The sequence below is a fragment of the Martes martes genome (assembly GCF_963455335.1).
Source record: "Martes martes genome assembly, chromosome: 13".
NCBI lineage: Eukaryota > Metazoa > Chordata > Mammalia > Carnivora > Mustelidae > Martes > Martes martes.
In genome coordinates this window covers 86,208,100-86,444,913 of record NC_137901.1, presented here as the reverse complement: position 1 = coordinate 86,444,913, position 236,814 = coordinate 86,208,100, and the positions used below count along the sequence as shown (strand labels likewise).

Here is a 236,814-nt window from a genome sequence, read left to right as displayed (position 1 = left end):
GTGGAAAAAAGGCACTGCCCTTACTAAAACCAAATAGCAATTTCTTCTTTCAAAAGCTTGCATTTCCTTAAGTGGTCAAAAATAGCTTGCTTTCTGCTGACAACAGACTTTCTTCTAGTTGGTTCTCTTCTTCAAGTTCTCTGCTGGGACCGTTTTGCCCTTCTGTGTCATACTTTGTAGACTGTCATTAGCACGCAAAGTCAACAAGGGTGTTGTAACAATTTTGAATACCCAAGTGGTTTGTAAGGCATGACTTGTTTCCTGAGAAGCCGGTGTGTCCACACAACCTGTGTTTTTCTTCAGCATAGTAAAGTCCTTTTTCCTTCAACCTAATGTATTCATTAATTTAATGGTCTGAATTTATTTTAGAATGTTCAGGGTGATATTCTTTTGTTGAAGTGTTTATAAATTTGTTCTTAACTACAGAGCCATGTCTCTATTAATAAATTGTGAGTTTCTGAACAGGCATGTTTTGTAAATTACCAGCAACCTAGGTAGAATGTTTATGGAATATTGGAGTGGAGGGAAAATGTGACAGGTGTCTAAAAGGGAATTTTATATTTTATATATATATATATATATATATATATATATATATATATAGGCTCCTAAAGAAATAACTGCATTTGCAGGGCGGTGGGGGAAATGGAGGGAGACTGTAAAATTAAATTAAGCAGAAGGACCTCCCTCCCTATTTATTACTTGCAGAGCATGTGTTTGTCATTTATACTTGGATTTCGAATTTGTAGATTCTATAATTTTAGAAAACCAGCCCTCTGTAAAATTCACATCTCATACCCTTCCCACTGATGTTAACCGTCTATGCATTAGATTTAATTTCTAGTGAATTTCCATTTGCAAGTATACCCCTTTGTAACTATTTAAAGAATAAAGTGAGAGACTTGATTTTTCTTTAAAACCTTTACTTTTTGAATTGTAAGCAGAAGGAGTAACAAAGCCATCAGCTTAAAGGGAAGTCTCCTGTAAAGGAAACTCACACAATTTTTCTTCATACAGTATAGAAATTTATTTTTTTACCAGTTTTCTAAACCTCAAAGTTTTTTTCCTTTCCCCAAATGGAAAGTCTTGATTTTTTTGTTGATTATAAATGTTGTACATATTTGTTTTATAAAGTCAAACAAAACAATAGTATAAAGTCCTTTATAATCACAACTTTCAGAGAAAAATAATTGTTTGTGGTTTGGTATACCTTTTTCCCAAGCAAATACCTGTAACTAAGAATTTTTAAAAATGTTTTATATGTATAAGTGTTTCAATAAAAATGAGATTATACTATACTCGTAAGTATTTGAAATTTAGTTGTTTTTTTTTTAAGATTTTGTTTTGGGGTATCTGGGTGGCTCAGATGGTTATGGTTTTATTTTTGTTTTAAGTAATCTTTATACCCAGTGTGGGGCTTGAACTTGAAACCCCAAGATCAAGAGTCCAATGCTCCATGGACTGGCCAGCCAGGCGCCCACTCCGGTTATTACTGTTAATGGCTATATGTTAGCATACCATGTTTATTCAATATTGTTTATATTTTTCCCTACAAATGCTGCGATGAACTTTTTTTTTTTTAAGATTTTATTTATTTATATGACAGACAGAGATCACAAGTAGGCAGAGAGGCAGGGAGAGAGGAAGGGAAGCAAGCTCCCTGCTAAGCAGAGAGCGCGATGCGGGGCTCGATCCCAGGACCCTGGGATCATGACCTGAGCCGAAGGCAGAGGCTTAACCCACTGAGCCACCCAGGTGTCCTCTCCAGCAGATTCTATGCTAAGCATGGAGCTTGATTTAGGCCTCAATCCCACAACCCTGAGATGGAGTGGAAATAGAGTCAGAAGCTTAACAAACTGAGCCATCCAGGTGCCCCTGCAGTGAAGTTTTTTTGTTTAAGATTTTTTTTTTTAATTTGAGCGAGCGCGCACAGAGGGAGAAGCAGGCTCCCCACTGAGCAAGGAGCCAGATACGGGACTTAACCCCAGGACCCTGGGATCATGACCTGAGCCAAAGGCAGATGCTTAACAGACTGAGCCACCCAGACACCCCTAAAGGTAAATCCTTAAATATTTATGGTAATATGTTCATAGGATGTATTCCTAGATTATCAGATTAGATATTTTATGGGTATTTTGGCAATTTTTATTTCTTCTGTAAATTGTCTTCATATCCCTTGTTCATTCTATTTGTTTAATGATACATGGTAACTTTGTTAAAATGTGTATCTTTTGTTAGGTAACACTGCACAATTATGTTTTTAATCTGTTATGTATATTTTAACTTGTTCATGATACCTTTTGTAGTATGGAAGTTTTCAGATTGTTACCAATCAAATCTTTGAATCTTTTCCTTTATGAGTTAACAATTTTGTTATGATGTTCTATTTTCCAAAAGACTCTTTATTTTGCAAACTCACCATCTGATATCCAATTATGGGGTTATTGATTGAAACTGATATTGGAAAATTATTTCTTCTCCCGTATTTAAGTTGTGTGATTAGTAAGACTATCTCTCCTTGTAACTCTCTCAAGTTTATTTTCATGTGGATGAGTTTATTAATTACTGTCCACATTTGGTTCAGATTATGCCCTAATATGTCACTATATTGGGGGTTTTCTTTCTGAATGAACTGGAAAGTCAATGTTATTGTCTTCCCTTTTATTGGATTATTTTTTCACATATGGATTAAATAAAAAAAAAACTAGAAAGAATGACTGTAGCAAAATGTGAAAAATAATTTTATAATCTAACCAAAAGAACAGAGCACGCACACACACAAGAAAGTTAGGATTCTAATCCTTTTATTATATTTTATTTTTAATAAAATTTATATGGTAATGGGAAGTTCTGTATATCACAAATTCTAGATATCAGAAATTTATTTTTTGGGCGCCTGGGTGGCTCAGCCCGTTGGGTGGCTGCTTTCAGCTCAGGTCATGATCCCAGGGTCCTGGGATCGAGTCCTGCATCGGGCTCCCTGCTCGGCAGGGAGTCTGCTTCTCCCTCTCCCACTCCCCCTGCTTGCGCTCCCTCTCTCACTGTGTCTCTCTCTCTAAAATAAATAAATAAAATCTTCAAAAAAAAAAAAAAAGAAATGCATTTTTTAAACAAGTATCAATGACCTGGCTACATTGGGAATTTTTATAACACAAGGAATTACAGAAAATGCAAGAGATTTAAGCCTGACTCAGCTTTCTGTCGTTTTAGACAGCTGACATTGCTTCTCTGTAGGGGTGACATCATACCAGAGCGAGTTCTTAGTGTTTCCAGTGGCAGAGGCGAGTTCATTAGTCATAAGTGAGAATGACACATGAAACCGGATTAGGACAGGTTGTGGGATTAGACCCAGGGCCGATTTCTCACGGGCTCCTAACAAGTTTCTTTCTGTTCCTACCACGTGGCTTCCATGCCTGTCCCGATCTGTGGTTCCCTAAACCAGTTACAGTTCTGGGTGTTGCACTGGTCTGGTTTAAAGTCTTCGTATTTGAATACACGGGGGACTGCTGAGACCCGACTGTAGGAGGGTGGTTGGAACCTAATACAGTTTCATGACTTAAAGAATCAAGGATGGGGACGGGTCACAGGCATGTGAGAGGACCAGAATGTGTTGCCTACGTTCATAACTGAAAGAAAGGTGAAGTTCTCCCGAATTCTCTCCAAAAAGTTTATGACTCACCGTTAAGAATCTGGCATTAGAGACCCAAAGACGTGTTTCTCAGGCCCTTGCAGGGTTTTTGCTCTGGTGTTTGCTCTGGCTGGCTGTGTTTCTCCCGAAATCCAACTGGCTGAGCCCCTCTCTGGCTTGAAGTGTGCGCTAATGTCCCACGTTCTCAGTGAGACTGCCCTAACCACCTGGTTGAAAACTCCACACACACATACACGCCACCAAATCGATCCTGACGTCCCTTAATCAACTCTCTCTTTCCTGTAGCATTTTTCATTCTCTAACATATTATATAATAACTTATGGTTTAATCATCTGCCTTCCCCAACCAGACTCTTCAGTTCAGCCAGGCAAGGATCTCTCAGTCCACGGATATGTCCCAGACTCTTAAAACAGTGCCTGGCACATTAGTAAATGCTCAGAAATTTTTGTGATTTTTTTTTTAAAGATTTAATTTATTTATGTATTGGGGTGGGGGAGAGCAGAGGGAGAGGGACAAGCAGACTCTGCTCTGAGCACAGAGGCCCACACGGGGCTTGATCCCACGATCCTGAAATTGTGACCTGAGCCAAAACCAAGAGTCTCACACTTTAACCAACTGCACCACCCAGGCGCCCCCAACTTTTGTTGATTGACTCGATTTGGAAGTTGAAACATCCTATTTATGGCACTAGGGACTGGCTAACACCCTGGTAGGGAAGTAGACTCATGAGCAGGTACAAGTCTGAATTCTTGACCTTAGTCCCTGCCAACTCAGGGGTTTCTGTGTGTCATCCTCACTTAAGCATCTGTCACCATGAACTGCGTTTCATTTTTGGCAAACCAAAATGGTTTCCTGATCCCATTCTTTATTTGATCTTCAGAGCAAAATTACCATCATATTTAATATGCTTTGTGTGACCGATTCACTCCTGGGTATATTTATATAGTGCACAGGCAGACATAAGCCTCGTTGCACTCTTAAGAAGGTGTGGGGCTCCTGGTTAAATGGCCAACTCTTGATTTCAGCTCAGGTCATGATCTCAGGGTGGTGAGATCAAGCTCTGCACTGAGCATGGAGCCTGCTTGAGATTCTTCCTCTCTCTCTGCCCCCCACCCCAATGTGTGTGTGCACGCGCACGCGCACACACGCAAGTTCTCTCTCTCTTAAAAAAAAGTTCTCTCTCTCTCAAAAAAGCGATGTAACCAAGTGTATATTACAAAGGAATACTTAACTGCAGACACAAAACAGAAGTGAGCTCCTGAATATTTATCAGTTATGATGGAAATGGGTTGTGTTGATTTCCTAGCTGTGAAGTAGTACTGAATTTTGTCAAATACCTCTATTGTATTGAGACTATCAGTAGTTTTTGTCCTTTATTCTCTTGATACAATGTATTCCATTAATTGATACAATGTATTCCATTAATTGATTTTCACTTAAACCAACTTTGCATTCTTGGAATAGGTACCATTAGACCATAAGGTATAATCCTTTTTCTATATTGCTAGATTCAGTTTGCTAGTATTTTGTGAAAGATTTTACATCTATAGTCACAAAGATATTGGGGTATGGTTTTTTGTTGTACTGACTTTTTTTTAAGTTTATTTATTTAAATAATCTCCGCAACCCAAAGCTGGCCTTGAACTCACCACCCCAAGATCAAGAGTTGTCTGCTCCTTCAACTGAGCCAAACAGATGCCCCTGTTGCACTGATTTTTAAAGTATAAGGAAGATTAATGCGTTTGTGGGTAGTAATCCAATTATCTAAGAACTTACATCCTTGAACAATTTTTTAAATAACTTTTTCATCCTTTCATTACTCTGAGTTATTATTAATCCTAAAGGCAAGGATATGTTCCATTCCTAGTATAAAGTAATCATAAGTACATGCAAAGGGCTGCTAGTAAATTTATTTCTAAATTTCTACATACTCATTATCTAATTTAGTTGCTTATTTAGCTTTGTTTTTACCTCAAATTCTGCTTTCTGGGCATACTTTTTTTTTAAGATTTTATTTATTTGACAGAGAGAGAGAAAGAGAGCATAAGCAGGGGGAGCAGCAGAGGAACAGGGAGAAGCAGATGCCCCACAGAGCAGAGAGCCCAGCACAGGGCTCGATCCCAGGACCCCGGGATCATGACCCAAGCCAGAGGCAGATGCCTAACCATCTGAGCCACCCAGGAGCCCCAAGATTTCATTTTTAAATAATCTCTACAACCCAGAGTGGGGCTCAAACTCATGACCTCAAGCTCAAGAGTCACATCCTCCCCTGACTGAGCCAGCCAGGCCCCCCTTCCTTAATGCTTGAATATATTCAAGGTTGTATCTGTGGAATTTATCATTCAATGTGTGACAGATGATCCCAAAACTTAGTGTCTTGTAACATCAATAATTTATTATTTCTCATGATTCTGTAGTTCAGGGTGTTCTGCTCACCCTGCTCAGATTCATGCACGAGGCTACATTCACTCGGCAGCTCGACTGGGGACAGGGGCCATGATACTTCCCATGGCCGGGGCCTTGGTACTAGTTGTCAACTGGGCCCCTCTCTCCACATGGTCTTACATCATTCAGTAGTCTAGACTGAGCTTAGTTACAAGTAGCAAAAGCATTTCAGGAGGGCAAAAACAGACACCGCAGGCCTCTAAAGGCCTAGACTGTGAAATCCACACAGTGTCACTCCCACCACATTCAATCACAAGTTGGCAAGACCAGCTCAGATCCCATCTCTTGAGGACTTGAGCTGCAAAATACTGTGGCTGTTTTTTCAAAATCTACTACTATGCAGATTTCAAGCATTTATAAGTTGCTTCAGTTCTTTGAGAATTCTCATGCACCAAGTAATCACTTAACAGTCTGTAGTCTTGCAACTATAAGACAACTTTTTTTTAAAAGATTTTATTTTTTTTTATTTGACAGAGATCACAAGTAGGCAGAGAGGCAGGCAGAGAGAGGAGGAAGCAGGCTCCCTGCTGAGCAGAGAGCCCGATGCGGGGCTCGATCCCAGGACCCTGAGATCATGACCTGAGCCACCCAGGTGCCCCAACTATATGATAATTTTAAAAATTATCGTGAAACTCATCTATTTTGGAAATATCTGAGGTTAAAAATAGGTAACTTCCAAAACAGGGGAAAAAAAGATAAGTGGGATAACAGTGTTTAAAATCAGAAACAACTGAGGGGCGCGTGGGTGGCTCAGTGGGTTAAAGCCTCTGCCTTCGGCTCAGGGCATGATCTCAGGGTCCTGGGATTGAACCCTGCATCAGGCTCTCTGCTCAGCAGGGAGCCTGCTTCCTCCTCCCTCTCTGCCTACTTGTGATCTCTCTTTCTGTCAAATAAATAAATAAAATCTTTTTAAAAAATCAGAAACCACTGAGATAACAACGTCAAGTAGTAATGCTAACAAACCAACCTATTTTTGTGCACTAACGTTTTAAAACACTCTACTCTTATCCATTTGGCCTATAAGAATGGATCTCTTTTCCAAGGAATTGTTTTATTATTGGCCCAAAGTACTACATTCAAGTTTAATGTGGTCTATTTTTGTATCAAGTGGTTGGTGATAACTTTAGTCTTCAGTTGGACAAAATTCAAAGTTGGCACAAATTGCCTCCTATCCATATGAATAAGATAGGAGATGGTAGGGGCACCAGGGTGGCTCAGTTGGTTAAGCATCCTGCTCGATTTGGGCTCAGGTCATGATCTCAGGGTTGTGAATCAAGCCCCACATTGGGCTCCTCATTGGGGATAGAGCCTGCTTGGGATTCTCTCTCTCCCTCTCTCCCTCTGCACACAACCCCCGCCCACTACCACCCCCTCCCTGGCTTGTGCATGTGGGCTCTCTCTTAAAAAAATTTTTTTAGGGACGCCTGGGTGGCTCAGTTGGTTAAGCCTTCAGCTCAGGTCATGATCCTGGAGTCCCAGGATCGAGTCCCGCATCGGGCTCCCTGCCCTGCGGGGAGTCTGCTTCTCCCTCTGACCCTCTTCCCTCTCATGTTCTCTCTCTCACTCTTTCTCTCTCAAGTAAATAAATAAAATCTTTTAAAAAAAATTTTTTTAAATAAAAAGATGATGTGAGTAGTTGCTCAGCACCTACCATGTGCAACACACTTCCCTGAGACCCCATCATGCAGAGAAGAATAGTCCCCAGAGGAAAGGAAAGCACAGAATTAACAACTAGATGAGGCAGAACCTGGTAAACATCCCCCAATCACTACAGAGTCCCCGCAAAAATTCAGAGTAGGCAGAGAACACTACCACCGAATCAGAATGCCCTTGACTTAGGTCAGATCGGAATGAGAAGCCCTAGCGTAACCTCAGAATAAGAAGATTAAACTTCCTGAAGCCATAACACAGAGGAAGATATGCTTGCTGAAATAAACACCGTTAGCAACTGGGAACGGGTTGTTCGGTACTGGGTGCAGGGCTGTGTTCCCGGATAATATCCTGAGAGGGGATACACGTCGTTGGTGCCAAAATCCAGGTCCATTTAACTTCTATTTGAAGAGGTTATGACTGACCTTACCCCCAAGCAGGATTAAGTAGTGACCCCCCCCCAACAATCATGTGATCCAGAACCTCAGAAGGTGACGTTATTTGGAAACCGTGGTTGCAGCTGTATTCAGTTAAAAGGAGGTCATCCCGGAAGAGAGTGGGCCTTTAACCCAATATGACTGATGTCCTTACAAGATGGAAATTTGAACACAAAGATGAAGACACCCAGGGAAGAGGCCATGGGAAGATGGACGCAGAGACCAGCTTGATGTGTCTCCAAGGAATGCCAGCAGATTCCAGAAGCAGAAAAGAGGCATGGAGCAGATCATCTCGCAGAGAGCCCGGAAAGAATTCATCTTGCCAACATCCTGCTTCCAGACTATGAGAGAACAAGTGTCTGTGTTTAAGCTACCCGGTTTGTTGTACTTTTTACAGCAGCCCCAGGAGACTAATACGGTTAGTTGATTAACATGCTTACAGATTCCATTATCAGGGCTCCACAGTCATCCTCTGCTGGTGCTCTGCCAGTCATGAGTAGTTTTCCACATGGGGTCAACATGATGATTGCAGCTCCAGCCATCATGTCTGTATTCCAGTCAGTGTGAAGTAGAGAAGAAAGGCAAGGGGTTGCTCTCTTCCTCTAAGAACCCTTCCAGAAGTTACATGGGCCACTTCAGCTTGGCCAGAACTTAGCCTCGTGGCCGCACCTCACAACACAGGCATCTCGGGAATATGTCTTCATTCTGGATGTCGGTATGCTAGGAAAAATCAGGTGCAGAAACAGGGAAGAATGGCTTTTGCGGGGGGGGGGGGGACATTTCATCATCTCTATGATAGTCTTCGAAAACCAAACCAGTGTAGTGAATGTAGTGAAAAACAATACTCACTTTACCCTGATTATAGTATATTCAGATCGGGCAGAGCTGGGGCCCCAGGTGGCTCAGTCGGTTAAGCGTCCGACTCTTGATTTCATCTCAGGTCATGATCTTGGGGTCCTGGGATGGAACCCTGAGTTGAACTCTGAACTCTGTGCTCACCAAGGAGTCTGCCTCAGATTCTCTCTCTCCCTCTGTCCCTCCCCTGCTCATGCTCTCTCTCTCTCAAAAAAATAAAATCTTAAAAAAAAAAAAAAAAGGACTAGGCAGACCGAGGCCAGTATGAGCCAGTCAGAGCCAAAGGGAGGCAAAGGGAGGATGCATGCATGCGTGTGTGTGTGTGTGTGTGTGCGCGCGCACACTTAGAATGCCACATGAAAACATGAATAAGGAAATGTATTTTATCCACTGCTCTGGCAACCATCTTACAACCAGCCTTAGGAGCAGACAGATTCTGCAAATGGCAGGGAAGGGAGGAAAAGGCTTTGGGTGCTTGAGAAAATTGTCGAGTCATTGAATCAGCCGACCCTGGCGCTCAACCCCGCTCCAAACTTCCTGTTTGATGAGCTAATTATTTTTTCTGATTCTTTAAGCCGGGCTCACTTAGACGACGTGCTGACATCATGCTCCCTGATGTAAACGCTATTAAAAATGTAGGAGAATTTTTGAGTAGCAGAATATGAACGTGAACGTCTGAGCAGCCTCGGCAAATTTAAGAACTCTTATCTTCCTTCCGCTTGAGGAATTTCACTGGGGACTCAAATAGCTTTATCTGGCAGGAACACACACATAGTTATTTCCGGGTAGCTTCTGATGGCCTGTCTGTGATGGAGGAATATTGGTTCTGTATTTAGGCACGGTTCAGGTGTGGGCTTTGAGTGGAGGCGGGGACAGAGAGACATTCTCACGCATCGTTGGTGGGGATGCGAATTGATTCAATCTTTTTTGGGAGGGCAATTAAAAAGAAAATTTAAGTGTGCATCCTTTAAGTGTGCAACCTATAATCTGAGAATGAATCCTATAAATATGTTTGTATAATGCAATTGTTCGAAAAGAAACAGCAGGCCCCCAAATGGAGTCACTTGTGCTAAGCCCATCTCAGCAAACCAAAACTTAATACCTAACCTGACTGCGGCTTCCGCCTCTCCCAGGGACACAACCTTTAACCACTCAGTCTGGAATTACCAGGGCAGCACTAGTGAGGTCGTCTGCCGGGTGGACCCCTGCAGTCCCCTGCAGGAAGGTGACCTTGCCTGAAACAATGCATATTGTGCTAGAAACTTTCTTTTCCTGCCCCCTTCTGCTTATAAAAGCTTTCCATTTCGTATAGCTCCCCAGAGCTCCTTTCTTGCTAGATGAGATGCTGCCTGATTCATGAATTGTTGAAGAAGCCAATAAGACTTTTAAATTGTACTCAGTTGAGTTCTGTTGTTTTAGCCCAATATACATGCATACACTGTTTAGTACAGCAGTACATGTAATAACGAATACTGAAAATAACCTAAATGTCGATCAGTAGGGATCTGGGCAAATCGTACGGCACTCATAATCCTGCAATGAAATCACTGATAGAAAAGGAAATGCCCTCCATCTTCTGATATGGAAAAAGATCTAGCTATCTCCCGAATGTATGTGTTACCTAGAGAGGGTGTGTCAGGATTTATTATGTGTGTCCTGCAGACAGCCCCCAACTTAGCATGGTGCAAATTACAATTTTTTGATTCTATGGTAGTGGGAAAGGAATACACATAAAATAGAAACCGCACTTTGAGTACTTGAATCTGGATCTTGTCCTGGGCTGGTAAACTGTGATCCCAACCTCTCCCACGATGCTGGGCAGCGACCTCAGCTCCCCGTCAGCCACGCGATCACGAGGGTCAAACAACTGATACACTAGCACGGCCGTTCTGTTTGTCACTCTCAGTACAGAAGTCAGTAAATTACATGGGGTAGTCAACACTTCCTTATAAAACGGGCTTTGTGGTAGATGATTTTGCCCAACTGGAGGCTCATGTCAGTGTTTGGAGCATGTTAAAGGTGGGCTGGGCGCAGCTATGGTGTTCAGTAGGTTAGGTGTATAAATTGCATTTTTTTAAAAAGATTTTATTTATTTATTTGACAGACAGATCACAAGTAGGCAGAGAGGCAGGCAGAGAGAGTGGAAGGGAAGCAGGCTCCCCGCTGAGCAGAGAGCCCGTTGCAGGGCTCTATCCCAGGACCCTGGGATCATGACCCGAGCCAAAGGCAGAGGCTTTAACCCCTGAACCACCCAGGCACCCCATAAATTGCATTTTTAACTTACAATATTTTCAACTTACAATGGGTTTATCAGGTTGTAACCTCATCTAAGTCGAGGAAGATCCACATATATTTACGTAGAAGTTAATATATATAATATGTATTATGTAATATGTATTAACTTTTATATTGTAACAATATACATGTTAGCTAAATTATATGCAAATATGTTACATTTTATATTGTTCAGGAAACATGTATATCCTTAGTTCTGATACACACACATAAACACACATGTTTAAAGAATTTCCATTCTCTGCCTCACCTCATACAGAAAAAAATCTACCTGAGGAGAATAAAAGATTTAATGTAAAAAGCAAAACTTACAATTTTTTAAAAGATTTTATTTATTTATTCGACAGAGAGAGAAGTCACAAGTAGGCAGAGAGGCAGGCAGAGAGAGAGGAGGAAGCAGGCTCCCTGCTGAGCAGAGAGCCCGATGCGGGGCTTGATCCCGGGACCCTGAGATCATGACCTGAGCTGAAGTCCGGTTGGACACTTACCCGACTGAGTCACCCAGGTGCCCCTAAAAATTTTATATGAAAATATAGGGGACTACTTTTGGGGCACCTGGCTGGCTCAGGGGGTTAAAGCCTCTGCCTTCACCTCAGGTCACGATCTCAGAGTCCTGGGATTGAGCCCCGCATCGGGCTCTCTGCTTAGCGGGGAGCCTGCTTCCCTCTCTCTCTGCCTGCCTCTCTGCCTGCTTGTGATCTCTGACTGTCAAGTAAATAAATAAAATCTCTAAAAAAAAAAAAAGTTCTGAAAATGTCTGGTTGGGGGGTGTGGTGGTCTAAATTTTCAGACCTCCTCTCTCCAGAAGATAGAGTTTAACTCCTCTTTCTTTGAGGGTGGACTGGATTTAGTGACTTACTCCCAAGGAGCAGGTTTTGTAAAGGGGAGAATTCCAGACCAGATTATAAAAATCATGGCAGCTTCCCCCTTGCTTGCTCTCCTGGATCTCTCATCCTGGGGAAAGTCAGCCAACTGCCAGGTTGTGAGGACACAGAAGCAGCCCAGGGAGAGGCCGGCCTGGCGAGGGTTGGAGGCTCCCTGCCAGCAGCCATGAGAGTGAGCTCTCTTGGGAAAGAATCCTCTAGCCTTGTGTAATTTACCTGGTCTATCATTATTATTATTGTTGTTGTTGTTGTTGTTGTTGTTGTTGTTATCCTCCCCTGCTATAGACTGAATGTTTGTATCCCCTCCAGATTCATAAGTCGAAGCCCCAAGGTGTTGATATCGGGAGGTGGGGTCTTTGGGAGGCAATTAGGTCATGAGGGCAGAGTCGTTATGAATGGGATTAGGATCTTTAGAGAAGAGACCCCAGAGAGCTCCCGTGTCCCTTCTGCCATGTGAGGACACAGAGAGGGATGGCAGCTAGGAGCCAGGACGGCAGGCCCTCACGACCCTGAATCTGCAGGTACCTTGATCTTGAACTTCCAGCCTCCAGAACTGTAAGAAATAAAGGTCTGTGTCCTATAAATCACCCAGTCTGTGGTGTTCTGTTAAAGCAGCCCACATGCGCTAAGACACCCCCTTAACAAGAAATGTTAAATTATATTAAGCTTCCAGTATAATCATATTAATTATTTAATCTCTCCCTAAGAAGAGAAATTAAATTCTGAAGAATAAGATTTTGTCAGATAAGGGGCACCTGGATGGCTCAGTCAGTTAAGCGCCCTACACTTGATTCCGGCTAAGGTCATCATCTCAGGGTCCTGAGATTGATCCCTACATTGGGCTCCCTGCTCAGCAGGGAGCCTGCTCAAGATTTTCTCTCTTTCTCTCCCTCTGCCTCTCCCCACTGCACTCTCTCCTTGCCTCTAAAATAAACTATTAAATCTTAAAAAAAAAAAAAGATATCGTCATAAGTTTGAGCTTTTAGAGGGCCACAGACCATTGTAATGTCTAAGTTTTTTTTTTTTTTTTACTCTTACGCGTAAGAACAAATTTTCATCCTCTTGGGGGCAATAAAGCTCCCATTGCGAATGTATGTTCTAGCCCCAGTCAGGCCCACAGGTAGCCCCGGCTGGTATCTTGACTGCATGAGACCTCATGAGAGCCTTTGAGTCAGAAGACTTGGCTCTTCCATTCCTGGATCCTTGACCCTTAGAAACTACAAGATCGTATTTATGGTTTTCAGCCACTCAAGTTTTAGACCGATTTGTTACACAGCAATTGATAATTCAGACAAGGGGGTCATGGTCCAGCATATGATATGTACCATCTCAACTTGTCTAAGAGCCAAAGGACTGTCAGGGACCTATTTTTGACAAGTGCCATGAAGAGAGGAGATACCTACCTTGCTTTGGGTTTCACACAGGCACCATGTCACAATAGATGTGAGCAAATTATTATTAGTTAAACCATACAAAGTTGTGCTTTTTGGACGCAAAGTAATGAAACACCAACGATTTCGTGCAGTTCAACCTAGCGGCTGGCAAGAGTCTGGATGCGGGAAATCATACTCATCAGTTTTTTTAATAAAGATTTTATTTTATTTTATTTATTTTATTTTTTTTTAAGATTTTATTTATTTATTTGACAGACAGATCACAAGTAGGCAGAGAGACAGGCAGAGAGAGGAAGGGAAGCAGGCTCCTCGCTCAACAGAGAGCCCGATGTGGGGCTCGATCCCAGGACCCTGGGATCATGACCTGAGCCGAAGGCAGAGGTTTTAACCAACTGAACCACGCAGCGCTCGCACTCATCAGTTTTGTAGGAAGACCCATGCAGTCTTTGAGTCTCAGTCGTGGTTGACTCCAGTAGCCCTGAGCTTTGCATTTACCTGGTCTCGATTCTCTAATCTGTGAAATGGGGATAATAACACTTTACTTCCTGTTCTCAGAAGAATACAGTACTACAACAAGCAATTAGCCGTTCCTCTTCCGATCCAGAGATCTGGAACAGCGCATTACTGCTGGTTAATACTCTGGGTGTATTTTTAGCTTGAAGACACGGAAAATATAAGTGGCTGGCTTTCCTGGCAGGCAGTTTTCTAAGGCAGATCTTTACAGGAATGAGTAGCTGGAAAGCCAGATTTTCTGCAGGCAAGAGGTTGTATTTTTCTTCCCCTTGAGCAATACTCTTTGAGCATCTTCATTTGCTCTGTTTTGTGAAGAAGAGGCCGTATGTGAATAAATTCAATTAGATAAAATTTGTCTTAGGACTTCGTGCATTTAGCATTAAAGCCTGTGTGTGTGTGTGTGTGTCTGTGTATGTTTGGTTTTGATCTTCTGTTTGCATTTTTATTGCCAAACCAGAAACACTGTATAAAGATAATATAATAGAAAAAAATGCAAATTAATTTTCTTTTGCACTTAAGCTCCTTGAAATAAACACAGAAATGAGAATTAACTTTAGCAGCCTGAAGCTTTGCTCCACGATGACAAAGGGAACATTGGAAACTAAAATTAACTTCCTCACCAAAGGTGCTAATTTTTGCGTTTATGGTGTCCACGTGGTTACAAAGTGAAAAGCACTGTGGTGCAACATCCAGAAAACTGATTTTAGGATGCCAGGAAGACTCATGGGTCCTAGGGCCCTGTGGACAACCAGTGAAATGCAAGGTTTGTTGTGATGATTTCTGATCCCAGTTTATGATTTTTTTTTTTTAAAGATTTCATTTATTTACTTGAGAGTGAGAGAGAGCGTGTGAGTGGGCGCAGGGAGGGGCAGAGAGAGTTTCTCCCGAAACTCCACCAGACTCGCTGCTGGGCTTGGAGTCCGACGTAGGGCTTGATCTCACCACCCTGGGATCATGACCCAGGTCGAAACCAAGAGTTGGACGCTTACCCAAATGCACCACGCAGAGGTCTCCCAGTTTATGATTTTTGACAGAATAATAATAATTTAAGAAATGAGAAAAAAAACTCATTAAACTCAGATTACGGAATGTCTTCTAGAAGGTAACAACATTAAAATCTCCAACATGCAATTGTCATCCTTAACATTTGGGGGAGGTCAACAAAATACTCTAACCCTTTCGATGGAGAGATATTTATTCAAACACAGTAGTTGTCCTTATGACTGCTTTGAACTGAAATGCTTTGTTCTTAGACAGGGTGGTGGAGGGGCGCCTGGGTGGCTCAGTCGTTAAGCGTCTGTCTTCAGCTCAGGTCATGATCTCAGGGTCCTGGGATCGAGCCCCACATCGGGCTCCCTGCTCTGTGGGGAGGCTGCTTCTCCCTCAGCCTCCCCCGCCCCAACCTTGCTCGTGCTCTCTCTCTCAAATAAATAAATCTTAAACAACAAACAACAAAAAAATCTTAAACAAGGCAGACATGTATCCTTTTTTGCTGTCTAGAATCCAAACACCATTCTAATTTGGGGAATCTTAAGGTAGGTTATCAGCCCCTTCTCCCGATACAGAACCAAAGAGGCAGTGCTGTGCCCTCTCGGGGGTCCCCAGTATCTGGGGCACAGCCCTGTGACCGAGGCTGAGCCAATCGGATGACCCTCTTGGGACTTAGAACCTTGAGGAAGGAAAAGACGCAAGCATGGCTAAAAAAGATCCCCGAGGAAGCAAGAATGTGGGAAGTCCAAGGGTGTCCACAAGCGTCCGGTGACATAAGGCCAGGCCATAATTCATTCCCATCCTTTGCGGTGCCCGGTGTCTCCAGTGATGTGCTTTCCCAGGGTCCTGGCCCTTATCAGTGTCCCCTCTGAAGTTATCTTAAGTCTTACTCTCTCTGATAAAGGCGATGTTCTCCCCGCCTTCCAACCGCCAGATTTATGCCCCTGGGAAGGGAACAAAAAAATGTGCTGTGGGCCCCTCTCCTGTTCTCTTTATCCTTGTTGGTTTTCATCTCCTCACTACCATTTTGGTACGATTTAAGAAGGGATTAGTGATAAATATATAGTGAGTTTTCCAGCGTGCTAGAAATTGAAGATATAATACAATGAATTCCCACCTACTATAAGCTATCACTTAGATTCAACAATTGTTAATATTGTGCCGCTTAGTTTTATCTGTGTGTGTGCATTGCTGAATCATTTGAAATTAAACTGTAAACATCATGGGGGCGCTTGGCTGGCTCAGTCAGGAGCGCGTGCAGCTCTTGATCTCGGGGTCGTGAGTTCGAGCCCCACAACGGGGGGAGAGTTTACTTAAAAAAATAAATAAATTGTAGGGGCGCCTGGGTGGCCCAGTCGGTTGAGTGTCTGACTCTTGATTTCAGCTCAGGTCATGATCTCAGGGTCTTGAGATCAAGTCCCCCATCAGGCTCTGCGCTCAGCAGAGAATCTGCTTGAGATTCTCTCCCTCCACCCCTCCCCCTGCACTCTCATTCTCTCTCTCTCAAGTAAATAAATCTTATTAAATGAATAAATATATTGTAGACATCACGATACTTCATCCCTATATACTTCAGTGTCCATTTTCTTGGAATGAGGACACTCCCCCTAGATAACCACAATAGCATCTGGGTCCCCAAGAAAATCAGGAATCTAATCAAAGTTCATACCCTTGGTTATTACATCCCTTTATTCTCTTTTGATCAAGAACAACTCACCCCTCCCCCGCAGAATGATTTTCGTTTCTTTTAACTTTCTGTTTTGAAATATCAATTCGTGGAGGTTGCAGATGAATGTACAGGAAAGTCCCATGAACCCCTCCCCCCGGTTTCCCCTGAGTTCGCATCTTCTACAACCACAGCATAATATCAAGGAAAGAAACAGACATTGGTACAATCCAGAAACTTTCTCAGATTTCTCTAGTTATACATGTACTCATTTATGTGTGCTGTGGCTCTGTGCAAAATTTTAATGACAGATTTGAGATATAACTCATATAAATTAAATTCACCATTTCAAAATTTATAATTCAGTGGTCTTAGAATATTCACAGAGTAGTGAAACCATCACCACAGTCAATTTTGGGACATTTTCATCAAGCCAAAAAGAAACCCTGTATCCGTTAACTGTTACTTCTGATTTCTTCTCCCCATCCCCAGCGCTGGCAAACATGGGTCAACTTTGTATCTCTATTGGTAAATGCTTATTTATTTATTATGCCATTTCATATAAATGGACTCATACAGAGTGTGGTCTTCCGTATGTGGCTTCTTTCAGTCAGCATCATGTTTTCAAAATTCATCCTTGTTTTATTTTATTTTTATTTTTTAAAGATTTTATTTATTTATCTGGCAGAGAGAGAGATCACAAGCAGGCAGAGAGGCAGGCAGAGAGAGAGGGGGAAGCAGGCTCCCTGCTGAGCAGGGAGCCCAATGAAGGGCTGGATCCCAGGACCCTGAGATCATGACCTGAGCTGAAGGCAGAGGCTTAACCCACTGAGCCACTCAGGTGCCCCAAAATTCATCCTTGTTTTAGCAGGTACTTTATTCCTTTTATGGCCAAACGATATTCCATTGCATGGATTTACCTTGTGTTGTTAATCCAGTTTTCAGTTGATGGACATCTGGGTTGCTTCCACTTCTTGGATCTGATAATGTTGTTATGAACACATGAACATTGGTATACAAGTTTTTGTGTGGACATAGGTTGTCATCTTACGTTGCGAGTGGAGTTGCTGGCTCATGTGGGAATTCTATGTTGAACATTTTGAGGACTTGTCAAATGATTTTCCAGAGTAGCCGCACCATTTTCCATTCTTACCAGCACTTTGTGAGAGTTCTGATTATCTTCACATGCTTGCCAACACTTGTTACTGCCTGTCTTGTTTATATTTAGTTATTTAGTGGGTGTGAAGTACTATCTCATTGTGATTTTTTTAAAGATTTTATTTATTTATTTGACACAGAGAGAGAGATCACAAGTAGGCAGAGAGGCATGCAGAGAGAGAGGGGGAAGCAGGCTCCCCACTGAGCAGAGAGCCCAATGCGGGGCTTGATCCCAGGACCCTGAGATCATGACCTGAGCCGAAGGCAGAGACTTAACCCACTGAGCCACCCAGGCGCCCCATCATTGACCCATTTTAATTTGTATATGGCATTAAGTAGAGGTCTAACCTTATTCTTTTGCAAGTAGATATCCTTTTATCCCAGCACTATTTGTTGAAAAGATGATTCCTTCCCCCATTGAATGGTTTTGCAAAAGATCACCCTGTCAAAAATCAATTGATCATGGGGTACCTGGCTCAATGAGTTAAGCCTCTGCCTTCAGCTCGGATCGTGATCCCAGGGGATCCCATGATCCCCTCTCTCTCTGCCTACTTGAGATCTCTCTCTCTGTCAAATAAATAAATAAAATCTTTAAAAAAAATCAATTTATCCTCAAAAGAAAGTTTTTTTCCTGGACTCTCACTTCTATTCCATTGGTCTATGTCTGTCTTTTTTTTTTTTTTTAATATTTTATTTATTTATTTGTCAGAGAGAGAGAGAGCACAAGCAGAAGCAGGGGGAGCAGGAGGCAGAGAGGCAGGCAAAGGGAGAAGCAGGTTCCCTGCTCAGCAGGGAGCCCGATGTGGGACTCGATCCTAGGACCCCGGGATTATGACCCCAGCCAAAGGCAGACGCTTAACTGACTGAGCCACCCAGGCATCCCTATATGTTTGTCCTTGTGCCGATACTAACCTGCCTTGTTTACTGTAGTTTTATAGTAGGTTTTGAATTTGGGAAGTGTGAATGTTCCAATTTTGTTCTTGTTTCTTTTTTAAGATTGTTTTTGGCTGTTCAGAGTCTCTTGCAATTCCATATGAATTTTAGGATGAGCTTTTTCACTTCTGAAAAAGTCTGGTTGGGGTTTTAATAAGAATTGTGTTAAATCTGGGGAGCTTTGAGGAGATTTGCCATCTTAACAACACTAAGTCCTCCAATGCATGAATGTGGGACTTTTCATTTATTTAGTCTTTAATTTCTTTTTTTTTTTTTTAGTTTTATTTATTTAAGTAATCTCTACCCCCAACAGAGGGCTTGAACTCACCACCCCAAAGATAAGAGTCTCACACTGTACCCACTGAGCCAGCCAGGTGCCTCTAGTCTTTAATTTCTTTCAACAATATTTTATAGTTATTTAGTGTTTAACCGCCTCCTTTTCAAAATACCATTGAATAGGGGAGCCTGGGTGGCTCAGTCGGTTACATGTCTGACCCTTGGTTTTGGCTCAGGTCATGATCTCAGGGTTGTGGGTTCAAGCACTGCATGGGCCTCTGTGCTCAGTGGGGAGTCTGCTTGGGATTCTCTCCTTCTCCCTCTGCCTCTCCTCACTGCGTGCTCTCTCTCTCTCTCAAAATAAATAAATCTTTTTTTTTTTTTAAGATTTTATTTATTTATTTGACAGACAGAGATCACAAGTAGGCAGAGGCAGGCCAAAAGAGAGGAGGAAGCAGGCTCCCTGATGAGCAGAGAGCCTGATGTGGGGCTCGATCCCAGGACCCTGGGATCATGACCTGAGCCGAAGGCAGAGGCTTTAACCCACTGAGCCACCCAGGCATCCCTCAAAATAAATAAATCTTTAAAAAAAACGCCATTGACTAGCTAAGAAAACTGGGCCTGTTCTGCCTTCTGAATTTATTATTTAACTTTTCCCCTATCCCCTACATTTCTCATAAACCAAAAGGTAGCCTGAAAGGCGTGATTACTTTCAGGTTCAATTATTGTGGGGGGAATACTTAAAAGATGGTGCTGTGTCCTTACATTGTAATATATTCAGACCCACATAAAGGTTGGTTGTCCCATGGAAGAGTTTTGAGTAGGAGAGTTGTATCAACTTTGCCTTATAAAAAAGGTCGTTCTGATAACAAGACAGATAAGAGATTGAAAGTCAATAATGTGAGTCAAGACCAACAATCACATGTTGCTGTTATCCAGAAGGAAGGACATAACTTTTTGCATTGCAATTGTCCCATAATGATGGTGGTCTAGCCCAGAATGGCAGGAAGGATAGATGGATTAACCACAAATATGATAGAATTGACAAAATTTAGTGACTAATGCAGGAATTGGACCTACTTGCATGTGGATAGGAATTAATGAATTAAACAGCCTAGGGGAGGAATTAGAGTTCAGTATTGAATATGTGCAATTTATACCTATGACATAATCAGGAAGTATTTATTGAATAAATTGAAGGGACGGTATCCAACATCCATTTGTATGTACTAATTTGAAATTCAAGAATTATGGGCTGGAGTGTGGATTTGGGGATTATTCGGACATGGATAGTCATTGAAAACAAGTAAATTGGTGAGATAACACAAAGAAAAAAATGATGGGTGGGAAGATAAGAGGGAGCTAGAATAGATCCCGGAGGTACATCAGTGTTAAGGGGTAGTTAGAGAGAGTCCTGAAAAAGAAATTGAGAAGGACTAGCCTGAGAAGAAGGAGAAAACAAGAAGGGTATGATGCCATAGAAGACGAAGGATGAGAAAGGGATATGGAAAGAGGATGTATCAGTTAGCAATTGCTGAGTAGCAACCCACCCCAAGACAGTGCATTAAAAGCACAACCATTTATGTAGCTCGTAATTCTATAAATTGGAAATTTAGACTGTGCTTAGATGGGTGCTTCTTCTGGTCTCAGTTGGGCTCCCTGACAAATCCCAACGACAATCAGTTACAGGTTCTCTAGGTAGCTCTTCTCATGGATTTTGGCATCCATAATTATAGCCACTTTTTGCAATATACCAAAGAGAGAATAGCCAACAGCGAAAATGCTGCTAAAAGGTCAAGTAGGTGAAATTCTTGTCTCCACTGCTCAGCTGAAACTCCTATTGCCAGAGTCATCAGTAATAGCCATGTCACTAAGTTCATTAAATGACCCAGTGTTCGTTGATGATATTGGCAGTGACCACTTCGGGTAAGCCACGTGGCCGGATTGCAATGGGGAAACAGCGGCATCAGGCACAGAGAGCTTGTTCAAGAGCTTGGCTGGAAAAGTGAAGATGTGTTGATGGAGGGTTTTGTTCTGTTTTATTTTGTTTTCAAGATAAAGGAGTTTGAATATATTTACATGTTAATGAGGAGTCAGTAGAGACAAATAGATTGAAGATACTGGGGGGAAAGTGCATAATTCATATGTTTGGCATTAATGTTCAATTTGAGACCTACCCAGGTTTGCAGAAGGTTAAACAAGAAAGAATATGACAGGGGCGCCTGGGTGGTTCAGTTGGTTGGGCATCTGACTCTTGATTTTGGCTCAGGTCATGATCTCAGGGTCCAGGGATTGAGCTCTGTGTCGTCAGGCTCCCCACTCACTGGGGAGTCTGCTTCTCTCCCTCTTCCTCTCGGTCCTTCCCCTGCTTGCTCTCTCTTTAAAATAAATAATCTTGGGGCGCCTGGGTGGCGCAGTGGGTTAAAGCCTCTGCCTTCGGCTCGGGTCATGATCCCAGGGTCCTGGGATCGAGCCCCGCATCGGGCTCTCTGCTCAGTGGGGAGCCTGCTTCCTCCTCTCTCTCTGCCTGCCTCTCTGCCTACTTGTGATCTCTGTCTGTCAGATAAATAAATAAATAAACCTTTTTTTAAAAAATTAAAATAAATAAATCTTAAAAAAAAAGATAACCTACCTTATCTAGTAAAGTCCAGAACATGAGATGATTTGTATATGAAAATGCTACACGTACTTGTATTATATGTGGATTATTCACATTACAAAATGCAAGGTTCATTTGAGGACTCTCCACAGAGCGAGAAAACTCCTGTAAGCAGCTTTTGGTCTCCCCCGAACCCATGTCCACCTTGGCACAGGACTCAGAACTATGTGGCATCTCCCCAAAGCAATTTCAAATTGACAAAGCATTAACAAGTGATGTACATTTGCTGAAATATTTAGAGTAAAATACACTTACACATAACATACAGAAAAGCAATAAAAATCCTCAGTAGCCATTTTTAGTTTCTTCTTTTTTTTAATATTTCATTTATTCATTTGACAGACAGAGATCACAAGCATGCAGAGAGGCAGGCATAGAGAGAGAGGGGGAAGCAGGCTCCCCGCCGAGCAGAGAGCCCGATGCAGGGCTCAATCCCAGGACCCTGACACCACGACCAGAGCTGAGGGCAGAGGCCCAACCCACTGAGCCAACCCAGGCGCCCCCCATTTTTAGTTTCTTTAAAGCATTTCTTTGCAACCAGGCTGTGAACCCTCAAATATTTATTTTATTTTATTTTTTAAAATATTTTATTTATTTATTTATTTGACAGACAGAGATCACAAGTAGGCAGAAAGGCAGGCAGAGAGAGAGAGGAGGAAGCAGGCTCCCCGCAGAGCAGGGAGCCCGACGCAGGGCCCAGTCCCAGGACCCTGAGACCACAACCCGAGCCAAAGGCAAAGGCTTTAACGAACTGAGCCACCCAGGCGCCCCAAATATTTATTTTATTGTTCTAAGTATTCTGTTTTGGTTCTTCTCAAATATATGCCCCAGATGAATAGGTCTCTTCTTCGGGGAGGAATTGTGTTCTTTCCATCGTTCTATTCTGCCTCCTTGGCCTGCTGGTTTTTGTCTTCATGTTCATTAATTACCTCAGGGTAACAACAGAGCTGCTTTGGCTCCAGATGGCACATCTGTGTTTGTCTCCACTGATCAGGGAAGGAAAGGCTTTCCCAGAAGGGCCTCCAGCTGACTTTCCTAGGGAAAGTCTGAGTAAGTGAGCATAAAGCGTTGGGCACGTTGCCATGTCCAGTATAATTGGGGCTTGTTAACTAAGAAAGGGGGAGGGAATCTTGGGGGAGGCAATCAGCAATGTCCACCACAGCTGAGTTCTTGGAGGGCTTTCTTCCAGAAAGCCTGCCCGCGGGCTTTCTTCCAGACTCTTACATGGGAACTGGGGACAAAGTCTCCTGTTCTGGGAGCCACCCCTCTTCCTTGCCCCAGATCTCAACCTGTGCATCTGCCCTCCTCCCCCGACTCTCTTCTTCATTCTTCCTCATCAGCTCCCAGGCCTGGAAGGATGCCATTCTCTGATTCCTTCCGTGTCCCACCCCTTTCTTCACATCTCCAGCCTCCTAGCTAAGCCTTAATGCGAGACAGGAGCTTCTTCCGCACATCACAGCGGAAACTTGAAGGTCTTCCAGGCTCTTGGTATGACCAATGAGAGGTAAAGGGTTTTGAATAATCCTTTCTCACTTGACAATGCTGGAAGCCATTCTTTCCCTCTGCAAAGTTCTGTTTTGTGTTAGAGAACACTGTGACTGCAACTGATGTCCCTGAGTGTACACTTAAAAATGGTTAAACTGGGAAATTCTATGTTATATATTTTTTAACCACATTAAAAATGTTAATAATGTAATATACTAGAACCCATTAAATTATATACTTTTTTTTTTTTTTTTTAGAGAGGGAGAAAAGGGGAGGTGGGGAGGGACAGAGGGAGAGAGAGAATCTCAAGCAGTCTCCCTGCTGAGCACGAAGACCAACGCGGGGCTCCATCTAATGGTCGTGACTGACTGAACCCCCCCAGGCACCCTGAACCATATACTTTAAAATGGGTGAATTGTAAGGTAAGTGAATTACATGTCAATAAAGCTGTTGAAAAGATCCTATTTTGGGGGGTGCCTGGGTGGCTCAGTGGGTTGAGCAACTGCCTTCCATTCAGGTCATGATCTCAGGGTCCTGGGATCGAGCCCCCCATCGGGCTCTCTGCTCAGCGGGGAGCCTGCTTCTCCCTCTCCCTCTGCCTGCCCCTCTGCCTACTTTTGGTCTATCTCTCTGTCAGATAAATAAATAAAACCTTTAAAAAAAAAAAGCAGTGAACTCTAACAGCCAATTCTTTAAAAAAAAAAAAAATCCTATTTTGGGGGGCGCCTGGATGACTCAGTCCATTAAGTGTCTGCCTTCAACTCAGGTCATGATCCCGGGGTCCTGGAATCAAGCCCTACGTCGGGCTCTCCCTCTGCTGCTCCCTCTGCTTGTGCTGTCCCCCGCCCCCCCATCAAATGAATAAATAAAATCTTAAAAAAAAAAAGATCTGATTTTGAATGTCAAAACCTGAATATTAATTTCTTCTTTTTCTCTCCTCTTCTTGGCTAACAACCCGACTTCTCTCTCACTCCCACCTCACAGGCACTGCAAGCGGGTGACTTGCACCGTCCTGGGTCAGGATCAGCTATGATGAAAGACAAGGCAAGAAAAGCATATTAATATTTTGCTTTCTATAAATACTTCCATTAAACAGTTATCTAGACCTCTCTCCCTTATTTAAAAAAAAAATGGCGTGTTGCACACTGTTTTGCCTCTTCCTTTTTTTTTTTTTTTTGGTTTTTTATTTGTTAATTTGACATAGATCACAAGTGGGCAGAGAGGAGGAGGAAGCAGGCTCCCTGCTGAGCAGAGAGCCCGACTTGGGGCTCGATCCTGGGACCCTGGGATCATGACCTGAGCTGAAAGCGGATGCTTAACCCACTGAGCCACCCAGGCACCCCTGTTTTGTCTCTTTCTTTTTATTGTTTAAACTCTTTTACCCAGGAAATCCTGATACCGGTCTCATTGACCACCATTAAGAGTATCCCAAGTATATCCAACTGACCTGTTTACAAGTACTAAACCCACACCCAGAAACACACACACACATATCCTTGCTCAACCTGTGAGGCATGCAGTCAGTGAAGTTAGTATGACAGAGTTAAGTAAAATAGTTAATCTGGTATTAACATTTTTTAGTTGAAATCACAGAGACTAGCTGGTGTCTCCAGGTCGTAGGATTAAGGATAGTATTAGATTTGCCTATTTTGGGGCACCTGGGTGGCTCAATGGGTTAAGCGTCTGCTTTCAGCTCAGACCATGATCCCAGGGTCCTGGGATCAAGTCTTACATCCGACTCCTTGCTCATCAGGGCACCTGCTGCTCCCCCTGCTTGTACTTGCTCTTTCTCTGACAAATAAATAAATAAAAATAAAATCTTAAAAAAAAAAAAAAGAAGAAGATGTGCCAATTTTGTGGGCCTTTCCTTTTAGAAGGTGTCTGAATGAGAGTGAGCCATTTTCTCCGAGCCCTGCCAGGGGCTGACAAGTCCCTGTGCACCTTCCCTTAGATTTATAGTCCAGATTCCATTTTTGGTATTTTTTGTTCAGTGAGACTTCAGACCCAGTACAGTTGTGGTCCTCCCCCTTGTCAGGTTGAACACCTAAGAAAAAGCTGGGTCTGTAAAAGAATAGAATATTAGAGTTAGGAAGGCCTGGCTGGCTCAGTCAGTAAAGCCTGTGACCCTTGATCTTGGGGCTGTGACTTTGAGCCCCATGTTGGGTATAGAAGGGACTTAAAATCTTAAAAAATATATAAAATAACATCTCTTTTCCAAAATCTCCTACCTACCTGGTTATCATCCATTCTCTGCTCGACTTTTTTTGCAGGGGGGAACATTTATTTATTTATTTATTTTAAGGATTTAATTTATTTATTTGACAGAGAGATCACAAATAGGCCAAATGGCAGGCACAGAGAGAGGAGGAAGCAGGCTCCCCACTGAGCAGAGAGCCCAATACGGGGCTCAATCCCAGGACCCTGGGATCATGACCTGAGCCGAAGGCAGAGGCTTTAACCCACTGAGCCACCCAGGCGCCCTGGAGGGGACCATTTACTACTTCTATCTATCTATCTAGCTGTTTATTTATTTACTTATATTGATATACTTATTTATATCTCATTTATTTATATTTATTTACATATACTCATTTATTTTAATATTTATTTAAATTTTTATTGAAATAATATTCAAATAGCATGAAATCAACCATTTTTAAAAGATTTTATTTATCTATTTGAGAGAGAGAGAGAGAGACAGAGCAGGAGCTGGGGAAGGGACAGAGGGAGAGGGATAAGGAGACTCCTCATTGAGCTTGTCCGGCTTGATCCCAGGACCCTGAGATCATGACCTGAGCCAAATTCAGACACTTGACCAATTGATCCATCCAGGTGCCCCCCAAATCAGCCATTTTAAAGCACGCAACTTGGTAGCATTTAGTACATTCACAATGTTGTGCGACCACCACCGCTGTCTGGTTCCAAACACTTGAATCACTCCAAAAGGAGACCCTGCACCCATTAAGCTGTTGCTCCCACCTACTACCCAGCGCCCCCAGCCTCTGACAAACACCATTTACTTTCTGTCTCCATGTATTAACTTATTCTGGATATTTCTTTTTCTTTTTTTCAAGATTTTATTTATTTATTTGACAGAGGGAGAACGAGCACAAGAAGAGGGGCAGCAGGCAGAGGGAGAGGGAGAAGCAGGCTCCCCCCACTGAACAGGGAGCCCAATGCAGGACTCGATCCCAGGACCCTGGGATCATGACCTGAGCCAAAGGCAGAAGCCCAACCGACTGAGCCACCCAGGAGCCCCTGGATATTTCATATAAATGGAGACACAATATATGGTCTTTTGTGTCTTGCTTCTTTCACTCAGCACCACGTTTTTGAGGTTGATTCGGCTTGTAGCATGGGTCACTACTTCATTTTTTTTCCTTTGATTGGTACTATCTCACTGTATTTATATTCCACACTTTTTGTTTTACCTATTCATCTGCCGATGGACATTTGGCTGTTTCTACCTTTTGGCTATTATGAATTGTCCTGCTGTGAACATGTGTGTACATGTATTTGGTTGAGTCTGCTTGATTTTTTTTGCTGAAGATAGGATCAGCTTTTCATGCACTCAACAAATATTTGTTGAATTAGGTTTGAGCGGCTGAGTCAACCGCTGATTTCACCAATGTTTTTGCTTTACTGGAGAAAAGTCACAGAATCTTAAAAATGTTTGCGGTAGGAACTTGATAAGTCATCTTGTTCAATCCCCTCTTCATGAAACTACAAGCACTCAAAGCACCAGTCTATTTAGAAGACCTAAAATACAGTTTACATCATGATGTGTGGTGGCCTGTTGATATTGTTCTTTGTTAACTCAGTGTGTACAATATGGCTTTTGTTGTCACAAGATTGTTCCCTTTGAGAAGTGATGGTAGGAATCTAAATTTAGCTTGTCATTCTCTCATCATTTTGCTTTTTGAAAAATTTCATGAAACCCTACCATCAGCATTCTTTAGTTTTTGTTTTTTTAAAGATGTTATTTTTTTTAAGATTTTATTTATTTATTTGATAGACAGAGATCACAAGTAGGCAGAGAGGCAGGCAGAGAGAGAAGGGGGGGAAGCAGGCTCCCTGCTGAGCCAAGAGCCAAATGTGGGGCTCGATCCTAGGACCTTGGGACCACGACCTGAGCTGAAGGCCGAGGCTTAACCCACTGAGCCACCCAAACGCCCCTTCTTTACTCATTTTATTTGAAGATCTTAAATACTTTTTTGGGGGGAGGGGAAGCAAAGTAATGCATGCACATGGTTTTAAAAAATAAAGTATATCAGGGTTTATAGTGAAAAGCAACATTGTTCTGTCCACCTTCCTCACCCCATCTTCCCCAGAGATGACTACATATTTTTTAAATAGATTTATTTTTTTAAATAGATTTTATTTTTAAATAATCTCTACACTTAACATGGGGCCCAAACCCTTGAGTCCAGGAGTCTCATGTTCTACAGACTGAGCCAGCCAGGCGCCCCGAGACCGCTATTTTCCTGCTTCTTGCTCTTCTGGTAGTAACTTCTGTATGTCTAAGAATACACTTACAGGGCGTCCGGGTGGCTCCACCATTGAACGTCTGCCTTCTGCTAGGGTGGTGATCCCAGGGTCCTGGGATCAGACCTTGCATGGGGCTCTCTGCTCAGCAGGAAGCCTACTTCTCCCTCTCCCCCTCCCCCTGCTAGTATCCCCTCTCTCACTATCTCTGTCTCTGTCAAATAAATAAATAAAATCTTAAAAAGGAAAAAGAATAGACTTCTATTGCTACTTATTTATCGTTTGTGGACATCCTCTACTGACAGTCTGTTATGATTGAAGCACTACTACCCTCTCTCCCTCGACACAGTTCTACCACTATTTGTAGTTATGCCTACTGGTTACATCAGTGATATGATTAAACCTTTATTTTTTCATTCCAGAAAACAAACAAGAAAACCACAGATATATACTAACTTCCTCACTTTGTAAAATGAAGATTTGGGAGACCCTTCCTGGTTTTCTACTTCTGCTACCTTCCTCCATCTTCCAAAGTCTTGTCAACTGAGCTGTTCTAATACTTTTACAGAAGACATGCATTTTAAAACGATCAGTGGCTAAATCTAAAAATGGAATGTGAGAGCTTATTTTGAGGTAGGACCGAGCATGTTCTTTAGTCTTAATATTGGCCACTCTGGGGGACTGACCAGAGTCAGTGTTCTGCTAGGAGGGCTGGGACCAGGCCTTGGTCACTAAATTTAAAGGGGGTACTAAAAACTCAGTAGTTTAGAGACAGAATGTTTTGACACAATATTAAAAAAAAATAGAAATAAATGCAAAAGAATCTATAATGAACAAAACACCAGCATTTAAAAATAAAGACAGGCTCAGCAGAATGAGTAGGGGAGAAAAGATAAAAACAGAAGCATTTACAGGAGTATCCCACCATTTGCAGTGACCTCATTTTATGGCATCTATGATTATATAGGTTGCTTCTTAGAGCTGAAGTGTTCAGACGAGGGGATGAGGTGACTCTTTCAGATTAGGAATATGGATTCTGGATTTCAGGGGTGCCCCCACCACATTGACCTCGCAGCTTGAAAACCAGGGCAGTGCTGAATTAAGAAATGTAATTTTTGTGATTTAAAACTTGAATCGAGGGGAGGGGCCAGCAGATAAATTTACTTTGTCCGAACTTCGAGCATTTCCAACGTAGCTCCCTGCCTGTATATATACTCTGTGCGAGCCTGTTGGTCCAGCAGCACAGTGCTTTGAATAAAGGTCAGCAAAGGGGTCGCCCTCCCGATTATTCCCTGCTACCCCGCAGGAGGAGGAAGCCCTGGGGCCCCTTATCCACCTCGGAGTCGCTGCAAAACGCCGGGCTTCCCTGACAGCTGCAAATTCCTCCCAGGAGCTGCAAAGCTCCAGGGGTTGCCATGGTCGGTGAGAGTGAAATGCTGGCCGCCCTGTGCGGCAGCAGCCCCGAGCAGGCTGTGGCTGCCTCCTCTCCAGTCCCTTTCAAAAGCTTTTAAGGGAGATCCCTGCGGGGAGGGAGGGAGGACGGGGCATTAACCAGGGCTTTCGTCCAAAGCGGCAGGGGCGAATAAAAGACGCTTTTCTCAAACTAATGGAGCAAGTGCTGGGCTTATTTCAAGGGATTTTAAAGCCCCGGTCGTTCCCCGGAGGAGAGGAGACTGCAGACAGAGACGGTCCTTCTCAAGCTTCACTCGCTGTAGGCGGCTCCTTCCAGGTTTTCCCAGGGATTCCGCGCCGGGGGTCTTTCCCCGGAGGGAGTGGAGGGTAGAGACGACGCTCCTTAAACTTAACATGCTGTGGGCAGCTCCTCCTAGCTGGTATCCAAGGATTTCTCACCCTGGGTCTGGTCAAAAAGAAAAAAGGAAAAAAAAAAAAAAAAAGGAAAAAGAGAAAGAAAAAGTCAATCAGCCCCACGCTAGCAGGCTGTGGTCAGGACATTGAATGGAGCTCTCGGGTGTGACCCGCCAATTCTGGGAACACTTTCAGAAAATGCGCCACTAACCGAAACGAGAAGCCCCTCGGTCCGGGCCGCTGGGGGCTTCCCCCACACCTCCCTCCCATCCCGGTCCTCAGTGGGATCTGAGGGCTGGACGGCGGGCGCGCCGGGCGGCTAGAGCGCCGCTCCCAGGCAGCGGCCGGTGCAGACAAAGAGGCGGCGGTGCCGGGATCGGGCCGCGGCCGGGGGTGGGCGCGGAGCTCGGGGCGCGGGGCTCAGGCGCCGGGCGGCCAGGCCGGGGGCGGGCGCGGAGGCCGAGCGCGCGGGGAGGAGCCGCCGCGGCGTCTTCTCCTGGCGGCGCGCGCCCGCCCGGCCCCGCGGCGGCGGCGGCGGCGGCGGCGGCGGCGGCGGCGGCGGCGCGTCACGCTCTCCCCCGCCCCGAGCCGACGAGCCGGGAGGCGGGAGGCGGGAGGCGGCGGCCGCGCGGCTGCTGCTGCTGCTGCTGCAGTGGGGCAGGTGGCGGCGACTGGCGGCGACCGAGGCGGCGGTGAGCGGGGCGCGGCGCGGGCCCTCTCCCCTTCCCTGGTGCCCTCCTCCCCTTCCCCTTGCTCCCGGCCGGGCCCGCTCCCGTCCGCCGGGCTCGGGGCCGGGGGTTGGGGGCCGAGCCCGGCGTCCGGGAGGGCCCCCTAGTGCCTCGAGTGGGGCGCTTCCGAGGGGACCCCGGGGGTCCCGAGCGGGTGGCCCTGGAGGCCGGGGGTCCCTGGGGTGCCCCACCGCGGAGCCGGAAAAGTGGCCGGCCCTGTCAGCGCCGAGCCCGGCCTTCCCTTCCTCCGTCCGCCTCAAGATGGAGCTTGGACTCCTTGCCCCTGCGCCGCCCCAGGCGCCGCTCCCTCCCGGGCTCCCCGCTCCCCTCCTCTCGGCCCTGGGGGGCTTGGGGGCGGCCGGCACCCAGCAGAGACCGAGCCCCGGCGGGACCTGTTGCCCCCGGGCGCTGCCGCTGGGTCTCGGGAGCGTTCCTCGGGCCCTGCCACCCGGTGCCCGCGAGCCGGAATGGAGGGCACCCTGGCCCTGGCCTCCGTGCGTGCGCCGGCCGGCGGGCTGGCCCCGCTGGCCTCCGGCCGGCCTGGCCGTGGCTTTTGTCCCTCTCCCCCAAGGTGGGACTGTGATTCTCGGAGAGGGTGGATGACAAGAGGTGACAAGGATTTCTGAAATAACACCACTGCCCCGTAACCCGAGCCTTCTCCCCTCGGCAGGGGATTGGCTCGGAGGACAGATGACACTTGTTTAGAGGTTATTTTAAAAGCAGAGCCTTCTGATTCCCCTAATTTGGAGGTCCCGTGGTTCAAAAATCTGATTTTGATTTGGGGATAAACCCTGAACTCGGCTGTTTCTCCACTTCGTGTGGCTTTCCCATCTGGCAGGAACCGAGCACCACCCCCTCCTCCCTTCACAGCCCCACCTCTTTGGTATGAAGAAATTCCACATCAAGTCTGTAATCTTCTACATACCTGTTTTTAGCAAAACTTGGTCACCAGTTACCGTATTTTAAAAGGAGGGTAGAGAAAATTGGATTTTTTTTTTTTTTTAAGCGACCTTGCCTTCTTCCTGTTTTAGGTTAGGACAGTGCCTGGCCAGTAAGAGCTCAGTAATGTGTGTTGCTGCTGTTGGGTTATGATTCTGGTTGGTGTTACTGTTTTATTATTATTACTATAACCTGTGGTATCCACAAATCAGGAGAACAAATGGGTTTGGCTTTGGGGTTTAATGATAACCTTTTACAAGGATCCTGTTATGTTACTCCTCAGCCTTGGGGCAGTTTTTTCCTCTGGAAATAATAACAATTAACCTTTAGTGAGGGCTTCCTTTGGTCAGGCTTTGGGCAAGTCTTTTATGTCTTATCTCATTAATCAGCTTCACCCAAGGAGGGTGCTGTCATTATCCCCGTTTTACACAGGAGGCATGGAAAGGTCAAGTACCTTGCCCAGGGTCATAGACCTAATAAGTGGTGGTGTCAGGATTTGAGCTCAGGTATTGACTCCAGGTGCTTAGTTGTGAGATTAGTATAGTGAATTCCTGGCAAGGAGCAAGGCTCGGCTTTATTATACCAAAGGAAGTAGACGATTGCTAAAACAAGGCTGGTGCTGGGGTTTTGACATTCACAGAAAGAGTACATCTTAGGCCTCCTCGTTCACAGGAGTAAGAATAAAATTGAAACTGGGTGGGATCTCTTGTACGTATTGTCTGAAGATAAAGATCGTGCCCTTCCCTACCTTTTCAAGAATGGCTAAGCCGATCTGGTTTCTCTTGTTTAGGAGTTTCAAATTTGGTGCCCTTCTTACTTGTATTAAATTTTTTAAAAAAGATTTTATTTATTCACCTGACAGAGAGAGAGAGGTCACAAGTAGGGAGAGAAGCAGGCAGAAGGAGGGGGAGGGCCCCCCGCTGAGCAGAGAGCCCGATGTGGGACTCCATCCCAGGACCCGGGGATCATGACCTGAGTGAAGGCAGAGGCTCAACCCAGTGAGCCACCCAGGCACCCTCAAATTTTTGTTTTTACCCAGTGTCTAACATTGAGTCTTTTGCATCGCATGTCACTCATACACATTAATACATGTGAACTTAATAATGTTTGACCCTTGCTTTTAAATTACTGTCTCTGTTGGGCTTCTAAGCCCAATCGATGATTAATAAGCAATGAATTGGTCCTCTTGTACTCCATACAAAGGTAGGCATCTTTGAATTTTTCACTTCAACACACCCGGTGTTCCTGATTATTATTTACAGATATATTTCTGGCCATATATGGCTGCACAACACACGCACGCACATTTAATATATGTGTATTTCATTCTGGGAATGTATATGATAAGGACCTTTCACTTTAAGATTTTTAAAAGTTAAAGAAAAAAAATTTTAAGCAATCTTTACATCAGTTGGGGCTCGAACTCATAACCCGGAGATGAAGAGTTGCATGCTCCAGCAGCCAAGCCAGCTAGGCGCCCCTTTTATTTCACTTTATAGCACCCTCTGCAGGTTTCTGCAGAATACTGTGTTTGGTAAAATTGCAAATATGAGGTCAGTATGTTTTAAGATTGGCTTTAGAGAGGTCAAACCTAAAGAAAAAAGCAAAGGGTAGGGTAGTAAATTTACATGGAGATGGCTTAATATTTTTTAAAAAGATTTTATTTATGTGTTTGACACAGAGAGAGAATACAAGCAGGGGGAAGAGCAGAGGGAGAGGGAGAAGCAGGCTCTCCACTGAGCAGGGAGCCCAGTGCGGGACTCAATCCCAGGACCCTGAGATCATGACCTGAGCTGAAGGCAGACGCTTAACCGACTGAGCCACCCAGGCATCCCGAGATGGCTTAATATTAACATTAAAAGGAAATTTTGTTCAGTATTAACCAAAGTGAGACTTTTTAACCCCATATAACTTTCTACTTTATCCCAATTATCAGCTTCTTAATTCTCTTTCTTGTACAAATGAGGTGTGAGGTCCAGTGTTTTTTCAGATGTTAAGAGTGGACAGTGTTGTTGGTCAGTCCCGACAAGCTGATAGTTCTTTACAGTGTTTTTGAAGTGTTGTGATATTCTCCCCAAAGGCAGCAGGTGGGGCTGTGGGGTACCTATCTGTGGTCTGTATTAAGTCTCATTTGGTATTCACGCAACAGATATTTATTGAGCATGGCTCTGTGCCAGGTGCTGTTCTGGGTGCTGATGGTATAGCAATGAATAAAACTGAGATCTTTGTTCTCCTAGAGCCCCCTTCAAGTAGGGGAGGAATACAATAACCATTTCAATTAAAAATATTGTATGTTGTACAGTGTTACATGGCATGAGAAAAAATAAGTCAGGGAAGGGGAAAAATGTAGTTTGGGGGACAAGAGTTAAAGTAATTGAAATTTTCGATAGGCTGGCAAGAGGGAGACCTTGAGGAGAATGTGACTTCAGTTAACAGCCAGAGGAAGTGAGGGAATGTAGATCCCTGAGGGAAGGGCACAGTAGGAAGACGGAACACCAAGTACAAAGGTCCTGAGGTGGGAGTTTGGGAGGGGACGGATGATTTAAGGCCATATAGTTTGTAGTCCTTAAAATATGTATCTATTAAAATATTTTAAAATAGTGAAAGATACAGATAACGTTATTGATTTTGTTGAAGAAGAAGTTAAACATGTGGGAGCATATGGGGCTCAAAGAATTTTACCAACTTGCCTAAAAGGCCACACGGCTAGTGAATACAGAGCTAGAAATTGAACCCTGCTTTCTGGTATTTCAAGCAGTGTGCAGAATATGTTGGCAATGGCACCTTAGTACCAAAAAAGGTACTTGATGTTCAGACTTGCTATGGAGTGTATGCTTTGCTATTTGTATGCAGGATCTTTGCTCAACCCTGGGAGGCCTTGTAACTGACATTTGCATATATAGCTTTTTCCTGGAATTGTGCTCCTGGCAGCAAAGCCTTCCTTTTTAGTCTTAAAAGTTTCATGGTTCAAAAATCTCTGTTTAATATAAACCTTCATGTAAGTCTCTTCAGTCTTAATTGGAAAGCATTGTCAGTATTGCCCTGGATGTGAATTTTTTAGATTACTGTTTAAGGAGGCTTTAAACTATTACAGCATCTTATATATTTTTAATATATGTAGTGTATGTTTCCCATGTAGATGGGGACTCAGAGAATCCATATGCTTTAAATCAGCATTTCAGTTTCAATGCTCTTTTAAGGGAAAACAGATTGACTGATGGTACTACACAAGAATTTCAAGAGCGACCTCTTTAGATTTCAGTCGGGAACAGAGAAGGTGCTTTTTTTTTTTTTTTTTTTAAGGTTGGCAGATAGTAATTAACCAACCTTGGATTTGGCTAGGAATTCTGGGTTAATATCCTGGTCCTGGCACCCAGTGCCAAGGAATCTTGGCCACCATTAGTGAAGAGATTTTTTTTTTTTTTTTTTTAATCTCCATCTGGCATTTCCAGGACAGATTCCACTAGCACTAACTCAATGGGTGGGTCTGGTTTTTAATTATCTTTCTTAAGTGGTTCAGCAACAAAATCTTAAAACTATTCTTTGTGAAATCTTTGAAAAGAGGAAGGAGTCCTATTACAGAATCCCTACTGGGAACTCTTTGGTATCTCTTTTTCTGGGGAAATGTATTCTCTTCTACCTCTTCTCAGGGATCCTAATGAGACTACAGACGTTTTCCTGCCCTAATGTTTTACATAAGCATAAGGTCTAATATACTTGTGACTCAAATCAAGTAGTTTGATATTTGTATTTGCCTTTGCTTACTTACGTCTAAATATAGCTTGGATTAGATCCCAGTTTAAACTCTGCCCGTTTTTCACACTTAAAATTGCCGAGTCCCTGATTTACTCTATCTTCTCTGAAGTTATAGGCCTGAAGATCCAGATGTTTGGGATGTACAAATCACCTGAAACTTGGGTTTGATGTATAAAGGGATGGCAACCATAATGAGATTTTTTCCTCAGATCCTACAGATCTTAGAGATCTTTTTTTCTCAGATCCTACAGATCTTAGTCATGTAGTGCATTGAAATATTTGGCATATTTTCTCCCCCTCTCTCCTTAGGAAAGATAAGAAATATTAGGGATATTTTCCTTAAAATCTTGTAAACAAATCTTTTGACCTCCTGTCTTATCTCTTTAACTGATTTACTCCTAAGAATGATATCTTACTGGAGACATTATGTTCTAATAACTTAAGGCAGGAAGGATCCTATTAGACTTTTCTTTTCTGGACTATGGAATATATAAGCTTTATAGGCATGGTAATTTTTTCTTTTTTATGGCCTAAGTGAAAGAAAACTATTATCATTAAGTTTCTTTCACACATGGGTGACTAGAAAAAACTGTATATCTTGAAACCATATTGCTGATTTCTGTTGTAAGGCATATATGGCTTATTTAGGTTGTTATACTGAGAATCTAGTTGTGGAGTCAAACTTAGATCTTACTTTATTTTTTTTGAAGATTTTATTTATTCATTTGACAGAGAGTACAAGCATGGGGAGCATCAGGGAGAGGGAGAAGCAGGCTTCCCAAGGAGCAAGGAGACTGATGTGGGACTCCATCCCAGAACCCTGGGACCATGACCTGAGCCAAAGGCAGACACTTAAGTGACTGAGCCACCCAGGTGCCCCTCAAATCTAGATTTTGTTTCATTTTTACTTTTGTTTTTTTTTTAAGATTTTATTTATTTATTTAACAGAGAGAGACACAGAGAGAGAGGGAACACAAGCAGGGGGAGTGGAAGAGGGAGAAGCAGGCTTCCCGCTCAGCAGGGAGCCCAATGTGGGCCTTGACCCTAGGACCCCGGGATCACAACCTGAGCTGAAGGCAGATGCTTAACCGACTGAGCCACCAGGCGCCCCGGTCCTTATGTTTTAATAATATATATTAGTTGTCTTGTAATATGTGGATTCAACACATAATGTACAAAACAAACACATACAGGGACACCTGGGTGGCTCAGTTGGTTGGGCGGCTGCCTTCGACTCAGGTCATGATCGCAGCGTCCTGGGATTGAGTCCGACATTGGGCTCCTTGCTTGGCGGAGAGCCTGCTTCTCCCTCTGCCTGCCATTATGTCTGCCTGTACTCTCTCGCTCTCCCTCTCTCTCTCTCTCTGACAAATAAATAAATAAAATCTTTTTTTTTTTAAAAGATTTTATTTATTTATTTGACAGAGAGAGAGATCACAAGTAGGCAGAGAGGCAGGCCGAGAGAGAGGGGGAAGCAGGCTCCCCACTGAGCAGAGAGCCCGATGCGGGACTCGATCCCAGGTCCCCGAGATCATGACCTGAGCTGAAGGCAGAGGCTTTAACCCACTGAGCCACCCAGGTGCCCAATAAATAAAATCTTAAAAAAAAAAAAAATTAAACAAACACAAAACACAGAAAAAAGCAAGTTATCCATAATCCCACTGCCCAGAGAAAATCATTTCAGTGTTTTAGAGTATGTCCTTCCATCTGAATTTATATTACTATTTTTAATTAATTAAAAGTGTAAAATTTTCCCTGGTAATACTCTTAGCAAACCAGCATGAGAAATCAGAACTACAGTTAAGAAGTTTGAGGTCCTGGATTTGCTTCAGCCTCAGCTTGAGCAAATTGCTTAACCCCTCTCTGGTTGTTGCTCTGTAAAGTGGGGGTGACACCTGTCCTGTCCACCCTGTGTGGTTGCTGTACTAATGGAAGGAATTCGGCTTTGTTGAACCAGTTGTTAGGTGGTAGCCGTATGGTGGAGGGAGTCCAGGCTTTCAGATGCCGAGTCGGCCAGGGAACATGAAGACAAAGGAAAGGCGAGTTCTGTATCACTGGTTCCCTGTGATTGTTTTGTGCGTGGTTAGGTTTCTAGAAAAGCTTTTCAGGTGAATATGACCAATAGAAAGTGTCCTGTGTGTTTGGGGAGAAACCTCCAGAAATGCCAGTTTATCAAACATCTCTTGTGTTCGGAAGACTCTCCTAGGTACAGGGAGCTCTGTGTCTCACGAGTGAGACAGCAGCAGTGAGTATCGGGGGACCTAAGGCGGGACCCTGGACGGTCATCACTTATTAGGGTTGGCTGTGTGTGTATCTGGGAGTCAGTCCAGGAAGATTCCCACGTAGGAATCAGCACTTGTGTTTGCTGTTGATGGAAATCTGGGGTTTTGAGGCAGGGACGGTTTAGGTAAGACATCCGAGACCAGACTGAGCAAAGATAATGAGGCATAAAAGTAGCGTGTTGAGGCAGTAGCAGATCGTCTGCTGCTCTGTATTTGAGGGCAAGTAACAGGAAGTAAAACTAAAGTGTGCTTTACATCAAGGAGCAGCTTCCCTGCCCTGATGAGGAGTTCATCCTGTTGTCTCCAGCAGTAATCACTGAGTTTTCTGCAAGTCCCTTTTCTGTTGTTTGGTCAAAAATAGCGGCTCGTAGGTGGTAAACAGGAAAAACTGCTGGGTAAACGGTCTTGTTCCCACAAAGCTGGGCCACTGTCACCACCATCAGTTTTTGTATCTTTTCTTCATACCAGGAAGAAACCCTGTATTCCCAGCCCTGCAGTCTTTCTCTACAGACTTGCCCGTTCTAGGCATTTCACATAAATGGAATCATACAGTATGACTGACTGACTTCACTTAGCAAGACGTTTTCAGAGTTCATCCATGTTGGAGCATGTGTCAGTTCTCCATCCTTTTTAGGGCTAAATCATTTTCCATTGCTTGGATATACCACCTTCTTGTTGTTCATCAGCTGATGGACATTTGGGTTGTTTCACTTTTTGCCTATTAGGAATAACGCTATTTTGAGCATTTGTGTTTGTGAGTGGACTTACGTTATCATTCATCTTGGGTGTAGAGCTGGTTTTGCTGGTTCGGAGCGGAATTGCTGGTTCATGTGGGTGCTCTACCTTTTGAGGAACCACACAGCTGTTTTCAGCAGCGAGTGAGGTTCCATTTTTCCCGCATCCTTGCCAACTCATTCTGGCTTATTTTATTTTATTTTGTTGCAGTCGTCCTAGTGAGGGTGAAGTGCCGTATGACATCTCACTGTAATTTTGATTTGCATTTTCCTCATGGCTAGTGATGTTGAACTCCTTTTCATGTGCTCATTGGGCATTTATATAGACTATACCAATTATCTTTTATTTCGACCTCCCAAATATTAAGTGTAAAAACAGCGTGCAGAACACTAGTATGTTAGTGTTTAGCATAACAGTATACAAAGAATACCGACTGTCTTTTCCACTTATTTTTATTGTGGTAAAATACATGTAAAATTTACCATTGTAACAACTTTAAAGTTTACAGTTAGTGACGTTACCTTCCTGTCGCCACCATCCGTTTCCAGAACTTTCTTCATCTTGCAAAAGTGAAACTCTGTATCCATTAAACACTAGATGTCCATTCCCCCTCTCCCTGCCTCTGGCAACCACCATTCTGCCTTCCGTCTCTGTGACTTTGATTACCTCATATAAGTGGAATCACACAGTACTTGTCTTTTTGTAAGTGACTTACTTCACTCCGCATGATGCCCTCAGGGTTCATCCATGTTGTAGCGCGGGTCAGAGTTTGTTTCCGTTTGAAGGCCGAATCCTATTCCATGGTATGTGTAGATCATGTTCTTCTGCCTGTCCGCTGATCTGTCCATGGGTACTCGGGGTGCTGGTGTGTTTTAGATACTATGAGTAATGCTGTGAACGTGGGCATACAAATACCACTCTGAGACCCTACTTTTGGTTCTTTTGGATCTGTACCCAGCAGTGGAATTGTCGGGTCATATGAATTCTTTTTACCTTTTTGAGACACCGCCATTCTGTTTCCACAGCGCCTGCACCATCGTGCGTTCCCAGCAGCAGTGAGAAGGGCTCCAGCTTCTCCATGTCCTCGCCAGCCCTTTAATTTCCCGATTTTTGGGAATGGGTGTGAGGTGGTATCTCTCTGTGATTCTGATTTGCATTTCTCTAAAGATTTGTGACATTGAACATCTATTCATGTGCCTGTTGGCCATTTGTGTATCTTTGAAGGAATTGTGTATTCTAGTCCTTTGGCCAGTTTTAAGTTGAGTTTTTGTTGTTGTTGAGTTCACCAGTTATCTTTTATCTCATATATCTGTCAGGCATTTATTGAGTACCTATTGTAGGGAACTAGCCCAGATGTTGGAGATACAGAATTGAGTAAAACAGGCACACCTCTGCCCTTGCGGAAGGCAGGGCTTGTATGGAAGTCAGTCCTTTGCCTGGCAGCAGATCCTGGCTCTGTTACTTTATGAGGACCTCCTGCTGACTACTTAACCTTTTGGAGCTCAGTGTTCTCATCTGTAAATTGGGGATTATAGCTACTTCATGTAGTTGCAGATTAAATGAATTAATGTGTGGAAAACTCAGTAAATGTTAGAATTCTTCTTTTCCTTTCATGTGGTCCCTGGTGTCTTCCTGGCTGCCTGTTGGTAAGGAAGTTAGGTGTCAGCTCAGTTTTCTTCTTTCATTTAAGTAAGAATGGGGGAAAACCCACTTCTACCCATATGGGAAATTAAAACCTGTCTTCCTGGCCATGTTTTTGAGTTAGTTTGAGTAGGAGTGCTTGCCATTATTAAAGGGCACGTTTTTAATGAACAGTTGTCACTGAAGAAGTTGTAATTTATGAGGAGTTAAATATTCAGCATGAAGAGGCATCTCTTGCTCCTCATGTCAGAACTCGTGCCTTGCCAAATTTCAGGCCCTTTGTATGTTTGTCAGTTTTATTTCCCAGAGTTTAATTAAAGTGGAATTTTTTCTTTTCTTTTCTTTTCTTTTTATGGTTTTAACTAATGTCTACACCCAACGTGCAACTTGAACCCACAATCTGGAGATCAAGAGTCACGTGCCCCTATGGACTGAGACAGCCAGCCACCCCAAAGGTGGTCTGATAGGACCTGCTGTGTGTCTGATAGGACCTGCTGTGTGTCTGTATGGAAGATTACCTAAGCAGGGAAAAATAACCAACTATGAAGCTGGGTATTAAGTTCCAAATGGAACTATTTCCTAGTCTCTGTTTATAGTATCTAGGGTGCTTATACAGAAAAGCATCTTAGGGACTTGTACGGAAAATGAGTAGAGTGGTATCTTCTCTTGAAATAGGCAGGTGTCCTTCAGTACTGTGAAAACAGAAATGTGATTTCTGCCCCCCATTGGATCTGAAAATCTATATAGCAAATATTAAATTTGCTTATTTGCAGAGTAAAAACAAGAGGGATTTTATAAAGAGGAAAAAAGAAACAAGTAAGTAATTGTTTTGTGAGTTATCTTTGTGCCTGTTTCTTGCTGAGAACAAACAGCTGGTGTGTGTTTGCTTTTAGTATGGGTAGGGTCTGACTGTTTAAGGGGAAGAGACAGTATGCTTTTATTCTTTTTTGAAGATTGGAAAGGGACACCAACTTTAACCTGCCTGGGGATTGACTCCTCTCCCTGCTGTATACAACAGCTTAGAAACTTCTATTCATCAGCGCTCTTTAGGGTCAGGAGTTTTTACTCTGGAGATTGAGGTTTTATGTCCTAGACGCTTAAGTAACTGGGACCTTAACAAGTGATTTCACTTTTTAGAGTCCATTTCCTCACTGGTAAAATGAGGAAGTTGAACTAGATTGCTAAGGTCTCTTCTGAGTCTGAAATTTTATGATGCTATATTAAGCACATTTGTGCCTTTTGACACGTTAGTATAATTGACTGCTGTCGACCTATTAAGTAAGTTCTTCTGGGAGACACTAACCAGGCCTAGTAATTTCTGTCCTTTTTAAGATCTTTCTCTAAGCCGGTGGTATTAGAGTTATAGAGTCACAGGAATTTTGTAGAAATTTGTGTAAATGAGCAAAATAGCTCAAATTGTTCAGCTTTCCATATTCCCTTTTTAAAAATTTTTTTTTGCAGATGGAGGAACTTGGGGAGGCTGCATATTTTCTGTTTAAGTAACAGGAACATAAAATCTCCACTCAAACTTAGCTGTACAAAGACATTCATAATTGCAGGCGGTTGCATCATGACATAGAGTTTCATCTTCTAGAAAGATTACCTAATGCTCCAGATCTCTTTGGCTTGGTTGGATTTCGGTCCCCCTCCTTCTCCTTTTTAAAACTGTTACAGGCTTTGAAATTCTGAGTACAATTTGTATTCTGTACTATGTCATATACTGAGTCTTAAAAACATGATTTTCAAGCACAGAATAATTTTTGAATTGGTCATGTCTGTCTGTTGATACCCTATTCTGACTTCATTCAACATACATCCTGTACTGAGTCTTCAGTCACTTAAAATTCTACTTCTGACTTTGATAGAGAGATAGAAAATTTTCTGTTTACCTTCAGTAACTTATTATATGATACTCTCAAACCAGCACTTAAGGTTGGTAGACTGATTTTATGAATTGCTTTGTAAGGCCCCTACCTTAGAAATTGGAAGTACAGCAATTCAAATGTGGCACCATTTGAATTAAGGAGTCAGTTAATCTCCTGATCCTTCCTGGCTTGTGTCCTTTAGTGTCTAAATGTGCTTTTCACATTGATTATTTTTTTTTAAGATTTTTAATTTATTTATTAGAGAGAGAGCAAGCAAGCATGAGCAGGAGGAAGGGCAGAGGGAGATGCAACTCTCACTGAGCAAGGCCTTTTAAGGGGCTTGTTCCTAGGACCGTGGGATCCCGACCCGCGCTGAAGGTAGACACTTAAGTGACTGAGCCACCCAGGTGCCCCTCACATTGATCCTTTTAAGCAAACAGTGACTACACTATTTACTTATCTTTTATCTTTTATGCTCTATCCTTGCTAGACGTGTGCACTTTGTTTTTAATTTTTGTGTTAACTTTAAAGCTGCTTGACTCTGGTTTGTTTAAAAAGTTACATCATGTATTGTGTATTTTGCTTGTTCTCAGTCTTAGGCTTATGGTACTATATATTAAACATTTTTTTAAAAGATTTTATTTATTTGAGAGAGAGAGGGAGAGACAGAGCACAAGCAGGAGAAGGGGAAGTGGAAGAGGGAGAAGCAGACTCCCAGTTGAGCAGGGAGCCTGATGTGGGGCTCAATCCCAGGACCCTGGGATCATGACCTGTGCTGTAGGCAGATACTTAACTGACTGAGCCACCCAGGCGTCACTATATTAAACATTTTTTATACTGTATCTCAGTATTTCATGATACTCTGTTAAGAACACCACTATTTTCAGATGCTCTGGCCTCCTGAACAAATTTGAGACATTGTCCACCCTTTTAGGTTTATGCCTTGGAAAGACAGAGTCAGCCCTCAGGAAGATGGATTCTCTTTCTCTTCTTTCCACTCTGGAAAATTGTTCTCTTCTCCTGTACATTTGTTTCTGACAGGGCTGCATGGCCTTTTCCCCTGGCTGATCTTTTCAGTATTCTTGAGTCTTTTAATCCTCTACTGGAGATGGTGGGATAAAGAAACAGAGGAGGGGCAGTTTGGAATTTCCTCGTCGTCACAGGAACCAGCCTTCCTAGACTTACCGCTCAGGTTTAAGACTTTATCCTGTTACCTAGTTGCTGCTGAAACCAAATGGCCCCGGACTCCTCGCTCTTCTGTCTGGTTTACCTCTACTTGTTATGGCCCTGATTCGAAGCAATGGATATGTGGCCTATGCCCTGAGCTGTGTTTGGTGACCTCTCCTACGTTTTCCTTCTGCTCAAGGGCTAGCTTCTGGGAGGTCAGCTGGCCATAGGCAGCTTCATGTCACTCATCATCAGTTCATACCAACTGACCCTCATGTGCTTGACAGATACTCCACTGTGGAGGAGATGCTCTCCATCCCCCAACCAATATTCTGTGTCTTCATTCAGAAGACAAGTTTCTCAAAAGTTAAAATGTGGGACAGTGCCTTTTCTTCCCTGGGTCTTAAATTTTAAATTATAGCCACTAGACTTCAAAGTCAAAGACAATTTACTAAAGTTTGGGGGACAAAAATATTGGATTAGTAAGAAATGAATAACCGACTGCAGTTAACCCTTAGCGTCTCTAATGTCCTGCAGTTTTTCCCTCCCGTCCCCAAGCTTGTCTTTTCACATGTTCTGATCTCTGCAATCCTCAACCCTGCCTTGGTTTCTTACAATCAGGAAGGCAGCAAAAGCTAAGCACGATGCTGCTTCAGTAGAATAATGCTCTCATTCCCCTCTTTGTACTTGAGATGCTGCCTCTGCTATATTGGCCTTAAATCTGCCAGTCACTAACTCTCCGGTTCCTCTTGTGATTCTTGAGACACACTTATTAAATTTTCATCCGTAACTCAATCTCTGTACTTTGCTTTGAGTTTTACTGGCCAGCGCTTTGTGCTATAAGCAGGTCATCTTGGTACATTATATATCCCCTGTCAAACAGATACTTATTTTTTTATTTTAATTTTTGTTTTTTAGAGAGAATATGCATGCACACACACACTCAAGCTGGGAGAGGGGCAGAGGAAGAGGGGGACAGAGAATCTTAAGCAGGCTCCATGCTGAATGGAGCCCCAAGACCCTGAGATCATGACCCAAGCCAAAATCAAGACTTGTATGCCCAACTGAGCTACCCAGGCATCCCTCAAATAGATATTTTAAAAAAATTTTTTTAAAGATTTGATTTATGTATTTATTAGAGAGAGAGGGAACGCAAGCAGGGAGAGTAGCAAGGAGAGGGAGAAGCAGACTCCCTGCTGAGCGGGGTGGTGGTGGGGGGGCACTCCATCCCAGGACCTGGAGATTAAGACCTGAGCCAAAGGCAGATGCTTAACCGACTGAGCCACCTAGGCGCCCCAATCAAACAGATATTTTAAAGATCCTCTTACTATAAATGCTTTGCCCCCTTTTTTTTATCGTAACAATTAAATTATTCAGTTTTATATTCAGGATTTTACAGGATTTTTCCTTTTCCTCACATGTGTGTTTTAATGAAGTTGGAAAGATGAATGTTGTACACCCAGGGGGATTTAGGGCAACTGGCAACTTATTACTGATGCCAGGAGGAAGGCCACTTCATTTACATTCTACCTTAAGCATGTGTTCTAGACCTATACTGTCCAGTACAGTAGCCACATATGTTGAGCACTTGAAATGTGGTAAGTCCTAGTTGAAATGTGCTGTGAATATAAAATACCCAATGGGTTTCAAAGACCTAGTAGGAAAAAAGAATGTGATACAGCCTATTAAATTTTTTAAAAAAGATTTTATTTATTTATTTGTTTCAGAGAGAGAGAGAAAGAGAGAGCAAGAGCACAAGCAGGGGGGAAGGGCAGAGGGAGAAGGGAGAAGCAGGCTCCCCACTGAACAGGGAGTCTGATGTGGAACTTGATCCCAGGACCCTGGGATCATGATCCCAGCCCAAGGCAGATGCCCAACTAAGTGAGCCACCCAGGTGCCCCAGTCTGTTAATAATTAATATTGATTACATTTTGAAGTAATATTTTGGGTATATTCAGTTCAATAAAATGTTATTGCCACTGTTTTTAAAAAGTTTTCTAAACATAGTTACTAGATAATTCCGAAATTTTGGATTTGTTTCACAACATATTTTCATCAGACAGTGCTGTTCTAGAAAGTATGCTGGTGTCAACAGAGATAATGATCTAACCTGAGACAGTTCTTACATACCATTCACTAGAGGTAGTAATTGAATAGTTTACCCATAGCATCACTGACCTACTTTTAAAAAGAACCTCCCAGGTGGGAAACTGTATTGCTGTCATCTTCATCAACGGCTTGGAGATAGTAAGATAGAGTTACTTGGTGCTTTAGTTTGAAAATTGCAGTAGTGCATCATTTTATGGGTTCTTGGTTTGATGTTGAGTCAGTTTAGAACTTTTTTGAACTCTTACTGTGTACCAAATACTTTCTTAGGTCCTTTGGATGCAAAGACAGATCTCACCCCTGACCATGAGGAACTTAGTCATCGCGTGCTGTGCAAACAAGACAGGAGTGTGATTCCTTGTTCAGTAATAGAAGACTGCACAGTGGCTAGTGGAGGGCCCAGAAGGATGAGCTAGGCAGGGACAGTCGCCAGGAAGGACCCGGCGAGGAGGGGATGCTCTGCCTGTGTTCTTTCAGAGAATGTCCGGGGTAGACTGTGCAGTGTGCAGCAGTAAGGGCTTTGCTGTATGAACAGCCCATCCTCGGGAGGTGACCGCTTTTCCCTTCCCAAGAATGTAAGCTCAGCTCAGCCAGGAAAGATGTGTTAAATTGGCCCCAGGCAGGCCTGTCAGCTTATTGCTTGGCTTTTGGTGGTCTTGGGTGAAGTTGGAATACTTGACCTTCTTTGTTTTACTCAAAAGTGAAAGAAAATACATAAATGCTCTTCAGTTTTGTCTTCTCCAGGCCTTTCTGTACATAGATACGAATGTGAATGAAACCGAAAGAGAGAATAAAATCGAATGACTTGCCTTTCTTTAGTGGCAACATGAGTCAGTTTGGAAAGCTACCAGAGTGTTGTGTAAGTGTTTTCAGTGGCTGAAGCAGACCGGCTCGGGTTACACTGCATCTCCCCTGTTGGGGGTGGGGGACAGCAAGTGACATAGCATACAACAGACACTTACATAACCATGACTCCAGGGGACAGAATTAAGCTGTGAATGAACCTCCCAGACTCCAGAATATGATACTAGAACACAGCCTTTGAATTTTTCTCTAAAGCTGGACTTGAAAATGAGCTTCAGAAACACCTCACTCCAAGTAGACTGTCCATTACCCTTGGAATTTCTTTACCTTCCCTTCTGTTATTAAGTTCGTGAACTCTGATCCTTTTAGAATTAGAAGGGAGCTCAGAAGTCTCAGAGTGCGGCTGTCTGTAGGTAAGTCTTCTAACCTGTCTGGGGCCGGATTTTTTCGCCGTCCCCCGCAGGGCACAGTTGAGACCTGGGTCTCCAGATGTCCCTCTACCACAGCATGTGGCCGTCTTCCCCAGGCTCAGTGCCAAACGCCCTCTCCTGGCAGATGAACTTCATTGCAGTCTCAGCTTCTTCAATTCTCCTTTGCCTCCCAACAGAATTTCCGGAGTTAGTAAATAATGGAGGATTTTTGTTTTGCTCATAGGACACAGTGGACCATGAGGGCACTAGGCGAGCTCTGGGGATGTGATTTGTCTGGGAAGCTGCCATGCTGTGCTGGAGGGTGCCAGGAGATGCTGAGCTTGCTGGGAGCTGATCTTATCAGACAGGTCTCTCTCCACACATGGCAGAGTGCTCTTACTGTGGCAAAGTTAGAGCCACAGTGGCTTTTCTTCCACTCTGGACCCTTGCCGTCTCGCTTAGGGAGTTTGGATTTGAAATCCAAAACAGTCAAACCACGAAAGTATGGAGTTGGAAATGGATCTGACTTAGTAACCTCTAGTTATAACTCAGGATACCAAGGTCTGGGAAGGAGTTAAAGGCTAATTAAAGGTCATCCAGCCGGGACAGAATCCAGGTGTTCATTTCTTAGTCTAGAAATGGTAGTTTTTTTGGTACTTTTTTCTAAAGCCATAACTTTTTTTTTTTTTTTTTAAGATTTAATTTATTTGACACACAGAGAGAGATCACAGCTAGGCAGAGCAGCAGGCAGAGAGAGAGGGGGAAGCAGGCTCCCGCTCAGCAGAGAGCCCAATGCGGGGCTCGATCCCAGGACCCTGAGATCATGACCTGAGCCAAAGGCAGAGGCTTAACCCACTGAGCCACCCATGCGCCCCCTAAAGCCATAACTTTAAATAACAGTAAATGAAAATAACAAAACAAAAATGAGTAAACAAAACCTTAAAAAAAATCAGAGAGGAGTTATGAAGAATATTATTCTTTTTGTTTGAATGATTTATATCGTGTTTATTTGGAAACTGCTTGTTTTGAGGAATCTCTTGTTTCTGTAAACTGCTTAAGCTTCTTTTAGGTTATGAGGGAGGAGATGAGGTTTAGATTTTACTAAAATACTTCCTATAATAAAAACTTTACATTATGGCGAATTTCAGATGTGCACAGAAGTAGAGAAAATAGCGTCATCATCTAGCTGAGCAGTTGTCAACTCATCGGTCTTAGCTCATGTAAGTTTTAGTGTGCTGTAATCAGACTTGTATGTTTTTTACACCTGCTTTGCCCTTGACAGTAAAATGCCTTTTTGCCCTTTAAAAAAAAAAGATTTATTTATTTGAGAGTGAGTATGTGTGTGCTTATAGGGGGTAGAGGGAGGGAGAAACCCAAGCTGATTCCATGGTGAGCAGGGAGCCTACATGGGGCATGATCTCACCACCCTGATATCACGACCGTGAGATTAGGACCTAAGCTGAAACCAAGAGTTGAACATTGAACTGACTGAACTACCTAGGAAAATATAGTACTTTTAAGAAAATATAGTACATTTATTTATTATTCATGTAATTGTGTTTTTTGTGGTATGAAGTATTTTCATCTCAACTGCTTAAGAATTTCTTCAGTTGGGCACCTGGTGGCTCAGTCGTTAAGCATCTGCCTTCGGCTCAGGTCATGATCCCAGGGTCCTGGGATCAAGGCCCACCCTGGGCTCCCTGCTCAGGGGGAAGCCTGCTTCTCCCTCTCCCAGTCCCCCTGCTTGTGTTCCCTATCTCCCTCCCTCTCTCTCTCAAATTAAATAATCTTAAAAAAAAAAAAAAAAGAATCGTTTCTTCAATTGACTTACTAGAGAAGATGGTAAAGCTCCAAGCGAAGTTTTCCTTTTTTTTTTTTTTTAAAGATTTTATTTATTTATTTATTTTTAAAGTAATCTCTAGGGGTGCCTGGGTGGCTCACTGGTTTAAGCCGCTGCCTTCCACTCAGGTCATGATCTCCGGGTCCTGGGATCAAGTTCCCAGTGGGCTCTCTGCTCAGCAGGGAGCCTGCTTCCCCCCTTCTCTCTGCCTGCCTTTAAAAAAAAAAAAAATCTCTATCCCCATCATCGGGCTTGAACTCACTACCCAGAGATCAAGAGTTGCGTGCTCTATCGACTGAGCCCGCCAGGCGCCCTTAAGTCAAGTTTTTTTATCTTTGTCACCGTATTAGGTAAGAAGAGCTAGCTGCTCTAACAGACCCCACCGATTTGGTGGCTTAAACAGGTATAAGTTTATTTTCAGTTATGGAAAAGTCCAGGGTGGGTTTTCTGATGGGGGACAGGAAAGAAGGGATTCAGGGAACCTGGCTTCTTCCTAGTTGTGACATCACCGTCCTCAAGCCATGCTTCTGCGGTTGCCCAGTTGGTCTCCAGCCCACCAGCGGGAGGGCTGGGATATGGGACCACACAGGGAAGATCTTAGGGGCTGGGCTTGGGCGCGGCCCACCTCCCCGCCCCCCCCTCCCGCTAGTAGGGGGGACACCCCGCCCCACACCCCGGGCAGGCACCTCACATCCCATTGGCTATGACTCAGTCACGTGACCACGCTGAGCGGCAAAGGGCCCTGGGAAATGTGGTCTGGGACTCCAGAAAGACCAAGAAATCAGCTTGGTGTGCATATCCACTTGTCACGCTGTCCGTGTGTGCTGTATTTATGTTCCTGTGTGGAAAGCAGCACAGTAGAGTGTTTTCTTTGTGGTTGAAGCCATTTTACTATGTCTTAAAAATCTTTTTTCTTCCTGCTTAAGAAATGCTATCAGTTCATTAAATAAAACTTAACAAACTCAAGAAAACACAAAGATCTAAAAACCACCACTAATCCCATCACCTGGAGATAATTATTAGTAATCCTTTGTAACATTTCCTTTCAAGTCAAGCGTTTTTAACCGCTTAGAAATAACAGTAAATTTTCTTAATTCTTATTTTGTGCCTGGCCCATGAACTCCAAAACTTCTAAGAGGGGGAAGCTACAACAGTTACCAGTAGTCTGGAAATTTTGCCCTTTCTTAGCAAAAATACACGATTGCAGAGCTGTGATGAGGCTTTATGCTTTTGGCATTTTCTTTTTTTTTTTTTTATTTATTAAAGATTCTATTTATTTGACAGGCAGAGATCACAAGTAGGCAGAGAGGCAGGCAGGCGGGGTGGTGGTGGGGGAAACAGGCCCCCCCGCTGAACAGAGAGCCTGATGTGGGGCTCGATCCTAGGACCCTGGGATCATGACCTGAGCGGAAGGCAGAGGCTTTAACTCACTGAGCCACCCAGGCACCCCTGGGCATTTTCCAAAATTAACTTGAAGGTTACCCATCTTAATCCTCACTCCTTTTAGTAAATAGAGTAAATATTGGAGCTGGCAAAGTTAGATTGTCAAGGCAGAGGTAACATTTTAGGTTCATGATTCACTTCCTACTCAGTTTTCAGAATTCTTAAATACTGTTTAATTTTCAGGAGAGAATACTAAGAAAAGGTGTTTGAAACTGAGCCAGAATTAAAACTTGCCAGCTTGAAATACATAAAAATATGTTTCTGGTGGTGAGGTGAGAACTTAGGGTGGATGTGCTTTTCTCTGCTTACCTGCATTGCTTGTTCTGGTTGGCAGTCCAGAAAGATGCTGCTCGTCTCAGATGGGAGAACCCTTTGGGATAAGGTGCATTTCTTGAGTCATCAGCTCCAGTTTCAGGGATATAGAACCATCTGGGTTTGTTGTTGTTGTTGTTGTTGTTTTTAAGTAAGCTCCATGCCCAGTGTGGAGCCCACTGCAAGCCCAAGGCTTGAACTCATGACCCTGAGGTCAGGACCTGAGCTCAGATCAAGAGTCAGATGCTCAACCAACTGAGGTACCCAGGGACCCCTGGTTTTTCTTTAAAGTGGTGAGGTCGAGGTTGCATCCTAGAAGCAGACCCACATCAGAATTCGTCTTTGTGATGTCATCATCATGACCTCATAGGCAGGGTTGCTCAAATTGTTTGTGCACCTTTTGGCAGATAAGAGCTGAGGCCTGGCCCGATTCTACGGACACCATGAGGTATCACTTTGTCTCATGTTGGTAGATTGTGTTGACTTTCCTACAACTTCTGTAGATTAAAAAAATACATTAATGTTAGGCTGTCAGTATTTTTCTGAAGATTGTATAATGGTAAGAAAATCATTGTTTTAAAATATCCTCTGGCAGGAAATTAAAAAAAAGAAAACTAGTAGAGCAGTTTTTTATTGTGCAAATGGGTATATGGTTAATCATTGGCTCTATTTGCTGCGTAATTGGCTATCAGTTTTCCTGTTTCCTGCAAATCTAAGATTTTTGTTCTTTGAAAATATATCTTCAGCATCAGGGGCAAGTAACAATTTGATCTTATAGAGGGGGAGTCATCCCAGAGGCATCTCAAAATGACTGTTTGGTAGTTTCCTGGGGCAGCCGAAATAGCGTTTGCTTGTTGTGCTTTGCAGTGTTAGGTGGCTCTGGCTTCATTTCCAGCCTTGGGATTCATTACTAGAGTCATGTTTTTATTTTTATTTCCTCCCAGGTCTTGGTAACTAATCCATTGATTTTTTTTCCTAAAAGCAATTTTTTTTCTTTATCTGGGTATTTTCAGTATTCTTAATGAAGCATAGATTGCTTGTTAAAAGGAGTAACTGAAGTAAGGTTATGTTCTGTGTTTTGAGAAGGGTGTAGTCTTGAACTGTATCCCCAACCCCTGAAGATCTGTTTAGAACAGAAGGCTGATAGCTATGTAATTTCCTGTTAAAATACTGTGTCGTGAGAGAGATTCTGTCTGAGAGGAAAGTGGGGTACTTGAATTCTTAGAAATAATAGCCAGCCGTCTGGGTGCTTACCAGGTACTGGCATTAGTCTCATCACGTGAAGCCTCCCCAGACACTGGTATCTGCCAGTATCTAACACACTCAACAAATTTGTACCAAATCTTGACTTCCCTGGGGGGTAGGATGCATTTTTTGGTTGGGTGGAGGAGAAGAGCTGTACTTTCTGGAATCCTGACTTGGAGTAAAGCTGACATTCTCAAGAAATGTAAAGCACGCTTCTTTTTGGGAAATACCAAAGAAGATAGGTCTTCTAAGGTTATTTGCTTCCCTGAAATAAGTATCTTGCCCTTTTAAAATTTATTTAGGTCAGATCTCAGAGTTAAATCACAAAGTAGGATATTAATCTACTTCAAATTTTTTGCTTATTTGAGGCTTGGCTTTTTTTTGTCTCAAAGTAAACAAGTAGATTACCCAGGGGAAAACCTAAACCCAAACCCCTTTTCCTCTAGTGTTGGTGTTTAGCAGCAAACTTCCTGGTAGGTGTGTTGTAAACCTTGTCCTTCCAAGGAAGAGCATTGGGAGGGATTATGCCACGGAGCTACTTACATATCCTGGAGTCCTGTCTGGTACGGAGTTGGTGCTTGGAAGATCTCCCTCCCTGCATTTCCCATTTGAGAATGTATAAGCAAAATAGCTATTTTTGACTGTTCAGAAGTAGGTTCTAGAGATTAACATCTTGCTAATGGTTCTTGGCTTGGGGAGGCTTGGTGGCTCAGTTGGTTAGGCTTCTGACTCTTGATTTTGGCTCAGGTCATGATCTCAGGGTGGTGATATGGAGTCCCTCATCGGGTGCTGTGCTAGGCATGGAGCCTGTTTTAAATTCTCTCTCTCCTTCTCCCTTTATTCCCCTCCCCCCCACAAAAAAAACCCCAAAACAACAACAACAACAACAACAACAAATGGTTCTTGGCTTGAAAAGATATTATAACTATGGCATCAGTCAGGTCAGTGGTATAAATATAGGATTCTTGGGGTTAGTGTGTAGTCTGTGTTGCGATATTATAGTTTGGAAATGGAGATTATAAAATAATGTGACTAGCTTTTAAAAATACATGAAAAAGGGTGCGTGGGTAGCTCAATGGGTTAGGCGACTGCCTTTGAGTCAAGTCGTGGTCCTAGAGTCTTGGGATTGAGTCCTGCATCCTGCTCCTGGCTCAGTGGGGAGCCTGCCTCTCCCTCTGACCCTCTCACCTCTCATGCTGTTTCTCGCTTTTTCTCTCTCTCTCTCAAATAAATAAATAAATAAATAAAATCTTAAAAAAACCCAAAACACCTGGACTTAGGTTTTGTCATCTAGTATTGTTCATCTATAACGGTGATAGGGCTATTAGTAATTCTTAGAACTCTTAGAATTATGTATATGCCTTGTATATATTTTTGCTATGTTGAGTAGTTGGACATCATATTTTAACTTTTTTTTTTTTAATTCAAATTTTGGAAGTAGCCAGTAGTGGTTTAGAGCCAAGTCCAATGAAAAGCTTTGAGGTCTTGAGATGGCCACTATTGCATTGGGTCACCAATAAAGTACAACTTGTAACCTGTCTCTGAAGTTATTTCTGAAAGAGGAGTCAAAAATATTTTGACCAAAGGGTTATAATTCAAAAACCTTAACATTTCCTTAGGTGATCACATTTGGCAAGTAGGTCCTCCCTGAATGGAGGAGGTTCTAGAACAGTGCTGTCCAATAGAACTTTCTTTGATGGTAGAAATTGTTCTATATGTTGCACTGTGGTTATTAAATACTTGAAATGGAGCTGTCGTGACTGATGAGGTAAATTTTTTTTAAAAAGATTTTATTTATTTATTTGACAGAGATAGTGAGTGCAGGAGCATAAGCAGGGAGAGTGGGAGGAGAGGGAGAAGCAGGCTTCCTGCCAAGCAGGGAGCCCGATGCGGGGCTCGATCCTAGGACCCTGGCATCGTGACCTGAGCCGAAGGCAGATGCTTAACGACTGAGCCACCCAGGCGCCCCTGAACTTTTATTTCATTTTGAAGGTTTATTTTTAGGGGTACGTGGGTGGCTCAGTCGGTTAAGCATCTGCCTTCTACTCAGGTTATGGTCTCTAGGTCCTGGGATCGAGCTCTGCGTTGGGCTCCCAGCTCGGCAAGGAGTCTGCTTTTCCCTCTCCCTCTGCCTCTCCTCCTGCTTGTGCTCTGTCTCTCTCGAATGAATAAAATTTTGAAAAAAATATTTATTCTTAGAGACCATGTGTGTACGCGTGTGTACGTGAGTCTGGGGAGGGGCAGAAGGAGAGGGAGAGAGAGAATCCCAAGCAGACTCCCAACTGAGGTCAGAGCTGATCATGACCCGAGATGAAACCAAGAGTGGGACACTCAACCAAGCCACCCAGGTGCCCCTGAATCTTTATTGCATTTTAAAAGAATTTAAACTTCATTTTAAAATTTTAAAAAGAATTTTAAAAGAAATTAAGCTTTAAGCAGCACGTGTGGCTAGTGACTACCATACTGGGTAGTGCAGAGCTAGAATATTTAGCTTTCAGTATGACTTACAGACTGGTATGAGCAGTAGATGGTAAGATACCATAAAAATCTTAAAAATAAAAATTATTTTACCAGCAAAAAATTAGTCTCTTTGTGACTAGCAGATAATTGCAATTCAGAACAAGCAAGCCATACCAAAAAGCATAGGCGAGTCCAACAAAGGAGAAGCACGTTCCTTTATGGAGAAGGAAGCTGGGAAGGGTGGTTTTTGAGGAAAGTCCACTGGAGAAACGCTAGAGTTCAGGGTCATGACTGCTTCTTGTTGTCTGAGTAGGGTAGTTGATTTCTTGGAGGAGATGCAGTGTACGTCCTCGGCTTCTCTAATTGATGGTTTTTCCTGTCCACCGTTCTGTTGGGGTTCGTTCTGTTGGGGTTCGTCCTTGAGGACAATTCTTGACTGGTGCTGCTTGAGAGCTCCCCCTTCTGGCCTCCTGGCTTCATGTTAGTGAGGTTTCCCTCACTAAGGTGAGGGAATCCTTATCAAGGCAGGGTAGGTCGAGGAACACGGTCTCTGCTGCCCCATGCGCAAGAGTAGCAGAGAAGGCCAGAATTTGTCATTTGTGTTCGGTGGTATCTAACGTTTATAGCCTCTCCAAATTTGTCCTTGCTAAGGTATTATCTGAAGGATTTGAGGTGAGAACCTTCCTTCATATTTCCATTTTGATCACTGACTTCAGATGCTCATGGCTCCTCTTCCCTGAAACTTAAGACCTACCCTGGCAGCCCCTGTCTGTTACTTGGACCCATGGCTGGAGTGGGTGAAGGCTTGGCAGGCCACTAGAAAAAGCCTGCCAACCCTTGGTTTAAATCTTTGCTTGACAGTGGTAGCCAGGTTAAGATAACTGAGATGAACCACTGACATAAATTCAGGGTTTAACAGGAAACTCTAGCCATCTTTCATTTCCTACCGCTAGAATTTTGAAGTAAAGGAGGCTTTTCCCTTGGGGTGAAAGGCAGGTAAAAGCTGATCATAGTACATTTCTTAGATTGAACTCTAAGACTCTTGTCTAACTCGATTTCTTGCAAGAATCTTCTGACGTGTGTCAAACCAGGCTTCTCACTGTCTTACATGCTTTATACCTTTCCTCCTCCTCCTTCTCTGGAGTCTTACCTCTCTGCCTTTTTAAAAATCCTGACTGCCAACTCCTGCACAGAGGTGTTACTTTCCTTTGAGCCCCCTCAGAAATCCTGCCTTGCCATCGTGCCTTTTCTTTCTGCCTTAATCCGCTCTACCCTTTCCTCTTCTGCTTCTTTTTTTTTTTTTTTCCCCTTTCTTCTTCTGAAAACACTTCTAGGATCATCGCGTGGTATTGGTATTTGGTATTTCTCATAAATTATATGTATTCTTAGTGGTTTTTTTATGTATATATGGGTCTTTTTTCCCAACTACATTATAAATTCCTTGAGCTTATGTTTAGGACCTGTATTTTCCGTCAGCTATAGGTAGCACAAGGTATGACTTTTTTAAGTTTGTTGAATTAAGCAATCTCCATACCCACTGTGGGGCTCGAACTCATGACCCTGAGATCAAGAGTCATGTGCTTTTCCAACTGAGCCAGTCAGGTGCTCTCCCCACCCCCAAGTACAACTTTTTAAAATACTGATACACCCGGCCTGGTTTGTAGAGTCATTTAAACAATTGAGGCTACTTTCCTCATTGATTATATTTAATGAGGATTATTTATAAAGTACTGTGGGGAAGGGGTGCCTTCGTGGCTCAGTGGGTTAAGCCTCTGCCTTTGGCTCAGGTCATGATCTCAGGGTCCTGGGATCGAGCCCCACATCGGGCTCTCTGCTCAGCAAGGAGCCTGCTTCCCCTCTCTCTCTGCCTGCCTCTCTGCCTACTTGTGATCTCTCTCTGTTAAATAAATAAAATCTTTTTTAAAAAAAAAGTACTGTGGGGAATACAGCAATGACTAAAATGCGCTTCCAGTCTGGTGGAATGCACAGACTACACACACAGCTCAGTGTGCTCGGTGCTAGGAAGAGGTCCAGACTGTGCTCTGGGAAGTTGTCGGATGGGCACACTTTCACTGGTGAGCATTGGGGAAGGTTCTGTGGGGCAGATGAATGCCTGAGTTTGCCCTTGAGTAAGGTTTCAGTAGATGGAGATAACTAGACTTGGAAAGGGCTTCAAGGCTGAGCAAACCACCGGAAACAGCAGCGGAACGGCCTGTAGTGCCAAGGGCTCTGGAGTGGCATTTGGGGAATCGGACACCTGGATGGTCCACATGATTAAGGAAATGAACCTCAGGGGACTTTTCTTACCAACTCTTCGGCAGGGAGTGGCTCTCAGACATAAGCATCAGAGTCACCAGAAGAGGGGCTTAAAATCTAGGCCTACCCCCAGAGCCCCAGAGTTAGTTTCAGGAAGTCTGGGCAGGGGCCCTGATGACTCGTGTTTCTAACAGGTTCCCCGGGGACGCTGGTGCTGCTGCACACTTTGACAACCACTGATTTAGAATACAGCCCGTCTGATAACTGTCTTAGAGAGACGCCTGGTTTATGCATACAGATACCCCGATGGTAGTGCATACTTGTGTTCTTTTTGCTACGTATATACTTCTCGTCTTCCGACAAATTGTAAGTTCAGTTCTATCACTCAGCCCCCTGCACAGCGCTGTGCCCGTGGTCATACGGTAGTAAGTGCTGGATCTGCTAACTGGGCATCCTCACCTGTAAACTTCAGAACCAGAGGCACATGCTTCTGGAAGCCCTTAGGGCATGGGGTTTTTCAACCTTTGCAGCTCGAAGTGTAGAGCACAGACGAACAGAACGGCAGTTCTCACCTTTTTTTCCCCAGGACCCTTTTCCCTTCTTAAAAATTGAGCTTTTCTTTATTTAGGTTTTATCCATTGATGTGTACCATATTAGAAATTAAAGCTGAAAATATCAGTTCATCAGAAATTATAACAAACCCATTACACATTACATACATTTTAAATTAATAAAATTTTTCTTTTTCTGTTTCTCTAAAATAATAACTTGAATGAGAAGGTGACACTGCTTTTACGTTTTTGTGAATGTGTCTTTAATAGAAGACAGGGTTAATAGAAGGCAGCTGCTTCTGCATTAGATCTGTAGTGAGAAGTTGTTTCCATTGATGTGCATGAAGAAAATTGGCCTCAGTTGAAGGGGAAAAAAGTATTTTAAGAGCATTTTCAGATAATTATGGATTTTCGTCCTTGATACTGTTCCCAAAATTTGATAGGTTGTAGTTTCATCAAAGTGGCATCTGAAACTGTATGTATTGTTACATAAAAATCCATTGGTTTGCTTTGTGCTTTGATGATTTTGTAACATTGTGCGTTGTAGGTTGAATAATACTGATTTGTGGAGAGGCACATTTCCATGTACTGACACATTTCATTATATAATATACAAAAATAACATTTGTGAATACCGTTGATCTCATCACAAAAGTCTTTAGTATTGGGAAGCTGTCGAGCTTACAGTAGAGGATATGTTTTCCAAAATCCTAAGTTTAGGGGCGCCTGGGTGGCTCACTTGTTAAGCGTCTGCCTTCGGCTCAGGTCATGATCCCCAGGTCATGGAATCGAGCCATGCATCAGGCTCCCTGCTTGGCAAGAAGCCTGCTTCTCCCTCTCCCACTCCCCCTGGCTTGTGTTCCCTCTCTCGGTGTGTCTTTCTCTGTCAAATAAACAAATAAAATCTTAAAAACAACAAAACCCCCCACGAAATTCTAAGTTTCTCTTGAATGCTTAAAATCTTTCATTGTCAAGTTGTTTTCCTTGAAGTGACCGTTCACATGGTTCCTTTTCAAGAACGTGTCTGCCAGATATCCACGCCTCAGTAACCATAGTTTACCATTTTTTTTTTCAAGTAAAATTGACATTCTATGAAAAAAGTGGCTAATTGAGCCTGTGCCTCCTTCGCCCCTGTTCTTCTCTGAGACATGGTGTGGTGGTATACAGCAGCTGTGCTCCGTGTGCGTGTCCCATTTTGTTGCAGGGTATTAAAAAGGCACATATTTGGGGTGCCTGAGTGGCTCAGTCGCTTAAGCATCAAACTCCTGGTTTTGGCTCAGGCTCAGGGGTTGTGAAATCGAGCCCCACGTCGGGCTCCGCGCTCAGGGCAGAGTCTGCTCCAGGTTCTCTTCCCCTCTCCCTCCAGCTCACTCTCTCTCTGTGTCAAATAAATAAATAAAATCTTTTTAAAAAAGCATATACTTAAGGGTTGAAATGTAATAAAATGATTTGTTTTTCGGCTACACCCAGTGCTTCACATTGTTATGGGAGTGGCTTCTCCCCATCCTTGCACATCCATGGGGCTGGGCATGAAGAACGTGCCGTGTGTTCTCATTGCCGTGACGTGGCACCTGCGGTCCGTGCCCACCAGCACTTTTGCACCATCAGTGGTAACATCAACGAGGTGGAAAAGGCAAAAAATGCCTTAGTAATACTGTGCAGAGTTCTGTTTCCCTAAAAGGGTCTCGGGAGTGTCCTAGGAGTGCATGGACCTCATCCTGAGAACCATGGTATCACTGTATTGAAAGTCAGAGTTGGCAGAATGGCATATTTCTGTCACTCCTACCGTGGTGAGCTTACCTTCCACTCAGTAAGTTCAGAAACTCATTTTTTAAAATCCATTTACTCAGAGGTGAGACTCTTGAATCATGATAATAGACTTAGAGGGGCGCCTGGGTGGCTCAGTGGGTTAAAGCCTCTGCCTTCAGCTCAGGTCATGATCCCAAGGTTCTGGGTTTGAGCCCCGCGTCGGGCTCTCTGCTCAACGGGGAGCCTGCTTCCTCCTCTCTCTGCCTGCCTCTCTGCCTACTTGTGATCTCTGTCTGTCAAATAAAAACAATAATAATAATAGACTTAGAGATTATGGCTTATAAAATATAACTTCGTGTATTTATAGTGAGAGAAATACCAAAAGACACCATTCCTTTTTGTCATAGCTGGAGACCCAAACCTTAATCTGAGCGTGGAATTTTGGAGCCTTGTTTCAAATATCCTTAATGCTGATTTTCATACAATTTTTGCAATCTTGACTCATCCTTCTCCGTACTACCCTTGTTTATTTTCCAGAGAAACTTTTTCCAGTGTCCATAAAATAGATTTTCTTTTTAACTCCCTTTTTTTGGACTTTCTGAGTTATACTTCTTTTTACTTTGGCAATACAATACCTTTCATCATTTTTATGTATTTTCACTTTTTAAATGCTAAATTATATGTATGAAACCAGTATGGGTGTGTGTATACATATACAATGTAGAAGGAGAGGAAGAGAGGGAATCCTAAGCCGGCTCCAGGCTCAGTGAGGACCCCAGTGTGGGGCTCGATCTCCTGACCCTGAGGTCATGACCTGAGCTGAAATCAAGAGTCAGAGGCTTAACCCACTGAGCCACCCAGGTGCCCCAGAGTGCCATCACTTCTTTGAGTGACCTTGAGAAAGCTGTTTAATTGCTCAGATCTTCATTGTCTTTGACCATGAATGGCCATAATGACAATTGTTCACCTCCCTACACAGACACTTTGAGATGCAGATTAGACAGTTTTATCTTGGTGCTTTGCGCTCTCTTGGTGCTGTATACATGTAGGTCATGTTAGTAAGATGAATCCTAATCTTTTTAATTGTGGTGTGCTGTCCCTCCTAAGTGTGGATGTTAGGTTTATCGGAAAGAACTTGGACTCTGGAATCAGGCCTGCACTGCCTGAGGTCACTTGGCTAGGCAGCACAGATGTGACCAGCAGGGTCACATCTGTGCTGCCTAGCCAAGTGACCTCAGGCAGTAGATCGTTACCAAATGAGGAAATGCATCTGTTAATTTCTGAGGTATTAATTCGTTTGTTAAGGAAGGATAATAGTAGCTGATCCCACAGAATTGTAAGCTTCAAATGGGGTAATAATATGCATAAAAACTGTCTATAGATTATAATCTATGTATTGTCCTTACATGTTGGGAGGATAGAGGAGATGGGTGGTTTGTCTTCTTTTAGGTTCAAAACTCTTGAGATTCAGTAAGCACAAACACCAGAAATTTAACTGCGCTCAGCATATTAGTGAGGCAAGAACGTCTTTTTTTTTCTGTTTGCATGTTTTGGAATTGATTAGTTTTAAGGTGACATTCACTGACCTTGAAAGATTATGCAGAGATGTTGCTTTTTGGTCATTACAGTTTGTGGGTACCACGACCAAGACTTTGATCTTTTGTTTTTCAGCAAATTGATTTTTTAAAATCAAGCCTGACATGCCATTCATTAATAATACATGAAGAAGAAACTTGAATTGGAAGATTTAAAAAACCCAGCATGGCTGGTGTTGCTCCTGATTCTTTTATTGAGACAGACTGGACTTTTCTCCTTTGTTATTATATCTTGGTCACAGTTCTCTGCTTTGGGATTCAAATGACTCAGATGGACCACGAGGCAGAGGCATTCACATTAGACCACGAAGTCCTAGACTTTGGGTTTATCACTATTCTTAGTTTTTTTTAAAATTTTTTAAGATTATTTATTTATTTGACAGACAGAGATCACAAGTAGGCAGAGAAGCAGGCAGAGAGAGAGGAGGAAGCAGGCTCCCCGCCGAGCAGAGAGCCCGATGCGGGGCTCTATCCCAGGACCCTGAGATAATGACCTGAGCCGAAGGCAGAGGCCTTAACCACTGAGCCACCCAGGCGCCCCTATTCTTAGGTTCTTTTTTTTTTTTTTTTTTCCTATTCTTAGGTTCTTAATAACCCCATGCTCTGTTCCTTAGGCTGAGGCTTTTAGATGGTCAGATTTTTGTGAGCTGCAAAATTTGAAATTGGCTGAGGCTTCCAAGTTGCTGATTGTGGTGGTTTTCAAAATCTCTCTTTAGGGAGGAGTGCTTGACCAGAGCCCAAGAACTCACTGTTCTGCCTGAGTGAAAGTATTTTAAGAAGCATGTCATCCTCTTTTCTTACCATCATAATACCTTCCCCAGGATCATTGTGCTCTGTCCTATTCTTACCTACCTGACCCTTTTACCTTACGATGTTGGCCAGGGTGAAGAGTAGACACAGCATAGCAAGTCCCCGTGGCAGCTTCTGCCCTTCGCCTGTCACCATCCTTCTCAGATTCTCTGGACATGTAAGTAGTCTTTCTTAGCTGAAGTTAGAAGGGACTCAGCCATTCCCTTCCATCTAAGGCAATAGCAAGAGCCAGTAAATCTGCTTGTAACTTACAGGCTGTGTATGGTGAGGGTCTGATAGTGAAGCAGGTGGTTTCAAACCTGACCCTGAATCAGCCACCTGTCCTGGCACCCTGACTCCCACACCCACTGCCCCCCTCATGGCAGGGACGATGACGGTGGAGACAGAAAGGAGCCTGGGGATTTTGTTTTAATAGTCAGGATTGGCCTTCCAGGAAATAGCATTTCTTTCTCTGTTAATCAGAGTCTTCTCAAAACCACGTAATTTACTTTTGACATTTTAAAAAACACCTTGTACCATTTTGGACCCTCTTAAGAACCATGGGGAATCTGCAGATGGAGCCTAATGAGGCAACTGTCTTGGCATGATTTCTCTTCAGTCTGATTATCTTTCAACAGAAAAGCTGATGTGGCTGTATTAGTCTTCTAGGGCTATCTTTTTTTTTTTTTTTAAGATTTTATTTATTTATTTGACACACAGAGATCACAGTAGGCAGAGAGAGAGAGAAGGAAGCAGGCTTCCTGATGATCAGAGAGCCTGATGCGGGGCTGGATCCCAGGACCCCGAGACCATGACCTGAGCTGAAGGCAGAGGCTTAACCCACTGAGCCACCCAGGCGCCCCTTCTAGGGCCATCTTAACAGATTGTCACAAACTGGAGGTCTTAAAACAACAGAAATGTGTTCTCTGGGTTCTGGAGGCCAGAAGTCAAAAAGCACCGGGCCCGCAGGCTGATTCCTTACCTGTGCCCTGAGGGAACACTTGTCTCATGCCTGTCCCTGAGCTGTTGGTGGCTATTGGCCATCCTTGGCTTTGGACACATCACTGCAGTCTCTGCCTTCATCTCCTGGTACCTCCTTGGTGTGTTCTCTTCCTTTAGTAAGGACACTTGTGGTTGGCTTTAGGGCCCACTCAGGTAATCCAGGATGATCTCATCTCAATATTTCTAACTGAATCACGTCTGCAAAGACTCTTCTTCCAAATAAGGTCACATTCACAGGCTCTGGATGGATACATCTTTGTTGGGGGTGGGGCAGTGACACCCTTCAGCCCACTTCAGGGACCATAGAGGCTCCTCCGTCATCCCTGGCTAGATTTTTTCGCTGGTGCTTGTCATTGCTTGTAAGAGAGGTGGGATGGCAGAGTAACATCAGTGCGTCGTCGTCCAAGCTCCACTAGCAGAGAAAAGTACAAAAACACAATTGTTTGACGGAGTTAGTAAATAGCATTTTTCTCTTTGATTGAATTATTCCATTTTTAAATGTAATGTCTGGAAATCTTTCCCCATATTCCAGAATCCCAAAACCTTTCCAGTCTTCTTTTTTTTTTAATTTTTAATTTTTTAAGTTAGTTTCAGAGGTAGAATTTAGCGATTCATCAGTTGGAAATAACACCCAGTGCTCAGTACATTAAGTGTGTCTCTCCTCTTCTTAGACTAAGACAGATCCCATTTTGCCTGAGCCCCAAAGTTGTAGATTCATACCTGGTCTTGAGTAAATCAGAATTATATTGCATTTCTGGGGCGTCTGGGTGGCTCAGTGGGTTGGAGCCTCTGCCTTGGGCTCAGGTCATGATCTCAGGGTCCTGGGATTGAGTCCCACAGCGGGCTCTCTGCTCAGCGGGGACCTGCGTCCCCCCCCGCCCCCTGCCTGCCTCTCTGCCTACTTGTGATCTCTCTCTGTCAAATAAATAAAATCTTAAAAAAATTATATTGCGTTTCTATAGACAGAACAAAAAAAATTTTTTTCCCTAGGCACTTCCCAGATACAGCTTTTTCTTACAGAGTTTGACCTTACTCTAGTCTCACATAGACATGGTTTTAGATCGAGTGTTGCATAATTCTGTGAACTTAAAAAAGTATGCAGTTAATACAGGCTTGTGGTCATAAAACTTAAGCAACATAGAAATGAATGAAGTAAAAACCGAATGCTCCGTTCTTCTCCTGCTGTTAAGGTTGGTGCACATTTTTCGGAACCCCCTTCTGTGGACGGTGTGGACTTCAGGCACCATACTGAGCTCGTAACGTTAGGTAAAGAGAAGTGAATGTATTGTTAGGCTCAACTGCTTGTTTTTAGTGTCGTAAATTGCTTCTAAATCCATCTCAGCAGCACCTTCGTGTTTTAATCTAGCTTCCTGGGTTTAGTGTGGAGACAGTTTGTCATCGTGTGTAAGGAAAAGTTGAGCTTGTGAAAGCCGCTTTAATAATAGGTGTCACTTCTGCTTTCTTCCTCCCATGGATTCTAAATTCTGTTTATATTTTTCTCCTGCAGATTTAACCCAGAGACTGACTTCACCATAGAAACACCCACAGTTGTATCAATGGTTGGGGCAAGATAGTGGCAACAGGCAAAGGAAGAACAGCTCTGACACACTAAGGACAATGAGTATGCTAAAACCAAGTGGGCTTAAGGCCCCCACCAAGATCCTTAAGCCTGGAAGCACAGCCTTGAAGACGCCTGCTGCTGGTAAGGATGATTGATATCTAAGTTAGAATCCTGTTTGAAAATTTTAAGAAGACAGCCTTAAACAATTTCATATTTTTGAAATTATTTGAAGACGTTTTAATGAAAAGACATGGACCTTTACGGGCACCTGGGTGCCTCAGTTGATTAGGAGTTTGACTCGTGGTTTTGGCTCAGGGTCCTGAGGTCCAGGCCTGTGTAGGGGCTATGTGGTTAAGTGGGGAGTCTGCTTGTCCCTCTCCCTCCCCCTCTGCCACTCCCCCTGCTCGTGCTCTCTTGCTCTCCCTTTGAAAGTACGGAATTTTATACCTAAAAATATTTTTTTAAGATTTATTTATTTGAGAGAGAGAGAGAGAGAGAGATTGCGAGCAGGGTTGGGGGAGGGACATAGGGAGAGAGAATCCTGAAGCGGACTCCCCCCTGAGTGCCGACCGCCAACACAGGGCTCGATCCCAGGACCCGGAGATCCTGACTTGAGCCAAAAGTCAAGAGTTGGCTGCTCAACTGACTGAACCGCCCAGGCTCTCCCTGTATCTACAAATCTTAAGGAAGAGCTCTTAGTTAATTTAGTGCAAGGTGCTAAAATAGTTAAGTGACTTCAGTATTTAATCCTTACAATGTTAAGATATTTTTTCTCGGGGTGCTTGGGTGGCTCAGTCGTTAAGCATTTGCCTTTCGATCAGGTCATGGTCCCAGCATCCTGGGATCGAGCCCCGCATTGGGCTCTCTGCTCTGCGGGAAGCCTGCTTCTCCCTCTCCCACTCCCCCTGCTTGCGTTCCCTCGCTCACTGTGTCTCTCTGTGTCAAATAGATAAAGTCTTCAAAAAGAAAAAAAAAAGATATTCTCTCTGGGTCTCCCTGAACTCAACGGGGCCTTTCTCTTTGGGGTTTAGGGATGTGTAAAGAAAAGAAGGATGACCCTGGCTTAAAAGATTTGATGTCGCTGAGTGATCTGAAGTTGGCCATTGGTTTCAAGGGAGCAGGCAGTGCCCTGGCTTGATTTAGGTCACGCAGGAAACCCTCCCCGTGTCGTAGATGAACCCGTGGCCTTGATGGTCTTCAGCAGCCTCTTTCCCAGCTGCTCTCTGTCTCCTCCACCACTGTTACAGCCCATAATGACCACGTAAGGTCTTCAATAAGAGAGTCAGGGCATCTGATGCTTGCTTTTCTGGTCTTTTCGTGTGGTTTATATGCTATTAGATAGGTTATCAGCCATTCAGACAGGTGTCCACCATGAAATATTAAGTCCAACATTTTTCTTCAGATTTTTCCTTAAAACCTCATTGATCTTCCACGAGGGCAAGGATCTTTGTAGTTTTTTTTCACTGCCCAAATTTACCCACATACCTAGAACATTGCCTGGCTCTTAACAGGAGCTCAGTAAATATTTGACTGAATGAAGATCCCAAGTAATTTACATTTTTTTCTCTTTTTAATTTATTTTAAAATTTTTTATAAGATTTTATTTGTTTATTTGACAGATAGAGATCAGAGGTAGGTAGAGAGGCAGGCAGCGAGAGAGGAAGGGAAGCAGGCTCTCTGGTTTGCAGAGAGCCTGATGCAGGGCTTGATCCCAGGACCCCAGGATCATGACCTGAGCCGAAGGCAGAGGCTTTAACCCACTGAGCCACCCAGGTGCCCCCTGTTTTTAATTTTTTTAAATATTGTTTTATTTTATTTTTTTTCAGTGTTCCCAAATTCATTTTTTATGTACCACACCCAGTGCTCCATGCAATACGTGCTCTCCACAATACCCACCACAAGGCTCACCCAACCCCCCACCTCCAAAACCCTCAGTTTGTTTCTCAGAGTCCACAGTCTCTCATGGTTCATCTCCCCCTCCGATTTCCATTTTGTGTATCATGATAAAACTGGGGTCTTACCAGGGAGGCCGTAAAACATGTTAGAGGAGAAGAAAGCTTTACTGTGGTGTCTCCTGTTCTCCTTCCCCTCCAAATCATTCCTCTCTTGAGGACCCCTTTGAGTGCTGCCGGTTCCTTGCACCCTCCCACGGTCATCCTCACCCCACCCCAGCGCATTTTAGCATTGTCTTTTTCACTTTTTAGCCCTTTTTGTGCACATCCCTTAGCATGTAAAGTCAGGCAGGGGATCATGAGAAATTCAGCTTGGTTTCCTCAACAGTACTTGCCACACGGTGCATGTTGTTATTAAGAGTAAAGCAGCTTATAAACACTAAAACTTAGATGCTTAAAAGGAGATCGTTTCCTGTTTGGGCCCTTTTTTGAAGATTATTTTTCAGAAACTCATGCTTGCGGCACCCTGTCAGGAAGAATGGTTCATGTACACAACTGGAATGGATTCTAAGAAACTGACTTGGCTGGCCTGTCTTTGGCAGATTATTATCTGTTTGATTTGCGATAATTTATTGTCTTGTAAAAAACCAAAAAAACAAAAAAACCCTTCACAAATCGAAATGACAGTCTCTTCTAACAGGTAGCGTGAGGGGATGTTCAGCACCTGCTATAGGCTGGCCAGACAACTGTTTCCCAATCTACCTGTAGTTCACGCTTTCTTTCTTTCGATCAGGCCTCGGGCCAGATGTGACCTCCTCCTCCAGGAGGCCTTCCCTGACTGCTCTGCCTAAAGGCCCTGTCTCCTCCACAGCACTTCTGTCATCTGAGATTACCTGGTGTGTCTCTTGACCGTGTCCACACCTCTAAGCTCTGGGCTCTAAAAGGGCATGGACTATGCTGTCTTGCTCTGTCCCCTACTGAGAACAATGCTTGGGACTAGTGCTGGAGTGGTAAAAACCCATAGAAAGGGGGAGCATAAATAAGTACATTATTTTATTTTTAAACCTCTCTTTTGAAAAAATTATTGGACAAGAGAGACACAGTGAGAGAGGGAACACAAGCAGGGGGAGTGGGAGAGGGAGAAGCAGCCTCCCTGCCGAGCAAGGAGCTGGATGTGGGACTTGATTCCAGGACCCTGCGATTATAACCTGAGCCGAAGGCAAGCGCTTAATGACTGAACCACCCGGGCACCCCTGATTTAATAAAACTCTTTATATACTACTTTCCCCTTACAGGTGAAGAAATTGAGCTCAGAGAGGTTATCTACCAGCTAAGGTCACAGTCTGCCTACTAAATGGTAGAGCACTTAAGAATATGGGCTTTCTTTGCCAGTTCATAGCAAATATTTAATAAATACTTAGTGGTTGAATGCTTGAGTTTCTGGTGTAAATATCACGTTTCTGGCAAAATATAACTTCTGTTTTTACCGCAGGGTAGAGATCGCATGAAGTCATCTTGCCTTAGCAGGGAGTTGGGCCGGGTGCTGTCTTTCCCCCTTGCTGTGCTTTCCGTCTCTGCCAGCGAAGGAATAGGGTTCATCTGGTGGTCTTGGAGTGAGATGGCAGGGCTGTGGCCCTGAATCTCCTCCTCCTCCAAGCCCGAGTGCGGATCTGTGTCTCCAGGGTCCTGGACTTGTCAGCCTTCCCTGACCACTCTAACCCGTGGGAATAGAGCCCCTCTCCAGGGATCGGGAAGTTGTTTCCTCAAGATATGTGTGGCAGGGGGTGGGGGAAAGAATGAAATCAGGCCTGTGTTATGAACTTGGGGAAAGGGACTTTTTTCCCCACTTGCTTTGACTTTCCAGACTTAATTGCCAATAAAGATTAAATCCTACCAGCTCACTGAGTTTCGACAGAATTGAAAATGGTAGTGATGGGCTGAGTCCCTTTTTTTTTTTTTTTTTAAGTTTTATTGATTTAAGTGATCTCTACACCCAACATGGGGCTCAAACTCATGACCCTGAGATCAAGAGTCCATGCGCTTCCAACCGAGCCAGGCAGGCGCCCGAATGGGTCAAGTACTTTTGGCCTCCTTGCTTTAAAAAAAAAAAAAAAAAAAAAGAACAGAATAGAAGGACAGATGTACAGAATATCTTAGAAGAGCCGTGAGTGCTCCTCTTGCTTGGACTTTCTCCAGTTTATTTTCTTTCAAGTTATGAGTTGTCTGCTTGCATTTGAGATTGAGTCTTTTCTGATCCTTTCTTCTCTTTGCAGTTGTAGCTCCGGTAGAAAGAACAGCATCCAGTGAGAAAGCATCAAACACACCGTCCTCTGAGGCACAAGAGGAGTTTGTGGATGACTTTCGCGTCGGGGAGAGAGTTTGGGTGAATGGGAATAAGCCTGGATTCATCCAGTTTCTGGGAGAAACCCAGTTTGCCCCAGGCCAGTGGGCCGGGATTGTTTTAGATGAACCCATAGGCAAGAATGATGGTTCGGTGGCAGGAGTTCGGTATTTCCAGTGTGAGCCTCTAAAAGGCATTTTCACCCGCCCTTCGAAGCTGACAAGGAAGGTGCAGGCAGAAGATGAGGCTAACGGCCTGCAGACAACGCCTGCTTCCAGAACGACTTCGCCTCTGTCCACCTCCGCAGCCAGCATGATGACCCCCTCCCCAGCAGCCCCTTCAAATATCCCCCATAAATCAGCCCAGCCAACAACAAAGGAACCTTCAGCTACATCTCAGATCAGCAACCTTACAAAAACTGCCAGTGAATCTATCTCCAACCTCTCAGAGGCCGGTTCCATCAAGAAAGGAGAGAGAGAGCTCAAAATTGGAGACAGAGTATTGGTGAGTCTAGAAGCCTGAGGTCATTGTGTTGAACTGACGAATGGTTGAAATGTACACAGACAGACTTGGAGTCTGTTCTAGAAGGACCATTCATTAATAGAGAAATTACCCAGCTTTTTTAGTGTTTGGTTTATGTGTGAACATGGAACAAACTAGAAGCTGACTATATGATTTGAGCGTAGTTATGAGCTTAAGTTTGTAATGATTGGTTCTGATTCTGTCGACCAGTTTAGCCAAAGGAACATTGAGTTTATTACTCGTAACTATTACTTGACAAAACAAGCTCAGAAGTGGACTGGGGTGCTTTTATAAAAGGTTTTTTCCCCTTGGTTTGTAGTTTTTGCTGTAAGGATGGTGTGTGGGCATGTATAAGATCCTGCTTCCTAAGGTGTCTTGAAAAACTCAGGCATCATAGGAAGTTATTTCAGAATTTCTGTGCCTTTGAAATAATCTCCGGTTTCTTTTCCTTTAAGGTTGGGAGTTGTCTGCTTGAGATCTAGGAAGAGGAAGGAAGTGTATAGTAGTTTCTATTTACTAATAAGCAAGAAACAATGTATAAAGTCAATGCTGTGACTAGTGATTTTGTTCTTTGATTGATTGATTGACTTTTAAAAGATTTTATTTATTTATTTGACAGAGAGAGAGACACACACAGCAAGAGAGAGAACACAAACAGGGGGAGTGGGAGAGGGAGAAGCAGGTTCCCCACTGAGCAGGGAGCCCAAGGAGGGGCTTGATCCCAGGACCCCGGGATCAGCACCTGAGCCAAAGGCAGATGCTTAACCGACTGAGTCACCCAGGCACCCAGTTTGTTCTTTGTTTTGAACAAGAGGCCAGAGCTGACCCCCAGCTCTGCCTTTGTGACCTCAGCAAGTTCTTTAACTTCGAGGTTCCTCATCTGTAAGAATGAGGTGATACTGGTACTAACCTCCTAGCATCATTGAAAGGATTGCATTAGATAATGCATATAAAATTCTTAGCAGTGCCTGGGATACAGCGAACACTCAGGCAACTCTGTCTCTCCCTGACGGAAATTTGAAGCTTTACTATTTTACTCTTCCCACACTTCAGTCAGTTCAGTGTAGGGCCTGAAGTTGGCCAGCAGTCTCTGACCTGGTGCTCTGCCTTTCCTTGTATCTGTTCAGCAGCTATAAATTCCTCCAGGCCTGGCAGCTTCCAGGAATGCCGCAGGAGGACGAGAAGAGCTCTTAGCCCTTAGTGTACCATGTGTCTCATGCAACATTTCCACAGTGCTCTGGAGCAGCCTTGGGGAACTGAGGACGAGACGGAGGCTCGGGGGAGTGGAGTCATCAGTCCAAGGGCTCCCAACCCAAAGAGGGGTGGACCTGTCCTTTAAACTGTGGTCTTTTTACTTCGGGGCCTTTTGTGGAGAGCTGATGATTGACAGTATAGTTGTAAAATTGGAAGTGTTTTTGATGACTGTTGTCTTACGGATAAGGAAGCTTAAGCCCAGAGAAATGAAGTGACTATCTAATTACGTAGTGAGTTCTCAGCAGATTTTAGAGTTAGAACCCAGAACTTCTGCCTCCCAGGCCCATAGCACCTCCATGCATTGAGGAGGCCTCACATATCTTTGGGGGTCCACTAATACTTCTTACCATTACGGGGTTCCTTCTGGATCCCTTAGTTTCAAGGTCAGTAGGTTCCTTCTTCAGTTACAATCATCATGAATTTCAAAGGTTGATGCATCAGAACTTAAAGCATTTTTAAGATAGCATTTCTGTGCGATGGAGCTCAAGCTGTATCTTGTTTGTTTAGCTGATGTTCGCTGATGTACCAGCTTTGAATTTGGTACAGCTGCTCTTTTGTGGCAACAAAGACTTTTTGGTGCCCTTTCTTTTCTTTTTAAAGGATCTTTTTATTTTTAAGTAATCTCTACACCAGTTGTGGGATTTGAACTCACTACCCAAGGTTGAGAGTCAGGATGCTAACTTTTTTTTCTTCTTTGCTGTATAGATATTGCTACCATGAATCTTCTAAAATTTTTTCTGGGTATATATCTTACTTCTATAGGATAACTTCATAGAGGTGGAATTACTAGGTTAAAGGGCATAGACAGATTTTAAGGCTTACGGCCCATACTTACCTAGTGAGCTTTGGTTAAATCAGAAACCTATGACCTCAGCACAGGACCACCTTGTAGATGAGACTGCAGAGTGTAGGCGGTGCTGTCCTAAGCTGTCCTAAGCGCTTATCTGTAAACGACCTCTTTCCCATTCAAGAAACCACGGAGCACACTTTCAAAATAAGAAACTCTCCCTTTCCTCCGGCCAATGTGACAAACAGGTGATTGAAATACTGGTCCAGTGGCATACTGCTTGGCTGCTAAGACAGCCGGAATGACACGGTCACCTTGGTTTAACTGACAACCAAAGGCTTCCAGGAGGCTGTCATGATTAAAGTGGACCTGAAGGATAGGAATTGGCCCGGCAGCAGGAAGTGGTGGTGGGGAGCCGGAGTCTTCTTGCTGAGGGTGGACAGACTCCCCGAGACGGGAGGGCTTTGGCGTGTTTGGGGAAAAGGCCGGCGTCCTTCCCCAGACGCAGTGAGTGTGTGGTAGGAGGTGAGCCTGGTTAGTGATGTGGGGTCTGCGGGGACAAGTGCCATGGGGCCTACGAGGACAGGCTGTTCTCATTAAGAACAACGAGAGTGATGTTGGATTTGTAGCTTGGGAACACCACTCTGGCTGCTTTGTAAGAATGGATTGGACGTGGGTAAGAACGGGTTGGAGGTGACCATTCTTTGAGGAGGTTGGAAGTTGGAGGAGAGCTCAGAGGTCAGCCGGGAGGAGTGTTGGGTCTCAGAAAGATTTTGTTTATTTTCTTTTTTTCAAGATGGCAGGGTCTGGGGTATTTATATCCTAACTAAACTGAGCTAGACTCAGGGAACAGGTTAAAGATACAGTAAAGAGGGGGGGTCAGTGGTGGATAAGGTTCCTGGAAGGAGGTGGCACCCCCAGTTCACCCAGGGGGATCGCTTGGCCTTGGATTAAGAGAGGGAGACTTCCTGCAGTTCTATGGGAAGAAGGAAGGAGAATGTGCAGATGCTGTTTGGGTCGTAGAGACTTGAACGGTGTATTTCTAGGAAAATTTTAATGCCATGTCCAAAACCAGTGTACTTGGAACAGAATTTCATTTAAATCTGTGAGAATCTGAAGTCATATGAGTGTGTTATCAGAAGCGGTAAAATTATTTACTGCCTTTGGTTAGTATTTCTGGGAGAAATTACAGGAGTACCTTAGAACCACAGGATTTTAGAGCTGGACAGAATCTTGAGATCACCAAATGCCTCTTTTTGCTTATAATACTGAAGCCCAGCGGCACCTGGGTGGCTCAGTTAAGTATCTGCCTTTGCCTCAGGCCATGATCCGGGATCCTGGGATCAAACCCCATATTAGCTCCCTGCTCAGCAGGGAGCCTGCTTCTCCCTGTCCCTCTGCTGCTGCTGCTGCTGCTTTCTCTCTCTCTGTGTCAAATAGATAAATTTTAAAAATCTAAAAAAAAAAATCCATCCGTACATATATATAAAATACTGAAATATAGATGTATATTATATATACACACATATATGTATGTGTGTGTATGTATGTGTGTGTGTGTGTGTATGTGTGTGTGTATCTGTATGTAGTATACTGGAGGCCAGAGAAGAAACAGGACTTACCTCAGGTTGTGTGGGTGTGAGATAAATGTGTTCATGTCTCATTGTGTCCTCACGCCCCAGTTCAGATGTTTTTTTCTCCTTTAACATGCTGTCTTGCTTAATAGAAATCTTTGATTTAGAAATAGGAAACATTTTTACTTCAAGATTAATTTATTAAGGAAATTAGGTTTAGAAATCTAAAATATTTGATCTGGAATTCTCCTAATTAAAGAAAAATGCTGTTGATTACCAAAATCCCAGTGAAACTAAGATCATTAGATCCCCGTTATGCGAGGTTTGGTCTAGAATTTTCCCAGTCCTACCCACAGGGCCCCCTCATGGCTCTTGCCATGCTGAACTAGTGCAGAGGAGGCGGGAGGGGAGCTTGCCTTCTCCAAACCTTCGCCCCAAGTAACTTTGCTTCTTCCCCCCGTTGCGGGAGGAGCGAGCAGGTAGGTTTCTGCATTGGGTGCGATGTTCAGCCAGACGAGCTGTGTGAGAGCCAGGCAGGAGCTCTGGAGCTATGACTGAATCAGGCACGTGTGTCTCAGGAAGGCACTTAGGGCTTGCAGAAGCTCCCCCTTGTCACCTCTCCCCCGCACCTTATGCTCACAGTCACCAGTGGAACGAATTAGCCACAGAGTAAGCTGTGCTGATTTGGGCTTAGTATCTGGAGGCTCGAGGAGGGACCTCAGAGCTGCTTGTAGCAAACTCATCTGTGTCTTTTTGCCATGTCTCTCTGGCCTCTCTGTGCTCCCATCTGTCCTCATGAATACTGCGCGCGTCTCACTGGAGGCTGCTTTCTGCTGCGGTTTGCTGGACTCTCGGAAACATACCTCTTTGCAGACTGGGAATCTCTGGGGTAACTGATTGCCCTGGTTGTTTTTCAGACGGTCTTGCTGCGTTTTTAAGGTATATTTGATTATTCAAGGAGGCGACTGACTTCCAGCTGTTGTGTTTCAACACAACTGTGTGTTCTATGCTGAATTCTTAGCTTATGACTGTGTATGGGGAGACGTTTCAGCATTTTATTTTATTTTTTATTTATTTATTTTTTAAAAAGATTTTTATTTATTTGACAGACAGAGATCACAAGTAGAGAGGCAGGCAGAGAGAGGGGGAAGCAGGCTCCCTGCTGAGCAGAGAGCCCGATGCGGGGCTCGATCCCAGGATTCTGGGATCATGACCTGAGCCGAAAGCAGAGGCTTTAACCCACTGAGCCACCCAGGCGCCCCAGCATTTTATTTTTGAAACGACAAGCTTTATTTTCTTACGAGCCGCTCCCAGAGCTCTTACACGAAGAATCTTGCAGTGTAGATCTGTAGGTCTTTCAGATACTGTGAAAGAGGAAAAAGTCTTCTTGAGAGTCAAAAAAGAACTTTATTCATAAGGTTTTTTTGTGTGTGCTTGAACCTTAAAAGAACTACAGTTCACGCAGCACGTACTTCCTTCTTGTGTCTTTCTTGATTTGTTCAGTTATGTCTGTGAGATTTATCTGTACTTAAAACATGCCCGTAGCGGGGCCATTTAGTGTAAACCCTTCATAATATACTTCTATAGATTCGAGGCATTTCTACACTAGTAAATACAACTCTGTTTATTTATTTTTGAAGATTTATTTATTTGAAAGAGACAGAATAAGAGAGAGCACAGAGAGGGGAGGGTCAGAGGGAGAAGCAGATTCCCTGCTGACCAGGGAGCAGGATGCGGATCCTGGGACTCCGGGATCGTGACCTGAGCTGAAGGCAGTCGCTTAACTGACTGAGCCACCCAGGTACCCCAGTACAACTTCGTTTAAAAAAAATTTTTTTTTTTTTTTGACCGAGATCACAAGTAGGTAGAGAGGCACGCCGGGCAGGGGAGGGGTGGGGGGGGTGGGAAGGGTCTGAGCATGCTCCCTGGCGAGCAGAGAGCCTGATGAGGGACTCAATCCCAGGACCCTGAGATCATGACCTGAGCCAAAGGCAGAGGCTTTAACCCACTGAGCCACCCAGGCACCCCGCCCCAATGATTTTTAATAAATGTATACAGTTAGGAAGTCACTATAATTCAGTTTTAGAATATTTCTCTCACCCTAAGAAGTTCCCTCTTACCACTTGGCAAGGCATTTCTACTCCACTTCCAACCCCAGGCAATCACTGATCTGCCTCCTGGCATACACCTTTCCTGGACATTTTCTCTAAATGCCATCGTGTAACAGAGGTTTTTTTTGTGTCTGGCTTCCACATAAATTTTGTTTTAAGGCCCACCGTGTTGTAGTTCATTGGTTCTCATGACTAAAATACTCTCTTTTATGGATAGACCACATTTTATTTATCCATTCACTATTTACTTAAGTTTTTGTTAAAGGGATTCATGCTCCTAGTTCAAAATATTCTGATTTTGGTACTTATAAATTTGTATGAAAGAGTTAGTAGTTCTGTGCCCACATTACCCCCCACTCTACCCCATCCCCCCTTTTCTTCCTGGGAAGAGAAGATGGATTTCAAGAGTTAACACGCAAGTCAAACGTAACTTTTTCTCCTTTTAACCATTGTCTTCATAATTATGTCATCTTTACCTGTTTGTTCTCAGGCGAGTTAGAGTTTATGAGAGAGTATCTGTTCTACATCATCTGTGCTCGTCATGTTAATTTTCTTTTTTTTTTTTTTTTTTTTTTTTTTTTTTTAAAGATTTTATTTATTTATTTGACAGATAGAGAGATCACAAGTAGGCAGAGAGGCAGGCAGAGAGAGAAGGGGAAGCAGGCTCCCCGCTGAGCAGAGAGCCCGATGCGGGGCTCGATCCCAGGACCCTGAGATCATGACCCGAGCCGAAGGCAGCGGCTTAATCCACTGAGCCACCCAGGCGCCCCTCGTCATGTTAATTTTCTAAGGGGATTTATTTACTGTCGTCTGTTACGGGTTGATGGCATAAAGGGAGTAAAGAAACCACAACGTTTGTTTAGCCTAGAGAACCTGTAACAGCTGTATTTAACACCCTCCAGTCCATTCAGGAAATATGTCGATTGTCTCCTCTGTGCCAGACCTTGCTATAGACCTCTTGGTGCTATAGATTTGCAGTGACCAAAACCAACACACTGCTATCTAATAGGGCTTCCCATCACATTCAGATAAAAATTTGACTTCCTTCCCGGGACCCGCAGGGCCCACATGCTCTGCACCCTGCCCACCCTCTCAGAGCTCCCTTCCCTCCACACATCGCCTTGCCTCACCCCACTCAGCTATACTGGCTCCCGGGCTGTTTCTTTGTTTTTTGGGTTTTTTTCGTTTGTTTGTTTGTTTGTTTTTAAAGATTTTATTTATTTATTTATTTTGACAGAGAAAAATTTCACAAGTAGGCAGAGAGGCAGGCAGAGAGAGAAGGAAGCAGGCTCCCTGCTGAGCAGAGAGCCCGATGCGGGGCTCGATCCCAGGACCCTGGGATCATGACTTGAGCTGAAGGCAGAGGCTTTAACCCACTGAGCCACCCAGGTGCCCTCCCGTGCTGTTTCTTAAACCCCAGACTCATCTGCACCTTGGGATTTGCTGTTTCTTCTGCTTGGAATGTTCTGTCCCTATGTCTCAGCATGCTTGGTGGCTTGTAGTCAGTCATTCGAGCCTTGGCTCAAAGGTTACCTCCTCGGGGACCCTTTCCCTGTCACCTGCACAGGCAGTGTGGCATCACCCTATTTTGTTTTGTTTCTTAGCCCTCTTCGCTACTTAAAACTTTCTTCTCAGTTATTTACTTGTTCATTGTCCATTTTCCCCTGACTAGAATTTAGGCTCCATGAAAGTCTAGAAACTTTGTATGGCATCTATGTTCATATCCCCAGCACTTAGGATAGTGCCTGCCAACGTAACAGGTACCCCTAAAGATTGTTAAAGAGCTAGAGGGTTTTAGGTATAGCTGTCACATACCTTCGAAAGGGAGGAGTAAAATTGTAGGGTATGACAAGAGGTAAAAACAGAACAGGAAGGTTTTACCCTTCTCTGTGGGAGACCTGCCTGGAGGAACCAACCCAAAAGGGGTTGGGTCCCTAGTTGAGGTGATAGAAAGTATCTATGCTGGCACCTTCATTTCACAGCTGATTAAATTTTCAGTCAGAGCTAAATCTGTACTTGGTAAGTACCAATTAGCCATATTTACCTTTTTATAAATAAGCGGCCTGGGGTACCTGGGTGGCTCAGTCTGTTAGGTGGCCAACTCTTGGTTTCAGTTTAAGGTCCTGCGCAGGGCTTTGTGCTCAGCAGGAAGTCTGCTTTGAAAGTCCCTCTCTCTCCCTCTCCATCTGTGCCTCCCTCTGCTCGCTTGCTCCGTCTCTCTCTCAAATAAATAAATCTTAAAAAAAAAAAATAATAAGCTGCTACACTTAGAACAGGGCAAGTTAGAGACCAGTCCACAAAGGTTTGCTGCTCACATATTCCTGTGAGACAGTCCCTCGTTAGCACTCACTGGACACTTGATAGCTTTGTAAACTGAGGCACAGGGAGATTACACGGTTTGTTTGGGATTGATCGTAAAAAGATGGGGGAGTTCAGAGAGCGTCATGTGTTTCCGCTTTCCTGTCTGTGTCCGGCTCGTTAGCCGGCAGAATTTGTCAGTGTTCCTATTTGTACAGGAATTTGCAAGAAGGGCATTTGTCTGTTCCCGCAGCATTTTGTAGAAACGTCTTAAAGCACTTACGACTCTTCAGTGGAATTACTTGTCCCAGTTTCTCTCTCTACTGGTGGCCAGCACTGTGTTCTGTTTATATTTGTGTCTCAAGGACCCAAGCATTCAAGAAATAAATATCGAGCGAGTGAATGAGAACTTATAAATCTGAGATTTTCTGAAGCATGATGACTGACTTCATTTTCCTTTGGTTGAGTTTCTAGTTTAAATTAGTTTTGTCTCCAGTAGTGACTTCTAATTTTGCCTTAGACTGACCACAGTTAAGGAGTTAATATGCTCATATCTTGAGAGTAACGATAGGAGATGGTAGTTATTTGTGTTTGCCATGGATCTAGTTTTTTGTTTTTATGTTGAAAATTTTTTTTTCTGTAAGAATCTTGATATCGTCCCCTAACACATAGATTTTGAAAATTGGGTCTTATACCTTATGTAACTGCACCTACTAAAATACTGTGGGGGGCGCCTGGGTGGCTCAGTGGTTTAAGCCGCTGCCTTCGGCTCGGGTCATGATCTCAGGGTCCTGGGATCGAGTCCCACATCGGGCTCTCTGCTTGGCGGGGAGCCTGCTTCCCTCTCTCACTCTCTCCGCCTGCCTCTCTGCCTACTTGTGATCTCTCTCTCTCTGTCAAATAAAATAAATAAAATCTTTAAAAAAAAAAAATAAAATAAAATAAAATACTGTGGATTCTCTAAAACACTTGAGAAGTAAAACCAACTTTATGCAATCATGTATAAATGCTTAGGAAAAAAATCTAACTGTAGAGTGATTAAGCAGAAAAGCGTTTGAGTGATTTTAGGACTTCATGTGACTTCCTGTCTCTGTTGAAGATATTTTGAGCAACCATTGATATTTTACAGGAAGAGGGAAAGCATATTGTCTGTCATATGAGTCAAAAGTTCAACCTTTGGGGGCGCCTGGGTGGCTCAGTGGGTTAAAACCTCTGCTTTCGGCTCAGGTCATGATCCCAGGGTTCTGGGTTTGAGTCCCAAATCGGGCTCTCTGCTCAGCAGGAGCCTGCTTCCCTCTCTCTCTGCCTGCCTCTCTGCCTACTTGTGATCTCTGTCAAGTAAATAAATTTTAAAAATCTTAAAAAAAAAAAAAGAAGAGTTCAAAGTTCAGTGGGAGAAAAAGTATAGAAAACCACCCATCCTAGGAACCAGTAGTCATACATTTCAAATAAATTTTGTGGCATGGTATTTTTTTCTTCAGGGTAAATATATATTTTATTAGTTCCATTTAGAGAAATAGTTGCTTATCTGCTATTTGTGATATTTTTAACTTTCTTTTAAAAGATTTTTAAAAAATTTATTTGACACAGAAAGACACAACAAGAGAGGGAACACAAGCAGAGGGCGTGGGAGAGGGAGAAGCAGGCTTCCCGCTGAGCAGGGAGCCTGATGCAGGGCTTGATCCCAGGACCCTGGGATCATGACCTGAGCTGAAGGCAGGTGCTTAACGACTGAGCCACTCAGGCGCCCCTATTTTTAACTTTTTAAGATTTTTATCCTTTTATAGTAAATGACATTTATTTTCCATAAATTCATTTGGAGGGAAGGAGAAAAGTCAGTTTCCCCTACCTAATGATGGTCCTTCTGAAAGAGTCTCCATTCATTCCATGGAATTGGATAGGTTGCTTAATCTGAGGATTTTGTACTTGTAATTCATAAAGAGGACTTCCTTTGAAGAAAGTGGTCAAGGGCGCCTGGGTGGCTCAGTCGGTTAAGCGTCTGCCTTCATCTCAGGTCATGATCTCGGGGTCCGGGGATCGAGCCCCATGTCGAGGTCCCTGCTCTGCAGAGTCTGCTTCTCCCTCTCCCTCTGCCTCTTACTCCCTGCTCATGCTCTGTCTCTGTCTCCCTGTGTCTCAAATAAATAAATAAAATCTTAAAAATAGAAGAAGAAGAAGAGGGTGGTCAGAGGGCGAGACTTTGAGAGCAGCTTCGCTGGTGCATTCCTCTCTGAGTGAAGCTTTTCCCACGTGGGCCACACAGATAGGGTGTCTCTCCTTGCGGATTTTGCCAGGTAGGATTCCGAGCCCTCTGGTGTGGAAACTCTTCCTGCCCTGTGTACAGGGATAAGGTTTCAGGCCCATGTGGACTCTGATGTGAACAATGAAACCTCCTTTCTGACTAAAGGCTTTTCCACACCGATCACGTCTGTAGGGCTTCTCACCACTGTGAACTTTTCTACGGCAGGGCTCCTTTGATTCCTGAAGCTTCTCTGACAAATAACACACGCATGGGGTTTCTGTCCAGTGTGGAGTTTTTCATGAATGGCCCGACTCTCTGGTTGACTGAAGTTTCTCCCACACTCCCTGCCCTGGTGGGGCTTCTTCCCCGTGTGTGTTCACTGATGTTTAACGGGATCGCCTTCGGCCCTGAAGCTGCTCCCGCAGTCGGTGCACTCAGCGGGCCTTTGGCCAGCGCGGATTCTTCCATGCAAGGTCAGATTGCCTTTTTGCCTGCAGGATTTTCCCACATTCCTGATACTCAGTATCCTCTGTCTGACTCCAGGTGACTCCTTCTGTGGTGTCCTAGAATCTGGGGATTTTTCTTCCGGCTTCTCTCTTCTGAAAGAATTCTGAAAATCCCAGCTCGAGGATCCTGTGGCCTCAGTGATCCTGTTTGTGGTGGGTTTCAGTTGTCACACTGAAATACGCTATATTCTGGGCACCTCTTCCGTGACAGGCCAGCAGGGTAGCTGCTGGAAATCCAGATGTATCCACGCCTGCCGGAGGGCCTTAATCACCGCCTCTCGCAGGCTGCTTCCCTGGGCTCTTGTTGAACGCCACAGACACGTGGACCGGCAGACAGACCCCGCCGGCCTGCCTGTGGGATCTTTTTAAATAAAGCTTCTGAATGAGGCCTGTGGTTTGCTTGGATTATGTACTGACCACAGCCTGTTGGCTGCCTCTTGGAAAAACAGTTGTCATGACAGTAGCTTAGACTCACCCCCAAAGAACTCCACAGATCCCATGAAATCACGTTACCTTTACTGATCCGTGCTCTGTTCATGGGATGCTGGGTAGCCGGCAGCTCTGAGTGGCGTGGTATGGGGGGTGGAGAAAACTGAGGTCGGCTTCTGTAGGAGACAGTAGATGCTGTGAACACCAGTAGGAGTACTGAACGATTGAATGTGCCGGATCTAGAACTAGTACTCCCGTTAGTGTGGGCAAACTGGCTGCCAGCAGAATGTGACTCTTATACTGTCAGGCACCAAAGCAGTTTCTTGTGGTTTATTTTCCTTAATCCTCACAATAGTCCCCAAATTATCACCATTTTACTTATGAGGAAACTGAGCTTTGGAAATTAAGCAACTTGGCTAATCAATAGAGCTGGCATTTGAACTTATTCAGCGTCAGGGCCCACACTCTGTGTCAGCATATCTTCTCCTTCACTTGCTTCTGAGACATCAAATTCAGCCTCAGCCATAGGTGATCTTTTTCCTTTGGTCAGTTTATGTGGAAAAGCGGCCTTTGCTCTGTAGGTTCCAAAGGAGAAAGTCACCTTTCATTTATCCAGCAAATGTTTGTTGAGTGTTTGCTAGGCTGGGCTGGGCATTGTGGGTCACAGTGCCGGACACAACAGGGCTCCTGCCATGGAGTCTTCTCCAACTCCATCTTGCCTCAGTGACGCCTGTCTTGACACCAGGGTGCTTCTGTAATGTCCTTGCTCTGCCTGCCCTCTGTCACCCTTCCCGAGCCCTTCCTGCGTGGAGCGCCTTAAGCCATCTGCCTTGGTTCCTTAAATCAGTTTCACAGAAAGTTTCCCTTTTAGAGAAAAAGAATGTAGGCTTGAGGTCTTAACATCTTTCCATCTTCAACAAAGGGTTAAAACTGGAAAGAAATGTGTCATCCCAGATTCACTGAAAGCTGTATTCATAGAAAATTTAGAAACAAGTGCCTTTAGTATTAAAAAGCAGGACAAAAATAAACTTCATGTTGGTCTTAAGAACCTAGGAAAAAGGGATGCCCGACTGGCTCAGCTGGTGGAGCGTGTGACTCTCGATCTCGCACTCATGAGCTCAGGCCCCACCTCAAATGAAAGATTCTTTTTTTTTTTTTTTAAGATTGTATTTCTTTGAGAGAGAATGAGAGAGAGCAGGAGAGGAGAGAGGTCAGGGGGAGAAGCAGACTCCCCGCTGAGCAGGGAGCCCGATGCGGGACTCGATCCTGGGACTCCAGGATCATGACCCGAGCCAAAAGGCAATTGCCTAACCAACTGAGCCACCCAGGTGCCCCTCAAATGAAAAATTTTTTTAAAAATTTAAAAAGAAACTAGGAAAGCAAGAACAATAAACCAAAAGGAAGCAGGAAAAAGGAAATAGGATAAAATGTGATTTCAAGACAATAGAGAACATCAAAAATGGAAGAAAAAACTAAAAGCTGGTTTAGGATCAGTAAAATAAATTACCTTCCCAAGGTAATCTACTTTTAACACAGTCCCATTGATCTTGTTTTAAAAATCATTTTGGCTAATTCTAAATGTGTTAAATTAATTAAACCTACTTAAGTGTCGGGGCGCCTGGGTGGCTCAGTGGGTGAAAAGCCTCTGCCTTCGGCTCCAGTCATGATCCCAGTGTCCTGGGATCGAGCCCCGCATCAGGCTCTCTGCTCAGTAGGGAGCCTGCTTCCTCCTCCTCTCTCTCTCTCTCTCTGCCTACTTGTGATCTCTGTCTGTCAAATAAATAAATAAAATCTTAAAAAAAAAAAACCCTACTTAAGCGTCTGTCAGTCGGGACTGACATGAATAAACTGGAACGCGTCCATACAGTAGAATGACAGCAGCTGCAAATACAAAGAAGGAAGTTGTCTGTGTTCTGCAAGGTACAACCCAGCGGATATAAAACACCACTTTTGTGTAAAAATAAAAGGAAGGAATAAGCATACACAGTAGTGCTTGCTTTCATCCACATGTAGTACTGCTGGGAGGATGCGCGCATTGCCTGTCAGTAACAGTGCTTCCCTTCCCTGCGTGGTGGGAGGGGGCGAGTGCGACTAGAGTTCAGTGAGGGAGATGCCCTCCCTGGAGGCTTGCTCCTTTATGTTACTTATTTATTTATTTTAAGAGATTTATTTGTTTGAGAGAGAGGGAGTGTGCATACATGCACAGGGTGGAGGGTGAGGTTGGGAGGGGTGGGAGGGAAGGGGCAGAGGGAGAGGGGGTCTTTTTTTTTTTTTAAGATTTTATTTATTTGACAGCAAGCACAGGTAGGGAATGCAGCAGGGAGGAGAAGCAGGCTCTTTGCTGAGCGGGGAACTGGATGTGGGGCCCTATCCCAGGACTCTGGGATCACAGCCTGAGCCGAAGATAGACGCTTAACCACTGGACTGAGCCACCCAGGAGCCCAGGAGCCACCCAGGAGCCCAGGGAGGGAGTCTTTTAAGCAGACTCCGGGCTGAGCCCAAGCCCGAGACAGGGCTTGGTCTCCAGACCCTGAGGTCGGACCTGAGCCCAAACCAAGAGTCAGATGCTTGACTGACTGCTCCACCCAGACGCCCCTCAGTGCATAATTGCATTAAAATTTTTGGAACCATGAAAATGTATTGGCTATTCAAAAATTAATTTTTTAAAAAGACTTTATTTGAAAGAGACAGAAATAGAGCGGCAGGGAAGGGCAGAGGAAGAGGGAGCTGCAGACTCCCCGCTGAGCAGGGAGCCCAGTGTAGGACTCGATCCTAGGACTCCAGGATCATGACCTGAGCTGAAGGAAGAAGATTGACCTTCTGAGCCACCCAGGCGCCCCTATTCAAGAATCAAAGTTCGTCATGAATAAAGAGGGTTTTTTGTCTTGTTTTATTTTTTTGTTTTTGTTGTTTTTTTTTTAATCAGTAAGAAAAAGGGACTTTTTCCTGAGACTTCCTCTCAAAGGAAAAGTGAGGGAAGTGCCTACCGCGATAGCCCCCCGCTGCGGGACCCTAGCGCCGCAGGGAGAGTGGCCACAAGTATTGAGAGTACAACATAATAAATACAAAACATTTATTTTTTGCTTATAATGTTCTTACGTTCCTGCAGTGACTGCTCTTGGTCATGGGGGAGGGCAAATTTCTAAAGCAGCAGTTAGGAAAAAGAAAGCTTAGAAGAAAGGAGGAAAACGAGGACTCTGCAGGAGCCGTAAGGGACACCCGCACTCTCGGGGGGACAGAGTGTGAAGCGGCGGGAATTCTAATGCCTGTAATGCACGGCGGTGCACAAATACTGAACTTTCAAACCTGTAGAAAGACTCACGCACGTCAGTGTGTTCTTGTGTGTTTGCCCGTGGCAAAATGAGTGTTTAGAATAGAAAAGTAATGGCAGGGGCACCTGGGTGGCTCAGTGGGTTAAAGCCTCTGCCTTCGGCTCAGGTTGTGATCTCGGGGTCCTGGGATCGAGCCCCGCATCGGGCTCTCTGCTCATCAGGGAGCCTGTTTCCTTGTCTCTCTCTGCCTGCCTCTCTGCCTGCTTGTGATCTCTGTCTGTCAAATAAATAAATAGAATCTTAAAAAAAAAAAAAAAGTAATGGCAAAGGAAGGAATCATTCATAAATGCTGGTGGGTAGTTTTGGAGATAATGTTTCCATAGTACATCAAACAATGGCTGGGACAAAGAGTTACACCTTCAAAAAGACAGCTTTGAAGGGTTCATGGGAAGTAAAGTGTGAAGAGTAGTAATCTTAGCAGTCGTGAGGAGACGGCCTCCCAATGGAAAATATCCGTAGAGTCAAATTATTTTAAAGAATTTTCATTTTCATGCAGTGTGCACTTAAGCCAAAAGCGGACATTTGTGCATGCGCGGATATCCGTCCTGTGTGTGTGTTGTCGCTTTCCGTGGATGGAGACATGAAGGATGAGGACACAGCAGCTGGTACAGTGTAGGCAGAATGGACGAATTCTGTTTTCCTTCAACGGATGTATGGGTTTTATTTTTGTAGCCAATACTTATTTTGAAGCGGGAGAATCCCTCTGGAGTAATAAAGTATTTTCTAAGGAGGGGACTGATTAATTGGGTGGACAGCCCAGCCACCCCATAGTAGCTAGGCTGTTTCATTACTGGGATTTATCGGATCACACTGGTAATGGGTCACCCTGGTACACTTCACCAGTCTTTGGAGGAAACTCTTTTAAGAGCTGAAGAGAAGGTAATGAGAAGAAGCTGTCGGGGGAAATGTGGATCCCCGCACTTGATTATCCATTGTAACTGCAAAAGGTTAAGCGCTGGGATTATGTCCATCTCTTTATTTTTACTGTCTTTTTCCAGGTTGGTGGCACCAAGGCCGGTGTTGTCCGGTTTCTTGGGGAGACAGACTTTGCCAAGGGGGAATGGTGTGGTGTGGAGTTGGATGAGCCTCTTGGGAAGAACGATGGGGCAGTTGCTGGAACCAGGTTTGTCTGGAGCTGGAATCTTGTCTCCCTCCTGCGTGTGAAGGTGCTCAAGCAGATTTCACCAAGAGCTGCATTTTTAAATTTTATGTATTTATTTATTTTTAAAGATTTTATTTATTTATTTGACAGAGACAGTGAGAGCAGGAACACAAGCAGGGGGAGTGGGAGAGGGAGCAGCAGGCTCCCCGCTGAGCAAGGAGCCCGATGTGGGACTTAATCCCAGGACTCTGGGATCTTGACCTGAGCTGAAGGCAGATGCTAAATGACTGAGCCACCCAGGTGCTCCAAGAGCTGAGAGAGGCGCAGAGGGAGAGAAAGTCTGTCCAAAGAAAGCACAGAGCCCAAGGTAGGGTTTGCTCTCACGACCCTGAGATTGGGACCTGAGTGGAATCTGGGAGTCGGCACTTAGCTGACTGAGCCACCTAGGTGTGCCCCAAGAGCTGCATTTCTATTTCCTAAGACTCATCTGCTGATTTTTCCCCTACTAGAATTAAAGCTGTTCTTTTGACTGTCTCTTTTTTTACTAATACGTGTAAAGCATCTGAGTAGATTCTGAACAAGCATTCGATTTATTTTTAAGACTTTTATTTTGGGGGCGCCTGGGTGGCTCAGTGGGTTAAAGCCTCTGCCTTCAGCTCGGGTCATGATCCCAGGGTCCTGGGATCAAGCCCTGCATCGGGCTCTCTGCTCAGCGGGGAGCCTGCTTCCCCACCCCCCTCTCTCTGCCTGCCTCTCTGCCTACTTGTGAGCTCTCTCTGTGTGTCAAATAAATAAATAAATAAATCTTTAAAAAAAAAAAAAAAGACTTTTATTTTTATCTATTTATTTTTTTAAAGATTTTATTTACTTATTTGACAGACAGATCACAAGTAGGCAGAGAGGCAGGCAGAGAGAGAGGGGGAAGCAGGCTCCCCGCTGAGCGGAGAGCCCAATGTGGGGCTCGATCCCAGGACCCTGAGATTATGACCTGAGCCGAAGGCAGAAGCTCAACCCACTGAGCCATCCAGGCAACCCAGGACTTTTTTTTTAGAGCAACTTTAGTTTCACAGCAAAATTGAGAGGAAGATATGGAGAGTTCCTGTGTGCCCCCTGCCCCCGCTCTCCCCCGTTTTCAGCCTCCTGCACCCTGGCGGTGCGTTTGTTACAACTGACGAACCCACATGGACCCATCACTGTCGGGACCCCTCTGCTGTAAGTTTGTCAGACAGTAGCAATGTTCAGTCCCTTTGCACCTGAGGAGCACTTCAGTAGTAGCTGGGTAATTCTGTCTCTGTGTATCATACTGTTACTCGTTAGTGTGTTTTCTAAAATGTTGTCAAAGTTATCAGCCTACATAAATGTGAACACTGTATGCTGCTTGACTGCCCCGGCTTACTGGTAGAATTCACAGCAAACCTGTCATGAGTGATGGCCAAAAAAAATGATGCTTTTGTTATAGTTGTTATTTCTTGTAATTAAGTTTTTTATCACTGCTTTTATTGTTATTCTCTAAAGGTATTTTCAGTGCCAACCCAAATATGGCTTGTTTGCCCCTGTCCACAAAGTGACCAAGATTGGCTTCCCTTCCACTACACCAGCCAAAGCCAAGGCCGCTGCCGTGAGGCGAGTGATGGCGACCACCCCCGCCAGCCTGAAGCGCAGCCCTTCTGCCTCGTCTCTCAGCTCCATGAGCTCAGTGGCCTCCTCCGTGAGCAGCAAGCCCAGCCGGACAGGATTAGTAAGCCTCCCTGTTCTCACTGCATGCTTCTACGTCCAGGTGACGAGCGCCTGCTGCTGGCGAACCTGCTTTGCTTTCAGAGCTATTAACTGCCTTGAACCGAATGTTCGCTGTAGCTTGTGGAGGCCCATTCTAGGTTTCACAAAACAGAGCTTTAGCAAGAAGTCAAATTTGGAAGTAGAATTTTGAACATCGCTTTCAGAGTCTTAAGGCCCCAAGATGTACCAGTTCTTGCGGAGTCTGTAGTAACTATTGTCGAGTCTCACATATGGGATGATTTCTCTTTTTTGGAAATTACTTCGGGCACAAGAATGGCAGGAAAGTTGGAGGGATCCTTTTCCTCAATGACCTCGGTCTCTCTGACGTTAAACAATTTGAGGAACTAAAGTATTTTGAGAAAAGGCGTGTTCTTAGAATTTTGGTAGTATGCTAATCGAGTCTAACCCACTGAAAGCAGTTAGTGTGTGGAGTGTTCCTGACTTGGGCCAGAGGACACAGAGGGGAACCAGCGGGACGTGAAGGGATGCTAGGAAAAGCCGTGTCTTGTCTCCTCTCTCCATCTCCTCCTCTCCCTTCCACTTCCTCTCTCCCCCTTTCCCCCATTTAGATCCATAAAAATAGAATCGTCAGAATTAAAATAGGCAACAGCGGCTCATTCTGTTTGTTAATATGGTGTTTTAATAGGGTCAAAAAATGACTTCTTGGCTTTTCTCCTGCCAGTCAGTTAATTTACTTGAAGTGAGGCAAACACTGTCCAGGTTTGTAGGACCGCACCGCACTGGTAAACTGCAGACAGGAAGGAGAATGGTAAGTGGTGCGGTTGGTCAGAGTGAAGCTGCCACCCCGGTCTGGCTCCTCTTCTGTGGTCCTTGGATCCTCTGGGAAGGGAGAGGGGAGGGGTCTTTCCTTCAGCGCAGGGGGAGGGCGCCGTGCTTCTCTGCCAGCCAGGTGGACTTTCTCTTAGGTTTTGGTAAAATGCCCGCTCAGACTTTTTCACTTTGCATACGAAAAGAAAGTCTACATCTTCAACAGAAAAGTCACAAGTGGACTTCAACAAGAAAAGCTTGACAAGAACAATGACATAGAAGGGAAGCCCCCCTCCTCTCTGGACAGAGCCTCGTTCAGCAAACTCATGCGGACAGCTAGTCTGCTTTGCAAATCCGGGAGCAAGGCCGTGGAGGTGTTTTCTCTGGAATAGGAATTCTTTCTCGAGTAACTTTTATTCTGTTGTAATTATCAGTGTCCATCTCTTTGGAAGACAAGCAAGCCCTCCCCTGTCTCCCCCAATCTCTCCTCTTTTCAGACCAGTTCTCATTCATCTTAGCTCACCTCCCTCAGTGAAGAAGAGTGGCGAGAGAGAAAGGAGTCTTCCTACCTTGTGAAACAGCTTGTGTTTGCAGATCTTTATAGAGGGTCACTATGGTTTCTAAACCAAGAACCACCATAAAAGAATAGGCCAAAGATACAGAAAGTGTGACTTCCTAGAAATATATGTCCACAGCGTAAACCCTTGCATGTATATGAAAATATCTAACGATTCTTTAGTGCAAGATGGTTCTCTGGAAATATTGACACAGAGGGGCCCAGACTCTCTGCCTAGCACCTGCTGGCCTATTACTTTATTGTAGTGCCCCAGGCCAACAGAAATAGCTAGTCCTGTCTGTTAAGCAGCTAGGTGCACCATTTAATATTTATGTTCCAGCAATTTAGTAGCTGTTTGAAAAGAACGATACACATAACTGAGAGAAAACCTATTTTTGGTTCATTCTTAAGTAACCACACTTACTATTAGGTTGCGTGCGCGTGTTGGGCACTGCATGTCCTTGTCAAACCTTGGAATCTTCCCGAACACTGCCACCCTCATTTCCTGTGACACATTGGGGTTTTTTTCGCACAGTACTGGCTTTTTCTCACGGCAGCAGCCAAAACCTCGCTTTGGGAAGACACGATGTGATTGAAAGGAACGTCGTACAGTTGCCTCAGACTTAGTTGCCTCAAGCTAGTAGTTTGTATGGTGTCCAACAGGTGTTGGAGTGTTTCCCTTGAAATTTGGAAATACTCCACAGTGCCCCGTGACTTTGCTGCAGGACCCCGGGGCATCTCTGTGCAGGGAACCTCAGGTTTGGTGCATTTCAGGAAGAAGTGTTGGTACCAGAAGGTATAATTTTAACCATGTAATGAAATTGGAAAGTTAAGGTCAGATGCTTAAAACAACACCCTTCCCCCATATGTTTAAGTAATTTTAGAAATTTCACTAAATAGAAACAGCAAAGGACAATTTGGGTTTGACTGGATTCCTTTACTCTTATAGTTGTCAAATTGTCTATTTTGTTTTTAAAGATGTATTTCAGAGTTGGGGAGTGGGGAGAGGAAGAGGAGAGGGGGAGAGAGAGAATCCCAGTCAGACTCCCTGCTTAGCCAGGAGCCCGACATGGGTTTCCATCCCATGATCTTGAGGTCATGACTTGAGCTGACAGCAGGAGTCAGACACTTAACCTACTGAGCCACCCAGGCGCCCCTCAAATTGCCTGACTTTTAATTGATGACAGATCCTTGCTCTGTCTGCCTCCTGGACGGGGGCTCCGACGGATGAAGGGCATTCGAGGGGCAAAGGAGGCTTTGATTGTGGGAGATGAAGTCAGGGCCCACTCGATCCAGATCCAGCAATCTGGTCTCTAGGTCAGTGGCCTTGGACAAATGCATGCCAAGGGATGAGGCTTTTGCTGAACTGCCTCCCTACCCCGGAGCCTCGCTTGGAAGAATGGTGTTCAACTTGGCCACGTTACCCATTGCCGTGGTAGGAGGTTATTTTCTCTGTGTTTTTATCTGACGATTAGCCTCAAGATGGAGGAAACGGTATGGGAAATAGCACAGAGTAGCAGGGGGACCCCTGAGAGCCGCCTTCACCCCTCCCCCGTGGCCTTTCTGCCCCATCTCTTACTTCCTCTCTCCTCTCACTTCCCTCCCCTCCCCTCCTCCTCTTCCTGCACAGATTCTCTTTCCCTCCCTTTCCTCTCTCCGCATGTCTTTTCTCTCCCCGCACACACTTCTGAAGGCACATGGAGTTCCCTGTTAATCTGATCTTCACAAATCTCTCTGGTGATTGGGATTCAGGTCCTCATGTTCTTGATTCCCGGGTGAGATCTCCTGTGCTTTTCATTTTTTTTTTAAAGTTTTTATTTAAATTCCAGGTAGTTAATGTGCGTGTCAATATCAATGTCAGGTGTACAACACAGTGATCAACACTTCCATACACCACCTGGTGCTCATCACGACAAGTGTGCCCCTTAGTCCCCATCCCCTGGTTCCCCCAGTCCCCCCACCGTCTCCCCTCTGGTGACCATCAGTGTGTTCTCTAGAGTTAAGAGTCTGTTTCTTGGTTTGTCTTTCCTTTTCCTCCCTTTGCTCGTTTGTTTTGTTTCTGACTTACTTCCCTTAGCATGATACACTCTAGTTCCATCCACATCGTTGCAGATGGCAAGATCTCATTCTTTTTTATCTGTGCCTTTCACTTCGAAAGAAAGATGAAGAAAATCCAGACAGAATCCAACTGTTTAATTGATACAAGGAAGGTTTGTGACTCCAAGGGTGACCTCTTGGTTTCCTCCTGGTAGTTAGAAGCTTAAAAAGTTGAAAAAAATTTTCAACCTCAAGTCTGAGGAGCAAAAAACTGACCAAAATCTCATAAGAAGACGATGCCTATTAATGAAGCTCGGACAGAAATGAAGCTTAGAGAACCTTGTTAAATGGGTTCTGTGGAATTTTTCTAGATTCCGGCAAGGCCCTGTCAGCTGAGCTCAGGGTCCTTTGATTTGAGCCGCTCATTCTCCTTCTAAACATCTTTCTGATTGTTCCGTGACTTCTTACATTGATGTGTTGTTTGTGATGTTCACAGTCAGGAGGCACATGCTGTCTTGTTTCCTTGATGAGAAGCTTTTGCTAATAATTGGCAAGCTTGGGAGCTGGGACAGCACCTTTGCTTTGCCGAGGAGATGCCTGCCTGCATGCCTCGCGCCCTCCTTGCATCCCCGAAAGCATCATCGCCCTTCACTTCTTTAACTTTCCTTTGCAGTTGACTGAAACCTCCTCCCGTTACGCCAGGAAGATCTCCGGCACCACTGCCCTCCAGGAGGCCCTGAAGGAGAAGCAGCAGCACATTGAGCAGCTGCTGGCTGAACGGGATCTAGAGAGGGCGGAGGTGGCCAAGGCCACAAGCCACGTGGGGGAAATAGAGCAGGAGCTAGCTCTGGCCCGGGACGGACACGACCAGGTGAAGTCTCGTGCTGACCTTGTTTCCGAGATGGTGATGGGTTCTAAGCTGATCCTGTGGAGAAGCTGGTGCTTTCTGAGTGGAGGGAGAAGGCTGAGCAGCACCCCCGGTGCTTGGAGCCGGGGGGCTAGTCTTGGGAGCACAGGAAATGAGCAGCAATGTCTTTGTTGGGCTCGTTGGAAGCTGTGACCTGGGGTACCACTTTGTAGCGTTATAAAGATGAAGTTTTGTTCTTCTTGAGTCGACCTTAGTCTTTCGGTCTTTACATCCGGGTCTCTTGGCCCGCGTCAGGGGACCTCGTTTGCTAGGACCTTACCCACGACGGCAACTCCTGTTTCGTAGGTTATCCTTCGTACGCACTGCAGCTGCAAAAAAGATGAGCGTTGTTTTAACATTGCCCTCTGTTGCTTTAATGGTGTGGTTTCTCATCGTCTAGTTTCCAGGAATGCGGCCGAGAAGTAACCTATTAAAGATCGTAGAAAGCATTTCAGTGTGGAAAGGTTTTAGAGTCATGCCAACCCACAATGGTACCACTTAGCTGTAGCTCTTTGGAGGCATCCCTGGGCCTGCGTCTGGGTCAGAGAGAGGCCACTCACTGACACCCTTGCCTTCCCCAGCATGTCCTGGAGTTGGAGGCCAAGATGGACCAGCTGCGAACAATGGTGGAGGCTGCCGACAGGGAGAAGGTGGAGCTTCTCAACCAACTTGAAGAGGAGAAAAGGTGACCTCAGACTGTTCCTTGGTGCAAGTGTGGCCTTTTCCTTTTAAATGACCTTAGGAAAACGTCCTCATTAAGGGGCCAGCCCTTAGAACCAAAGGAGTGACCGTGTGTGCAGTGGAAATGAAACTCTTTGTACTGCATGAGGAGGGTCTGCTTGGATTTGACTTTTTTTTTTTTTTTTTGGAGAAGTTTGGAATCATCTAGACATACCCTGCTTCATTTAACAGCTATTTATTGAGTCCCTGCTATGGGCCAAGCATCCTCTTGAGGCTGACCTCAGTGTCGTGAGATTAATTCAAACCCTGCTTCCACCTGAACCATCTTTGGTGAGAGGACATTGTGGGTCCGAGTTACCTAGTATTTGTGAAACACCTTCCATGAATCTAGTAAAACTGTATCACTGATGAGTGGTACAAGGTCTCTGCCGTTGAGAAACTCAGTACCTTCGTAGGAAAACAAAACTTCCGTGTGAAGCCATTAGAAGCCATTACCCAGGTCAGGATGGAATTGGTACTAAATTGTGTGAGACAAAGCAAGTTTGGTTCTTACAGGTTTCTTGAGGCTGTGACCGCCGCGATCTGTGAAAAAGGTGTCTGCATGGAAACCATTGGAACACTTCTGGGTAGTGGGACATTTGTCCTCTCTTGCATTTGATGCCATCTTCTGTCCTTTCTGATGGCAGCAGCCTAATTCACTAGCTGTTTGGTCTGTGAGTTCAGGACGGTCAGAAGCTCACTGCTGTGAAAAGGAATAAAATGGAGATAGGATACAGTCTCTTACCAATGAAATTATTTTCTCACTAGAAAGACAAACACTATACATAGGAAATTCTCTTCACATCTTAAAAATGGGTACAAATAATTGAGAGATAGTGACAGGCCTTTTCTTGGCCCTCCTGGATGCCAGGGCACCAGGACCGCTTGCTTTGGCTCTGAAGCCAGCTCTTGGTCTGCTGCCTGCTGGGCTTGAGGGCTGTAAATTACTGACGATTAGTTCTGATTTCACAGAGTAGAATTTTTCTTAACCTTGCCAAAAATGCTAGTGAGTTTGACAGTTTTGATTTTTGCAGACAGGTTATGAATTTGTTCCCTTTTCTTCCTTACACTCAAATTTGTGAAGATTTATAACATGGATGTTACCTGGATTTTGTAATTCTTCACGATATCCTGTTTCATTGACTTGGTGACAGCACTGATTGAAACCCGCACCCAAATCAGAGATTTTTAAAGTGCAGAAGAAAAAAAAATGACTCCAACTGTTCATAACCTTATTCTCCCAGACTTAGAACAGGTACTAGTATTTTCTGGAGCTTTCTGCAGGGGTAGCCCGCTAGCCTCACCCTGACATATCCGACATGGAGTGATATCAAGAGAGATTGGCTTTCTGTGCCACTTTCCCCTCTGTTCCATAATTGGAAAGTCGAAATTACAGACGTGAAGTTTCAGAGCCTATTTCTGTGGTCATTAGACTTTTTCCCTGTAGGCTGGTCCTGTCTTGATTAGATTCACTCTGTTGATTGTGACCAAGGGAAACCAGCTGGTTTTTCTCAACTCTTACTTCCTGCCTCCCGGGGTCAGTACCTCTAAAACACTGAAGTCTCCTAGGTAGAATAGAGCTACTGGATTTCTAAGCCAGATACCTAAAAATACATTTCTTTATTTTCTTCCGCCGTCATCTGTTACAATCACCAGGGTGTTGATTGTAAGTCCCGTTTTCGGAAAGGCAGATGTGTTCCTTGGCCACTTATGTGCTCTGTTTTGGTTTTGTTCCACAGGAAGGTGGAGGACCTTCAGTTCCGGGTTGAGGAAGAATCCATCACGAAAGGCGATCTTGAGGTAAAACCCCTCCGGCTCTCTGCAGCTTTTCTGGGTACCAGTATTCACAAATTCGGATGAGCTCATTGTGCCAGAACAGACAGCAGAGGGAACTTGGGCCGGGCTGGGCTGTGGGCGTGGCCGCGGGTCCGTGGGCCTGGGACGGTGCTGTCCCAACTCCAGTGACCCAGTCAGATTTTTACTACTCTTTTCTTGCGCTTCAAAATTCAAATCCTGGAATTGGAGTTAATCAAGTCATAAATCTGGCGGTCTGTCCACGTGAGACTCTAGATGTTCCTCTGATGATCAGAAATGGCATTGCAAGGAGCACTTTTAACTTCATCACGATAGTCCCCCCAAAAGTTTCGTGCTTTCTCTCAGCTTTGCTTTTCAATTGAGCAGGATCAATTTTTTTATAGTCTTGTAAAAGGAATAAACATGTGTTCCAGTAATCGATTTTTTTAAAAAGTAATTACCCAAAGAAAAAACAAGAGCGATTTCTATATCAGCTTCTTTAACTTCTATGGCGTATTTTACATTCACAGAGATTTCCTTTAGCATCAAGTTTCTCATCTTTAGACAATTATTCATATCAGTTTTTTAGATGCCAGATTCACATGATTTTGATGCTTTTTAAACCACTGCTAGATGTATGACAAATACGAATTACGAAATTATTCAAATTTTGCAGATTTTTGATACTTTAGTCTGTAATATTTTAGTAAAACTTGCACTTGACTGTGCAATTCCCAGAATATCCATTTTTGCTGCTATTACAAGTTCAAAGCCTATTGGTGACCCACGCCATGATTCCATTCCGGGGGCCCTTCCTGATAGGATCTCTGATTCCTTTGGAAATTGTCTTTATAGTCAACCGAGAGTAAGGAAGACATTCTTTGAGTTCTAGTTTTATAAGGCCCAGAATTTAGTGGATTATTCCTAATTCAATAGTTCCCTTCTTTGCTCATTTCATATATGGTGACATTCTTTTAGTTGACTTTCATGTTGTTCTTATCCATTTAAAAACACCCCAGAGTCTCATTAGAAGTTTCACATCCTCATCTGATTCGTGTGAGACACAGCCAAGGGTGTGCTGGGGAGGGGCAAGTGAAATCTTCCCCTCAGCACTAGGCTGGCATAGGCCGGCCAGTAAACTCACTTGAAATCTATCAGAGTTGTTTTGAGACCCTTAACACATAATTGATACTTTAGTGGAATTTCTCCTTTTGTCGATGTTTAATTTTTTCATTTTTTTACTGATAGCAAAAGAGCCAGATTTCTGAAGATCCTGAGAATGTAAGAGGGCACTTAACTGTGTGGAGATTTCCCTTGTTAACCCAGATTGATGACAGATTAAAATGCTTATTGATATACTCAAATACTAACGGCATCATCTGACCTGAGACATTGATCTTAATATCTCTGTGCATGTGGCTTTCAGAGCAGTTACATTTGTATCCTGAAGAGATTGTATGTAATGGATAAGCTGTATAAATCCATTTATTTAATTCATAAGCAAATGTTTGCTTTATAAAAAATTTTGCCAGAAAGAAAAAAAAAAGATCTTGTCTGGGGACCTGGCCTCCTTCACTTAACTCAGAATGTCTTCTCATTTTAATAGAATTATTCTGAAAGAGAGGATAGCTAACTGAAATGTAAAACACATAAGAGGAAGGAATTAGAGAAATTCTGCAGGAAAGTTTTCCCAAACGGTCTTAGAAAGTATTCCAAGTGGAGTAATTTTATTCCCAGGAAGGGAGAAGGGCATTCGGAGGGCCTTTTTGTGAGATTGATTGCCTTTTTGTGAGCTCCCTCTGCTGGCCACTGCCTGCCAGTGCAGGTGACAAGAAATTCAAGTGTCCGCGTGTTGTGGCTGCAGGGTTTTCCCTGAGTTGGTGAAACTAGAGGCGAGCATTCTTCAGTGAAGACACCATGTGCTTTAAATTTATTATTATTGAAGTGCGATTTTTCTAGTAGCCGTGCTACCAGCCATGTAGGTGTTTCTTCTCCCTCCTCCCTCTGATCTGGATCAAATGCCCAACTCAGATCTCACCTGAACAGCCTCCAAAGCGTGGCTTCTTCCCGGGCAAGCTGCCGGCTGGCTGTGATGCCGGTTGACAGAACCTCCCAACTTTTGGCTTTGTTTTACCGCCATCGGAGAATAAAATTAAAACAGAGATTTTTCTCCCTACCACCTCCTGGCAGCTGAAAGAGACAGCTTAAGACCGGACTTTTAAAAGCCTCCGTTCTGAAGGTTTCCTTTTTGTGAAGCTACTTCAGTGATCTGGGTCTCTTCTCTCCTCCCCAAACAGGCTCCGCTGCATCCGGTGTCAGTCTGCATGGGGTCTTCCTCCCGCCTTTCCTGTGCGCTTCTCGCAGAGCCTTTGCTTTCCCTCTCAGTCCCTGTCCCAGAACTTCCCTCTTGGGATGCTCTGTCTTATCGTGAGAAAGGAATACTTTTGAAAGGAGGGGTATCCTGTCCAGTGTAATGTTTTGACCACACACCGAGGCATGGACGGGGATCGCTAGTTCCCTCGCTGTTGATGGCCCAGACAGCTGTCGAGTCCCAGATGGTTTGTGTGCATACCCGCCGGCAAGGCGGTGTCACAGGCATCTGGAAGACCTCTCGATGGGAAGAAGATCACATTCAGTGGATATTTGCTTTTTATCTAGCAGTAGTGAGCTTCCATCCAGAGGACACTAAACTCAGTGTCAGAGGTGAAGAAAGGTTCTGTTGCCTTTTGCTTTTTACCATTAGTTTTGGATTTCAGTTCTTGAGGCTGTGACCCCGATTACGTAGATCTGGATTCAATCCTTTTCTCGTAAAAGCAGGTAAATTGAACAGCTTCTGTCTGAGGCACATATGGACCAAGGGGACTGTCCAGACAGTTAGATTTTGAATTTTTTAAAAAAGATTTTATTTATTTATTTGGCACAGAGAGAGAGAGAGATCACAAGTAGGCAGAGAGAGGAGGAGGAAGCAGGCTCCCTGCTGAGCAGAGAGCCCAGTGCAGGGCTCGATCTCAGGACCCTGAGACCATGACTTGAGCCGAAGGCAGAGGCTTAACCCACTGAGCCACTCAGGCACCCCAGGTTTTGAATTTTATTTCATTATTTCTGTTGAGTATCTAGAGCTGACGCAGATGAAGAAATTTAAAAAACATTTTTTGGGGGGTTCATTTTTTAAATGTTCCATGATGGTTTATACTTGGTTCTCAAGCACACCAACCTCTTTTGTGTTGAAATCCCTAGAGGACCACTGGAGTCAGTGAAAGATAACATTAGCATGGTCTATCCCGTCCTTTAGAGTTTCTTGTCATTTTTGTGTTGCCCGTGATCGTCCAGACACAGATCTGGCCAGCTAGATTTTGTGGCCAGAACCACAAAATATTTAAATTAATACCAGAGGCTGGGAGCAGCTCTGTCCCTAGGTTTTGTCCCTTGGTCTGCTGATAACCCCTCGGGTGGGGAACTGGTTGGGGAAGAGGCCTGTTCAAACTGACATAGAGATTATTTCCCATTGAGTGAGACTCCACTGTTACAAAGAGATTGCCCTCTGGGTTCTCCGTCAGCTTACAGCTAAGTTAAGTGATGACGGGGAGTCTATGAAGTTTTTGAAACACAGTTAAGGATCTTACCAGCTCTTTCTGCATGGAGTTCAAACTCATGCCTCTGTGCCGAGTCACCCATTTCTCACTCCTGAGCTGATAATGGCTCCATCCTAGGATGGAGAAGACGAGCCCTTCACCAGCTCCCAATTTCTCTCCTGGTCTGAGTCTCCTAGATGGAGGCCGTCAGACGTAATTATTACTGAATTTTCCCCTTGTAAATATGATCCCCTCCTTTTTCTCCTTGGTGACAAACCGTTTTTGGAGACCCCACTGTTGGAAGGAAACTAGGGAACTGGGAAATGTTGCTAAGAATGCCAGACCCTTTTGGCTCATCTCAGCAAAGGCCACTGGTGTGATTTTCTCAGCTCTGGTTTCTGGATTCCCTTCATTAGGCTTAACGCTTCATGCTTGTTCACATCATAGCACTGGGATCTGCCCTCGGGACTTACTGGACACTTGGAGGATTTATGAGCTTGTGTTGGCCATATTTAGGGGGATGGCAGTGGTCATTTTGAGGGTCAATTTATTTGTTGAAAGTCACCGCGTCAGTTACATACACAGGAATGTCAAACAGCTGTTGCGGGGAGGGGGAAATTGATAGTTTAGAGGAATATTAACGATTCTAATTTGTGCTGATCAACCTCACTTATCAATGTAACTTATATTTGGCTGCACGCATCTGACACCGCTCATCCTGCCTCACGTGTTTCCACTTCCGTCGTTCTCCGTAGACTAGCTCGCGTCCCCTGCCCACCTCATCCTTTCATCCGGCAGCGTTCGTCCGCACCCCAGCCTCCCCATCTCCGCCCGTCCTCTGCCCTTCTCCATTTCCCTTTTCGTTCATCCTTTGGCGGAAGGTACTGGTGGCTCAGCCTGCATGCCGCTGTCTCTCCTCTCGTGCTGGCATGTCACGGTGGCACTGTTGTGTTCTCTTCCTCTTCCTTTTTACTAACAGACGCAGACCAAACTGGAGCATGCCCGCATTAAGGAGCTTGAACAGAGCCTGCTCTTTGAAAAGACCAAAGCTGACAAACTCCAGAGGGAGTTAGAAGACACTAGGGTAATGGTTTTCACTGTTTAATGAAGCAGACCCGTGTATGTGAATGGTGACGCCTCGGGGGACGTGCCTTGGCCCAGTGGTTCCACCTGAGTTTGGTCCTGGTGCCGCTCAGGGGCTCAAGAGCGTAGACTGATGGGTAGGCACGGCTGTTGCAAATCCAGTCTTTTGTCCAAGGTAAAGACTCATTCCTTTGGTTGACTCAACCAAAACCAAGGTCAGAAGCTCTCCAACTGTATGTAGACTGCGTGGACGTCCACAGCCACATTTGAGGCTCTTTGTATCAGTACCTTGAAATACGTCTCTCCAGTTTGCCACGAGCAGTCAATTGTCCTCTTGTTCTCATATTCCCAGTGACAGGGTTTTCTGAAGAATTTTTTTTATTGTTGTTTTACTTTACCTCTCTTTTCCTGCCTTCTTCCCTGACCTGTAGAGGGAATTGAAACACTGGCTCTTCTGAATGAGAGTTAAGGACTTTCATCCCAGTGACGTTTTTTTCTTGATACCTGATCTGTCTTTGCACTTCCCTCCTTTTTGTCACCAGTAGGTGAAAATCTCAGCCGTCAGGAGGGAGAAGTGTGCTGAGAACAGAATCACCCTACAGCCCCGGCTCACTGTCTTTGGCCCCTGGAGCCAGTGCATGAGTCAGGTTTTCACTTGTTGGTGTATCTCAGCACCTGCAGAGTGCTGACCGGTGCCTGGCACTGTTCAGAGCACGGCCCCGGCATTAACGTACTCGGTCTCACCTCAACCCCAAGGGACGGTGGCATCGCCCCCATTTTGCAGACGAGGATGCTGAGGGATGGAGAGGTTAAATAATTTGCCTAAGGTTACACAGCAGATAGGAATAGTGGAGCCAGAAATTGTACCTGGAACACTTGGCCCCAGAGTCTGTGCTCTTGACCACCACAGGATGGAGTCTGTTTGTTTCAGAGGTAGTTTTGTGCTGGAGAATTCAATAAATAATCCGAGTCATTTACACATAAGAGGACATCTATGTATATATATACCTTTTAAATCACAAATTTGACTGTCAGTGGCTAAATTGCCCAGATCCTCAACTATAAAATTTTAAAAAATTACTCTGTCTCTGATCAAATTTGGTATCGCTGATTTTTTTCTTTTGAATCACTAGTATTTGTAGAAATTTCCTCTGTTGAGAAATCATTGACCGATCTAAAAATCTAGCTAGCTGAGCAATTTTTCTTCTCTAAATCATAAGCTTTTCTTTTTTTAAAAGAGAAAATGTTCTCAGTTGGCCTCAAAAGTAAAGGTATCTCCTTTGTGTTTGGTAAGGAAAAAATCCCGGTAGTTTGTCAATGTTTCTTTCTCACCTGAGAGCCAAAGACTTGATCTGGGAAATATAAGGGACTGATGATAAGATTGGGCTCCTTTCGTGGGAATGGCTGTTGAAGCAAGGAAATACATATATATATATATATATATATATATATCTCCATTTTTTTTTTAACCTGTGAACTCCTCCTACGTACCTTTGTCAGCAAACAACTCAGATGGATGCCTTTTCTTTTCCCCCGTGGATGAGAAGGCATCATTTGCAACCTAGTGTACCCAACTGTTCCAGATTCAGACTGTTGTCTTTCTAATAAGAAGTCATGCCTTTCATCGGATCCTCACTCATGCTTGGCCAAGTGTCAAACCAGCCAGTGAGCCGCCCGAGTTCCCTGTCACCTCCTTTCCTCTTAGGAAGCGCTTTAGACGTCCTCCCAGCCAGTAAGCCCAGTTTATGCGCCGGGTGTTTGCTGCCACAGGGAAAGTCACCAGAATGAGAAATGATACCTGACTTTTATGGCCTCATCCTGGTGGGAGAGGCAGACACGTAGCTTTGCTCAAGGGCAAACTTTGGGAAGTAAAACAAAACAAAAACGGAAGAGCTGTGGAAATGCTACAGTGTAATTACACTGTTCTTTTTTCACTTATTTTTTATTTGACATTGACTGATAGAGAACTCTTGTCTCTTTGGATTTATTCAGATCCCAGACCTTGTAGCGTTGGGGTTTATTAATGTTTTGTACCTTATTCTGTGGCAACAAACTCTTGGACGCCCCATCCCCTGCCCCAGAAAAAAGCCCGTAAATAAACGTCTTTAACCCAGAGCATCTGTAGCCCTGAAGCACACACCGTAGCTGGCTCTGAAGTAGTTAGCGACTCCTCATGCCGTTTCGGACTCAGTTGCTTTCTTTTCCCAGCCCTTTGTGGACGTGTTAATGTGCGTCCGTATCACAGCCCGTAGGTGGACAGAGGAAGCAAAGGAAACACGTCCATCACTTTCTGTCCCAGTAAAGGCAATGAGGGAGAAGAGCCTTCAACCCGGAGGAGTTTTGATTCTTGAAATTTGTTTTTAAATCATTCATGTTCCCTTCTCTTTCCCAGGTTAGTCCAATAATTCATTTTTATGCCCGAAGCGACCAATTCCCACATATTTTGTGCCCTACACTGACTGACTGGCTTACAGGTATCAGAGGGAAGTCATTTCTTAAGAGAGAAGGACACAGGTTAAGAAAGTGTTTTTCCTAGTCCTGGGGTGTTTTAAAAAAGCAGATTTCTGGGTACGGTCCCAGAGCTTAAGTAGAATCAAAACATGTGGGAGCACACGGGAACCCGCACTTCAGATCGGCATCCCAGGAGACGCGCATACTAAATTCTGAGAACCACTGGGTTAGGGGAGCAAGAGATGTACGTTAAAATGCCAATTGAATTATCTAAAAGGGGGGACTCTCTAAAGACTCATGTATATAATTGAAGGTAAGTAATTGTTCCTATTTTGTCTTTCTAAAAAAAAAAGTAAAGTATTTCTTCATTATCCAGATAAAGCTCTTATTCTACCGCTGATTCCCCGTAACATTTGATAGATAATATCACACCTTTTATACCAGTCATAGGCCACATAATAGAATACCAACCACATGTATGTAATCACAAACTCTCTGCCACCCACATTAATAGACTTTTTTAGTAGATAGAGAAACAGGTAAAATTAGTAATATATTTGATTTAAGCCAGCTTATCCAAAATAACATCATTTCATCATGTAATCAGTATAAAAATTATCAACAAGATATTTTATGTTCCCCCCTCCCAAGTCTTCAGAATCTGTCTCTGTTAGCCTTACAGCATCGGTCACATTTCTGGTGCTCAGGGGCCATGTGTGCTATTACACCAGACAGCACAGGTCTTTAAAATCACCCGCATTAGATAAGTGAGCATTTACACATGCCGGGTGCAGCAGAGAAGGGAAAAGCCAGGTAAAATGAGGAGGCTTCTGTCTTCCCTCAGCTGGACATACATGAGAACTTTGAAAGCCATTCTTTCCAGTAACTTACCATCAATTGATGGGCCCTTCTCTAAGTTTCTTCAGAGGAGAAAGAAGTAATTCCAGAGTAAGTTAAATTGCACATCAATTTTCGATTCCTTGAGCATCTCAGGCTGGTGGAAGTTGGCCAAAGACGACGACACTGGGGTTCTCAGAGTTGGGCTTCCTCCCTGACGGCAGTTAGAGGTGGGGCAGCCTTCCGGGGTTCACGCTAGCTCCACGGCTGCCTGAGGTGGGGGAGTTATTAAAGATCTTCCAGGTTAAAGAAGATCATCAGTGACTGGTTATTTACGTGATTTGTTTTTCTTTGAACTGCGGTTACTAGGTGGCTACGGTGTCGGAAAAGTCCCGTATAATGGAACTAGAAAAAGACCTAGCATTGAGAGCGCAGGAGGTAGCTGAACTGCGGAGGAGGCTAGAGTCCCATAAGCCTGCTGGGGATGTTGACATGTCACTCTCCTTTTTGCAAGAGATAAGCTCTTTGCAAGAAAAGTTAGAAGCCGCCCGTGCTGACCACCAGAGAGAAATCACTTCTCTGAAGGAGCAGTTTGGAGTCCGTGAAGATACACATCAGAAGGAGATAAAGGCTCTTCAGGCTGCCACAGAGAAGCTTTCCAAAGAGAACGAGTCCTTGAAAAGCAAGCTTGATCACGCCAACAAGGAGAACTCCGATGTGATCGCCCTGTGGAAGTCCAAGCTGGAGACAGCCATCGCGTCCCACCAGCAGGCGATGGAGGAGCTGAAGGTGTCCTTCAGCAAAGGGGTCGGGACGGAGACAGCAGAGTTTGCTGAGTTAAAAACACAGATAGAGAAGATGAGACTGGATTACCAGCACGAAATAGAAAATCTGCAGAACAAACAAGACTCTGAAAGATCTGCTCACGCGAAAGAGCTAGAAGCCCTCAGAGGTCAGCTGATGGCGGTCATTGCAGAGAAGGAGAGCAGCCTGGAAGCCCTCAAGGCGAAACTGGACAGAGCGGAAGACCAGCATCTGGTAGAAATGGAGGACACCTTGAACAAATTGCAGGAAGCTGAAATAAAGGTAAAGGAGCTAGAGGTACTACAAGCCAAATGCAGTGAACAAACCAAGGTTATTGATAATTTTGCATCACAGCTCAAGGCTACTGAAGAAAAGCTCTTGGATCTTGATGCACTTCAGAAAGCCAGTTCCGAAGGTAAATCGGAAATCGAGAAACTTAGACAGCAGCTTGAGGCAGCCGAGAAACAGATAAAAAATTTAGAGATTGAAAAGGATACTGAAAGTGGCAAGGTTTGTATTGACATCCTCCGTCCTTTTATTTTCTGCTTGTCAGTCTCACTTTGCGTTGTACGTCACTTTGGAATGGAGCTCATTCATCTTCCAGATTCCCGATTTGCTTACAGCAGCCTGCCCGGTGCTAGTGGATTTCCCAGTTGGCGTGCAGTGTCCGCTGAGTATCTTGAGTGTGGTTTCATCTGAGGAGATTAGAGAAAATAATGGCTCAACCAGGTTAATTTATTTTGGTTTCTTAGCATCTGTGTACTTAACGACTTTGTCTCTGGGACATGCTCTGTGCTCTGTTTAAGCTTGGTTCTAGTCTCTAATTTCTTTTTAAAGATATATTTCATTAAGAGAGAGAGAGCACATGTGCAGGAAGAGGGGCAGAGGGAGAGAGAGAGAATCTCAAGTAGCCTCCCTGCTGAGCTCGGAGCCTGACGTGGGGCTCGATCCCCTGACCCTAAGATCATGACCTGAGCCAAAGTCAAGAGTCAGATGCTCAACGGACTGAGCTACGCATGTGCCCCTGTAATCTCTTTTAAAATAGAGAACGCCCTAAGAGGGTGGTATTAAGGTAAATGAAGGAATAGACAAGAAAGAAGCTTATATGATTATCTCCTCCTCCTTTGCATTTACATCATTGTCCTGTCCATCAGCCCTTGTGCAAACACAGCTGTGGACGCTGAGTGCCACGGGACTGGCGGGACTGGTCAGTTAACACGCTGTGATAAGTAGACAGAAGAATAAGGTTCAGAGCCCGGAGCCCTTCGCATCGCTGCTTCTGGCCTATTGGAGGGCTTTTCCTATGCCGCAGTGAGAATGCCTACTATTTCTTGCCTTTTTGAGGACAGACAGACAAGTATGCTTTTGGTCGAGGCATAGGAAATTGCATGAAACATTGGCCAGCTACATCCCTGTCTAATTAGCCTTGCCAAATGTCGTCTTCATCTTTAAGGACTGTTTGAGGAATGAATGGTCCCAGTCCTCCTACCACCAGTGGGAGTGCTGTGCTGATGCCCAGTGTTCTGAGCTTTTTATGGGAGAAAATACTTCTTGGATGAAGGGTTGTAAGATTAGATGGGGGAGGTGGGAGGACAGACTGAAAAATCGCCAAGTAACCTTAGTTGAAGATGACAAGCTAATTACAGGAAGATTTTCTCAAATCTCCTCACTTGGATCCGAAATACCAATCAAATCACAAAAATTAATTAATAGAGAATCCATAGCTAAGGGTTGGTCAAATTTTTTTACGTCAAGATTTGATGAAAACCAATTTCTGATTACTATTGCCGGTGCATTTTAAATTTTTTTATCTTTTTTTAACGTTCAACTGCTTTAAGCACATACAAACACAGAGGAAATAACAGGCTGCATGTCTGCATTCTTCCTGCTTGATGGCCTTTAAAGTCCAGAAAATGAAGTTGCTTGACTTAGCTATTTAGAAAATAAGCGTCTGCACTTTCTGCTTTAGATCATGTGGATATTCCAGATTTTGGTATAGAAAAATACTCCTTTTGACTATTTTAAATAGTCATTAGATCGTAGTATCTAGAACTGATTGTGCAAAGTCATTGCCTTCTTAAAATTAACTAAAAAACAAAAACAACAACAACAAAATAGTTTCTTGTTGTTTTCTTTAACCCATGCCTTTATTCCTTTCAGTTTTATTTGGTTGTGTTTGTTTCTCATATGTTTTTTATATTTGTTTTACTTTTTGTTCCTCATTCATTCTTTTTTGTTTCCTCGTGTTGGTTTGCTTCTGCACCATGTAACTCTGTACGGTAGGCTAGTAGCGTTACCAGAGAGCTTCAGGGGAGAGAGCTAACACTTAATAACCTTCAGGAAAACTTGCGTGAAGTCAGTCAAGTGAAAGAGGCTTTGGAAAAAGAACTTCAGATTTTGGTAAGTACCTCTCGGGAATCGGACTCTCAGGGTTTCTGGCCATTTGAATAACGTTCCTGGTTTAAAACAAAAATCTCCAAAAAGAAAGAAGTATTGGACCTCTTTCCCTTTCTCTTTCAAAGTATTCATTTAAATTGAGTGTATTAGTCCTGGGCTGGTAAGTACCTTGAAGGGAATCGGATCAAACCCGACCTAGCAATAAAGGTAGGTGTTACTCTTTCTTTCTCTAAATCTGTCCTTTGCCTCTAGTAAATTGGTAAATGAGCCGCTTTGGCGTGTGATTGCCTGGTTTTGCTAAACACAGGGGCCACCCAAGCTTATATGCCCAGCACATGGGGGTTTCATTTACAATGAGGTTTAGGCCGTGCCTTCTCCCTCCTTGTGACAGCACGCTGGAGAGCGCGGTGCTGGACCGTTGGCACCCCCTGTTTGCACGGAGTCCAAGAATCCTTTCTTCCAACTCACTATAACCCACATCAGCAAATTATATTTCGCATCTGTCCTCTCGCCTTAATCACAAGTTGTAAGACATTTTATTTTTCTTGCCTCTTCTCAACTGTTCTCCCTTCTTCCTGCATCAAAAACTGAACTTAGTCAAGGCTGACCACCGTAAGCACACAGCACGGGAAAGGAAAGTCGTAGGCTTATGGAGAAACCGGGAAAGAGAAACGTGAGTTAGGGAGGGACACTTGTCTTAGGTCCTCTACACACCATCTCTTCCCAGCTTATTACACTTCTGTGCTAGTACCAGAGGTGAATAAGTGTTTGCTTTTTTTTTAAGTGCCAATATTACTAAGTTCTACTTTTTCAAATGTCAAGTATGTAGCTGCACTGTTCACTATTGTAGCCACTGTCCACATATGACTGTATACATTTAAATGAATTAAAATTAAATAAAATTTAAAACTCAGTTCTTCACTTGTGCTAGCCACATTGTAAGTGCTTAATAGCCTCATTTGGCTAGTGGCTACCATACTGAACAGCACAGGATAGACTATTTCTGTCATGGTGGATGGTTCTGTTGGGCAGTTTTGATATACAGTGTTTTAGCTACATTTTGAGAGCAAGTTGGCCTGGGAATCATGATTTTCTAATATTATGGCCTTTAAAAAATGTGTTTTGAGTTCCCCACTGTTTCTCTGACCTCGCCTCCCCGCCCCCTCCCAAACTTTGAGGCTATTTACTTTTCTTTTAAGTTAGTGTACACCTCTGTGTACTCTGAAGAGAAAATTTGCCACCTAAGTCTGGCTCTGGGGACAACACAGGGGACAACCTTTGGGCTTTGGTGGACTTGTGTGGCTTGTGTGCCCATTTTATTCGCAATCCTAAATAGTTAGATATACTCACTGAAAATTTTTCTTGGTGCATCCAGCTCAAAATTCATCTCAGGAAAACCAGGAGAACATTGTGTGTTTTCATTTTGTTTGTTTTTTGTTTTTAAATCTATTGTCATGTTCAGAAAAGAGTAGGTGAGCGGTGGGCCTTTTTGGTTTAAGAAGTAGTTGATAGTAGTTTAAAGATACTGGCTCTGATTACTCTCAGACAGAAAAACACTGCAGAATTCTGACCACTGTCTCAGGCAGATTGCTGAAGAGAAGTTCTGCCGCTTGAGGGTGGCAGCGTAGAAAAAAGCATATGCATGTGCCACATGTATGCCCAAGCACACACGTATGCACGTTCACACATGCGTACAGATGTACATGCATGCTCGGGCCAGGACATGGATGTAAGCCCCGTTCCCCTTTGTCACGTACATGCACGGTATATATATATGGTAGTATTTGGCGTTGACACGTTTTTAAGTATAAATTTTAATGAAACAAAATCGGTCACAAAAAGTAGATAGTGTTGTAGTTATAACGGGTTGAAACGTTTTATTTCTGCAATTTGAAATCTTTCTGTTCTGAAGATCCCATTCTTAATTTTAGAAAGAAAAGTTCGCTGAAGCTTCGGAGGAGGCAGTCTCTGTTCAGAGAAGCATGCAAGGTATGTCTTACTAAGTATGGCTTCGGAGAATGTCAGGTTCCCAAGCTGGAGCTGGCCTCTGGAGTACAGGGAATAGGTGGCTCGTGCAGTCTGACGTCATGCTTCCAGAAGCTTCCGCAGCACACGGAAATGCCAGATTGCCCTGGCTTCCTAAAGCCTCAGACTCCCAATTACTTCATTCTTCTTGTGACTAAAGGCTTGTTCCATGTAAAAATTAAGTATACTTGGGAAAAATCTTATCTTATCTTGATCTTTAGTCGTTGATAGCTTTATTGAATTTTAGCTGGGAATAAGAGAGAGAGGCCTCGAAAGGTTTGCCCCATGCCTGCCTAACCCACAGATATGGGGAGGTGAAAAGAGATGCATCCTTTCTTCTCTAGTCATTACACAGTGGTTTGCTGTTGTAATGGGACTCTTTAGTATTTGTGTCCTCTCAAATCCCCAGTATGTGATTTGATTTAGTTGTAAGACTGTCAACCTCTAGATGGCTTACTAAGTATGAAATATATTAAACTTTTAACTCTATCCTCAATAGAAACTGTAAATAAATTACACCAAAAGGAGGAACAGTTTAATGCACTGTCTACTGAATTGGAGAAGTTGAGAGAAAATTTAACAGGTAAGTGGTCTGTGTTTACTAAGCACTGAACACAGTAGGTTTCCTAGGATTTGAAATAACTGTAGTACATTACAATAACATTATTCAGGGGTCACTTCTCTCCTTAACGTAGTATAATGTGATAAAATACTTGCTTGAGATCTGTAACCTCTGCAAACCCTCTCTGCCCTGTTTTCGAACAAGTCGGAATCCACCACACATCACCACTCCTCCCACTGTCCTTGATTCAAGCCCACCATCGTCTTTCACTTGAGCTGCTGTAACAGCTGGCTGCCTGCTCTGCCTGCTTCTGCCCTCATCTCCTTCAGTCCATTTCCAACACAGCAGCCAGAGCCGTCCTTCTGCTAAGTCGGGTCATGTCACTTTTCTGCTCAAGATCATCCAGTGACTCCCATCTCACTGAAGAGTAAAATCTGGAGTCCTTACCAATGTCAAGCCCTGTTACCTCTCTGATGACCTCTCATACTATCCTTCCAACCATATTGGCCTTGTTGGTAATACTTGCAAGTCAAGCATTTTTGTGCCTCAGGGCCTTTGCACTTGATTTCCCTAAGTTTCTTCCGGTCTTTGCTTAAATGTCACCATCCAGAGAGGTCCCGCCCAAGATTTTAGCCCATCAACTCCTTCTTGATTCCTTTCTCTGCTTGTATTTTTTTCCCCTCTTAGCAATTAACACTATTTTTATACTATTTGTGTTTGTTTGTTTGATCTTGTTTCTTGTCCATCATCTTGGCTAGAATATGATTTTCATGAGGGCAGGGATTGCTATATACAAATATTCCCAGATGCGGTCAATAAACTTGTTGACTGTAACACTACAGTGATTTTTTTCTATATATATTCAGATATGGAAGCAAAATTTAGAGAGAGGGATGAAAGAGAACAGCAGTTGATAAAGGCGAAGGAAAAGCTGGAGAACGACATTGCAGAAATAATGAAGATGTCTGGAGATAATTCTTCTCAGCTGACAAAAATGAATGACGAGTTACGTCTAAAAGAAAGGTATGTATGAATGGTTGTAAGGGCGCCTGATTCAGGTTCGCCTCTGAAGCGCGGTCTAGGAGGGAGGCGAGCCAAAATTCAGGATTGTTCTGTTTTTTTGTTTTTGTTTTTGTTTTTGTTTTTTAAGATTTTATTTATTTATTTGACAGAGATCACAAGTAGGCAGAGAGGCAGGCAGGGAGAGAGAGGAGGAAGCAGGCTCTCTATGGAGCAGAGAGCTGGACGTGGGGCTCGATCCCAGGATCCTGGGATCATGACCCGAGCCTAAGGCAGAGGCTTTAACCCACTGAGCCACCCTGGCGCCCCAGAATTGTTCTGTTTTAAGGTTTCCTGTCGCTCTTCCTTTTTTCTTACTATGTGAGTGTCTGCTTAAATCAACTATGGAACCTTCTAAGCAATACAGTATTAGAGGCTTTTTGATGGCTTGTAAAGAAAAGGCAGGAGTTTACAGGGGTGGGAACATCTTTCACAGGCAGCTAACGATAGTTTTAGGCTGTTTCAGTGTAACAAAGGGTAACCCATATTACAGGCTAACTGGGTATGTGCCCTGCGCCCTGTGACAGCTTTAGTGGAGTGGGTTTTCCAATTGTCCTAGTAATCCTGTGACGTGAGTGTGTTCTTGTTCCCATCTTGAGGAGAAGGGAATTGAGGCTTCGTGAGGTGATGTGACTTGCCCTCGATTTCAGGCCTGTGCGGCCGGCCCCGGGGCCCCTGCCGGTCATCAGCAGTACCTGCTACTGCCACGAGCTACAGCTTCTGTCTCCGCCCCTCCTGTCTTTATTCTGAGGCTATTCTTGCTTTGAGCTTTCTTTTCTTTTCATAGCTGCCGGGTAAAAATCAAACGTTTTATTTTGTAAGGCAAAAACTTTGAGAGGACATTTTAGGGCCATGAGACCCATGATTCTGAAAGTGTGACTGGTTGGCAGTTAGGTTTATCTCTGGCCATGCACCCCCACAGTTCAGCGTGATGGTGACGGGGGGGGTGGGGTGGGGGGAGGTTGGCACCTGGGCTTTGATTGGCCACCTGTGGTCAGACTTGCTGGGGGGGGGCAGGGGGAGTGGGCCGCACAGGTGGTGGTGGCCTGGTGCCCCAGGGAGCTCCAGCTCTGCAGGTGTCGGATGGCCCAGAGGGACCATCCAAGTTTCCCTCCTCTGTTCTCGGAGTCCTCTGATCGCCCGTTCTCTAGGTTTGTGTCACACATTTTCTGTACGTCTTATTGACCCACATTGGTATCTGGAGGCTAGATCTTCAAGTTACCACTTGTCATTTTGTATCTTGTGTTTTCAAGGGGCACTAGAATGAGTTTTTGATAATCTCGTCTGCTAAGATTTTTGAAACTTACTAAATAATTTCCTCATTTATGTTTACTTTTCATTCCTTTTTCCTTACAGATGTATTGACATAAAATATGAAACCTTCATAATTACAGTAGTTGTCACTCTAAGTAATGTATCCATAACTGTCTCTATTGTTAAAATTAGTCTTCAGGGCAAGTCAGGCCATTTTTTTTTTTTTTTGTTTATTTCAGATGTTGTTAATTACTTACAAACTATAATCATTAGTACAATTATGAATAGTATCTTTCTAAGTATGACTGGAATTTAAAGCATTCTTTTGAAAACTCTGACACCTTGTGTTGAACCTTTTTCTAGAAATGTAGAAGAATTACAGCTCAAACTTACCAAGGCTGCTGAAAACGCAAGCTTTCTGCAGAAGAGTATTGGGGAGGTAACTCTCCAAGCGGAACAGAGCCAGCAGGAAGCAGCCAAAAAGCACGAGGAGGAAAAGAAAGAGCTACTGAGGAAGCTGGTGGACCTGGTAAGGAGAGAGTATATGAGACTCAGTGCTGGCGAGGGAGGCGAGGACGGTACAGAAACGGCTGGGTGGCTTACCGCTTCCCTCGGGGTTTCTGCAGGAAAAGAAGATGGAAATGAGCCACAACCAGTGCCAGGATCTGAAGGCCAGGTTTGAGGAGGCCAGTTGTGAGACAAAGGCGAGGCATGAAGCCGTCCTGCAGAGCCTGCAGAAGACGCTGTCGGACACGGAGGAGAGGCTGAAGGCCGCACAGAAGGAGAACAGCGACTTGATGCAGGAGATGGCAGAACTGAAAAAGCAAGCCGACAAAGCCAAAGTATGTTCTGGGAGACGAGCACGTTGCTGTGTGGCGTCACGGCTGCAGCGGGGCGTGCAAGGCGGCAGCAGATGGGGTGGGTCGCACCGACCTTTACAGATGCTAACCTCCGAGCGCATGGCAGGATGGCAGATTACATTTTCCTGGTTTCCAGTGCTTTCTGCCAGCTGCTGCTCCTTCTCAGGGGTGGCGGTGGCTACCGTCCAGGTCTTTCCCCCGAGTGTCCTGTGTAGCCATCGCCCCCCACCCCTGCGCTGTGGGCTTCCCAGCTGTCACAGAGAATCTTGTGTTGTCGGAGCTCTCTCTGCCTGCTTGCGGGAGACCCCGTTGTGGCCTCTGATCTTGGCCATCTTACTGCCACCTTGCACTGGGGTTAGGAGAGACATCTTGCGGCAAAACAACAGGCCGAGGCCAAGTGAAGCAAGTGAGCCCTGGGGAAGCGAGGTTCCTATAGAGCACATTAGAATGAGGGCTCTAGAGACGACTTTTATATGTCCCCGAAAGGCACACTGTTATTAAATAGAGTAGAATTTAATACATTGTATTTCATTTTACAATGTCGGGATCATCTCTGCAACCCAGTATATTTTTTGACTCTGGTCACTTAATGAAGTTCAACCGTCCTACCAGTGTTTAACTTTTTCCTGCCACCGTTGAACTTGCTCAAAGAAAAGTAAATACTTGTCTTTAGTTATTTTTAATGTTTGTCTAGGAGTTTAGTGAAAAGGAAATGTAAAAGAGCATACATGAGGCTTGAAACAAACCGTACCTAAAACTCGTTAATTAAACTGGACTATGATATCACATGTGCTATGTTTGTATACATGCACTTTCTCTCCTCTCCGTGCTGCTGTCAAGGCTTCATCCTCTCCCTGTATAACATCTCCAGTTTTATGAGCCATTTAACACTGGATATAATTTCCAGATCTTTTGTCTTTGTGCTTCCCTTTATCTGGACAGACTCCGCTTTTTTAGTGTTTCCGTTAAAGTGTGGCAGTCTGACCAAACCACAGCATTCCAGTACTTTGTGTGAAGGTTCTGCTTACTGGTGTTGTAAAATTTTTTTAATTTTTAATTTTTTACAAGGGTCACTTGGTTAGGATTGTTTCCCTTCCAAAGTTGTCTCGATATCCGATTCCTGCAGATGTCAGTGTTTGTCAACAATAGTGGCTCACAGACTATTTTAAGAATCTGATGATACCTTAAGATGTACTTTCCCCCCTGCCCTGGGGATAATTTATATGCTCAACAGGTTTTTACATAAGATGTCAGGAGGTTCAGGGAGCCCACAGAGTTGCTGTGTTTCCTAGTTGAGGAGCCAGTGATCTGTAACTGTGCTGTCCAAGGCACTAGCCACTGGACACATTAATTTGAGTTTGAATTCGTTAAATTTCAATAAATTACAGATTGAGCCCCTGAATCGCACTCGCTGCACTTGACGTGCTCACTAGCGGCTACCGTATTCGTGCAGACAAAGAACACAGACATCACTGCAGAACGTTGTGGACAGCGCTAGGACAAATCAGTATATTTAAAAAAAAACAAAAAACTGTTTATTCACCAAAGCCTAGAAAATTGGTCTGTACTTTTAATAAGTTAGACTTAATATTGGGATTAAATCGGTCAGGACAGTGACTGTCCTTTAGAAGGTCAAGGTCTTGTGGTTAGTTTGAAAAGCAACAGTTTATTTTCCCTCACCCTTCCCCCGCCCCTTTTTTGGTTAAAATACACTCACTTCTTGTAGTTCTCTGGTTTTGATTTTTAAAAAATTCTTCCCTGAGTTCTTCCTACAGTAGAAATAACTGGGAAGTTGGGAGGGCAGGAAAGACTCTCACACCCTGATGTCGGAGTCAAACTACACTTTTTGCCTTGTTAGGTACCACTCAGGGATGATTTCAGAAGTGTTGCAAAGAGAAAATAAACTCGTAGGTAGACCAGCACTTTGCAAAGCTAAACCTGCTTTGTATTAATTATCCTTTAATGGGCTCTTTTCATCTAGTTTCTCCCCACCCCCCGCCTTGTTATCCAGGTAGTTTCTATGACATTTATTGTTTAAAAAAAAAAAATTCAAACTTTTATAATTTAGGTTACATTAAGTTATTTGGGCTCTCATTTGTCTGCTTGATTTCATTTTGTTTCCATTCTTTCCACCCTTTGTCTCTGTAGTCGCTAGCTTATTTGTTAACATCAGCCAAAAAAGAAATTGAACTAATGTCAGAAGAGCTGAGGGGTCTGAAATCAGAGAAGCAGCTTCTTGCACAGGAGGGAAATGCTTTAAAGTTAGAAAAAGGTTCACTTTTATCAAAGCTGGTAGAGGTGGAGGCCAAAATAACTTTGCTTCAGGAAGATCAGCAGAAACTGTGGTCAGTCAATGAAGCGCTTCATTTAGAAAAGGAGAAAGTCTTAGAGGAAAAGCAAGATGCCGAAAAGCTTTATCGGCAGGAGCAGGTCCATAAAGAATCCTTGGCCGTTGAGAAAGAGCAGTTACTGGGAGAAATCAACGTGGCGCAGGAAGAACTCTTGAAGATCAGTATGGAAAATGACTCTCTGCGGGTTTCCAGAGCAAGTGTGCAGGAACTCGCGGAACAGCTCCAGCTCAGCAAAGATACTTTGATCGCAGAATCTAAGAAGGGTCAGGAGGAAAAAAATCACCTGGAGGATCACATCAAGAAGCTCGTTACTGAAAACCTTGCCTTGGCCAAAGATAAAGATGAAATCATTCAGAAGCTCCAGAGCTCTTACGAGGAGCTGGTCAAAGATCAGAAAACCTTGGTGCAGGAGATCGAAGATCTCACCACTGAGAAGAAGTCAGCTTTGGAGAAGCAGTCAGGTCTTGATAACATGTGCCTCGCCTTAAAAGTGGAAAGAGAAAATCTTCTCCAAAGCAGCAAAGATCTGCAGTTTGAGAAGGACGTGCTCCTTCAGGACCAGGAAAAGCTGAGTGCCAGCCTGGAGGCCGCCCTCCGGATCAAGCAGTTGCTCAGCACCGAGGCCACCGGGCTCCGCACGCAGCTGGACGAGGCCCAGCGGGCTCTGCGGAAGGTGGAGCTGGAGATGCGGCAGCTTCAGGCCACAAACAGCAGCCTCACCAAGCTCCTGGAAGAAATCAAGACTAGTCGGGAGATCACAGACTCCGAGTGCATCCAGCTTCTGCATGAGAAAGAAACCTTGGCTTCCTCTGAGAGAAGACTCTCGGCTGAGAAAGAAGAACTCCTAAGTGAAAACAGGCTCCTTGCTGAAAAACTGAAGAAGTGCTCGGAGGAGGCCGCCCGGGTGGAAATGAGCCTGAACGAGAAGATCGCGTTCCTCACTTCTGAGAAGGAGGTGGTCTGTCAGAAGATTACCAAGCTCAAAAAGCAGCACGACAGTCTCTTGAAGGAAAAGTCTGTCCTGGAAATGCAGAATGGAGATTTGCTTGCAGAAAGGGAGAATTCCGTGAAAACCATGGGAGATCTCCGAAGGAAGTACGATCAAGAGTCCGCCAGCAGAAGAATCATGGTGCACGAGAAGATGAAGCTCCTTGGGAATCTTGACACTCTGGAGAAGGAGCTTCAGGAGAGGAAGAGGGAAAACCAAGAGCTGGCCGCCACCAAGCATGAGCTCTCTCTGATGCTGAAAGAGGCCCAGAGCGCCAGGAAGAGTCTAGAAAAAGAGCACACGAGCACCCTGCAAGCCAAGGAGAGTCTGAATGCCGAGCTTCAGACGTGCTGTTCTGAAAAGAACATCCTGCTGAGGGACGGGCTGAGCCTACAAGAAGAGTGTCAGAGGCTGAACGAGGAGATCCGCGCCGTGCAGCAGTCCTTCGTCCGGGAGCAGGAAGCCAGAGCGCAGGAAAATGAGTCGTCCCTGTATGAAAACAATAAGCTTCACGGGCGGATGGCGCTCCTAGAGCAGGAGCTGGGAGAGTTAAGAGTGTGTACTAAGCAGCTGCAGTCCGAAAAGTTCGTGCTCGTCCAAGAGAAGAGCAAGTCAGAGCAGAAAGTGGCGGAGATAATTAAGGAGAAGGAGCTCTTGAGTGCAGAAACGGCTCGGCTTGCTGCCAACATAGAGACTCTGAAGGGCGATTTCAGCACCTTGTCCAAGTCCAAGTTAGAGCTGCAGGAGCTGCACAGCTACCTCACCAAGATCCTGGACGACCTCCGGCTCAAGCACGAGATGACACTGGCCGACCGTGCCAAGGTGGTGCAGGACAACAAGAACCTGCTGGCCGAGAAGAGAGACATGATACTGGCCAAGGAGGAGCTCCTGAAGGAGAAGGAGAAGCTGGCGGAAAGCTACTTCATCCTTCAGAAAGAGATTAGCCAGTTGGCCAAAACCAACAGCCACATCTCAGCCAACCTCCTAGAATCTCAAAATGAAAACCGTACTTTGAGGAAAGACAAGAGCAAGCTCACTCTTAAAATTAGAGAGCTCGAGACTCTTCAGTCATTTACGGTAAAATGGGAGGGTCAGGGACCAGGCCTGGACTACTAACCCCCGTGCACTAACTTCCTAGCTGCCCTGGGCGGCTTGTCTTCGTGGCCAGCAGGGAAACGCACCCCACCCAAGTAGCTGCGCGTGTGTCTCAAGCTGTTTGTCTGACCACCCGAAGGGGCAGTTCTGTACTAAATCTCTAATTGCAGCTGTCTTTCTCCATTGGAAAGAATCGTAAACTGTGAATAAAAAGGATACATTTTTTAATTTAAGGAGAAATTTTCTTGAAAAAGTCACCTGTGGTTTTTTTTTTTTAAGATTTATTTATTTGACAGAGATCACAAATAGGCAGAGAGAAAGTGGAGGAAGCAGGCCTCCTGCCGAGCAGAGAGCCTGATGTGGGACTGGATCCCAGGACCCTGAGATAATGACCCCAGCCGAAGGCAGAGGCTTAACCCACTGAGCCACCCAGGCTCCCTCACCTGTGGTTCTTAAAAGATTAAGAACAGTAGTAAAATGGGCACATAGCGAAACATAGTATCTTCTGTTTGGCTTTTAACTCTTTTGCTTTTGTCTGTCCAAATGCAGTTGGAACACTCCAGTGAACTTTTCCGTGGCTGGTGGTAGGGAAGGCATAATGCAGAATTCCCATCAGCTTTATTAGACTGCATGAAGTTGTAAGCAAGTGCCTAAAAATATTTTCTTTCTCATAAGAAGTAAACAAAAAATTTTAATTTTTATAATTATTTTTATCTTATCAGCTAAGGATTTGTGTCCACATCCATGCGATCTTTTTTATTCACAGCCATGTTTATATTCATTACCCGCAGCTTCTCTCTCAGACATTTCCATTTATTGCTTCTCATTAAACACTTGAGCCTTATGTTAATAATTGCCCAAATAATTTTTATCTTTACTTGAGAAATCCCCAACCTAAATTACAAGTTATTTCAAAAGCCCCACACCTGAAATAGCGAGAATAGCATTTCCAACATACAGCAGTAAATACGACAAAGGGAAAATTCAGCTACATAAGGATGTTACTGTTTGTTGTCAGGGAAGTGAACGTTTCTCTCAAACACAGGTCAGAGTGATGAGCGTGACTGTCAGTGTAACTTTGGAGCTTGGAAAGATGTAGGGTTGGAAGGGTCTGCAAATATGCAAATATCATATTGCAGTTGGCTTGTTTGAAGAACGGCATGGAAAGGGTCTGTAGCTTGGTTCCCCTTTCATGGCTCAGTCTGTTTGTCTCAGCATTGGGTTGGTGACTGGTCCTTAACCTTCACCACACAGACAGTGAGGGCTGCCTGAGCCGCACAGCCCGAGCGTCCCTGATGGGCTTGCCCAGAGCTGTCCTCTTTTCTCACGGTGCTTTCTTGTGTTCAGGCTGCTCAAACGGCAGAAGACGCCATGCAGATAATGGAACAGATGACCAAAGAGAAGAGCGAGACTCTGGCCTCCTTGGAGGATACCAAGCAAACAAATGAAAAACTACAGAATGAAGTAATCAGATTTAAATGGCTTTTTGTACAAAGGACAGCTTACCGACTTCATGGAATGTTTGATCACTAACTCAGGATTGTTTATTTTTTGAAGCGTGGCCTCATACAGGTTTGATCCATGTTAGTGGAGTCGCATGTACATCAGAACCACGATAATATTAAATAAAGTGTATGACTTCATTACTCACTTAGTAGGGTCAACCTTTAAAAAAAAATGGGGGGAAAACCCTGATAGCGTGGCTTTCTATGGTAACTTCAGTGATGGGACTGTGTCTTTGATCTGAAATCACACACATTTTTTTTCCTCCGTGCTCTCCCAACTGGAGCCACTAAATTCCGCTTCTCAGCCCTGAGTTTGACGTAGGCCTTTTCTTGGCATCACTCAGTCCTGGTTCCCTTTTGTGTCCTCTCCAAACAGCCACTTCTGGGTCTCAGACAGATTGTGGCATGGAGATCACTTCGATTCTGTCCAAAGTAGCATATTTCTCATTCTTCCTGGACCCATTTTTGGTCCTCCTCCTCCCCTTGCCCAGCTCATACCAACCCTTTCTTTCTTTGGGAAGCAGTTACCTCTGAATCCTAAGTAGATGGATTTGCCCAAATCGTTATGCTTTTAAAAGGGATAGTCAGGTGAGACTATTAAAGCAAGGGAAGGGCTAGCCGCATTGAGGAGCTGCTGTGTTGAGGCTGGGCCTTCTCATTACGGAAGGTCAAAGATGGAAATCTGTAAAGACATGCACATTTTGAGATGATTAGAGGGCGAATACATCTGGACGAAGAAGGAGGTACATTTTCAGAACTGATAGTCCTAAGACAAGAAGAGAAAGCATTAAAAAAATCAGATGATAGTCACAGAAGCTAAAATAAATGAGAAGTGTTTAAGGAATGGATCTAATTTTTAAGGGTAGAATCAGGGAGAATTGTGTGCCTTCATGACATAGCCCTTGGTGTCCTTGTTATATAGCCAGAATACAAGACCAGATGAATCATTTTTTTGGACCCATTATGATACTTGGTTTTTCTTACTCTGTGAATTTGGAATTCCAGATTCCTCTATTAATTGTAGAGGGCATTAAAAGGAATATTGTGATGGTAAAACCATCAAGGCACTGTCTGGGACTCCTGACTGGTAGCATGTGATGTGGCAAAGGTGTCTCTGACCATAGGAGATGATTACCCAAGTCCCAGGAAGCCGCCGTGGTGCCAGGAGCGCACCCTGGGCAGTGGACGGCCCCGAGTGAGCTCCCTCTCCTTGGTCGGGGCTCTGCACCTAGAACTCTGGTCACCTGTCAGAGCCTATAGCTGGTCACATCCCCACTCATTCCAATCATGTGTCTGGTGTTCCCACCAGGGCCAGGCCCTAAGCTGGCTGCCTCCCCCGTGTGTAGGTGATGGAGCTGAACGAATGACTATGAGGCTTTTCAGCCTCACTTGCCTGGCTCTTTTTCTTGTCAGATCAAAGTTAAGATGGATAATCAAATATTGCCCCACCTACAGATAATTTGATTTGGAAAATTTTTGTAGTCAGCACTCCGTACATTTGGTACTAAGGTTGACAAATACATCTGAAATTACTAATCTGTGGGGAAGGAAAGGAGTTTTTGTTTTTATTACAAAGAATAATCCTTGCTGATGTAATGCCTTTGCAATTTATTTCTTCTGTTTGTTTTTTTTTTAAGAGGGGTCATACTTGAATAGCAAGTTCAATGGTAAATATTGAGAATTACACACAAAATGAAAGTAAACTTTGATTGTAATTCATATAGCAATTTAGTTTGACATTTTTGGCCAAGTGTATGGGGAATGTCTGACTAAATGTAAGGGGGAGGCTTGCAGTTTATAATGTCATGGTCATTTGTCATCTCCTTACCCGGTGACTTTTCTTTTCTTTTTTTTTTTTTTGCAAGTGACTAATGTCACCTGTCTTTTTAGTGCACACTTGCATGAATAATTTGTCTATCCAGTCATGTCACTGGGAAATGAAATAAATTCATCAAGTTTTTTTTTCTTGGTCTTTAAGTTGGATACACTTAAAGAAAACAACTTGAAAAATGTGGAAGAGCTGAACAAGTCAAAAGAACTTCTGACAGTAGAGAACCAAAAAATGGAAGAATTCAGGAAAGAAATGTAAGTTCATTTCCTTTGAGAGAAACTGGGGGGCTTAATATTGCAAAAGTGAAGATGAGACTAATTATTTAAAAAAATAACTTGACAAGGACTTAAAAAGTAGTTGCCCCTTTCCTGCCCCCCAAATGTGGTAGCGTGCCTGGAAAGTAAGCCCTGTAACTGTTTAGCTGGAAGGTAGCTAAGTCACAGCGGTAACCAGGTTGAAGGATCAAAGTGAGTGTGTGCTGGCCGATAAGAGAGGGCAGGTGGCATTCGAATATGACTTTATGAAGAAAATACAAGAGGAGTTTTTTTTTTTTTTTTTGTAAAGCAGTGTGCTTTAAAAATCTCTCAAAACCCTTTCTGTAGGGAGAAAAAAAGCATCTCCCTTTCAAGATTATCAGTAATCTTGATTTTAAGAATAATCAAACCTTCTTGCATGGGAATCAGGTGAGAGAATTGTGGAAGAATCTTTCTATTCCAGGTTTATCCCTCAGTCTGCTGCCAACACCAGCTCCAAGTCCCGGCCGTTCAAGTCCGATCGTCATAATCGTTGGTGTTTATCAGGCATTTGAAATGATAGTTTGGGTGTAGAATTCATTTTGCTCTTCTGTTCTGAGAGCTACACCATAAACCAGCTGTGTAAACCTAAAAATTTAAAGCCAGTTAATGTGAACGTTTGTGTCTTCCGATCTGGGAAGGATACAGAGACGGATTTACACGGCCCCCACCCTTCCAGGGCTTAAATTATTTGCTTCCTGTTCTGAGCAGACAGAGGCATGAGATCAGTCAGACAGTAGCACACGTCCAAGTCTCCATCCTCAAGGCGAGTTGCTGCTCAAGCTCAGACCGAACCTAGGACACGTCGGGTTCTTCGGAGAGATTGTAAAATCCCTCTTCCGAGTGACTCAGGGCATGTGATCGATCCCTTCCTCGGTCTTTGTATTTTGTTTTTAATTTTTATTGAGATTCCAGTCAACACACAGTGTCGCGTTGGCTCGAGGCGCACAGTGTAGTGATTCGGCACTTCCAGACCTCAGTCTTAGTTTTTCTCCAGACGGTGCTGAGAAAGTTCGCAGCTCCCTTCGCATTCACAGACTTCTCAGCTTACACGGGTGCTCGGGACCGGCAGGAAGAGCTTGCGTTTTCTTGGCCCTCTGAAGCCACGGCACGCAGGCACATAGAGGTCACCGTGATGGGAAACCACGCCAGCACCAGCTCTGAGAGGGTGGCCGTGGGCATGCTGCCGGGCTTTGCCCATGACACAGAAAGGAGTTAGGCTGAGCTGGAGTGTTCAGAGCACTGTTGACTTGAGTTCATTTGTGTCACACAGGCAGCTGGTGAGGGAGGATGTGAGCAGCAGGAGAAGACTCCCTAACCAACCTCCCACTGCCATAACCCCACCTGTGAGCTCTCTGGGCCGCACTAGGTAATGGAGGGGCAGCGTCAGCGTGGACCTAGCCGAGAGAGCCCTTGGGACGTCACTAAGACCCCTCTCCCCCGCGGTACTACTTAGCGGTCTCTCGTCTAGTATTTGAGCGTCCAGCGTCCTCACTGTGTCACTCGCCTGTCACCCACCCCCAGTTAATATGGGGTGGCTTAACCTCTGTGAAGAGAGAAATTTTCTGCCCTTCTTTGAGTGATTCCAGTGAATAATAAAAGCCTGGGCTCCTGGCTGTGGGCACAAAGGATCATGAGCGCAAGACTGTGGCCCCTGCTGCTGCTGCTGCCTCTAACCGTGGCCTGTCACCTGGAGCCACTGTCCCCAGATCTCTGAGTGAGGGGGAACCAGGACCACTGGACAGGCAGCCTGTGCCACTTCTGCCTCTTCACCTTTTCTCTGGCCCACCGGGCCTGAGGGAGTCGTGTCTTCTGTGGGTGACCTCGCATACTGTGGCCAGGGTTCCTTAGCCAGAGGGAAGAGCTGTGGGAGACACCAGTGACAGGCTTCAGAAGCTGGTACAGGGAGTAGGTTGGAAGAGGCCCTGCCCCCAGTGACTCATTGTTCCCTGCCGTAGACTTGGCCACATTTCAAGGACCATCTAAAATAAATGTACTATGTAATGGGAATGGTGCTTCTCAAAAAAAAAAAAGGCAGTCATTTTATCCCTCCTTAGTTCCTCAGTGCCCAAAGCTAGAGAACGAGCAGCTGATGATTTCTCTGTGGTTCAGCATGTATCTGGGGTGCTTTATGTCCTTTAGAACATTCCTGGTGTCTCCCCTCACCTGACAGGACTTCAGTTCCTGGAGAAAAATGGACCCCAGTATAGACACTGGAGTTCTAATCGGAACTACTTCCTATGGAATATTGCCCTTGGCACTGGCAACTCAGTGCTTGTAGCTATGTGTTCCTTCTATGCTGTTTATTAGACTGGTTTTAGGAAAATTCTTGGCTTTGGTTAGCTAAGTCTTATTTTCAGGTAGAGAGAGAAGATGTTTCCCCCCGATATATAATTTTAAATCTTAGGGAAAATGATACAAGCGGTTTAATTGTTGTTCTTAATTGCTCACCTGACACAGTAATAAATCTAGAATAGATTTAGCATGGCCATTAATTGATTTATAATAGACTTGTAAGTAGAATGTTTGCAAGTCAGTGTGAAAAATACGTATTTGCCTCCCGGTTTTAAAACTGGGCTAGTCTTCTGTCATGTAGAAAGAAAAGTAGCTTTAAAAATTGTTAGAAATACCTTAAGTATTTTCAGAATGGTCCCCTGGAGTATTTCTGGAAATTGGGCTATGAGAGCCTTCTTCCTGTATGAAATGCATGTACCCGCTACACTCTAAAGAAAAATGGAAAGGTGTTTCTATATTTGAATCACAGCTGAGGTCCATCACCAGATTTAACTCCAGTTTTCATGCTTCTACAACTTATTGGATTTATGATTTGGGGAAAATCTCTTGCTTCCCTGAACTTCAGTTTTCTTATCTTTAAAATATAGACAATATTAGCCTCATTGGGCTTTGAGGGTTGATTGAGAAAGTGTTCATGAAAGCATTGTATAGATTTTATGTTGAACAAATAATGCTTTCATAGATCAATACTTTAGAAAATTTTGTAATTTCTTTGACTTCTTGTTTTAATTTTCTTTACTGTGGGCTCTTAATAGAAACCAAGGATTTAAAAAGCCATTAAGGGGCATGTGGGTGGCTCAGTTCGTTAAGTATCTGACTTTTGATCTCTGCTCGGGTCTAGACCTCAAGGTCCTGAGTTGGGTTCCATGCTGGGTGTGGAGGCTACTTAGTAATAATAATAATAATAATAATAATAATAATCAGCCATTAAAAGATGAAACTCTTTAAGAGACAGCAAGACCACAGACTTACCACTGACCGTCCACCCAGATGCTGAGTCCAAACCAAACATCTCCCAAGGAAGGCAGTGACACCTGGGAATTTAAAAAAATCACCATTAAGTAAAATTTTCAGATTTCTGAAGAGTTGATGGACTTGGGCCAGAAGGCGAACTTTAGCTACTGTGTGTGTGTGTGTGTATGCATAATTCAAAGCAACCCTCCTAGCTTTTGAATGACCTGAGACTTAAATCTCTTCTGTTTTTCCTCACTTGCTATATAGACATCTCTGTAAAAGACCTAATTTAATGTGCTAGGACAGTTTTTGTGTAAATATATTCCCCTAAATCTTACCCCAGTAGGCATATTATAGGTGGATGGAGAATTAAAACTCAAAAAAAAAAAAAAAACAAAACCTGAAGATGCCAGGCATTGCCACCCATTAGACAATTGAAGTTAAAAATAAATGTGTTCCTGCATCAGCAGATGGATTCATACCCAGAGGACTTGATTCAGGATTCAGCCATGTATGACAGCTCCCTAAATGGAGTTTAGCCAGCACAGGCTTAAAATTCATAGTGGCATTAAAATCTTCTATGACAGAAAACTAAAATCCAGTGATCAAACAAAATATTTTCAATATCCACGTGTAAAGGATAAGAATTTGAGATGTATATTTTGGATAATTTTAATATTGGGAAGATGTCTAACATACGCTTAGCCTGTTCACATTTTATATGCTGATATTTGTGACACAGGTCAGCAGGCTATATTTTTATTTGCTTCTTTTAATTACAAAGTAACATTGTGGAAAGAATACAATCAAAATGAAACACCTGTTATGTAATTGGAAAACCGCATTTCCTTTGGGCATTTCACCTGGAGAGATGTCCTAAAAATACACTCCGATTCATGCCAGCACTTGACTCTGACAGATACTGGCAAATGGGCCCATTAGATCTTTATTGCTGCCAGAAAAAAAAACCCAACAAATTACAGATCTGTGCAGTCAGAACAGAGTACCTTGACAGCAAAGGAAATCACTTTATCAACATAGTGGGTTTTTGCGTAATTTTCTAATGGAAATAGTCCTAAAGACAAGAGGACTGACCATTTCGCTTGTTGTTTATTTTATAGTAACAGTGCCTTTTGTACGGGGAGTGTTTAGATAGAAGTGGGTGAGTGTGGGTGGAGAGAGGGTGGATATAGTGTTTATTAGGTTTAAAAAGAATGTAATAATTGTGGGCGGCAGTCCTCCTCCCGAGGGGTTAAATCCGTTTAGCCTCTCCTGCACGTAGATACCGCTGCCTCCTGTTCTTATAGATCCTATCAGGCACGTGACCCAGATATATTTTCCTCAGTGCTGTGAAGCCCGTCGTCTCCCACAGTTTCCTTGCCTGTCTTGTTTCTATGGTAACTCTGCACTCACTGTCCTTGCAGAGAAACCCTCAAGCAGGCAGCAGCTCAGAAGTCCCAGCAGCTTTCGGCATTGCAAGAAGAGAACGTGAAACTTGCTGAGGAGCTGGGGAGAAGCAGGGACGAAGTCACAGGTCATCAGAAGGTCAGTGGGCCTGGTGGGGAGGGTGCCTAGCTCTGCCCTGCTCCCGCCCGCTGCCGTCAGCAGGGCGCTTGGAGGTCCCTTGGTGTGGTTGGGTGGCTCCAAATGGGATTCCAAGTTGCCTGTGTGATGTGTCTTCTTGCCTTCAAGTGTGCTGCTGTAGGACTTAGGGTGGGAGTTGACAGATTTTCTTTAAAAAAAAAAAACAAAAAACCCAAAACCAAAAAAAACCAGTAACAACACGGGGAACTTGCAAGCAAGTAGAAAATACGATCTTTATTAGACAGTCTCATAGCATTGCATTTAAATGAAAAGTAAGGATATCTTCTCCCTACTATTATTGCATGGATTTCAAAATTACTTTTCTCTTAAGGTTCCTTTTTTCTTTCATCAGAACTGGTTTGAAGGAAGCAAATTCCCAGGATAAGGATTTGGTGTGGGGGTTGGCAGCCGTTTTTAAATAGAGCTCTGCTTTTCTTTAAAAAAAAATTTTTTTTTAAGCATTTCCTAATGGAACTGTGTATGTATGTGCAATTGTGTGCGTTGGTATGTGTTATGTGCTATGTGTTATCCCCAGAATGGGCGAGAAGCTTACCACAACCCATTGGCTTCCGTATTTAAATCACAAAGATTTGTGATAAGTTCATTAAACACCGAAACAGAACTGATTTTAAAGAATGCCATATCCTGCTTTTTATTCTTTCCGAGTTGAATCCCAGTGCCAAATTGATTATCACATCTGGCCTCAGCAGATTCTTAAAATGAGATTTTTAAGAGAATTTTACTGTGTGGTCATTAATTCTTGGTTTATATTTCAAGAGAGTTTTTCCCCCCAGCATACTTGGCAAAGATTAATTCTCACTTAGGATGAAGTAATTTGGGGTAGTTATATGGATTACCCATTGACGTGGTGCAGTTTGTGGTGAAAGCACTTTTTGGAGAGTTGATTTCAGACTTTAAAGTCTTTATCATAGTTTCCCACAATATTCTTCACAAAAGAAATGTCACATCTCTCCAGACTCCAGGATGGCGATGACGCTTTTGGTGTTAATAGCTCACATTTACTGGCTCTTACTATGTGACAAGGACAAATAAATGACAGCTGTCATCTCACTTAATCTTCACAATAATTCTGGAAGATGGCCCTGTCATTATTTCTACTTGTAAAAGAGGAAACAGGAACACGAAGATAGTCATCTGCTTACCCTTGTTTAGGTAATAGTGTCAAGAAATGTTTGCCATCTAATGATTTGGGTCAGGAAAAGTTGACTTAAATGGGGCTACTGCCCTCTCCTTTGGTCAGTATATGAGAAACCGGAGTTCATGAAAATAGAAGCCCTTTGACCGGATGAGGTCCTTTTTTTCCTGGCACAGACTAGAGCATCTAAACATATGGTAGCTCTCTCGGTGTGTCTGTTAAGTTCTTGCAGGAGAAGGATCTCTGAGAAGGGCGTCTCACTTGACCTCCTGGAGCATGTCTGGTAGAGAGAGCAGATTCCATACGTGGGAGGAACAGAGAGATCATCCCTTCCTTTCATGTTGTGACCTTAACTGGGCTGTTGATTACATTCCTTGCTTCTGTCACTCAGAACCGGAAAGCAGTAGAAAGAGACATCATGCTTCCTCGGGCAGAGCTTTGCTGGGCTCGCTGCATCCCATGCTCTTCCCTTTTGCATGTTGCCATTTGAATTGCCTTCCTTTGGAAAAGGATTTGAAAGTCAGTGGCTTCGATGGGTGTTACCGAATAGGTGTGCAAAGATCAACTAAGAAAAGTGACTTCCCTTTAAAGGACAGATTGTTAGGCCCTCCGTAGTTCTGTGTCTTACTCCGAGGAGAAATAAACGGGCATGAACTCAATAATAGGCTTCAGTGGTAGAGCTTGTTAACAATGATATTGATCACCAAGGAGGACTAGGGTAATTCTTCCCTTGAAATAAATAAATACAAATATAAATATTTTATACACACACACACACACATAATGTCTGTGTTTTTCATTTCAAAAATAGTGGAGAGACTCACTCATCCAAAATAATTTAGAAGCAGCCTTAGTCTACAGAAGACTGATTAATTCACTGGCTCTGTTACTCTTACTGTGTAATCTCCAGGAATCTAGAGTACTGCTTACTTCCATAAAATTACAAATTTCACTCTATTACTTACTGTAGTCAAGCCGAGTTATTGATCAGCTATGTTTAGAAATATACTACAGAGCCACCATGTTTGGCAGAAACCCTACTTTTAGAAAAAAAGAAAGAATTTGAATTGTCTGACTGCGGGATCATTACATTCTAAACTTAAGACAGTGGAGAGGAGGCTGACAGGGCATGGGTTAAATATTGACCCAGAACCTGAGCTCTATCCTGATTCCTTTTATTAGTAGCATCGTAATTCACTGAACATTTATCGAGAGGGCGGCTTTGTCTGTTTCACACTCATCACAACATACCTCTGAGATAGGAAGGTTTTTTGTAGATGCGCTGAGGCTCAAAAGTGGACCAGTTTGCTAAGGACACTGCTAGGCAGTGAAGGCAAGACCTGCACGCCTATCAGACTAACTCGGGGGCCTGTACCCTGCTCCTATCCTATACAGAGACTAAAACTTACTTCTACTTATTTCATAATTATTATTGTTATGTATAAAAAAGAAAGAAAAACATATGAGCCAGGAATGTGGTAGGTGGGGGTCAAGCAATGCTATAGAAATGTACTCTCAGTTTATTGGTTTGTTGGGGTTTTTTGCCTCAGTTCTTTTTCTTTTTCTTTTTTTTTTTTTTTGGTGCTTAGAAAGCCCAAGACACCCCAGAATCTGTTGTGAATCTTCAGCATCTCACTGGGATTACTTCCTTCAATATGAGGGCTGTTTGATTTCCTGTTTGTCCATTGGATGGGAGCTCATTTATCAAAATAAGAGAATCCCTTCCTTCCTGAGACAGTGATTTTGTAGAACCTACTCTCTTTTTATCAATTTAAAAAGATTTAGGATATTCTGGGATGAGGAGGGCTGATAATGAGCAGGACTGGTTGGTCCAAGTTGGGGAGTGATGTTAGTTTCCACTTTTAGAGAGGAATTCTCATTTGCCTTGATTGACTGGTGGGCATCGTGCGCTCCCAGGTGAAGAAGGATTGTATCTCGGAGTTGGAAGGACTCCTCTGTTCCTGGTCCTCTGGAACAGAGCTGGTAAAACCAGAAACAAAACCCACGTGTGTGCATTCTTTCTCGTCTGCTCTCCCTAGCAGACATTGTCCTTTCCAAAGGAAATTGTGGGAGTTGCCTTTCCCAAGTGGGGTACTTATCTTGGGGGGGGGAGGGGAGCAAAAATCAGGATCAGCTGGGATCGTGAGAGGCTTGCTATATCTGGCATCAACAGTGACAGAAATCTTTATGGACGGTCACAGAGTGCTCTGTCTTTGAAAAAGGAACATACTAGATTGAACTGTATGAAACTGCTCGTTTTGCAATTTCATATTGTTCAGCCTCGTGGTTAACATAACTTACCTCTTCTTGATAAATGACGGTTATGAAGATTATCCTAATTATATGATTGATGTTGACTGTGGGCTTTCACCTTCACTTTCCTGCCTGATGGCCTGACTGGTTTCATGCTACTTTAGGTTGTGCGCGCGTGCGCGTGTGCAGGTAAATACATGTAACAAGCTTTACTGTTTCAGCTACTTTACAGTGTACGATTCAGTGGCATTTGGTACGTTCCCCATGCAGTGCGGTCATCACGTCTCCCTAGTTCCAGAATGTTTTCATCACCCCAAAAGGAGAGCCCCTACCCGTTGAAGCAGTCACTTCCCATCACTCCCTCCTAACCCTGGCAACCGCTAATCTGTGTGTTGTCTCTGTGGGTTTTTGCCTTTTCTGGATGTTTACCATCAGTGGACTCCTAGAGCATGTGACCCTTAGTGACCGGTGTCTCACTCAGCGCCCTGTTCTCGGGATTCTTGGTGTTGTAGCAGGCGTCAGGGCTGAATGGTATTTGTTGGATGCTGGCACCACATATCGTTTGTGCCCCCGCTTTGGGTGTTTCAGGTTTCCTCTCTCCATTCGGACTGCCACTGTCCCTCCTGAAGTCTGCATCCCTGCCGGTGGCCGCGATGTCTTTTGGCCCCTTTGGATTTTCTGTGGGTTGGGAAATCATCCTCATTCTCTTAAAAGTGGCTTTCTCTCTCTCTCTCTCTCTCTCTTTTTTTTTTTTTTTTTTTTAGATTTATTTGTTTACTTTAGAGGGTGCGGGGCGGAGAGGCAGAGGGGAGAGAATCTCAGGCAGACTCCCCGCCAGGCATGGAGCCCCACGTGCGGCTCCGTCTCACAGCCCCGGCGTCATGACCTGACCTGAGCTAAAACCGAGAGACGGATGCTCTGCTGACTGCGCCACCCAGGCACCCCTTAAAAGTGGTTCTAGATCTTGGCAGACTGTTCACACTTACAGCCCGATCTTCTTTTCTTCACTTCAAACTTTTCAAAGGAGTGATATTTTCTGCCTTTAATTTCACCTCCCGTTTTCTTCCCAGCCCCTCGCAGCCCGCTTTTCGCCACGCCAGTGCACTACTGAAATGACTCTTGCTTGACTCGTCACTTGCCTAGTGATGGCACAAGTGCGTGGCTTCCTTTCTGTCCTCTGTGAACATTTGGTATCACCACCTACATTCTTGACTCTCCTCTTTTTACACCTTCCACGCTGTTGGCTCATGTTCCTCCTGCCACACCTGGTCAGCTGACGTTCCCATGTCCACTCTGACAGCTCTTCTCCCCCCGTGCCCACGTGGGGAACTTCTCCAGGCTCAGGGCTAGCTGCTTCCTGCTCTGTGTTCAGGTAGCAGTCTCTGCGGTTCTCCGTCACACGCACGACACCGTGTTGTGGCTGTTTCTCACGCTTCTCCCCACACAGGCCGTGAGATGGTGGGAACCACAGTGCATGGTACGCGGGTTCGAATGAATGAGCGAGTGATTAGATGCATACCCCGTTTCAAGCCAGGGCCTCAGGATACAGAAACGTTGACTACTCTTTCTACTTTTTTGTACATGATTTCAGTTCCTTCCAGTGTCACAGAGAGTTGTGCTTGCCAGAAGCCTGATCACCAAACGAGGGGGTCGCATGCCCTCTGTGGATACTGGAAGCATATGGGGCAAAATGAGGCAGGGTCATGTTGTCTCAAGATTGATGGAAATGATACAGAGCAGTATTTCCTATGGTAGAGAATACTAAAAGTAATCATAACGATGTAAGTTCTTCTACAGAAATAGCTACCTGAAGTAGTTGCTTCTGAAATGTCTGAGACATCATTTCCCGTGTATTCCTCCTCGTAAGGATTACAGATACACTGAGCTGTCACTATGGGGACAGTGTTGATTTCTCCCTCCAACCCCTATCCCAGTTATTTGCAAAATGAGGTTACAGTTGGTTTGTAGAAACTGGACAGGGATGAGATCTCAATAAGTGCTTTACCAACACTTGTACGGCAAACGCAGTCTACGGAAAATTGGGGTTACCATCTAGATTGCTTTATGAATAATTGCCTGCAAATGTTAAATAAGCCTGGATTCGCAGATGTGACTGTTGAGAAATGGAACACTGTTTTTAAGTAAACTGTGCTGCCCAGCGTGGGGCTCTAACTCCTGACCCCAACAGCAAGAGTCACATGTTCTACCAACTGAGCCCTCTGGGTGCCCCAAGGCAACACTGCTTTTAGCTTGTCATAGTTTATTTTGGAAGACAGTGTACATTAGCCATTGTAATTTTAATCTGGGCTCAGAGACTTCTGGGCGGGTAGGGCTGAGTGAAACTGATCACAGAATCTTTCTTCCTCAATACCTAAAGAAGTGAACACACACTTCTGGTTATTAAAAAAAAAATGTCTCCAGGAAAATCGAGCAAAGCCAATGGGCCTCATGCTGTAAATATTAAAACTGACAACCAAGAGAAGGAACATGACTGTGGTTTGACTCTTTTGACACCGTTCCCAGTGGTAAGAGAAAAGAAAACGTGTAGCAAAATCCTGATAATTTTTTTTTTTAAGGGCCGGATGGAGGGCAGAGGCAGAGAGATAGAGAGACAGGGTGGAGGGGCAGAGGGAGAGAGAGAATCCCAGGCAGGCCCCATGCCCAGCCCAGAGCCTGACGTGGGGCTCAATCCCACAACCTTGAGACCATGACCTAAGCCAAAATCAAGAGTTGAACACTCAACCGAGCCACACAGGTGCCCCAGAATCCTGAGAATTTTTACTCTGCTTCTCCTCATCCTTATGCCAAACCCAGTTTAGGGAAAATTAGATTGAAGAGGTGAATAGTCATCCTGGAAGAAAAGTCACAGAAGAATCTTTGAGGCTAGAAGCTCTCATTGACCATCTCAGGATTCTACCAGCGGCAGGAAGAACTGCTGGTTGTCATTTTCCATAGCTAGTCAACAAAGAGTGGCTTAAGTAAAAGGAAGAGGAGGGGCGGTTCCCATCAAATGATAATAAGTCCACAGGTGGGCAGCCCAGCTGAGTTCTCAAGAATGTCCTCAGGGAACCCTGCCCTTCCTTTCTGCTCTCCTGTGGCCCTTAGCATGGACCTTGGTCACCGGGGCTCTTGTACCTCCAGGGATTGCGAAACTTTCCAGGAGGAAGTTGGGGAGGGACAAAGTGGGGAAAGGCAGAAAGGCCTTCTCTTTACATGGTTTTGTCTTTTAATTTGGAGAGGAAAATTCCGATCTCTGTAATAGTGTCGTGTAACCACCTCCAGCCATAAATGAGGCTGCATTCCCCTCTCTGGGAAGGGAAGGCAGCAGAGGAGGTGAGACTAGATGGTGAAAAAGACAGTTTTGTAGTATCTGCCCGAGACTGAAGCCTGAAGACATGTTCCTGCAGCAGTAGGATCCCCTTTGTTCAGAGGGGGCGCTAAAGGGAAAATCCACGAAAGAGACCTCCAACAGACTCTCCATGTCCCCTTAAAAGCACTTCCTCCAGCCTGGTCCTCCAGCCCTCCAGCTATAGAGATGAATGGGCAATGGAGCCCGGTTTTCCTGTCGTACCCATGGAGAGGGAAGATTAAAGGTCTCAGATAAAGTAGGATGGGTATCAGGGAAAAACGAATTTATATCACATGTGAACAAACGAAAGATCTAGGTAGAGCTGCCCATAGTAAGATGAACCCTTGAATGCCTTTTGCACCAAAAGAAGAAAAAAAAAAGGGACACAGGAATCCTAAGAGAGATGAGGAATTCAGGCCATGAGAAAGCATTACCCAAAGTGGAATATTGCTTTGTGTTATATAAAAACTTCAGTGACTTAAATAAAACAAGGGTTCAAAGAGTTGATGAAATGACACAAGTGGAACAGAAGACGTGAAAAGTTAAGGAACTGAGTGAAAACCAAAACAGCACCGTGTCAGGACTGCCAAATAAGTCAGAAAGGAGCCTAATGAACATTTCTAAACATCTGAAGGAAGGGCTTGAGCTAGTAGTCCTAATAAAGAGGGGAGCAAAGATACTCAGGAGTTGGAGGGTAATAGCTGTGGAGGACAGAGATAATCCTAATTAGGATAATTAGCATCTCTGCAGCAAGGAATTCAGCATATGTAACAGAAGAGAACGTTAGGAGATACAATAAGGAAGTTTACCCCAAGTGAGGAAACTGAGTCTGCACACAGGAAGGACATGGTGGGTTGTACGGAAGCACCCCCGGGCTGGTGCTGGTGGTGGTGGTGGTGGTGGAGGAGGAGGAGGAGGATACTGGTACGAAGCCATTGACACCAAAGCAGACACTGATTATTAATGAAATTCAGAAATCTAGAGGTAATTCTGCCCAGGCAGAAGAGGCTGTTAGGTCCCCCAATAATAGTCCGTGATCAAAGGAGCGAGACTGATACAAAGCGAAGGTCAAGCCAAGCTTTATTTCGCACCAAGCATCGAGAATCAAACTGACCAGTCGGGGTCAGCCTCTTACAAGAGGTGACCCCTCCCTGCCTCACAGACTAACTTTTATAGAGCAAAGGCCATGTGGTTGAGCCTGGCCACACGCAGGTGACCAATGGGATTGTAACACACAGAGAAAGCTGCACGGTCATGCTAGGTCACACACGGGTGGCCAACTGAATTATAATTCACCCCATAGTAGCTATTTAAACTAGCCTATCACCTTGGTCAGAATTGGCGCCCAAAAGGCGGGGCCCACACTCCTTGGTAGCTAGGGAGACTGTATGCGGCGCCCCACTGATTGGATGTCTCCACCTGGCACGACTCATCCCTGCATCCGGGCTCTGTTTTCTCTACCTGACCTGACCCACCCTTGTATTTGGGCTCTGTTATCTGGGACTGGTAGACCATATTTTACTGGTTTTCTGGGCTTGCTTTTAAGTAGATTCCCCTGGGCAGGGGAGGAGGGGCAGGGTCAGTTTAAGTTTTACTGCATAAACAACAAAATGGCTGTTTAATCCAAGATGGAATTGCTCTGGCTACATAGGCCCTTACAAGGCATATTCCTTATAAAAAGGTTTTAAAAAACAACAACAAAAAACTGATCCACTGGGGCCACATTCAATGCCAGAAAACTGTGCCACACTGTTCCCAAAGTTTTCTAAGGGACAGAAAAAATGATCAGGAGTGTCATATCCTGGCAGTTATTTCACAGATAAGAAGACAGGCAGGTGTTTTCAAAAAACATCTGAAAAAACATCATGAAAGAACTTAGAAGCTGTAGCATCTGTGAGTCCTTCTGGAAAGTAAGCCGTTGGCTGATAAAATCTGGAGGTGAACCAAAATTCAGGATTTAGCTAAAGAGAAATTATGGCAAAAAGGCCTAATATTGGTGTGAGCACTAAATGCAAGTGAGTAGACAATTAAGCTAACAGCTCAGGGAGCTGCGGATACAGAATAGAGTCATGTTTCAACTTGATTTGGAAGTTATTTGAAACTTTGCAAAAAGTTATAAAAAGAGAACAGAGAATACTCATATACCGTAAGGAGTTGTTTTTACCTAACCACAGTGCGGTTACCAAATTCAGGAATTTTTAACACTGCTATTTAATGTACAGGCCATATTTCTGTTTAGGCATTTGTACCAGTAAATGTCCTTTATAGTTCCCTCCCCACCCCCTATCCGGTACAGGATCCAATCCAGGATCATGCATTTCATTCACTGACTCAAGTCTCTTTCATTTTCTTCATCTGGAATGCTTCTGCCATTCTTTGTCTTTTTTGAATTGACTTTATTTTTTTTTTTTTAAAGAATAGACCAATGATGTTGTATAAAAGCCTTCATTTTGGGTTTGTGTGATGGTTAATATGATGGTTATGCATTTTTAGCAGGAAGATAATGTGTCCTTCCAGGAGGCATGTCATGTTGCTTTATCCCATTTATTGGTAATGTTAATTTTGATAATTTAGTGAATGTGAGTTTAAAACACTTGCAATATAAAAGCAGGGAAGAAAAAGGAGAAAAACCTAGGCAAACATACAGAGAGAATATGACTAACAATACATGAGGTGATAAAGTGGAAGAAAGCATCCAGGAATAAAAATCAGAGACTAGGGGCGCCTGGGTGGCTCAGTGGGTTAAAGCCTCTGCTTTTGGCTCAGGTCATGATCTCAGGGTCCTGGGATCGAGCCCCGCATTGGGCTCTCTGCTCGGTGGAGAGCCTGCTTCCTCCTCCTCTCTCTCTCTCTTTCTCTGCCTGCCTCTCTCCCTACTTGTGATCTATGTCTGTCAAATAAATAAATAAAATCTTAAAAAAAAAAAATCAGAGACTAAGTTGACATATGTGTGCACTGTGTTAAGAGCTACTTCATATGTATTGGGCTCACTCAGTCACAGTCCCCCGCCCTGTGGCCACACAGTCAGCAGCATTCTTGACAAAGAACCATTATATCTATGTGTATGTGTCTTTGAAAATACAAATGTGTGTGTGTGTGTGTGTATTTGTGGTTACAACGGATTTTCAGAATATGAGGTTTAATATACAAAAGTCAAATCACTGTTTCATATACCAGCAATGAACAAGTGGAATTTGAAATTGGAAACATAATACCATTTATATAAAGCTAAAAGCTTAAGGCTTCACTATAAAGCTATGGTAATCAATACAGTGTGAGATTGAGAAAATAATAGACAAACAGAGCAGTAGAACAAGGGCTCAGAAATAGATTCACATAAATAGGCAACTGATTTTTGACGAGGGTGGAAAGACAATGCAATGAAGCAAAGATTGTTTTTTCAAGAGGTAGTGCTGTAACAAGTAGACATCCACATGCAAAAAAGTGAATCTGGACACAAATATTACATCCTTTACGAAAACTACATTGAAATGGATCATAAACCTAAATGTAAAATGCACAACTATAAAACTCCTAGGAAAGAAGATCAGGGAAAACCTAAATGACCTTGGATACAGTGGTGACTTTTTAGGAACAAGACCACCAACGACATGAGCCACAAAAAAGACTTGATAAGCTGAACTTTATTAAAACTAAAATCTCTTGTCTATGAACGACAATGTGAAAGAGAATGAGAAGACAAGCCACAGATTTGGAAAAAGTATTTACAAAGACTACATCTGATTAAGGACTGTTACTCTAAATATACAAAGAACTCTTCACACTCAACAATAAGAAAATGAATAACCCAATTACAAAATGGATGAAAGTCCTGAATAGACACCTCACTAAAGAAGATATGTAGGTGGAAATTAACATATGAAAAGTAGCCGAACATCATAAGTCATTAGAGAATTGTGAATTAACAATGAGATAATATGATACAACCATCAGAATGGCCACAATGCAAAACATTTGGCAACACAAGTGCTGGTGAAGTTGTGGAGGAACTGGAACTCTCATTCACTGCTGGTGGCAATGCAAAATGGTATAGCTGCTTTGGGAGACAGTTGAGTTTCTAACAAAACTAAACGCACTCTCACCATAAGATCTAGCAGTTGCACTCCTTGGTATTAACCCAAATGAACTGAAAACTTAAATCCACACGAAAGCCTGTGCATGAGTGTTGATAGTAGATTCATTCACAGTTGCCAAAAACTTGGAAACAACCAAGATGTCCCTCAATAGGTGAATGAATGAGCTGTGGTCATCCAGATGACAGAATATTATTCAGCACCAAAAAGAAATGGCCTCTCATGGCCATGAAACCACATGGAGGGACATTAGATGCATATTACTGAGGGAAAGAAGCCCATTTGATAAGACTACGTATCATATGCTTCCAAAGATAAGACATTCTAGAAAAGGCAAAACTATGAAGACAAGAAAAAGATAATGGTTGTGGGAGGGGTAAAGGGGGTCAAGAGTGAGTAGGGAGAGTACCAAGGATTTTTAGGCCAGTGACACTATTTTGGTTATACTACAATGGTGGCCACATGTCTTTATACATTCATGGAAACTCCTAGAATGTACACCACCAAGAGCGAACCTAAAGTAAACTGTGAACTTTGGGTGATAATGAGGTGTCAGTGTAGGTTTAGTGCTTGTAACAAATGTATTACTGTGGTGTAGGATGTTAGTGTGGGAGGCTGTGCATGTATGGGGACAGGGAGCGTGTGAGAAATGTCTGTACTTTCTGTTCAGTTTTGCTATGCACCCAAAACTCCAAAACATAAACTTTATTAATTGGAAAAAAGTTTGTAATTTACCCACAATAACATTAAACGTAAATGGATTAAACACTGATTAAAAGAGTGTTGGCAGGGGGCCTGGGTGGCTCAGTTGGTTAAAAGGCTGCCTTTGGCTCGGGTCATGATCCCGGGTCATGGAATCAAGCCCCGCGTGAGGCTCCCTGCTCAGCGGGAAGCCTGCTTCTCCCTCTCCCACTCCCTGTGCTTGTGTTCCCTCTCTCGCTGTGCCTCTCTCTGTCAAATGAATAAATAAAATATTAAAAAAAAAAGTGTTGGCAGATATTAGCAGGATGAATTTTTTTAAATGATGATCTGATTATATGCTGTTTGTAAGAGACACAGCTTAGATTCAAAGACACAAATGGGTTCAAGGTGAAAGGATGGAACAAGATATTCCTTGCCAACAGTAACCAAAAGCACGTTGGAGTGGCTATAGTAATATCAGACCAAATAGACTTTTAAGACAAAAATTGTTACTAGAGGCAAAGAAAGACATTTTATAATGATAAAAGATAAACGAGGGGCGCCTGGGTGGCTCAGTGGGTTAAAGCCGCTGCCTTCTGCTCAGGTCATGATCCCAGCGTCCTGGGATCGAGCCCCACATAGGGCTCTCTGCTCAGCAGGGAGCCTACTTCCTCCTCTCTCTCTGCCTGTTTCACTGCCTACTTGTGATCTCTGTCAAATAAGTAAATAAAATCTTAAAAAAAACAGATAAACTATAACAATTATATATGCACCTAATAATAGAACCCCAAAATATGCAAAGCAAAACTGATAGAATTAAAGGAAGAAATGGGGCGCCTGGGCGGCTCAGTCAGGTAGGCATGTGCCTTCGGCTTAGGTCATGATCCCGAGGTCCTGGGATTGAGTCCCGAGTCAGCCTCTGTGCTCAGCAGGGAGCCTGCTTCTTCCTCTCCCTCTCCCTCTGCCCCTCCCCCTACTTGTACTCTCTCTTGTCTCTCACTCTCTCTCAGGTAAATAAATAAATAATCTTTAAAACCCTTAAAAAAGAATTAAAGAAATAAACAATTCAACAATACCAGTCGGAGACTTCAAACTTCAGTGGCCTATTTCACTAATAGAACAACTAGAGAGAGCGGATCAGGAGCTGGGACTGGAACGGCACTGTGAGTCAGCTAGACCTAACAGTCACCTGCAGAGCCCCCAACAGGAGTGGAATCCGCGTGCCGCTCAGGTGCACCGGGAACATTCTCCAGGATAGACCATGAAATAGTCTCAGTGATTTTAAAAGGATTGAAATCATGTGACGTTATGTTTTCTGACCACCATGGAATGAAACTAGAAATTGTAACACAAGTATCGCCAAGTGTTCTGATTGGCATTTCCCTGTTGGACTAATGATATTGGGCATCTTTTCATGTGCTTATTGGCCTTTTATACCTCTTCTCTGGTCAAGTGTCTCTTCAGATCTTCTGCCCATTTTTAAATTTGGTTGTTTGCATATTACTGAGTTGTGAGTGTTGTCAGTAAGTTCTAGATACAGGTTCTTTATCAGGGTGTGTTTGCAAGTGTTTTCTGAGTCTGTGGCTTGTCTTTATATTTTCTTAACAGTATCTGTTGAAGACCAGCAGTGTTAAATTTTGATCAGGTCCACTGACAGGGCTTAGAAGCAACAACACTCCAATATTAGTGAGTACGCTTAGCATCTAGATTTTGTTTTTAAATGTATTTCTGCATTTAAAAGATTCTTAGAGAAATGGCTGATTCCAGGGCTGGGGCAGAGAGAGTACAAGACAAGCCTGGAATATCTTGTATACCAGGACGCAAGGAAGTGCTTAAACAGTACTGGGGATTATGGGGCGCCTGGGTGGCTCAGTGGGTTAAGCCTCTGCCTTTGGCTCAGGTCATGATCTCAGGGTCCTGGGATCGAGCCCTGCATCGGGCTGTCTGCTCAGCAGGGAGCCTGCTTCCCCCCTTTCTCTCTCTGCCTGCCTCTCTGACTACTTGTGATCTCTGTCAAGTAAATAAATAAAATCTTAAAAAAAAAACAAAACAGTACTGGAGATTAGTCAGAAGCATATCATAATCTCGAAAGGGCTCCCACTGGCCAAATCTGGGAAAATTTGAACATCAAAAGAAATATTGATAGAAAAAAAAAAGAAATATTGATAGGAATGGAGTATAGCTTATTGAATAACATTAGAATAACATGATGTATCATGGAAATGATGTATTTAAATATAAATAAATGGAGGAAAAACTTTTGGTGAAATGACAACTAATAAATAGGTGAAATGGTGGAATTAGAAAATCACTACTGGGTAGCCGTGATGGTAGTACTTTATTTAGGGAAGACTCATCAGTTGGTGCTAAAAGAAATGGGTTGATGTTTTGCTAGGAGCACGATACTTACACATTTTCAAAGAATCTCTTCACAAAATACATATTAATTACAAAGAAAAAAATCATACCTTTACAGTGGAGAAACATGGACGATACTTCCTCACCCAAGTGATCAAAGTTACCCTTATCAAAAAACAACCTAGTGTGTGCATTGATCCCTGTTGAGGACAACACAGGATCGGTTCTGTCGTGTTCCTGCCCCAAAGCGTGTGCTCTGACTCTCCTCATATGGAAGCATCAGATGAATCCAAATTGACATTGTGTTGGCTTGTGTGGCTCCAGACTGTCAAGGTCACAAAAAATAAGGAAACAGTGAGGAACTAGATTAAAGCAGTAGAACCACTAAATGAACTTGTCAACCTGGACTGGGTCCTAGAGCAGAAGAAGGGAAAAACGTCATCTCCTATGAAGAAATCTGTACCATAAGCATTCCAGATTTCTGTTCCATGGAAATTCAGGCACAGTGCACCCTCCAGTAAAGAGGGAGAGTCTCTGCATACTTGTTCTTTAAAGTGTTGAATGATTTTTCACGTGTTTGTTAATAATTTATTTTCTCTGTTGTGAGTCATCTGCCTTTTTATCTTCATTTATCTTCATTGTAGGTACTTCTCAGTACCCACTTTTAATCATAAAACAGCTTCCTTGTTTAAAAAATAAATATAAACTGTAGAAAAGGGCGTAAAGGGAAAAAAAAAGAAAGCCCCTCTCATCTCCACATCCCACTCTCCAGATGTTCTCCCTCTTATTTTAGTTGTTAAGATTTGTCTCCCACCCTTTTTCCTTGCCTTCACTCTTTAAAATTTTCTAAATATTTTTTGTGAATTACTCATGCAGCCAAAGCATACATCGTCAGTGGACGAGGAAAGCAGAGTTTAAATCGAAAAAACTGTATGTTTAATCTCAATAGATTTTGTGTTTAATATAATTTTATGTTCAAAACACAGAGTTATGTATGTTTAAGAACTTTAAAAGTATGAAGACACAGCAAAGCATATGCATAACTGATACAAAATCAGAAATAAGACCATACCTCCATACAGTGAGTGAGCTAGTAGCTTGAATTCTGGGCTCTTGGAAACCATTCCGTAGTCTTTGGTGTTGTCTTTTGATTTGGAAAAAACAAACAAAACTCACAAAGAATTGTTCTCATCCCTTAGGTTTTGGTTTTTTTTTAAATATTTATTTATTTATGTACTTAGGTGGGGGGGTGTGTGGCGTAAAGAGCACAAGCAGAGGGAGAAGCAGGCTTCCCACGGAGCAGGGAGCCTGACCGACAGACTCGGTCTCCATCCCAGGACCCTGGGATCATGACCTGAGCCAAAGGCAGACACTTAACCGACCGAGCCACCCAGGTGTCTCTCACCCCTTAGTTTTATTAACAGTGTGAGTTGAAATTCGTATTTCAGTATAATAAACTCTGTGCTGTACAGATCGGGGGTGGGAGTGAGTCTTCTCTCACAGGATTAATTAACTGAATGTTTTGTTTTTCACCCTTCATGGAGTAACAGAATTTTAGAACTAAAGGGCGACTGGAAATTCTCTTGTAACTTCCTTGTTTTATAGGTGAGAAACCAGTGCCTGGAATGTGGAAGGGATGAAATGAGGCCCGTGTGGAGTAAACAGCCTGTTCCTAGCCCACCATGAGTTAGTGACACTTGATCTGTGTGATTTCAGTGAAGGAGCCAGAATGTTTCATTTAAGAAATGAAAGAAACATTTATCGAGTGTTGAAGATACAACCTGTACTAAGGAAGGGGAGTCATTCGGGTCATAAATGATTTATAAATTAACAACTGTACATGATGTACTAACCACTGCTCTGTTCTCACTGTCCTGGCCCACTGATTTATCCATCCTGGCCTGGGAATGGGACATGCGGGATGAGAAATAGGTCTCTCTCTGGACTTTTGTAACGAACTGGACTTTTTGTGTGTTTTTTTCCAGCTAGAAGAGGAGAGATCCGTGCTCAATAATCAGTTGTTAGAAATGAAAAAGAGGTAGGCTTTCTTTTTGTGTTTATTGTTGCGTGTATGTGTTTAATTAGGAAAATGTCAGAACACGATGTGACTTGTAGAAAATATGCTACCTTCTTATATTCAGAAAATTGGATTATGATAGTTTGGTCTTCGTGATTAATAAATGATGAAAATGTACTTGCAAAAGTTATGGTATTCATTGCCAAGACAAAGAATAGGTTAATTTTTAAGCCTTTTTCAGTTGCATTTATTCATAAGTGTTCTAATATCGGATTGTCTCATTACATTGTTGTTACCTCCTCATTTTCAGGAGCTAAAAATGCTGTAATTTTACAAAGAGTCATTGATCGGCATATAAATACTGATTGCATTATATAAAAATTGTAACTTTTCAATAATAATGTGATAGCATCAATTTGAATTCCATTTGTCCAAAAAAAAAGAGAAAATAGCTTTGTTCTTGTTCTTTCATGATAATCCAGTGATATTTAAGTGGAAACCTTCCAGCACTTTTGAGTAAGCATGAAGGGACCCCGAGAAATAACCGCTGAGAAGCCTGACGCTTCTCTACCCGGACCGTCTCCTGTCTGCTCTTCTAGAACGTGCAGTTTGTGTCTAGAGAAATCCTGCGCTTTACGCCGCGCGCCGAGCCGCCGTGGGGCGCGCTCCGGCCGAGAACCGCAGCCCGCGCGGTACCGCGTAGATGAGCCCCGCCACGGGGATGCGCTTTTTTTTCTTAATGAAACTAAAAATAACTCTCCAAGAAAATTTGAACCGAGAACTCGTCCGTGCTCTCGCACCGTGTTTTATCCCGGCCAGGCAGGAGGACGCCCCCCTCCCCGCCGACTGGTGTGTCCAGCCCCTGGCGGGCTTGGCCCTCCCCCTCCCCCTCCCCCTCCCCCTCCCCCTCCCCCTCCCCCTCCCCCTCCCCCACTCCCCCCCCACCGCGGCTTGGCGGTTGCTTAGGAACCGAGGGCTTCATTCAGCCCACAGAGTCGTGGGAGCCGCGAGCTGCGTTCTGACGGACGCTAGGCCTCCGTCCAACAGCGCCTTTCCTCCTTCCTTTTTTTTTTTTTTCATTAAGAAGTACTAAGATTCGTTCTTCTGAGAAGTTTCACACCAGAATGCGCGCACGTTTCGTCAGCGCCCCCGCCCCGGTCCCGCCAGCTGGTCCGCAGGCGCCGGGAGCTGTGGGGACCGGCCGGCCCTTCCTTCCGGCCCGCGTGCGGGCGGCCGCAGCTCTGCGGGGTGGGGGCGCCTCGGGATATTGGGTTTTACATAGATTTCTTTCGAGAGAGCCTCCCGATGCAGTAGTCAGGGGTGTGTGAGGACAGTAGTGGGGCTTACTCCCGCGGCGCTGCGGTCAGCGAGCCCGTGGAAACGGGCGGGTGGAAGTCCGCAAGCGCTGGCGTCATCCCTTTGTATTCGTAATCCACAAGCCTAGTCTGCGAGCCACCGGCGGGGTGTCCGGCGGGGGGTGCACTTCAGACGAGGACGCGGAGGCCCGAGATGGCAGGCGGCCGGCCGGCAGCTCGGATGCAGGCCTAAGGTCCCCGAGGGCTCCCGGTTTTCATGCTGCCTCTTTGCTCACTGAGCATTTATTTATTTTATTGTTACTCTTAAATCTTTTTTTTTTTTTTTTCTTAGAATAAAGCTGCTACGCTTCCTTAGTCTTTACCGTGTGACTTTAAATTACATGCCTTTCAAAATGTGCTCAGGCATGTGACTTTTTTCACGGCTGAAAAAGATGAGCTAAGTTTGGGTGTGTGCTAAGGCCACTTTCTACGTCCCCAACTTTGCTCCCATTTTTAAGTCCTGGATGAGTTTAGGAGACCGTCTCCTGAAAATTACTCTCTATATCAATAAATGCAGATAGAGGAGGCAATTTTTTCTGAAAGTGAAAATTTTAAAAACCTAACTTCTCCTGTTTTGCACTATTCTATTGTCAGATTAATCCTCGTGGAACGTTATGTCTGAAACCTGAACGCAAATATATTGTAGCTAACAATTTGGGCCCTTAAATGCCTGCTAAAAGCCAGTTTGACGATGGATTCATAGGTCGATGTGTGTGTGTGATAGTTAAGTAAATTGAGCATAGGGTACTGAAAAGAATTTGATATGCTCTTAATTTTAAAAGGCTGGAAAGTACTTAAACCATAAAGGTATTTTCAATGTTGTTCATGCAAGAAGTGAAGTCTTAGACAAGAATTTAATTGAGAAGTGATCTCTGAACATACATGGTCAAGGTAGTATCTAATTGTGTCATTCAAATGGTCATCGTATTGAAGGGCAGAACTTATTCCTGACCTGTAGGCCCAAACTACTTACCATTCAGTAGTAGCATTGTCCTGTGTTTGCTACAGTCTTTGGTATCTGAACATTGAATTGCAGGCAACATGTAGTAAAGGCTTTTCTCCTAACTTGAACACGTAATCATTATTTTGGAAACTGGTTTCCAAGTTAGGCAGACCTCTTTCTAAACAGGCTTCCAGACAGCTGACAGAGCAGAGCCAACCTTGAATTGCTCTGCCTGACGGAAGTGGAGAAGCGAGTTCCTCTGTCTACTGAAGCCTAGAGCAGATTAGAGAACGTGGTTGGCTTCCCTCCCTTCTCCAGGCTTTGTGGTGTCACTGCAGGGACCCGAGAGCCCAAATCTCAGATATGGACTCTTCGGAGTCCGAATTAATTCAGTTAGTGTAAATGCAGGCTAAACATCAGGAACGGAAACTGGTTGGCGATACGGAGTCTGAAGAGGTCCTGTGCTACTTCGGCTCATTAAGCTCACTGTGGGTTGCTGACTGTCTGACTGTCTCGAGCTTGCGCTACTTACCAATGCTCATTTCACCCTCTCTTTTCCCTTCCCTACTCCTGCTTCCTTTGCTCTATCTGTGTGTCTTTAATGGTAAGACTAAAGAAAGTCTATCCACGTTATAATAAATAAATTTAATATATTTTTAGTAAAACAAATTGTTGTATATATTTTTTGGCTGCCTTTGTCCCTCTGTGTCTTGCTTTTGTTTTGTAAAATATTCTCAGCAGTACATACACACACACACACACACACACAAACACACCGGTTTTATACCTATATACAGCAAAGAACTTAGGCACAAATTTAGCTCTCCTTACTGTACCTGCATTTCTCTTCACGTTTCTAATATTTGGTTCTTGTTATCTTGCATTTTTAAAGCTTGCCCAGTAACACTTTAAGGTATTTGCTTCATTACTAGAATTTATTTCTTTAGTAAGTAGTAAGGAAAGAATCTGGATAATATGTTCCCCTTGGGGGGAAAGATTTCTGGCCCCCATACCTGTTCTTTCAGATCATGTTTATCTTCCCTTCTTGATACTTGCAGTGACAGCAAGTCACTCTGGCCAGCATGGCTTCAAGGTAACGGAGGGGTGCCGCCCCGCAGTGTGATTTGTGACTCAGATGTCAGTAACATTGGCATAAGCGATTTAAATTAGTCCCTCTTAGTTTGTGCAGTGGGATTAGGGCTCAGAAAGAGCCTAAGAAGGCAGCAACGAAGATCTGCCATAAAGACGAGCTGCCAAAGGCTCCTTGTCCTGTCATTTGGTATATAAATCACGAGGCAGATCCCTTTCTTAACAACGTGTCTTTTGATCACTTGTACAAGAAACGTTCTGCTTGCCATCTTCTTAGAAAGCAGCCTCCCTTAGGGGTTGTGTGTATGTGATAAGCAGATGAAAGTTCCTGTACCTTTTTCCTTCTGCCAGCTGGTGGTGTCTCTATTCCTCCCTAACACAAAGACCGAATGAGATTTGGGCTACTTAGAGTTCAGATTATAGAAGAACTAATAACACCCCAAACGCTGGTATTTTTCAGTAAAAACATTAAAAACTACATTTTTTCAGATTTCACTTGGATTTGTAACAAGTGAAACTCTCAAAATAGTTTTTACAATAGAATAAACTACCAAATAAGTTTAATTGAAAGTTAAGGAGCCCCAGATTTTTTGGGTAACTTCAGATAACACCAGATGTTTGCTTTCCAGGCGGAAGAAGTGCCTGTCCATTCCTTCCATTAAAATTTTTGCTTTGTTTTAACCTAAACAAGATCCTGTTTCCAAGCAAGATGTTGTTCACTTAGTGATTTAAGAGCACCAATACCTACCCCCTCTCCAGTGTTCATATCATGCTTGGGTGTTGAATTCAAGAAATTCCTGTAAGTCTCAGATTCTTTTCTTACTATTTATCATCCTGAAGTGGAAGTGTAAGCCACACAACAAGATAAAAACAACACTTATATTTTCATCATTGTAGAATTTCAATTTACCATAAATCATGAGAATTCTGTAATTCGTGTGCCGGATATCTTGGGTCTCACTAACCAGACATACATTCTGCCATTTCTAACCTGGGCCTCAGTTTCCAATCCTCCAGTCAGCATGACATGCCCAGCATTCACTCAGTTCCTTCTTCTAGAACCGGGAGCCATTTGGCTGCTTGTTGTTGAAGTTTTGAACTCTCACCGAATCATCTACACTAACGCAGTGTTGTGGGTTGGATGGCCTCAGGGCTAGCTAGGACCTTTTTACCCAGTCTGTGTTTTTCCCAATATATTTTTGAGATTCAAGGACTTTTCAAAACCTCTTGTTTCACACTGCACTTAATTTTTAAAACCTTCTCATTTAAAATTTTACATTTACAGAAGAGTCTCAGAGGCAGTACAGAGAGTCCCCACGTACCCTGCACCTCGTGTCCCCTGATATACCCCTCGTATACTCCTTGGTACATTTGTCAAAACTGAGAAAGCAACATTGGTTCGGTGTGCTTAGCTAGACTCTAGACTTCATTCAGATTTCCCCAGTTTTCCCATTAATGTCTTTTTCCTCTTCTGGGATTCAGGCTAGGAAACCACACTGCCTTCAGTGGTCGTGCGTCTGCAGCCTCCTTCAGTCTGGCACAGTTCCTCAGTCCTTCCTCGTCTTTCATGACCTTGGCACCTTTGAATGCATGTAATTTTTACAACAAAAATTTAAATGCACACACACTTAAACGCACAGTAGCTTGCCCTTCTGGGTTTTATCAATTGTGTCTTTGCCCTCCCTCCCTGTCTTCCCTTCATCTTCTCCCCCCTTTTTCCAAACTTTGACTCCAGGATAAATGTTTCCCTCTCCTTAAGGCCTGGTCCCATTCCCTCTGCTGACAACCAAATTCTGAGACAGGCTGAGAACATAAACCAAGCACTCTGACGGTCTCCCTCCAGACTCCTCCCCGCCCATGCTTTCTCGTTCTACACCTGGAAATCCATTTTTAACATTTCTGTTCCAGCCTTTATGTAATTACCTTTCATCTCTACGAGCAACGTAATGTCCTTTCCACATTCCGTGGATGAAAAGTCATACCCTTTCAGTATGAATTGCAGTAACAGCCTTTGCTACTGTTCTGGCCCATGAGATCTCAAAAACACAATCTCGGAAGTTGCCAAAAATTACTGAAATTAGTGAGAACCAACCGATACCTCCAGCATAAAACTGCTCTGCATGACATCCGTGTATACTCGCTTTGCATGTGTGTATTTTAATTGTTGTTATTGCTTGGTAATAATTTATTCAAGAAGTAACAATTCAGTTGGGGGGGTCGATTTTAAAAAATTCTTTGGGGCTAACAGTCTTGTTTTGTTTTGTTAATTCTCCGTCTTCCGAAGTTATTAACTTGTTTCTTTAAATTCAAATGGATACAATGATATGCAGGTTCTGCATGTCTTTGCGTAGGTAAACTTGTTCTCCTTCACAGTGAGTAAAATTTCAAGTAAAATTTTGCAAGCGTAATAGCCTCAGCCCCCTTTAAAACGTCCCCGCGATACATTTTTCTTTACTGTTAACTCAAGTTTAATGTGTCTGTTCTAGGACTGTTAGACACCCACCACTCTCTTGGTTGACTTCTGGAATTTTTTTTTTTTTAACTCTTTGGTCTTTTAGAGAATCCAAGTTAATAAAAGATGCAGATGAGGAAAAAGCTTCCTTGCAGAAATCCATCAGTATTACTAGTGCCTTACTCACCGAAAAGGACGCAGAGCTGGAGAAACTGAGGAATGAGGTAGAGTACCCTGTGAGGGGACCGTCCCCGCTGCCTCCTCTGTTCCAGCTGCGAGCCTAAGCTAACCCGCTGCGTTTCAGGTCACAGTGCTCAGGGGAGAGAGCGCCTCGGCCAAGTCCTTGCATTCGGTCGTTCAGTCTCTGGAGTCTGATAAGGCGAAGCTTGAACTCCAGGTCAAGAACTTGGAGCTCCAACTCAAAGAAAACAGGCGGCAGCTCAGCAGCTCCTCAGGTAAAGTGGTGGCCACGTGGTGCTTCCCGCAGAGGAGCTGTTTCCAGTGAGATGACCTTGGAAGGCCGTTGGGCTGCCCCTGACCTAGCCCGTCTGCTTTTGGCTCTCTCCCGCCACTGACTCAGCTAAGGGCTAGTCATGACACAGGTCCTGCGCTCGGGGACGTGCCTGGCATGCCCCCTTCCGGAGTGTTGGCAGCGATAGGAGCCGTAAGTGACAGCTGCCCTCCCAGTAGCCGCGGTGGGCTCTGAAACTGCGCTGCCCTGACCGGGAGCCCAGGCGGTCCCTTTGTGAGCAAGTGACAGCTTGCTTTGCCACTTTAGGTCCCAGGTGGGTGTGGCGGGCATCTTCCACAGTGGGGGGCCGTCCCTGAGGGAGGAGACAGGCAGGGGAGGGCCAGCCACCCTGTCTGCCCCTCAGGGCTCCAGATGCCCCACGGGACCCCGTGAACTGTTCCCAAGGAGGCCCATTTGGGAATTTCACGTGAAAATATGTGTCTGATACTGGCCTGTTGGTTGCAGTAACACCGGGGGGAAAAAGATGGAAGTTTTGTGAATCCCCCTTCTTTTTTTTTTTTTTTTTTTTTTTAATATAAGGCAATACTGATACTCAGGCAGAAGAAGACGAAAGAGCCCAGGAGAGTCAGGTAATACTCCCTTTTTTTTTTGCTTGGCTTACTATTTTAAAAGATCATTTAACTTTTTGAAGAGGCGGTACGTTCATATGGTCCAAACAATCAATAATATTAAAAATATATACAGTAGAGAGGCACCTGGGTGGCTCAGTCATTAAGTTTCTGCCTTTGGCTCAGGTCGTGATCCCAGCGTCCTGGGATCGAGCCCCACATCGGGCTCCCTGCTCCACGGGAAGCCGGCTTCTCCCTCTCCCACCCCCCCTGCTTGTGTTCCCTCTCTTGCTGTCTCTCTCTGTCAAATAAATAAATAAAATCTTTAAAATATATATATATATGTATATATACATATATACAGTAGAAAATCTCCATCCATACACCATCTCTCGTCTGCTTAGTTCCCAAGCTGTCAAACAGGTAATCATTGGCTCCTTTTTAAAGAATAATTGGTAATTACTGGTTCCTTTTTAAAGAATCTTTCCAGAGATGTAAAAACATGTGTATAAAAACCAGAACTAGTTGTCTTTTCCTCTCCTTTTTGACACAAGTGGTGGCATATCTGGTCTTTTTAGTAGCTGTATAGTATTCCCTTATGTGGATCTTCTGTGATTTAATCAGTTCCTTGTCAGTTGACATGACATTTGGGATGTTTCTGATCTTTCAGGTGTATTAGGAACAATGCTATAACGAAGTACCTTGAACACCTATCATTTTGCAGATGTGCTAATATTTAGTTAGGACAGATTCGTAGAAGTAGAATTGCTCTGTCAAAAGACTCCTTCCTCCTCTCGACCTTAAAAAGACAGAGTTCTTGAAAACTATTTCTTTAAAGCCACAATTATCAAACAGCCTTAGTTTTAAAAAATGGGATTAAATGGTGGCAAACTATTCCATGTTTAGAAATAAATGGCACATAAGCAACTAATGTCCACCTTCAATTTTAATAGTACATTTTGGATATATTTATTCTGTTCAAAACTCAAAGGCACAAAGAAACCATCATCTTCAAAGAAAAATTTAGTGAGTTTGCAGTTTGTTTTAGTTATCCAACGTCTCCTTTGAAAGACATGAAAATATCCAGCAGATGCACTAACTTACCTTAATAGTGTTGTCTGCTTAGTCTGTGCATCTGTCTGATAAGCATAGACTCAATTAACCGTGTTTTCTGTTCTCCTTTCCTTTCTGCTTCCATTTGTTTCATCTGCCGCTGCCAACACTTTGTTCCAATCAGCAAATGGTTTGTTTTATGTTTCCTAATTTGTGAGCATGCGTGAGTGTGTGTGTGTGGTTTGCCACTATACTTAAATCCATTTTGTGGCTTTTTCTTCTTCCTGCAGTGTAGCTCCTAACACGATAAAGCCTTAGAAAACGGACCCCTCCCTTCAGTGTTGGAAGGGGTCTCCTGCCGAGAATCCTGAAGCTAGTGGTTGCCAGCTTTGTTTCAGAACTTGCCCTAGCAGGAAAAGTAGGGCCAATATTTCTTTAAAAAGTGAAATATTTCACTTTTAATATTGTAAAGTGGAATTTATTCAGTGGATATTTAGAGAAATTGGACCTTTTTTTATTATATATAAGAGGGAGAAAATGTTTTTAAATTAAAGTGCCCTTGGTTTGAAAGGAGACATTAGGACGAGAGTGTCTCCTCCTGAGGGTCACCTCATTGTCCCACTGCTCAGTGAATCTTGGCACAGGTGCTCCTTGAACGTGTGGTACCTGAGTGCTGCTCTGTTGGGAGTGCCACTGTCTCCTCAGCGGAAAGAGAGCTTGAGCCTTCCCTTTGAAACACCTCCATTTTTCTTTGACGATGACATGTGTTGACTGTTCCCTGGGACCAGTCAGTAGATGTTAAGCGGTGGCTGGAGGGGAATTTCCATGAACTTGTCCAAATCTACAGAGCCTAAAAGTTCTGGATTTGTCCCAGAGTTTAATAGATCAATTGACCGGTTAGGCTTTTTGTAGAATTTTGTATATGTATGTGTGTATAAATAAACCATTGAAACGTGGGCTCAGTAATGGCCACCGTTTGCCCCTCCCATGATGCCCGCACATTCCGCAGCCGTAGCCTGAGAGTATGCTTTCATGACGTTCTTGATCCTCCAGCATGCATTTTAGACATTTCATACATTTGTGTCTTTTTTTTTTTTTCCGGACAAATCAGATTGACTTCCTGAATTCAGTAATAGTGGACCTTCAGAGGAAGAATCAAGACCTCAAGATGAAGGTGGAGATGATGTCCGAAGCGGCCCTTAATGGGAACGGCGATGACCTAAACAACTACGACAGGTATTTTATATTAAGCAATGCTGATCAGAACCTTCGTTCCACCAAAATGAAGGTTTTTAAAGTTACAAGTTCTCCAGTGGATCGGAGAAACAATTGTCTTGGCCATAAATCGATTTCCATAAATCTGGCCAGAGAGTGATGTAGCACTCTACAAATGATTTGATGGGAAAGTTTCAAGTGTGGACTGTAGAACGACCAACTTGAATTAAATGTACAACCTACACTCAAGGCTCCCAGACTTGGCCATAAGTAGTTCTTGCTTCTTTTGTGTTCTTTGCAACTGATACTGTCTCTTGAATTTCATCTGATAGAGATGAGTTTCTGATCATACACATTAACATTTGTAGTGACGACCAGGAGAAACAATCCAAGAAGAAACCTCGCCTCTTCTGTGACATATGTGACTGCTTTGACCTCCACGACACAGAGGACTGCCCCACCCAGGCACAGGCGTCAGAGGACCCCCCGCACTCCACACACCACGGCAGTCGGAGCGAGGAGCGCCCGTACTGTGAAATCTGTGAGGTGTTCGGGCACTGGGCCACTCACTGCAATGACGACGAGACGTTCTGATGGGACCCCCAGCCTCATGCCGGGCTCCTCGGGGGCACGAGCATGTAGGCAACGGAACACCAGCATCCTGTGTGCAGACTTCCGGAGAACCCACGTTATTTTTGACCCCCATCCACAAATCTAAGAAACTATTTTGAGCTTCAGTAAATCACCCTTTTAGTCTCCCCTTAGAATTTGAAATAATAAATACTTAGTGGGTGAGTTTTCACCTCTAATTTTGTCTTTTTGATTTTTAAAAGTTCCAACAAGACATTGCACCAGATGCCATTACATTCACTGCCCCAAGGGAACCCTCCTAGAACAATCCCTACCCTCACAATACCTTATTTAAGTAACTTTAAATTATGCTGTTACTTTACATATTTGCACTAAAAATTTCCAGGCTGCGTTTGTATATTTAGGTGTTTGGGTTAAGCTCTGACACTGGAATGAGTTGGAAAAATGTGCCATTTTGCATTTTCATCTACTCATTTAAAGTATTTTATTCTTAAAGAAGTATCTGAGCTCTTTGCACTACCTGTTGTCAGTAGTGCCTTTATTTCAGGCTTGATAATACTTGGGTGTGATTATAAAATCATGAAACAGGTAAAGGGAGGGGGAAGCCCCAAACTGCTGTGGGGACATTTTATAATCTATATGCTGCACCTACTCTACTGTGCTGTTTTGTTCATTGGTTTTGCATAATTTCAGCTTCTATATATTATATGTATATATTTTTTAAAAAATCTATATTTTGGGAAAAAACAATGACTTTCTTTTCAGATTTTTACCTTTATGAAAAAGAAAACACATCAAGACATGATGAACTAGGCCAGAATATAACATCACGTGGCTTTGCAACTGTTTTTTTCTGTTTTCACTTTGTTTCTTTATCAGATATAAATAACTGGGAGAGTTTTCTCCAAATCTGTTTCTTTCTCTAGCAGATAATCCCCAGCAGTCAATTAACTAGATAATAAGCCACAGTAAAACACCTAAATTAACCAGTCTACAATCTTTACAAGTTTTTTACAAGTTTTAGATGAATGTACGATGAGAAATTCAACATTAATAATTTTGGAGTTTCTTATCACAAAAAATAAAAATGAAGGACCTCAACCATCGGAAGTTTATCAACCAGTTTGAATCTATTTATCTTCATTTGAATGTCTTTTAGAATATGTAAAAAGTAATAAATGTGTCTTCCATGCTACATGTATAATAAGAACTTCTATAATTGTATATATGCCTTTGATGTATTTTTCCCCTCAAGATTATCAAATGTGTGTCTGACAAGTGAAAAATCTGTAATGAGTTGAAATTTTTGGTTATAAACATATTATAATAGGAAGTGTTTCACAAACAAAAATGTAAAGCAGTATTAAAATTTGAGAAAACAAGTGTTCTGTATCTACTTTAATAAATGGTTCTTTTTTGCCAGTGGTAGTAAACTGATATTATTCTCAGGTTTATTTGTCTATGTTTTTTCTTAAATGAGCAAGCACTATATATCCAAATAGAAATTTCTACTGCAGTCTTGTTGATAAACAGCTTTTAAGAAATCAATGTATCCTCCCCCCAAAAAAGAAATCAACATATTCCCATCTCAAAGCATCCTATGACTCACTTAACATAAAATCAATACTAAGGTTATTATCCATTGCTACATCACACTGTATTACCTGACAAAAATATAAATGGCACCAGATAATACCAACTCTCAATCCACAGTGTTTTAGAAAGAAATTCTGAAAATTGCTGTGATGTTCAGCAAAATGATTACCGAACCAAACATTTGTTTTATGAGCACAGACTCCCCAAAAGGTCTCGATATTTCCAAAGTGGTTATTAGTTGAACAAGAACATCACTTTAACCTAAGTAATACCCTGACACTAGTTCCAGACTTCAGTACTAACCAAAGGGGATTAAAAGACTCAAACTATAAACTTACTGTGATATTCATTTTGCAATTTATACTTAGGTCAAATCATGTTGTACATCTGAAACTAATACAATGTTACATGTCAATTATATCCATAAAAACTAAAAAGAAAACACTAAGGTCTGCAATATTTATAGGGCAACTACAGCAGTATAGCAATGTTTCCAAACATTTGGTCTCTACACAAGTTAAACACCTATGTTGATCATCTTCTAGCATCCTGATCCTGTCTGAGAAGGGGGGTTTATCATCCTGGTCTTGCTCATTTACATTCATGCGTGCTTGGGATTTCTAGCCTTGGGCATTTCAACTCTTAACTCTAAGTTATAGCCTCATTTAACAGTTCATGACAAGGCCTGCTGAGCTCAACATGTATTCTCACAGATGGTGCTAAAATAATACAATTTTCAGTTGGGCAAAAAGCCTGCACATGTGACAATTTTTTAAAAAAGATTTTTTAGGGGTGCCTGGGTGGCTCAGTGGGTTAAGCCTCTGCCTTCAGCTCAGGTCATGATCTCAGGGTCCTGGGATTGAGCCCCACATCAGGCTCTCTGCTCAGTGGGGAGCCTGCTTCTCCCCCGACCCGGCCTGCTGCTCTGTCTACTTGTGAACTCTCTCAAATAAATAAATTTTAAATAAAAATCTTTAAAAGATTTTTTAATTTATTTGACAGACACAGTGAGAGAGGGAATACAAAAAGGGGAAGTGGAAGAGGGAGAAGCGGGCTTCCCCCTGAGCAGGGAGCCCAAAGCGGGGCTGGATCCCAGGACCCTGGGACCATGACCTGAGCTGAAGGCGTTTAACAACTGAGCCACCTGGGCACCCCCAAGAATTTGTGATGCAGGTTGAGAAGCACTGTGAAAACCGGGTTGAGAAATAGGGCATGGAACAGTGTGCATGAGTGGAAACAAGCTAGTTTAAAGTCTAAATGGTTTTGATGGAATCATGGAATTGAGTGTACAAGTGTGTATATATGGATGATTGATTGCTTTTCTGCTTCATCCCCAAATTCTGTTCTTTGCCTACCCAGACTTAATGGTAGTTGTTCAGTGAGCCCTTTCTTCATACCACAGAGTGTATATAAAGGATGGAAGGAAGCATCCACTTGAAGACCCAACGTTTTCAAGCCTCTTTCACCTCCCAAATAGTCAATTTCCATCCTCGAAGTACTGAGACGCACATATCCTCCTACAACAATAGTTATTAAGCAGTTAAGGTCCAGGCACCCTTCTAAGCTTTTAATATGAAACATGATGTAAATTCCACTTTTTTGATCCTCACAACTCACAAGGTAACATACGAATTTTACTGATGGAACTGGATTCCACGAGGGATAGTATCTGTGTGAAACACCACGCAGTAGAAGTTTACCAGGACGAGCTAACATTGACGTCCCATGACGGATTCCCTCAGCCGCTGTCCTTTTTCCTAAAGTTTAGCCTACAAACAGAGCAAAGCGAAAGGCTTTCTGAGTGCTACAAAAGATTTCCGTATGGGGGGTATGCTTGCTGTTAAGAAGAACGAGTAGAGGGACGCCTGGGTGGCTCAGTTGGTTAAGCGGCTGCCTTCGGCTCAGGTCATGATCTCGGCGTCCTGGGATCGAGTCCCACATCGGGCTCCTTGCTCAGCAGGGAGCCTGCTTCTCCCTCTGCCTCTGCCTGTCTCTCTGTCTGCCTGTGCTCACTCTCTCTGACAAATAAATAAATAAATCTTTAAAAAAAAAAAAAAAAAGAAGAACGAGTAGGGGGCCGGCCCCGCCTCTCAACTCAATTCCCAGCGCCCAACGACTCCTGGACTGAGGCAGAGTCCGGATGGGGCTGGGGGGCGGTCTTGGGGAGTGTCGGAACCGACGCCGTAGAAGAAGCTGCAGGCGCTAGGGCCAGGAAAGACAGCAGACGCAGACCCAATTCAGTTTCCGGGTTTGCTCGCTGTCAGCCGCCCCGGTCACGTGGCAGTACGGTCACGTGACCGTGTCCGTGGGGCCTCGCCGGGGAAAGGGGCGGTGGGGCAAGATGGCGGCGCACCTGTCCTACGGCCGTGTGAACCTGAACGTGCTGCGCGAGGCGGTGCGTCGCGAGCTGCGCGAGTTCCTGGACAAGTGCGCGGGAAGCAAGGTGAGGGACGGGAGGCAGCGACAGTGCTCTCCAGCCGCGAGTCCGGCCCGGCCTAATCTGGTTCCTGACCGCCTGAGCTGCAGGTGTATGAGGTCGCGGGGGCTTCCGAGGAGGGGAACAGGCGGGACTGGTGAGGCGGGGAGAGGGGCCTACTGGTGGGTCCGGAGGCACACAGCTCGGAGTCGGCTGTTTTGTTGCAACGCAGTAAGCCACTGTGGTATCTCGGCCACCTGAAACAGTTGTGTCAGGTGTCCTTCATGGCCAGAGGTCCAGCAGGTCTGGTGCTCCTGAGATCAGGACGCGTGGGGCGGGCGCGGCCCAAGGACATAGACGGTCCAGTGTCCATGCATTACAGCGTGTCGTTGTATATCGAACCATCCAAAGTCTCCGAAGCACCAGTGTCTTAAAACCTGCTGCTCACACGGATTATGAAATAAATTATAGTTATTTGAGGTTTTACCGTGACCATTCTGAGGATTGTTTCTCCTGTTAGACGTTTACCACCACCCAGCTTACAGCTGAATGAGAAATTGTAAATCAGGGACTTGATAGGATTTCTTCTAAGTGGTGTCACCTTTCTCTACTCCCCTTAGGATTTATCAGGCCTCCTTAAGTAATTGGTAATACAACTCCGAAAAGAAGAGGAAAACTGGGGAATCATTGAGAGAAAAAAAAAGCAGGCTAAGTCCTAGGTGCCCAGTTCAAGCTCACGAAATGATACTGAAATCTGAATAAAATCATGGGTTGGATCAGTGTCAGTATCCTGGATATAATATTGTACTCCGGTTTTGCAAAATGTTACCATTGGGGGAAACTGGGCAGAGCATACAAGGGCTCTCTGTATTATTTCTTACAAGTAAATGTTAATCTATACTTATCTCAGTAAAAATTTCAGTTAAAAAACAGAAGAACGGGGCTTCTGGGTAGCTCAGTCGTTAAGCATCAGGCTCTTGATTTCGGCTTAGGTCATGATCTCAGGGTTGTGAGAACCAGCCCAATGTGGAGCCTGCTTAAGATTCTCTCTTCCTGGGGCACCTGGGTGGCTCAGTGGGTTAAAGCCTCTGCCTTCGGCTCAGGTCATGATCCCAGGGTTCTGGGATTGAGCCCCAAATCGGGCTCTTGGCTCAGCAGGGAGCCTGCTTCCCTCTCTGTTTCTCTCTGCCTGCCTCTCTGCCTACTTATGATCCCTGTCTGTCAAATAAATAAATAAAATCTTAAAAAAAAAAAAAAGATTCTCTCTTCCTCTTCCTCTGTCCCCCCACCCACCTGGTATGTACCCTCTATTTTTTTAAAAAAAGTGGGGGGAGGAAGAAATGACTCTGGGGATTAGTAGTAGAAAGGCTCATAGGGGCCCAGAGCAATGATTTGTGGGTCACTGAGTTCTAGGTTGGTCCGCCTATGCTATAGGTAAGGTCCAAGGTCCCTATGTGACCCTGGACATGTTACTTAAACTTCCCAAACCTTTTAAAACTTTTCTGTCAAAGTAAGATTTATAATACCTATATCCGAGGTTTTAATTTTATATAATTTGATTATACGACATTTCCATAGAAAATACTAGGTTGAACTGTTGCCATTAGCAGTTTCCATCTCGTTCAGTCTAATAATTAATACCATGACACAGATACACAACAAACTATAGTTCCTTCTTTCTGTTGAGGAACAGTGATTAAGTCTTAACTTCCCCATGACAACAGTAGCGTTACTGCGGCCCTTCTGTGGCTCAGTCTGTTAAGACTCCCAACTCCTGATACTGGCTCAGGTCGTGATCTCAGGGTCATGGGGTCCGGCTCCGTGTTGGGCCCCAAGTTGGGCTCTGCACTCAGGGGAGTCTGCTTGAGATTCTCTCTTTCCTTCTCCCTCTGCCCCTCCCTCTCCCTGCACACTCACTCTCTGTCTTTCTCTCTCTCTAATAAATAAATCTTTAAACAAAACAAAACAAATCAAACAAAAACCCAGCAGTAGCATCACTTGTCCAGGGCTGGTTTTTCTTTAGACCTGTAAGATATGAATGTGGTTAGAGCCAATTAAAATTTTTGTTAATTCATAGTTTGAAGCAAATATTCCTACTACGTATGACTGCTGGTTTTTTTTTTGTTTTGTTCAAATTCCTGATATTAACTATAACGAGAGTGTCCCTTCCATCCTACAGGCAATAGTTTGGGACGAGTACCTCACGGGACCATTTGGCCTGATTGCACAATATTCACTACTGAAGGTAAATGAGTTATTTGGGTTTTGTTCAGGGATTAATAATTCTAAACTTTAGCAATAATAGGATTTTACATTTTCTCCTGAGTAATTGGCTGGCAAAACTCTTTGGCCCTTATAGACACTGATACTAATACATGTCTAACATTCGTCATACAGTGGTCCATTGGCCAGTGATTTTATACTGATCCTAATTCTAGGGAAAATACTAGCCTTATAGTAAGTGACCATTACCTAGTGTCACTGATGGTTTCTCGAGTGAGAGTCATTTGAATTCAGGTGCAGTAGCAGTGACTTAATCCTGAAACTTTGTCCTTTATATATATCTGGATTTGGGGAAACTAAATTTTGCTAATCAAGTAATGTCATTCAGCTGGGATTGTTACTGATGTCTTAGTCTGGATGTGACAGGTAAAGTTCAGGGTTTTTGTTAACCTTTTGTGTGTGTGTTTTCCTAGGAACATGAAGTGGAAAAAATGTTCACTCTTAAAGGAAGTCGTTTGCCAGCAGCTGATGTCAAGAATATTATTTTTTTTGTCAGACCCAGGCTAGAACTGATGGATATAATCGCTGAAAATGTGCTCAGGTATCTCTCACAGCTTATGTTTGGTCCAAAAGCTGTTGGTCCTTCTCATGGTTTTAACGTACTGAGCCTCTTACTGAAGTTCCTCTTCTTGTCACTTCGGGGAAAGGTGGCCATTTAGAGAACAGGGCAGGCGCAAAAGAACCCAAGAGGGCAGGCAAATGGGATACTGGTGAAGTTGTTCAAACAGTTGGAGAAGGGGATCAACATATAACCCCATTTTCTGGACAGCTAAAACAGGGACCTATACCAATAGAAAGGACTCTGATTGCAAAACCAAAACCTCAGATGGTTATTTTTCAATACACTCAGTATAATGTGCTTGACTTTCATAAGCAAAGTAAGTACGAGCTGATTAAAATTTAATACAGCATCCAATCTTTAGAGGAAGTCAGCCCCATCTGCACTCTGTGGTACAGTTGATCGATGTGGCCCTTAAGATCTTAAAAGCATATGGGCTATTTTGGGAAGTCCACTGTCAAGGAGACTAGACCTGGGAGTCAAGATTGATCTTTCATTTCCTGTAAGACTGTGTCACTGCGTTGGTGGGGTTAAAGAATCATTTGTTTTCAGTAAGACACGGATATCCTGTTTCAATAAACCTGAGAGCTTTAAAGCCCCACAAAAAGTTTAAGAGAAAGTTAGAAAATGCATCACGAAACACTGGCTGTGAATCAGTGCCTCTTTCCCGCGAGGGAAAGAGAGAGCAAAGGGGCAACTGTATAACAGTGTGAATCTGAAAGTCAGTATGTGTGTGTGTATCCAACCAGCATTTATTTAGCGCCTGCTGTGTGCCAAGGCAGTGGTAAGGCTCTGGGAGTCAAATAAGTGAAATAGCCTATGACTTGTGGCTGCTCGTAAGCTAACCAGCGTTACTTCATTTGCAGTGAAGACAGACGCGGTCCAACAAGAGATTTCCACATTTTGTTTGTGCCGCGACGTAGTTTACTGTGCGAACAGCGGTTGAAGGATCTGGGTGTTCTGGGATCCTTTATTCATCGGGATGAGTACAGCCTTGACCTCATTCCATTTGACGGGGATCTCTTATCCATGGAATCGGAAGGGGCGTTCAAAGTAAGTACGACATTCTCCCTTTCAATGGCAAACTTCAATTTTTGTCTTATTTATAAGCATGACAGCGTCAGCGATCCTGTTTTCATCTGCATTTCTGTGACTTCCGTGAAGCTGACCTTCTTTCCATGTGTTTATTGACATTTAAGATTTTTTCCTCTTCGGAGATCTTCAGCTGGTTCATTTTTGTTGCCCTTTTTTTTCTTTTTAAGGAATTCTTTATATATTTTGTTCACGGATCACTGTGGGTTACAGAAGCTGCAAGTATGTTCTCCCAATCTGTGGTTTTTGCGTCTTTTTTATAATTTTTTTTACTTATACTTTTACTTATATTATTTTTTCCTTTTAATATCTTTTTTTTAACTTTTACTTATAAAATCTTTTATCACGTAGACATTTCCCATTATAAAGTGCTTTGCTTTATTTTTTTTTTTAGTAATAGCTTTATTGAGACCTAATTCACATGCCGTAAAATTTACCCTTTTAAAGTGTGAGGTGCACCAGTTTCCAGGGTATTCACGGAATTGTGCACCCATCGCCGCCGTCTCACTGTGGACCATTTTTATCATCCCAGAAAGAAATCCTCTGCCCTTTAGCAGTCACTCCTCCCCACCCCCACCCCCCGCCGCCCCCAGCTACTGGCAATCAATAGTCCATTGCCATCTGTGTGGATTTGCCTATTCCGGAGCTTTCTTATCAATGAAATCATACAACCTTCGGCCTTTTGTGTCTGGCCTCGTAGCATCATGTTCTCGAGGCTCGTCCACGTTGTGGCAGGTATCAGTCCTTCCTTCCCTTTTATTGCCAAACGGTGTTCCGTGGTAATGCCCTCCCCCATTTTGTTTATAGTTCATCTGGAGGGGACAGGTGGTGATTTTTCATCTGTAGGCGATCATGATGCTGCCAACATTAATACGGGTTTTCATTAACATTAATACATGTGTGTTCATTTCCCTTACATATACCTAGAAGTGGAATCACAGGATCATACGGTAAAGGTCTGTCCTCACCCATTTTCTCCTCGAACCAGAGAGAGATAAGGGTTCCAATCTTAAATTCTCACCAGCACATTATTGTCTGTCTTTTTGAAGTTTGTCATCCTGGAGAATGTGACGCATTATCTCACTGTGGTTTTGATGTGCGTTTCCACAGGGACTAGTGATGTTGATCACCTTCTCATGAGCTGCTTGGCCATTTGTATGTCTTCCTTTAAAGAAATGTCTATTCTGGGGTGCCTGGGTGGCTCAGTGGGTTAAGCCTCTGCCTTCAGCTCAGGTCTTGATCTCAGGGTCCTGGGATCGAGCCCTCTGGGATCCCCCTCTCTCTCTACCTGCCTCTCTACTTGTGATTCTCTCTCTGTCAAATAAATAAATAAAATCTTAAAAAAAAAAAAAAGAAATGTCTATTCTGATCCGTGGTGCATTTTTTTTAAAGCAGAATAGCTTATCTTCTCATTAGAAGAGTTGTAAGAATTCTGGAATGTTCTGGATGCAAGTTCTTTATTGGTTTCACAATTTGCAAGTATTTTCTTCCATTCTGTGAGTTTTTTTCATTTGGTAAAAGCGTTCTCTCCCAATACAAAAAAATTTTTTCAACCCCAAATTTTTCATTTTGAAGTTCAGTTTATCTGTTTTTCCCTTTTGATGCTTTTGCTTTCAGTGTCCCATCTAAGAAACCATTGCCTAAGCCAGAGTAACAGATTGATCCCTATGTTTTCTTCAAAGAGTTTTATGGTTTCAGTCCTACATTAGGTCTTCGAGCTACTTTAAGTTCCCTTTTATCTGATGTGAGTTGGGGATCCAACTTCTCTGTGTGCATGTAGCTGTCCATTTGTTCAGCACTGCTCGCTGGAAGACTGAACTTTCCTCATTAAATTGTCTTGGTGCCCTTGGTGTTGAAAATCAGTTGTCCATAAATCTAAGTGTTTATTTCTGATGTCCCAGTTGTATTCCATTAATCACTATGCCTGTCCTTAGGGCAGTACCATACTCTCTCCATTACTTGGCTTTGTAGTAAGCTTTGACACTGAGAGGTAGGAGTCTTCCAAGTTAAAGTAGCTAAACATATCACTTTTATTCTTTTAGTTTTTGCTTTTTGAGTATTACTCATCTTTCTCCATCCTGAAGACATAGGAAATCTTTTATCTTCCTTCGAAAGTCTTAGAAGTTTTGCTTTTCCGGGGGAAAAAAAAAGGTCAGGGCTTTAATCTAGCTTGAATTGTGTATTTGTGTGGTGTGAGGTAGAGGCTCACTTAATTTTTTTTCCTGGTGGATAGCCAGTTGTTCCAGCCCTGGTTTTCTCCGCTGCTTATTTTCTGCGTGTGCTTGTAGCAAATGTGCACGCCTTTGTTCTCCAGAACAGAGAGTTGTCTTGCAAATGTAATTTTATGTACTTGTTTTATTTACCATCTTTATTTAAAAAAATACTTTCTCTCATAAGAATATTACTTTATCTTTAATAAAATGACTTGAAAGTGTTTTGGAAACATCCTGTGCAATGATAAATTCTTTGAGTAAGAAAGGATACAGAGCAACAAGTCAGCCTCTCAGTGCTCAAACTGCCAGTTCCCTCCCAGAAGCAATCACTATTATTAATTCTTTTTTTGTTTTCCAGAGATGCTTTATATAGCCACAGCTCATAGTATATATAAAATACTCTCCCTTTATACATTATACAAATGGTAGTATATACTATGTAAGTTTGGCATCTTGCTTTGTTGTCTTAATAACATACATCAAGGTCATTTTCTATCATATATGAAAATGCTTCTGAATTTTTGTTTTTTGTGTTTTTTTTAAATTTTTAAAAAAGATTTTATTTATTTATTTGACAGGTCACAAGTAGGCAGAGAGGCAGAGAGAGAGAGAGGGAGGCAGGCTCCCTGCTGAGCAGAGAGCCTGATGTGGGGCTCGATCCCAAGACCGTGAAATCATGACCTGAGCCGAAGGCAGAGGCTTAACCCACTGAGCCATCCAGGCGCCCCTAAATTTTTTTTTTAAGATTTTATTTATTCGACAGAGAGAGCCCAAGCAGGCAGAGCAACAGGCAGAGCGAGAGGGGGAAGCAAACTCCCCGCTGGGCAGGGGACCTGACGTGGGGCTCGATCCCAGGACCCTGGAATCATGACCTGAGCCAAAGGCAGATGCTTAACCGACTGAGCCACTGAAGCGCCCCTTTTTTTGTTTTTAAGATTTTATTTATTTGACAGAGAGAGAGATCACAAGTAGGCAGAGAGGCAGGCAGAGAGAGAGAGGGGGAAGCAGGCTCCCCGCTGAGCAGAGAGCCCGATGCGGGGCTCGATCCCAGGACCCTGAGATCATGACCTGAACCGAAGGCAGAGGCCTTAACCCACTGAGCCACCCAGGCACCCCTGATTTTTGTTTGAAACTGCATAGCATTGCGTTGTTTGGAGCTACCATGAATTATTAAACCAGTCCGCTTCTGAAGGACATGTTGGCGTTTCTTATGTGTTGTCGGAGGCAGTGAATAACCCTATTCATAGGTCATGGTGCATGTGGGACCCATAACTGTAGACAGTTCTTTACTCTCCTTTGACATTTGTCTTTGAACTTTGCTTATGGTATTTTTGCCGTTCGTGTTTTTCAGTGCACTCACATGTGTCCCTCTTTCCTTCCTTGATTCACGGGTTTGTGATGCTGCTGGTCTGGAGACTAGAACTTTTTGAGAACCTCTGGTCTTGTACAGAAAAATTATTTGAAACTTTTTCTCCCCCAGAATGTTGTTGACCATGGTCACTGCCTTAAAAGAGTTCACTTGAGCCAGTGGAGCTCAGTGGCACCACTGACTAATTTGAATAACCAAGAGAACTTCTTGGCTCTTTTTCTGCCATGTTCCCTACTGGTTTGCTCATACGCGGAATCTCATCTAAAGATGTTACAGATTCCCTCTCTCCCCTCCAACGTCTTAAAATATTTTATTTATTTATTTGACAGACAGAGATCACAAGTAGGCAGCGAGGCAGGCACAGAGAAAGGGGGAAGCAGGCTCCCCACTGAGCAGAGAGCCCGATGCGGGGCTCGATCCCAGGACCCTGAGATCATGACCTGAGCCAAAGGCAGAGGCTTTAACCCACTGAGCCACCCAGGCACCCCTCCTCCAACGTTTTAAATGCAAAATGTGAAATTTTCAACAAAAGTTGGGAGTTTGACAGGAACACCCTTATACCCATCACCTGGACTGGAATCACCATTTTGCTCCCATCTGTTTCTTGCGTAGCTGTAATGGCCTACCCACGTGTCATTAATTCACATCTCTGTAATTAATGCGAATTGCTAGCAGCTGAGGTAGACTTGTCCCAGCATGACAAGCCCCGTCCAGAGGAGAGATTTCCTGTTTGTTTTTCTGAAAATTTGCAAAAAAAAAAAAAAAAAAAAAGGACAATTATTTTCTACTGGGAATTTCAAGCTCTTGGTTTTGTACGTTCACTTCAGATTCTGTTTAGAAATCAAAAGATTTTGCCTGGATGGTAAAGCTGAGAATTCCCCTAATGCAAAATTCAACCCCAGTTTCCGATGGAGTTGACGTAACTTTACATATTTTTGTGATTTTAAACAATGAGTATAATTCAGTGGGTTTTGGCATCAGAAGGCACAGGTAGATCTTTCTGTGCTGTGGGAATGTGCTTAGGATCTTCTCCATCATTGTTCTGTATAAAAATATGGGAATCAAAGTTCACCCCGTTGAATGCTCGGTAAGTGTTTAATGTGTCAGGGCCTTCATGCGTATACATAAAAATCAGTGTATATAAACCTGTCTCCTTTATAGAAACTGTGGGCTGTTCTATCATGCGGGCGTGTGGGATTTGACGGTCAAAAAGTATGTATATTTAAATGTTAACAATATTAGCATCTGTCCCTCCCAAAATGTCCTCCTGGCTTAAAATGCCACAAGTGCACAATAGCGTTGGGATATTAACACAAATAATCACCCCACCAACGCTTATGTTAGCGCAAAAAATTCAAGATTAATATCTGTTTTTAACTTTTAAATCATTTTTGAAAGATAGCCTTATAAAAGGAATGTCTGGGGAGCCTGGGTGGGTACTTCGGTTGGGCATCCAACTCTTGATTTCGGCTCAGGTCGTGATTTTAGGGTCATGAGATCAAGGTCCACATCAGGCTCAGTGCTCTGGAGTGGGGGGGCAGTCTGCTAGAGATGCTCCCTCTCCCTCCGCCCCTACTCCCATGCTCGCTCACTTGCTTTCTCTCTAAAATAAAAATAAGTAAATGTTAAAAAAAAAAAAAAAGAATGTCTGTAGTAATACAACTTTTTAAATTTAAAATTATTTGAGTGCTGGGCACCTCGCTGGCTTGGTCTGTAGAGCACACAACTCTTGATCTCAGGATTGTGGCTTTGAGCCCCATGCTGGGTATAGAGATTACTTAAAAATAGAGTCTTAGAGGTGGCGCCTGGGTGGCTCAGTGGGTTAGAGCCTCTGTCTTCGGCTGGGGTCATGATCTCAGGGTCCTGGGATTGAGCCCCGCATCGGGCTCTCTGCTCAGCGGGGAGCCTGCTTCCTCCTCTCTGCCTACTTGTGATCTCTATCTGTCAAATAAATTTAAAAAAAAAATAGAGTCTTAAAGGAGCATCTTGGTGGCTCAGTTGGCTAAGCGTCTGTCTGCCTTCGGCTCAGGTAGTGATCTTGGGGGTCCTGGGATCGGGCCCCATGTCAGGTTTCCTGCTCAGCGGGGAGTCTGCTTTCCCTCTTCCTCTGCCCTCCCCCTCACTCACTCGTGCTCTCTCTCAAATAAATACATAAAATCTTTAAAAAATAATAATATTAATACTATTTTGAGAGATGTTCCCTAATACTTTTTTTCTTGAATTTTTGTCTTACTTCTGCTCCTGTCAGGGGTTTTAAGTAATTTTGCCACAAAGTGTGTCTTCAGACATTCTTTTTTTTTTTTTTCTTCACCTTCCTGTTTGGAAGGAAGTGCTTCCATTGGTGACCAGACACTCCTCACTCCTCACAGTGTCTTCAGGGGACAGCCCTCCTTCCTCCCAGGGGCGGAGTGCCCGAGTGCTCCTCTCCATCTTCCCTAATCCCTCTGGCATTAGACTAGACACATTGGGTGGGTGGGTGGAGGGCAGGTGTCTGGTGCAACGTACCATTTTGACTTATTATTTCTTTTGGAGGGGGGAAGGGCAGAGGGAGAGGGGGAGAGAGAGAATCTTAATTAAGCAGGCTCCACACCCAGCACAGAGCCCGACGTGGGACTTGATCTCACGACCCTGAGATCCTGACCTGAGCCAAAATCCGGAGTCGGACACTTAACTGACTGAGCCACCCAGGCCCCTCATGTACCTTTTGACTTGGGAGCAGATGAGGATTATGAAAAACAGCCAAACAATTACAAATAATAAAAGCTAACATTTATTAAGCACTTGCTGTATGTTTCAAGTGCTGGGATTTAATGTTTTACATGCATTTTCTTCATTTACTCCTCACACTATATAGAATGTACTCCCTTCTACAGGTGAGTAAATTGAGGCACACAGAGGTTATCTGACCGGCCGAGGAAGCAGCTAGGAAGTGGCACAGAGGGGCTCAGATCAAGGCGACCTGAGTCAGTGTTAGAACTGAGCATTTCCCCTCTCACTTCCCAACTGGCTTTGTGTGTATTTTGTTGGCCTTGACAAAATGTACCTCATGTATCTTATAAAGTAAAATGTATTTTCTGAAAATGGGTTCATACTCGAAAGATTGTTCAGCTATGTTTTTTGTCAGTGTATGTGAGATCTCACGTTTGTCAGAACTGCTGAGTGTTCTGTTGTGCGGTCCTCTGGCACTTTGGGGGTCAAAGAATGTGTGCCTTTGTGGGGATTAGCATGTGGCCTTCCCAGAATGCCCTTCCATCCTCATTGTCCATCTTTGTTAATCAGTTTACTTGAGAGTCGATAAGTAAGAAGGATTGGTGTGCTTGGTGAACACTCTCCTTCCAGAAGGCTCTGCCAGTTGCTTCCGTAGCTACATCCCAGTAGCACAGCTGTTGGCCTCGTGTTCTCGACCGCCAGATAGCAGCTTGACAAGACCAAGATCGTCTTGCATCCCCAGCTTTCCAGGCAAAGTGGGAAATAAGGGGGAAGTCCCAGGGCCAGACAGAGGCAGGCACCCAGCACGTGCCCAGTGACGGGGGCCTAACAGTAACCACCCTTTCTCCCCGCAGGAGTGCTACCTGGAGAGTGACCAGACGAGCCTCTACCACGCAGCCAAGGGGCTGATGACCCTGCAGGCTCTGTATGGGACAATCCCCCAGATCTTTGGGAAAGGAGAGTGCGCCAGGGTAAGAAGTGGTACATGTTTCTGCAGTTGAAGGAAGGGGCGCCCTGGTACCCAAAAAGGGAGAGATGAGAAGCTATTTACAAACAAGTACAGCCAATCCTATTTATTTCTGAATTCACCTAATTGCTGAAATGTACATGTAACCCCAAATTGATATTCGCAGTGTTTTGCGGCCACGTCAAGAGTGGCAAAAAATTTGAGCGGCCCGCTGTGCACGTTCCCAGCTGATGTCCTTGCCAAAGCAGTGCTTGCCCTCTTGTTTCGGCTCTTGGGCTATAAATAAGTGTCCTTTTTGGCCATTATGTAGTGTCATGCACTACTTAACACCATGTTTTTTGCATTTTTGTGCTTTCTGTTGGTGATTTCCCTGTTTCATAGGGCCCCAAGGGTGGTCGTACGGCACTGCCTGTGTCCCCCCGCTCAGGAGGGTTGCGGTGCCGTGGTGGGCCTTACCAAGAGCAGGATGCCATGTTGGCTCAGCTTCCTGCAGGCCTGAGCAATGCTGCTGTTGGCTCTGAGTTCATTGTTGGTGACTCAACAATCTGTAGGAAATAGTGTCTTTAAATAGAGGCACACGGGAAACAAGCTTGCCCATTGATGAGTCGATAAAAATGTTGTGACCAGAGGCTCACAGGACCCTAACCCCGTGTTTCCCCTTGGAGCAGAGGCCCAGTAGGCACCGAGTCAGCGCTCATGGTGGCTTTACAGGGGTCTCGCGAATAACGAGTTCCCGCCTCCCCGAATGGTGGCTTCCGTCCACACGCGCGCACGTTTGGGGTGGGTGGCCAGCAGCAGACGCTTTTCTTTAACTGCTGATTTCTGATCAGTCTCACTCTTCCACAGTTTCCCTCCTTTTAAATTTTTTTGATTGTCTTTCTGTTTTTAGCTACATTTTAAAATCTGCTGCTTCCCAGAAAGGTCCCACCTGATCTAATGTTTTGTTTCCAGCAAGTGGCCAATATGATGATCAGGATGAAGAGAGAGTTTACAGGAAGCCAAAATTCAATATTTCCTGTTTTTGATAATCTCTTGTTGCTCGATCGAAACGTGGACTTACTGACGCCTCTCGCCACTCAGCTTACGTATGAAGGACTCATTGATGAAATTTATGGCATCCAGAACAGTAAGTAAAGTGACATCTGTGTTTCCTGAAAGGTCAATGGATAAAAATATTCAAAAGGGCATTTTTTGAGGGGCGGGAGTTTCGTTTTTGGGGGGTTTTCTTTGAGATGCTTTCTTTCATATAAATCAGAAGCTATTTGAGAAAATACAATTCTGACTTCTGGCTTTCGGACACCAGATTAAACAAAAGTCCGGCAAAAACTGGTGTTGCCGGTCCCACGAAGGCTGGCTGGATGCTTAGTGTGCAGGACTCTGCTTGTCCCCATGGACAGTGGCCCTCAGTTAGATACAGATGGCCTTGCAGTTTGGAGAAGGTGGACCCTCGGGGCTGGCAGTTGTTGGGAAAGCTTGTTGGAGAGGCCGTATTTGCACTGCATTTGGTGAGGGGTGGGCAGAGAGGCCACAGCGAGGGGCAGGCCGAGTCAGAAACGCAGGGGTGCTGCCGTGGAGATCACAGTGCGACGTATCCTGGGAAAGGCCGACACTCGATGTTGGGGACACCAGATGGAAGATTGGGGAGGCCTGCTAGCGTTTAGGTGTGACAGATCATTAGGTCCAAGGTCAGAGACATGTTGGTTTGGCTTTGGCCCACACCATAGGCTTGTTTGTTTCTGTCAGCATTTTAAATTTTAGAAATGTTTAATAATAATCCTAATGATCATCCAGATACATTTCTTTTGCCATCAAAGTCTACTTTGTGGAAAAATAAAAACCTCAGTATTATATGCCATTTGTTTCCTGAAGCTGACTTACTTCTCTCCTGAGTTGGAAAATCCCGTTTTGTGCCCGGGCACCTGATCTGTTCCTTCGATAAATGCACACAGGACCTTGCTCCCTTCCACTGTCATTCCCAGGTTATGTGAAATTACCTCCTGAGAAATTCGCCCCGAAGAAACAGGGCGATGGTGGGAAGGAGCTCCCTACGGAAGCAAAGAAACTTCAGCTGAATTCCGCAGAGGAGCTCTATGCCGAGATCCGAGACAAAAACTTCAATGCGGTGGGCTCCGTGCTTAGCAAGAAAGCGAAGGTGATCTCTGCAGCGTTTGAGGTGAGGCCATTTGGCTGTCTTGCTGCTGCCCTGGGTCGCAGGCTGGACTGCCCCCCCACCCCCCAGGGGAGGAAGAGCCTCTGGGCTTCGGTGCAGGGGCACGTTTCCCTCCTAAGGAACCGGGGCTCCCTAGGGTTTCTTTTGGGACCTGTTCCCAGACCCACGACAGAACGTGTTCCGTTTGCTCCTTCCTGGTGGGGCGGCCGGAGCACTGCTTGCACTTTACAGCCTCCCCTCATAGATATTTGTTTTACCTTTTCTTTTTTGTTATTTCCTACCTCCCTGACGAGGAAGCTAGCTGTACTATAAATAAAAGATCCTCCGGAATAGAACTCGTGGTCGCAGGGGTGGGGGGGAGATAGCGCTAGGTCCCAGCAGAGGCAGTGGGTGACAATGAGAGAGGCGGCTCATTATCACCTCCCGCCCCCTCTCACCGCCGCTTGCTCTTGGGTAAGCTCACTTCCAAAACAGGAAGTGCAGTAACATGATAAACTCTATTTAGACTTTGGAAACGTAAACTGGGAGAATTTTTGAAAACTAATGTTTCACCGATTTCATCTTTCTGACGAATTATATTCATTCATTGATTTTCACATTTTTTTTTGGATTTTTATGTATTTATTATTTATTTATTTATTTATTTATTTATTTATTTGATAGAGAGAGATCACAAGTAGGCAGAGAGGCAGGCAGAGACAGAGAGGGAAGCAAGCTTCCCCCCAAGCAGAGAGCCTGATTCGGGGCTTGATCCCAGGACCCCAGCAGCTTAATGACTGAGCCACCCAGGTGCCCGATTTTCACATTTCTGAAGTTACATTTTGTTTACATGATTAAATTTTGCCAAAAAAAAAAAAATTCCATCACTAAGCGAGGTTTACTTTGTTTGTGGACAATATTCAGGATTGAGATTCAGCGGTAAGAATGCATCTTTTTTGTCTTTTTATGGAGGATACTTTTTGCTGTTTACATTTCCCTCTTAACATAATGTTTTTGTTTTTGATTCGGAAGTGTTTGTGAGTAACCTAATAGTGCCCCCACAAATACTCAAATGCCCCCGAATGCCAGTCACAATAGGAGCCCGGGCATAGGAGGAGAAAACCTCACACACTTACTCTCTGAGAACTACTAACACAGTAGCCAGGCACCGTGAACTCATCTCTGTTTCTCTTGTAACGTCAGAGCTGGGTTTGGCCTGATTTATTTGCATTCTTTTTCTCACATTGATATAAGTCATACATCCCATGAGCAAGACACAGAAGAGAGCACTTAAAAATAAAATACCTTGGGGGCACCTGGGTGGCTCAGTGGGTTAAGCCTCTGCCTTCAGCTCAGGTCATGATCCCAGGGTCCTGGGATTGAGCCCCACATTGGGCTCTCGGCTCGGCGGGGAGCCTGCTTCCCCCTCTTTCTTTCTCTGCCTGCCTCTCTGCCTACTTGTGATCTCTCTCTGTCAAATAAATAAATAAAATCTTCTAAAAAAAATAAAATATCTTCTGGGCACCTCGGTGACTCAGTCAGTTGAGCGTCTGCCTTCAGCTCAGATCGTGGTCCTAGAGTCCCAGGATCCAGCCCCGCTTCGGGATCCCTGCTCAGTGGGGAGTCTGCTTCTCCCTCTCCCTCTGCCTCTTACTCCACTTGTGCGTGTGCACACTCTGTCTCAAATAAATAAAATCTTGGGGAAAAAAGGTCTTTAAAAAATTAATAAATAAAATCTCTCCCCTGCTTGATGGGTCTGCCGTTTCCTCCATTTCAGGAGCGGCACAATGCTAAGACCGTTGGGGAGATCAAGCAGTTTGTTTCCCAGCTGCCCCACATGCAGGCAGCAAGGGGCTCACTTGCAAACCACACCTCGATTGCTGAGTTAATCAAGGATGTTACCAGTGAGTATCCTTGGAGGGATGATTTTCATCGGGGCTGATTTTCGTACGCACTGACGCCAGGGTCACAGGCGCCACGATACCTCCTTGGGAAAGGCAGCTCTCTGTGAACATTGCCATTCTCAGTGTTAAAAATTAAGTGTTCGCATGTCCATAGTTAAATGTGTTTCATTTGTGGTTAGCTCATTTTCTTCCATTATTAATATCATCCTGAAACAAAATATTTGGAAAAGCAGTAAGAGGAAAAAACTCTTTGGTAAGTTTGCCACCATAATGAGACTCCTTTTTGTCTAGTATTTTCCCTCTTGTTAAGGGTTTTTTAATCAGACCAATGTGACATTTCTGGTTTTGTTTTTTGTTTTTCCCTTGAAAACTTCCTGCAGAATTGATAGAGAGATCATACGTTGAGTATTTTGAAAGCGCTCGGAAGATGTATATTAAACCAAAGACAAGTTTACTCACAAAACATGGGAGCCATGTATTATGAAGTCTTCGGTTCTTTGTTTTCATGTTAATAGAAAGCAGTTAAAACTGGGTTGAACTTGATGATGATTGTGAGTTGCTAGGGAGATGGGCTTTCCCTGGTACCGAGGCAAAATTCTTAGGATCTGTGTTGAGTCCTAAGGGCCCCAAAGGGGTCAGCTACATCTCGCTGTAATTTAGGAGCACAAGGTCGTAGGGTTTTCCGTGATTTAGAAGATTGTTTTCAGATGACAGTTTGAACCTTTTGCTTGCTTGTTTTTTGCATGTCTTGTTTCTTAATTATCTTCTGTGTAGGAAAGCGCACCGCTCAAATAAATCAACATTTACTTAATTTCTAAGTTGCGTATTTACTCATTACGTTTCAGCTTCTGAAGACTTCTTTGATAAACTAACAGCGGAACAGGAGTTTATGTCCGGAGTAGACACTGATAAGGTATGTGAACAAAACAACTGAGAAATCATCGGCGACTTCTCAAACATACGATTATAGCTAGAATAGCAACGGTGTTGATTCCCATGCCTTGCCAAGGCATTTTTAAGAGCAAGTGCAGAATGTGAAAGTCTAGATTTCTTCATGTCACAGACAGTTAGTATTGTGCTATGCAAGGCACCTGCACACCTATGCAGCCCCTGAAACCAGCCATCTTTAAGGCCTGTTGTAGTTAAATGAAGATACTTGCTTTCTGAGGGAACATGTAATTCCTTTAAATATCCACCTCTATTAATACATTTAAAATTCATTCAGTTTCTGGAAATTTCCTGTTCTCTAGAAAATCTCCTATTTTCCAAGAAAGTGCCTATTACTATTACTCACGGTCACACACATGCCCCAGACATCCTCCCAGAAGGCTGGCTGCTTTGTCAAGACGGGCAGTTGCATTGCCCGAGTATGTCCTCCGCTTTGAAAAATAATCATAAATACCAAGTTCCTTAGACCCCCCCCCCAAACCGAATGCCGGGATACATACCTGTGTGTTTTGTTTCCAGGTCAATAGTTACATTGAAGACTGTATTGCCCAAAAGCACCCACTGATCAAGGTGTTAAGACTGGTTTGTCTCCAGTCCGTGTGCAACAGTGGACTCAAACAAAAAGTTCTGGATTATTACAAAAGAGAAATTCTCCAGGTCAGTAGGTTTCAAATGACTAATTTCCCAAGAGAGGAAACATCTTCTCAAAAAAATACTGCTTAAGGCTCCTGTTTTGGTATACAGGATGTATACCAAACCAGGATGGTATACAGATGTTTCCACTGTCTTAAATTTTTTTTAACACCCAGAGCGGGGGTTTGTCCTTGGTATTGGTCACTGTTTACTGTTTTTGCATCACAATAACAGCTAATGTTTATTGAGCATTTACTATGTGCCAGGCTCTAGTGAAAGAGCTTTACTGTATTCATTTGTTTAATCCTCACTACAGCCCTGTGAGTTAGATACTGTTATCGACCCTATTTTATGGATGAAAAAAACTGAGGCACAGGATCGTTCTGTAGCTTGCCCAAGGTCATCCGGCTAGCGAGGGGCAGAGCCAGGGCCAAAGCCCAGGGAACTGGGGTCTGGTGCCCTTGCTCTTACCCAGATTGCGTTTGATGGAGGAAAGGACACCTTTGCAAATTTTCTGATATAATCCCTTAGCAGACATACTTAAATTAAGCCCATTTTACTTCATGATTAGGAAAAGGCCACCATTATTTTATTTTATTTTTTAAAAGATTTTATGTATTTATTTGACAGAGATCACAAGTAGGCAGAGAGGCAGGTCACCATTATTTTAAAAATTCTCCCCTGTTTGGACATGTCTCATGTATTTATTTACTATCACTATGCACAGTTAAAGTCATTATGATTAAAACTAAGTGCTCAAAAATAAAAAACAACTAAGTGCTCAAATTTTTTTTTATATTGGTTTTTCTTTTAAAAAATTACACAGGCGACACATGCATTCTCATCCTGTAAGATTCAAATAAGGTGAAGCGTCCAGGAGCAACATATGGTCCTCCCCGCGCCCCACTCTCGCCCCTGTCACCCTCCCCAGACAGGACCACAGTTAGGTTATGCGCCTCCAGACTCCCTTGTTTGCATTTATGGACAAAGAATATTCACACTCACCGGCTCTGGGGTGAGACTGGCTGGGTCCGTGTCCGGCTCTGTTACTGAGTAGCTGTGTGACCTCGGGCAAGTTATGTAAACGTCTCTGTCAGATGGAGACAGTAGTACCACCCTGCCCGTCGGGTTCTACAAAGACACGGAGTTGGTGCGTGTGACACCCTTAGAGCAGACACTGCCCCGCACACGCACACGGAAGTGTTATGTAAATGCTGGCTGTTACTGTTACTATTTACTGTATCTTTATTTTTTTTTAAGATTTTTAATTTATTTATTTGACAGAGATCACAAGTAGGCAGAAAGGCAGGCAGAGAGGGGGTGGGAAGCAGACTCCCCGCTGAGCAGAGAGCCCGATGCGGGGCTCGATCCCAGGACCCTGAGATCGTGACCCGAGCCGAAGGCAGAGGCTTAACCCACTGAGCCACCCAGGCGCCCCTTTACTGTATCTTTTTTAAAACAGAAAGAAAGTCCTCTTGTCTATAGTATTCTGTTACTGTATTGTTTGTCCTTGAGAATATATCCAGGGGCGCCTGGGTGGTACTGCCCGTTGAGCACCCGACTCTGGGTTTCAGCTGAGGCTGTGATCGCAGGGTCATGAGATGGATGTGGGGCTCTGTGCTCAGCGGGGCGTCTGCTTGACATTCTCTCCCCCTTTCCGTCTGCCCCTCCCTCTGCTCGTGTGCACACATAGCCCCTCTCTCAAGTAAATAAGTTAGTTTTTAAAAAAAGAATATATCCAGGGGCGCCTGGGTGGCTCAGTGGGTTAAAGGCTCTGCCTTCGGCTCAGGTCATGATCCCAGGGTCCTGGGATCGAGCCCCACATCGGGCTCTCTGCTCAGCAGGGAGCCTGCTTCCTCCTCTCTCTGCCTGCCTCTCTGCCTACTTGTGATCTCTGTCTGTCAAATAAATAAATAAATCTTTAAAAAAAAAAAAAAAGAATATATCCAGATCTTTCTCATTAGGATATATAGATGTGCCTCATTCTTTTTTCAAGTATCAAATTATATCCCATATAAAACATTATTTATTTGATGCTCACTTAAGTTGGGTCCATAAATTCTGACTTAATGTTTTTTTAATAGATTCTGACTTTTTAATTTTATTTTTAAAGATTTTATTTATTTATGTGAGAGAGAGAGAGAACATGACGGGGGAGAAGGTCGGAGGGAGAAGCAAGACTCCCCGCTGAGTAGGGCCCCATGCGGGACTTGATCCTGTGACTCCAGGATCATGACCTGAGCCGAAGGCAGTTGCTTAACCAACTGAGCTACCCAGGCACCCAATAAATTCTGACTTTAAAGGAAAAACTTTAAATTGGTCTTTGAAGCAATGAGCTGGTTAACTGTGACAAGCGGGCAGGTCGCACCCTCCATGTGGCCCCCATGCCTGTAGACAGCCCGTGGACTTGGGTGATGGGCCCCAGCGTACAAACGGAATCCGTCTGTTGAAAGTGCTCTTTTTAGAAAGTGGCAGAAACTCTTCCTAATCTGACTTCCGTCCGAACGGCTCGCTTTGCAGACGTACGGCTATGAGCACATACTGACCTTGTACAACCTAGAGAAGGTTGGCCTGCTGAAACCACAGACGGGGGGCAGAAACAATTACCCAACCATCCGGAAAACACTACGCCTCTGGATGGATGACGTGAACGAGCAGGTGAGACACGCCCCTCCGCTTCAGCTCAGTTTACCTCCTGGTTCATGGTTTCTCGTGGCCACATAGCCTACTTGATTTATACACTCACCGTGCCCTTTCCGGCACAGTTTCCCTTTTTAAAAAAGTTTTTTTAAATTTATCTAATTGACAGAACACAAGCAGGGGTAGCAGCAAGCAGAGGGAGAGGGAGAAGCAGGCTCCCCGCCGAGCAGGGAGCCTAATGCGGGGCTTGATCACAGGACCCTGGGATCATGACCTAAGCCGAAGGCAGCCACTTAACAACTGAGCCCCCCAGGCGTCTGGCACAGTTTTCTGATGTTTTTTAGAAAGTAATGCATTCGCGTATCCTATCTGCCCGAATGCCAGCAGGGAACCAAAGATGTTCGGACACTGGGAGCTTGAGGGGAGTTTCTTAAGATGAGGGCAGGGTGGGAGCCGGTGAAAGCCTGCAGTGGGGATTCCGTACCAGCCTGGGCCCGAGGGCAAGGAGAGGGAACTGCCGCAGGAATCTGTTCTAGAACCTGGAGAGAAGAGCTGTGTGGAGAGGCCGTCTGACAAGACGAGGGATGAGAGCCCTCTGGCCGAGAGACGCAGCCAGCCTCCAGCAGTGTGGCAGAAGGAAGCCAGGGCTGTAGACCCGACCCCTTGTGCTGGCCACTCTCCAGGTTCCATCTGGTGCCTCCCATTGGCCAACCCAAAGAGGGTGTGGGAGCACAGTGGCATAGAGCCTAGAGGTTCGCCTCCTAGACACAGAGCACCAAGTTGGGGGAGGGAGGAGGTGGAAGGATCTGGAAAATGTCCAGCACGTGTGATAAAAATGTCGGCCGTACAGAAGTAAGGCAAACTGAAAAGTCAGGTTCCCTCCACATCTCACCCTGGTTTTCCCTCAGAAGGAACTGCTGTAATCAGCTTTTTATCTGTCCTTCCAGAAAGGTTCTGTGTCTCTACAGACCTTTTAACACAAATGATGCATATTTATACCATTGGCCTCTGAAGTAGAGTGCACGTTGCCTTACATTTGTTGATGACAGTTTTTCTAAATTTCTTCCTATTATTTTCTTTTTCGGACTTTCATAGGAACTTAATCAGGGTGCCTCCTGCAACAAAAGCTAATAATTAAAAGTGGCAGAATCGGATTATCTTCCCTCTGGGGGGCAGAATATACATACTCTTAATTTCTATATTGTCCAGCGTAATAACAATGTATTAGTTCCCCTCTCTTCACTGTTCTGACCTGCCTCTCCCTACCCACCCCAGCCACCACTTAACACCACATCTGGAAGATCCTTCTGTGATCTACCTCGTTCTTTTTTGTAAGTTTGTTTTTTTTTTTTTTTAATTGCTGCATAGTGGTTTTGCAGCTAAACCTTAATTTATGATGTAACAGATTTCTCTTGATAGAAATTCAGGCTCTTCCCAGTCTTTTGCTAGTACACACGGAGTTGTGGTTAATACATCGGGCTTTGGTCTCTTCCGGTGGACGAGCCCTTCTGTCGGAGAAAAGCCCGAAAGTAGAATGCCTGGCTTCCAGGGAGATGCACGTCATCACTCAGCTAGAGAGTGCCGGCTTTCCCTCCAAGAAGTTTCTTGCCAAAGCAGATAACAGCATTTCATGATCAGTGCCTTGAGATGCTTTGAGTGGCTTTTTCAAGATCTAAGTTCAAAGCTAACCTCGGGCAGCTAAGAATCAGCCGGAGCTGGGGTGGACTGGAACAGGACGTGGCGGAGTTCAGTTCTGTTTCTGCCTGCAAAGCCAAATCACTGAATTTTGGGTTACCCAAAAGGCCGCCGCTCGGTGGCTCTGCGTCTCTGTAGCTACAGACTTTCCCCCCCCTCTCATGATTTCACAGAATCCCACGGACATATCGTATGTGTACAGTGGTTATGCCCCTCTCAGCGTGCGCCTGGCGCAGCTGCTCTCGCGGCCTGGCTGGCGCAGCATCGAGGAAGTTCTCCGAATTCTCCCAGGGCCCCACTTCGAAGAACGGCAGCCCTTGCCCACGGGACTGCAAAAGAAACGTAAGTCTGTGGCCAGTCTCCATGGAGAATTACGTGCTGCTGGTGTGGTTTTCGTGGATTATGCAGTTGCTTTGTAAAGTACATTTGTAAGGTATTTGCAGGATTCAGGGTCCGGTAACCTCTTTTGTTAGTTGCTAATGTGCAGTGTAAGCTCTAGAACCCGGCATTGCCTCAGGAGGAGCAGCTTTCAACCACTGAGTTGAGGATCTCAGGAGCTAGAAAAAACATTGAGATCAAAATCGTGTTCCTGAGTTTCAAAGGAACCTTGGAACGTACCAGGACACAGTTAACTGTTTTTTCTTACATATGATGCTGGTTGTTTTTTTTAATTAAAGATTTATTTATTTTAGAGAGAGAGGAAGAGCAAGCAGGGGGAGAGGCAGAGAGAGAGGGAGAGAGAGAATCTCAAGCAGATTCCCTGCTGGGCTCAGAACCCGACTCAGGGCTCGATCCCAGGACCCTGAGATCATGATCTGAGTGGAAGGCAGACACTTAACCGATTGAGCCACCCAGGCGCCTCTAGTGATGCAGGGTTTTTTTTTAAGATTTATTTATTTTTAGAGTGAGCACACGTGAGAGAGTAAGCGGTAGGAGGGGCAGAGGGAGAGAATCTATAATCAGAGTCCCTGCTGAGCACAGAGCCCAACTCTGGGGCTCGATCCCATGACCTGAGCCAAAACCAGGAGTTGGGTGTCCAACCGACTGAGTACCCAGACACCCCCATGATGCAGTTTTGTTTTGTTTTTAAGATTTTATTTATTTATTTGACAGAGAGAGACAGCGAGAGAGGGAACACAAGCAGGGGAACTGGGAGAGGGAGAAGCAGGCTTCCTGCTGAGCAGGGAGCCCGACCTGGGGCTCAATCTCAGGACCCCAGGATCATGACCTGAGCCGAAGGCAGATGCTTAGCCCACTGAGCTGCCCAGGCACCCACCATGCAGTTTTTTTAAGACGTGGGAGGAGAAGCACCCATAATAATAATTCTTAATTCTGAAATGTTGCCCTTTCAGGTCAACCAGGGGAAAACCGAGTCACTCTGATATTTTTCCTCGGGGGAGTAACCTTTGCCGAAATCGCTGCCCTGCGATTTCTGTCCCAGCTGGAAGATGGAGGTACGGAATACGTCATTGCCACCACGAAGCTAATGAACGGGGCCAGCTGGATAGAGTCTCTAATGGAAAAACCCTTCTAGGGTGATCAGAGTCGACTTGAGTGAACTACAGAATAAACTGCTCCTTTGGAGAAGCCGCCAAACGGAAGTGAAACCCCACGCAAGAATGACAGGAGAATACAGAATTTACTTCGGGGCCCGGCTTCTTCAATTACACTGGTTTCTCCTTTCTGCTTCTCTTTCGTGTTTCTAATTTCTTGAAGAAAAAAGAGAAGAGAATCCACCTGGCTCCCAGAAACACCAGTTGTTAATGTTCTAAGCTCGGGGTCTTCCTTAGAGACCCTGCAAATGTATTAAGGACGGTGGGGAGAGATAATCTCATACAGCTGCGCAAATGAGGTCGTTCTTAACATAGGAAGGTGGAGACTGGGCTGAAAATGAAAAATAGAACGTCTCACCCCTAATAGAAATTTCTGGAAGGCACGTCAGGCCCGGGGCACTATGGAGCAGGAGTTGGCCCTGTCACTGAGTTGAGATCTCTTTGTCCTGCAGCTTAGGCCACATTCTGTCCGGTCGTTGTCAGCCCCTGTCTTAGGTGATCACTAAGGCAAGTGTTGATTCCTTCTGCTTTTGAGTCTTCTGCCCCTATAAAGCAAGAGGCGTGGAGGGACTTCCTTCTCCAAATCAAAGTTCGTCATCTGTCTGACCAGCTAGGTTTCTGTGGGTCTCATACTCATCAAGGGCTTTTTACGTCGAAGAACGTGAGGATGGGGAGCAGCTGCCTGAGAATTTTCTTAGATGCTATTCAGACCCTTTGTGAGCACGCGTGTTGTTCCCGGTGTTGCCGTGGTGGATGCCTCCTCCGAGGTGTCAGTTTTCTTCCCCATCCACTGTGGGCCCCAGCACCAGCTGGTCCCCGTGAGTAGCAGCGACTGCTGCTTCTTAGGCATTTGGTGACGCCGCCTGCACGGTAGCTGGCGCACGTACTTCTCCACACTCAGCCTCTTGCGTCTGTTTTGCTCGGAAACATACAGCTCCGCTGCAGGCCCTGGTCCGGTGACCTCTGCCTCCTCTGGTGCAGCTCGTCCATGGCCTTGGAGTCCAGCAGTCGCAGCTGTTCCCGCAGGGGATGGTTAGCCTGTGGGACCGAGGGACAGGGTGTTGGTGGAGAGGCTGGAAACCTGTGTGTGTTCCTGCCTCCCTCTCTCTCCGTCCCAGCATCTGGAAGTTAAATCCAAGAACGGGACCAAACGGATGGCTTCATAGCCCTTGCCCAATCTCCCCTTTGTTGGGGGATCAAGGTCAGCATCCTTCCTCCGGGGAGGTGTGGCTTCTGTTGTTTCTCAGTAACCACACATGTTTTCTGCTCATTTCGTTCTGTTAGTGAAATTCTGGTAGCACATTGCATGCTGTGAGTGAAAGAGAAATTCTACAAAAAAGATCTCTTTAAGAATGAGGAGTAGAAGAGGTCCTATTTAAAAGATCTCCTTCTCATGCATTCCACTTGGCCTTGACATTCAGTATTTGGAAAAGGGTCTTTAAAAAAAACCAGGTCTGTTATAGAAAATCCTTTTTCAAATACTCCTTATCCCAGGGAGATTTGTTTTATACCTTCCAGCCCCAGCTGTTGTCAGCCTCAGCCGCCTTAGAGAACGAAATCCACCTTGTCCCTCAATGCCTTTGGCTCATGGGATTCAGTTCAAGTCTGGTCAGGTCTCCTTGGCCGGGGTTTTTGTTCTGTGAACAGACCCTCAGTTGTGTCTCATGTGTCGACATTCACTCGTGACTCTGTACTTGCTTGCTCAGAGGATAGTTAGGTCGGCTCTTAAAATGCATTCAGCAGACGACTTAAAAACATCAATTGCTTCATTTGTATGCAAATAGAAAGTGCTGGATAATTATATATTATACGCCTTTGTGTGAGTTCACTTAATCCTTGAAGCAGCCTCTGTCTCAAAGGAGTATGCCCTTACTGGGAAAGGGTATGTGAATGGTACATTTATTCCTAGAGAGGGCAGATTGTTTACATCATGTCTGGACTTTTGTCTAGCTAGGTAGACAGTTCTGCCACCCCAGCAACTCCATAAAAAAGAAGTCTACATAGATAAAGAAGTCTGCATAGGCACTGTTCTGTGTCTTACTATATACTTTTGAATTTTAGCCAACGGAGAAGTATTTGAGTTGTGGTTTAACTGTAGAACAAAAGAATACAGGCATACTGAGAGATACTTGGCTTTGGTTCCAGAGCACCCCGATAAAGTGAGTGTTGCAATTAAGTGAGGTGAGTGGATGTTTTGGTTTCCCAGTGCATATAAAATTATGTTCACACTATCCCATAGCCTCTTAAGTGTGCAATAGCATTGTGTCTAAAAAAAGTATATTCCTTTATTAAAGAATTTGGCTACAGAATGCTCACCATCATCTGAGCTTTCAGTGAATTATAATCCCTGGTCACAGTCCACCGTGACGAATATAATAATAATGGAAAAGTTTGAGATACAAGAATTACCAAAATGTGACAAAGTAAGCAAGTGCTGTCGGGAAGACGGCGCTCACAGACTTGTTCAGCACAGGGTTGCCACACATCTTCAATTTTTAAAAACCACACTGACTGCAAAGTGCAGTAAGATGAGGTGTGTCTGTAATGGTTAAAAGGAAGAATATTAAAAATAGCACATTTAATTCTTGAAGAGCACTGGGAAGGTTTGGCCACTCTGGCTCTGCCGTCCCTAGAAATGGATTACAGTTAACCGTGACCTGCTGGTCTGCCTCTTGTTCTCAGTTGTACATTAAAGATTGGCCTGTCACCAGGAGGAAGTGTCTGTATTCAGCAGAAATTCAAGAAGAAGTACTTTTTTTTTTTTTTTTTTAATTACCAAGTGAACTGAGTATCTAAAGCCAATAGGAAGAGGGACTATGGTAAAGATGGCGGGTCGTACAAATGCAGCATCCCGTAGACTGATTCGCGGAGAGTCGGAATTCTGCTCTTTGGCCAGATGTATTACACGCAGTCAGAGGCTGAATAACCTGCCACAGAAAATACAGGACGCCTTTTTGTCCGCCTGTGATCTAAGAAAAAGGCAATAATGTAAACTTTCTCAGTCGCTCTTATTTCTAAATGAACGCCTGTGAATTTTAAGCCACGTAATGTTTCTTAGCTTTGGTTGCTGCGTTGGGGACCGGAGTCTGCAGAGCCTGGAACACCTCTAAGTGCCCTGAGACAGCCGTCTGGAGGAGGTGGGAGTGAAAGCCGACCGAACTGCGCCCGTTTAGTAGCCTCTCTCCTTCGTCTGTTGCTCTGGGGTGGGCTGAGGGTATAAATCTTAGCCATACTTTCTTTCCTGTGCCTAGGCAGGACACACAAGCCCTTCAGATGACCAATTCTCTGGGGGAGCAATTACTACTCACTGGCTTCCTGAGCAGCTTGATAATGTTCCGCTCCTGTTTTCAGCAGGGCTGCGGCCGAGGCAATGATTTGATCATAACGGACCCTGATTAGATTAAGGAGCCATTTGCTTCTGGATGATGATGTTGATAAAAAAGGGTTGATGTCCACACTCCCTGCTATTTTAAAGGTCAAAAAACCCCCAGTCTTTAATCACAAACTTACAACAAAAAGCAAAATAATCTGAAGCAGCATAAAGTTTGCTTTTTCTTCATTGTTACATCTGGGAAAGGGTCTGTTCTTTATTTGCCGAAACCCTAACTGGCTCTTTTTGCATCACTCCTGGGAGTTGAAATTGGGAGTGGGCTCACTGGGACGGTGCCTGTACAGTGCGTCTCTAAACTGCTAAACTCGGTCAGTTAGAATCAAGCACTCAGGAGCTCTTGGTTCTCCAATCTCCTGTTTCTCACATACATGCATACGTGCATGCTCACACTTACGTGTTTTTAAGAGAACAGCCCTTGCTGTAGTTGGAAAGTCATAAGTGAAAGTCATTTGTATAGTGGTTCTTCTAGTCTGAGACTCAAGAGTAGGATAGGGCTCCTCTTCAATATGAGCTTGTTAGAAAAGGATTTGGATTGTATCCCACCGGCAGTGTTGAGAAAAGCAAGACAAGAAGGGGCATGAAAAAAAAAATCCCCTAGTGTACCACTTGCTCAGCCCATCTGATCAGGAGTTCTGCAGGCATCCTTAGAGCCTGTGGGCTGTGGTGGTGAAACGGGGTGGGGGCGGGGGAGGCAGGCGGGGTTGCCAGTGCCCCGCCTGGCCTGGGATGGGCTCTGCGCAGCTCCCTGATTGCTCAGGGACCACGTGGAGACTGTGATTGGTCTCTAGACCACACCTAGTTGGTGAGTGCAGCTGCTCCCTGAATATCCCACAGCTCCGCTTAGATCGCTGGAGTGCGCGCACGCCTACCTTCAGACACCAGACCGGGAGAGGAACCGTGGAGCTGCTGCAGCAGAGGAGTCGTGGAAACTTTGCTGAGTGAGTGAAATGGGGAGAGAAGGAAGCTAGTGGCTGGCCCTAAGGGAAGTTGCTGGGCAGGACAGCAATGGAGATGAAGAGCTGGTTTGTGATTGTTGCCATATAATTCCATCTGTGGTGGAAGATAGCAGGACTGGAACAGGTGCACAGGAGCACAATTGGGAAGGAAATAAGCCCAGAATCAAATTGATGCCCACCCCTTGGCACTCCTGCAATACTGGCTGCCCGTGAGGGCAAGTGTCCTGCCCACAAAGCAAACATTTTCAAACTCTGCATGCTGTCAAGCCTTGGGGTCCAGGGAATTGCAAAGGGTGTCAGTGAGGACCTGCTGTCTTCTCCCACCCGAATGGGTCTCTCTCTCCTCTTCCCCTCCCAGGCAGCACTGACAGCTGGGGCTGCATCTTGAATGATGGGAAAAGCAAGCCTTACTCCACCAGGCCATTAGCAGCACTCACAGCATTAAAAATGCAGGAGGTGGATGGGAGGACAGAGGGCCGGTGATGAAGACTAATGCAGCAGCTGAGACTGGGAACAGACAGCATTCTCTCTCCTCAGAACCCAGATCCAGATTAGGAGCCAAAGAGTGAGGGGAACTTTTGGCTTTAAAGATTTCTATAGTGTAAACGCTAAGAGGGCCTCTAGCTGGTTGTTAGGGAGAAAATCAGAACTTTGGGCTTCTTCAGCCTTAGGACAGCATGTTTACCCTTTTGAAGGCCAGGACCTAGCCTAGCCTCCTGTGTCCACATCGCCTACGACACTGCCTGGCTCAGCAGCGCTGGCTCGGTGGCTGGGGGGCGGTGGAGGAGGTGACCCTGCGGGGGGACCGTCCCCTTTGCGTGCTCAGGGACTCCCGAGTGCCCCTGCCCCGCAGGTCCTCGGGCCGCCCGCGTACGGCGATGCCGGCCTCGTCCACCATCCACGTGCTGCAGCTGCTGCGAGAGCTGCTGGCCTTCGTGCTCCTCAGCTACACAGTGCTCATCGGGGCGCTGCTGCTGGCCGGCTGGACCACCTACTTCCTGGTGCTGAAGTGACAGCGCCCAGAACCCCGCCCCACGCCGTGCCCGCCTCGCGCCCGCCCCCACCCGCCCGCCCCACGGCGCGCTGCCCTGCCTCCCCGCCGGACGCGCTCCACTCGCTGACAGAAGAGCCCTGCGCCTCGCGCCCGGGCTAGGGCTGCCTCTCGAGGCACGGCCACGCCCGGGTTGGAGTCCAAGCTCCCCTCACGACGGCCGACTCTGCTCCGCCCGCTCCTCGCCCTCAGGCCCAGGGCCCGCCCCGTCCCGCGCGGAAGCCCCGTCGGTTGGGCGTTCGCCACAGCCGTTACTGCCGTTACCCTAAGCCCCGCCCCTCCCTACCTCCCGTCCAATCCCGACTGCTCCTTCGGGTTGGGGTGTGGTCATGGGGCCAGGCCCACTCAAGAAGAGGCCGCCCCCCGTCCTCCGCTCAGGAAGCGGCGTCACTTCCGGCGTGTGCGTCTGGCGTCCGGCCGCCGCAGGATGGCGGCTCTGAGGAGCTGGCTGTCGCGGAGCGTTGCCTCCCTTTTCAGGTACCGCTGCGGTCGGATATGAGGGCAGTACCCCAAAGGGGGAGGCGCCGCAGGTAGCGCTGTGGCCGGGATGGCAGCACCAGTCTAGCTGGCGCTCCTTTCGATTCTCGGCCGAGCGGGCCGCTGTGTCCCGCCCCTCTCAGGTCCGAGGACGTCCCGACTCTGCCTCCCGGGGCCAAAGCCGGGGTTTCTTTCTCACTGACGGCTTTTCCGTTATTCTCCTGGGTGAACGCCCGTGCGCCCCCTCCGCAGGCTCGGGTTGGCTTCCTGGGGAGCCTCGGCCTGTCCTCGAGTTCCCGTTGGCCCGTCGCCGTCACTGGAGGGAGATCGGGAGCCGCCCGGGCGAGCGGCGGGTTAGGAGAGGAAGTTTTCTCTGCGGGCGGGAGGGGAGCTGGTCAGTCCCCGCGCGGCCCTGCTGGCCGCGAGTTCCAGGTGTGGCCTAGCGGGGACCATCGGAGGTCCGGAGATACATGCTGCCTGCAGCAGTGTGGTGGGTTTTTTTGTTTGTTTGTTTGTTTTCTTTTGACTCGAGGTTTTAAAAAAGCTCTGAGACTGCCTTTTAAAATTCCACACCTGTTGCTGGTTAAACTTCGAAATCACTGGGCCCGCATCCCCGCGTGGCCAGGTGCCCGGGAGTTGGGTAGCAGCTGCCCCTTCCAGCGAGTCCGGGGCTTTCCGGTCTCACACGCTCCCCACCGAGCCCTGTCGTTTGGAAGGCGGACCCAGCATCTTCGTGTAGACTCCTGCTTGGCCCAGTGTGAGTTTCCAACCCCTGCAAACTGAAGACGTCCAGATTGGTAGTTACTGCCTTCCTAAATCCGACTTGTGTTTCTAGGTACGGGCAGTGTGTTCCTGTCGTGGCTAACTTCAAGAAGCGCTGTTTCTCAGAATTGATAAGACCATGGCACAAAACCGTGGCGGTTGGATTTGGCGTGACCCTGTGTGCGGTTCCTATTGCACAGGTAAAAATACCCTAGCGCCACTGGGTGTTGCTTAGTGTGCTGTGCCGTCCTGAAGTCTCACCTGGGCAGTTGAGCCATCAGACAAGCTATTGGTGTTACCCAGTGTTCGAACACCGATGTCATGGTTTACTTTCTCCTGTACCAGCATCATCTTTTCATAGCTGAACAAATATACTAATATTCACATTTTTAACTGTCCCATTTGGTAGGAACAGTATGTCAGGATGGTCAAATTGTATAAAGAGGGAGGAGAATAAGAAAATGGGGATATTACAGCCTATCAACAAAATAGTCTTTCATTCAACAAAAATTCATTGAGCCAGTTTAATGTGCCATATGCTGGAAATGTAAGGAAAAAACAGACTTCCTGCTCTCGTAAAACTTGCATTCTGGGGTGGGGGTGCCTGGGTGGCTCAGTCGGTTAAGAGTCTGACTCTCTTAATTTTTTTTTTTTTAAGATTTTATTTATTTTAGAGCATTTGCGGGGTGGGGCGGGGTGAGGAACAGAGAGAGAGGGATAAGCCGAAGCAGACTCTGCACTAAGCGTAGCGCCCTACCCCAGGCTCCTTCCCACAACCCGAAGATGATGACCTGAGCTGAAATCAAGAGTCAGCAGCTCAACCTACTGAGCCACACAGGCGCCCCAAGCGTCTGACTCTTGATTTAGGCTCAGGTCATGATCTCAGGGTCATGAGATCGGGCCACATTGGCCTGCATGGGCCTCCATCCTGGGCATGGAGCCTGTTTAAGATTCTCCCTCTGTCCCCACGCCCCCCTGCGCTCTCTCTCAAAAAACCCAAAAAAAACAAACATTCTAGGGAAAAGAGAGGAGAGAAAATAAATATAAAATGCCACCTGATGAGTGCTGTGGAGGTAATAAATAGGGTAAGAGTATAGGGAGTCCTGGGAGGGAGTTGTTTTATTTTAGACAGGAGAGAGTGGTCCAGGAGGGCTACTGTGATAAGGTGATGTGTAATTCGTGATCAGAATGGTCTGAAAGAATAAGCCGTGGTAATATCTTGGAGTAGAGTTTCCCCGGCAGAAGGAACTCTTGAGTGCAAAGGCCTAGAAAGCAGGTGTGTCTACCTAATATGTTTGATGACCAGCAAAAAGGGTTACTGTGTTTGGAGTGGAATGAGAAAGCATAACAGACAAAGCCAGAAAATTAGCTGAGGGTCAGACTGTTTTGTCCCTTTGAGCCATCATAAGGTTTTTAATTTTATTCAGAAAAAGAAGCCACAGAGGATTTTAATACAAGGTTGTTACAGTCTCTCATAAGTTTTTAAAGGTTGCTTTGTGAAACTAGGAAGACCAGTGGGAGCTTGTTGCTCTAGTCCAGGCTCGGAGTAGGCGGGCACCAGTGTAGGTGGGGAGAAGTGGACCAAATGTGGTCAGTACAAGTTGCTGATGGATTGAATGTGGAGTATATTCCAGGGGTTTTTATTTTTTTAATTATTTTTTAAAATTTTTAAAAAGATTTTATTTATTACTTGACAGACATCACAAGTAGGCAGAGAGGCAGGCAGAGAGAGAGAGGGGGAAGCAGGCTCCCCGCTGACCCGAGAGCCCAATGTGGGGCTCGATCCCAGGACCCTGAGACCGTGACCTGAGCCGAAGGCAGAGGCTTAACCCACTGAGCCACCTAGGTGCCCCCATTCCAGGATTTTTTAAAAAGCCTAAGCAACTGAAAGAATGAAGTTAGCATTTGTTGGTGGGGAGGGTAGTACGTTTTGGGAGGATGAAATCAAGAGTTCGGTTCTGGAAATGACAGTCTAAAATGTCTAGTAGACATCTAGGTGGAGTTGGCAAGTAGGTGATATGAAAGTGGTACCTTATTAAAAAGATCACTGATTATATGCTTTCTGAGAAAGAGCTAAATAGGAAACTAAGCAAACCCCATTTTGACAAAATACTTCTAATACATGAATGTGTGTTTATCACAACAAGAAGATCAATTCCAGAGCCGCCTGGGTGGCTCAGTTAGTTAAGCGTCTGCCTTTGGCTCAGGTCCTGATCTTAGGGTCCTGGGATCAAGCCTGGAATCGGCTCAGTGGGGAGCCTGTTTCTCCCTCTTCCTCTGCTCCTCCCCTCCCCACTTGTGTTCTCTCTCTCTGAAATTAATAAATACAATCTTAGAAGAAAAAAAAAGATCAATTCCATTGATCACAAGTCTTTTCAGCATCTCCCTAGGCTTTCTCATGAGCCTGATCTCTGCTTGTTCATGAATTGTTGATTCTAAAACTCTTACGTGAACACCAGGCCATTTTCTGCCACAATTAGCATAGCATTTCTTCTTCCCTTAAAACGAATTTTCTGGGGGCGCCTGGGTGGCTCAGTGGGTTAAAGCCTCTGCCTTCGGCTCGGGTCGTGATCTCGGGGTCATGGGATCGAGCCCCGCGTCGGGCTCTCTGCTCGGCGGGGAGCCTGCTTCCTCCTCTCTCTCTGCCTGCCTCTCTGCCTACTTGTGATCTCTCTCATTGTATCAAATAAATAAATAAATCTTTAAAAAAAAAAAAAAACGAATTTTCTGGGTTTGTCCTTTATCAATTCATACATTTTTCTTCAGCCCCAGTTACCTCAGTTCTGGGCCGCATGACAGGAGCCTCAGGTCATTTTCCTGCAGGAACAGTAGTTCCACTTCTGTTCTTCAGAACCTGCAGCAGCTCCCATTGTGTGTTGCAGAACTAAAACCCAGCCAGCTCTCCCCGTACTCGTCTCCTCGCTCTCTCCCCTCCCTCGTGCCCTTTGTTGTGACCAGGTCAGATCCCTGGACGTTCCCTGAATGCAATGGATGTGTTCTTCTCCTCATGATTTCTTCTTCCCCAGGCTGCCTGACAGTTCTCATCCTGGCTCTCTTCAGGCCCAAGTCCCACCTCTTTTTAATGCCTTTCAGAGTTTCTGACCAACAGTGATCTCTGTCTTTCTGACCACTGGTGCTGTATTCTGATATTGGGTGATTACACACTCCTGAGTCAGTGGAGCATCACAGAAAGGGCACAAACATTGACGAAGGTGTGCTTTAAGGTCTAGATAATGTGACTTTTTGGGAGAGTTTCTGTAACAGAATATTCGGAGTTTCCATCTCCTCCTCTATAAAAAAGTGGTAACACCTGGGCTGTTGAGCAAGTGAAAACTTATTAGATGCAGTGTGGGCGGTGCAGCCGGTTAAGTGTCTGACTCTTGGTTCGGGCTCAGGTTGTGATCTCAGGGTTGTGGGATCATGCCCTCTGCTGAGATTAAAATAAAATGTATTATTAAAATGTAAGTTAGAGTATATCAAAGTTAGCTTCCAGTGAGCAGAAATAATACTCTTTTCACTCTTTCTGTACCTTCCGTGCAAGACACATAATGGATACTTACTTAATTGTAAAGGAAAATTCTGGATTTGTTCATTTGTCAAAGATTTCTTGACTGATAACTTTTTTTTTTTAAGATTTTATTTATTTATTTGACAGAGCTCACAAGTAGGCAGAGAAGCAGGCAGGTGGGGTGAGGGAGCAGGCTCCCCATTGAGCAGAGCCCGATGCGGGGCTCAATCCCAGGACCCTGGGACAATGACCTGAGCCCAAGGCAGAGGCTTTAACCCACTGAGCCACCCAGGCGCCCCAAGTAGAGCATTCTTATAAACCTTTCATAATTCAACATACAGTGAAGAGTATCTTTCCAAAAGCTCATGTTATGACACTTTGCTTTTTGTAAAGGACATTTAGTACAGTGACGGCTTTTCTTTGTAAACCTGAAAATCCTCTCCGGACTTTTGGTGTTTGAAGTCAGGTACGAATACAGTCAGATACCTTAAAAGCAAAGAGACTTCACGCAAACTTTCAGAAAGCAGGGAACACTTGAATTTAGTTAAGGTGGCCACACTTCCTTAACTCTTGAGATAGTTACATTGGCTTTTTTTCTTTTTTAATAGCTGAGGTTAGAGTGAAGAGTCCCCACCCCCTACCCAGGACTGTACTGTTCATTCTGCTCAGAATCGCTCTCCCCCATCCACCCACCTACTTTCTTAGACTCAGCTTATCCCTCATCCACTCTGTAAAGCATCTTTAAGCTATTTTCATTCAATACAGAAGTGACTGTTTTTCATGCATGCCCCTACTTGTAGCTTGTACAGACGTCTGGGGCGCCTGGGTGGTTCAGTCAGTTTAGTGTCCGCCTTCGGCTCAGGTCATGATCTCAGGGTCCAGGGATCAATCCCCACGGCTGGCTCCCTGCTCAGCAGGGGGTCTTCCTCTCCCTGGTGCTCTTTTTCTCTCAAATAAATAAAATCTTTAAAAAAAGATACTTACACAAACTTCTGCCATAGCTCCCATAGTACTTGATTTGCATTAATTGTTCAAGTTTTCTCTCAGCCCCAGCGCCTCCCCTTCCCCATCTGAAGTCTTTGAGGACAGAGAATATATCTTATATGTCTTCATATCCCAAGTGTCTAGCACTGTGGTAATGAATGAATCATAACTTCATCAGATTTGTTGCTTCTAATTACTAGACTTTTATTTCACGTAGAGAAACGCTTGGCGTTTGGAACACGGCATAAAGCATAAAAGCAGATGGAAGGCGCACTCCTCTATGGTCTTTAAGAGCCGAAACAAAGCCTAAAAAGAAAACAGGCAGTCGCAGTGTGGGAGGTGTTTTTCACTTGTTTCTTTAGCTATGAAGAAGTTCTCGGTTTGAGCTTCAGGTTAGAAGTTGAGTGAAAATGTTTATGTCTTTCAGAAATTGGAACCTCATTCTCTTAGTAATGACGCGTTAATGAGGAGGGCTGTGTCTTTGGTAACAGACAGCACCTCCACCTTTCTCTCGCAGACCACATACGCACTGATTGAAGCGATCACTGAATATACTAAGGTAAGTGTCGTCCTGTTGAGTCTCGATCATCTAAACCAGGGCTTAGCAGACTGTGGCTTGTAAACCAAATCTAGCGGGTTATCTGTTTCTGTGGCAACACTGGAGTGTTGCCAGCCTCCTTTGTCTATATGTTCTATATTTGTCTATATCTCTTTGTATTTTCTAAGACTGCTTTTGTAGGTTGAATAGTTGTAACAGACTATAGGGCCCATAAAGCCTAAAATATTTACAACAAAAGTTGATTGAGCCCTTGACCTAAAGCAGTGATTTTTAGATTTTTTTCCAGGAACCCTTTTTAAAAGAAAAAGAAAAAATTGTTTTTTAAGATGTATTTATTTGACACAGACACAGCGAGAGAGGGAACACAAGCAGTGGGAGTGGGAGAGGGAGAAGCAGGCCTCCTGCCGAGCAGGGAGCCCAATGCGGGCCTCAATCCCAGGACCCTGGGATCACGACCTGAGCTGAAGGAAGCCGCTCAGCGACTGAGCCACCCAGGCTCCCTGAAAAAGAAAAATCTTTAAATATAGCAGCCCAGTATATAAGACAAAACCAAGCTGATTAGGTGCAGTTACGGGTAAAGGGGTCTAGAGTCTCCTACTCACGGCACCAGGCGCTTCGCTGTGGGGACAGTTTGAAAACCACTTACCCGTGTAGAGAGGTATCTGGATAATCCAAATCCTTGTTTATTGGTTTATCGTACCTTCATTTTTCAGCAGTTTTTCCCTCTGCCTTCTGAGTTTTTCCTCTATGTTGTATTCTCTATGTCTGAATTCCTAACAAACTTTTAGAAACACAGAATCTGACAAGTGGAAATACGTATGTCCTGGGCTAATGCCTCTACCTGCTGCGGTAGTGCGACTTCAGTGAGGCAGAAGGACGGAATGGGTTGCTGTAACAGGACTCTCTCTCCTTGGGGTGTAAATCTCACAGATCCTAACATGCCTCACTTCCTTTATTCTGTGTTTGTAGGCTGTTTATACCTTAATTTCTTTGTACCGACAATATACAAGTTTACTTGGGAAAATGAATTCACAGGAGGAAGATGAGGTGTGGCAGGTGATCATAGGAGCCAGAGTTGAGGTAAGCAGAACGTTAACAGACGTTTCTGTGTTAGTGCCCCTGCCTCGTCGTGGTGTCTAACAGTGACTGTCCTCTAAGTCTGTCTGGAATAAGCCCGTGTTACGTGCTCATTAACCTCTTCGTATTGTCTCAAGTGCCGTCTCTAATTTACAGATGACTTCAAAACAACAAGAATACTTGAAGTTGGAAACCACTTGGCTGACCGCACTTGGTCTTTCAGAGATGGCGGCAGAAGCTGCGTACCAAACTGGTAGGTTCAGAGTGTACTGCCAAGGGGCCCTTTGAGTTTTCGTCTCGCCGTAAAATGAGGGATGTAGATTCGTCTAAGGCCCACGTGACTCTAACTTTGTGAGAAAATTCCCCATTTCCACTAGCTAGGGAGTCCGTATCTGGAAAATGATACAGCTATTGCCCATTGGAATAATTGCATCTAAATCATTTTTAAGCATTTTGTTCCTTTTATAACCCCGGTATTTATGGATAACTGGGTGTACAGTGGCACAGTTGGAGACTGGAGACCACCCATTGGTGCGAACCTGTATAGATGGGAGAAATGGAGACCCGGAATCCTAGTCAGTGGCAAATCCAGGACAAATAGCAACTACCATTTATTGAATACTGGTCTGTTCCATGCTTTGCAGTAAGTATTTGTAGGCATTTTTAGTGTAAGGAACTGAGGATTAGCATCCCCACGTCTACACATGAAGAAAATGGGGACCGAAGGGTTACGAAATGCACTGAGATATGCTGGTGCATAAGGAAGCAGCCACACTGGCATTCAGCACGATGCTGAAGCCTCCGCCTCTCTGGGTCCCAGTACAGAAAATGCAGTTCCGCATTCACCAGGATGTTTTCTGAACCTCTCAATCCACCCAGTGGGCGTGAGCTGAAGGTTTTTAACTATATTTTGAAGAAAACTCTATTCTTACCTGAATTTAGTCTCAAACTGGGTAGCTCACAGAAATTTCTGTTTTCTGACTTTAAGATAATAGAGTAGGGTCTGTTGTACCAAATCTTAAAAAGGATACAATACGTATTTTTTAAAGTAAAAACAAAAAAGTCTTAGTTAACTAAAGGAATCTGCGATCCTAGAAGCACAAGTGGAATGGAGGGTGAAACCGACGTGGGAGCAGGGTTTCTGGATACAGTGAACAGGGACGTTTGCTGGGGCTTTGCTGGGGCTTTCCGGCGTGAACATTCCCAGGTAGCCTTCGACTGAGCTAGAGAAAAGGGAAAATAAAAGTATAACCATTATCTGGGAAAAAAAGACTTTCACAAAACTATTAGGGCTCACACTTTAAATCATGGCAAAAAAGGCTCAATGTAAAATATACAAAGAAAAATACTTCTATAAGAAAAGAGACTTACGTATGAAGGGAGTATAATCTGATGTGGCTTCTCATCAACAACCCTGGATGCAAGGTGACAAATCAGTAACCTATAATTTTACATCCAGTCAAATATCATTATTTCAGACCTAAAAATACTGTTTACCAACTGCATATGCTTTCTGAAAAAACTACTTTTTGAAGAAAAAAATTAGGAAGGAACTGAGAAGAATGAACAAAATTCAATAAAACTTGTAAACTTGTCAAAACTTCGGAGTGTTAAATCAGTTTGGGAGAAAAGTGAAAGCGTGCCGCGATAGTTGTTTTGAAAAGAAAAGATAAAAAATTTAAAAAAATGTATAAATATTAAAAAAAAAAAAGAAAAGAGACATCATCAGCTCAACATTAGACCTTGCTAAACAAAGAAAACTTGGTAAATTCAATTAAGACAGGGAAGTTTTAAAAGAAATAGAACAAGTTCCAACATAAGTCATCACAGTAACTGAGTATGTTAAAAAAAAAAAAAATCACCGACAGGGACACCTCAGTGGCTCAGTTATCGTCTTCCTTTTAGCTCAGGTCATGATCCCAGCTCCCTGGGATGAAGCCCTAATGCCTCAGCAGGGAGCCTGCTTCTTCCTCTCCCTCTGCTTGTGCTCTCTGTCAAATAATTTTTTTTTTTTTAAGATTTTAATTTATTTGACAGAGATCACAAGTAGGCAGAGAGAGAGGAAGGGAAGCAGGCTCCGGGAGCCCAGTGCGGGGCTCGATTCCAGGACCCTGGGATCATGACCCGAGCCGAAGGCAGAGGCTTTAACCCACTGAGCCACCCAGGTGCCCCAAATAAAATCTTAAAAAAAAAAAAAAAATCACAGCAAAAACAGTTCACAGAGACAGCTAAAACAAAATGATGTAGGAAGGTTGAAAGTTTACAAAAAGCTAAATCAAGTCATTATTAACAAAAAGAAAGCTGCTCCAGAATGCTGGCAGAGAAGTGTCAGAATAAGGATTCAAGACTAAAAGAGCATTAAAACAGTTCAGAGGGTACCAGTCATTGGGCAGTGTGCCTGATAAAGAATTCAAAGTAATGTTCGTAAAGATACTGGACTTGAGAAAAAAGTGAATGAATGGAGAATTTTAACAAAGAAAATGCAAAAAAGGGTGCCTGTGTGGCACAGTAGGTTAGGCGTCTGACAACGCGGTTCCGGCTCAGGTGGTGATCTCAGGGTTGTGAGATCGAGCCCCACATGGGGTTCCATACTCAGCACAGAGTCTGCTTGAGATTTTCTGCCCCTCCCACTCCTCCTGCTCTCGGTCTCTCTCTCTCAAAAAAACAAACCACCAGTCAGAGTTGAAGAATTTAACCGAAATAAAAAAATACACCAGAAGGAATCAACAGCGGACTAGGGGATGCAGAAGAATGGGTCAGCGACCTGGAAGACACCGTGATGGAAAACAAGCTGAATGGCATAAATAAAAAAAATGAAAACTGGTTAAGGGAACTCAGTGACATCAAGTGTAATAGCATTTGCACTATAGGGATCCCAGAAGAAGAGACACAGAATGGGGCAGAAAACGTTCCTAATCCGAAAAAGGAAACAGACATCCAGGTCCACGAAGCACAAAGAGCCCTTAACGAGATGAAGCGCCAGGACATGATATTGCCAAAGTAATGATAAACCATTTTACAAACAGCAAAACCGTTACAGGCAAGGGATACCCCAGGAGGGGTATTTGATAGCTGGTTTTTCAGCACAAACTTTGCAGCCCAGAAGGAAGTGGCATAGTATGTGGAAAGTGCTAAAAGGAAAAAACCTACAACCAAGAATACCCAGCAAGGTTATCATTCAAAACGTAAGGAGAGGTAGTTTCCCAAACAAAAGTTAAAGGAGTTCGTCACCACTAGACCAGCCATATAGTAGGACGTATTAAAGAAAATTCTGAAAGGAGGAAATTTCACAAATAAAAGCAAATATATTTGGTAAAAATATTATTCATTTAGAAAGACAACATGGTGGTTAAACCACAAAAGTAGTAAAAATCTATTATATCTATAAAAATTAGTCAAGGGATACACAAAAAGATGTAAAATAAGACACGCATAAAATATGGGGGGCAGGGGAGTAAAAATGTAATGCTTTCAGAATATGTTCAAACTTAAGCTACGAACACCTTAATAAAGATGACAGTGCATGTAAGGTGTTACATATGAACCTAATGGTAGCCACAAATGAAAAATCTATAATAGATACACAAAGGAACAAAACCATCAAACTCATAAGAGAAAAGAAAGTAAGAGAAACAGAAACAGCCAGAAAACAAATACAAAATGGCAGTAAGTACATACTTAATACTACCTTTAAATGTAAACGGACTAAGTGCTCCAATCAGAAGACATAGGGTGACTGAATGGATAAAAAACAAGCCCCATTTATAAGGTGCCTGCAAGAGACTCACTTCGGACTTAAAGACACATACAGACAAAGTGAAGGGATGGATAAAATATATATACTATGCAAATAGAAGGGGGGGCAGGGAGGGATACTTCTATCAGATGAACAGACTAAAACAAAGAATATAGTGGAACACCTGGGTGGCTCAGGCAGTTGAGCATCTGCCTCTTGATTTTGGCTAAGATCGTGATCAAAAGGTCATGAGATTAAGCCCTGTGTAGGCTCCACACTAAGCATGGAGCCTGCTTAAGATCCTCTCTCAGGGCACATGGGTGGGACAGTCTGTTGAGCATCTGACCGACTCTTGGTTTCAGCTCAGGTCACGAGACTGAACGCAGTGTCAGGCTCCGTACTCCACTCAGAGTCTGCTTAAGATCTCACTGCCTCTCCCTCTGCCCTTCCACCCCCATGAGCACTGTGCCTCTACAGTAAACCTTTAAAGAAAAAATTCTCTTTCCCTTTCCCCCCCCACTTCCCGCGACCTAACGACAACAACAACGGTAGCAAGAGACAGGAGGGCAGTACATAACGATAAGGAATCCATCTGAGACCGAACCGTCGGAAAATACGCACCCAACATAGGAGCACCTTTATATAGCAAATACTTACAGACAGAAAGGGAGAAGTTGACAGTAACACAGTGATAACAAGAGGCTTCACCCCGCTTACGTCAAAGGATGGACGATACAGACAGAAAGGAAGGAAACAGTGGCTTTGAACACATTAGCCCAGATGGACCTAACATTCACACACAGAACCTTCCATCCCAAAACCATACACATTCTTTTCAAGCGCACGTGGAAAGTTCTTCAGGATAGCTTGTATGTTAAGCCATAAAACGAGTTTTAAGTTTAAAATTGAAACCCTCCCAAGTATCTTTTCCTACCACTATGAATTGAGACAAGAAATCAATTTCAAGAAAAAAACAACTTGAAAGATACACAAACACATGCTACTAAACAAGAGGGTCAACCAAGAAAACAAAGAGAAAAAAATACATGCAGGGGTGCCTGGGTGGCTCCGTGGGTTAAAGCCTCTGCCTTCGGCTCACATCATGATCTCAGGGTCCCGGGATTGAGCCCCGCATCGGGCTCTCTGCTCAGCGGGGAGCCTGCTTCCTCCTCTCTGCCTGCCTTTCTGCCTACTTGTGATCTCTGTCAAATAAATAAAATCTTAAAAAAAAAAATACATGGAGAAAAATGGAGACATGATGGTCTGAAGTCTTTGGGACACAGCAAAAGCAGTTCTGCATTTGCAATAACACAGGCCTACCTCAAAAAAACAAGAAACACTTCAAAAAAATCTAACCTTACACCTAAAGGAACCAGAAAAAGAAGAACAAAGCCCAAAGCTAGTAGAAGGAACAAAACAATAAAGATTGGAGTAGAAATAAATAGGACTTTTTTTTTTTTTTAAGATTTTATGTGTTTGACAGAGCTAGAGAGGGAACACAAGCAGGAAGAGTGGGAGAGGGAGAAGCAGGCTTCCTGCTCAGCAGGGAGCCGGATGCGGGGCTCCATCCCAGGACCCCAGGATCATGACCTAAGCCAAAGGCAGATGCTTAACAACTGAGCCACCCAGGCGCCTAAATAGGAAATTTTAAAAAATGGATCAGTAAAGCCAGGGGCGCCTGGCTGGCATGTCACTCTTGATCTTGGGTTTTTGGGTTTGAGCCCCAGATTGGGGTATAGAGATTACTCAAAAAAGAAAAAAAGAAAAAGAAAATGAAGCCAAGAGTTCGATGTTTCAAAAGATAGACAAAATGGATAAACCTTCACCAGACTCAAAAAAAAGAAAGTATTAAAAATTGGAAATGGAAGAGAAATAACGAACACCACAGAGATACAAAGGTTTAAAAGAATATTATGAAAAATTATATGCCAACAAATTGGACAGTCTAAAAGAAATATTAAATTCCTAGAAATAGAAAATCTGGGACGCCTGGGTGGCTCAGTTGTTGAGTGTCTGCCTTTGGCTCAGGTTATGATCCCGGGATCCTGGGATCAAGCCCCGCATCGGGCTCCCTGCTCAGCGGGAAGCCTGCTTCTCCCTCTCCCACTCCCTCTGCTTGTTCCCTCTCTTACTGTGTCTCTGTCAAATAAATAAATAAAATCTTTTTAAAAAATCTTCCAGGGAACCTGGATGGCTCAGTGGGTTAAAGCCTCTGCCTTCGGCTCAGGTCATGATCCCGGAGTCCTGGGATCAAGTCCCGCATCGGGCTCTCTGCTCAGCAGGGAGCCTGCTTCCTCCTCACTCTCTGCCTGCCTCTCTGCCTACTTGTGATCTCTGTCAAATAAATAAATAAAATCTTTAAAAAAAAAAAAATAAAAAATAAAAAATAAAAAAAAATAAAAAATCTTCCAAAAAGTGAATTAGGAAGAAATAGAAAATTTGAACAGAAAAATAATTAGTAATGAGATGGAATTTAAAAAAAAAAAAAAAAAAACCTCCCAACAAACAAAAGTCCAAGGCCAGATGGCTTCACCAAATTGAATTCCACCAAACATTTAAAAAAGAAATACCTGGTTCTTCTCAAACTACTCTGAAAAACAGAAGACGAAAGAAAATTTCCAAATTCACTCTACAAGGCTAGCGTTATCCTGATGCCAAAACCAAAGACACTACAAAAAGAAGAAAACCAGGGATGCCTGGGTGGTGCAGTCCGTTAACCTTCCTACTCTTGGTTTCAGTTTCAGTCCGGATGTCACAGTCTTAAGATCAAGCCCCTGCATCAGGCTTCGCACTCAGCAGGGAGTCTGCTTGGGATTCTTTCTCCCTTTTCCTCTGTCCATCCCAACTTCCACCCCACTCCACCCCACCCCTGCACGCACACACACCCTCTCTCAAATAAATATTTAAAAGAAAACCAGAAACCAGTATCTCTGATGCACATAGATGCAAAAATCCCCAATAAGACATTAGCAAACTGGGGCGCCTGGGTGGCTCAGTCCGTTAAGCCTCTGCCTTTGGCTCAGGTCATGATCACGGGGTCCTGGGATCAAGCCCCGAGTCGTGCTTCCTGCTCAGTGGGAGCCTGTTTCTCCCTCTGCTGCTGTCCCTCCTGCTTGTGCTCACTTGAGCACACTGTCAAGTAAAATCTTAAAAAAATATATTAGCAAACTGAGCTCAGTCATACATTAAAAAGATCGTATACCAACATCAAATGAAATTTATTCTGGGGATGAAAGGATGGTTCAATATTTGCAAATCAATGTGATACCTCATGTTAATAAGAGGAAGGATAAAAACCATAGGTGCAACTCAACAGATGCAAAAAAGGGGGAAAAAAAGCATTTGATAAAATACAGCATCCAGTCATGTTAAAACCTCTCAACAGAGTGTGTTTAGAGAGAACATCCCCCAACAAAATAAAGGCCATATATGAAAAACCCATAGCTAACATCATACTCAATGGTTTACTAAAGGTGGGGGTAGAAAAAAGATTAACAAGGGGCACCTGGGTGGCTTAGTTGGTTGAACTATTCTGACTAATCCGACACTTGATTTCAGCTTGAGGTATGGTCTCGAGGTTGTGGGATTGAGACCTGTGTTGGGCTCCTTGCTGGGCACAGAGTCAGCTTGGTATTCTCTCTCCTTTTCCCTCCGCCCCTCCCTCGCTTACACACACACACACACACACACACACACACAAAACAAACTAAATAAAATAAAAATCTTTTAAAAATCTTAACAACTCATTTACGATTGCATCCAAAACAATAAAATACTTGGGAAAAAATTTATCCAAGGAGGTGATAGACACATACTGTCAAAACTATGAGACACTGAGGAAAGAAATTGAAGACAACAGAGATGTAAAGACACACCATGTTCTCGCACGTTCAAAGAATTAATATTGTTAAGATAATGCTACTCTCCCAAACAAGCTACAGAGTCCCTGCAGCCCCATCACTGTACCAGTAGCATTTTTCACAGAACTGGAACAAATAATCCTCAAGTTTGTATGGAGCCATACAAGACTTCGACTAGCCAAAGTAATCTTGAGAAAGTAGAACAAAGCCGGAGGTATCACAGTCCTGGATGTCAAACCACACTCCACATCTGCAGGAGGACAGTGTGGTGCGGGCACAGAGAGACTGATGGACGGCACAGGAGAGGGGGCGGGCCCGGAAGTGAACACACACCCGTGTGGTCAGCGGGTCTGCGGCAGAGGAGGCAAGACTATGCTACGGGGAAAAGACGGTCTGTTTCCCAACAGATGGTGTTGGGAGGACTGGACAGCTACACTCGAGTGAAACTGGACCACTTTAACACCGTGCACACAAAAATAAACAGATTGAAGACCTGAGCGTGAGGCCGGAAACCATAAATCTGAAAGCAAGCATAGGCAGTAATCTCAGCCATCACCCTCAACAACACATGAATGGGGAACAAAAAAATTACAATTGGGACTACACCCGCCAAAATAAAAAGCCAAAAAAAATTGGGACTACAATTGGGACTACACCCGCCAAAAAAAAATTACAATTGGGACTACACCCACCAAAATAAAAAGCAAAAGAAATTGTCAGCAAAAAAGGCAAGCTATTGAATGGGAGAAGATACTTTGTAAATTATATATCTGACAAGGGGTTAATATCCAAAATACATATAGAACTTAGACCACGCAACACGAAAAAAAGATCCAGTTAAAAAACAGGCAGAGAGGGATGCCTGGTGCCTCAGTTGGTTAAGCCACTGCCTTTGGCTCAGGTCATGATCCTGGAGTTACGGGATCGAGGCCCACATCAGGCTCCCAGCTCTGCGGGGAGTCTGCTTCTCCCTCTGACCTCCTCCCCTCTCCTGTTCTCTCTCTCATAAATAAAATCTTCGAAAAGAAAAAAATAGGCAGAGGATCTGAAGAGATATTTTTCCAAAGAAACATATAGATGGCCAACAGACACACGAAAAGATGCTCAACATCACTAATAACCAGGAAAATGCAAATCACAAGAGAACCCCACACGCCAGTCAGAATGGCTCCTGTCAGAAAGTTGGGACATAACAAGTGCTGGCCAGATCCGGAGGAAAGGGAGCCCTTGTGCACAGTTAGTCGGGATGTAGATGGGTGCACCCACCGTGGGAAACAGTATGGATGTTCCTCAAGAAAATAAAAATAGAAATACTGCATGATCCACTAATTCCACCACTGGGTACTTACCCAAAGAAAACAAAGACACGTTCAAAAAGATACACACTCCCCGGTGTTTACAGCATTATTTACAAGAGCCAAGATGCGGAAGCAACCCAGTGTCCATGGTAGATGAGTGGATAAGGAAGTTACGAATGATGTAGGCGTGTGAAATAAAACGTGTAAGAAGATTTACAGAAATAGGGGCGCCTGGGTGGCTCAGTCAGTTAAGCATCCAACTCTGGATTTCTGGTCAGGTCATGATCTCAGGGTTGTGAGGTGGAGCTCCCATGGGGCTGTGTGCCCAGTGGGGAGTCTGCTTAGGATTTTCTCCTCTCCCTCAGCGCCTTCCCCCAACTTATGTGCTTGCTCGTGCTCTCTAAATAAAAATCTTTTTTAAGATTTTATTTATTTGACAGGCAGAGATCACAAGCAGGCGGGGGGGGGGGGGGAAGCAGGCTCCCTGCTGAGCAGAGAGCCCGATGTGGGGCTCGATCCCAGGACCCGAAGATCATGACCTGAACCGAAGGCAGAGGTTTAACCTGCTGAGCCACCCAGGCGCCCCAATAAATAAAAATCTTAATGGACATCAAGCCCAGGCTGTTTTATGGAGAATCTTAGCAGATCTTCAAGAAACAGAATTCCTGTGTATAGAGCACGATGGCCAGTCTCCTACCGGTTGTCACTGTACAAAGTCAGCATGGGCCTGACCCCCAACTGTACTAGGTCAGCACTGGAACAAAACTATGGTCGGCATCACTTATATGGACATAAGGCCAAATGTAGCCATTCACCCTCAAAATACAAGATACTTCAATACTGAAAAAAAAAACTATCAACATCACTCACTACTTGAGATTACCTGCAGGAGATGAGGAAGGCGGCCGTGTCGTGTCAGTACATGCCCCGAAGCCGTCAGTGAAATGTACCCATTTATGCCATAAACCTGAGTACAGTTACAAATAGAATTTTCCTAACATGATAAAGGTTAAGTAATTCTACTTAGTAATGAAATAAGAGAGGCATTCCCATCAAGGTCAGAAGAGGGGTGCTTACAATTCTCCACTGCCTTTAACACTGTACTGAGATTCTTAATACAGTAAGGTTGGAAAGAACCAGATCTTCTCTAGATCAGTTGATAAATAGGCAGAGCTCTATGATGACGTACTAGAAGCAGGTAGACAGAATGATAGAGCCCAAACACATTTTTAAAGAAAAAAAAATTGCAAAAATATGTTCAATACGTAAAGACACAAAAGGTGACAGTATTTCTCTGTGCACTCCATACATATAAAAGGTGAGAAGGATGCCCTTTGCACTTCCAGCAGAGGTCATCTCTGAAGATTGGGTGGAGTGATGAGAGAGCTCTTTGACAATTCCACGGAGCTGTTACGTTGTCAAAAAGAAATGTGTTTGTTGTGTAGTTAAATTCCTAAGGTGTCGGTACTAAGAGCTGTGTGCTATGAAGAGACTGTGGGAATTGTAATTATTAATAATGATAGCTGCTCATAGCTGGAGAAAAATGCAGACCTCGGTGTGGAGGTAGAAAGGTCTCTGCTGTGCGGAGAGGGAGGACAGGGAGGGCAGGGAAAGTCTCCAACAGGGAAGGGCTCAGATGCCAGCCGCGGAGCCCCAGGGTTTCCTCGTTCCCCCCGGTGCCCTCCGCCCTGTGCAACCATCCAGCCCCAACCGTCCATCTTTCGGCAGGAGCAGACCAGGCCTCGATCGCCGCCAGGAATCACATTCAGCTGGTGAAGTCGCAGGTGCAGGAAGTGCGCCAGCTTTCCCAGAAAGCAGAAACCAAGTTGGCAGAAGCACAGACAGAGGAGCTCCGGCAGAAAACATGCGAGGAAGGGGATGAGAGGGCCGAGCCGGAGCAGGAAGCCTACCTGCGCGAGGACTGAGTGCCCGAGCCGCTGCCCGCGTCTGCCGGTTCAGCCTGGGGAAAGCAGGGGCGGCACAGCCTTCTCTGGACGGAGAGGAGGCCGCGGGTCCTGCCCTGGCCCATCAGGCCAGAGGCCTTAGTGAGCTGTGAGTGCCTGGCCCCTTCCCTCCCCACCCCGAGGACCTGGTTCTTGGCCCGGGGGCACTCACCCTGTTTAACGTTGGCCCCACTCAGCACAGCTTCCCACCCCCCCATCTTTTTACCTCCCACCCAGGGTAGCCCAGAAGCCTGGCCGGAGAGAGGGGTCCTGTTCCGTCACGCCCACGAGTTCAGTAGCTGGTTAACTTCCCTTTCCAGTCTTACATTTTCAGATCTGATTTAGTCTTTGCTCCCCCCATAGGAGTGTGTGTTGTTTTGGGGGAAATGGGGAGCCCGTTTATAAGATTTCTTTTTATGTGTTTCTGATGCCTTCTGTGATCTGGCCCCATTGCCTGTAAGGACAGCTGGAGCCCAGGCGCCAGAAGCCCATTGTTGTTACGGAACTGAAGGCGGAGTGTTTACCTGGTGCTCAACAGGACATACTCCAACACGTGCTGCTCGTTTCCTTCTTTCCTTCGAGTGTCTCTATCGTATCTGAAGGAGAATAACGTTTCTGTTTTGCACTTCACAAAGAAAACGTTTGTGTGTATATTCTGGGGCCCTGTGCGGCCTCTTTCCTTCACTTCCCAGACTGGCAGAGCCCCGGGGGGCTCCAGGAACCCCCCCCCCACCCAGCAACCGGCACCCGAGTCCTGGCCGCATTCGCTGAGCCAAACTTGGCCCCCATTGAACACGTGCTGGTACAGGTGAAGCGAGGTTTCGGTGTTTTTAATCAGAGTTAGCAAGGTTGGGGTGGGGTACAAAAGCGAAGTTAGCATTTCCTATAGACCACCAGGGTAAGGGTCACGGTTCTCAGTTTGTCGTCATGATGGGAAAATCCACACGGGCTCTACTCACTCAGCCCGCCCCTCGGAGTTGAGGCAAGGGGGCCGCTGCACACCTGAGCCCCTCATCTGTCACCAGCGCCCACATGGTCCACATCTCCAGGGGGCTGAGGCGGTGCACCAGGAGGAGCCCTCGGTACAGGCAGGGGTCTAGGGGGTCCAGGGGCCGCCGTATTCCAAATGTCTTAAAGCCAGCGTGGTGCGTGGGGCTCACCCCCAGCTTCCTCAGGCACATGCCCACGAACACGTCGTCGATGGGGAAGAGTTCGGCCTCTTCCACGGCCGCTTGGAGGCGCCGCACGGTGGCTCTAGACATGACATACCCCCCGCCCCCGGCGTAGGGCGGGTAGTGGCGGGCCCGGTACATGGATGGGGGGATGAAGTATTTGACTTTGGTGTTCCTGTTGGGCAGGGCCTGGCGGATCACGTCTCCCACCAGGAGGTCCCGGGCTGGGTCCCAGCCATCCAGGAACTCCAGCACATTGGGGACATGGACGAAGACGTCGTCATCTCCCTTTAGCATGAAGCGGGCCTGAGGACAGGCACCCGCCACCCAGCGCTGCAGGTGCAGCTCCTTGAGGGTCAGGTTGAAGAAGTCCTCCGCAAAGTCCCACTGCAGGATGTCGTCGAACTCCCGACTCTCATAGGCCAGCAGCTGGGCGGGGGGCGCAGGGCCCGCCACCCCCAGGAGGAACACCAGCTTCAGCCGCCGGCCCCCCGCCCAGCCCCCGACCCGGCCCCACGTGCTGCGGATGGCCGCGCGCCGCTCCACGTGGCCAGGCTGCGACTTGATGGCCAGGAGCAGGAAGGTGTCCGCGGCACAGCGCGAAGGCTCCAGCAAGATGGAGAAGTTGCGGCAGTGACGATAGGTCAGGAAGAGGCGGTGACGGCTAGGCAAGGACAGGGAGACGTTAGCCACCGTGTGGTTGGGGGGACACTGGCTGCGGCGGGGCCCTGGGGGAGCCCAGAAGGGCTGGCGGGCCGCGGAGCCCCCCACCGGCTTGGCCTCCTTCTTCAGGAAGAGCAGGCAGCCGAGCAGCAGCGCCGCCAGGCTGTAGAGGACGGGCCAGCCCAGCCGGCGGGACATGGCAGGGCCTGCGGGGAGAGAGCGCGTGAGCGGCCGCAGCCCCCGCCCAGCCTCCGCCTCCCCCGGCCGCCACCCAGCGGCCAAGCTCCTGCCGGCCTTGGGTTTACTCTTCCCAGCGAGTCCTTTGGCTCTTTCCAGAGCCCCTCTCCCAGGGGACAGGCCAAGCACACGTGCTCCGCCAGCCCTGCCTTCTGCGGGCATCGGGGGGCTCTCGTGCACCTTCTCCCCCGAAGCACTTGCAGCTGCTTTGAAACCGAGGCACCCCGGGGCACCTGCTGGGTTCAGTCGGAAGAGCCTGTGACTCGATCTCGGGGTGGTGAGTGCGGGCCCTACACCGGGTGTCGAAATTACTTAAAAAAATAAAACCAAAAACCTGAGGCACCATGAGCACCTTCCTTTTCCCCAGAAAACTCGAGTATCTTACAGTGAAAATGGCACACAGCTAGTTCAGTTTCCAGTCAGACTCACTCCAAGCACAAAACCCGACATTCAGGGCCCTCGAGTCTAAAATCAAACCACCCGCCCCGCGGTGGGGCTGCGGACAGCCCCCGCCGTGGCCCTTACAGAGTTTGCTCCTCCAGGCAAAGGCAACCACAGGACAAACCCTTCACGTCCGCCTCAAGTTTCTTCCTGCAGCTTCTGGAAAGAAGTTTCTTCTTTCCCACAGGTTTCTTGGAAGAGTCGCTTAAGGGGGGGTTTAAGAACAAACCCCTTGCACACAAGGGCATGAAAGCAAGTAGGAAAGCCGTTCGCCTGTGCGGGGCTGCTCCCCTGCGGCCGCGGGCCTCTCGCAGCTCTGGTTCTCCCCGCAGGGACCCCGCAGTCCAGAGCGAAGGCCCAGAAACGGAAGCTAGCCGGGGACACTGCCCAAGATCAAGGGCAGCAAAGCCAGGCCTCCAGCCCCTCCCCTTCACCTCCACGGCCATGTGGTCCTTGTCCAACAGGCCTTTGCTTCGACCCAGTCCACTCCACCCGCAGTCGCCCCATCCCTGTCACCCTGCTGCCACCGGGACAAAAGCATCTCTTCCAGCCGCCGGGGATGTGGAGGAGAGAGACCAAAACAAAACCAATCCGAACTTCAGACGCTGCAGACATGAAAGCAGCGTGAGGGCATCCCGTGGCGGGGGAGGAGGATTCCAGCCCGTGGTGGGTCAGAAAGCTCCGAACGAAGGGACCCAACCACAAAGCCCTGGGGAAAGTGCGGCCGGCGGCGTTAAGCGGGGCTCCTGGAGGAGGTGGAGGGGAGACGCCTTTGCGGGCAGGAGGGCGAGGAGCCGGGAGGGGCGGGGAGGGGAGCGCCGGCCCGGGAAGGCAGGCGTTAAAGGCGAGGGCCTGGGGGGCGGCTCGGGTTTACTGTAACCTCAGCAGGGACCCACTGGAGGATTTAGCAGAGGCGGCGGCGGCAGAAATCACACCGCCAGAAAGGTTCCTCCCGCTGCGGCTGAGCTGACGGATTACGGAAGGGAGAGGGGAGCGGAGACCCGCGAGGAGACGCGCACCGGCCCAGCCCCACGCCGCAGCTGGGACGCGCGCGGCGGCCGCGGAGCAGGCGAGCGGGAGGACTTGCAGCTGTGGGCGGGGAGCCCCGGGCCGGCACCGCGGCGGAGGGGGGCGCAGGGCCGGCGGTTTGGCTCCGGAGCTCCCGCTGCGCGCCCCCGCGCCCCCCACCCCACGTGTGACCCAGGGCCGTTCCCCCACCCCAGGCTCCCCGGCCCACACGCTGCTGTGAGTCCCAATTCGGTACCTGCCCAGCGCAGGTCCCCAGTCCTGGGAGCCCCCAAGAGCCCGGTTCTTAACCGCGCGTGGGCTTCAGCGAGGGCACGACCCCCTGCGAGAGCGCTGCCGAGTCCTAAGGGTCTGCAGTTGTCTCTGGGGCGACAGCCGTCTCGGGCCCTGGGAGCTCGTTGTCCCGACACGCTTCAATAAAGGGAAGTGCCAAGGGCTAGTTCACTCCACCCGACGGCCTCTAGCTGGCTGCTGGGGGGGGGGGAGCGAAGGCCGGCGGGGTCGGCGGAGCACGGAGCAGGGCCCCCGCGGCGGACACAAGGCCGGGTTCCGGCCGTTCGGGCCCCGGCGGGCGAACGCAAGCCGAGGGGCAGCAGGAGGCCGCCTGGCCCCGACGGCCCCCCGGGGGGAGACGACCCCGCCGCCAGACCCAGCGTCCTCGCGGGTGCGCGGGCGGTGCGGAGGCACGGGCCCCTCTCGCACGGGGAGACACGCCCGCCCCCGCAGCGGCGGCCCCAGGCGCCCCCGGGCCCGCTCAGCCCCCCCCCCCGCGGACCTACCGGAGCCGGGACGCCGAGCCAGGGACAGGCGAGGAGCTCGCGCCGCAGAGCCGGGAGCGGAGCTCTAGCCTCGCCGGGCCCGCCCGGCTGGGGCGGGGCTCCGGGGGGGGCGGGGCTCCGGGGCGCCGCGGGACCCCTCCCCCACGCGGCTTCGCGCACCCGCGGCGCACCTGCGGGCGGAGAGGCCGCCCGGCCCCCCCCAGCCGGTCCCCCGCTCCCGGCCCCACGCACGCGGAGCCGCGGTCGTCAGAACAGCCTTTAATCCCGCGCGCTACAGGGACATCTCCCGCAGCGCCTCCTCGGCCGAGCGGTACTGGTTCAGCTGCACCTGCACCTCCACCGTCAGCGCCTGCGGCTGGTAGTCGCCGTCGTCCATGTGAACCGCAGGCTTATTCTTCTCTGAGAAATAAAAACACGCGTGTGTGAGGCCCGAGAGACGTGCCGGCTGCCCCTCGGCCGCCCTGGACCGGCAGAGCCGTCCTCCGAGCCCAGGGGCAGCGCGGTTTGCGAGCCCGAGATCCCAGCCCCTTCACCGCAGGGAGGAGCAGTGGGATCACCCGTCATCAGACCATTATCTAACGGGCGCAGCTGTGCGAGCTGCGGGGCGAGCCGCTGCCCGGCCCGGGAGCACCTGGAAGAACACTCACCGCGGCTGTTCCGACGTGACTATTTGGCAGATATTTTCTAAACAGCGCATGAAGTCTGGCATTTCACGGAAGCCAACGGAACGCACTTTGATAAATTTATAACATTTGAGCTTTCCAGTAGAAATTAGTATTTTGAAATACTGTATCTACCACCATGAACGTAACAGTTTCCCAGTCCTCAAAGACTCTTCTAATGATATGGGTGCCGAACGTGATTTTTGGATGATGTATAATGAAATGTGTCAACAGTTGAAAGATCTGCATCACTCAGTGAACCAGTATTTTACAAATAACCAATGCCTGATGTTACAGCTTGTGCCCTTCAAAATGCAATGGAAAAAAAAAAAGGCAATGCAGACCAATGGATGGATTTTAACATAACTGACTACAAAAAAATGCATCCATATAGATTGTTTTGACTCTGCAACAGCCTTTAAAAAACTACTAGTTGTCAAATTTGACATACTATTAGAGAAAAATATCATTATTTGAAAGCCTATTAAAATATTCCCTTTTCCAGTTACACACCCATGAGACTGGGTTTTCTCCATCCACTTCAAACACTGCAACACAAGAGATTAACAGCAGATGCAGCTATTTCAATGCAACTGTCAATGAAGCCAGACAATAAAAGGATTTACAAAAGTGTAAAAAAAAAAAATTAAGACCATCTTAACCCTGCGGCTTGATCAGAAATCGTATGTCCATATCTGCATGGGTCCTTCCTGAGGTCCATCAGTGTATGTCCTTTGTTCTTTTTCAAAGTTGTTTTGGCTATTCTAGGTCCTCTGAATTTCCATATTCAGGTGATACGACACCACTTCACATAGAAATAAATAGGAGCCTTATGGCGATACACTTCCATTTCCTTCCTTACTCCCACCCTTCGTCTCTTTGCTGTCATTATACATTCTGCTGGTGTTATAAGCACTGAAATGTATCTTTTCATTAAACAATTAACAATCATTTAAACATAGCTAAATAATAAGAAAGGAGTCTTTATATTTAACCACAGTTAGCGTTTCCAGGGCTCTTGAATTCTTTGTGCAGATTCGATCACTCTAGTATTTTCTTCCGCTTACAGGACTTCTTTGAACATTTCTTGTAATAGAAGTATGCTGGTGATACATTCTTTCAGCATTTCTATGTCTAGGAAAGTGCTCAGTTCACATTTGTTTTTGGAAGATATTTTTGTTGGGCAAAGAATTTTAAGTTGACAGTTATTTTTCTTTGAGTGTTTAAGAATTCTTTCACTGTCTTCTGTTCGGCATTTTCCTGATGATAAGACTGCTGTTGTCTTTAATCTTTGTTCCTCTGTCTTTATCAGTGATTTTATTATTGTGTAGCTTGGTTTAGTTTTCTTCATGCTTCTTGAGTTTTGAGTTCACTGAACTTTTTGGATTGGTGTATTTATAATTTCCATCTAACTTGGAAATAGTTTAGCAATTACTTCTTCAGATATGCTTTCTGCCTACCCCTCTCTCCTTTAGGGACTCCAACTGGATGGACATCAGTTCCTTTTGAATTTGTCTCAAAACAATGATGCTCTGTTAATTTTTTTCCAGCCATTTTTCTGAGTTTAATTGTGGGTAGTTTCTACCGCTTCCAGTTTACTAATCTTTTTTTCTGAATTATCTAATATGCCATTAATCCCAATGAATGTATTTCTAATGGGACATGGTTGCTTTCATCCCTAAAAGTTTAGTTTGTAGTCCATATTGTTACATACCACCATCTTCCCTTTAGCTTCTTAGATATATAGAACGTAATTATAATAACTGCTTTAATGTCCTTGTCTCCTGATTCTAACACATATGTCATTTCTGAGTCAGTTATGGTTGATCAATTCTCCTTATATATTAAATTTTTTTTTTGCATGTGTGGTAGGTTTTTTTGCTGGATGGTAGATGTGAATTTTACCTTGGGTACTTTTTTCTTTTTTAAGATTTTACTTATTTTGGAAAGAGAGAGAGAGCATGTGAGCTGGGGGGAGGGGCAGAGGGAAAGGGAGAAAGAAAATCTTAAGCAGACTTCACGCTGAGCACAGAGCACAGAGTGGGGCTCTGTCTCATGATCCTGAGGACCATGACCTGAGCTGAAATCAAGAGTCTGATGCCTAACAAACTGAGCTACCCAGGCGCCCCAACTTGGGTGGTAGTTTTGTATTCCTTTCAGTATCTTTGAATTGTGCTTTAGGACATGGTTAAATGTGATCCTTCCGGGTCTTGTCCCCTCCTGCTCAAATTTTGTAGTGGTCCCCGGGGTGCGGAGCTCAACCCTTTCCTCTTCTCTGTCAACATAAGTGCGCATATCTTCGTGGTTTTAAATACCACCTATGAACTGATTCATTGAGTCAATCCATGTTGATAGCCTACTACGCCGGGGACCGGGGGCTCTAGGACTTTAAAGAATGCAGGCGCAGACCCCCACCCCAAACACACCCCCGTAGTTTCACTGTCGTGGACAAGATAAAAATAAAACAATCACGTAGGCTTGTATCTCTATCGTTTGCACGGTGCTGGTTACTATAGATGAGAACACCGGATTCAGGATGCCTGAGCGGCTCAGTTGATTCCAAATCTGCCTTCGGCTCCGGTCCTGGGATCAAGTCGCTCATCGGGCTCCTTGCTCAGTGGGGAGCTGCTTCGGCCCTCGGCCTGCTGCTCCCCCAGCTTATGCTCTCTCTCTCTCTCTGACAAACACATAAAATTCTAAAAAACCCCAAAAAACCAAAACAACAACAACAATGACGACAAAAGCCACCAGATGCTATGAAGAAAACAGGGAGCCCAGGCTGACCCGGAGGCTCAGCCTCCCTGAAGAAGGTGCCCGAAGCTGAGATCCGACGGATGACGCAGCTGAGTAAATTCCGGGCAGAGCTCGCAGGCCTCACAGAACATGGGCATTCGGACTTTGGGAGGCAGCCAGCAGGAGGTCATGGAAGAAATTCCAACAGGGGAGTGACTCGGCGGGACTGTGGGGGGCCTGGCGGAGTGGCCGCGTGGGAGGAAGGCCGTGCAGCGAGGCGGCCGTGGGGGCTGGCTGGTGTGGAGGCAGACGAGATGGACAAGGCACCGGGGGACAAGGGACAGGAGAGGGACAGGCTTCTCGGGCGCTCCGCACGCTTCGGGTTCCCGGGTGCAAAACCCAGCCCAGCCGCGGGTGCAGCTTCGCAGGCCCCCCGCAGAGCCTCTCCCGAGGCCCCCGCCTCCCCCCCCCCAGTCACTCTCGGACGCATCCCGTCCACACCGCCTCTGCCGCCCACTTCCAGGCCGGGCCCTCAGCATTTCTTGCTTTTACGTTGTTGTTGTATTAGGTGAACTTCCTTTCATTGAGATAAAATCCTCATCATATTCAACATTCTAACTATTTTTAAGTGTACAGGTCTGTGGGTTTTAGTATGTTCACCACGCTGTTCGACCATTCCCATGATGTAATTCCAGAACATTCCGTCCCCCCCGCATGGAAACCCTGTACCCATTAGAATCACTCCCCTTCCTCTCCCACAGGCCCCACTGGTCTACTTTCCGTCCCTGTGGACTCGTCTGTCCTGGGACACTTCACATGGACGGACTCACACCCCGACTGGCCCTCTGGCTTCTTTCCCTCGCCGTCTCCTTGTCAAGGTTCCTCTGGCGATACCCGGGCCGAGCTCTGTTCCTTTGTGCTGCTGAGGAATCCCCATCGTGTGGAAATGCCACGTCCTGCCGCGGCTTTCACCCACGGATGGGCCCTGGCCATGTCCCCTTTCCGGCTGTCGGGGACGGTGCCGCTCTGGCCTGGCCTGGCCCCGCGGCCGCCTCCCAGCCGGGCCCCGTCTCCCGGGGCTCCTTCCGCGCCAACTGCTTCTTTCTGCAGCTCCAGTCCAAAGCTCCCCTCTCCCAGACACTTCGGTGACTGCCCCCTCTTCCGGGACCAAACCCAGACTCCGAGGTGGGCAAAGACGGCCAATGACCTGGAACAGGCCCCAGACTGCCAAGCCCGAAGGACCCCGGGCCAGGCCCAACTCAGCCCCCTCCCCCACCTCGCCTGCCTCCTACCCCAGGTCTCCTCTCCGGCCCCTGGCCCGATCCACAGCTGGCCGCTCCTGTCTCAGGGACGCAGGAAAGATGGGGGGTTGGGTCCTTAGGGTGGGCAGGGCCCTCCCGCTGCCCAGAAGACAGGATTCTCGGTCCTTCCATTTCTTTGGCCCCAAATCAGGCTGCTCCTTCCCCAGGTCCCGCTATGGTCTGAGAGTTTGTGTCTCTGCAAAATTTACATGCTGGAAATCCTAACCCCCAGAAGTGACGGTATTAGGGGAGCCCTGGGAGGTGACAAGGTCATGAGGGTAGAGCCTGGAATGGGAACAGGATCCTTACAAAAGAAGCTCCAGAGAGTCCCTGCACCCCCCACCCCCACCACGTGAGGACGCATCGAGAAGGGGCTGCCACGAAGTGGGCCCTTACCTAGCGACGCTGGCGCCTTGGTCTTGGATTTCCTTGCCTCCGGAGCTGCCAGAAATAAATGTCTGTTGTTTCTTAGCCCCCCCGGCTGTGGCCCGTGATCACATGGGACAGACTAAGGTCCTCAGGAAACATTCCCCGCTCTCCGCTGCCATCATTAGTTCTTACCTTTTTTAGCTTTCTTGTTCTTGTTCTTCTTTGCATCCTGAGAGAAAGAACGGGAGAGGCTTATTGGAGTTGGGGGACGCTGGGGAGGGGGGGCTGCAGATTCCCCCCGTGGCCCAGGGAGGAGCGGGCCTGACCTGCCCCCTGGCCAAGATCCTCACACCCGGGAGGGCGGCTCGCTGCTCGGGTTCCAGCAAGCTGGGAGCTGGGCGCAGCTGCAGGCGGAGGTGGAGGCCCTCCCCCTCCTCCTCTTCCTCCTCTTCCTCCTCCTCCTCCTCCCCTTCTTCCTCCTCCTCCTCCTCCTCCTCCTCCTCCTCCTCCTCCCCGTGCCTCCCAGGGGCCTGCCAACACGGGGCCTTCCAGAGGAGGTTGAGAGGCTCAGAGGCCCGCATAGCCCTTCCCGGCCCAGCGCTGTTTCGGTGGGGAGGGGTGTGGCAGGAGCCCCCCCTACCCTGAGAGCGATCAGGTTGTCAGTTTCCAAGGTGCGGATCACCCCGAAGTTGCACACTTCGGACACCAGTGGCTCCCCCACCAGCAGGGGCTCCAAGGCCACCAAGCCGCTGCCCAGCACCCGCAGGATGGGCGGGTCCTGCCGGAGCTCCTTAGGAAGCTCCTTCTTCTTGGACGCCTTCTGCTCCTGGGGGAGAGTGGACGGGGAGAGTGGACGGGGCCCGGCAGGGACAGTGCCCAGAGCGCCCCCGGCCACCACGACCGCCCCGGGCACCGGGCAGCCCAGTGGTACCTTCGGCACCGTCTCTTTCTCCGCTTTCCCAGCCTTGTCCTTCTGGTCCTTCCCCTTCTTGTCTTTGTCCTTCTGCCCCTTCTTGTCTTCCTCCCCTTTTCCGCTCTTGGTAGACAACACGGCGTCAACAGGTGGAGGGGCTGGAGGCCAGGAGAGAATCTGGAGACAGCGAGGTGCCCACGAGTGAAGGAGGCCAGCGCGGGGCTGGCCGGGATCTTGCTGGAAAGGCGCCGAGACCTCGCCAACAAGGCAGCAGGGCCCCAGGACGCCCTGACAGAAGATCGGAGGAGGGGACAAGGGGACCGACGCACGGAGCACGGGAACCCCGTCACCCACCTTCTCCTCCACGATGGTCACGGTGGTCCCTGCCAGCAGGAAGGCCTTGAGGGGCACCAGATCCCGGAGCGTGTGATGCATCTCGTAGTGGCAGGGGATGACGTCAGTCCAGGGCTTGCGGACGGTGCTGAAGAGAACCGTCCTGGGGGGCGGGGGCAGAGGAAGATGGGGTGCCGTCCGCCGGGAGGCCAGACACACGGCATTACTGCCCGATGCCATGTATAGGAAGGTCTAAGAGAGGCACACGAGTTAATGGTGTTTGTTGAGCTGACAGTGACCCTTGGAAGGAGGGAAGGGCATAAGGAACCTTCGGAGGTTCTGGTCTGTTGTTTCTTGTCAAGGGCAGTGGTTCCCTGAGCCTCATCACTTGGCCACAAGGTGGCTTCTTCTGTATATGTGGGTTACATTTGAATTATTTGTTTGTTTTTTTTTTTTAAATAATAGGTCTGTGTGTCCACAGCCACATGCGGAATCAGCACATTTCAAACCGAGACACAGAATAGGAGTTCACTTTTTGAGAAAAAAAATTATAGGTGTAGGGGCACCTGTGTGGCTCAGTGGGTTAAAGCCGCTGCCTTCGGCTCGGGTCATGATCCCAGCATCCTGGGATCGAGCCCCGCATGGGGCTCTCTGCTCAGCGGGGAGCCTGCTTCCTCCCTTCTCTCTCTGCCTGCCTCTCTGCCTACTTGTGATCTGTCTGTCAAATAAATAAATAAAATCTTTAAAAAAAAATTATAGGTGTATATAGGTTCATATATATGAGTGTGTAAGAAAAAACAGGGATCTCTACGCACAAAACCATTCAGAGTAATTCCCTCTGGGGCGCCCGGGTGGCTCAGTCGGGAGAGTATGGGGGCTCTCGATCTTGGGGGTCCTAAGCTCAAGCCCCACATGGGATGTAGAGCCTTCTTAAATAAATAAATAAATAAATAAGAATAATTCATTCTATGGAATGAGTTCAATGGATACAGAAGAAGAAACCTTTATTTTCTAACTGACATGATTTTTTTTTAAAAAGCAGAATCATTTGTGGTTCTTACTTTTTTGTTGCCATTTCCCAAAATTCAATAACCACCACCACCACAAGGCTGTCAGCTGGGGTTTACTGGGGAGCCTGGCTAGGGGCTGGCTGGGGGCTCCCCCTCTTCTGACAGCTGGAGTAGCCGCCTCCGTCACTGTCACCCACAGGAACTCAGCCAAACAGCCCAGGGCAGCTCCCCCATACTCTCCACAAGCCTGTATCATTTACCTTCAGTGGAGGTTTTAAGTCATTAAAAAAAAAAAAAAAAAAAAACTTTTAGCTTCAAGAGAAACCAGCTTTCCCAATTCCTTGAAGGCATCGGCTGCAAAATCTGTGGGGGCGAAGGCTCGGTTCATTAGAACTCAGCCACAGATTCTGTTTTCTGAGCTCTGGTCGTCAGAAGAAACAGATAGCAATGCCAGCTGATAGCAGGAAGTTTGTTAAAAGCGAAAACAAAAACCCCAAACCAGGCTCCATGTTTTGCAATGACTTAAAAATCAGTTTAATGGAGCTTCCAGACTAAATAACAAGTGATTCCAAGTTCTTGTGAAATTCTTCATCACCAAAGAAGATTCTTTATCAAATAAGACAAAACACCTGATACGCAAAAAAAACAACCCCAAAACACGTGATAGGCACGACGCCCACGTGGTGGGCCTTCGGCGGGTGGGAAAGAACCCGCGACTCAGATCCACACCACGGGTCAGAAGCCAGAGTAAATCCCGGATGAATGGAGAAGCCGGACTGGGAAGGTCTTCAACTCCGAGGGCGGGGGGAGGGCTGCCCCCTCTCTCACCTGTGCGCGGACTGAAGCCAGCCCCGCATTCCCAGCACCTGGCGGTTCGGGGAAAGAAGGTGCAGCTGCGTCCGGGGAGGGGGGAGGACTCCCAGGGCCTGGAACACTGAACCCCGCCGCACCTGCGCGGCCAGAGGCCCAGAGGGTCCCCAGGGGCTGCAGTGACCGCTCTGCTGTCGGGTCGGGAAGGGGCGCGGACCGAGATCGCGGGACCCCGCCCCCCCGCCCCGGGCCCTACTCCCGCTTGGCCTCCGTCCTTACCCCGGGGAGGGGCAGAGCCGGGGATCTATTCGCGGCCGCAGCTTGGCCAGCTCCTCCGCGGAGTCGGTCACCCTGGGCAAGTGCCCGGAGCCGTCCGAGGCCCCCGATTCCTCCAGCTCTCCCGACTGGCTGGACAGCCCGGACTCCGGGGAGTCTTCCGCCTCCCCGAAGAGCTCTTCAGGGATGTCCTCGCCCAGCTGTTCGGTGCTGGGCGAGGGCTTGACGATCTGCGGGAGAGACCCAGACCCCGGGGGGCGCTGTGCGCGGGCTTCTCCTCGCGCCTGTGCGGGAGCAGGTGTCTGCGCTGCGGTGAACTTGAAGCCCTAACAAACGCGCGGGCTCGGGCAGGAAGTTTTTTTTAAAATGCCCGTCTTGCCACTTCTGAGAGGTCCGTGTTGGGAGTCGGAGCAGTAACAGTTTCTGCAGGAGTTCGGGTGTGCCCCGTCTCTCCTGGTTGGAGGACACCCTCGGGTCTGCTTTTGACGGGGAGGACGATGGGAGACTAGGGGAGAGGCGCGGGGTGGGGGACAGCCAGGCTGGTTGTAAATGTTGCTTGTATTTCAAGGGCAAAGGAAGGAGGTGAGCACAGGTGAGTAACTCGAGCTGCAAGAAAGGCACTGAATAGAGCCGCTTCCCTTCTGAGTAGAGTGTGAACCGGAAAGTTCTGAGTAAAGGGGTTTTCTGGGCCCCAAGAAGCGGTTCTGCCTCACAGGAGACCCCGTGAAGCCAAGGGCAGCGCGCGTCCCCCAATTCCCAGGGCAGCGCGCGGGGCACACACCTCAGCCAGCACGCCACCGTGCGCGCTTCTTTCTCCTTCTTCATCTTCCACAAAGTCGTAGGTCACGTAATAGCTGTATGAGATAAAAGGGCCTTGAGGCCCCGGTTCTGGGTCCAGGATAGAGGTGTCCAGAACGCCCTTGACATTTCCAATAGTCACCACAAGCTGGGCCTCACGGGCCAAGAGGTCTGCGAGGGGAAGGGGCAGAGGTGAGCGGGTCGGCAGGGGAGGGCAGGCCCAGCCCGGTCCCTGCATTATTCTCCCCTCCTCCCCGGTTGAGCCTCGTGGTTTGCAGACTTGGGTTCAAGTCCCAGTTCTGCCGAGTTCAAACAGTGATTTGAAGATACCCCTCTTAAGCCTTGTTTTCCGGATTCATGTAACAGGAATGACAGTAGCTGCTTTACAGGATGCTTACAGATAACGACTCGATGTTACCTTAGCACAGCCTGGCACACAAAACCGGAAGCTATGATTACCAAACTCCATCGCCCTGACCTTGAGAAGGCCCTGATGCAGCTTGTGGTGTGGGCCACAAGGGGGTGATCTCAAGCCACCACAAGAGTACAGAAATGGATTGACAGAATGCTTCCTGTTGGCCTGGGATGGCTTCAGCCTCCTTACCACTTGTCCCCAAATCCCACTCACAGGGACTAAAAATCTGGGAGAGAACTCTGATCAAGAAGGTGAGCCACCCCTGACTAACTGGGGAGCTGTAGGGATAGGCCACCCAGTCCCATGGTGGACCGGCGAGCAGAGGCTTGGGGGCGGGGGGTCCGGTGCCAGCCACTCCCCAGTCTGCCCATCGGCTCCCTCACCTCCACTATGGCTGAGCCCCCGGAACTGATGCTTCTCACTGGGAGACACGGTGATGTCGTCCAGCACGCAGAGCCGGGACAGGCTGTCGATGGTAAAGCCTCGGTAGTAGGGCACCAGGGCCAGAGGGTTCCCCTGGAGCACAAGCACCCGCAGGTGCGGGAGGGTGCTGAGGCTGGCAATCAGGCCCTGCAGGTCTGTCAGGTCGTTGAAGCTCAGGTCCAGGGAGACGAGGTTGGGCCTAGAAGGGGAGCAGGACCATCCGGGAGTCCCGAGGCAGGGTGAGTGCAGGGATGGGGACAGGCAGCTGTGGTCCGGCGCCAGGCCTGCCCTGCTTGACAGCCCCCAGCGCCCCGTGTCCAGAACAGACAGGCCCACGCTGAGGGCAGGAGGGGAGCCTCGGAGGGCGGGAGAAGGACCTCTTGGTTCTACTGCCCCTCCCCCACCCCTCTCCATGACACTCCCATCCTCACTGTAACAGAGATGGCCTTGGTCACATCCTGCTTGCAATCACTTCCATTTACACAGATCTCTTCTTCTCAGGGGCACTCTTGGTACCGCCCATAGATGCTGATACAACACCGTGCATCTAGAATGTTCTCAACAAAGACTGACACTGGCAAGGAAGACAGAAGGAAGCCACGTGGGGAGAAGCCATGGGCAGAGGGAAAAGAGGCCAGTAAATATGGGGACCTGAGAAGAGGGTGCGTGAAACTTGACGGGTCCAGATGCAGGAGGACACCTTCCAAAGCCCGACTGACTCGTGGTTGGGGGAAGCCTTGTGATGCAGGACTTGGGGGCACATGAGAGAAGAATGCCAGTGAGGACGAAGAAGGCGCCCTCCATCCCAGTCTGGCAGAAAGGGCCAGGAAGGGGGGCACGGGTGCTCTTCCCACACACAAACAAGAAAGCAAACAGGTGCCAGGTCTGAGGACAGCAGTAAGAGGGCAGGACACTTCGGCAGCACATCACAGCCTCTGGTCTCCAGCAGACAGAACTCAGGTCCCTCCCGCCTCCTCCCGCCCCCTCCCGCCCTGCCTTCCTGGCCTGGACAGCCCGAGACGCAAGGCTGGCTAGCCAGTCAACAGGAAATACCCAAGAAGAACATCTCTTGGGGGCCAGCACATGAACCAATGTCAGCCTTCAAGAAGACGGGGAAGACATCAGCAAAACAGATCCATGAACAGGGTACCCTCCTTTGAATTTCAAGGCAGTGAAAGACAGAGGTCTCACGTGCGTATTTTTATGAAATTCACACTTGGCATGAACCAGGTTACCTCGGTTTAGAGGAGGTATGTTTTCCAAATAAAGAACCCGAACACAGGGTACTCGGGCCATGGTATGAGTCTACAGACTTTGGGTGGTTACAGCTGGTGTGGGGGAGCTCCTGGCCTCTCGTGGGTGGAGGCCAGGGGTGCCACTCGACTTCCTACAGCGCAGGAGACAGCCCCACAACCGACCGTTGCCCACTCCCATGTCGGCAGCGCCCGAGCTGAGCAGCCCTGTCCTAAAAGCGTCAAAGCAAAAGGTCTGACCCACTCCCGCCACGCGCTGTTCCCTTTCCCTGGGCTTCGGTGGGAATTTTTGCTTATTCAGTCGGAGACACGAATCCTAGGTCTGGAGCTGGTGGCCAACCAGCAGTTATAGAAAAGAATAAGGCAAAAAGGGAAAAAAAGAAAGAAAACAAAGAGCAAAGCTGAGTTCTTCAAGGTGCGACCCAAACCTAAGGCTTAAACCCTTCTCTCTCTTTCTGTCCAGGGCTCTGGAGTTACCAGTAGTCTGCGGTGACATAGCGACTTTCCAAGGGGCCCAGAAGCTTGTTGTGACCCAACCCCAAGTGCTGGAGATGTGGGGGCGGGCGAGTGCACAGACACTCCACGCTGCTGATCTTGTTGCCGTAGAGCTCCAGCACCTGGGGGGGGGGTGCAGAAAGGACGGTACCCGTGACCTCCAGTCTGTCCTTCCTTCCAGCCTTCCTCCCTCCCACTCTGAGAAACTGCAGGGTGGGCCCAGAAAGTACTCATACCCTGCCGCCCTGTGCCCGCCTAGGCTCCCTTTAAAATATGGGGAAACGGGTGACTGGGTGGCTCAGCCGGTTAAGCGTCTGCCTTCAGCCCAGGTCGTGATCCCAGGGTCCTGGGATCGAGCCCCGCATGGGGCTCCCTGCTCGGCGGGCAGCCTGCTTCTCCCTCTTCCTCTTTCCTCTCATTCTCTCTTGCTCACTCTCTCAAAATAAATTAAGAAATTAAATAAAATATGGGGAACAACTATTTAAGTTTCTTTTCCTTTTGTGAAGGAAATGTCAAAATTTGGCATGGGAGGTGATGGTGGTGTGGATGGGGACAGGCGTAGCATTTAGGCAACTGCTCATCCCACGGCAGCCTGTCTCTTGGAGAGCCAGAGGGTCCCAGGCTGGAGAAAGGACTCATGTGGAGGATAACAGCGCATTCTTGGATTTCTGCTCCGAAGCCTCATCTGGTTTCTCCCTAAGCCTGGCACTGAGCCACATTTCTGAGTCCCTTCTGCCACAAGATCTACAAATTTCCACATTTAATTTAAAATTGAGACCACAGGGGCGCCTGGGTGGCTCAGTGGGTTAAGCCTCTGCCTTCGGCTCAGGTCATGGTCTCAGGGTCCTAGGATCGAGCCCCGCATCGGGCTCTCTGCTCAGCGGGAAGTCTGCTTCCCCCTCTCTCTTTCTCTGCCTGCCTCTCTGCCTACTTGTGATCTCTCTCTCTCTGTGTCAAATAAATAAATAAATAAAAATCTTTTAAAAATGTGTTTTTTTTTTATTGTGGCAACATACGTACGATTTGCCATTTTCCCTACTTCAGTGGTGCTAAGTGGCACCACTTGTGCAGCCATCACCGCTCCTAGTTCTCAAAGTTTTCATCGCCCCAGACGGCTCTGTCCCCATCACAGTGGGTCCCCCGTCCTATACCACAGTGACTCCCCATCACTCTCACCCCTGCCCTAGTAACCTCTGCTCTACTTTCGATGCCTGTGGATTTGCCTCTTTCAGATATTTCATGCAAGTGGAACCCCCCAATATGTGACCTTTGGGGTCTGGCCTCTTTCACTGGGCATCATGTTTTCAGTTTCCTCCATGCTGTGTCATACATCAATCCTTTTTATGACTGAGCAACACCCCACGGTACGGAGAGACCACATTTCGTTGAGCCACTCATCTGTGGATGGATGTTTGGGTTGGCCCCACTTTCGGCTGCAAGAATCCCAGTCCCTGCCTTCAATTCTTTGGGGCATATGCCTAGAGATGGCATTGTTGGGTCACATGGAAATTCTACTTCTTTTGAGGAATCTGGCCTCCCTCTCCAAAGCCTGGGGCTGGCCCTTGGCATACAGCCGCACTGGCCGAACCTTCAGGCGGCAGGACAAGGCAGGGGCAGGGTCTCTGGGCTGTGCCGGCACAAAGACGCCACAGGGAGCCTGGGCTCCTTTACCTTGAGCGTTGGGGGCAGGTTGATGGCGTCTATCTCCTTGATCTGATTGGCACTCAGTACCAACTCTTCAAGTTTCAGAAATTTCAGGAGACCTTTATCCACCAGGCTCACCTGGAAGGGAAGATCAGGAAGCTAAGACCTCTCCTGGGCGAGGCAGTTGTGGAACAGAAATGGGGTCCACGGGGGACAGCAACAGGTGGCCACGTCCCCTCCTGAGTCACCTCGCACCTGCCAACCCTCTTCCTCCCCTAACCGACCACCCTAGCCGCTCTCCCGGCCATCCCACCAGGATCCCGGTGCCTCGACCCCAGCCCACCCTGCCCCCTAGAGGTGTTGTCCAACTGTCAGCTCAGTGTCCTGTTGGACTGTGAGCTCCCAAGGGCCGGGATGCCATGTTCTTTGCTGTCTCCCGCTGGGCCTCAGTGAACCCCGAGGCCGTAAGGAACCGCTGATGCGCAGCAGGGTCAGCCCTGAAGTTCAGAGTTCCGTCTGTGGATCTTAGTTATCTGTGGCCTCAAAGACATTAGGGTCCTCCTGGTGACTGTGCCAGTTTGCCCAGGATTGAGGGGTTCCCAGGACACAAAACTTTCAGAGCTGACACCCGCAAGGTCCCGGGCAAATTGGTGGGAATGGCTCCTGCTCCCCATGCCCAGTACTGTGTAAATTCACAGTTTCTCTGGGGGAGGAGAAGCAAAGGGAGGAAGGCTGAGTTTGCAGTTTTGGGGCTCTATTATTTGCTAGAAGCAAAGAAGGCTTTTTCGTAACAGAAAGTGACATACAGTACTATGCCCACCCTCCCTAACCCTGGGCCCCCAAAGTTTAAGTAAAACCAATACAGACACTTTAAAGGTCTGTCCTAGGACCCAGGGGGCCAACCGCAGGGTGCAGCAGAAGTCAGCTATACGAGACACACCTGGATGACCCCCCCCATCCCTGGGGACGGGGGCCGAGGAAAGACACACAACAAATGAGCCGCTGGCCCTCCCTGCTGGAGGGGCTGGTGAAATTAATTTGGGGGGCACAACTACCTTCCCATCCTTCCTCCCACTGAACACTGAGGTCCCACCCTAAGGACTATGCAGTTCTGTCGGGGAACGGCCTCCCCACCAGCAGCTCCCAGCTCTTACCTGCTTGTCCACCACCCGAAGGGACCTGAAGTAGGAGTAGAAGAAGGTGTCTTTGAGCACCAGGGGATTCCGGATGGCCAGTTCCTTCAGAAAATGGTCCTCTGCACTGGAGCCCTCCGGCAGAGCCCAGGGTGAGTTGGGGCTGCGGACCAGGCCCAGGAGCGCCTCTACCGTCTCCTCCCCAGGGTTCCCGGCCTCCTCCTCTCTGGGGACCAGCTCCCTCCATGTTCGCCAAGTTCGAGGAAGAAAGCGTGACTTATTCTGCAGTGGTGCAGGTGGAGAATTTCGCTGCTCAGTGACTCAGCCCTCTCCAGGACTTGAGACGCCCCAAAGAGAGCAGATTGTAACATTCAGGACAACCAGGGACAAAGAGCTTAGACATTTAGATGGTGAGTATGCAATAATTTTGACTGATTATTAGCCCTGGATAGAACTACAGACCGAGAACTACATTCCTGCCTTTAGGAGTTTACTCAAGCTGGGAACCTTGAAGAAGCAGGGGAAAGCAACCAAATGTTTCAGCAAGATTTATGTACTAGAAGCTACGAGGTACCCAAGGTCGTCTGGGGGATGTACTAACCAAGGAAAGGTTTCTGAGGAAGAAGTGGCAAGGCTGGAAAGGTGAATTCTGTATTTACATATCACAGCGGCCCAGAGTTGACTGTCTCCCAGCCCTTCCTCCAGGAGTCCCTTGAGAGACATCAGTGAAACCCAAAAGCACCTCGAGGATGCCAGGCACACACAGTAGGTGTGCAACAAAGTTTGTTGATGAAACAAACAAATCAATTAGTTCCTTGATTAGTGTCTCCGTTTTCTCCTCTATGAGAAGAGGAACACTGACCTCGCCTTAGTGCTTTACCAATGTGGGGGGTGCCGGCTTTCCAGCAAGTGGGAGGGAAATGTTCCAGACCCTCGGGATATTCCTGTGCACCTCTGAGGGGTGGCGGGATGTCACTGTCATGCTGCCCAGCCCCAGCAAGAGCATGGAGCTTATGGGGCAGAGCGGTGTGGGCAGATACACCTGCTCTAGCTCTCAGAGCCAGACTTGCTCCCCAGGGAGAAGCCTCAGAAGGGACGTGTTTCTGGCCTTAGAGACAAGGAGACAGGAAAGGAGGGAGGAAGCTGCTTCTCCCAGCCCCACCAGCCTCGGCAGGCCTCAGGGCAGAGCCGGCTCAGAAACTACCACCCTCTCCACCCCACCCTTCCCTCACCCGCCCCCGCACTCGGCCTGGGGCCTTTCGCTGGGTGTTTTGGAGCACTTGAAGGTTGAGAAGCTCTTTCCCCAGGCAAAAGCTTTTCACCCCGAAAGGGGCCTGGTGTTTCTAACAGGTTGAGAAACCCTAGCCCAGGTCAGCCTGATGTGCTCAGGATGGGGGGTCCTGCCCTCCTCTCTGGTCAGGCGGGCTGGGGGGCGCTCTGGGGGAGCCATCCCGTCTGCCTCTGCAGTGTCCCAGCCCCCATCCCAGGTCAGGCCGCTCCCTAAATGCCCAGATCCAAACCTCCTCCTCAGGCTTCTCCAGATCAGCCATATCCAGCAGCCGGCGGCCCCTAGGGCCCACCCCACCGCCCCTGGTCCGTCCCGTCCGTCCCCCAGACACCCCCCCCCCCGGGTCCCTGGTCCGGCCGCCCCCGCCGGCGCCCGCACCCAGCTGCCAGTGCCACACGGGAACTCGCGCAGACACAAGCGCCTCAGGTGCTCCCGGACCGCCGCGCTCAGGGTCCCGCCCGGCTTCTGCATGGCCGCGCGGCGCGACCCCAGCCGGTTGCTGAGCAACCGCCGGGACACAAACGCGCGCGCGCGCCCCAATCGGGCGCGTGCTCGTCCCAACGGGGCCGCGCGGCCCACGACGCTCCCGAAACCCACGACTGGCGACTGGCGGGTGTCTGCGGACTTTTCCTGACCAGGAATCCGAGACCCTGACTCAGGTGGGGACGACCTGGGTTTTCTCTTCTGACCCATCCGTGCTCGCAGCTGTACAATGGGAAAATAGTCCACTTCCCACCGCAACCAGGGGATTGTAACCTTAAGGCTGTAGCTCCCAGCAGATGCCGAGCGCTTCCCATATGAAAAAAGTGCTGTCGTCCTCATTTGACAGATCTAGAAAAGAGAAATGAGCCGAAGGTCAAACAATCTCAAGATTCTAACCAGTGGATTGCAATGTGGATCCCTTTAACCCCCGAGTCACAGGTTTTAATCACTGCCTGCATATATAACCGTTCTAGTACCAAGATCCCCTTTTAGACTGAAGCAGTCTCATTCATCTCTCCATTTTCAGAGCATCTAGCATCTAGCCTACTGCTGGCCACACAGTAAGGGCTCCTGGGCACAGCTTTGACAAATAAATGGGATAAGATGATTATGGTTCCTATAATTTGGAAATGCAATATCTTTATTGAGATACAATTTATGAACCCCCAAATTCACCCGTTTAAAATGGGCAATTTTGGGGCGCCTGGGTGGCTCAGTGGGTTAAAGCCTCTGCCTTCGGCTCAGGTCATGATCCCAGAGTCATGGGATCGAGCCCCGCATCGGGCTCTCTGCTCAGCGGGGAGCCTGCTTCCCCCCTCTATCTCTGCCTGCCTCTCTGCCTGCTTGTGATCTCTCTCTGTGTCAAATAAATAAATAAAATCTTTAAAAAAAAAAAAAAAAAAAAAAAAAAAAAAAAATGGGCAATTTTGTGATTTTTAGTATATTCACAATGCAACGATATTCATAGTGCAACTAGCACTGTTATCTGATTTTCAGCTTTTTCCTCACCCCAAAGGAAACGTCATTCCCACTAGGCAGTCAATCCCCATTCCCCCATCGGCCCATCCCCTAGGCTTCCTGTCTCTATGGATCTGCTTGGTCTAAGTGTTTCATATTAAATGGAATTATACAATAGTTGTCCTTTTGCGTCTGGCATCACGTTTTCATCCGTGTTATACCGTGTATCAGTACTTCATTCCTCCTATGGCCGAGACCATAGTATAGTACAGTATGGGCAGACCACGTTTAGTTTACCCACTCACCTGCTGGCTGAAGGACATTGGGACTGTTTTTACTTTTTGGCTCTTATGAATAATGCTGCATTCAACCCCTTCCTGGATATATCATTATGTCAACAGATGTTTTCATTCCTCTTTAAGAGATACCTAAGAATTACATTGCTGGGTCACATGGTCACTCTGTATTTAACACTTTGAGGAACTCCCAAACGCTTTGACACAGAAGCTGCGCCATCTTGCATTCCTATCAGTTGTATATGAAGATTCAAGCTTTTTGTAACTTCACCAACATGTATTATTTTACTGTTCTTTTTTAAAATGATAGCCATCTTAGTTGGTGTGATGTATCTTATTGTGGTTTCTATTTGCTTTTCCCTAACGCCTGACTCATAATAATATGGAGCATCTCTTCATGTGCTTTTTGGCCATTTGTATATCTTTGGAGAAACGTCTATTCAAATCTTTTGGTCATATAAAAATTTTTTTGTTGAGTTGTAAAGGTTTTATATATATATATATATATATATATATCCTGGATATTAGCCCCCTCTTTTACATATAATTTCCAAATATTTTCTCCCGTTCCGTCGTTGCCTTTTCAATTTCTTTTTTTTTTAAAGATTTTATTTATTTATTCAACAGACAGAGATCAGAAGCAGGCAGAGAGGCAGGCAGAGAGAGGAGGAAGCAGGCTCCCTGCTGAGCAGAGAGCCCATGTGGGGCTCGATCCCAAGACCCTGAGATCATGACCTGAGCTGAAGGCAGAGGCTTTAACCCACTGAGCCACCCAGGCGCCCTGTCTGTTCAATTTCTTGATAGTGTCCTTTTACCCACAAAAGTTTTTAATTTCGATGAAGTGTAATCTACCTATTTTTTTCTTATATTGCTTGTGCTTTTGGTGTCATTTTAAAGAAACAATTGCCTAATTCTAATAAAACTGAGCTTGAGCGTCTTTCTATATTTCATCATATTTGTGATTTGCAAATATATTTCTTCCAGTCTACGCTTTTCTTTTCATCCTCTAAACAGTGTCTTTTAGAAGACCAAACATTTTTAACTTTGAGGAAATCCAATTTATTGATGTGATCCTTCTGAAAACACCCACTATGGTAGACATCTACCATCCTTTTTGACTGCCTTCTGTCAGAACACCTTTACTGTTATTACAAAAATTCTCCAAAACTGGACTATAAGACAAAAAAAAAAAAAAAAGAGGGACGCCTGGGTGGCTCAGTTGGTTGGGCGACTGCCTTCGGCTCAGGTCATGATTCCAGCGTCCTGGGATCGAGTCCCGCATCCGGCTCTCTGCTCGGCAGGGAGCCTGCTTCTCCCTCTGCCTCTGCCTGCCACTCTGTCTGCCTGTGCTCGCTCTCCCCGTCTCTCTCTCTCTCTCTCTCTAACCAATAAATAAATAAAATCTTTAAAAAAAAAAAAAAGAGCCACATGTCCTTAAAGAATAAGATAAATATCCATGAGTAATATAAACAAATCAAAGAGATGAATCAGGGATGACTCCTGGGATTTTGATGAAACAACTGGGGGGCTGCTGTGCGGTGAGGGAAGATAAGTCTGGGGAGGGGAAATCAAGAGTCCTGTCTGGACTGAGTTAAGTTCAAGATGCCCATTGGCATCTCCATGTCAAGTCAACAGTTGGATAAGAGTCAGGAGCCCAGGGAAGACGTCCGCCCGGAGTGGTCTGTAGATCCTAATGCCCAACAGAAGGAACAGCTGGGAACCCCCCTCCACCACAAGGGCCCCTCCAAACACTGCGATCTCTTTCCTCTTCTTTCTTTTTTTAAATTTTTAAATTTATTTGACAGACGGAGATCACAAGTAGGCAGAGAGGCAGGCAGAGATACAGAGAGGCGGAAGCAGGCCCCCTGCTGAGCAGAGATTCCCCCCCCCCCCCCGATGCGGGGCTTGATCCTAGGACCCTGGGATCATGACCTGAGCCTCGAAGGCAGAGGCTCAACCCACTGGGCCACCGAGGCGCCCCTCTTTCCTCTTCTTATTCAAGGCTTCTTGACAGAGCAGTCTGCGTGCACTTTTCCCCTTCCCAAATGGCCGCAGTGTAGCTCCTACTCCCAACTACTTACTCAGACTCCTCCAGCAAAGTTCCCAGTGACCTCATGTTGCCAAACCTAGCGCCTCTCTTCAGCCTTTATCTTATTTGACCTCTCCGTGGCTCGTGATGGTGCTGATCGCCTTCGCCTTCTTGAAAACCACTTTTCATCTCGCTCCATGACAGGTTTTTCTAGTACATTTCTCTCCCTCTCAAGAGTGCCTTCTCAGCATTTTAGACTGTCATCTTCCTCTCCCTGTTCTGTGGCCAGAGGTGTACCACTGGCCTCCACACTTACCTCACATGTCTTTCACTGCTTATCTCTGGTAGGCTTCCAGTTTTCTCAACCACAATGTGCAGATGGCACCCGAAGATGGCACAGTACGCAGATACGGCAGCCATGTCTCTAGTTCCTTCGAGCTGCAGATCCAAATGCCTAGTGGCTCACTGTACATCCTCCCCTCAGAGTTCCCTGACGCTTCTAACTCACTGTGTCAAAACTGAATTCCTCATTCACCTGAGCCCTGGGGTCCTCTCTGTAGCACCTCCGGTCAGTCTAGTTGCCCAAACCACAAACCCAGAAGCAGTCCTCACCTCTTCCCTCTCCACCAGCCCCATATATGGTCAACTACCATCTCCGGTGAATTTTGCCTCTTACAGATTTCCCCAGTTCCTTCACATCCATTCATCTCCAGCATCATTATTACCCTGGTTCAGATGCTTGGGTTTTGGACATGTCAAGGGGCATTCAGGTGGAGGTGTTCAGAGCATTGACCTTGTCCCTGTGCCCTTGATTCCTAGCCAATGGCTGACCTGACATTTAGATCCGGAGTTTGAGAGAGAGAGAGAGACATTAAAGTGTGAGGACCACGGATCAAGGGTGGGGCCCTTGGAGACACGCCTATTAAAGGACCAGGCAGGAAGATGATCTGGCCCGAGGAGGCACTGTCAGAGGGCCACAATGTGTCAGGATAATATTGTCATGGAGTAAGAGGAAAAAGAGGTTTTTAAGAGGGAGGAAGTGGCTGGCATTACTGAGAGTCATGAAGGGGTCAAGTAAAAGGAAGGTTGAGGAGAACCCAGTAATGCTGGCAACACGAGGCCACTGGAGACTATATTGGTTCTCAGTTGCTGCCGTAACAAATACCATAGACTCAGCAGTTTAAACCTACAAAGCTACCGTCCCACAGCTTCTGTGTGTTAGAAGTCCAGGGTGGAGTAACTGGATTCTCCGCGCAGGGTGTTACCAGCCTAAAGTCAGAGCCATCGCCGGGGCTGTGGTTCTCAGTTGGGGCCCATTGTCCTCCTCCAACTCATGGTTCTGGGCCAAATTCATCTTCTTCTCATGCTTTCCACCTGGCGCCTCCCTCTGTAAGCCAGCAATGCCAACTGAGTCTTTCTCATGCTTCAAACTCTCTGCTTTCCTCTTTGTATCTAAGGGTTTGTGTAACTACAACACTGGATCCACCTGACAAACAACCCATCTTCAGGTCAGCTGATTCATAACCTTAATTACATCTGCAAAGTCCCTATAATGTCACAAAATTAGGGGAGTTAACATCAGAGGGTGAAAGTCACGTGGGCAAAATTCTGCCTACGGTGGACTTGGCTAGAGGATTTTGAATAAGTTGTTAGGGTAGAACCATATTGTGGTGGTTTGGGAAGTGAAGTAAATTGTGTGTAGACCCTTCTGTCAAGCAGCTTGGAGAAGAAGATGAAAGAGACAGCAGGGGCTGGAGGGGGGCTTGGGTTTAAGGGTGGAAGGGGGTTCCCAGCTCTCTCTTCCATTGTGAATCTTGAATTCTGTAGATGGCCCCGGCCTGACCTTGTCCCTGTGCTCTTGATTCCTAGCCAGCGGCTAACTTGACGTTGAGTAGATGCCCAGTGGGCATCCTGACCTTAACTCATTCCAGACAGGACTCTCAGCTTCCCTTCTCTAGGCTTCTTTCCCCTCCCTGCCTATCAACCACCAGCGGCTTCATCAAAACCCCAGGAGTCATCCCTGATTCCTCCCTTGGATTCAGCTCCACGTAAGTCCATCAGCCAGTTCTGCGGACTCCATCCCCATCCGCTCTACCCTGGTCCAAGCCACCGCCATCTCTACTTGGACAGCCACACAGCCTCCCAACGGCTCCTCTGTTTCCATCCTGGGTTCACACAATCCTTTCTCCACTCAGCAGCCGCTCTCCTTCTCACTTCTGAAAGTACAGCAGATTCTACATTCCCCTCCCTAGAGCCATCTGGCGGTGCCTTGTCACACTTGGGGTAAAACCCAAGTTCTTTAACATGGCCTCAGACCGTCCTCTGTGACCTGGCCTCTGCCACCTCCCTGCCACCCTCCCCTGCCCTCACTTCGCCCCAGCGGCCATTCTTGGCCACACCAAGCTCACTTTTGCACGAGAGCCCCCCACTCTAGCAGCACGCTTTCCCCAGAGCTTCCCACAGCACACACCTCCCCAGAGACACTATTCCTCATCACCTGACTTAAAGTATCTCACCCACCGGTCTCGATCCCATCACCTTGCTTTATTTTCATAGTTCTCATCACTACCTTACACCTTCTTGTTATTCCTGTAGCTTACTGTCTGCCCGCTGTCTGCTAGAACGCCAGCTTTACCAGGGCACCGACCTTGTTTAACCTCTTTGCCACCATTCCCAAGACCCTAGGGGAGTTCCTGGTCCATGCTGGCATTCAAAATAGGAATAAGTGCCTTCAGCAGATCACCCTGGAGCACAGATTCTGGGTTTAGGCCTTGCTGCTGCCAAGGCACAGCTGAGAATCCAACGATGTTCAAGGCCAAACAGACTGGAGGCAAGGCCTTGACTCACCTCATTCATAGTGGTTATGGGGCCATCCCCGCGCACTGGCAGGGGCAGGCTTCAGAAATTTACAAAGGTAATATACATTTTTGAAAACCTCACGCCAGCCTGACACCTACACACCCTCACTGTGACCTCCCCAGAAATTCCCTATGGGGCACTGGCCCTCAACTCCTGTTAATCACCTGTTCCTGGGCAGTTACATCTATCAAATCTGGGCTTCAGAATTTCTTCTAGTCAAATCAATAAGCTTTTTCCCAGAAGAAATGGCAAAGATGCGTGTGCCTTCCTGTGTGTGTCTGTACTGAGTCAGGCATCTGCCCACCTTGAGGGTAACCTCAGCGCTTCCTTCCAGCCCTGATTTCGCCCAACCTTGGGCCGCAGAATTTTGAGTGTTTTCTGGAGAAAAACTGAGCAATGATTTTGCCATGGGCGGGACGTTGATTGTGCTTTTCCCCCGCTGCAAGCGGCCCTTTATATATCTCCCGAGGACCATGGCGAGCACATCTGACTGGAGGCTGCTGCCAAGGCAGCTGCGTGCGCTCTCTCACCATGCTCACCCGCGCAGGTATTGCCGGGTCCTGCTGCCCCATCTGTGGGCACGGCTTTGTCTCCTCAGAAAGAGGGGAAGACTCTGGAGGGGCTCAGCCAGCGCTGGTGGCAGCTGGGGCAGGCAGGCGGTGTCAGATCCTGTGTCTCACGGCATCGTTCTCTTTCTCCAGGACCCGCCAGGTTCACCCTGTTCCTGCTCTGCTGCATGGAAACTTCAATGACCTCCCATGCAGCGCCCACCCAAGGGCTACAACCACGCGATGTTCGGAAAATCATCTTGGAATTACAGCACTTGTCGAAGGGACTTTTGGAAGACTACGTGAGTGTCCTACAGAATTCTTTTCTGGGCCATTTCTTTAAAATGCCTTCCGTTGCCCCCAGAAGAACCCTCCTCTTTTCAGATCCGAAGCTAGGGCTGTGGATACACCAGAAAGGGACGGGAACAACGAGCCAGGCTATGATGGACTTTCTATGAGGGTTGGAGGCAGAGATTAGCCCAGACAGCCTGAAATTCAAGCACTTCTCATCTACTGTAGGTTCTGTTCATCCCCAGCATATTTGGTTCACAGCAGGATGACATGGATTTTCCTGCCTGACGCGTATCTTTAGAGATGGGCCATCTTGCCTGAGCATTTAGGAACCCGCTAGAGAGCCTCGAACATCAACAGAAGCTATAAATGAGATCTCAGTGAATTCAGGACGTTAAGATCCTCACCTGGGTCGCAGAGAGTCTCTCTTACCGCAGAGAAGGGCAGTTAACAAATTAGCATCTGTTTGTGTACTACTTTGTTGTTTAATTAAGACCCAGCCTGCTTTTGCCAGAGGCTCTTCTGAGCCCAACCCCACTCGGAGGAAAGTCTGAGGCTGAATCAATGTGAAAGCTCTCATTTTCTCAGAGCCGTGATCAAGATAGAACCTCGTGGGCAGCTTTGATTAAACAAATAAAAACCAAAACCTGGAAACGACTCATCAAATTGGCCTGGCTCTTCCTTTCCACCCCGACCTGTAAACCTTAGCCTTGGTTGTTACAGACGCCTAGCTACCCGCCAAGGTGACTAGGCAGTTCAGGCTGGGGAGGTGTTCTCAGCATTTCAGGTGAATCCAAAAGCTCTTAGTCCGTAGGAAGAGGGACAGGAGAGAGCCTGGTCTGGAGTCCATGGTACGTTTGGAAAAACCCTCCCTGGCATCTTGGAGGCCTTTCCAGACATGCATATACCCCCTCAGTGAGCTGGGGGATACATGGGCTTTAACACAGAGTCACAAAGAGCAAGAAGCAGGAAGGAAACCCAGATGCTCTCCTCTTCCCCAGCTCTCTGAGCGCCTGGGCAGCTAAGAGAAGATTCTGGGGGTCTGTGAAGGCCTTGGGCAGAGGGGCAGGGGAGGCAGGATGGAGTGGCGGTTATCGGCATCATCTCTGGGATTGCTGCTGCCATGGGTTAGAATTCCAGGCCTGCCACTGGATTGAGCCAGCTCTGCAAATGAATGGAGCTTTCGTTTCTTCTGGGAAGGGAAATAGTGATGATCACAGCCTCACAGGTTCATGGAACCTATTACCAGAGATGGCAGGGGACACACTCCCCCATCCCAGCCCATCACAGAGGGAGCATTCAGACGTTAGCGTTGGGGCTTTTAGCCATTACTGCAAACCTAATGCTCACCCATTTCTCCGCCTCATTCCACAGCTGAAGAGAGAGACAGGGGTGCCGGAATCCAACCATTTCTTGCTGCCGTGTCTCACCTCTGATTCCCAGCCACTACGGATCAACAGCTCAGCCATCCTGCCTTATTTCAGGGCGATCAAACCATTATCAGACAAGAACATGATCGATAAAATCATAGAACAGCTCGACAAGCTCAAATTTCAACACGAGCCAGAAACAGAAGTTTCTGTGCCTGCAGATACCTTTGAAAGTAAAAGCTTCATCTTGACGATTTTACAACAGTTCTCAGCGTGCCTGGAACGTGTGTTTAAATCACTGAACCCCGGACCCCAGTAGGTCATGCAAGGCCATCGGGTTGAACCTATTCCTTCTGGAACAGCGGACATGGATGAAACCTTGAGACAATAACGACTGACAGCCAAGTGTGACAGCTCTGCTTTGAGTTGTCAAGTAAATTATTCTAATAAATAAACTCAACGAATCCCCAGATGGGCTAGTCTTGGGAGGACTGAGGTATAAATGTGTGAATTAACTTGAGAAGACTTCAGGTTAGGTCACTGTTATCGCTCTTAGTATTTACAGAATGCCTTTCTTCTGCAGACTTAAATCGTATCCTCAATACGCTTCTGTGAAGGCAGGAGGGGGGCCCCTACGTTAATTTATTGGTTTTATTGTATTCAGAGTTGTTAATGTTCCTTGAAGGAACCCTCGGGAATTATTTAATAAATTATATTGAATTTTTCTCATAACCTGCTTTGGATTTTGTGAGGGGGTTAACATGAGCGGCTGGGAATCCAAGCTGGGTGGTGTTAGGGCTGAGGGAGCATGGGACACTCTGTGAAAGTGGAGACCATTGTTCTCACTGGTACGTCTCCCCACTGGAAAGGCTCAGTAGCAAAAAATAGTAATTCCAGCAGCGACAACCATTTTCTTTATGCTAGGTCACGTAAGTACCATTACTGTCCTATTTTTATAGGTGAGGACAACGGAGGCAAGGAGTCCTTTAGCCACTTGCCCAAGGCCACACGGGTGTTTAGGGGTGGGACCGACTCAAGCTTAACCTTCACCACTCTGCCCGACATTTGTCCCTCTCTGGACTGGGTCTTAGAAGCACGTCATGGCATGCCTAGTACCCAACAATCCCTCAAGGGTCCTCTGCATGTTTCCATGCTGCATTTCCAGGGCCTCTGCTCCTGCAAAGTGCTGTTCCACAATCGCATCCATGGCTTTTTCAGAGCCAGGCCCAAAGATTTTACCATTTGAATAAATGTTGAGTCCAAAGTTATGAATGGGTCTTTGAGAGCCTCTGGATTAACGGTTCTCAAAGCGTGGTCTCCAGACCAGTGGCATCGGCATCATCTGGCAACGTGTTACAAGGGCACAGCCATGGGTCCCCACCTCACACCTGCTGGATCAGACACTGTGGAGGTGCAGCCAGTGATCCGGGTTTTAATCAAACCTCTAGGTGATTGCTAAGCACGCTCAAGCCTGAGAAACCCTGATCTTGAGTTGACCAATACCTTCATCTTCATCTTATTTGAGAGGAGACTGAGGCTCAAAGAGACAGTATGATTTTCCCAAGTTCTTGTATCAGGGGGGATGAGGTTAGGACTCTGAGACATGCAACTCAGCCCTGGAATTCCCATTCTCAGTCTTGCGGGGTTTGCTCCTTCAGTCCCACACAGGGCTCCTAAGCGTCCACATATTGTAGCCTTCGACAACAGTGTTTTGGTCAATCTTTCCAAAAACACCCACCGTGGTGGTCATCTATCATTCTTTTTGACTGTCCTATATCAGAACACATTTACTGTTATTAGAAAAATTACCCCCTAAAACTGGGAAATAAGGCAAAAAGATGACCATGTGTCCTTCCAGCGATCTTTTTTTTTTTTTAAGATTTTATTTATTCATCTGACAGACAGAGATCACAAGTAGGCAGAGAGGCAGGCAGAGAGAGAGAGGGGGAAGCAGGCTCCCCGCAAGGCTGAGAGCCCGATACAGGACTCGATCCCAGGACGCTGGGATCATGACCTGAGCCGAAGGCAGAGGCTTAACCCACTGAGCCACCCAGGCGCCCAAACGTGTGTCCTTCTAAAGAGTAAAACTAATATCCACTATTCTGTAGTGATATAAATAAAGGGAGGCAAAAGGAAAAATGTTCCTTACAGAATTTCAATTAATTAACATAGAAGGAATGAGGGAAAGAGAAAATCACCTTTAGAACACGTGAGCCCTGGGGCACCTGGCTGGCTCAGTCAGTAGAGCATACAACCTGATGTTGGGGTTGTAAGTTTGAGCCCCATGCTGGGTGTAAAGATTACTTAAAATAAAATCTGGAAGGAAGGAAACAACGCCTCAGTCCTAATTGCTGCAGGCAATTTCCACAGATGAAGGCTAAATTTAATGAGTGAGGGATACCTGGGTGGCTCAGTCGGTTAAGCGGCTGTCTTCGACTCCCAGTGTCCCGGGATCGAGCCTGGTGTCAGGCTCCCTGCTCAGCGGGGAGTCTGCTTCTCCCTCTACCTCTGTTCCCCTTGATTGCACTCACTCTCTTTCTCTCTCTCCAATAAATAAATAAATAAAATCTTTAAAAATTTAAAAAAATAAAATGGGTGAACTGAAAAGAAACAGGAAATTTGCATAATGTCAAAGGATCTTCCCACAAATATTTACTAGTCATTTGGCAGTTTTAACTTATGTCTACAAATTCTTTGATATTCCCCTTCCAAGAGGTGGAGGGGAACTCCCTTCCCTGTGACAGCAGACTGGATCTGTGACTTGCTTCCAAAACACAGAGCATGGGAGAGCTGACAGCCGTGCACAGAGGTGACAGCAGCCCTGATAGGCCCCGATGGGAAGGGCGGCTCCTCACCTCTGTGAGGCTCTTCCCCCAAATTCACGACTGGCCCCTTTGTGAGAAAGCACCAGGCAAACCCAAATCAAGGGATATTCTACCAAATTCCTGACTACAACTCTTCAAAAGTATCACAGTCAGGAAATCCAAGGGAGGACACAAGGGTCTCCACCTGGGGACCAGGGAGGCACAGGGGTCGAGTGTAATCTTGGAGGGGATCCCAATAAAGGGCATTAGTGGAAAAAAATGGGTGAAAATCCAAATTAAGCCTGTACTCATGTTAATTTCTTAGTTTTGATAAATGTACCAAGGTTGTGTAAGACATTTCCATTTAGGAGAAGCTGGGAGAAGGGTATATGAGAGCTCTGCATTATCTATAACTTTTCCGTATAACTAAATCTATTCTAAAATAAAACATTTTTTAAAAAATCCAGTTCCTCAGTCCCACTAGCCACATTTTAAGTGCTCAAGAGCCCCATGTGATTAGTGGCTCCTATTTTGGGCCACACAGACCTAGAACACCTCCAGCATCACAGAAACTTCTATTGGACAACAGTGCTCTCAGGGATGGGACTTTGGCATGATTTCTTAGGGATGAGGTCCCAGAGCCTATGAGTTTGTAGGAATTGTAGAAACTCTGTAGGATATATAGAAATCTGTAGAAAATTGATAAGGTACAAATCATTCCTAGCTAGTAGAGAAGTAAGCCCAGGGGTGATGGTTTTATTGACCGTGAGGCCAGTCGAACATCTACCTTATCTTTTTGTTCCAGCGCTGATTTCCCTCACTGAGGATGGAGGGACAGATGAGAGAGAGAGACATGACCTTCTTGAATTGTCCTTTGAGCCAGTTGTGCTGGGCTGACTGATTCCTTCACTGATGAGGTAAATAAAGCTTTGGCACCTAAGTTACCTGGATTTCAGCTAACAAGAATTTCTTTCAGTGATAATCTGCCAAAACCTAGAAAGAGGCAAAAAGACAAGGAGATCTTGGCATTTTGTCACAAGTTTAATATCTCCTCCAGCAAATCATTTCCTCAGTACATTTTATGATCAAAACACTCCAAAATAATGTCTTAAAAAATATCCCGGGGCACCTGGATGGCTCAGTTGGTGAAAGTCTGCCTTTGGCTCAGGTCATGATCGCTGAGTCCTGGGATCCAGTCCCACGTCAGGCTCCCTGCTCAGCGGGGAGTCTGCTTCTCCCTCTGCCACTCCTCGCCCCCCCCCCCCGCTTGTGCACTCTCTCTCTCTCTCTCTCTAATAAATAAAATCTTAAAAAAAAAATCCAGTGCCACTGACTCACAGAGGAAAGGAAAGCAAATAATCAAGAGTCACAGAGAAACAAAAACTAACATGATATGATTAACATGACTGCCTTGTTTGGGGGAACTCTCTGAGGCTGAGCAAAGGCTTAAACGTGCGCAATTTATAAAGGAAGAACAGGCAATATAAAGCTCTAAGAAAAGCACTTTTACGCAATGTCATCTTCTTGTTCTGGAGAATTAAGAGGTGAGAGGAAAAATAAAAAGGAAATAGAAGGGGCGATCAGATAGCGAGCGAGAGGAGGAGGAGAGAGAAGACAGCGCAGTGGTTAAATGTACAATAGGAAATCAAGTCGCTGCTAGATGTGAAACTAGGCTGAACCTCACTAGTAACCAAGAAAGGCAAATAAACAGGAGGTCAAATCAGCAGAGGTTTTACACATGATAAGGCTTGCCTGCGAGGCGGCGAGGAGGAAGGCGTCCTCAGCCTTTCAGAAGTGGGTACCGCTCTCCTAGGAGGATTCCCTCCCTCACCAAGGAGCCTCTCCTGATGTTCTATCCCGCGGTACTTCCCTAAGGAGCTGACCGCAGACGGAGCGGGACAAACACGCGTGCGCAAAGACGCACGCGCGTGCGCGCGCACCACACACGCACATATGCAGGTGCGCGCGCACGCGCCCGCACACGCGCACACACACATGCGCACGGGGTCCAATGGCATCAGTGATCATATCAGAAACGGGCCGGGGAATCTGGGTCAGTGCGTGTGCCCCGAGGAGCAGACATGGTGCTGGGACTCCGCACGCAAAGGCTCCACAGCAGCCAAGCCGGTGGGGGCCGGAGAGAGGGAGGAAGAGGGGCTGGCTTCTCTAGAGGACATGGGCGAGGCTGTCGGGAAATCTGCAGAGTCACTTGCCAGAGGAGCCTCGTGGCCCTCGGGAAAGAGTCCGCCTCAGCATCGCTGCCGTGGTCACTGGCTGGGAGAGGCCGGTGGGAGGCAGGGCCCCTGCCTGATGGGCAGATGGATTTCGGGGTCTATTATTGGGCAAGTCTCATAGATCGCCTATATGGACAGGGAGCAGGCCTGGGAAAAGGTATCCTTGGGGACCGGGGTCATTTTCTTTCTATTTTTATGTACTTTACCAACTATTCTAAAACCGGTATGTATTATTTTAGGAACCAGTAAGATAAACACAACCTCAAATGTTGAAATAGCAGTGTGAGAAAAACGGGATGAAAAACAGAGCATTTGAAGGCCACCCCAAGGCTGTTCACTGTGACAGTGGGTTGACTTCTGACCCCTGATCTCTGAAATTAGCCTAGCATCCACTGCTGACAGCTCCCCGTCTGCTCCTCAGACTCCCAGCTGAAAGGCACGGCCAGAGCAGCCCATCCGGGCATGTTATTCCTTGTCCAGTACAACTGACTTCAGTGTAAACCCCTGCGGTACTCCTACCTCCAGCCCTTCTGTGAACTACCCCAAACCATAGTACTTTGCAATGAGAAGGACTCTTCAGAATGACAATCCTGAGGCTCTCAGATCTCAGCTTTCTTAATTTACTTACTCAAGGACCCCAGAAACCTTCTGCCTCCAACAGCCACTGGTGCCATGAGCAGATGGTCTTGGGCTCCAGGTTCTGGTCCTCTACTTACTGTATGTGATGGGACCTTAGACGGATTACGTCATCTCTCTAAAGTATGCAGTTTGGTAGTGCATGTGTATATACATGTTCACAGAGTTGTGCAACTATCCCTGTAACCTAATTCCAGAACATTCTCATCACCCCTAAAAGAAGCCCTGTACCCACTAGGAGTCATTCCCCATTCTTCCAGCCCCTGGAAACCACTAAGCTACTTTTCTTTTCTACAATTTATCTAGTCATTATTTTTAGTAATCTTTACACCCAGCATGGGGCTCTAACTCACAACCCTGAGATCAAGAGTCACATGCTCCACCAACTGAGCCAACCAGGGACCCCCTCTACTAACCTACTTTCGGTCTCTAAGGATTTGCCTATTCTGGGCACTTCATATAAGTGGAATTTTATAATATGTGGCCTTTTTTATTTGGCTTCTTAGCATAACTAACTTAGCATAACGTTTTCAAGATTCACCCATGTAGCAGGTGAGAGTACTTCATTCCTTTTTATGGTGAAGTAACATTCCATTGTATGGGTATGTCACATTTTATTTGTTCATCAGTTCAAGAACATTTGGGTTGTTTCCATATTTGGCTATTATGAATAATGCTGCTATGAATATTTAAATTAGCTTGTTCATTTCTACAGAAGGGGTAGTTATAATCTTGACCAGGATTGCCTTGAGTCTGTAGATCACTTTGGGGAGTGCTGCCATCTGACAATGTTGTCTTCCAGTCCGTGAACACAGAATGACTTTCCATTTATTTAGGTCGTCTTTAATTTCCTTCAACATTTTTAAATTGAGGCGAAAATCGTGTAACATAAAATGAACCATCTTGAAGTGTACGATTTCACTGGCATGTAGTACGTTCACAGTGTCATGTAACCACCACCCATATTAAGTTCCAAAACATCATCACCACCCCAAAAAGGAAGCGCCATACCGGTGAAGCCGTCACTGCTACTCTCCCCCCACCCCACCCCCCGCCGCTGGACCTGACAACACCAGTCTGCTTTCTGTCCCCATGGATTTACGTATTATGGGTATTTCATATATGGAATCATACACTGTGTAGCCTTTTTGTCCGTGGGCTCCTTCCACGTAGCATGGCATTTTTGAGGTCCGTCCACGTCGTAGCATGGGTCAGTGCCTCCCTCCTTTTTATGGCTAACACGCCTCAACTCTGTCCTGTAGTTTTCAGTGTAACAGTCTTGCACTTCTTGATTAAACTTATTCCTAAGTATTTTATTCTTTTTGATGTTAATGTACATGGAGTTGTTTTCTTAATTTCACTTTTGGGGAGTTTATTGCTCGTGTCCAGAAAAGCAGCTCATTTTTGTGTACTGATCTTTCCTCCTGCCTGGGACCTTGCTGAACTCATTTACTGGCTCTCCCAGGTTCCCGTGGGCCCGTGTGTCTTTCAGGGTGTTCTACATATAGGATGGCATCTGCACATGGAGATAATTTTACTCCTTTTTTTTTTTTTCCAGTTGGAATGTGTTGTATTTCTATGCGTTGCCTAACTGCTGACAAGGCCCTCCAGGACCGTGTTGAGTCTCGTGCCCATCTCAGATGGAAAGCTTTCAGCCTTCCACCATTCAGTGTGTTAGCTGTGGGGTCTTCGCAGATGCCTTTATCAGGTTGAGGCTGTTCCCTTCTACTCCCTTTTGCTGAGTGTTCTTATCATGAAAGGGAAGCCTTGGTTTTCTCCTGTGGAAAAGGAGGAGAGCAGTCTAGGGACCACATAGAGGGCCTCTTTAGGATACAAATCGGGATAATGTGAAACTCTCTGGCTGGGGGTGGGCGCCTGCTGCTGCTGTCAGACACACCAAGGCCTAGAGCACCAATCTGCACTTGGTGAGAAGCCGCTGGGCAAGTTGTGTGCTTCTCTACACCTCAACTTCCTTATCTCTAAAGTGGGGATGATAACAGTACCCATTTCATACGGTGTTGCATCACCCCAGCAGGCAGTGGTAGATCTGACTTAAACCATGAGCTGACTTGGTGCCCAGGACACAGAAACTGCGTGTGATGGTAGATGGCTGATAAAATGAGATGTGGTCCCTGTCCTTAGGCGGGGTGTGTGTGTGTGTGTGTGTGTAATACTGACAGTTACATTACCAAGAGAAGGTGGCGTGTGGCAGAGGTGACACGTGGAACACGGGTGGTAGTTCAAAGACCAAAGTGGGGTGGGCCAGGGCAGGCCACAGAGAGGGACAGAGCACAAGGGGTTCCAGGAGCAGGGACTGTTGGCCAGGCACAGAGGGAGGTGGCTCAGGGCGTAGCTAAATAACCACAGGGCAGGCATCTAGCCTGGGACCTGGGCTGTGAAACAGGCGGGGATGGGACGTGGAGCGAGTGCACCACTGAAGGCCACACTAAGGACCCGGGACTTGATTCTAGAACAGGAAGTTCTGAAGTGCTGGGAGGAGGGCAGGTTTTTGAAAAAGGGATGAGTGTTAGGAAGCTGAATGCTATTTCCTGACTGTAGACCGGAGTGAGCTAGGAAGGTTCTGCTGGGATATTTCTTAGCTCTGACCCATGCCGCCTGTTCCGCGGCAAGGAACGGGACCCTAGTCGGTGACGTTTCGCAGAAAGAATTCACAACACGACATTCAGTGAACGAAAGGGAGCCGGCAGGATGTGGTGCGGCAAGGAGAATCAGAATGACCCCAGAGTACTAAAAAGGAGGATGGGCTTCATGGTAGCACAATTAAAATCCAGGAGAGTTGGGAGAGGGTGCAGTGTTGGGAATGGGGGAAGAATGTGGGGGAGAGAGATGAAGATTAGCAAAAGTAGCTCACGTTACAGGGGCTTACTGTACACCTGGCTTGCTTAATCCTCCAGCAAGCCGGTGGGGTGGGTGTGATTTTTATCCACGTTTTCTAGATGAGGACTTTCAGGCCCAGAAAGGCTGTCATTCGCCCAGGGCAGTTAGGGGCCAGATGGTGAGGAGTTCGGACTCTATTCGAAAGGCAACGGGAAACCACTGGAAGTCTGAGCAGGGGAAGGACACAGTGTGCCCTAAGTGTCTTCAATAAGGTCACTCTAAGTCTGTGAAGGATTGCCGATGAGCAGCAGGAAGCGGCACATGCAGGAGATTACGGTGGTCCCTCCAGGTAGTGGCAGTGGCGGCGGGGAGAAGAGTGGACCTGTGATCATCCCGGAGGGATCACTGACAGGATTCAGCCACAGATTAGGGGTGGGATGTGAAGGGACGGAAGAACCCGGGCGGGGAAGAGAGATGAGGGAGGGACATCAGAAGTCTCGGCTGGCCCCGGGGGCTGGCAACAGCACGTAGGGAGATGCAGAATATTGGGGGATGAACAGGCCCCAGGCAGGGGAAATTGAAAGTTAACGAAATGGTGGTTAGAAGCAGAGAGACCTGAGGACGAGCAACGGGTGCCTAGAGAGTGAGTCAATTGGAAAAGGAGAAAACGGCGAGGCAGGAGAGATAAGGAGAAAAAGCCCCAGCGGGGAAGGGGGGAGGCTCCCTCAATGGAGGTGTCAGCCTGGGCAGAGCTTGCCTCCGGTGCAGCCTGCTCTTTTCCCCTGAGGGCTCTGCCCCTTTGCCCAGTGACCTCTGCTTGTCCCGCTGGCTCCTGGCTCAGGCACCACCTACCTCGGGGACATTTCCTAGCCCCTCCCAGGATGGGTTCCCGGCGTGCCTTCATGACCTCATGGCACCCCGCGCTTACCCCCATCACTCAGTATCAAGACAGTGATACTGTCTCCAATAAAGTCATTGCGGTGTTCCCCGAGCTGAGTTCGAATTGAGCCTTGCACACACACTTGTTGATCAAAGACGGGGGCAAAGAAGGCACAGCTGGGCAGACCCCCGGCGGGTGCTGGCTAAGAGGCACAGAACCGGAGCTGCTTGACCGTATCCCCGTGGAGGTCATTCAGTGACACTGATGGGTGGACTGGGGACGCAGGAGACACCCAGGCTGGGATCTGGGCTGCCAGACAGGTGAGGGGGCAGGTGGGAAGGACTGCTACCTCCTGCTCACGCAGGCCCCACTCGCACCCCTAGTCTGTAATGGAACCCAGCCAGCAGAGCTTGGTCTCGTCCCCCAGGAAAGAAAATCAGTCAGACTAGATCAAGAGATTAGATTGTTTGCTGCACCATACCCATTAAGGCAGGAAAGTAGACTCTTATCTTAGAAAGCTTTTGCCTCTTTAAACAATAAGGGTTTTCTAGCTAATGATTCAGTGAAACAGAAAATCTGATCAATAAGAACTCCCCAGTCCTCAGATTTCTTATTAACTGTGACTTTGTAGCTTTTGACAAAGCCTTCAGGAACCTTTAAATGACCACAACGCAGGCATATACGCGCTTCTGTAAATGGTACTAAGAAGTGCATTTACTATTAACAAATGAAACCTACATGGTGTCTGGGACTTGCTTCAAAACAATGGGGGCGGGGGTGAGGTACGTAGGAAACAAAACGGGTCCCGAGTTGGCAGTTGTTAACGTGGACGATGA

The 236,814-nt window shown here is 45.7% G+C and overlaps 6 protein-coding genes across 9 annotated transcripts; 4 read left to right on the top strand and 2 right to left on the bottom strand.

Annotated features, from left to right (window-relative positions):
- The first annotated feature begins 30,108 nt into the window (after positions 1-30,108).
- CLIP1 (CAP-Gly domain containing linker protein 1) lies at positions 30,109-148,688 on the top strand. 3 transcript variants are annotated; one of them, XM_080821559.1, is made up of 25 exons: positions 30,109-30,273; positions 62,764-62,958; positions 66,983-67,554; positions 83,104-83,228; positions 84,723-84,945; positions 89,018-89,215; positions 89,833-89,936; positions 91,711-91,771; positions 100,078-101,022; positions 102,796-102,912; positions 104,841-104,898; positions 105,434-105,517; positions 106,363-106,519; positions 108,173-108,338; positions 108,436-108,651; positions 110,818-113,085; positions 114,451-114,567; positions 116,587-116,693; positions 121,406-121,526; positions 137,442-137,494; positions 143,419-143,536; positions 143,617-143,767; positions 144,364-144,413; positions 146,557-146,681; positions 147,029-148,688. In XM_080821559.1, the coding sequence occupies exons 2-25, from the start codon at positions 62,874-62,876 to the stop codon at positions 147,252-147,254; spliced, it is 6,447 nt and encodes a 2,148-aa protein (XP_080677685.1). In that variant the 5' UTR covers positions 30,109-30,273; positions 62,764-62,873; the 3' UTR covers positions 147,255-148,688. The 3 variants fall into 3 exon arrangements, with proteins under 3 accessions (XP_080677685.1, XP_080677683.1, XP_080677684.1); XM_080821557.1 differs by lacking the exon at positions 110,818-113,085; XM_080821558.1 differs by lacking the exon at positions 110,818-113,085 and having other exon boundaries at positions 30,162-30,273; positions 100,078-100,794.
- A 2,447-nt stretch (positions 148,689-151,135) lies between these two features.
- VPS33A (VPS33A core subunit of CORVET and HOPS complexes) lies at positions 151,136-174,106 on the top strand. The gene is made up of 13 exons (XM_080821340.1): positions 151,136-151,290; positions 153,443-153,508; positions 153,960-154,087; positions 154,972-155,158; positions 162,343-162,459; positions 163,407-163,581; positions 164,435-164,628; positions 166,382-166,508; positions 167,354-167,421; positions 167,976-168,113; positions 170,610-170,747; positions 172,598-172,766; positions 173,777-174,106. Exons 1-13 carry the CDS (start codon positions 151,189-151,191, stop codon positions 173,956-173,958), a joined length of 1,791 nt encoding a protein of 596 aa, XP_080677466.1. The 5' UTR covers positions 151,136-151,188; the 3' UTR covers positions 173,959-174,106.
- Positions 174,107-179,202: 5,096 nt separating this feature from the next.
- On the top strand, positions 179,203-179,337 carry LOC308354114 (uncharacterized protein; the record flags this gene model as incomplete). Its single annotated transcript, XM_080821410.1, has 1 exon — positions 179,203-179,337. One exon carries the CDS (start codon positions 179,203-179,205, stop codon positions 179,335-179,337), a length of 135 nt encoding a protein of 44 aa, XP_080677536.1.
- A 415-nt stretch (positions 179,338-179,752) lies between these two features.
- On the top strand, positions 179,753-198,390 carry DIABLO (diablo IAP-binding mitochondrial protein). 2 transcript variants are annotated; one of them, XM_080821409.1, is made up of 7 exons: positions 179,762-179,852; positions 180,385-180,609; positions 180,688-180,814; positions 185,534-185,665; positions 186,635-186,745; positions 186,899-186,995; positions 197,365-198,384. In XM_080821409.1, the coding sequence occupies exons 4-7, from the start codon at positions 185,570-185,572 to the stop codon at positions 197,559-197,561; spliced, it is 501 nt and encodes a 166-aa protein (XP_080677535.1). In that variant the 5' UTR covers positions 179,762-179,852; positions 180,385-180,609; positions 180,688-180,814; positions 185,534-185,569; the 3' UTR covers positions 197,562-198,384. The 2 variants fall into 2 exon arrangements, with proteins under 2 accessions (XP_080677534.1, XP_080677535.1); XM_080821408.1 differs by lacking the exon at positions 180,385-180,609 and having other exon boundaries at positions 179,753-179,852; positions 197,365-198,390.
- Positions 198,391-198,538: 148 nt separating this feature from the next.
- On the bottom strand, positions 198,539-199,612 carry B3GNT4 (UDP-GlcNAc:betaGal beta-1,3-N-acetylglucosaminyltransferase 4; the record flags this gene model as incomplete). The annotated part of the gene is made up of 1 exon (XM_080821407.1): positions 198,539-199,612. One exon carries the CDS (start codon positions 199,610-199,612, stop codon positions 198,539-198,541), a length of 1,074 nt encoding a protein of 357 aa, XP_080677533.1.
- Positions 199,613-202,168: 2,556 nt separating this feature from the next.
- LRRC43 (leucine rich repeat containing 43) lies at positions 202,169-218,224 on the bottom strand (the record flags this gene model as incomplete). The annotated part of the gene is made up of 12 exons (XM_080821640.1): positions 202,169-202,296; positions 207,155-207,191; positions 207,603-207,788; positions 207,894-208,052; positions 208,230-208,371; positions 210,308-210,534; positions 211,086-211,273; positions 211,901-212,139; positions 213,671-213,810; positions 215,360-215,470; positions 216,487-216,747; positions 218,132-218,224. 12 exons carry the CDS (start codon positions 218,222-218,224, stop codon positions 202,169-202,171), a joined length of 1,911 nt encoding a protein of 636 aa, XP_080677766.1.
- Positions 218,225-236,814: the final 18,590 nt, after the last annotated feature.

Coding starts and splice junctions, on each gene's coding strand:
- CLIP1 (XM_080821559.1), top strand. CDS start 62,874: ATGAGTATGCTAAAACCAAGTGGGCTTAAGGCCCCCACCAAGATCCTT. Junction 102,913..104,840: donor AAAAAGAACTTCAGATTTTG/GTAAGTACCTCT, acceptor TCTTAATTTTAG/AAAGAAAAGTTCGCTGAAGC. Junction 113,086..114,450: donor AGACTCTTCAGTCATTTACG/GTAAAATGGGAG, acceptor TCTTGTGTTCAG/GCTGCTCAAACGGCAGAAGA.
- VPS33A (XM_080821340.1), top strand. CDS start 151,189: ATGGCGGCGCACCTGTCCTACGGCCGTGTGAACCTGAACGTGCTGCGC. Junction 154,088..154,971: donor ATCGCTGAAAATGTGCTCAG/GTATCTCTCACA, acceptor CTTCATTTGCAG/TGAAGACAGACGCGGTCCAA. Junction 170,748..172,597: donor TGGATGACGTGAACGAGCAG/GTGAGACACGCC, acceptor ATGATTTCACAG/AATCCCACGGACATATCGTA.
- DIABLO (XM_080821408.1), top strand. CDS start 179,803: ATGGCGGCTCTGAGGAGCTGGCTGTCGCGGAGCGTTGCCTCCCTTTTC. Junction 179,853..180,687: donor AGCGTTGCCTCCCTTTTCAG/GTACCGCTGCGG, acceptor TTGTGTTTCTAG/GTACGGGCAGTGTGTTCCTG. Junction 180,815..185,533: donor GTGCGGTTCCTATTGCACAG/GTAAAAATACCC, acceptor TATGTCTTTCAG/AAATTGGAACCTCATTCTCT.